Below are 257,510 nucleotides of genomic sequence, written 5' to 3' on the forward strand. Positions count from 1 at the left end.
CTCGCATCAAATTCACCAAGTTACCAAGTACTACCCTCGACGTAGAAAAACTCAGTCACCGCAGAATCAACTTGCATCTACATGCATCTCAAATCGATTCGCAGCTTCGCTTCCTGGTAGCTCGATTCCTTGCGAGAGTTAGCAACTTGTTCAAGGGTAACACCCTCGGTTCCACCCTCGACTTGACCATACCAGCCAGCGAACGTTCCGCGACGATCGCTCGATTGCACTTAGCCCTCGGAGGAAACTCGAGGCGCGCCATTATGTTTCCGATGATTCTCCGGGGGTCGCGGTGGCCCATTGGCCGGTAACGCGAAACGGTCCCCCTTAACCGGATGTCACAGGATTATGGCGCGGCGGGACGGAAGGTTTACAGGGAGCCTGGGAGCAATGCGATGTAACGCTCATTATGCGTGGCCCGTCGTTCCTAGTTAAGGCGGTGTACCTACCCCGGGTATTTAGCTTGCACTCGCGGCAGAAAATATGTTAATGGCCGCGCCGAGCTTAGAGTCGCGTCTCCAATTCCGCGCAATCCCATTTCCAGAACATTTTCCTCAACCTTCTATTACGGGGTGTAACGTTGAAGTGGATTTTTATTAACACTAAGCCACACCGTTGTCGGTGGAGAAGTTTCGTCCGATGGGGTGAGTTCCAGCATCCGAAGATGAGATTTTCTTCGCATTTTTACCTTTGAACCGAGCATTGTAATCGGCTAATTTTGAAAACAATTACCCAGCCACTTGGCGAGAGAGAGAGAGAGAGAGAGAGAGAGAGAGAGAGAGAGAGAGAGAGAGAACGAAGAGAATTTAAATATTTGCAACGGTCGGGAAGTTATAATGGAAACCATTTTACATTAACAGGTGAATTACTTTTTAAACGGTAACAATTAATTTGAGTAGTAGAAAGAGCCGGTTTTCATATTCCTTTGTGGAGCTTGCGTCTTGGTCTCTTTATCCGTCGACGTTTGTGTATTTTTTAGTTCATCTACCAACTTCTTTAGCTTCTTAGGACTCCGTGTGTACTATATCATTTCTTATTTACTATTTTCCCTGGGAATCGAACGCTTCTTGGGAACGAACGTGACGCAAATTCGAATTCTTCCCAGCGGCCTTTCCGTTCGTCAACGAACTTGCGAAAGTTACGAAGTTATTTCAAACTCGATTTCCCAATACACATCGATGTAATGCAGGAAACCATGCATCACTGTAGCTCGCGTATTATCCGCACACACGTTGCACAGAGGAAATCGACTTGCACGCCTGTCTTGCCAAATTGAAGTTGCTTCGTTGGCTGGTTACTGTCGGGACCAGGCAGCCGCGACATGCATCACGGTATTGGCCATCGATTCGTGTTTATTAGATGCAACCAAATCTCACCAGATCTGTAAAAAAACTTGTTCGTTCCTATTCCTCTTTTTTTTTTCTCCTTTTCGAGAGGGTAGTTTGAAACTTTAAGGTTCTCCGTACACACGTGTAACTCGATTCTGAAGCAAAATTCAAAGCAATTCACTGGTCGCGCGGATTAGTAAGTACACTGAACGATAAAAGGCGGGGAAATGGATGGTGTTCGAGATAAACGATTCCGTGCTGGCAACAGAGTTTGCACGAAAATTCCTGCTGGCTCCATTGAGGCTTGACTTTAAAATTACCTCGCAGCTTACCTTCGTTTCGAAGAAATTCCAGGGAGAATAAAGAGGCTGCAACTTCAAAGAGACGCTTTGCAACTAACGACAAGCCTTCTTAACTTGCTCGCTGCATTTAACAATTGTTACGCTAAACAAGAGCCGATTTTAGTTAGAGGGTAAGTACACCGTCTTCCGTCTCCAGAACATTTTTAATTCGCTAAAAGTCTGCCAAAAATCTGGCTAAGGACTAATCGAAGACTTCTTAGTTCAAAGGTGTATAATAAACGCGAGAGGTCGAAATGGAAGCTCGCGAAGTCGCGGAGGAAATCCTCGTCTCGAGATCGATTGTTGGCCGCTGGTGGCCGCGTTTATTCGAGAAATTCCAGCTATCTCGCGAAGATACTCGGCTCGGCGACCGTAAATTCGATAATAAAGTCGCGGGATGATCATCAGCCGTCCGAACACGCTCGTACTGGAGGGCAAAAGCCGCGTTACCCGCGAATCGTAATCAGCCAGTCGCGATAGTCTTCACTTCGAGTTTGGTCGAAAGTTGGCGTCGCGACGGTATTTAGAACTTGTCGGCTTTGAATCGTAATCTGTGCCTCGCCGTTCCGGCGCTGGAAAGCCTGGGGGTGCAGCCATTCGAGAATTAACGCGACATTATATCTGCCACCCAATTCCATACCATGCATGAATTACTTTAATTCAGGATTTTCTTTCGCTTGCCTCTCTGATATGCTAACTTCAAGCCATCTACCACCAATGCGACACTTTTTAATGAGGTTCTACAATTTATTCCTGTAGTAAGTTAAATAAATATTTATAGTCCTTTCTATAGCCAGTGAAGGTAGAAATTTGTTAAAATTCTTGGCACGCAGCTATGTTGAAAAAGAGTTCGGTCAAAGTAATTCGGCGAACGGACGGATGTCGGTCAAACGGACTTGGTTAGCGGAACCTGACGTTGATGCGGTGTTTTAGAGTGAAGTGCAGGCTTTATTGAATCGATCGAAATGTGGTGCCAGCTGGACGGGTAATTCGATTTCTCTTATCCATTCGTGTGCGTCAGACCGATCTAGTTGCCACTGATCCTTTTGACACACGCTTAAATGTTTAATCGTTTCGCAAAGCCGTCGCTCTCTAATGGATCCCGCGGGGCCGGTGTCTTTAAACACTTGAAAATTGAATAGCGTCTCGTAGTTGTTTGTTCGTTTGCTCTCTGCCGTTGGCGAGGGGCGCGAAAATAACGAGCAACGAGCCCTTTCGGACCGGAACTCGATAAGGATTATTGGAAAAGCGAGGGAATCTGGTCTCGGAAAGACAATTTTCGGGCAAACCGCGCGAATGCGCGCGGCAAACTGTAAATATTGAACGACGTCGTGAGTGCTTTTTCGAAAAACTGGCGTGCACCGCCAGTCCATAGCTCAGGGGAAACGCAAACATTTCTCGCAGTATCGATTTTTCGATGAAAATAAACAGCAAATGCTGGCGAGAATAATAAAAAATGTTTATCTCGACACACTCTTCGCGCATTTCATTAATAATTGATTATTATCGAAATTAAACGTTTGTTAAGCTACTCGGCCGTGTTACGGTTCGCGTGGAACGTGTCTCGACAGAAACGAGCTGGCACGCTCGTTTTCGACGAAACCGTGCATTTTTATAACCTAACGAGGTCCTTCTAAACTGATACGACCGCGCAGGAAGTGGTTTGCCAGTTAGCGTACCGCTTTTAAGCCGACGCGGAGAATAAATTCGCGCGACGAGAATGCTTTGAACCTTTGGTCCCGTTACGCGCTCCCTTTTCGATGAATATCATTAAGTTTGTACCTTTACCCTAGTTATTTCGCATCTTCTTTAGCGATGCTAAAATTACCATGATTAGAACGAAAGTCGTGCACCCTTTGAGAGGTGATATCGAGACTCGATTACGCTCTTTGTCAGATTGATTCGTTTTATTCGTGATTTATGGATAGACGTAGCTTTGAAACTTACTCCATTGCGCAGCGTTGTTTTTGTTCAAATTTACAAATATAATATACCGTGTACGCATCGCTGAAGGACGCATAGAAAGTCTGGTGGCGAAATTTTCAAAGGCCATTCGATCGACTCGCAGCCACGGAAGCTGGTTGGAAAGCAGCCGCGTTCGAAGGGAAGCAACAGTTGCAAGGGCGAAGCGTTCATGCGAATCCACGCGAGGTGGTGACTCCGCGGAATAGCATCCGCGTGTAGGTCGACCGCACTCGAGGACGAACCCATTCAACGTCATAAATTATAGACGCCCGCTTTTAAGCAAAGTACGCTGGAAATCCGTGACGTCCTATAGAGAGACGTTTATGTTCGCGCGCAGACACGCCTCTTAAATGGAACCGCGCCACCGATGAGCTAGCAAACGACGTATCTATTATGCTCGCGATGTTATTTCGTTCTGAAATTCCTAACTAGCGGTCGAGAGTAACTATAAAGCTTCGTTTCTTTTCCTTTTGCTGCAATCAAAGAAGTTGCGATACGTTTGATAATGGCTTCTGGGAATGTAGATTTCTTCTTGGGATTACCAGATATCTCTCGTCGTTCGTAAACAGAGCGCGTATCTTTTAGCGAACAGCAGAGACACAGTTGCATTTGTAGGTCTGCGCGGTATTACGTGGTGTAACGCGCGAGCAAACGAAAAATAAAACGTGCCCGAGGGAACTTTTAAACGGAAACAAGTAAAAACAGACATCGCGGCGCGGCGTAATGATCGCGTTACGCGAGACCGATCATCGAGCGGAAATAAAAGCGACGACGACGTTGGGACGCGGCCGTTCGACTGGCCGAGAAAAAATATTCCGACGCGACCACGATATGGTAAAAAGGACCGGACAAATGAGGCGGGGATAATTCGAGGCTGTTTTTAATCACTTGAGCGCGAGAGCCGGGTTATTAGAGTGCGCCGACGGTTGCTTCCCCGTGACCTATTAACACTCGGCGAACTTCTAATTGAATTTAATGCGAATCGATATGTGGAGCTGACTCGTGTTTCCAGCTGCAACTTTTCTAATCAGCGCTCGTTTAAAATTCAAACGGCGCGGAACTACAGGTTGATGCGTTTCAGATTGAAAACGAACCCATGAATAATTACGGGCATTTAAATACATTCTAGGTGGAGACTTCACGGGGATGCTTATGCAAATCTATATTTTTCTGAACGCAAGTGTTTCATGCATGCGTCACTTATTCCAGTGTATTTAAATATTCCGAGGACATCGTAGAATCGATCACCAGGCGATTGATATTTATAATAGTATTGATTATTTCTCAGATTCGATCTCTACTCTGAGTATCTGTTTTTCTCGGTAACTTGTTACGTAACCCTAAGCCAATGCTTATCAGACACCAATGAAATAAACAAGCGGATGAAAAAACAAGTAGAAAAAAGGAAGTCTCGTTATAGTCTATAGATATGTTGTGTATTGCATACTCTGTATATTTTCGTGTAATTATAACGCAACCTTACACAAATCGCCTCGAGTAGCAAGGGGTTAAGGCCACCCTCTGGTTGCCTCTGTCGATCCGCTCGTCGCAACCGCAGCTTCCATAACCGAGCCCTCGAAGATCGTACGCGATGCGTGAACACACAGGCTCGCCTCAAGTGGCAAGATCACGTTCAAGAACGGATATCGGCATGTAACGTTAGCTTCTAGCGTTCTCGTGTATGCCCTGGTACAAAGGCGAGCTCGACATCCCATGACAAACCGTTTGATTTCAGTAGAAGGTTGAGGTTCGCGCCTTTCCACCGCACTAAAGCGTTCGCTGTCGAGATATAATGTAACGATATCGTTGAGGGTGCACGTTGGTAAAATCGTTTATTAGAGAAATGAAATTTGAAATCGGTGATTCGGAAAAAATGTACAATATCTCTCAGTATTCTCTGGAAAGTCGCAAATTTCACGGGCTAAATGTATTAACGCAGAGACCTCTCTGTCTCTCTTTTCTTCCTTTTACGCAGTTGAAATTTAAATATTTCGAAATTTGACTTCGATCGGTAATCCTTTTGTTCGAATATTTTATAGAAATGTACGCGCTTAATGAAATTCGATATTCAGGTCGTTTATTAAATTTTTAAAAATCCCGAATATGAAAAACAGTTATTATTCATTGGTAATTATAAAATTTATTACGATATTATTCTACTTTTATGTTACAATACTTCATTTTGTATTTACGTATATTCATGCATTGCGGAATTTTATTTCCAAGTTTATAACGCGCTTAATATACGCTGTGACATATTTCAGTGCTGATTAAATTCAGAACAAATACAAGATAATATTTCACATTTATTTCAAAGACGAACGCAAATTCGTATATTTTCGTAATATCACGCTACGTATTTATATCGTCCTAATTTTACGCTCGGAGCCATTCAAAGCTAAATACAGTTTCCGTGATGTCTAAACAAGTTTGGAAAATCAGGATAAAGCGCAAACAAAAGTGCGAGAAAATGAAGCTCGCTGTCGCGGAATATCTTTCTGGTAGCAATCGAAACGAATCAACAATCCTCCAATTTCAGTGTCGTTTTCGAGGATCAGTTTATCGAGCAGCCCTCGAGCAAAGGTATCGTTTGCCAGAGAAAATTTGCAAACAACCCTTGTGTTCCTCTGTCAACAGGGCCGCGGACCAGGCGGATTCGCGCGGGAACAGTCGACGTTTCCCTCGTTTCTCGTGTTTCCGCGGAAGCGGCGGGGTTGGAATTAATCTCGACTGAAATTCAATTCGTCCCGGTTCGGTCAGGGGTGCGGATGCCAGGAGGGGGAGAATTATTTATCGGACCGATCCCGATCGCGCTGCTGGTAGCAACCCTTCTGTTATAAATCGCGGGACGGCACGCGAACCAGCGTTACAATTAGCGGCGTTCCCTGGCAAATGGGATCGATGGTGTAATTACGCGAGACGGCTTTGGCCACGTTCGATTTCGACCTCGCGTCCCCTGGAAATCTGAGAAAAAGCTCGTAAGTAGCTGTCACTTGACGCGGAATTGAGTTCCTTCGGAAACGACGCGTAGAAGACACGACTCTGGTAGATTTTTATGATTTTCTCCAAAGGTTGTGACGATTTACCAGCAAAGGTTACAGCGCGTTCTTCACTCTAGCTGTCTCGTATATTTTTGCATATTAAACGCGTCCCAATAAATATCCAGAGTCTCGAGATAAGAGAACCGCCAAGAAACGTTTCCCTGGATACCTCGTAAATTCAAATAGCCCTCGCAGTCGCCGCCAGTTTCGGGCCAGCCCGCCGCGGAACAATGCCGGGTAGCTTTTTTCCACGGAGCCGCTAAATAACTTGGTTAACTAGCTGCTGATAATGGAGGTCGCGGTGCCTGCGAATGGACGCCGCCCATTAACCTGCCGGTAATTCATACGGCCATGAATTATTCCACGTGTTGCGCGAAATACGCTCGCCCAGCCAGACCCGAATAGTTTCAGGCTAAATTAATCGCTCGTAATCGTCCGCATTGTTTTCAAACTACTACGAGGCGTCAGCTTCAAGAAGCTGGTCCACTCGTCGACGATCTTGATCGCTGGATCGAAACGAACGTGGGAACACGGAGCGTACGCGACTCGTTCCTCTAGAATTCCCTCCGTGGCTCTCGTCGATGGACTCGTCGCGTTACGCTCGAGCGAATTTACGCGGACGAATTCGGAGCGATATATGAATCGAGCAGCTTACAACGCTCGCTACAGCGTGGTTGCACGATTCATTTCCAGGCACGTCGAATGAAATTAATGAAACGCGCTGATAGTTCGACGCGACGCGACGACGTCCGACTGTGTCGTTACGCTCTACGTGCTTGTTCACGTGTCTCGTCTGTGATGAATCTCGATGTAGATTTGCCGACGGTAAAAGAAACCCTTAACCCTCTAATCGCTCTAATACAAGTATCGTAATCGAGGTTAATTGAGATGCTTAACGCCTTTCGTTCGACAATTTAACGAAATTAGAAGTATCTCTTGTATCGTTACCATCAGGAGTTGAAATGATGTTCCAGCGCGACATTAAACCTCGTTCGAGCCGCTTCTCGTTATCCCATCGGAAGTGCGCGCCATCAAAAATGAATATCACGCGTAAACAAGTGATTCGGGCAAGTGGTTAAATGGAACAATAAACAGGTTCTATAAGGGACGCAGACTCAGCGGCGGCGATCCAATGCAGCCGACGTAACCGCTCGTCATTGCGCTCATATCTAAAGGGACTCGAGTAGCTATCAAACGCATGCAGAAACCGCGTCCTAGCAGCCATTGGCTGGCGAATTACGATCGCAAACCGACCCTGTTTATGGTCGGACGCGCGCGGAACGAACGAATTTGCAACGAAGCAGAGCGGCGCGGGGCGCGCGCCGGCAAATTTGCAGCGGCTCTCGGTGACAGTGTACCGCGTCGTCGTTCATTGTTTCATTGACGGTCGTTAACCGTCGTTAGCGGTCGTTCGTCCGCTCGTCGACGTCGGTTTGCGGACCACCGCAGAGCCCGCGATACACGCGGCCTGGTATCGTCTCTCCGCGGGAACCGAGCGTTTAACGACCGCCGCTGTGACAAAAACCATGCTAATTCGACCGGAAAAAGTGGTCCTCTGAAGACGCGCGATACGATGGACGCGATTCCACGACATGTTAAACGAGCGATTTTTCTGTTTTTACGCAGCAATGGCTGTCGCGACACTTTTATCGAGTAAATTAGAATATTGTGTACACTGACTTTTACGATTATGCAAGAAATGGATGGTTAACGAGGAGAAGATAATTAAACACAGCTATCAACGCTGATTAATTCCTTCCGCGAGACTGGAACGCATTGGACGTCGGTTTCATAAATATTAGGTAGCATAAAAAAAAAAAAAACTGCGCGTGCTATCAGAAACTTGTTGCATATCAAGCTTAACAAGGCCTTGCTAAAGATAGCGCTTACCATTATATTATACCTATTTACATAATGGGGCTATCAGTTGAACGGCGAGCACGGCTCGGTTACTTTACCGATATCACCGCGTTACAAATATTCCGTTGTTCGAGCGATTCCCGGTTTTCCTGCTTCGCGCGACCTTCTTATTTTTCTAATTAAATTGGCCACGCGATATCGACGCGCGGCTACACGTATATACACACACGCGTGCACGTATCGGTGTTTGAAAGGTGGCTCTCCTTATCACGACCGCACCTCCGTGACAGCCACCCCCGTGCCAGAAGCTCGCCCTTTATCACCGTCCAACCCCGCCCGTTGCTAATGACTATTCAAGGGGTCGAAGTCGCCTCTCGGTTCTCTCACCACCGGTAATAACAGAACCCCAGATCCAGCGCAGCCCTCCTCGCACCGTATATACGTGTGCCAGGCTCGTTTGCAGGCGTCCCTCGTTCGAGACTTGGAATCACCGCACTGCAAATTGGCCCGCGAACGCCGTTTCTCTTGCAGAGAACGGCCCAGTCTGCTCTGTAATCCCGCGGTTCTCGATGGGCGTACCGGTATACCGCGATGACAGACGCTGGCAAAGACGGGAGGAAACCAGGGAAGACGGGGAAGATTGACAGTATCGTTGCACGCGGTTTGGTTTAAAGTTGGCGTTTAATGAAACGGTACGCAAAGGGTTCCGTTGGCAAACAGGGGTGGTTCGGTTGCTCGCGTTCGCTCGAAAGACAGCGAACCGTGAAAATAGTCGAGGCACTCGGTCGAAAGGGTTCGGACTCTCGTTGCGAACAACTGGTCCGGCTCGTAAACGCGCGCACGGGAACGATGCACCGCGTTTATTTATCGCCGTTGGGCGTGGCGCCCGCGCAGCGATGCATTTTGTGCGTAATTCTTGCGGGGAATTGCTGTGCCATCCGGTGGCCACCGGGGACGGAATTAGCGATGATTTGTTCCGAGGAGAGAGAGGAACGAGTAATCGTATGACGAGGCACGCGACGCGCTGGGATTTTCCTTTGGTTTGAATTATTTCGCTGTTCGGAGCTTCGTTTCGATATTCATTTAGGGGTTGGCTAAAAATTGCCAGTTTTATATCGTTCGATGTGGTTCAGGTCGTTTCTACGATTTTTATCCATTGTTCGATAGCCAAATTTCAGACGAGCAAACGAGAATGAGAATAATAATCGAAATCCCAGTTGGGTAAAATTTACTTAGCGCAATGGAACTAAAAGAGGAGAAGAATTATTGCAGGGTGACCTAACAATAAATTCACCCACGCTCGACGGCATGTAACGCCAGCGAACGAGCTCGTTCGGTGGTTGAGGGATTTTTCCACGGACCACGCGGCCAGCAGGAATTTCCCGGCACAAAAGATCGCCCGTCCACGTATTCGCCTACAGCGACGTCCGTCAAAGTATACGAGAGCACGCGTCGCAAAGTTGCCCGAGAATGGCTGGCGTTTCGCGGCACGAAATTGCACCTGACGCAAGAAGAAAGTCTTTGACCATCCTCGAGTCTAGCCGGAAGTTGTACGGGACGACAGCCTGGCCATCCACCGACACGTATCCGTGGCCGTATCCTGCGGGATTAATATCGGAGCGAGAGTGAAGTCGAAGGTGGAAGATCCGGTCGTAACGTACCGGTCAGCAGGTGGCGGAATACTCTACCCTACGGATCAGTCTTTCCGATCGAAAATGCGACCCGGGGAATCTCATATGCGCGGCACTTAAATTCGGTTTGTCTATCCTCGAGCACAAGGCGTCGACCGTCCAGATATCCGAAGTGAATCCCCGGGAACGATCTCTGGCGTGGCTCCAATCGTTTCCCGCGAAGGGTTGCAACCCCCGCGACTACATCCCACCGGCTCGGTTTGACCGTCGGCATTATCATTTCGAATTCCCGTCGCGTGTATCCCGGAATCCGGCGATCGTTGATCACCGCGATAAAAACCGTGTCTCTGTCTTTTTATCTCCTCGAGGAAATTGGTCAACGAATCTCGTTATGCCTCGATAAAGATCGTTGAACGGCACCGGCGGCCGGGGGAAATTGGGTTTTAATGCTTCTGGCAGCATGCTGTCGGTGGAATGGTTATTTTCTGGCTGATTGGTCGCTCGGTGGGAATACATATAGTTGTCGGTTATTTCGACGATGAAATGGGGTTTTTGTACCAGGTTAACGCGAATTGATGATGACGGTGATTCGCGAAACGGCGCGCACGGTCTGATTACGAGCGTGACGGGGCGCGATTATGAAATCTCTTTCGGATTCATTCACCGACTGGGCGGAGGTAAGCTCGTTCGACGGCTCGGTCGCTCGGGCAAGTAAAAGCTCGAGTTGCCAGTCAAAGTGCATTACCGAGCGACGGCTCAGCCGTGTTCGAACCGCGGCCAACTTTAAACTTCGCAGCGGAGGAGCAACGCTTGCTCGTTGCTAATTCGCGAGCCTTCGTAAATGCGTCTAAGTTGCGCGGAAACTGTTTCAAGTAGTAATGCTGGAACACGTTCCTCGCAATAACTGTTTCTTCGAAATTTCTTTGAACATGGATGCAAATCATCCCTCTTCGCGCTCCTCTTCGTGGAGCGCTATTTCTTCTACTGTACTCTGTGCGTTTCTAATGAATTTCTATCGCGAGACACATAGTTACTTTTAATAAAATAGCATTTTCAGCTTTTCAACCGCACAGAGGAAGTTCAAAGAGAGGAAACGATTTGATATTCGAGATAAAGAGTGTATCGTCAAGGTCGAGAATCGTGGATACCATGGCGCGCTTAAAAGCAGCGCGAAACTCGGTCGAGGCAGCCGTTTCGCTCGCGAAACGGTCGATTCGACGGAACGAGAACGAAAGTCAGAAAAGGTTGGCTACTTGGGGATCCTTTTGATTCTGTGAAAGGCTACCGACGGTACCCGTCTTCAAAGGGCTGCTCTGGGCAGTAGCACGGCCGGCGGACCGTAAAAACAGAAGGGGTGGCTGCTCGCTTTTAATTTCGCCTGGCGCAAAGCTCGTCATCTGGGTGGAGTTACACGCTCGCTGACGTCGATGCTCCACCGCGCGTGGTTCCTCGCCTCTTTGTGGTTCAGACTTCAGAACGTTAGATTCCCATCCTTTTTTTCTCGTCCGACATTTAAAACTTGAAACGAGCGTGGCGACTGGTTAATTGTTCGAGTGGGAGCCTGGGATTTCGCGGAAACTCGGATCCACTTCGACTTGAACGCTCGTCGAGTCGCGTTTATGAACGGTTCCTTGAATGCGACTGCGATTCGCTCCCATTACATGCAACGTTCATCTGTGATTATGCCTCTGTTGTCCTTTGATTAACCTACATATTAGTTAGAGTCAACTCGGAGTATCAATCTCTGTTTCCGCCTTTGTGTACGGGCTTATCTGATTTCATTAAATCAGTGATTACTGCTGGGTTGTACCCATTTGTCAGTGCCAGGATAGGAAACATGATTCGTATTTCGAATTGCCACCTGTTTTGTTTCATTAACAAACTTTGTAGCTTCGAGGTGAACGTATAACATTTCTTATCGTAATCTACATATATTTCACTCGAAATTAAAAGAAAAGAAGAAAAAATTGCGGACAAAAGATAGCAACAGATGCATCGAGATGGAAGAAATTTCAAACGCCGTAGCGAAGTTAAAAGCTCGTTCGTCGCGCAGCCTCTCCCGTCGTCACTTTAGCTTTGTCACAGAGAAAGATCCCCCTGAAAATCGTTCGCAAAAAAGTGCACTTTTACGTACCATTGGTTTGTCAAACAGCAGAGCGCTCTAAGGCTGCTCTAAATGATGAAACCAACGGCAATTCTATCCCCGACGTTCGCTCGCTCTTATATCCCGTCATTGAAAATCTATCAATCCCGCTGGAGGCAAAGTGGACCAGTGACTCGCGTATCGAACCGATCGTACATCATTCATTACTCAACGGCGCGTGTCCGATGCGGCAATTCGCGCGGCAGAAGCATGCATAATGCGACGTCCTATCGGAGGACGAGCAACGGGGGTGACTCGACGCCGCGCCCGGCCGTAATCGCGTCAAGAGCGTCGTGTTTTATGCGAGCAGACAGAAACGGGATGGCGGCCCGTGTCGGCGGCCGAATCGAGCCGTTGCGAGATAGGATTACGGCACGGTTCGTCGGCTACCGAACACCCGGATACGGAAGCTGCCAGCACCGCCCGCGTGTCAGCGTAATCTATGTTCCGCCGAACTTAATCTGGTGCCGCGCGGAAAATTGACGAGAGCCAGCCAGACGCGAGACGGAAACAAGTGTAACGCCCTGCAGGCGAAAGTGCCCGATCCGCCGCTTCCCGTCGGTCGTTACCATCGGACGTTGCCTTTATCGGAGAAATTTCGACTGCGCGCGAATTATTCATAGGTCGATCGAGTTCTGAGGAAGAGTTCTTATCGCTTATTCGTCCACAATCCCATCGACGAAGCGATGTTTCTCGAGTCAGTAGAAAGACTTCCAGTGGCGAGATTTTCGCGATCGATCCAGGCAGAGGCGTGAAACGAAACCGACCTTGAACAAAGGGCGCTCAACCCCTGCGGTCGGGGCGTTCTTACCCTCGCGGTTTAACGAGATCGTGAGGGCGAATGTGGGTCAAGCATGGGGCGGCATTAACCCCGAGCAAGCCGCAAAAAACTTGCCTTGCACCCCGGCCGAATGGCTGTCATTCCTGCGAAACGTCTCGCACCCTGCTCCTTACTTATCGATCCCGACGATCCTGACGAAATTGAATTAACCTCCTCCGACAAGGAAACATAGTACCGGGAGCGTGGGGAAAAAGGGAAGATAGGGACGCGATCCAGCAGTGAAAGAAGGATTGAAGACGATGTTCTGCGAGCGTTCGGAGAAAATGGAAAAGAAAAGAGAGGGTGAGAGGGGTAGTTAACTTGTGGAATTCGTAGATCGCCTAATACCATCGACACGGGGATCCCAATTATCCAATTTATTCGCTAACTGTGATCGAATCAATCGGCTTCCTCTTCGCGCGAGGACGGAGGAAAGAATTTAAGGGTTGTACGAGGTTTTTCGTCGAACAATGTTGCAGGAGGAATTTGTGTGAGGCATAACTGGATCTAGCGAATCGGAAGTTTTTTGAGAGAAATTAGGGCCGATAAGAGAGTCAGAGGATGGAAGCATTCGTACGATATCTTTGACTGTAGATCGGCTAATCGTAACGTGACGCTTCTGCGGTCGCGGTCAATTGGGTCAACGAGAGGAAAGAAAGTGCCCTACCTGAGTGTACTACGCGAGACCATAGAATGATGGGAACTAAACGTACGCATCGACCTACTTTTCACTCGCGATACCCGCGGAACCCATATTTCCCACAAAGACGGTTTTTCAACCGCTTCGCTTTTCGAACTTGAACCCAGGCAATCGACTAATTAACCAGTAAGCACTTCCCACAACCATTGTGTATCGATTCGCGAACGCGTATTGAATGCTTCGCATTTGCTCGATTGAGTCGTGGCTCGATGCGCGATTACCTTCCAGCGATTGGCTCGCGGACACGAAGACGTATCGTCGAGCCGAGGCACCGGATCCATTATCATCGTTCGCTAATTCGTGTTTTATGTACCGTTCGGATGTTCGCGAGCGTTTCACAGCCATTACGCCGCAGCGCGTCGCGACGCGGCTCGCGAGTAGAACGCGATCAACGCGGATCTGGCGCCGTAGTCTCGCTGTCCTGTTATCGTGGCATCTCCAGCACCAGTCTCCAGGGTATCGCAGCCTCCGTACCCAACTCCAGCGGTGCACGTGCCGCTACGAGCTGGCCTGGCTGCGCGCACACGCCACCGACTCCTTTTGACTACGTGAGAGGAATTTCTCCGCGGCATGGCTGGTTACCGATAGAATGCGCAGAATGCCGGGGTAAACTTTCCCCGCCTCGACGCGATAATAAATGAACACGTGGATGAGCTGATGCGAGGTGAGCGAGAGGGAGATATCTCGGTGTTTCGTTCGAGAGGATTCCAAAGAACGCGTTTGAAAGGCGAAAGGAAGCGAAGATCGGGACGGAGAATACCCGCCGCGCGGATATATTGATCCGAGGAAACGTATCGTAGGATGCGTCTTGCCGGCTCGCAGGAGAACCGGTCAATTAACCGGATTTCCATTGCAACGTTAATTGCGATCCAATCACGACTATCCTGTAATTACTCGGGGCTTGTCGCGGAGGAGTTGGACGTCTCGGCAATATCACGACACGAGCCTCTGTCGGACAAGTGTTGCGCGCAAACATCGCGTCATAAGTCATCGCCGCCGGTCCATCGTTTGCACGATAAATCCGCCAGTCGGCCCGTGAATTTCCGCGTCTCTACGCTTTGCGTTGAGTAAACACGCGCGGGATACGTAACAATACGAACCCGGCGATTTTTCCCCAGACTGTTTGCGAATTTGCAATTTTCCTATATCTCTGCTTCTGTAAATACACGGCTGGTTCGATCGAACGGATCGGGAGCGACTCGTCTATAGAATTGCCAGCCTCGAATTTCGCCTCTATGCATCACCCCGAGAGATAATCTGTCAGTCGCGCGCGTAACTCATCCTGGCAATCGCATTTACTTTCGTTTGGTCATCGCGTTAATCGTACGTCCTTTTTGTCTAACGTCAACTGTGTCGCGATCGCGTGCAAGTTCGCTCGTATTAATTACCACTTGGCTCCTGTGATTCGCGTTGATTCGACACTTTCACTCGCGATCATCGTCCGATTCGTTCGTAACGAACTCTCTGACTGACTTGTGTTTATTCATCCACTGGTCAATCCCCGCGAATTCGAGACACGTACGCCTCTTCCCGCGTGCGCGAAACAGATATTAACTTAATCCCGTTGAACCCGTTCCAGTTAGATCGGCGAGCGTAATTTATTTTCAGTTCGCGGAGCAGCGCGTTGTCTCGCTTACCTCGCGCCAAGTCTCCGGCAAGAATGTTTCACGTTTGATTTAACGCTCCCCGGACGTTTCGTTCCGCACGCGAACCTACACGGCCCCCGTGTAAATTCCCTTTTATCCGCGTTCGTATCTCTGATTTTGAGAGGCGAGAAACACCGCGGCGAGACTCGACGGGGGAGTTTCTCCGTTCCCACGACGCGAACGCGAATTTACGGATCTCGCTCCTCTTTGTTTCGTTTCGCTCATCCTCTGCATTTCAGATGCGTGTTTAAGGCGCGGTTCGCACGTACGAGTCGCGGACGCAACGAGAAACTCGCGCGTTCGTGGAAGTCGATAGCTTTTAAGAATTCCAGCCCGCGTCCAGTCGAATGCAGCGCGACGCAAAGCAGCGCAAACAGAACGCGACACGCTGTACACGTTCTGTTCGTCGAACGTGCGAATTACGCTCGGCGTTAGACTCGTCCGAGCACGTCCTCGAGTAACTCGCGCGAAGCAAGGGCGCGAATAACCCGAGGTCCCCACCGGGGATGAATTTCCCCGCGCGCGCACGCACTTCGAGTGGTTTCTCGAGCTCTCGTTTGGAGAGCTTCGGTCATTGATACTTCGCAGAAGGGAAACCACGATCGCGCAGTTGCCATTAAAAGCCACTAAGCTGATCACTCCGGAGATGTATTCAACCGGAAGTGCGGTTATCCAAAGATTAAAGGAATCCCAAGTCCATTAGGGAAGTTGGTTGGCTTTCCATCGAATGCCAGCGGTCGGAATTTTCGTCCTGGTGTAATCAGATGAGGTTGCGAGCCACGCTTGGAATACTCGAAAGCGCAAAGATGAGTGCGCCGCTCGTGGACGCGTGTCTCTGTCGTTTTAACGGGGGCCAGAGACCAGTTGCCAAAGCATTCACCAGCACTGACCACCGTCTATGGCGTTTCGGTTATTGCGAACCGGAGACCGTTTGCCTCCAGCCTCGAATACTCTTCAAAGAACTGAAACGTCGCTTCGTGTGTCTGTTTCTCGTCTCATCATTGCACGCTGATATCGTGTGCAGTTTAAACGAGAATCTCCCCGGTATTGACTGTTGTGTACCTGTTCGGTGTTTTTCCGCAAATTTCCGTACTGTTCCCTTTCATCGCTTTTCGGTCGGCTCCGCTGTGTCATGGAAATTTTTCCTTGCCAATTCGACGAGTAACGATGTTGCTTTAACCCGGTTCTATTTGCAGCACTGCTTTGACTTTGAACGGAATAATATTGCTTTTTAGTATAATCACTACGAAACTGGGTTTTCGTCGAATTGGAGCTGCAATTTAAATCTCCAACTTCGGGGTTCAACGATCGAGCTTTACGTTCGATAAGAAATCTCCCATGGTTTCGTTGGAGGACGAGACATTAGTTCACTTTCATTTGTTGGAAACATCGATAAGCGAAGTTGGTTCGCAATGGAAGGCATCTCTACCATTGGCTGATCGATCCCCATTGCAACGAAGTAACGGGCAGCGTGCTCGGTAATGAACGGCGGACATCGTTAACGCGAACGATCGCGTGGGTTCCTGGACGAGAGAGGTCATCGAACTCAAATTAGAGTCGTAATTTTATGTGGAAATTCGTATCGTAGATATGACTAGATACGTGTTCCGTATCGATTTCCGAAATTGAAATTCGTGCATCGATGCAAAATCATCGCACATGTATCCAGCAGCCACTCGCACGAATATTTCGATGTAAAATCAATTTCTGATCGAGGAAACGTACGCGTAAAGCACTGTGCGCCATACTCTCATTAACGTGTCCAAAGCCGACGACATCGTGGAGCTTAATTCGCAACGAAAGTAAGTAGGTAGGGTCGATCGATCGATCAGCATCAGGACGAAATAACGGGCGACGTGCGCCGTGATGAACAGCGGACATCATTAACGCGAAACGATCGCGCGGTCCCTCGATGAGAGAGTCATCGAACTCGATGAACGTCGATTATTCCGGTCGGGGTTGTAAACGGAGGTGTCTTCCATTAGGTCGAAACCGAGTGCAGCGAGTGTTACATCGCCGGGATACGGTACGGCAGCCCGGTCCAGGACGGTCGAAATAACGAGGTTAATCAGTTCACGTGGGCGGAAGGTCTCTACTCGAAATCCTTCTATTAACGTCGTCAGCTGCGAATTCTATTATCGTTCCGCGCCTCGCCTCTGACCGAACCTGTTCCGCAACTCTGCCGGCCGTTTCTATATCCACCGAATCGGCGGCAATTAGTTCACTTACCGTCGAAATATTCTCTCCCGTTTCCGGTGTCGACGGGTCGTCGAACTTGGCCGAACGGTCACGTCGCGTCGCCGCGTCGACGGAGGCGCGTGTTAATTCGGTAACGAATTTAATTGGGCACCCGTCTCGCTGGATTTCGACGCTGCCGGACGGACACCCCTTTCGTTTTCTGATTACTTAGCGCGCACTCTACACCGTTCTAATTAAGAAAATTAGAAATATTGCAAAAAGGGGCACCCTGTGTTGCGTCTACGAGGGATGAGGAAGAGAAGAAGAGGGGGAGGATTCATGTAACAAGTGTTCGTTGATTCCACTTGAAAGTATTGTTATATTTTAAAAGAAAGGAGAGCGTTTAAAAAGCAGCAGCGATAATTGATCGGTTGTCTACTTCGATGTAACATCGCTTCGAAATCAACTTCTACGTCAGGACCGTATATTGCGTCGATACGCACGCGTCGACGTGCCTCGATTCGATCGCGATTCCCGAAGGTCCTGCCAGCGGAAGATCGCGCTACAGAATGCGTTCGATCGGCCGAGGGGCCCGGATCTAACGTGCACACGCGATAACGAGGTTAATTAGCTCACGACGCCTGTCGCCGGTTCGTCCAGCTGCTGAATAATTTATCGAGCTTTGCCAGACACGCGTGTACACGTACACAAAGCCCCCTCGTCTCTCCCCCTGCACTGCTCGAGACCCGCTGGTAACATTTCGGTCCTTGGCCCGCTCCTTATATCCGTGGAAAATTGTTCCACTTAATTAATTAGCCCTCGACCACCTTACGTGTTTCCCGATAAACTCGTTAACGTTACGACGGGGGTGAGTGCGGTGGTTTGTCAGGCGAAGCACAACCACAGTCGCGTGCGCCTTCCTTGATTAGAGAGGAACTGTTGTTCGACTTTGTCGGCGATCTCGATAGATTGTTTCTAATTAATGGCGGTCCCGTGCTACCCGTTCCTCCAATTAGAATTTGGACCGAATACCTTGCGGAAGTTTCAGGGATGTACCACGCGACGCATAAACGGAGGATTCTCGCGTAACAGATTACGGAAATCTTATTGCGTACTGTGAAGCTATCTTTTTTTTTTATTCTCAAAAGGGCTAGTTCCACATTAACTCAGAGATTTTAGAAAAAAAGTGAATAAAACTCGCTTGATATCATCGATGAAAAATCAACACGAAGGTCTTCTTTAAACGTTCAATCGTTCAAAATATCCAGTCAGTGAAATCTCTCGCTAGCCGACGCTCTCTCGCTAGTTATGTTAATTATGCAAACTGCACGACGAGGGAACAACGCGGAGGCCCCGACGGTTCGCGGTATATTTGAACAGCACTCCGCTATTTACCGGAGCGCGGAAAATCTTAATTTTCTCCGTCAGAGGGAAAGGAGACGAATCGAACCCCATCGAATCCCGGATAAAACCTCGACTCGAACTCGAAGGGAGGGTCGGACGTCTTTGCGAGGAGTAAACGCTGCCGTCCGAAACTTTTAACCGATCAAGATACGTCGAGCGCAGAGGAATTCCCGTCCTCTCCGGTTCCGCTCCGCTCGATTTCAATGAGGACGAGTTCCCGGATCCTCGACTTTGGCCAGCCTGTCTTCGCGAGGCGAACTTGGATACTCGTGGACGTTCCATTTTACAAGCGACTTCAGCAACGAACTTCTTTACGCGTCAATTATTTCGCGAGCGTCACGCGAGCATCGATTTCCCGTCGCCCTTCTTGTCGACGAAACGAGAACGAGATCTCACCGCCGCCACGGTCGAGGATTAAGCTATCGTCGCGTTGAAACACGCGGCTCGCGTCACCGACCTACCTGAATTATGCCTGTCTCGTTGCGCCGGGATAAGCAGCACTTCTCATGAGCTTTATCTCCGCGAGCACCCCAAGAGCCTCTCCGCCACACCTACGACCGGCTTATTTGCGTTCTGCGTGCAAACGCGCGATCTTATGGGGGATGAGAGGTCGCTTAAACGCCAGACACTCTGTTCCGGTCTGCTTCTCTGATTTCAACTATTTTAATTACCTTGGATATGTATTAGTACGGGAACTTCACTTATGGAATACGCGTTGTCGTACACGTGATCTTGTGGAAGTTCGATAAAAGTTGCTAAAACTAAAAATTAGGAAGTCGAATGGATAAAATTCAATAATGACGCAAAAAGTTCTACAGCGATCAGAAATCCAATTCACCCTTCCACTTCCGTTGGTAAGAACAATGAAATGTGAGTCTCATCTCGAGGGGTGCGCAACGCTCAGCTTCGAAACCGGGATTTCCGACACATTCGAAGCGACAGTTTCGGGTCAGTGTGAACGAACGTTGCCAGAAAATTTTCCTATCGCACGGGAAATACGGGGTCGCATAAAGCTGTATAGACGGATACGATTCGCGCGCGCCACGTGCGGCACGGCTGTTTCTGACATAAATTAACCGCAGTCAGATGTTCGCATCGGAAGCCGAACAGTCACCAGATTCCTCCTCGCCACTCCCCACGAGTATCCGCGATGCGTAAATCGCCCTCAGCACGGTACGAATCGTCTCACCTCGTCGCTTACTGGTCCATCCTGCGCGTCCTCGGTTCCAATGGTTGGTGTCCTTCTATTTTCATACATACGCGCGCACTTCTTCCGGATCCTGGCGCCGCGCGAGTGCAGCCGCTCGTTTAAATAGCAACCAGTCCCACCGACGTTGACGTAACTCCGGCGAGTTGGCCAGGTACGTCACTGATATATGTAAATAGATGTTTTATGCAAACATCTCGGTCCAAGTGGCCCGTCTTCGGGAACTGTTATCGCGCATCGAAAACGGGCAACTCGCGAGGGGGTGAGAAACGTAAACTCGCCGCCTGGTTCCACTCTCGGCGTGGCGGAGCGGATTCTGGCTGTGCAAACAGGTCGAGACGGAGCCACGAGATACGCAACGGTATAATGCCGCGATATTTTTCCGGTTCGCCATGACGCGCGAGGGTGAAACGGGGGACCAGGCTCGAAACCGGGGGGTGCCTGGTGAAAATGAAAGAAGCTGAATCGCGCTCGCTTCCTATATGCGCACCCTCGTCCAGTCCTTCCACCGTTGGAACGGCTGAACCGTTCCCGGTTATTGTCTATTGTCTTGGTAAAATCCCGCGGGAGAGATTTTTGCGAGGGAAGCCGCGCGCGGCGGCCTGCCGAATTTCGAGTGGCTGCTCGCCGCTGTGTTTACGTGACCGCGGAGGGAGATCGTTCTAATTGGCCAACCAGACGTGCCGGAAATCTTATGTTTATCTGCTCGTTACAGTTAAACTGCATCGTTTACGGGAGGCAGTCAAATATTTCGGGACGCACGACGGAACTTTTAGTGCCGTCGACTAACGGAGATACGCGGAGCGGGGAACTCTGGCCCCCGTGTACTTGTTGTAATTAACCTGCTGAATTACCTGGCTTGTTCCGCAGGGGTGAGAGATAATGTCGGAGTAACGCGATAAAAAAATTTTATGATAAAACCTGCTGGTCGAATGTGTATTACGTAGTCCGGAGTCGTCGTGGATTTTTTTCACGAGCCACTCGAGGCAGTAAAAATTTAATTTTCCAGAGGAACAGGAAAGAATGCACTTGACCCTTTGTATCGGATAATTTTTTAACTAATTTTTCAATTATTACCGTAACTGTACTGAAAAAGAGCACCGTGTTCTATATAAGCGCAAGAAACAGAAACTAGGCGATACAATAATAGGTACAATGGTAGAACGGAACAATAGGCTATAATATAAAAACAAGAGGTCGCTAAATGGAATTAACTTGCCAACTTCGAAGTACATAGCTTCCACGAGAATGGAACGTCGAAACTTGAGATTGCGTAACTCTCTCGTACCCCGTAGGTATCGCTGCTGAATGATCCAAGTATCACAGAGCTAAAACAGACATTTACTACCCCCAGCTCTCCATTCTTGGTTGATCAAAGAAGAGCAAACGTACGATCGCATCTCGTTATCGGCCCCCGACAGTCCGATGCTCCGCGTCGGGACAATGGCTGCCGATCGAAACACGTTATCGGTTAATTGTTCGTCTGTTATACGCGGGGGATGCCGACTCGAGTCGTCCGATTGCCGTCGTTTCGCTGTAACGGGGGCAGAAATCGAGGGCCCCCGATCGAGGATAAACCGTCGACCCGGTTATATCATCGGCGACCATCAGCTCGTCGCGGTTCGAATAATAATCCGGAAATTCACTGCTCGTTCGCGCACCAACTCCGCGATTCCGCCGGTATTCTTCTCGTTATTGCGATCGGCCGTATCGTCCGCCGGATCGTTCCGCGGCGTTCCCGTGATCCGTGAAAATGGAACGATCGAGGGGTTGCGAACGGGCGGTACTCGTTTTATCCTCGAGTTTTCCGTGTCGTCCTGAAAAATCTCCGCGAACGATCCATCCCGGGATATACCCATACGGGGCTCCTTCACTTAACGATTTTCTATCGCCTGCTACAGGGAAGCTGCGAACGGTGGAAGCGAGGCAGCTGTCGGACGAGGCGAAGAGAGTCGGTGGAACAGCGTCAACGAGAACGTGAGTGTTGCATTTTTTATTCGAGAAGGTGGTTGGTTTGCTCGTGGAATTTTTCGTGAACGGGACTCTGAGTGGATACTGATCCTTATCCCTTGGAGGTTTTTCGGTATTCTTCTTGAACTCTTCGAAGGGCGGTTTCTCCTTTTTAAATAGTAAAAGAGAAAAATAATGATGGAAAGATTCTTTGATACGTAACAATTGGTAGTAATGAAGAGCAGAAGAAAAAAAAAGACGAGCATTGCATTGTAAGGAACAGTCAGCGAAAGAAAAATTATTAATTGAGCGTAATACTGGATTGGAAATATAACATTTGTTCAGAGAGAAGGATAATCTGTTTATAAACTCAGATTCGTGCTTAAGGGGATTCCATATGGGACAATATCGAAACGATTGTTACGCCGGAGGGTATGTGCCTTGTCGTCTCGAAGAGTTATTTGCTTATTAAAATTCCACGATCAAATCGCAAAGCGCCAAAGGGGTAAATAAACCCCGAGAGTTGAGAATTCTTGTTTCCTCGCGGTTAGAATAAAAAGAGGGACGAAATTAGCTTGTCACGGAATCAAAACTAGTCGAGAAAGGGGTTGCGTTTTTCCAGATATCTTCGTTAAAATTGTAACCGCGAGACTTTCCGGTAGCTACGAGTGGCTTTTTTATCGCGGCCTTCAAATCAACATTTCGGCGGAAAAGATTGCACGAAAAATAAAACATGCATGAGTGGAACAGAATCGAGAGCAGTCGAGAGAGAGAGAGAGAGAGAGAGAGAGAGAGAGAGAGAGAGAGAGAAAAGGGAAACAAATTGAGGCAGCGCAACGCGCGTCCTTTCCCGCGGACCAACTGGAAAGGGGTAGTTTTAACGCGTTCCGCAAACAGCCACGAGCGAAGTGCCGTACAGGTATACGTGCGCGTGCATACGCTTCGTGAATAAGCAACAAGAAAAAAATCTTAAACAGCCCTGCGTGGGAAATGCTGACCCATTCTACTAGCCACTCCGCTTGCCTTTCTCCCTCGTGTAAATAATGAAAGCTGGGTGCATAAAAGAGTATCATTAAAACCTACTTCCAAAAATATACATCTATACATTGATTGAAGTCGATGATAGAGTCGTGAGAGTAGTAAACGTCAGAACATTTAGTTGTTTAATCTTGGCCGTAATTTCGAGTTGCCGCTAGAATGACACGGAAACATTCCCAGGCGAGAGCAAGTTTCCTAAGCCGCTCTAAGCGATCCAATTGTGTTACTTTAATCGAACTGAAGAACTCGATTCCGAGTAGCACTTAGCTCGGGCGCGGTACGTAGCTGGAAACGCATTACCCGGAAAGGGATCCGCTCTCGACTGGCAAACACACACCCGAGGCACGGGTGGTGGTCGTTCGCAATAAACCGGGCCGTTCGGTCCTCCCAGGCCGCGACGCCGCCACGCCACGAAACTTGGGGCGTATTTCACCCAGTCTGGTCCTGGCCCGACGAAGCCAAACGCGGCTAAACAAAAGCACAAGTATAAACGGGGAATAAAAGTGTCCGGAGGGACGAGGGAAAGTTAGGAGACAGAGGGCGGGCGTAAAGAAGGGAGAATCCGGACGAGGAATCCGGACACAAAGGGACTCTGACTAAAAAGAATAGAGGCGCGCGCAAAATGGGGTGGTTTCGAGTCGTGGAAACGTGGAACGAGTGCGGAACGAGTCACAGGTGGGTTGGGAAACGAATTTTAGCGACTCTGCGATAGAACAGCGGGGATGAAGCGGAAGTATGTGTCTCTTTTGAGGTTTGCTTCATCCCTTTCGCCGTGGGGTTGGCTCGCACGTGTGCGAGAAAGAGGCGGCGGGTCAGCTTGTGGGGGAGAGCGTCACGTTCTCGCAGTGGGTGATTCGTCAAAGACGAATAATCACCGTTCCGTATTGGGGACGAAGTAGGGGAAGAATGCGAAGGAAAAGCGGCGAACAGACAGCTCGTTTGTTGTCACTGGCTATCATCGATAGCTAACGCGAATTTTACCGCGCCACGTCCCCTGAAATTGAAGCCGCTGTCAATCACCCTAAACGTTCACGCCTATACCAGGAACGACAGCTAGTATGCCTGGTTTGGATCAGATAATCGAGAGCCGTTCGAGCGTGACCTCTCGTCGTCGCGTCGACCGAAAGTTTGTGATCGACAATTTCGTTAAATCGGCCCGTCGACTGATTTCTCACCCTTTGCACTTTTACGCGCGACCGTGGCGGAACGTTTAACCCCAGAACGGTCGCGTCGAGCGCATTTCTATACTCTTTAGACAATTATTTCGTTGTTAAATCTTTTATCTGTGGGTTTGTTATACGAATTAGCAGTGTCTATTCCGAACACTTTTTAACTTGAATATAACGTATTCTAGCACTTTCCATATAAAAAAGTTACGTAGAGAATGGAGTGCGTTTGCAGTTCACACGAGCGTTTAAACCGCGTTTGTGTTCGCTACCACAAAAGGTTTGAACAAACGCTCAAAGTCTATGGTAGAACGGGAAATATGTGCCTATAGAAAGAAAGGAACCGTTTATCTACCATTACCAAGTTCCTCCGCTGTTTAATCCACTAAAAGTCAAGCTGTCCATTCGTGCAATCAATGCCGTTACATTATTAAACGGTAGAAGTTCCGACTAGAGGGAAACTTTTGAATACGGTAGTTAAACGATGAAATAAATTCCAAACGGTAGACAAGAGCAAGTTTAATAGTTCTTTGATTCATTTGACATTTTTAACCGCACGCTAACAAGGATGTTCGTTAAGGGAGCGGTCTTTATCGGTCCATTAGCGTTCGCCAGGTATACATTTTAATTAATGCTGGTATTCGCAGGTGCACGCGCCGCAGGCGTTAATTGCACGTTATCATAGCTAATTGCTTCTTAAACCTTTTCAAGCAGTTGCTTCCCAGTGGAGCCAAAAAAAAAAACAAAAATGGGAAGAACCACTTAACGCGAAAAAATCTGATTACAAATTAAGATCGATGTCTTGTCATCGCGTTTTCAGTCAATAACGTATAAGCACAAGAATCGAGCGTTTTCGAATTATAATTTAAATTTAAAAAAAGCCGCATTCACGATCGGTTCGAATCATTTCTACCGTAATAGTTTCACGATTTTTCCGCGAAACAACGATTCTCGGGTCCGGTTCAAAGGGACATTTCGTTCATCGAACATTGCGTAATCGATGGTCGCTAATGAGCGAAATTATTCGCAGCGGATATAACGCAATCGCCAGAGAGGCTCGGCTGGATTCGAACACCTGGATTAATGGCGAGTGTTTAACGGTTATTAATCGTGTCGGGTGAATGGATGTATCGTTGAACCGTCACCATCGGGGTCTCGCAAATTTCCTGCGGAAAATTCAGTCGTGCCGCCTCCTGAACAGGATTTCGTTACGTTCACGAGGATTGCCTCTGTAATTGCCACTTAGCACGATTCACGAATTAATACCGGGTTCACGTTCCGTTGCGTTAAACTTCACTCGCGATTTTCTCGATTCCTTTGGGTTCGAGTCGGTTGTTCGCGTTCATGCTCGCTTACCCGCGTTATTAGCACGCTTTATTATTCCGCGTCGAGACTCGACGTTCACTCGCGCCAGCGGTTTCGACGTTCCTCGGAGAAACTCGCCGACTTTTGACGGACAGGCCGGTGAAAATGGGAAAGAAACGGGAGAAATATTAGCATACAGTGGAGTGTAGACGCGTTGCGCGGATCAACAGGAAATTTGCATCACGCGGTTTTCGCTCGGATGTCGCAATGAACCGCGAACGAGGCGCGACGCGCTCGCTGGGACCGGGATTAAAAATGCATTGAGGGGCCATCGCGTTGGTGGCCACCTAGCTACGCGGATGAAAATAATATCAACGCGCGGATGCGCCAACTGGAATCCGCTCGAGCCAGCTCGTTAACCTGTGCCCCGAACTAAGCGCGATTTACTAGGATCGCTGTAATTACACGATAACGAGATGGAACCGAGACGGGGCCGTTTGTTGCGGGCGAGAACGAGCGCGTAATCGTACACTTTGTTCCGTTTCTGTCGGTACGTATCATACGGTGCATTCGTGATCGGCATTTACCAGTCGAATGGTCCACTTTCTTTTTTACGCTACGTCCAAGCGATCGTTGTGTCGTTGGCATTCTTCAACGAACACGCACGACTCATTCCACTTGAGCCTTTTATGAGAGTCACGGAAAGAAGTGTAGGAAATGTATTTAGTTTCTTTTTTCTTCTTATTGCAACCGCTTTTTGCACTTCGCTTATAAAATACGGGATGTTGGTAATTTTAACGAGTGCGCTGGATATGTAATACGAATCTTTTTCGCGCTGTAACCACAAGGCTGTCATAAGATATTATCGAATCCATATTTCGATACCCACTCGTGACACACGAACGTGCAACCAGACCCTCTTCTCGTGTCTTCGAACTACCACCTTCGATTTGAATCCTCCTTCGTTCGATATTCTTACGCGAGGACACGTAAACCCCGGCGCATCACTCGGAAGGATTCAGCCTCAATTTCCCCGATCGCTTACCAACGCCGCTTATCTGCCCCGCTGTTTCCCGTTATTGCGATCATTACGCGCGCATAGAATTCAATCTCTCCTTATCGGCCGCGCGGTTGCATTCGCCTCTACCGCGTTATTTCATCCCCCTAGAGGGATACCACGCTGGACCAGAATGGTCAGACGTCGAGAGAGAGAGAGAGAGAGAGAGAGAGAGAGAGAGAGAGAGAGACGTAGACAGACTGAGAGAAAGCAGACGGAAATCAGAGTGAAAGAGAAAGGATTAGTTGTAGACGAAATTGCTTTTGACCGGTGCTCTCAACGTGCGAATGTCGCGAAAAGTCCCTTCAGCAGAACGGTAACGAGATTTCACGGGGAGCAGCGTGCGGACGGACCCTTTTCATCCGACGGGCACCTATCCATCGTGTATGCACGCATCTCGAGCAGAAACCGCGCGTGCACGCGCGCTCGCATTCGAATGAACCGGTCTGCGACCCGATTGTTCAGAAACTGTCCCCAGGTTTAACTGAATTTCAGAGCCACCGGAGACGAAGGCGCGAACCCGAGCGTGCCTCGGTTAATGGCTCGCGAACCGTTGTCCATTCCTGATCCCACCCTCCACGCGCGATGGGTGTTCGGTGGACTGAACGTTCCGTGAATCTCGAACGAGCTCGCGGTCAACCCCCAGCGATTGTTTCGTCGAGTTTTACGCCTCCACCGACATAACCGCGACCGATTTAATCGACCAGCTTCGCTTTTTACGACACCAGAAGCTACGGTCGATCGCTGCACTCTGCTTAGCCGCGCGAACGGGTTGCAAGCGATGACAGTGCGCATAACCATGTGGAGCAGTGGAATAAAACATAAGTGTGATGTAACGTTATTGCATTCGAGTGCGCAACTTTGAAATTGCACGGCGTAATAATTGGCTGACGTTGAATAATTTCGATGGCTGCTCGATTATGCACGAGTAACCGTCTCGCGGATGAATTAATCTGTCTACGCGAAAATAAGTTGTCCCATTCTACGAATCCTCCGTTAATTGCTCGCGTAATTTCCATCGCTACGGCGAATCCCCCGTGTAGGGATTGCGCGATAGCTGTTCGCGAAGTTTAATCCGATTCAGACTTCCACCATCAGCCGGTGAATCAATTTTGTTAAAGAGGAGAGAAGCGCGGCGTTGCTCGTCGATTGATACATTCGAAGTTAGACACGCGAGCCGTAGAATCGATACGCCCACTTAACGGAAGTGGAGCAGTTCGTCCGATTCAACTGGTCCAGATCGAGAACGGTTGCATATTTTGCATTCGAATCTTATATCGGGGGTAAACCATCGATTCCATCGCAGTCGCTTCGTAGTTTATTCGCCGTGGAGGCTGTAATTCCAGGATGCGCTCGATTCGCTACCATTTTCTACTGTAATCTTTACAAATGCGCACCGAGCACGTAGTATCCGCGCACGTATATCGCTTGTGATTACGTTTGCGTAACAGCGTATTACGTGATACGCTGTTGGCCATGCAGTTCGCGGCAGGTGCATCCGGATCCGGGGACAAACAGAGCGTCGGTTTATAGTCACCCTTGCGCACCCGTGGGTGCGTGGACTCGCGCGTGCGCGGGTGCATAATATGATCGGTAACAAGCCGTCTAAATTGTTGGCGATACCAGGTTACTCGAGCGCGAAGGAACGTTTGTCCGATCGTATCGGGAGCTCGAACGATCGATGGAGGATCGTAAGAAGCAGTTTCGGTAGACGGCGCTAATTAAACCGGCCGGGTGACGACGAGCCAACCTAACAGCGGGCCAAGACGCGGGTACTTTGCGAGGAACACTTAATTAAATCCTATGCTCCCCATTTAAGGAGCGTCGATCCTTTTAATTGAGGAAGCTACGGCGATTCGCGGAACGTGCTGTCTGCCCGCCTCTGCTGGCGGGATCAGCTTTTTCCCTCGCTTCGTTTGTTAACGTCACTGCCGAAATTGGAATTTCTTTGCCCTTTCGCGGAGTGAAAGTGCTTTAAATTTAATTACAATATTAAATGCGCCGCGATCGGACGTTTCGTAGATCCGCACGATTTTTCTTACCTCTAGCCTGTAATTTATTCAGCTCGTTTCATTCGGTGGAGAAGTCGGAGATATTTTAAATTCGGGACGAAAGTAGCTTGCGAGGAAACTAGATAGGGAAGCACACCGGAAGACGGTGTCGCGCAAATAGTAATCACGACGGTGGATCGCGAAAACAAACGCGCGGGCGCATAAATTAAACTGAAATTAAAACGGGACGCGTGTTTGCAAAACGACCCGAGACCAGAAACGAAAAAGACTTCGTTATGAAACGCAATTACACGCAACGATAAAATTACGCAATTAGACTCGAACCGTTCGACGGTCCGCCGGTATTCAATTAACGGGCTTTAATTGCAGCGTCGTTCTCGCGAAAACAAATGCAAACCGCGGGCAAGCGGCCGATCGGACGCTTCGATCGCGTCTTGCGTCGTACAATTCTTTTTTAATAACCAATTGTTTACACACCGCGGTTAACCGTGGTTATTTCGCCAGAGTATCCGAGGAAATTTACTCTGGTTCGTTGATGCGGAAAATTTTATCTTACCAATCATCGATTCATTTGCTTCGTGCATTCCTCTCGTGCGGAAATCGTAAAGGACTTTCGAACGCAATTTTAATCGCTCGTTAGTGTCCCTAAGAAAAATATTTGAAAAGAGGGATGGAAATTATGATATGTAAAACAGAAAAGCTTGCGATTAAATTACACAGTTAATCCGGATTCATATCCGATCGGTATCGGACATCAAAGGATCCCCGCGTGTATTCGATTAAAAAAGCGGTGCTAAACTCGTGTTCACGTATATTAAAACGTAACTGAAAATAAACCACGTATAAACGGTATCAGAGAGGCATAAAAAAAAAATCAGTAGAGCGAGTAAATAAATCAGCCGTGCCCAGCGAAACCGCGTAGCTGAAATTTCAATAACCCCACCCCCATTGTGTTCGGCCACCTGTTCGGATTGAAAAATTTCCTCGCAAAAATTTCCTCGATACGCGTTCCCTCTTCCCGCGGCCTCCCACGCACGAAGAGCGTTCAATCGTAATTTCATTGGCCAATTTTCCAGCAATAGCGGTCCATTGCCGCGGAAACGAGCGCGGAGAACGCGTTCATAATCGCAAGGCAGGCGTTTACGCAATCGCGACAAGTGTTTCGGTGGCTGTGCACGCGAACTGGAGCCGTGCGCGTGTGCAACCACTCGAAAGCGTACAAACGAAAACATACGCGGGCTGAATTGATATTGTAAAACACGGTTACCGTGAATTTTGAATAAATTCCGGAACGGCCGTTAGTCTTCCGCGAGGACTCGTCACACGAAAGGGTTAATATAATCGCGGCTGTACACGCGTCGGCCGTTATCGTCGTCGCGTTCCCGTAAATTCTGATTACGGCAGATGACCGATCCTAACGAATCGACCCGATATCCTGAATTATCGCCCTTCGCGTTCGAGGCGAGCCGGTCGAGCGTGCGCGGGAGCATCGGGCGCGCGGACGTTTTCTGGCCCCGTTTTCCAGCCGCGCGGAAAATGTTCCCCGTGTAATTCATTCAGAAATGTTGCGCTCAAGGTGAAACTACCAGTTTCGTCGGGCGTGGTTTCGTACGAATAGCCGATTCGTCGCAGCAGCGATTTCGAAATTTTCATAGACGAACGTTTCAAAGGGCGAAGTTTAGCAGAGATTATTCGTAGACATTTTTCGGCGAAAACCGCGTCACGTAGTGTTGGAAACAATTATTTTACCCGGCTCGAATATTAAATGCGTTATTATTCGTAAACAGCTCTCGCGTTTCGATCGTGTATAAACTTTTACTGCGATCTCTCGGTCAAAGTAAATCGTGTGCAAATTATTTGATCGCCGATGCTGTTATAAAATATTCTGAATATCTGTTTTATGTAGATTGAAATGACGCAATGAATATTTGCAATCGGTAATTCGATGAACGCGGTGTATCGGGAGGGAAAGGAGGATTGCGAGAGCGGAATGCTTTAAATTTCTAGGAAGACGCGTTGGTTGCGCGAGATCTTTAACGAGGAGCAATTATGCGAGAGATTTCGGTTATTCGTCGTCGGATCGCGGAAATTTTACGGAATCCTGGCGATGCCTCGGCACGAACAACACGCGAATCCACCGTCGAGGCTCGCGAACGCGACGGAAAAATGAGAATCGCTGGGCTGCTCCACCTATTACGGTTGCACCGCACGTCTTCGCTTCTTACGATTAGCCTTACTCTCTTACACGATGAACTCTCTTCCCGGATGCCAGCTGGTGGAAGAACTTGAAATTCCGTAATGACGCGGAAGATAGAAATCTTGCCCTCGAAGCGTTCCTCGTTCGAAAGCAATCAGACGTCGATTTTTAAAGCAAACTCGCCGATAACCAACTTACCCACTCGAAACGCTATACATTTTTATACACGAACTTTCCTCTTCCTTTATAAGTCCGCTGCACGAAGTCTGCGGATCACTTTTTACCTAATTATTCCTCGTACCTCCAAGAAACTTGTTATCTCTGAAACAAATTTACAAAGCAGAGTTGCTATCTTTATCCGTGACCATACAAAAAGATGGTCGAGATGTGTTTTCGAAATGAAGAAAAGTTTCGACGAAACACGAACAGAATGGAATCGTAAATTTGTACAATATGCAAGACAGATAATTAATACCAAGGAAACACTCTATTAACGCAACAAACGGATTGGATTCGCGAATGGCGATCGTTGTCAGTGAACGCGGCAAAAGCGAACGAAGGTGAACGGGCTCTCGAATTAGTATCGACAATTACCTAAGCACCTGCGTCGCCGCGCGAGCCACGAACTGATCGACCTGGAAAGCGGAAAACCGTGACGAGAACGGAAACGGTCGCGAAAATCGCGACGCTTCGCGCGAGCGCACTGCTGCGATTAGCATAGGATTTTCGTGGGAAAAGTCAGTTGGGAAGCGCTGCGTACGATAGTGTCTAACGGGTGACCCGAATTCCAGGGAGAAGCCGCGACACGTAGACAGGAAACGAGGCGATGCACGCGAGGACGCTGCGTTTCGCGCATGATAATGCGTATCCGTGGCCTAAGACGGTTCGTAGACTTCGTAGACGGTTCGCTTCGGTCGAGCGGCGCGATTCGACGACATTGAAAGCAATGCGAGCTGTGTGGGTTACAGTTCGATCGGATGGTTCGATTCAATGGTAATTCGTAGATACTAGCCGGTTCGCTCTCGATTTTCTTCGAGCAATCGCATTGTTTCGCATAAGCGAATCGTGTAATCTCGCTTTTTTAGTCTGCTTGGTCGATGTTACTTCTTGGAGAGTGTGAAACTATCGATGGACTTATTCTCGAGCGACTCTCACGCATCTATTTTGTACAGAGAGTAATTATGTTCTATGATTCGCTATGCATAAATTTAAACATTCTCTGGTGAGAGCATTAATGGTGCAATTTAAGATTTCATAAATTTTAATTAATATCGTGGGAAGATAACTTTGTTACAGTTTGTACATAAATGACGTACGTCTGGTTTTATTCGTAACTCTATAAGCAGTTAAGCTTAAATATTCATATTTGTGTACGATATATATTATATGTTACAGACCATTATCGTTACTTAAAATGCATAACGTGTATAATCAATGCATACGAAGTAGCGAGAGTAATTAATTCCTAAACGGCTAAATATCTCAATTTGAAAAGCGCCTCGTCGTGCCAACTAGCGGATACTTATTTATCAAGAATCATCGAGCAAAATAATCCTTGCGTAACTTCGACCCCGAGACACAGCTCCATTGAATCCCAGCCAGAGCCAGCGACACGTATTTCTATTGAGCTTAAATCGGCTCACGCCGGAACCTTAGCTCATCTAGCGTGAAATCCATGCTTACGCAGACACAAAGCCATAGACAGGTTAAGACACTGAACGTTGTCTCCTCCATTCTGGTCGCGGTTCATTGTCGATCTCCGAACGCTCGAACTCGCGTGCCACCAGACCTCTCGTAATCCGTGTAGTGGCGCACGTGGCACCGACGGCAATTTCATTTTCCCCCCGCGAACGAAAGCATTAGCAACGAACGCCGCGAGCTCGATCGCGGATTAATCGAGCAACGGGATTTACCGTCGTGAGCGTGGATCGAAAGAGAGAGGATGAGAGAGAGAGAGAGAGAGAGAGTCGGGGCCACGATGCCCCGCGGACGTGCGTTTAGAGCCGCGTAACGGATGATCCGCATTCCAACGGTCTTACAATGAACCGACCGGGAAGTCGAGAGCTGACTGATGCGCTCGAGAATGCGTCCTACGGCGCGGAATGATTTATGCACTCGCACGCCTCGCGCTGATTACACACCTTTACTCCCCGCTGCTCCTCCTCGCGACAAGCGTTGTTCCGCGGTTCGCTCCTCCAGAACCGGAGCAGATTCGGAAATGAAATCGCCTCGTTTTAATACGTTCATACAGTGTCTCGTTCGGGTTCAATCTGGTTTTCCTTCTTTAAAGATCGTCTGTTTCGAAATTAGAAAGTCTCTCGGAAGAGAAGAAACCGGGCGCTCTAAATGCTGCAGCAGTGTCAGTGGTCTTTGAAAAATTGCTACGATTATTTCGACATACGACAAAAATTGCAAGCTGAAAGAGCTTTTAAGGTGAAATGAAAGCACGAGCGTGTAGAAAATGACCCAGGGGCTGCAAGCTGCGGCAGTTAACGCTGACGGGTGAGGGATCGGTTGGAAAAACGACGAGTCTCCGATTTTTTGCCACCTTCCAGAAAATGGAAAACGAACCTCCGTATCTTTGGTGGAAGTTATTATTACTAGCCTCCCATTTTATTATATTCTCGGGAGATTAATATTCCTTAGCGCTCGTTAACTCGAGGCTAATGGTAATACACCCTGAAAGCCATAAAAAGGTATCATTAACGCGAAATCCACCAAAAATGGACTCTCCCTCGTTTTTCCCTTCGACCCCTCGCGTCTTCTTGCGCAGGTGGCAATTATATTAAGTGCTACCTTACCGGAGAAAGAATTCCTCAGCTGTCGAGCGGCTTAACCCTTTGTTGACCAACGCGGAGCCGAAGAATTATGGTATTAAAATTAATCCTTTGGATTGCACGATGAAAATGAGAATTTCTGCGGATTCTAACACACAAATATAAACACTGCACGACAGAATCAGTATCGTGGCGATGGTAGATTTTACACCGTCGGTCATCAAGGAGTCGTCAACTCTTTACCGCTTAAGACCAGACAGATTAGAAACCTTTCCTCTCCTATCTCCGTTACGATGACCGAGGAACTTTCACCAGCGTTGCCTCATACACGCCGCAACGCGAGTACGGTTGCTTTCTTCCGAGACGCGTGTCGCGAACAATCCCAACTTCAATTAGGAAATACGTCCCGCAGGATTAACCAGTCCTCGCGCGATTAAATCTTCCTCCTGTCGCGGACCGAGGAACTTATCCGTCAAAGCATCTAGCGGCGGCATCCGCGAGGACTCGCACTCTCTCGCGCGGCAACCCCGTTACGGTCGACGCGCAACGAGAAGGAAAACTCTCCCGTCGCAGGATGCGACGCGCCTCGGCGAAGGATTCGTTTCAAAGCGCGGCGCGCAGATCCTCGCGAGCGTAACGCGGAAGACCGCGAATTCCACGACTACCGGCTCCCAAATTGCGAGCCTCGCGAAATGGTGCTTCTTATCAAAGAGAACGCGACGCTCCTGTCTCGGGATTTCAGTTAACCGCGCGGCGGCGCTAATTATCTCCTCGCGCTCCATTTTTCACCCTTCCCGGCGTTCCGTCTTATTAAATCGTATCAGAGGTAAATTGAATCCGCGCGTGCTTTCGTATTTATTCCGCTGTCTATAATTCCACTCGTCTCGCCTGTTTTATTCGCGTTTTTACTCGGATAACCGAAGCTCACGTGGGTTTACCGCGCTTCGGAGGGACATTTTCTTTTATTTCGGATTAATAAGTGGATTGTAGCGAATTAAAATGTCGTAGTAAGCTTTGTTAAATCGTGCCGTCAGGTTTATATTTTGCGCAAACATTTTTCATGGAATTTGCGTCTACGTATTCGCTCCACGTTTCCATTGGTTTTATTAATAAACTTTTACGTCCGGTGCTGTCTATTGAATTCCGAATCAGTTAGATTTCGTGCGTATTGTTTACGAATCCCATCCGAACGGAATGTGTTTGATAAAAAAAAAAAATGAATCGCCAAAGAGTTAATGAAATTCAACCGGATGATTTGATTAGCGAGCTTTCATAACTGATATTCCATGTTGGATTCCGAACACGAATTAAATAAATTGAAGTAAAAACCAGCGTCCATCAGGGAAAGTCTGAGACGTGGGATGATGAAACGGTTAAACGAAAATGGCGTGCAGACAATAGACCATGGTAACGAAAACTCCAGTCGCTACGATTACTATCTCGATCTGTAATCGTTAACGTCCAAAGAACAGCGTACGATCTAAAAACTAACGACAAATCAACAAGAAACACCGTCTTACCTCGCGAAGGCGAAACGAAACAGTACTCTTCCACGGGCACGCGTAAGACTCGTTTGACGAGCGAAATCTCATCAAGTCTCTCGAGCACGAAATTCGCCTCATCGACGGGAATGAAAGGCGATCCAGCCACGCTCGAGGAACGAACCGTAAAGCGTAATCTCCCAGATCAGCGTAAATTGCTCATTGTCCGAGTGGGAGGAGGCGACGTCGCGCGGCGGTATCTCGCGTGTTCTCCGGCTCGTGCGGACTCGACGAGCCTCCGTTGGAGAACGTCTACCAGATAGGAGACGTCGTCGAGTCGATAACAACTGGTGGTGTCTCGACTCCGCGGCCGATTTAACGTAGGCGGTATCGAGTACGTACCAGTTAACCAGGATAATGAGTTTATGGTAACCCGTGCACAGTGGCCTGATCGAGGCACCAGTCTCTACCACCGTTTTGGCCTTGCTGCGCGCCCCAACGGTTTAAACTTCCAACAGTTTAATCGATGCTCTCCTTCGACGCGTGTACGCGACATATCGATCTGCTAGCGATATTAATCCTGCTTATAATCGATAAACTGTATATCTATTTCTAGAATGTTATTTCGTTGCATTCGTAAATGTAGGATTTTCATCCCCTAATTTAAACGTCGTACGTATCAGCTACAGAATCGACAAGTGAAGTCACGGTTCCCGGTAGAGCGTTTCCCCAAGTCAGACACGGAATTGAGAGGAGCCAAATAAACCCTGAAACGAGTTTTGTTCCGCGAAACAGACAGACTACGGAAGGATTACCTCGGATCGAAAACAGCCCATTGCGAGTCGCGACAAAGCCGTCAAGTTCTACGAAAACTCGAGGACATCACGCGTGGCTCGTCTTCTTCCGTGGAGACGCGGGGATGGCTTTCGCCAATTTTCCGATACACGCGCACGGCACCGCGCTATTTAGCGCAGCGCGCCAGCGCAACGCATCGACGAGGGTCGATCACCCCTGAGCTCGAGGAGGTCCGCGGTAATGCACCCTGCTCTCGATCCGATTGACGCGCGCGCTGCCGTTAAACTACGCGCTGTAGCGATCTATTATAGACGTTAATTGGTAATTACCAGGCGCAGCCATCGAGATGCGATTGATGCCGCCTCGACGTGTCCCAAAAAACGAACGACGTCGTCGATGAAATATAAGGTCGTGCATCGTGTGCCACGTCGTGACGGTTCGTTGAAAGGAATTGCGACTCTTTCGGTTCGACTGGTTCAATTCTTCAATTATCCCGGAGATTAAACCAACGAGACGTAAGAAGGCTCGTGGGAGGGCTGGCCTCTTAAGCTGTCGCGGTGGTGGACACGCTTGCGAAGTCGAGCGCATCCGCTGTTCGGTGAATAAACCGATTAATCGTCGGCGTTGACTATAATCGTGGATCTTCTGGTACCAATGGACTTGATCGACCGCTATTCACGGTTTAGTTACCATTCGGTTGCATCTGAGTCTGTTAATTTCGAATGGCGACGGAAAGATTGATGGCGGCAGTGTGGATATAAATTGCAGCAGCGGTGGATTGAATAATAAATCGCGCGACTATTGGTTATATTATTTAGGTACTGAAAACGAAAATTGCGTTTCATTTTTTCCGAGTGACGAATAACGTTTGTCTTTTCACTTTTTTTTTAATCTTCTTTTACTCGAAAATTGTTCGATCAACACGTGCCACGTTTAATTCGGGCAATCGTGGCTCCGTCGTAACTTCGAACAACTAAATCCCCAATTCACAAATCAGCGAATGTAATGGAGAAACTATTTGATTGAAAACATCACGGTGGCTGCTCCCGAGGGATAATCTAAGCATGTGATTTCGATACTTGTTAGAGCTTCGTACATCAACGAGAGCCGTGCGCGCCGGTAGCTCGTTTCACCCTCCACCTACACCCCTTTCAGAGCCGAATCGATAGAGCTTAAATGCGATAAGCTTATCGATAAACACGATAACTTGTCTGCACGATGTACATCGTACGAATTAGCGCGCAGCAAAGGAGTAACGAAACGCGAAGACTTACTGATCGTTGAATTAATATTATCGTTTCGTTCGCTCCGACTAGCCAGCGGTTAGTTGAACCGCGTTCCTCCGCGTCTCCTCGGCTTCCCGTTATTTCGCTACACAATCACACTGTCACGCGTTAAACGCATACGCTGCTGGCAATAATTCACACCAGCTTCGCGGGCATCGTGCGGAACTTTCCATCGATTTATCTTTCAAAACGACTGCGGACGTGTCGCCTAAATACTTTCTACCGTCGCTTACGATGCACCGAGTAGGAAACATAAATTGCGGCATGAAACACTGACGACGACTCGCCAGCGGAGAGAGTCGGGAGTTAGAAAGCGAGGGGGACGGAAGAGGGTGCAATGAAACGCGAATGATTCGTCTGGAAGACTATTTAGCATAGTCTTCGATCGTAGTATCCGGTACGTTCTCAATGAACCACGAGCTACGAGCAAGCCTATCGGCAGTGCTAATTAACTGCTGCGTTTCTACTTCCTCGCGTCTAATCTTTTGGAATAGCGTTCGTGTACATAACGAATACATGTACATCTACCGCAAAATTTCGAAAATTCCTCGAGAATCAATGAAACGAGTCTCCCTTTTGTGGTCGAGTTAATTTCGGGAATAAGATCAAAAGATATCGTTCGAGTAGGATTATCGTTCCACGCTAATGCTCGCTCGATTCATTACGAATGGTAACCTCTGTTTTTGCCAACACCTTCCCTCTCTCTCTCTCTCTCTCTTTCTCACTTCTGTCCAGCCATTACGAAGATTTCTACCTCCGAATTTCACGGAGCGCCGTTTAATCCGGCTGCGCGAGCCGCGGCTAATCGAGAATGCGAAATCCAATCAGCGTTGCAAAGCGGTCGAAAATTAGTTTGGTCTGAATATCGAAGAGCCGGGTCTTTGCCGCGCCATCGAGGAGAGCCTCTGTACACTGGCTGCGAACACGGCAGGGCCGAGGCCTTTGTCCCGGAACCGCCACGCGTTCCCGAAAACGTGGCGTTTATCCCGCGGCCCAATTTGTGCGGGTCGGTTGCATCGAAATGAAGCGCGGACAGAGAGAGAGAGAGAGAGCGCAGGGCCACCCTCGCGCGCTAGAATATCCGAGGAAACTTGGCCAACTTCCGAATTAAACGAGTCTCGCGTAGAACTGTCGAGCGCTCCTGTGTATCGGCGTGTCGATCGACCTGCCTCGGTTTATCCCCGAGTTAACACTTCGGGTACCGGGTTACTCGTATCCGGGAGACACGCGAGCTTAACGCGGCTGATGATATCACTTACTCGAATAGAAACGATTTCGTTACGCGGTTATACTCGATACGCGATAATTGCATTGGCTTATAACGCGTTTAATCGTGGCTGAATTCATTTTACGAATCCCAACGACGAACGAATTCGCGATTAGTGATTCATGCATTTGGATGATAAGATACCAGGTTCGTTCGCACGAATTTCTATCGTTCATCCTCGAGACGAAGGATTCCATCGGAGTTGAGAAATAAACTCGAATCGTTTGCCGGAATGTTGTAGTAGCGTGTGGATCGTCTCGAGCATCCAGAGTACGGATTTTTATTTCAGCGAATTCTCGCAGCCGAGGAATTATTAATTTTCTCGGTTCGTAGCGCGCGTTAAAAAACAAATGAAAATGGAGAAATCGGAGTCGCGGTAACGCTGCGGTTGGCTTTTTCTCTCGTTCGAAGTGAATATTGCCTGGCGAGGTTCACGCACGCTTGCTCTCTCCGTTTACGCTCGCGTCGATTAAGTTACAGTGCATTGGTACGCATAGGACATCGCTTGTTTCGTCTATATCCCGTAATTTCGCGCAAATCCTAATTACTCGGCAGTAAGGCATTGAAATTCAGATCAGAGATACGTACCCGTGTTATCTGATACACCATTGAGTTTGATTAAAGGGCTCACGGACGTACGGAATATGTCTGAATGTGCTAGTCAATTTTCTCGAATTTCGAATCTCGTATTTGCGTTTCTATATAGTTGAAAATTAGCTCGTTTCCAATTACTTTTAACAACCAATTTGCGTCTGTTTGTCTAGCAAGAGAGAAAGAAAGAATCGAAGGCACATTGTACAGTGGTATCAACGAAAATCGAGAATTATACCGAAGCGTGGTATCGCGCGTCTTGCTCGGCTATCGAAGCCAGGACAATGAGTTCTGTTTGTCGATATTTCGAGGTAGTCGAATGCGCAGCGAACGACAAGTCGTCGAAGAGAGGCAGCCGCCGCTACCTGTGGCTGAAATTCGGGTTACGTGTACCGGCACGTTCCGTTCCATTCGTTCACCAAACGTGATTTATCACGCTCGATCCCGTGATGTACGTTTCTTCGGCCGAAAATCTTCGTTTGCTCGCGACCAACGAGGGTCATGCTTGTCGATCGCATGACACGTTCTTCGTGAGGGATCGTTCGAAACGAATAATGGAAAAAGAGGGATTTACGATAATAGGAAAAGTACTTCGAAAGGAGAGGATCGCAAAAGAGGAAAATCAAAGTCTGACAGCTCCTTACTTGACTGCGAATAAACTGATCGTGACCCTGCTAATCTCACTGATTCTGTGTACGAACACGTACCAGTGACTGCTCGATGAAAAACGATGGCAGTGTATAGAGCCTTCTTCAATTAGAAGGATGGAGTAAATGAAACCACTTTCACCCGAGCAACGTGTAACAGATAGAGCTACTTACAAGTTGGACAGCGTACAGCAGACAGTCTCCATTACTGGTTAGACAGCGCAGAGTATAGATACACCTTTCAACAGTTGGACAGCGCGCAATGGATAGAGATTCTAGCAGTCGGACAGCGCGCAGCAGATAGAGCTTCTACCAGCTGGACAACGCTCAGTAGGTACAAACGTACAGTGGATAGAACCGCGGCGCGTTTCTGTCGCGATTGTCAATAGTACCACAAACGGTTGTTCGCGTTTGCACAATGCCTCCAGCTTCTATTTATCTCGAGTTGAAAAACCAGACGATCTAGCGCTCGAGGTATATGCACTCGAACGATACGAGGTTAACTATCGAGGGAAGAAGGGCAATAGAGCCGCGGGGTGCGAAGTCTGTCGATATTTCTACTCGATCTCGTGCACGCTAAACGACAGCGTTCGACGGAGGATCCATCATAGGGCGTACTCCATGATAGCCGGATTTTATGCACTACCGCGTATCCCCGGGTTTCACCTATTTCCTGGATGCGTTGCAATCGTAGGCGCGTCGCTCCCGCTCGATGATCGATGGCGTTCGTAACGACGGAGCAACCCCACGAGCGACCAACAACCCCACGGAACCTCGTATCTTCTGTTCTACGCGGTACGAGAATGATGAGGGTTGCGGTATCGGAAGAAGTCTGGCAAATATTTTATGCGAGCCGCGGTCGCAATAGAACGTCTTCCTTAAATCGATGTTCCATATTAAAAATTGATCCTCTTGCGGGATACAGTCGCGGTCGAGTAAATTGTTAGCCCGCGTGCGTTTCTACGATTTCATCGGTGTAGATTCTAACCGAGCTCTCTCGAAAGTATCTCATCATTTATCATTACCAGACAATTTTACTTTCCGACGTTGAAAGTGGAAATACAATTAACTGTTCGGCTTCTGTTTCGCGATTCCAATTAATGAACGTACTGAATTTCATTTCGCGTTCTCTCTTTCGTTGTACGCATCCACATCGAATCTCCTCGCCCGTAATATCATCGTGCCAATTATTACTCTCCCCACGAGTAATTAGTTTACAGCAGTTATCCGGTTTTCTTTCCGCCGTCTCAGCCAAGCGAAGAAACCCCGATCGACCGCGAGCACACAGCTCTTTCCAAACGAAGAGAAACGTAATCACAGGGAGTAAAAACGCGGAACAATATCAACCTCGACGTTAGCAAACCAATTGACCGAGCTCTGTCCACCGTTTCCGTGTCACGTCGCCAGCGCGACGGTCAATTTAATCACCAAAAACTGTTGCCGTCGCGTCTATCGCCGTTCCATTCAATTGAGCAGTCGATCGAGCACCGCCGGTTTCATCAGCTCGCCCAATATGTAGGCTGGTTAACCGCAGCCGGGCGTTCGTGCCGCGGAGAGCCGAGTTACACGGGGGCCTGCGCGATTACGCTCTCATTACGCCGATTTCCATCGTCCGGAAACAAAAGGCAACGCTCGCGGCACCGCGGCAGCTTCCGAGCCTCGTAATTTTCACTTTCCGCGGAGCTGCCCGCCGCGCCCCCGCCACGCATCGCGATACGGGATGAAAGTGCAAATGAAGAGAAAGGGATACCCGCCTGAAAATTCACGGCTAGAAAACCCCGGTGGAAATTCACCCCCGACCTCGATACCGCGCTCCGCGGTCGACTGGCTTTATTCCACGGGATCAACGGGGATCCCCGATTTACCCGAGTTCCCTTCCATTTTGCCGTTTCAAAATCACGCGCGCACGCCGTTCCGTATCCTGCCTCGTGGCTACCCTCGTTAATCGCGAGCATTCTGCGATTGTTCTTTTCGAATCGAAGTAAAAATCGTTCCAGAGATCGTTCGGGTTTCTCGTTCGTGTCAAGTGGCCAGGGAGGGGAATGATTTTTATAACACCGCTGTTGAGTATTAAATAAAAACGCGATGAATATATCGTCCAATGGAGACGGGAAACCGGGTCAAGCCCTCTTCACCTTATTTCTACAGGCGGGATTTAAATACACCCTCTCTTTGTGCGATACCTCTTCGTCCTTTTTCTCTCTTTGAGATTTTAATAAATAGATTTGGAATAAATTCGTGGAACATCGATCGTAGGTTTCAGAATGGAAGTTCTAGCGAAAGTTGGTTGCGATTGTTTTCGATTCGTCGATATCGACGAGCCTTCCACGCGAAGAGTTCCCAATCGTGCCTCTGCACGTACGTACCGCTCGTACGTACCGTTAAAGTTCGCCTCCCGTGGCGCAATGCTCGCTGGCTAAATGCGCGACGGTTGCTTTTCATCGTTGTCTTCGCAATTAAATGGCATATCCGCGTTTCGAAGACGCCGGGTTCCCCATTGTCGCTCGAAACAACGAGACTTTGAACTTTGCTGGTCATTAAATTTGCCGGGGAATCAAATCTAGGTTCGTATCGGTGGTAAACCGGGTCAAGCGCGAGCATCTTTTGTTCGACGCTGCCGCGAGGGACGCGGAGCAACGCTCGCTACGCGCTTTTCAAGTTACAATACCCTGCGATCGTGGAACCAACTTTAAATATACTTACGCTCGCCGACGAGAGTGGAAATCCAGGGTCCAAGAATCTTAATCATCGCGGCTGCTTCGAGCCTCGACGGAATAATTGCTTTAACGTTGGCACCGCATTCAGAAACTGACTACTTTGTTTCTTGTTCGCGTAATGCCGCGGTTCGATTAGTTTGTTACAATCGCATCCTCGTTCGCGTGTACCTCCCTTTTAAGGTACCTGGTACTACAGAGGTACCAGCTGGTTTACGACACCCCGCGCGACGTCGTGATGCGCATAATACTTTCAATTCTTGGGAGGCCGTAAAAACACAGGGAGAACACTCTCCTCGGTGGAGACAGGGCCCTGCGAGACTGGTAACAGCGGCTCGAATGCTTCGACGTCTGGTATATACAAGGCTCACGAACAACCGCTTCTTTCCCTCGTAAACTAGCTGTTTCAGACGTACCCGCGAGAGTTCTTTCTGTCACGTTGCACCGCCGCGAACGAAACAGCCGCGTATCGCAACGCGGCCCTTCGTCTCGAGAGCACTCCGCCCCGTGCTGTCCGAGTTTCCTCCTTTAAAGTAACGCTTCCTCTTTTTTTTCTTTTCTTAGAACGACATTTACGATCGTATCTTCATATCTAAATTTGTATCATCCCTCTATATATTATATATTATAAGGAGAGAAACAAAAGGTCCCTCTGAAAAGTACCACTTGTAAAGCGAAGCAACTCTTTCTCTGGTCCCTCGAAAGGAGGGACAAAAACCCTCGAGAAAGACTCGCACAATGAGACCATCTCCGCGGGGCGTATCCGTTCTTCCAGTTATATGGCCGGCCATTAGTCAATGGACGAGCATTCGCCACATAATTTGCAACGTCGCGACCCTCCTAAATTCACTCGAGGGGCGCGCGTCGCGCAACGGAAACGGTGGCTGCCGCTTCGTCTTCGTCCTGTTGCACCGACCAACTTTCGCCCATGATAACACGGGAAGATAAATGAAACGACAACTGTCCGAGGGGGATTCGAGCGCCGTCGAAACTTTCCGCGGCACTTCGCGTTGAAAGCTACTGCTCGAGGTGGCGGCGGTCAAAGGGTAAAGGGAACCCTTCCGTCGAAACGAACGTTGGACGCCGTGCCGGTGCTTTCTCCCGTAATGGTCGACGATACAAACACATTGATTTATTTGCCGAGGAAATTGAAGTGGTTGCTTTTTTCACCCCCTTTTTTCTTCCACCCTTCCTTTCTTTTTTTTTTTTTTGGAAAATTGATGTCGCGCCATTAGCGATTTATCCGATTCGAGAGACTGTTTATCTTCGCCAGGAATGCGTTTTTCAATGGCCACGAATGGAAGCGTCGGGTTAAGCGAGGGAAATGGATTGATCCGTGAATGGACTACAGATCGAGTGGAATTTAGTCTTCGCAGAATTCGCGAAACCACGTTTTTCACTGGAGGGCACGATCCGCCCGGTGGAAAAAGGGACTTTGATATATTCGAGGCTTCATACCGCTGCCCGCGACGGGGATCCGGATGGACGGTGTTTTTCGCCGGAAATGAAAAAGTAACGGAACGTTGTAGAACACAACTCGAAGCAGCTGGTTTTTCTCGTTAAAACGAAGATTAATTCGATGAATGCCGTTGCACGTTTTGTTGGGAACCGGTGAAATTAATGGTAATCCGTGTGTCGGATGTACGTCTTTGATTAATCGAAAGAAATCAGAGTAGCGGTGCCCGGGGCAAGAAAACTTGCCTCGTGATTTATCGTTTTGTCCGAGCGAAAGGATTCGGTCCACGGTATCAGTTTCTTTCGTTTCACGCTGGAACAAAATCGCGCGTACTCGCTCCATCGCCATTGTACATTTAGCATTTTTGTTCGAAATTAAGCTTTACCTCGTTCTCAGGCTCGTAATTGGATTGATTTAAAAAGGACAAATAAAATACAGCAAACTGTGCAGCGTTCGATGATTCCAATCTTCTTATCAATTTATTGTTCGCGTTCGATGCACAATTTTGGCTCGACACGAATCCAGGGAAACCAATATTCGCTATTGTTTTACGTACACACGTGAATCCACTTAATAATCGTACGGTAATAGGATTTACGAACGAAAAGTGGGCAATTGTATCAACGTTAACGGAACACAGAATAGAGAACGTAACACTCTTAAAAGGGTATTCTCTAGAGCTCGAGCAAGCGCGGGTAGATGTAATACTAATTAGTCGTTTCAAAGCGAGGAATACCGCGTCTACGTGCATGTGGGAACAAAAGGTTCGTTCAGAATTTCACCTGTCTTAAATTAATTGCTTTGCTGAATTCGTGAAATTCACGAAATGTTTCTACCCGGGCCCACTCCACTAAATCACCGGACAACGACGAGCCCGTGCAATTACAATTAATTTAAAGTTTGCTCCGCGGCTTGAGTCGCGCCGTGCATCACGGGCCGCGCTCGTTTCGCAAATGGAACCGGCTATTCTTTGTCGCGATTTTTACGGATCGCGAAAAACACGGCATACCGAACGCGGTATTATGACGTAATGTATGTATCTTGTCGCTAAAAAATTACCGCGGACTCGAACAAATTAACGTCCTGGCATTTCTCCGCCCGCTGACAGAGCAAAACGAGACTCGTTTGCTTGGTGAAATAACGACTCGCGGTAGCAACTTCGAACATCGTCATAATTCAATTTTCAAAAACACTGTGTAACGCATAGTTCCATTCTACGAATCCTTTCGTTCATCTCTGTAAAGGTTTTTTTTTTACGCAAGTTTCTATTCAACCAGTGCACGCGTGATTAATCTCGAATGCTTAGCAACATCGGTTAAGCAATAATTAAGTTATCCATCGGCTGTTGGATACCACCGGTTTATTTATCAATCGTTTACCTCGCGTGGTATTAAACCTAATAATTTCCAAATACCAACAGGCGTGCGAGGAGCGAGCGGGAAACTTTCTCGACGTAAAGGTTAACGAAATGGCAATGAACGTTCGGAAACTTCGTAAGAGAGCTCGGCAAGTACGTTCCCAGATTCTACGAGCGATCTTCTCCGGCTCGTAAGTTCAAAAGGAACTATTTACCTATGTTTCCCTGTTCCCCAAATGTACCTTAGAATTACTTTCGGTGCTCCTTTCCTCGCGAACGGTTTAACGGATCGCGTTAACCCTAAATTCCAGAAAACGTCTTAGTAAATCCACTGACCGTTTTAATTGAAAATTTAATTGTCTACGCCGCGTGTACGGTAAACTGTTCTTAACCCTGCGATATCTTAGCACGATTTTAATGCGACACCGTGCGATAACGTAATAATGCTTTTAATACATTTCACTGACGTTTCATTAATATCTGTAGCATCAGTTCGCGAACTGAAAACCGAATAAAGGCCTCCCACGTGGCAGAGACCCGGAAGCCACAGGTCATCCTCGCGTTCGGTCATTCTGAACTACTCCACCCGCTCGAAACCAACCAGAGGCGTATGCAGGAAATTAAAAGCAGATTCGAAGTTCGATGTTCTCGTAGCGTGTCTGGCGAGCGCGTAGACACATGCCGCCACGATGCATTTGCTATTCTTCCGGCAGACAACCGGCTGTCTAGGGGATGGCACCCTTTAAAGTAGCCCAGTCGCTGGTTTCACCCGCGCTCGAAGAAGTCGCGGAAGTTTTCGTCCTGGGGATCCTGGAAATCCACGCTCGCCTCGCAGGCTCGTAAGTTTCACGTCCCTCTGTCTATGAAACCAGGCGAAAGTAGCGGTTTCCGAGATTTATTCGGCTCCCGGTTTCGGTAGGCGGAATAGATGGCGTGGAAACGGAGACTTTTCCATACGAGTGTTCATCGAGACCGATCGAGTCTCGAGCGGAGATACGAGCGAAGGGTGCTTCGACGATGGAAACGTGCGAGAACGCGGGGGGTAGAGGGTGATATTGTAAGCTCGAGGGATGTATGGTTACAATTGTCTGAATCGAATGAAAGAGATAATGATGCAGGGAAGGGGAGATAGTACGAGCGCGATGATATATGTTGCGCGGAAGATGCGAGCGTTAGCTGTCTGTTATCAGTTGGAAGTTGAGTCGTGGCTGGGAATTGTATAAGCGGAAGTCGAAAGTTTTGTCCCAATGAAGCTGAGCTCCCACATTGTGATGTTCCAAGCTTTCGGATAACTTGAGGGCCTCGAAACGCCACCGAAGAACCCTTCACGAGGATCTTGGGTTCCTCGTTCTGCGTATGGAATCTTGCTTGACACGTTCGCTGCTATTCGTGCGTCTGACGCGTTCCGAGACTTAACGACATACCTCGCGATATGCTCGTATTAACACGCGAGTATAATCACAGAGAAAAGTTGTTCGATAATTTGTATAGATAGAGAAAACAAGACAGTGCCAGTTGCTCGTAGGAAGAAAGTACGAAGCGAGATTCGACGTATGCCGCGGGAAGTTCTCTAAACTGCAGACATATTCGGGTGGGAATGGCTCGATCGTGTTGCCCGATGGAACAGCCGCGCGCGGCAAAGTGGCCGTCGGTACGCGAGCGGATCGAAAGTTTCCGCGACAGCCCAGTAGTCGTATCGGTGTAATTTCATTCAGTCGATTCAATGATTCGTAAACAATGATACGGCTTTATCGCGCGCACGCCGACGCCCGGGAACCGAATGCATTATGCATGAGAGGAACAGGGTTGCCCCGCGGTCCTATTGTTCACCGACGAAACAGGGCCGCTAAGATCGCCGGCCAACCAACTTTTGTCATCGAAAACGCGTCCTCCGTTTAACCTGCTTCTCGTTCAACCCCGTTCTCAGGCAGTAAGGGAATTCCACGCTCCAGATTTATCATTAACTCGAGCGAGTCGAGAGGGATGGAAACGTGGACGCTCGAAGAGGAGAAGTAATTTGTTTCGCAAGCATTTGATATTTACGTATGTTACGTATCTAATAGTGAATTAAACTTTTCGTGGAACATCGGTAAGTTATAGTGACCAAATTCTTTTTTTCTTTCTTTTTGGAAAAAACGTCAGGAAAGACCAATGCCAATGAGTCCCGTATTTCACCCAGGGCAGAACGTCCGAGTCAATGGAAAGTAATTCGCGTCTCGGTGACAAGGGGACGAAGAAACGGTGGGCGTAAATCAGCGGCCCGATAGAAACGGGTTAAATCTGCATCGATAGCGTCCTCCAGTGGAAACGACTCGATGGAAAAAGATACAAAAGCTCTAGTTCGTTTCAATTTTATTATCCCCGCGCCCCCTCCCTTTCTTGCTCCCCGGGCGTCATTGTTCCTTAATTTTCTAAAGCGACGGTCACCTTTTGTCCGGCCCCCCCTTTTATCGAACTTTTTATACACTTTCGAAAGACTAAGAGTCGCGTGGCATTAAACTTCCATTAATGCGATTAGATAGACCGTGGGAAAGGTCTATTCTCTCTGTAGCCGACGTCTCCCCTAATATTCCTCCCGGCTCGCCTAAGAGAAGTTCCCTGTTACCTTTCAGTTTGCCCCCGCGCGAACTTTTCGAAATTTCCTCTGAAGAACACGTAAAAAGCTTCGTTCCCTCGGCATCGCGGGAGTCGTGAAAAGTCACCAGCCGCCGCGCCCGAATTATAGGGGATTTCATTGATTCTCCACGCCCGCGCCGTTCTCGATAAAGGAAAAACACATCCGGCCTTGTTTCTCGGCTCGTTGTTCCTCTTTAGGGTTCGATTCTCGACAAATCCCGCTCGTGATTCTCAACCTCTCTCGCGCCTCTATGTACCTGTTTGGCTGATAAAAATTGCGACCATTCGAGCACCAGAAACACGACAAACTATCGCTGTCTGCACTGGCTCGCGATAATCCGAAGCACCTTTTCATTTTACACATTGTCTTCAATTCCATATCTATGCCACTGATAATGCCTATACGAGATATATGTATATAACATTAAACGCAATTTCATTCTATATAGTAAATGAAAAATTGATGAGCTACCACTCGAAACTTCCTAGCGACGATGCTCGTATGTACGTACATGTATAGAAACATAGAAGAAGACGTATATAAATCCCCAGCCAGCCGCTAGATTCGATCCGTTCGATCTCCTCCTCGATCATCTCGGCGCTTGAATAAAACGTCGGAACCCTGGGAAGCGGCGATGATCCGCGGCATTCACGCGAGGCGTTCCCGCGACTCCGAACCGCCGACAGGGGAGTTTCTCGCGGATCGCCGAGCCCTCAATCCCGCGATCCATCGGCAGCTGGCGCCGCCGTAAAAGGCCAGGATCCGCGATCCATCCTCCCGTTCCGTTCGCTTTCGTATTCCGCGTTTTTACGCGCGCCTACCCCTCCGCCCTGCGCCTAGCCGGTTATACGCGATGGGAAACGACGACGATGGAGCCGGGAGAGAGACAGCCGGCTCGAGACCAGCGAGGGGAGATGTCGAAGAAAGGGTTATTAACCGGAGGAACGTCGAGGAGACCCAGCGGCTGCTCGTCGTACGCGTGTCGCTCCTGCCAGCTAAAAATATTCCCGCGCGAATAAACGTCAGTCGAAGGGGCGGAACGTCGCGGCTCTGACGGGGATCCTCCTGTCTCGAGCAACCCCCGAAACGAGATTATTTGCCCGGGTTTTGAATATGCAACGCCTCTTCGCCTCTTCGTGTCGCGTTCCTTGGCTGACCTTTAACTCTTCGCGATGGTCGGAACGCGGTCGGACGTTTTGTTAGGTGTGTCTGGTTCGCGTTTAACGAATTACTTTTGCGCGTACGCCCTTAGTAACGAGCTCGGATTTGCGTGTTCGCATAGATTCAATCAGAAACACGCGGATACGCCCGCTGTACGCGCGCGTTTATATATTCCTGTTATCAAATTATGTTTTAATGAAGACGAATACACATCCGATATAATAACGAGGGAAACTTGAGCGCACGCATGAAATTTTAGCACGGATACTATTTTGTTCGATATTCGGCTAGCACCGCGCCGGGAAAACAATGCACGCGGTACCCACCGCTAATCCTACGGTTTTCCGGGGAATATATTAAATTAACATTCGCATCGCAACTTTGCGCGATGCATTATCCATCCGTGCGAACCGGGAAAAGTGGAACGAGCGAGGAACGCGCGGAGCTTCGAGAGGCTAACGTCAACTGACGAGCAGCAGTCTCTAACGACTGGATCAGAGGGATGGACCACAAGTAAGCAGATTTTCTGCGATACTCCCACGCTCTAATTGGACAACGTTTAACGGAATTCCCGTTAGTCGGCTGCGAAATGCAGCGTGACGGACGATCGCGCAAACATCCGCGGAAGGCAACAAGATCGATGGCGGGCGTTAATTCATAAGCGATGTTATTGTAATTAACAGCCGCGACGTCAGGCTGCGGAGGGATAGCGCTGCGTCGAACGCGCGGCTCTGTAATCAATTTTCGTAGCCGGTATCGCGAACTTCACGCGCATCCCCCGATCGAGCCGGGAGTTTGCCGTGCAAATAGCGCCTCGTTGATGAATAAGTTTGCCCCGCTAATATCGAACCATCCACCCTCCCGCCTCGCCCACTGCCGACAAGTTTTCTCACCGAACAATCTCGACGAGTTTACGACCAGGGCTAATAGCCGAAAGATTTACCGGCCGGCTAACTTCCCCTCGATTAAACGCGTTTCTTTCGAAAGACTCGCAACCCTCGCGAGGAAACGACCGCGCGTATCGATTCGCGACGGGCTGGTTACCTTGACTTCCGTTCGCCACCCACCGGGGCCTCGGTTCTTCCCAGTGACGCGAGATCGATGGAACCGATCATTGGGAACGGCCAGCACCGAGCTAAACGGATCGAGACTAATCAATTGGCCGGAAGTGGTCCTAATGTAAGCCTGGCCGTTACCTCCTGAGCAAACAAGAGACGTACCTAGCGTCCACTGCCCGAGGACCTGTCGTTTGTCCTCTATCGAGTGTGCACACCACCACGGAGGAATTGCAATGGGTTTCGGTTGGCCACTGAAACATTGATTATCGTCTTCTGAGAGTTCCGTTTTACATGTACTTGTCGTAGAATTACGAAGCGCGATCTTCTGTTTTTAAGATGAATAATTAGCGAAGAAATTAAAGGTTTCGTCTGTGATGAAGAAAATACACGGGGGTGAGCTATGTATTGTGTGTGTAGGTGTAATCGTGTTTTCGCAGACCGTTCACGACGTTCAAAGAGAATAACTCAGGCTTGTTCGGGTCGTCTGAAGGCACTCGTTCCTCCGGTTCTTTGCGTTTTTTTTTTTTTTTTTTTTCACGGGATGATTTTCGAGGCATTAAAGCCTCGACGTTCTTGGCCGCGCGTCGACGAAAGTTTTAAACGGGCCGACATGAGCCGCCTCCTCGTGAAACGCTCGCTCGCGGGCCAATTAAATTTTGCTGCCCCTCTTGGACCGAATAAAAGACGTATTCCCTCTTGCGTGTTTGCCTCCCCGACACGCTTGGATTTCCACCGAAATTTCGCGTTATACCCTCGCGGTTACTTTTAACTTCCTTTTTTTTTTGTAAGCCCACCAAACTATTATTTCAACTCTAGCTACTTTCTCCATTTCATCTGTCATTCAGAACTATCTTCTATGGTACGACGCAACGGGTCACAGTCGCAACGAAACGAATGGCAAATTGGCAAGTTTTCACAGCGCACAATTCTGCACGGTAGCTTCCTGTTTCTCCTGCTTTTTCTGCGCGTGGCGTGGAGAAAGAACAGCCACAGGACACTGGGTCAATTATACTGGCCCACGCCGCAGAGTCGCGGGAACTTTTCGGGATTGTTGCAATTAAATTGTCACGCCTCGAAGCGCCGCGGCGCAAGTTAAATTGGACGTGGGATTCTTCGCGCGAATCTCAACTCTCTATTTAAGGTTAAATCGTTGCGCAACCTGCCCGCTGGTTGTTCCTTAGTTGAAATCAACAAGTAGACGGATAAAAGTGTGGCGCAAAAATGTTTCGCAGCGATCTTTCTAAAAATCATTAACAATTCAAACGATAGCAAGTTGGCCATCACATTTTCGATAGATTTTGCTGATTGAATGCTCTCAAATACATAGAACAACATGGAAACCTTGTTCTTCTCGATTTCAGGCAATCGTGCAATTCGATCGAACTATCGAACGTCTCGCTCCGACTTCTCAGCTTGACGTGCAAAACGAACCAATCCACCCTCTGGTTTTCTCGATATTTCCTTGTAGGAACGAAGCGTTTTCGCGTTCGCGGCAGAGGCTGCAGCGAGCAAACATCGACATTGCGGTCCGCTGTTTATGGTCCATTTTTCTGGTATCGTACACTCAGAGCTGCGTAAAGTTTCCCTAGTCGACTCTCATATTAACACACCGACACTATCCGGCGAACGTTCACCGCGCGTGATACGCCAGCGCATCTTCGATCGCCTTCCTTCGTAACTTTCAATGGAACTCCAGCAAAGTGCATTAACCAGATGAAACGGAATTCACGAGGATATTACATCGTGGTATCCGCGTGTACACGCGAATCGTTGCGACATTTGTTGCGGTTGAGACCGCCTGGAATGACTAGCAGCTGGGTGGTATCGTAGAACTAGGGCAGTTACCAAGTGAGTGTTTTCCTAATTGACTATTAGACGTACCCGTAGCAGACGTCGCAGAGAGATGAATAAGTAATCATCCCTCCGTTCGATAAAGCATTATTTCTGACACGGAGCATACGAATGATATCGAATATCGTTATTCGTTTGTTATTATATAGGTGAATCACCTTCTGATTAATTATTATCGAGTTAATTACATCTTCTGGTTTCATCAGCACCGATTATTCGTGTCAATGATTAATCGTAATTACTGATTGCTGGATAATCACGCTCGTTAATCTCCGTCTCGATTTCGTGCTGACCAGTGTGTTTAATCGTTAAACAAAAAGTGTGCGTATGTGTGTATATATATTTATATTTTATCGAACAAAAATGGAGAAAGGCCTCATCGACTACTCTTCGACGTTATTTATGCTTAGCTAATATCGGTTGCGCGCAGTGGCCGTTTCGAGCGCACGCCGGACTGGAAAAATTGGTAGACCGTATACGGTCAGGTTGATTAAAAAGTTCCGTGCTCTGGTTTGGAATCTGACGGTCCGAGATTAGCGTCATTTAAAAATAACATGCTCGGGCGAACGCTACGATGCCGTGTCCCCGGAAAGGATCGATGCTGGCGGTAGATTATTTTTAACGTGCAAAAGATTCCGTTCCAGCTCGCGCACCATCGATATTCCACTTGTAATCGGAGGATGATGGGACACGCACAGAAACGGTCCGATGAAAGCCGATCGAATCGAATCTGTACAACGACGACGCGATCCCATCTTTTGAATTATATTTTAGTTAAACGCGAACACTTGTTGACGCGACGTATACCCACCAATCAGTTCCCTGGTTCGCGTCGCGCACACTTTTCGCTCGAACAATCTCGCAGGGAGTGCCTCCTGGGCGAATCCGGGACGAGCGTCGAATCGTGTCCAGAATTTATACGCGGCCCGATCGCGGTCGTACCTATAATTTTACGATTCCGTGGTTTACCGCAGATTTACCGTCAATCGAAAATTGAATACGAAATACAGGGGTTAGTCGTGGGACACGGGACAATCGAAAGAGAATAAGACAGCCATGAACGTTCCCCGCCTCTTCCAGCTTGGACGAGAGAGAGTAGCAACATCGCCGGCAATAAGTCAGCCCGATTTTTCGATGCAAATTTTTAAACGGGATAATAAATAACCCCAGCGGACTACGTGACTGGTCTACGAAACGAGCAGCCGTCCACCGACCCGAGCCATCCTTTCGACCAATCTTGTCACCCGTTCTTCGCCCTCCACCTTTTGTCCTCACGCTCCTTTTCTTCCCGCTTTTCCTCTTGCTTCACGCCGCCCTTTTTAACCAGGCGGTCGCGCATTTTCTTCGGCCACCCTCGAGCGCGCGGCTCCGTCCTTTGAATTTTAATCCCGCCTCGTGGAACGCTCAATTGTCGAACATCGCCAGACTTTTCTCGCTGCTTCCCTCCTCCGCCCCGCCGCGACCGTTTCCGCGTTGACCAAGTTGGGAATTATTCCGCGTTATCCAGCGCGAACTTTCACGCCGTCGCCAGAGTTTCCCACGTTTTCGATTATTTTCCGCGAGCCCCGGCCAAGTCGATACTGTTAGCGGCTAAAAGCTTTATCGTCCGTTCCGCGTCCCTCCCTCTGGGGGCTCCCTTGAAACAATTTTTAAGGTTTGCAGAGGAAACACCGTGTTTCGCAAGCCCCCGAGGAGGCGAAATTAAATTAACCACCCTCCTCCGCGCCACCCCCTCGAGAAAATCCTTGGTCCCGATCCAACCTATACCTTCTTACAGTTTATTCGTGCTCTCTTTTTCTTCTCGCTCGCCGCTACGGCTTCTTTTTTTCCTTCTTCTCTTCACCCTTTTATCGTCCGGTGTCCCCTCAGCTGGAACAACGAGCGGAATGTTAATCCGAAAATTGTCGATTCCGATATCGCCTTTTTGCTTATCTTTTCACTCCACGTCGGGTTCATTTCTCGCGCGGACGAGGAGATCCTGAATATTTTTCTTGGTCCACGGGCTATTGAATATGGAAGCTGTCGCGCTGAATATTCGATTGGACTTTCGCGTGACTCGCGCGATATCCTCCCTCTTGGTTCGCGCCCGTTTATGGCGACCGCGGCCTTCTCTCGCCAACGTGAAACAGCGGGACCAATTATAATTGTTCTTTGACCCTTTGCCCACCGATGCTGGTTCTCTTTGTACGTTACCGCTTTCTCGTTTCTTTTTCTCTGACCTGCGCGTGGAATTTTTCTAGATCGCTCCTTTTTCGCCCTTTTCCCTCACTCGGTTTTTTAACTACCTACCCGCAAAAGTTCACGTATGTTTAATATTGTTAGCGAGTTACATTGTCGCGCTCATTTTGGTACGTACAAGCTTTTTAATTAACCTTTCTAATTAACGCGGGATTTTTTATTACGGATTACCGTGTTCTATTATTGAATTTCCTTTAATTGCCAGTCCGTTCGTGCTCAGACTTGGTTTAAACGTCCGTTTAATCGTGTGAATCCAACGAAAAATTATGTATCGAGATACTGGGATTGAAACTCGGTGCTCCGAGGTCGGCACCAGGTGTTCTATCCACTCGCCAGACTAACTCTTGGAACAACTCCTTCGTACAGGCATTTCTTGGGTTAAACTTGCCGCTACCCCTCCGCTGGAACGTCTTATGCAAACTTTCTGCATTAAAGAACACTAATAATTATCAATTCTGAACTCCGCCCTATCCTAGCTCACAATTTTTCATTAATCTACCATTTGTTCCCCATTTTTCACGATACCGCGTTCCCGCCTTAATTTATACCTTCGCCCTTTTCCCTTTATCCCTCCTCTCCATTACTCCGTCTCGCTACTTTACGATGGTCGTGCAAGAGAAAAACGTAATTCCTCCTTTCCTCTTCTTTACCCGCGAGTTATTTCCTTTTCACGAGCCTCCGTTCACCGCCTCGAAGTTCCATCGTGCCGTAAAGTCGAGCGGACGAACGGCAAGTTATTGTACTTCAACGCTGTATACCTGTTCGCGCCTTGTCCCGTTGCTTTTTCTGTTATTCCTCGCCTAAGGAATATTCCTTATCCGGGCGCCGTTCTCACGGGCCACCGCGTTCTCGAGTTAATCCCAGCCCTTATCTTTTAATTGCGCGCATCGCGCGATGAATCTTAATTACCACCGCCCCCCCCCCCCCCCCCCCCCACGGCTAACTGTTTAATAGAGCGATTCTGGCTGGCACCAACAGTCTGGCCAACAGTTTCGCTTACTCCGTTATTAGTTTTCATTACGAGGATCGGCGACGTTTCCGATATCATACCCCGAGTGTCTCCAGTCTGCATCGGCTATCGGATGTATTTATTATGCATACAGCGACCGAGAAAGATATTTGTATAACCCCAGACTCGAGACTTTTGTCTAAACTGTCGTTTCACTAGAAGCAGCACTGTACTAAAGAATCCAGAGCTTGAATTAATTAACTTTATCATTTGTGGGATACATTTGTCTGGTACTAATCGATATCCATGGAAATGGTAACGCGAAACTATGACAATGTCGTATCTTCTAGTCGTCGCATGTTTAATTCATGTCTGGCCCAGTTCGTAGATCTGAGCTGGTAAGTAACTATGCGCGAGCTGTAAGCTAGGTTCATTCGCGCCCCAATTCGCTCGCTGAGATAATGCATCGGGATCAGAAGCGATATGTTCCCGATGAGATAGGGCGACGTAGACGCAGGAGGGTGCCGCGCGACTCGTCCCATTTAATCCTCGTCTACTCCGCGTTAGGATCAAAGTTTTTCTTGAAACGCTCCCCCGGATCGCACATGGGCCACGTAGGTGAATGGCTCCACTCAGCCGGCGATATCTCGCAACCATCTGTGCACTTCGCCTCTGCATCCCGTTCTTTCGCGGAAGCCCCGCGAGGTATCCTTTCCCCGAACTTCTGTTCTCGAAACCGCTTGGTGGCCGTTCCTCGCAGCGCGAGAAAATAGAAAATACCTTCTTTCATTCGTGGCGAGTACCCGTGGACACTTCCTCTCCAGCGCCACTCGTCGATCCATCGTCCCCTTTTTCTCCTCGCTTTTTTCCCCTTAATTCTTATATTCCCTCTCCTCGCGCCAAGTTCCTCGACCCTCGCAGCCTAATACCGCTGGCACAGAAGGGCGATAGTCCAGGAAAGGCACTTGCGACGACGATCTCACTCTCCGAGACTTCCTTTCTTTATCGTTTCTCGCGATACTCTTCCAAGGAATCAAATGAATCGGACTACGGCCACCGTCGCCCACGATGCTTCTTGTTCTCGCGATCGTGATTAGTTAATGCATTTTTCCCTCCGCTAGGCGACCGTGCCGTGCCTGAATACGCCACTTAGGACTGTTTAATTACGAGGAATTTATTCGCGAGCAGCAGTTTTTAATATCTCCGCGGCTCGCTTCGTTTTTACCGTGGAACTCCGTTTCTTTCTACCGTACCGCTATTCGTACCTCGTTCAACGATCGTCCGCGAGGATTGCTGGCTTCCGGTGATTCCCTCGCGTCCTATCGCCGCGATTCTTCTTCAATTTTTTCCCCCTTGCAATCTCCTGTACTCGCAGCGGTTTCGCGTGGTTTTTGTCGTGTTTGATGACTATCCGTACAGTGCGTATTTTAAATGCAAAATTTGGTTTAAAAAAGTCAGTCCATTCGTATGATCCGTCGTCGATAAATAAAAATTAATTTGCGTTTCACTCGAAACAACTTGTCGCTTATCTCGATCAACGCTGACTAATCGATTCCCATAGCCAAAGTACCCTAACTTGGAACTTCTCGGCTGACCCAATATTTAGCCCGTGAAACTACTTAAACTCCCACCACCAATGACCGCAGGAATTAAGTCAAGCTCGATACTAATCGCTCGCGTCATAGACTCCATCGAGAACGTGGGACCGTCGCTGTTCATCCCGCTCGTCATTCGTCACGAGCGTCCCGGTGACAACGTATCCCAAAGAAAATACCGTTGAATACGAATAAAAAGTGATGCTGGGGGCTAGCAATCACCGACTCGCCCAGCCAGATACACCCCAAAGCTCGATGGACGGACCGTTTCGGCGGTGCTTTGTGTTCTCTTAATCATCGTCCGTGTTCCTTTGACTCGTCCAGCCTCGAGGCACCTCCATCTTCCATCCACGCTCCTCCAAATCCCAGTCGTGGGACAATAGGCCGTGTCGTACGAATTTACGCGGGGAAACGTGGAACTCTTCTATCTGGGACGACGATAAGGGTCAGTGGAATGATCGGAAGAGAGTGTCACGAAGATTTCTGCAATTGCGCCTCGAACTAATTGGGCAAGCTCGAGCACGAAAGCTGTAGAGCCACGCGGCTGTACGCGGGAGTAAACCGCCACGTTTGTTTCCGTTGATCGTTATCGTTATAGTCGAGGGTTTGTTATTCGGAGGTTGTTCGGTAACACGAACTCCAAATGGACCAGAATACCATGGCTGGCCTCAGAGATTTTGCTCGCGCGCGGATACTAAGCCACTTCCCTGGCAGCGTGTGTTTTAATTACTCTGAGAAGGTAGCTGTTGCGGATCTGCGTTCTTATGAGATCGGTTCGCTCTTGGCAAGTAACAGGTTTGATCCACAAAGGTGGAATGTGGATGTTAAAGACGTAAACGTAAAGTGTAGGTGGGGTAGAGCGATGAAGATGCAGAATGGCGGAGAATTAATTCGAAAAGGAAATGAAATTCGAAAATCTCGGAAAAGTTCATGTGATTCCCCGACACGCATCGCGACACATCTTACGATAACTAAATAATAATAGTGATTAACAGTAACGCTACGAGTTAAACAATGGACGCCTCTATCTCTACCTAGATACAGTCGTTTCCAATTACAACTTCTTCCGAGCGTTCGCAACAGTCCCTGCAATTTCCCGGAAAAACTGATTGCCTCGGAGCGATGGCGACATTTTCCGGTGGAAAATTAGCAGACACTCCGCCGGGGCAATGGGCTCGTTCGCGAAGGAAACGACGCACGTAACAGCGTCCCAAAGCGAACGACGCGACCCTTGAAAACGTGTCGATCTATTACGAGACGACGAGACTTTACAACCGCCGCCCCGAACTTTGTGCAGGGGACAAGAACCACCCCGAGTGCGAGCAACGCGGCTCGCGCTTCGTACGAAATTCCCTTTGATCGCGTTTTCGACTTATCGGCTGCGAGAAACCCGCTGACAAGCTGAGAGCCGTCTCCATCGCGCGTTAACAAGGAAAACGTTTGCGTTCCTTTGAACGATCGCGATTCCCGTCTCGATACGCGATACTGTGCCCCCTTTCTGTTCTCTGTTTCTCGGAAGAAGTCGGGACTCAACGAGGGAGAAGTGGAGTTCGAGTGTTTCAGCTCTTCGTTAGAGGGTAGTTTTTTTTTATGGCACGAGAGAGAGATATCACGCGGGAAGTCAATTTGCAATAACGAGTCTACTCGAGCTTTTAATATTCGAGTGTAATAGTCAACGCATTGAATAGTAACCCTCAGCAGAGCACCAAGAAAACGAGGGTTGAATAAAAGAACGCAAATGGCGAGCGCAAGCATTAAGAATGCAGCTCATAAAGGATGAATTTAAAAAAGAATATTAAGTTCAACGTTTGTTTGCGATCCAACTTCATCTCGTTATGATACTACTTTGTACAAGCTTCACATGGGTGTACAATAATTTTAACTAAAGGTTCGCGGACGGCTCTCGTAGAAATATTCATTTCACCCGAAAATGCGAGCACCCTTCTCGAGGAAATGATTTTAGTATACATTCGAGAGACGCTCGACGAGACAACGGGGGCGATAACAAAAACGCACGATTCCGGTGAAAGAAGTCAGTGGTAGCGGGTGAAGGTTCGGTTGGGTTAGGTTGGTTAAGGTTGAGCCCTTAAAAACGCGATACCCGCCGCGGGGAGGGCCATATCGGTTCGCTGGTAACTCTGTGAAAGAAGATCGATCACCTGGAAATAATGGGCTGGCTGTTTGGCCGCATCCATTGTTTATGGCGCGCACCCCTCCGCGTCGGACTTCTTCCACCCCCGAGAGAATTCGAACGGCGAATCATCGACCGGTCGGCCCGATTCCTCGATCGCCAGCCCCTCAGCGGGAAGGTAATTTCATCCAGGGAACGTTTCGCGGAATTACTTATCGAGTTTGTCCGGAGTAATTGAAGACTTTTTTAAATCGCCCGGCAAATAACGACCGCTCTAATTGTATCGAGCTTTCCGTCGAACGAGACGTGGGAAGATGATACTCGAAGCTGAAACGAGGCGAAAGAATCTCGCGTACACTCGCTGACTGCTTCAAGAAGTCCGCGATGCGCGAATGTTCGAGGACGCGAGAGGAAAAAGCATCGCTGAGTCGGATATTGCAAGAGAATTAGCCTGATATCTTCTTATCGCGAGAGCTGGGGGCGAATTAATTGAATTACAGGCGAAAATTCGCATCGAAGGCGAATCGATTCGTTTTAAGGGCTGCCAGAGCGGATCTTTCGACCGTCTGTTTTTCTTCCGCTAAATGGATGCTGGCTGGCTGGCTGCCGCCACCCCCTTTCATCCGCCTTTAATTGCGTTTCCATCGAGAGCTCGATCATAATTCCAATCGCATTTGAATCAGAAACGAACGAACGGAGACAGTTCGTTGCAAAGGTATGAAGCGGAGGGTGCATTACACCCCCCGGGGAAATCAGTAAGACACCCAGGCATTGCGAATACTTGATAACTTTTGTTTGCTTTCTTTTTTTATTATTTTCTTTTTTTTCGAAGAACTTTTCATCCCACTCAAGGAAACGAGAACATGCATAGCTCCGCCACGCCTCTCCATCCCGAGTATTTCGCTTTTGTCTTCTCTCCCCACCGCCTCGTCTTTTCTCCTCCGCCGTCCATTCCGGTTCCAGCATTATTCTTGATATACAATGTAGAAAATGAAAAACCGAGGGATTATTCCCCGGTACCGGTAGTAATCTCCCTGTTGCGCCATTTGTCCGACCATTATTGGACCGCGACCGTAAATCCATCGGCTCGGTTAGAAGTCAATTAACCGTATGAATTTAGCACGGGCCGCGCCCGTTCCACCCCGTCGCGGGAAAGATTTATCAGCGCGACTAGATGCGACGGGATAAAGGACGAGTCGGATGGAAGAAGCTTCGCTCAAAATTACCTTTAGGGACATCGACTTCTTTCCCTAATGGGAACTGTCTGCTGGAAACGAGGGGTGGAAACCTGGACCCAATGTCTTTCAGAACGCTTCAAAGCGCCCGGTCAAACAGATCCGAAGTTCCTCGCCTCGTCCAGTTCGCTTTGGAAAAACGCGGCTGAAAGCGTACGAAACACGGCGAAACTTTCTCAATTCGCCAAGTAGCCAAGATGCCTTGCCTGCGACTGCTTCTCGGTGGTCGGGTTTTTCCGTGATTAATTAAAAGGGTGATTTAGACTTGTCGCCACTCCAGCGGAGGGGAAGAAACCCCGAAATCTCTGTCCAACGACGGAACAGAGCGACTCGTTCTCGATCGGTGGCTCTCTGCGTCGCGAAGACCCTTTCGACCGCCAACAATTTCCGTAGTGAAGAACGTCACTCTCGAGAACGTTGCCCCGCGCAATCGTCTTAGTTCTGCCACGAAGATTCGCAAATACTCCCCGGTCCGTCCAGCCTCTTTCCGGGAGTGGCTTTAACGGCCCCGCGGACGCATTGTTTCCTCGTAGCCATCGTATAAAGGTCACCGTATCACAAAGGAACGTGGAATGTCCACGGGCCCAGCGACCAGGGGTATGTCTTTCGCTCGTGGTTAAAGAGGGATCTTCAGAGGGTTGAAGCGCTCTTGAAGAATCTCTCGGAATAGCGATTAAGTAGGCGCGCACTCAGACGTCTCTCGCCCTTTATGGAAAAACTCCCACCGTTCCGCGACTCGACCATCCATCGTCCTCCTTGGCGAACCCCTTCTGCATCGCGCGAACGTGGAACCACGCCCGTTGTTCGCTCTACATTTTTGTTCACGGCTCGAACCCTGCATATGCCAGAGAGTTTTTCTTTGCGCGAACAATGGAGATTGATCGTTGTGTCTCGTGGTATTAACTCTCACGCGTATCCACGATACCATTTCGTTTATGTTTTACGTGAAAATACACGCGAAAGGGGAAAATTTCGGCTGCTAAGCATAATTGGGATAATCCGATCCGTCGATCCATCGGCGAAATTGATTAAAAGCAACACGTGTGCGGTGCACGCAGTTTCAAATTTCGGGACGTACGATCCTCCGATGACCTAGATGAAGCAAGAACAGCGAGCATCGAACGACATCACCCGTGCACGGTTGATACCATCTCGAAATTACAGGGAAATTACGCAGGCAGTGGGTATACATCGAAACTACCTTGAAACTTCATCGGAGTTGCGCAACAGACGCGTGGGAATCCGATTCACCTTTTGGGAAGTTCGCACGTTTCTTTAATAGCCATGAGAGTTTTCGTTGGCGGCTGACGCGTGCGATCTAAACTATGAAACGGCTCGTTACTTTTATTACATCCATCCAGATAACCATTACGTTTCACTCTACAGAACGCTTAAAACTCGAACGAACTTTTACTCTCGCGCGCCCCTTTTCACTTCCGCGACTTTATTTCACCCGCACGGAACGAGCTCGGCGAGACGCGTTTAAAACAAAGCGAGCTGAATTCTCCGTAGATTTCGCGTAGAAGCGACCTCGCTCGATCTTCCGTTTCCACGACAGAAGTGTCGTTTCTGCGCACATTTCTATTGAAAATACCCTGTTTTCTTTGGGACGAGAATATACGCTCGATGGGAACTTTTATTGCTTCGCTTGGAACAAGAATTGGAGCTCGCGGAACGATCCGTTTTCCGCGACGCACCACCGAGAAGCGAATTTTCAACCCTCCGCGCGCGCTCACCCCGTCGTTTCCGCGTCGAGTAACGGATTGAACGTATCCAATAAATAGCGCCATTCGAAATGTATCTAGCCGCGACGCCGAGGTTGTTGCGTCTAAATTTTCACGCGGCAGATTCCGCATGAAAGTATCCGGCGAATAATTTCCCTGGAAATGTTCGCCGTTCCCAGAATTCTGACGCGAGAATACGCTCAGTCAGGGCCCCGCCATTTTGCCCAGAAAATTCGCGCTCTAACCCGCTACTCCTTTATTCCGCGATTCAGACGTACATCGCGAAACGATTTCGCCACTCGCGTCGTTCGAAAGCTTCTTTGGAGGTCGCGGTGTTTCCTTTTTCCCCGGGTGCCGGCAGAGCGAATCCGGATGTCGCGGTTCGCCTCGCCCCGACTACTCGAAGAAGCGAACCGGAGGACAGCGTCGAAATAGTTGAACCCCTAATCCGTTGACGTCTCGGCTGCGCGTTACAGTTTCTTCGTCCGACAAAATCAGTCGGATTTAATTACACCTACCCTTCATCAGCCTGATAGAAGAACTTTTGATCATTTTAAAATTTCCTCCACTTCTACCAGCGATTTTTCATTAACCCGCAGTTTTTATCTCGCAATTTTCGTAACATCGTTCTTGCATTAATTTATACTTTCGCACGTTCTCCTCATTTTTCTCCGTCAAAGTAGTTTTTCATAGCGAATCTCCTCGCTTTAGCTCTGAACTTCCATCATCGCGCACTAAACTTTACGCTAACTCCGCATCCCGAAGAAGGAGAACAGCCAAAGAAGCTTCAAAGTGGTTGCCCTACCTCTCAAACGTCGTGCTGTTAATTCCTTGACATTTTAATCGCACCAGGCCAACGAGATTGCGGCCCCACGTCCCAGGCGATCCGACGAGAACATTTTAATCGAAGGGGTGGTTTCTAAGGGGCGGATTTCGGCGGTACGAGCTTCCTGGACGCGCCAAGGCACGTAGAGGATTCGATCGGGAGTGTCAGAGCGTGTCGTAGAGACGAAAGTGTCGACGATTGAAATCCGAAGACGTCTCGGCGTCAGATTGCGCTCGAAAGCTTTGTTACGAGGAACTCGACCGCCCTGGAACTTCGGATGACCCGTAGAATGGTCTGTTTCGCGCGTCAGCACGATCGAACCGCGAGCTTCTCTCCCATCTAGACGCTTGCCTCATGATTTTAACACTGCCCCGTGCTATGTTCCTTTTCCAAAGCATTCTTCACAAATAGATTCTATGAAATCCTCGTGGCAATCTGATCACGATGAATAAAGATTTATTTCCAAATTTAAAGGCTGTTACAAATCGTCGACCGCTTCGATTGCGACGGTAAGAAACAACCGGGAGCCTGCTATTGTTTATTCCCCGAAGGCAGATTTTATGATCGACGAGACATTTCTGTCGATGGAGACGTATTGAAAACACCTGTCTCCCGAGATTGTATCGAAAGCACGTTGCTTCAAGGGACGAGGCGCTCGCGATCATAATATTCCGTTCACCGGAATAAATAACCATTTCCATCGACGTATCTTCTCGCGTCGTTCGAATCCAGATGCACCCTCGAACGATCGCGATACGCGATCGAAACGCGGCCCACGCCTCGCAGATGGTCGAGGCTAATTAAGAGCAGACTAGAACTCGACTTTTCCATCGACGCTGGCAGGTGTACGCGACGCGTGCCTTCCCTCCTACCCGCCACTTATCACGATCGATATTAAATCTCTGCCCCTTTCCGTCTTCCGGCTCGTTTCCACTCGATCCGTCGGCGAGGAACTCCGTCGAGCGTAGCCCTCCGCCTACCGAGGATCCTTCGAGTCACTCGCCGATATCACCTTATTACGATTCGCCTCGGGAACGTTCGTTAACTCGCTTCGTAATTCCGTTTCACTTTTTCCAGTTCCGCGGCGGCGGAAAGATAAACGAGCGAAATCGGGGGAAATTAAATGATTAAACGAAGAATTATGGCTCGCTGCGAGAAAGAAAAGCAGCGCGGGTTTAATCTCGATTTTATGGGTTTCCACCCGGTACAGATAAGTCCGGGCGCGGAAGAGGATTTCGCCCGTAAATTGCTCGCCTTGAATTTTCCGTGGCGCAGTTTCGCCCGGGAGTCGCGAGCATTGTTTGCCCCTCTCGATATTGCTGTCGCCGCGAAAACAAACCGGACCGCGAGAGGACAGCCGAGCCCCTTTCGCATCGGGGGTGGCGCGCAGAGTTCAACCGTGCCGGAAGACAATATTTCCGCGGACAGACTGCACCGAGTAATGATCGCTCGAATCGAACATTGTCCCGTCGTCGAATAATATTCTTTCCTCTCCTCTCTCCGTTCTCTTTTTTTTCTTTTTTTTTTTCTTTTTTTATTAGCTGGAATCGAGGTCACGTTGGATCTTGGGTAAAGTATCGACGCTCCGGGTTCGATACGGGTACCGATAACAGCGATATCGAGGCGTTTAAGTGGTCGCGGCGCTTCCAAGAGTGCTACATAATGCAGCGAGCGTAGTGTAAATAGCTACAGAATCGCGAGATGGTTTCAACTTAGTTCTGTATTGCACTGCGGCTGATAACGCCCCCATTGTGTCCGTGCTATGAAAATTTAAATACCGCGGCGGGCGTGACAGTACTTTAATTGGCACTATAGAGAGATAATGACTTTGTTCCATCGGGTGTGTAATTGCATCGCGCCAGTAAGGAACTTTCCAATTCCAAGTGAATATTGTATATTTCGTATAATTCATTATTCTACATTCCCACGAGACTTTTATTCACTCCTGTATATCTTAAAGAAATGCATTTTCCAATCTATTTGTTCAACCTATTAGGTTAAACGTATCGCGCAGGAAGGGCTTCTAAGAATCCGAGCAACTCCGCCGTGAGATAATGAAAGGGGTAGGCAAATGAAATGGCAGGGAACGAAGCTCGATCAATAGCAACGAACACCACGATTTCCATACACTTCGCTCTCCCCTCGATCAGGGCATCGCCATCGAGCTTTCTATCTTGTTAACCCACTACCTTTTCATCGACCGGATGAAACGCGCCTAAACGTTCGATTCGAGGGTGGCCATCGTTGGGGGGCTGCGCGCAGAGCCAATAAAAGAAGAGGCGCCCTCGAAGCGTCGCGGAACGATTCCATCGAGGCTCGCGCGCGCGATCGACCGATTCGCGGTAATGGAAGCGACCGGTATTCCTAATGGGAATGCAAATGTCGCGTGCGTCCGACGGTGAACGCCGCGAAAGATGAAACGCAACGTTTCCATCCTGGCTCGATCTATTATTCGCAGGTGACCAGACTGGAACCTCTCGATCGCCCTTCTGGCGTTTCTGGCTCGATCGACCTCGACATTTGACGAGGCTATTTATACGGCCTCTGGTTAATCGCTCGCATAATGCCGTGGAAAATTGCCTCGAGGATGGCAGAGTCTTGCCAGGCGAGGCTTAACGCCGCTTGCCTTTTGCTGGTTCGTCGAATTCTCCCAGGCAATTCTTTGTGTTAATATTTTCGAAAATTCTACACGCGGTCTAAAGCGAGTGGGCACCTTGAGGCAGGGAATTTATAAAGAGACCAGCGAGAAGTTTCTTAGAAAGGAGTGTATGAAATGGTCACATCGCGGAGATAGGAAGAAGAGGCGACTAATTAGGCAAACGAACGATCGTCGGGAAACTTCGTCCAGCGCGTCCATCTGGCCGCTCGCCGGGAAACTACAGCAACTACATAGGGGTAGTTTGTCCGCAGTCGGACGCGACCGCCAAATTCGTGGGGTTTATTTATCGCGGCTCGAGTTGCGGGCTAACCGGCTAGAGTTACCTCCGCGTAACTCGTGGGGAGGCGAAACGACGCGTTCTCGCCGCAGCAGCTTCGATATTTGACCCTGATGAGGCACAGTTCTCTTTCTGCCCTTCCCATTCTTCCGAACAATATTTTCCACCCTTAGCGCGGCGTATCATTAGAAGCAAATTCAACACCCCGGCTTTTAATTAAACTCCACGACCCTCCTCTCCCAGTTGTTCCACCGTGCGACGACGCACACGAACTAGTGCGCAGATACACCAACGTTCTTTTCGATAGGCGTAAACCTGCAACCGCGAGTGAACAAACGCGAGCTCGCTGAATCTGTCGAGCAAAGTTGGCGAGACTGAGGAGCTCCTCGCGAGAGGGTGCGTAGTTTCTTGAAGCGAAAGAAAGGGTTGCTTATCAAACGTCCGTCATTGATTAGACGCAGTCGGTTCCAGGAACTTGGTGTTTCAATTCTCTCCACTCCACCTCTATTCCACGCCTCTCTCGCGCGTCCCTTCTTTCACCGTCGGTGTTCACCCCGGTGGCGTTGCTCTCATTATGCAGAAAGCATACTCTGAGGCTGGACACAACGCGGAGGAACATACCTGCTGGCGGCTTTCGGTGCTCGAGTTCGCCGACTATAGACCCGGAAATTTCAACGACCCCTTTCACGACGACCTACCCCAAGAGAAAGGCGGCCGTTGCTCGACTCGCCGCGTATTCAGACGTAGACGGACGTATACGTGCCGCGCCTCCGGCTCTGGGGCAGTCCGCGAGCCCTCGCATGCACCACCGGAAATCGTCTCCGTTCCCGTTCCGTGGATATCGACCGTCGATCCCTCGCTGTTCCCTCTCCGCTTCGTTCACGTTCGATTGAAAGTTACCGCGAATGTTTCCCCACACGGTGAATAAAAGGGCGTCGCTTTTCTTCCGCGTTCGCCTACGTAATTCTCTTGCCCTTTTTCCGTTCCTCTTTGTACGAGTTATGGAGGTACTGTTTCGAGAACAGTTTACCGTTGAACAGAGCAGACAGAAGATTGCTTAGCTTTTGGTTTATTAATTTAGCGATGGTTAGAGGGAGAGGCGAACGGACAGAGAGAGAGAGAGGGTGGAAAATTTACGGAGCACACGGCGTCCTTTCCAAAGGTGTTACTCGTTGTGTAAGTATTGCCACTTTTAAACTATTCAAATAATCCTGGGTACTCTGTTACGGCTCTCTCTCTCGCGAGGCACAATTTCCTTCCAATTTCCTTTGGTTTCGAATTAACTCGAGAAATAGAACGGAACGGATTAAGTAAAATTCACGATCGACCCGGAATCGCGTCGTTTAGATTTTCCCCCGCGCTCAACTCCTTGGAACGATTACCTTCGGATCTTCTAGTCGCGGGTCAACCCCGTGGAAAATTGCAGGAATTCCTCCGGTATTTACGCGTCTTCGTTATCGCGGATGAACGCGAATCTACTGAAGAGACCCTCTGTCATCTCGTCTCACCGAGAGCCCCGCTATTTGCAAACCCGATGACGTTATTTACGTATCTCTTAAATTCTCTCGATGTTGATTTACCCCGGTCCCTGTTCGCCATCCATTGGAGAACAATTAAGGTCATCTACGCACTTCAATTCTACCTACCCTTAAACATTTCGCCACTGTGTATGAGATGTCTCGCAGATTATTCGTCGTTAATCGAGAAAAATTGCGAATCGCGGATAAATTTTATATCTCGTAACCCAACCAAACTTCCATGGACTCGCGTAAACATTGTCGCAACGCGAGAGATCGTATCGGTAACGGCGACAGGGTTAACTTTCTCGAAAACCTTGTAAAAAATGAAGTGTCTATTACTCCGTCGCTATTCTCCGGCGTAAACTCGGTGAAGAGCTACAGGGAAGTGTAGAAAGCATCGGGTTTTTCTACTCGATTTATCGAAGTTCGCTTCTCCATGAACCCTCAAAGCTGACTCGTGGCTCTAAACTTTACGTTTCCTTCGATTCCCTCGACTTTACGTCTCCGCGCCGCAATAGGTGCGCTCATCGATCGGATTTACCACGGATAAAGACGATAAAGGTATCGCGAGCTCGAAGACGATACGATCAAAGACGTGACCAATTTCAGCCTCCGCGACAACCGTCGGCTCTGCCTGATCCGGTCCGTCCATCCACCATTTTATCACGTCGTCCTTAAGTCTCTGTTTTACGAGTTCGAGCCGATAGCAGGGAGCATCCGGCGATTTCTCAGCCGATCCTTGCCTCGATCGAGAAAGGTCCTGACGTTAAAGAAGCGATGCTAATTTATGGATTCGTGACAAGCGGTCCTTGCAGCAGGCTATGAGTTATGAATCGAATTAGAACGAAGTCCTAAGCCGCGAGATCGTAAAGCGGTTTAACAATCGCGTTGAGCTGGGGGGAGCTGAAAAGATCTTTCCACGGGTTTACGAGCTCGCGACCAAACGTGACCCATCACCCTGCCGCTCTATTCTCGTCGAATAAATCGCCGCTGCAGCATGGACCCTAAAGCGTGATTTGCATTTACCTTCGAGAGCCTCTTTCACGGAGAACGCTTCGCACTGGCTGCACGTGCGTTCTTCGAATATTGTCCACGCGTGGAGCGAAATTGCAACAGATTTGCGGAATGCTCGCGATTCAATTTTAATCCTCCTTTGCGTGGGAGTAGGTTACATTAATTCGCCAAAGATAAAGTAGCTTTGAAACTTTCTACGAGGAGCAGGAGGTCTTGGAGAACCTCTATAACTCTACACGCGACCATGTCGTTTTGCTCAGAGTGAAGGAGAGAATTCTGAGCAATTGGGATTTTGAAAATCATGCTTTCTTTTTTATCAAGGAACACGAGCTTGACCCAAATGGTAAGAAATATTTATAAATAGACTGATCGATAATCCTTGCACCGGCGGGAAAGTCGGCCAAGTTGCCGGTGTAAATTGACGCTGATTACAAATTGTAATTTCAAGCCTCTTTGTTCCCTCTTTAAATACGAGCACGAATGAAAACCTGGCCCTTTGTTCCCTCATTTTTGTCTCTCGCGCCCTGTTCCATTCGCGAGAATTAGCACTCCTTGCCCCAGAAAAATCACTTTCAGCGCCTATCTTACACTCCAATCGTTTTGCAACTTCCATAGAGTCTAATCTTCATGGAAAAAAAGATGTTCGCGTGTCTATTTTATTCCGCTCGGTACAATAGACGAGGCCTCGCGTTGACCCCGGAAAAAGTCGTTCGCAGTTTTTCCTGCGTTCCAACCTAGATTCTAAAAAGGACCGTAAACGTCGGGAAACAGTCCTTTTCCATTAGAAAAATTGCCGGAACGATCTAAATGCATCAAAAGATTGCCAGTTCCCTTTCTTCTACTCCCTCCTAATCAAGGTAACATCCCGCGGAGTGGGTTCGAGAAGAGCAGCACGCCTTTTGTTCGCCAGCTCGTCGGCGGTCGTTATTTCGGTGGTCCTTTAGTTGGGCGCGGAGTTGTTGCGCTCAGCGGGATCTCGTCGGTTTATTAGCAGCGCGGCGCAGTAAACTTTTTGATCGAGACCTCGACCCGTGACTTTTTCTAGCCCCGGGAAGTTGCCGCGAGAATTTACCGTGTAACTGAGAAATTCGATGGAACAGCTTTTCACGTTACGCTCTATAAAAGCGTTCCTTTCGCCTCGTCTCTTTTTCTCTCTCTCTCTCTCTCTCTCTCTTCTTTACCAAGGAATTATTTTATTCGAACGCATCCGTGCATGCTCGATGCTCTCTCTGTGTACGTCGTATATTTAGCATTCACTTTGCGAAGAATTGGGAAATTTTTGCAACACAAATGAAACGAGCGTAGTTGCGAAGCTTTTAGCGGAATCAGTGATGTAGGTCGTTGCACGGTCAAACGTGAGTGGATAGAAGACGATACAAGTCAGACCGTGGCTCCAACTTTCTCCCATGAAAATTTCATACCCTCCTCCGACCGAAATCCCTCCTCCACCCTCCGCTCCTTTTGTCCAACCTTCAGGAGCAGACCCTCTTTAAAATTCTACGTTACGAACCCAAACAATTTTTCTTAAACGGTTCAACCCAAGTACTCGCACGGATCTTTTCCTCGTCTAATCGCCGTGTACTTATCGCGCGTCTCTCGTCCCTGTCCAAATAGCGCGCGAACTGAAACTAGCCCGGATGATCTACAGCGTTCGCGAGAAGTTAGCCAACTTAACCGGTCCTCCGCGTCGTCGTTCCCTACACCCCGTCGAACTTTGCGGAATATTAATCACCGCGATAGCTGGGAGTCGGAAAAACTTGTGATACTCCATCTCTCCTCGAAGCACGTGCCATCATTTCCCATACGATATCGAGAAGCCGCGATCCGGTTAGAACATGTATCATCGCGTTGAGACGATGCGTCATAGAGGGATGGAAACGATAGAATCGTTCGAGGGAACGAACAGCGGTTGGATCGAAGCAATTCGTGCTGCTAGCGAGTATTTAGTCTAGATCGATAACTATAGCGAAGGAAGTACGTATGGGGTGTTGAGGCAACGGGAAATTTCTTCGATTAATATACCAATATCACGTTGATGCCTCGAGTGAAACCCGCTCGCAACCCCAGCAGCCTTACGCGAAAAGCAGGAAGTGTCGGAAGTATGAATAAATCCGTTCGACAAGACGATAGCTCTCGAAGTCAGTCGCGAGGATTTATCAGGCAGGCTCGGTCTATGGGTCTCGTCATCTTTTATTCAGAATAGATTCCGCGACACGGCCACGGGAGATCGGCGGCTGTTCTTGATCCACGTGACGCGCGTATCAGCGCGGCAGCCGCGGGACGCTGTTGAGAGGCGTGCCGCGGAGGCTTCTTGCCTCGAAATAAGATTAACCTTCTACTCCGGTTCCCGCGGGCTCCAGTTTTCCGGTAGACCTGCCCCGTTCCCAACAGAGCCGCGGTGGTGCACGTAAATTTCACGGAGCCGAAGGCTAGAGGAGGAAACGAAGGAGAAAAAGGAACGAGGCGAGCAGCCAGAGAGCGAGAGCCACTAGTGAAAGTCGATAGGTCTCCTCTCGCGAGCTGGTTCCACGTCCTTCGTCCTGCTCGAAGATCCTTCAGTCGGGACGAGTGCAGGAAACGTGGGGTGAATGGTTAAGTGCAAGACGCTCTACAATTATTCTTGCGTTATTGCTTCTTCAGTCAAACCAGAATCAACCAAGAAGTTAACTAACTAACGAGACTAATGACAAGTTCACTTAATTCGAGTAAAATACAATATTTGTTGGCGACCACCCTTCTCCGGGATCTTGTTTTTTCTCATTTAAATGCTCAGACCATGGGTAAGCAACCGTCCAGGCATATGATACGACGGAGAGAGCATCTTGTTTCGCTGCTCCACGGGAACATGCAAATTTCAACAGGAAAACGGGAACGCCTCGGTGGAAGTCAATACAGCACGGCTTACGCACACGCAGCTCCTCCCCGAGCCATCTCACCCCACTCGCCGGCCAGTCCTCGTTTCCCTTTCGTCGGAGAAACAAACGATCCAATAAAACCACGGCACCCACCAGCATTTTTCCCCGTGATTCTGGACTGATCGCCGCTATTATTCCCTCACCGTCGACGACGAACAGTTCCTTCGCGATATCCTTATTAATGGGGACCTTTACATTCCGCTCTGCGTCCGTAGCGGCTCGATTCTGTTTCTTACGAGGGTCGATGAACGGATACCGTGTTTGCCCGTGAATCTTCTTCCCCCTCGCTCTTTCCATCGGTGAGTGCTCGTCTTTTTCGTGCCTTTGACGACCCTTTGGTTTATCTCCTCTATGATAATAGGCTCGTACCGGATATTTATGGGAAGGGAAGTTATTGAGATCTCTCGATCGCAAAGAGGATATCGTCAGTACTTTGGCGATGGTTTGAAAAATCAAGCTTCTGATGATTCACCTGTGATTCACCATTTTGCAGAGGAACATTATTCTCGAAATATAATGATTCAACTTCCGTTGTTACTATCGCGAGATCATTGCCATCTGATTTTCATTTCAATCGCGAGATACTATCGCGACCAAGATGAATTGAACGCCAATCGTTTCGTTATAAAGTTAGACAAGCAATAAATATTTCCAATCTCTGCCGTTGTTCTTGAAAAGCCACGCGAACGCGAGAAAACGCTCGCGAGGGAAGAGACGCGGCATCCCCGTCACCGCGGCTGTCTTCGAATCCGTCGAAATCCGCTCCATCAGCCGCGGGGAAAATTCCATTGTTCACGGGGAACCTCCTCTCTCCTCGTTGCTCTTCACTTCCGTCCATTTGCCGCGCGTTTGCATATTCCATCCGGATTCGCCGCGAGTCGAAAAGGAAGCGCGATCGTTGTCCCGCGCGCGCGGACCTTGTTTCCCTTCCGCATTACCGACGGCACCGATCCGGAAATCGGAACCGGGCTCTCCGCTTTCAGACGCGACGAAGCTCTCGCCCGCGCGCGATCGATTCGCGATGCTACGCGTCTGCTACGAGTTTTAACTAACTAACAACTTTCACTGAGATCAATGGGCCTCGTTGTTCGTTTCGCGGAACAATCTGCTTTTCTGAAGAGCGTGCGCGATTCGATCCGCTTGGAGTATAGAAATACGCACAGGTGCTTTTAATTTTCCCGTGGATTTCGAGTCCAAGACAGACCTTGTCTCAGCGAGCAATGCTTCGTCCATTGGTCAAGTGGTTGACTGGCGAGTTAGTCTGGGATCCCCAACGACATCTCGAAACGAGGGGATTCTTGGCCCTCGACTCTGTTCTCCAACGCGAAGGAGTCTGAAGAAGGATCTGTTCGCGTCGTCTGGAAAACGCGGGATTATTGGCTATCGCGGTGATCCACCTTCGCGACAATGCCGGTAGAATCCGGCTAAATATAGATAGAGACGTCTCAGCCGCGTTTTCCATCGCGTCGAGGACAAAGTTGGTAACGAATCTGAGGGAAATACCATCTTTGCCTTTGCCTTCTTTTTACAATCACTCCTTTTCGATTTTTCTTCGCTTCGTTTGATAAAGAGCAATGGAAAGTCGGTTTCTTTCTTCTTTACTCGTCTCGAAATAACGAAGCGAACCCCCTCCCCGATTCATCACCCCTTATCGAGACAATGCGTATGCAAAGTACTAGGTCAGGGAAGATTTAAGCAAAGGTAACAGCGAGGAGACACTCGGCAAAAAGCGGTTCCCTGTGTTTCGGCTTCTTTCCTTACAGTGTGTTTCTCTGGTAATGGTTTTTGTGTTCTCCGTAATGGCGAAGATTTGTGAAAGTTGGACAGGCTGTACATCCTTTCTGAATCCTTGCTGAATATTAAGCTCGAGCATATGCGCGTATAGCTTCTTCGCGATAAATTTGTTCGTTCTCTTTTGTCTTTCCTAAAGAAAAAAAAAAGTTTAACGCAACACTGGCACCACGTTAGACAGATTCGCGATAAATCGTCGGTCGAAACACAGAACAAGAACGCTGCAGACGATGATGATCTATGGAATCGAGTGGCGGAGCCGAGCAAGGGCGGGACACGAATTCCTCTGCGGTTCTTGACGAACAAAGAATTATTGACACTCGTTTCTCCGTCGCCTGGCGATCGATGCGCGGGCCTGACGCGTGTCAGACGCGAAAGAAAGATGGTCGTTGCCTAACGATTTTTCCCTCGCGGTGGAAACGACAGGCCGCTCGAGTCAGAAATCAAAACGTCCACGCCTCCTCGATGAATAGAGGAATCGATTTATGGAGGCTATTCGACCTATTTTCGACCCGCGAAAGAGAAGCCTGGCCCTGTTCCTGGAAATCGAGAGAGGCCCAGCGGCTTTAACCGGGACTTGGAAAAACCATAAATCAATTGTTTTCCTTCTGAATAAAACTCGGGAGAGTTCCGTCGGGCGGACTCCTGGGATGGTGAAAAGAAGACGTTTGGGGATCATAAAACTTTCTTAGTTAAGGGGAAACTCGTTCCCGCGGATTCCGCTGATTCTATTTGCGCTGTTCTCGTTATTACCCTTCGCGATGCTCGACAGCGTCGTACGGACGGAACGAAAAACGACGCCACCGTCGTTTCTCCATTAATATTTCCGTCGTATTAGCGATACGAGCTCCCGGAGAAAAGTCTCGACGCGGTACGAACCTCGACAATCGCATCGAGCTTTCATCTCCAGGCGCGCACACTCGCGTAGTACATGTGCTCTCGCGTACACGGTCCAAGGAAATAATCCTGATTATATGAAAGTAGATAAACTAAGAAAAGAAAGGGAGAGAGAGAGAGAGAGAGAGAGGGATGAGAGGTTAGAAGCGTAGGAGGGAAACGGAAAAGTCGTTTGAGGATTCAACGGCTGTGCTGGCTGGCCGGCCACTTGCCAAAAGCATCCGACGAAATTAGAGATTCCGGGCTGGATTAGGAGACGACGGAAATCCGCGCTGGATCCGCTAGACTTCCACTCGTTTCCTTTCTTCCGCTACTTCTCATAGCCTAGCCGAGCGGTAGCCGAGGGATCGGGTCTGCTCGCCCGGTTTCATCCGGATTTGTCCCCTCGAAAGGAAACAACACGTTGCCCCGGACGAGATCCGAAGGGTTCTCTCCCCGTTGTCTCGGGGTTGCATCGACTCGATTCGCGTACAACGAACGGGATTACTCGCGGATTATCCGCCGCATGAAAATCTTCTATCGGTGGCTCGCGTTCTTTTCAGGCGTCAGAGCTTTTCATCGAATCGTGTTTGTCTTCTGTGGGTTTCGACTTAATCATTCTAGATCCATTCGAAGTGGAAACGCGTAGATGTGATAACGAACGTAGAATATTGTCGATTTATGTGTCTACAAAGTAATTAGACTCGTTTCGTCGATTCCTTCGTAGGAGCTTCAATCGAGACGCGTCCAATTAAGCGTTACGATGGAACTTGGTAGACCGCGGAAAGGCTAGGCGAGCTGTGTTTCCGGATGCGGTTGATCGTTTGACACTAGAGAGTCGAGTACGTCGCAATCACTTTGTAAACGTATTAGCGCAGTTTGAAGCGGGTGTAATCGCGATCGCGGCACGGTTCCCGAATATAAATGCAAATGGACAATCTTCTCGCGTCGATTCGCAATTCTGGAGAAGAACGAGGCGACCTCGTAATCGCGTTACCCTCGACGCCTCTCGCCGGCTTAGCTGTCGGAAAAACGCTCGCGTCCGTTCGCGGCAGCCGTGTCCGCGCGGTAACGCGTTAAGCGATTTCCGTCCCAATTAGGGCGTAATTGTTTTCCGATACGATCGCCTTGTAACGACCCGACGAAATACTTTCGCGAGCGCCAGGGACCTGTTTCCTCGAGACGCTGCGCGAAACATTGCGCTCCGCCGTCATCCTGTTGCAGTTGGAAAGTTTTTCACGGGACGCGACCCGTACGCGAGTAAACGAGTTTCTTCCAACGGCGTTGTGCGAATCGAATCACGACCCCTCGTAGCGTCCGTGAAACGACCGGCTTGATTACCATAGAGGAACCATTACCGGTGACGTTCGATTCACTTGGTAGCGTCGGAAAACAGGAGAACCTCGCCGAGCTGAACGCGTGGAATACTGATTTCGACCGTCGAAATCGTGATTAACTCTTTAAGCGATATCGGAACGCGTTACGCACGTCCATCGCCTAATGCATCGGATGATAAGCAAATTTTATTCATTGCAGAATAGAACAGGCGTTCGTATACTGTCTATTAAATTTGCATAAATCGTAGGATCTCGCTTCTAACTACTGACTCTCTCTAAATTCTTATTTCTGACTCGCGTATCTACCTTCAGTATCGCATCGAGAACTTATTAGTCTCGTATCGAGGAGGATTTCAGGAAGATCTTCGGGTTAAGAGAATAACGAAATTGCACGATAATCGCCAGAGAAGACCGTAATGAGCATCGCGACGGGGATGCTCTGTGCATTATCAAACGAACCGAACGACGCGCTCTAAAACCCAACGAGAGATCTCGGATGGCTCGTGGCCGAACACGCGAAACCGTGCAAACACAATGCACCGCGGATTATGAGTTTGCATAACTCGCTGATGACCAGCTGCAATTAATCCATGCTCTTTGAAGCTCTCCCCATTATACCTCCGATTGGACGCGAGGGGGATGAACGGTGCTCGTTGAAAACGAGCGCTTATCGATCGCCGATTGCCAGCCATCTATTATCACGTAGAGAATAAATACAGAGGAAGTCGGGAAGAAGAGATTTATTCATTAGCTTCGGGGAAAGTAACTCAAACTTGTTCTATTCAGCACTAAATCTTTAAGTAAATGGCAGACATCGATAATCGTAATTTATGCGCATTTTTTCATTCACTTTATATAGGATTTTCCAAGCGAGGCTTTCTGCTTCGAACAGTTACTCGATAGTTATTTAATCAGAATAACAATAATCCATAGGCGGCGCGTCCATGGAACAAACAGAATCTGTCAGCTTCATATCGTAATCCAATTAGCGCTTCCGTGCAATTAAATTCTATATAAACTCTCGACGCACTGCGCACACGCGTACACGATCGACTACACAAATAAAACTAATCATAAACATTCGGCGAACTCCAGTGTTCCTCGTATTATACGAAAGAATTGCTCGTAATAATTACGTTCCATTGATACTCGTCTGCGAAATCTGTACGCGATGCGACGAAAATAAAATATCGCTCGTTTCCACCTAATTACCGCGGGTTCCGTTCGTTAACGACGAATAGAGTAACAAGCTCGATAAAAGGTAAATTAGGGGTGGAAAAATGGCCCGTGGTACGCGCCGTTTCGGGGTTGGAATAACGTATCGGTAGCAGAACCGGTGAATGCAGGCCGCGTCCCGAGGGAAAGACGCCCAGCCACCACGAAGCTAATTAACGGGGGGGCCGTAGCCGTGTACACTTGCGCAAACATATCCTTGGAAATTCATCCGTCCCGTTCCCGTACCCGAAGGCGTGCCAGTTCTCCCGTCTCGTTCTGGCCGGGTCGTCGCGACGCGGCCCGCTGCGCGATAGTAAACTCGCCCTAATTGAATCGCGCGGCGCAAAGCCGACGTGCCTCCTAATAAGAGCTGCAAATACATTAGCATCCAATCTCGATGGGTACCCCCCGTGGGTGGCTCTGGATTATAATTCGCGGGTTCCAACGGTGGAACTCTGGTATCGATCCACGGGGTGAATCGCGAAAGGATCATCGCCCCTTTGTCCCGCTAATTTCCCGTTTGATCGGGTGACAATCCTCTCGATGGATGTTTCGTTCGATCCTCCTGCGTTCTGATTACCAACTTCATTGTATGGGTGAGCCTGTGTTATTGCGGATGTGTATGTCAGAAACGAGGAGGCAAAGAATTTCTCATCGAGATTAAAGATCGAAGAACATTCGTCCTGGAATTGGTACCATTGCTGTTTCAGATATTTTGCGAATATTTCGGATTATATTGTCGAATAAATTTATGCGAATAATGAAGTAACTAATTAGTTGGAAATAGGAGAAATATAGAATGGTGTTCTGTATTGACTAGTTGGTTTGAATTAGATATTACAGTAACTGTTACGATTACAGTAATTGGAATAATTATTGTTTGAATCCAATCACGATGGCAGAAGTTATTCATTGCGCAATGTTACAATGAATCGAATCTGTTTAGCCAATTTAACATCCCATTATGTAATTAGAAATAAAGATCGTTCCCGTCTAGATAGCCAACCGATCGATCCAAACTACTGAAACCACATTTTCAAAGAAAAAATATCGCACGTACATTTCATCGAACCTACACAGTACGCATCCCTTCCGCATCCTACGACCCTTGCTGGCACTTAACGAACATACCCGACTGCACAATTATCTCCTCGCTGGCAACCCCCTGGCAATCACCAACCAATCATTTCTCAATAAAAAGGTTCCTCCCTCTCGTACCTCGTAGCCCCATCGCGATTCAAGGAATCGCATCATCCCCGTCGTTACCCGTAACGAGATTCTTCTGGTCGCGTCCGTGGAGCCTTTCGGTTGTTACCCTTCGAGGAGTCATCGAGGGGGTGAAAAGACGACGCGAGTTCGAGCACCGCCTCCTGTCGGGCGTTATCGCTTTCCGATAACACCGGACACAGGCATCGCTCGGCATTAACAATTCAATTCCATATTTCCTAGTGGCTGGACGGTAGGATTCGCGTCTCCCCGGGGAAATACGTTGTTAATGCGAGCCTGGCCAGGGCCACGCGGACCCCGAGGCATCCGCGTTGTTCTCATTATTGGCCACCGGCTCTCCCGTGCGACTCGTAACGCGTCGGACGTGCTCCCAAATCGGGTACGTCTTTGAACGTGACGCAGCCTCGCGAGCTACCCTTAGCGCATCGCGCAGACTTCCTTCGCCCTTTACTTTTCACTTGGAAGACCACGCGCCCGCGCGTCTGTCGAGTCCCTCGTCCACGGGCACGAACTGAACTCGAACTTTCGTTAACCCTTTGGCACGCACAGATTTCTAGGGTACCTCAAGTTACTCGTGTCATTGTACATTTTCAGAAGTTTATTATTGTTTTGTCGCAAATGGCAGTACATTCGAGAGTACCTGTGATAATTATTTTTCTCGGATGAATATATATGCATGGAGATAGTCGCTCCTCTTGGGTAGGATTGTGTTACGGCTGTTAAAATCACACGGGTAATTTCCTATGCGCGATCAAACGGCCGTGAATCGTATCTGTATCAGTTCGTCGGAGAGATCCATTAATATCCGGCAACGGGAGAGCGTTTTACGATGCAAATGTTGAAACACGCTGACTCCGGGCGGTTTGTAATCCTGAGCCGCGGCAGGATAGGCGAGGATGTAAAAACACCGCCGGTGTGCATTAATATAGCTGGAAATCCACCAACGTAGCAATTTTCGACCAATAAAATCTGAGAATCGCCATTTCCCTGCCGTCCGAAACGCTGTTCCGTTTAAAACGTTCGAGTTATTAACGGAACAAACGAGTGCACCGGTACCGCTCCGCGAGGAAAGAACCCGACCTAACTATCGGCTACGTTCACGATATTCCGAGTAATTTCCTCCATTGATAAAAATGGAAATTCAACGCCAGTAATTAAATGATATGAAAAAGGGTAAATTGAATTAAATCGCGCGGGAAGGTGCCTTATTCGGTTCGTTTCCTTCTTCGACCGCTTTGAAATCAGCGTTTCATTCGATTCATTCTTCTACACCTTCGTTAGCTACAGAATGCAATCACGATTATTCGATTTCCACGATAGAAAACTCTGTTCTACCAGTAATAAACGCCATAAGTTACACGAGTCGTCAAGCAACCCTCGACAAATCTCCATAAGAGGAATACAGCCAATCATCGAAATGCACCCAACGCTTCGCCCACTGGGAACCAAACGTCACGTTCGATCGAGAAGAGTTATCATCGACGGACCGAGGCATTAACTGGTTCCGAAATCATATTTCAGACGGCAGACACTTAACCGATAAATTATCCGCGATCGATCGATCGATCGAGTGGCTACTTTGTTACGTGTTCAATGGTCCCACTTAACGCCACTGTATATCGTGTAACGAACGAGTTAACGGTCGTCTATGAATCGACTCGCGCTATTTACAGCCAGCCACGCTCCAGGGCGAAAGTAAATCGCGTCTCGTTAGTACCTAACTTCCGTCATAATTGAGCGGGCGTCTAGCCGTCTAGTTTCGGTTAGTCGCGTCGACCGGTTGCGCAAACACGCGGATGAACTATTCGGGAGACAATGACGAGGGAGACCGCAACCCCTTGCGCTCGAATCATAGCGACACCGAGCGCGATTTCCCTCGAGGACGGTGTCAGCGGAGCAAGCAGGGACGTTGTCGGGACGAAGATTCATTCGACTTTAAATGAGTAATCCAGCGAATCCCACGCTTGGTCAGTCTTATTTGCCTGCCATCGCGGATAGTGGCTACCAATCTGCTAGGCGATAACACCCCCATAGCGACGTATTATTATCGGAAGAATACCTTTAACGAAAGGACAATTTTCTGACGCTTTTTTGCCTCTTATCCAGTGGAAAGTTGCGCGGTTACGGTGAGAAGAACACAACTCCTTTCATCTTTATGCTTCGCCCGGTTAATGAATCGTCCGTGCGGTTAACGAACGGCGTTAATGAATAATCCCGGCGCCCGAATTAGAAACTAGAACTGGGTTATCGCGCGAAGTGGAGCGAAACGCGTGAGATTTTTCTTAGCAAAATCGAGCATTCTCTCCGATGTTACGCCACATCGTCTGGTGTAATTTCCCGCGAGAGCCAGAAGCATCTCGGTCAAGAAACTACAGAGACACGGATCGCGGGTAAAGAAATTCGACGCATCGACTATCGTCAACGTACCAGCCCGCGAGATCTGCCATCCCCGGGAAAGAACAATCCAATTTAATCTACGATTAATCGTGAACAGCGCAGAACAACGCCACGATGAAACATGAACGCGAGTTATGAAAGCTTCGCAGCTTTCTAGCGAACAAACTGAACGAGGAAAAAGGGGTAATTACTATCCCCAGACAAGAGACATTACACCAGAAACACTTTTTCTCATTTCTGAAGCATCCGTCGGTGCATCCCTCGACCTGCTGTTCTTCGATTAAAACGGATCGTCTCGTAGAGGCGAAGAGAAAACGCGGATGGCCATCGCTCCATGAAGCTAGCGATTTAATTACTGGTTAGTTCGGAAAAAAGGATTCGCGTGTAATCCTGAAGAGCATCCGCGTTGCACGTCGATAAGAGCAGCCACGTAGAAGCTATTCGCGGTGAGACATGCGCTCTGTAATGGCGCGAAGTGCTTGGTTTGAACCGTGGCGGGACTTGAAAAGCACGCGATAACGCCGATTACGTGCGCTCGCGTGAGCTCGAATAAAACACGAAGCGCGACGCTATTAGCCGGACGAAGTTCCGGCGTAACCCGGGCATTCTCGCGGACTTCCCTTCCGGTACGAGGTAACGAACCGGCAGATCGCACGCTGCGAGATAACTGGCGAGCATGGAACATCGGTGCACAATTTTCGCGCGTTGCTTTTGCAAGATAATCGAGGGCACGATGAATGGTACATCGACGTGTCCTGGGATTCGTCGATTGCAATTTTAGAGTTCGCTGAAAACGTCTCGAATTTGAGTACGAAGAGGAACCTCGCACAGGCTTATATCCAACAATAGCTTTTTTGAAAAATGATTATCGCAAGCTTTCGTTGCTTCGCTTAATGCACTCGAGACAAAAGATTTCTATTAGCGCGTTCGGTGCGAATAATGGCTGAGGCCGCTAAAAGGGTGCAAAGGGTGGTGCGAAAGGTATCACCCACTCGTCCGGTTAAAAGGCACGAAAATGGATCCAGGCGAGATCAGTGGAAAAGTCGCGAATCGAACGCGTTACTTAAGAGAGGAGACGTAGAGAAATCAAGGATGCGATACTCGACGGTTGAACGGTAATCGAAAAAGAGAGGAACAATGGAGCAGGGGGCGAAGGAAAATGGGACGAACCTCTTTACTCTATTCGCTGGGGAAGGACGTGAAATGCATTAAGAGCGACGCGCTCATCGAGGAAATGCTGGCTCGCGGTGGGAAATCTCCCGATGCGTCTGCATCCAGGATTCGGGCCGCTCTTAGGCGCGCAACATTAGTCGATCGGCGCTTGAAATTCCGTTTGTGGCGGCGGCGCGGGAGAGCGAACCGGCGTGCAATTATTCGAACACGAATCCGGCCGGATCCTCGAGGAAAGACAGCCCCTGGAAAATGGGGTTCGCGAATCAGGCTTGTTAGAACCGACAGCTACGAGAGTGTTAAGTTTCGAGCAGCTGAAATAAACCAGAGACTCCCGTCTGCATTGATAATCCGCTCGGTAAACTGAGCGTTCGTTGGACGTTGAAATTGCTCGTACTTTGATTTTCTTTCCGGAATTTCCCGGGAATTTACTTTCCGTATATTGGCGTTACTCTTTGATATCGCACGATGGACCTGTTTGTTCGCCAACACGAGGAAAAGTGATTAGACAATCTCGCTGGGGAAGAGTTAACTGGATCCCGTCTGATAACGTAAGACGGTGCATTTCTAATATTTGTTTGCTCGCGAGGAGCAAGTTCTCGAAGACGAGAAGACAACTGACGTAGACAGATGGAGGATAAAGTTGATTGATTACATAATTTTCGATTCGGTAATGCGCTGAAACGTTGCACGCTTCGGGGTTAATGAATATTGATGATGACACGCGGGCAATGAACAACGATGCGTCAATTGTGTCGGGATTGTAATCGTGTTTCCATCGAACGTATTCCCGCGATAATTGCGACACGTTAATCCCGCGGATTTCGTTGCAATTATACCACCACTTTGCCGGCTGGTTTTTAGCGAAACTAATTTAAACCAACGTTAAAAGTGAGAGACAGAGGGGCGGGGAGGATTCAAAGGAGAGAAGAACAGCGTTCGCGATTCGTATTCTGAGATTAAACCGGGATGAAATTATCTACCCGCCAGAAAGTTTCTACGATAAATCTGATTACGCTCGTCGTCGGTTCGGCGGGGCTTAATTACGCTCGACCAGACGAGGGAGGTAACGTAGCAAACGTTGTTTTCTGTTACAGATCACGAGGTACGGTGGACGATTCACTTTCACCGCGGAGCGAGCCCAACGGAGCTCCGCCAGATTTGTTATTCAATCTTCCCGTGCATCCGTTAAACGCGCAGGTGCTTCTCGGGAGGCTATAAAAATGGTAAAATACTTGTTCGGGAAACATAAATCCCCGTTTTACGCGTCCGACTGCGGGAACTGAAACGAGCTAGCCGCGCGCCAACTTATCCCCTCGCCCACCCCGTCCTATTCGTCTTAATCAGATTTAAAAAATGTATCGCTCGAATTAAAGTTACGTTAATTTTCTCCCCGGGCGTCGTTCCTCCCAAGTAATCACAGGAGGGCGAAGCGGAAGGGAGCAGCAGCTTCGCGGAATAAATTATTCATCCGATTCTTCTTACCAGCGATTCCGTGTTCGTACGGACATTTTCATTAAAAAGTTGCACTGACAGATGGAAATATTTTTTTGCTTTTTCATCCTGTAAAGGACAAAGCGCAGGCACCACGTATCGAGATATTGCGTGGCAATTACACGACGTTCGGTCTCGCTCAAACGAAATTTCCGCAGGGTGCGCGCACTCGTTTTCGAATAACTGGCCGCGCAACTTTTTTAATAACACGCATTGGGAATTTTGCGAAAAAAATTGCAATTTTTTCCCGCCGCGGGTGAAGTTCGCGCAAGCGAGCGCGACGCTAAAACACACGTGCAATTATTTTGCGGGGAGGCTATTCAAACGCTCGCGCGTGTTTGTCCACGCGCTTTCGAGCGACACAGGCGAACAGAGCTCGCGAAATTGTAGAAAACATTTGGGGACGCGATATGAAATCGTTCCTCCGATGAAATCACGCAGCAATGGGATACGAGTTCGTGCGATCCGCGGATCGATCGACTGGTCGCGTTAATTGTTCATCGTTCGCGATTTATTCCGCGCCAGCGACGAGTGACCAATCGATGAGAGATTCGAAGGATGACGCGCAAAAAGGGGTTAAACAGGGGCTGGACGGTAGCTGCGCCTTCGGCCTAGTTTCCGGGCTGCATTACCGGCTCGAGGTCGCAGAGAGAGAGAGAGCTCCGCCACACTCAGTGAAGAACTATCGAAGTAACGCTGAATTTCGAAAGACTAATTGAAATTCCTCGGCGATTCCTTTGGGGATAGAAACTCCCTATCCCTCTCACCCTTTCTTAACCAGCTCTATCTTTGAAGTTTCTTAGCTTTATTCCTTAGCTACTTGATGTTAGACGAGCTGGAAGGAGCTGCTCCACTTTCGCGTTATACCTGTTCGATGTAATCATCTTACAAAGTATGAAAGTAGTATTCGGAGGTTTTCAGAATCAGTCGAGTCGACGAGTAAGAACGATGTTTCAAATAGTTTATAAAATTTGTTTAGAAAAATTCATATTTTTCGAGTCGAAGCGGATTTTTTTTGAAAGATGTACAAAAGATTTGCGGTTTGAGAAACAGAGGATACAAAATCTACTTTCGTTTACTTCTACATTTGTCTCTGGTTGTTCGGGGTTCTTACGTGGCTGTAATCGAAGCGTGGAACAGCGGTAAGGATTATTCCTCGGGATCGAAACGGACGACAATGGGCGAACGATGGCTGGAAGTCTCTAATTACGAACGGAACTGGAACGGAATGAAATATTCAGTTGCCGGTCGCGCGGGCAGGTTTCTCCTTCCGTGAAATCTCGACACGAGCGTTTAGAGCGCGCGTAAGAAGATAATGAGTCGTAAGTATGACGGGACGGGGCGGTAAGAAGGCGGAAGGATAATTTAGTAATTGCGCGGGCAGCGAGCGTGTAAAAGGTTTCATCGCGCGGTTAATGCTTTAGCGAGGAATATTTCGCGGCTATCCGCGTGTCCCTTTTACCGTATTACGTCGTAAACGTGTACCGGGGCCAGACAATGTGAAAAAGCGCGTTCCGTAGCCCTGCCGCTCTCGAGCCGCGGAGGAATTGCCGCGATAAAGACGATGTAACGATCTACGTCGTAAAAGGCGCAATTATTCCCGTCTTAATCTATTTTGCCCTTTCAACGGTTACGAGACACGCGATTGCATCGATTAAAAATGGTTAAAACTATTTTATCCTTCCTCGGAGAAAGCAATCAGTGCGGCATTATCGATAATTACCAACATAAATGGATATTCGTAGCGTACCAATAATTTTCTATATTAGCAATGCAATTATCTGTTTATCTCCGTGATGCACTCCTGCTTACAGAGAGCTGGGGCAACAAAATGGAAATCACCGGTACGATTTGCGTCACGTTTCCTCTTTCGTCCGATCCGAGGCAATTCTTTCCGGGACACGCGTTTTGCCGTGCACATTTCGGTCGAAATTTAAATAGATCGCCATTACCAGCGAAACGGGGTCTCGACGCGGTTTGTATCGCAACGACATTAGTTATATGGCTGTCGTCGTTCTTTCGATATCGAGCTTTACGCTTCGACACGCTGCTACCCGCTCGATCCTACCTGCGGATAAACGGAATGGACTTCGATTTGCGAACGAAAGTTTAAAATGGCAAACTACATCGCAGCACGACAGGGGAGGGGAGGAAAGTTCGGCCCATCGTCGATTTTATCGACGAAATTTATTTATTGTTACATCCTCGTTCCCGTTTGACGCGCTGCCGCGATCGACGCGCGATGATTTTCGCCGGCATCGCGATACCGGTAATGATAACAGGTTCGACGCGTAACGATCGTTGGACAAGCAACGCGGACGTCATCGTTGCTGGCCAATTTTACTATAATACACCGTAATTCCGAATTCACCCCCTACCCTCGATCCTTTCAACCCGTTTTATTTATCGCCCGAATCGGTTTAACGAGCACCTCTCTGTTAATTTCCTTCCGGTTGATCGAACGAATGTTGGGCGATTAAATCCACGAACTTTCGAAATTTGAATACATGTAAAACAGGCGGCGTGGAAAAAATCACGCGGAACACGGGTGGGAATCTGCATTCGAATCGTAAGCATCCGTGAGAAGTTTACAACAATCCTCCGCGCTCGGTCATTGTTCGCGATTCCACCGAAAAATCCCCTGAAAAGCGTACAAAAAAATGCCAAATTTCTCGTTTGTTCCTCGATTTGGACGCCGCAATCGAATTTCCCAACACCGCGGAACGTGCTCGCGCATTTCAGGATCCGTCGTCCTCCATTCGACTCGTCCGGTTCTCCAATTATCCCTGGTAATGTCGCGGAATATTCATCGCGTCCCCATCTCTCGATGGTCCGCGTAAAAACTTTGATCGTCGGCTGGATTCATAGGCGGGCACGAGATCACGGTTCAATTTCACGGTGGAGCAAGTGACCCCGCGTCGCGAACAGTTTAACGGGTCCCTCCTGCGATCCTGAAGCCTTCGATAGCGGGGCGGCTTACGCTCGATAGTGCCGAGGAGAAATTAAACGGGTGTTACCTTAATTCCTGGCGAATTTCCCGGCATCCTTCGTCGGTCCATTAGCGCGTGTGTGCTCGAACTAAATACGAAAGTATCTCCTTACCTCTTACCATGCGGAGCGCCGCGTTGACCAACGCTGGAGCGGAGAATAAAGTAGAAAAATGCGGACCACGTTTCGAAATATTTCTCGAAGAAAGGAAGGGTCGTATGGAATATGCGCACGTTCGAGGAGATATATAAAATATGTACATATATATTAGCGGAGGTATGGCAGGACCGAGACGAAACGTTTGAAGTAGGATAAAATCCGGGCTCTACAAGTCAAAGTTACAACGGAACACTTTTGACCCAGTTTTATTTTATGACCACGCGTAGAGTCATCCTAGGGAAACAACGCGGACGGACGGGAACTTATTTCCGTAGCCATGCAAGTCATACGGAATAGCTTGAAAAGTTCAAAGTGAACGCGAGGATGCCGGAACGTGGGTGAAACGCGAACTATAATCCAGCCTCGGCTGGGACGGATCGCAGGGGTTCCCTTGTTCATTTCTATCTCGACTTTCGAGTTTTACCTTTACCTCCGATGAGAAAGTATTTCGCGGTAATTCATTAGCTGGACAGATGAAGCGTTAAAAGGAGCTCTGAGAAGAACGGATCTGATAAGAAGCTGGGTTCAGCGATGGGTACGATGTCTACGAATCGGAGTAAATCTCGTTTAAAGAAGTTTGTTAAGAAAGTAATCGAACTAGCCAGTCTCCAGACACCAGAGATCAACCATGTATTTGCAATTGCTTTGATGTTCGAGAGAGTCGAATTTTACATACTGCGAATATTATCCATACTCTGTACTGCAATTTCGCGCGAGTTCGATGCTGAAAGTATGGGCGAAGCACTTGAAGTTCGAATCAATTCGAAACTGCTGCCTCCCTTCTTCTCAAAGTACTTCTGAAAGGGCTCGAGAGCCTCTAGTCAAAGACGAATCTACTCGCAGCGCAGTCGATCTCCTTCGCAGCCACGTTTTCGCGCAATTTGATGTATTCTTCTCCCTCGTGGAAGACACGACAGACGGATACCAGCTCGTTCGTCTCCGTTTTCCGGGGATCATTTTTATGAAGCGGCGAGTCGGTGATCCGTTCGAGTACGAAGATCCTCTCGGAGGAGAGCGTCTCCCGCTCCCTCTTCGAATGCGTTTCCTCGCGACTTTTATTGGTGGAGCTGCGATGAAAGATAGATGAATTTCGAATGGCGAAGGCAGGGCGGAATACACCCTCGTCACGCTTTCCCCTGGAAGCTTAACTGCGTTACTTCGCTCGTTACCGTTCAATTTACCTTTTTTCACGGCGCGTCGAGTGGTCCGCGCCAATTTTAAATTGATATCCGTCGTCGAGTGCGTCGTGGATCTTTCGCGGTACTTAAACAAAAGCAATCTCGTCCCCGGATTGCAATTTCATCCGTTCGTGGAAAGATCGCGTTCAAGAAGGAAGAATAAATGCCGATCCATCGCTGAACGGGGCCGCCCGTTGTTCCTGGCGAGCGGAATATAGGATTATCCAATACTACGGACGGGTAGATTTCCCCGAATACGTCTTCGCGACGTCGACGGGAATCGATCGCGGCTCGTGTTTATCTTTCTTCGAGTCCTCCTATCGGAATGGATTGATCGGCTGACCCGACGACTGCAGTCGTCTCGATAGAGTTGCTAACTCCCTTAATTGATTTCGAAATCAATCGCTCGCTCCGTGGACTCGGCCAGGGGCTATCGAGCGACCGGCGTGGTACCAACCGCGATAATAATTCAACGCCAGGGACCAGTTTTCAGACGTTGTCCGAGCGACTTATCGTCCGGGAATAACGTACAGCCCGCCTCTGTTTGCCCAGCGAATTATCCGAGTTCATCCCCGCGGAATTCCGGCGAAGGGCGGGCCGGGGGCAGCGTGGTAATTGAATCGGGGGCTACCTGCTGCCGCGCCCGCTAAAGAACCGAGTAATATTCCTCCTCGCGTATCTTCCAGGGGATTTGGGAATTACGATAACTTCGTTGACTAGAAGGCTCCCAGGAATCGCGCGCCAACGGTTCGATACACTTTAATAGTCCGCCCGGGTTCACCGGCGAAAATTGCACTCGACGCGTCCCCCTGCAATCGTCCAGAATCTAATTGCACTTTCGCTGAGAGGCACTTTTCTTACCTATATTTTTATATTTCTTCGTCGAGTCAACACTGGTTGCTCAAATGACAAACGTTAGCCAAATCGTGTAATCAGAATGCTGGAAGGAATGTACGAGTGGGTAATTTAGGCTAACTCGAGAGCATAGCAGAGTTGTACATCAGCGTTGGTCGTAATAAAACTTTTCTGGTGCCAGCACCGGTGCAGGGGGTTGACAACAGAAATTGCCCAGCGGTTCAGAAAGAGGAGCACGGAATTTCCATTGACGGGATTGTTTGGCCGTTTACGAGCAGTTGCGATCAAACGGAAGAAGCAACGAACGCAACAACGACGATGAAAAAGAAAAAAAAGAGGATTGGGTGGGAGGGGAGAAGAAGAAGAATCGACCAATTGCTTGCACTTAAAACGATCGGAGCAACTTGTTTCCGACGGGCAGAAGTTGTTCGCGTGCCGTTGAAAAATATCCGAAAGTTACTCTCCCGTTGGTCCGGCTCGGAGAACCGAATACGAGGTGAATGAATATACGAGCGGTGAAAATACGTCGAAAAGTTTGGCTCGTTTCGTCGGATGACCCACGCCACCGTGACGATCGATCCATCCCCGCGGATGACCGTCCTGTAAACGGGATTAATCGGACCGGCGTGACGACTGACCCGAAAGTATTCGCGTAAAAGCTGGAATGTAGTAATTATCGAATCGCTCGCTCTGAAGCGCGGGTACTTCCCTATTGTTTAAACGAAATATTTGCTATTCCCCTCGATTTTTATATTTTCCGATTCGTGCGTCGCGTCGCATATTTCGCTCGTATTTTTTTTTATCGCCCCGATACGATTAAATTTCGAAGCGCGGGTCGTAGATCGATGTCTGCGAGATTCCATGAAATTACGCAGAAATGCTTGTTACCGTTTCGCAGCGCGGTCGAATTAATGTTGAAACGAGGAACGAGAGATGCGAGGAAAAGAATATATTACGCTTTTCACTCGCATTTTCGGTGTTCGGTTTTAATAGGAAAGTAACGACCGAGAACGTTGCTCTGCGTGTTCGTTATTATCGCCACCGCCGGCTGTGCTACCCCGGCTGGATTAAGCCGCAAAATACCAGTCCCTCGGTACTTACTGGTTCTTCCTACGCGATACCAAGCACGGTGAAAATTATCATAGTCCAACTGCAGGAGGGTGGTTAGCCCCCGACACTTCGTTATCGTTGCTAAACTAAATTAAACGGAAGATACGGGAGAGCGGGGACGAGGGAATTCCCCGGGTGCCGTAAAATGTGTCCGAAGGTGCAGACTCGTTGAAAAGATAAACCGTCCCGGGGTGGGTTTAATTGGTACAAATCGAGGCCTCTTAAATCTCGTCGCGTTAGACGCGCGCAATATCCCGGATGCATTCAGGATTCAAAAGGAAACGCGGATATTACCTCTTGGTTTCTTCTTGTTTTTTTTTCTTTTTCGACTCGCGAATAGAGTCGAAAGGGGTAGAACGAGGAGTAGGGGTGCGCGGGAGGCGAGCAGAACCGTGAAGCCAAAGTAATGGGGACCAGTCACAATGTAAAACCGATGCGACCGACCGCACCGGACCGTGTATAAAAAATTTCATTTCTCGGGCTGGTTAGGTAGGAGATTGAATGAAACCTGGACGGGAGGGGGTGGTTCCGGGCCGATGGAAAAAGTCGTTGCAGCTGCAGCCGCAAAAGGCGAGAAGGGATACGCGTTGCGACCGCGGACCGCTTGCATACTCGAGCGGTGAACATAAAGAGCGGGGGAAATAATTCTCGCGGGTCGTCGACCAGGAAAAATATTTACGGCTCGGCTGTTCCAACGGCGGGTGCTGTAAATTTTTTGGCAAAGGAGCGTTGCTTCGCTTCCAACTCTTGCGCCCCTCGACCCGTTTTATCTGTTGCCGCGCTCCTCCCCCGGGTCCGCTGTTTTAACGAATCGTCGACACGAGGTCCGCGACTCCCGCGGCCGGCACCGTGCTTAAATCGAGCGTTTTACGAACCACGAAGCCCGGCGACAGCCGCTCGAAATATGGTATCGGGGGGCGAACACGTTCTCGCGGAACGCTTTCTGAACGTTTTGGCTCCGCGCCTTGGTCGGACGTTGCCGCCGCGAGATTAGGCTGCTGAAATATGTGGCCCGTGTGAATGTTTACGAAGCTGGCCAAAGGTAGCCGGGTTTAATAAATACGGTTCGCCGCTTGATTAAGCGAAGTGGTGGGAAGGGTATCGAAACGCTACAGAAAGATATCGTAGCTTATTATTACCACTTAGTTGCACGAGTCGCTGTTGCTTGCATACTTCGTAAGAGGTTCCTTAAAAATTCTACGTTGCAGGAATAATTAACTCCGGAACTTTAATCGTACCTCTGTAAAAGTATTACGGAACAAGATTTTCCGTAACGAAGTGGAACATTAATTAAGTACTATTTATTTTAAAATTCGAGAGAACTAGATACTTGATGAGATCATGGCTGACGTATTTTCTGCATGCCAACTTACAAAATCAACCGACCGTACAAGCGACTCGATGCAAGTTAATACTCGCAATCCAACTTTCCACTACGATAACTATACAATTCATAGTCATAAATGTCTCGTGTATCATTTAACAAGAGCGCTACTAAAGGCAGTCTTTGTATGTACATACGTATCTACTCACGAAGCCTGGTCAAATTAGCTTTATACCCATCGAGGCTTTCCAATCTCCAAGTTTCGCCTGCTCAAGACTCCATTGGCCGATTACCCACGATTTATCGTACCCCAGCCATCGCCTGGCTCAAAATGCAAACGCGTCACCGTAGAGCCTCGATCTTCATGAATTTTCAGCCTCGTCCCAGCGTGCAGTCTTTCACGCAGGAGTGCATCGAGTATATCGCGTGGCTGCGAAATTCTATTTCAAGGGTCATACTTAATTCACGGTGTCCCAGAGTCGATGGAGAGCAGCGAGTGCGAGAGTGGATCGCGTCGCGCCCGACTCGCTTCCCGTCGCCCTGGTTCCACCCCCTCGCGATGGGGTGTCGTCGACGCTCGGTGAAATTTTTGCAACCGCACCAGCCAGTTACTTTCTCCACGCTCTCGTACGTCTCGACTGGTGGTCGCGGCAATTTTTATCGCTCGATGGACGAAACCGCGGTCTCGTACTCTGCTCCGAAAGTCGCGAAAGCCGCGTTGAATTATCGGCCCGCGCATGCCATCTCGCTGGGCAATCCTGCTCGTTTGAAAATCAATTGCCGTCTGAAAAAAAAAAATGGGTCGGTATCGTCGGGCAACGGTGGTCCTTCAGCTGATGATCGACTGATAGAAAATGGAAATTAAATTTTACGAGGAAACTTGCGCGCCTCGCTAATTTCATTCTGTCCGCATGGTCTGAAGAGTTCATTATTTTTCTATAAAGTATAGCAGGATTGCGTTCGATGTTCAGACGACGTCTTGGTAATCTACGTCCAATTATTTGTCGAAAGTTGGGGTCCACGAATTCTCGTTAACGAAGGTGCAGAGGAAACGGGAAAGTGTCATAACTTCGCTGTTCTGACTAATTCGGAAAATCACCAGGCACTTTTTAGAAACTTTTATTTACCCCTAACTAGTTCTCCGCGAAAATTGAGGACCTCGAGAATACGCTAGCTAACTGACCGTGAGGTTAATCGAATTCTCGACTTATTAACTGAAATGGTGTCGCAAGGGGGATGAAACGGGGCTGAGCGAGAGAGCAAAGGTGTAACCGTGCGTGAAGAGCTCTAGATAAACCGAAAGTACAATTTAAGAACATCGGTGTTTAATGTCCCCACATTGTCGGCGGTTCGTTATCTCCGTCGAAACTCTCGTTCCACGGAATAATATCGTCGGTGGAACGGCGGCTGCGGGGACGAAAGAAACGAGGGAAGCTCGAGACGGCAGCAGAGATTTTATTAAATCCCCCTCCACGATGAAATATACTGTGAATATGTAAATACAGTTTCCCTGGCCCGGACGAATGAATAACGCGTACTAGCGGCCGCTTAACTGCTTCGCTCTTGTCACGACTTCCATAAACACCTTTTTAATGCCCCTTTCTACGGCTGTAACTTCTCCTGCGTTTCGCAACGATGCTGCCATCGTTCTCATTTGTTCGCGAGGTAACGCCTCGAAGCGACCAACCCTTGAAAACTCGCCACTCTGCCCGTAATTGGAATCTGGTTCGCTTGCTCGAAGGAAAAATTAGGCAGGATCGTTTCTCCTTGTTTCGATTCAAATATTTGCAAACGGCAACGGTTACCATTACCAATAGATTATGAAACGGTTCTCCAAGTTTCAAGATCACAAACGAGGAACTCAATTTTATAAGGCTTCACGAATAGTAGGAAAGATACACGGTGCATTCCAATGTTCACCGTTCCAGGTCTCGGTTCAGCGACGAAGTATAATTACGCCACTCGATTTATCGCGATCCACGGATCGATGGTGAAATACGGTAGCCACGAGAAGCGATCAGTTTTTCACCTTTCGCTTCCAGAGATCGCGGGCATCCATCGCAGAGACGAACGGCCCCGGGTAACGATTTAACGCGTGAAAAATGCCGCGGAGGGAAATCTCGTTCCTTTCACGGATTCCACTGCTTCCCCCGTGTGTCTCGAGAATTCCTCGCGAAACTGAACGTGTTCGCGACGGATCGAGCGCGTGTACCGGATCCGTATCAGATTCGTGCCTACATAAATACGAAGGATACGCGGCTCCCCAGCTTTTATTCCCTCGCTCTCGACTACCGACGAGAACGTACTATGATGTTCCTCCTCGAGATCGTCGACACGTGACGCGAGTCCAAAACGACCCGTAAAATCCTACTTTCGTTGGGGACTCTCGTGTCACAGTTTGCTCTCGAATAGGAAACTTAACATCTCGGATGCTGAGGCGTTATACCTGACTAGAGATTTCTGCTATGTACCCTAAGCAGACGATCGGATACGCATATTAAATTACGCGGTACATCTTAGTCAATCCTTGGTAACCCACGCAAGAGATCGATGCAACGAACAGATCAACGATGCAATTGCGCGCCTAGAACGATAGCAGCGTCATGCGAATCTCCCGATAAGTGATTCCTTTCAACCCCACCAACATCCTCAGATATAGATCCGAAGTGTTTGAAGGATAACTTTCGGAAATAGCGTTCATCCATCTCCCCGCTGCATCCTCGAGCCTTCCAAGTTTCCCATTACCAAAACTCCCGCGGAGATTCGTCCCAAGTTTTATTTAACAATTTCCCACGTCACTGGTAACAGATTCCGGCCGAGAAATTGATCGACGAGAATGGGAGATTCGAAACGCGCGACGAGTTCGTCCGACATCGAGACAGGGTCGATCTTGGAGGTAACCAGGAATACGCGGATACGTGGACAGAGAACTAGCAGCCGCGTATTTGCACATGCACGCGTACGCGAGCGCGTCTTCGCGTTCTTCCATTCCGCGGCCCGTTATCGATACTCGTCGTGGAATTGTTCCGGAATTGCTCTCGCGTAACGTGCCTGTGTATCCAGAGTGGAACGCATCAAAGGGATCTCGGGCACAAAAGACGGACGGATGGGAGCAGCCGGAAAAATGCGACGGATCAGAAGAAAAAAAGGAACGATCCGAGGAACAAAGGGGAAACGCACCGTATCGCTGGCGCGAGAACTTTTAAACAGTCTCTGCTGACCTAATTAAAATTTCTACTAAAACGTTGATCCCTCTGTTAAAGTAGTTCGTTTCCTTTGTAAGCTTTCCACGGGCAGAATCCAGATTCAGCTTAAATAGCCCTCGTTAGCGTAATTAAAATTTCTGCTGAACGGTGTAACGTTCTACTAAAAAGAGCCGTTCCGCTGTTCAGGCTTCCCAGGTTAGATTCCAGATGTATCGCGGCGTCAAACAATCCCTTCTGATCCAATTAAAATTTCACCCGGAACGTATAAATAATCCTTCCCTCGCGTCGACGTTCCGCGTCCGACTCCGGGTCAGATTTTACGTCGGTGATTCTGCGTTCGTTAGATATTCGACGCTGACACGAGCGCCGGAATTAGACGGCCCGAATGCTTGCCAAGAACAGAATCGCCTCGCGATGCGTTTAATTTTAGGCGTGTTTCACAAACGTGGATACACACGCGGTTCAGTTATGCGCCCGCGATGTCGAGCGATTCCTCCAAAGAATTCGCCGCCGCGTAAAACCGATTCAATGCTCGCGCATTCGTCGTCTCGTCTTCGCCGCTGTGCGGGTCGAGCTTTCGCTCGTAATCCCTCGATTATCGAACCGATCCGGAATGAAATGTCCCCGAGCGGAGCGTTCTGTCGTTGATTAATTATCCCACTGTCCGAGAAAAAGCTACGGGATGATAGGGAATCGCCGTGAGCTGCCGCTTCGTCTCCTGGCTCGTAGCTTTTTATCGGCCGCGGACGAATGTAGGAGGAATATTAGGAACGTAAGGGACATCGGGCGAAATCCTTCTCGTCCCGTTTTTTTTTACGGTCGCCCGGGGGAAAAGGAGGAATTAGAGACCGGCTTTCCGTCACGAGCATCGTGAATCGGCTCGAGTGTAACCCTTGAAATTTTTACCGCTCTCGATCCGCGCTGCGACGCTGAATTATAAACGACCCGGTTATTGAATGAGTCCTCGATGAAATGTTGCCCGGCGAAATTTTACGATCCTACGCTGGTCTCGAGCTGCGGGAGCAAGATCGGTGCTGACGAATTGAGAAGGAAAGGATTTCCGAGAGAAATTGCTAGAAGGAAGTCGATGCATTCGTTGTCGTTTGTAGAGATGAGGTTGTTACGGTTAATTCAATGGGTACTTCGATCTTGATTAATTACCTTTCGATTGCATACTTGAGTCGATTTGTTCGAAGATCTGTGGCTACGTGAATACGAAGGCTGCGCGATTCCATCAGCTTCAGTATCTTTGCAATACGTTATGAAAATGTACTTCATACTTGAAAACATTATTTAAATCGTAAGAAAAGACATATTCTCTTGCTATTCCTGACAGTTTCAATTTAAACCGCTCGGAACATTCCGCAGAGATTGGAGTGCATTATGGAAGTTTTGAACAAGTAGGATAGCTATATCCATTTCAATCAGCGAATGAAATGTTTTTCGAAACGAAATTCAGCGTAATGTTCAGAATTCTTGGTTGCATTAGGAAACGGAGTTCGAAGAGAGAGAGTGAGAGAAAGCAGAAGATTAAAACGCTGCAGCGCGATCTCGAATAAATGAAGTACGGGCACTGGAAAAGGTAAATGATTTACAAGAGCGTCGGCTTTCATCGAAACGCGCGAGAGTGTTTTAAATTACGCGCGGTAACGCGCTACTTTGAAGAGAGCAATTCGTTTGCGAAACTCGGCCGATTCTGGTCGCCTAAACCAAACGAACGACACTCGAGGATCTCGAAATTCCCAGCCCTCCCCCGTCCCTCGTCTTTGTATCATAATTACGAAGATTTCGCTCCATTTAACGAGAGCTTTCCTCCGAGCGCGCTGTGAATCGACCAGCCATGCTCCTCGCGATACTCAATTTAGAACAGCTCGTTTAGTTCCCTTGGGCATCGTTCGACTCGAGATTATTAATCGTTTCTGATTCTTGATTAACAATCTTCTTCGCTGTTTGACACAGTCGCGTCTAATCTACAAATCGCGATAACACTTCGTCGGATATGAAAGAACAACGAAATGAAGAGAGAACAAACAATCGAGGTTATTAATCCAGAAGACAATGCACGCCACCAATATTAATTATAAATGAAATATTCGGAGCGTATTATTGCGAAAATACACAGCAGCGAGTATGAAAAGAAATTCAACGCGTTCCGGCTCTTTCGCAAAGCATAACACAATCGAATATTGTGAACCCTTCTTTTGCAAAAAAGATTCTATTCAAAGCCAAGTTCTTCCCATTTTCTTTATATTACGCACCCGCTACCGAGGGCTCGACATTGCAGGCGTTAAAGCAACGCGATTCGCGAGGCGCGATCGCAATGCGAAGCACGCTCCGCGAGTATCTAAATAGAAAACCCGTAGGCGGAGGTAAAATCATGGAAAAGCATATTTCACGGGAACGTCGATGAGATCCGGGACACAGGTTGCCTGCGTACGTAAGTAGGACGGTTTCTACGGGGTGCGAGCGTAAACGGCAAAAACAATAGACCGTCTCGAGCAGCGCGGCAGGATTTATGCCTCCGTTGAAAATTTCAACCCCCAACGCGAGATATTAACACTTGTCATGTGCACTCCGCGGCTGCGGCAAGGAAACATAGCCGACCGGTAGCTCTCGACTTTGACGAAGCTTCGCGCGATCTGTTAGGCGTATCTCCTCGTCTGACACCCCTGTCGCTCGTCAGCTACCACCGCGATCGATCCTCTCTGGATCGACCCCCAGCGATATTAGCCGCTCGAAATTACCAAGCAACCGAAACGTTTCGTTTCAATCCGTTATGCGAAATTTGCAAGTTTAATCACCCGACTCTCTCGACGCAACGATGTGCCCGTGTTCGTTCGACTCGCATATTATTTCGCGGCTATAAAATGTTTATGAAAACATGAACGTATCCACGGTTATCGCCGCGGAAAATTTTACGAACGGACACTTAGGCGGCGAGAAAACCGGCGAAATGAAAACGATAATAATCTCGTTCGGTGGATGTAATCGAGGGACAGGGCAAGGGTATCCTAATTGCTCTGGCGCCCAGCCGGGAATCGCGGGACCGCGAATCCGCGCGGTTCGTTAATTAGTTAGCCGTTCGATCGATCCCGACGCAGCCACGACCGGCCAAACACTCTGCGTTAAAACATTGTTTGCGCCGAACAATAATGCGCCGCTCTCGCGGTAAACGGTCCCGTCGAAATGATATTTCCCGTGCTTGCACAGTTGTTGATATTCATTGGTTGATTAAACCATTACGCCGACCGATTCGAATTCTCGTCACGAGGCGCGCGTTAATGGCTGGCCCCGCCGCGCGTTTCCTGTATCTTAAAAGCTTCCATTGTCCTTTTAACCGAGTGCATTTTCGCGCGAACACCAGCAGCGATCCGATCCGTGAACGGTTCTAAATTCTCGATCGCTAATCGCGACTATTTGCGAGGCGACACCAGCCCCGATAACCAGAATCGGCGATTGTTTGCCAAATTTCCGCGAGCATCCGCTCGCAACTACGGTTTTCGTTCGATAAACTCGTCACAATCGCGCAACGGATATAGCTGGGGATATATCGTTCGGTTTTTCATCGATTTTTCATCGTGAAAGATTATTCGCGCTTTTGAACGATACGAACACACGCGCGCATTATGCAAGCCCAGCTGCGAGCGCAACCTGCGCGTCGAGGATTAAACGGAAATTAAAGCGATCCACCATTGACGGGAGACTTACTGGCGCCCTGTCAATCGCTTTTATGTAAAATTCTGTCAGAAACGCGAGGTTCCGACTCGAAGCAAGATTCGTCCGTATCGTAATTTCGCGTAACTCTTCGACGCTTCTGCCTTCGAGTTAATTACCCGAGCTCAGAGTTAACGATTCCTCTATTAATAAACTCTCGCGTAGCATCGTTGCCAGTGTTCTTTCTTCGAAGTGTTCCAATTCAAAAAAAAGAAGCAGGAATCGATGGGATTTGCCTTTGAAAGTTTGCCTTTAAGTTTCAACAGCGTAACAAGCTCTCGGAAGTTTCTATTTTTAACTCGTCCCCGCGATCTCCGCGGAAGAATCTCTCGTTAAGGACGGACGATTTTTAACTTTTAGCCCCGCGCGGCCGATGGAACAAAGATGGACGACGGTGCGCCGGTGTTCGACTCGACTTTCGACGTGGATCACCCCGCGCACATCGTCATTATCGTAGTTAAGTGTAATTAGCGTTAATTGGACGGGGAGAGTGTCCTATCGAACCGGGGCGCACGGTCGCTTAACGGCCAATTAAATCTCTTCCCAAGAATCGCATCGACGATTTCCCTGTCGTTTCCCAACCGGCGGATTTCCACGACCGAATTTCCCGCGCTAATAGATTACCCGGCTATTACTCACCCCGCGTCGTCTTTCTGTCATGTCCCCAATAATCTCGCGTCAACCTTCCACTCAGCCTACATTGGCAAAGTCCTCGAAATATTCCACGCGAAATTCCCTTGTCGGCCACGGGGGGTATTAGGAAATTCGATTAATTGGAATAAATGCTTTTTAGGTGATTGGCGAGCCTGTTTGGCGAATAATTTGTTAAATATTTTATCGATAGCACGACAGCGACCTTTTTGATCATGACGTCGGAATCTTCGGAAATAGAGGTAGGAAAATTCATAAAATCTGCCTCGACACAATAGATACTCGTCTCTTTGAGACGAATGCTTCCTCTCTCGCGCATTTTCTTTCTGTGTCGTCAGAAGCAACGCAGATATTTCGGATTCTAGTCTCAGTCGGCTCGCTGCCTGTGTATCTTTCTCATCGTTCACGAATTCACGGAAAAACTTTGCCGCTGGAATTCCCCGCGTTTTAACGCGACTCACCCCCCGCCAACGGCCCCGAACGAAAGTTGAAATTATATTTCCGGCTTTCCTTTCAAAGGTGTGCACCGTGGTGACTCTTACGCGCGTCACCGTGTCTGTCAGCGTCACGACGGGAACTCGGATCGCCGAGTTTACGTCGACAGAGCTGGTATACAACTCGGTTTCCATCAAAGAGATCCTCCGCGCCGGCCTCTCTAATTAAATCTCCGCCACGACCTGCCTTGGGTGTTACTGGCAATCATCGTCGACAGGAAAGTCCTGTAAATTCGTGCGTGCATCGACTTGATAGTCCCCAGCCTCCTTCTGTCTCGACTGTTTCGCTTTTACGTCCCTCGTCCGTCCGCAATACGAGCGAACAATAAAGCTTTCGTCCCGCGACAGGATCTGCGAGCGTTGTCCGCCATTGTTGCTTTGACCAACGGCTAGAAAATTGTGTCTGGAGATGCGAACAGTTTTTTATGTATTCTCTCTGGATAACGAATAAAGTCGACGACCGTGACGTTTTAAAGAGCACGAATGCCCCTCCTCCTGGATCGACTCGCGCTATTGACATTTCAGTCGGGAAAGAAATCGAAATTGGTCGAACTCTTTATGCTGTTAACTTATCGAGATTAAACGTGTACACAAATAGTCGCCACCAGCAACGGGGATTTTCTCTTGTTCAACGTACTCTCGTTCTGTTGACTAGCAAACGGTCATCTAAATTAACGCGAATAATAAGAATGTACAATAAGTATGCTGAGAAAGCGCAATGTGGAAATTTAAAGGACGCGTCACTGGGGAGCAGCTACTTTGTTAATAAGCTCAACAGGTGCGACTGGGTTTCGAGAGCGACGAAGAATCTGGGGAGATGGTCGCTGGGAAACAAGAAATGTAAACCCTTTCGCAGACTAATCGGCAGGCAAGCATTATCCTTCGATAAGTGGAAATTCCTCCTGAAAGAAGCGGCGCGGTGACCGAAACAATCCCTTTCGGTGTTTCCATTATCGTGTGTCGTCGGGCATTCAGGGCTCCGTTCCTTCATCCAATCTACGTACGTGCAATCTCCTCGAGCGGATAGCGGATCCCGCTAAACCTGGACGCGGAAAATTGCAATTTTAGGAACTCCTTGTTTCTCCTCTCGTCCACAGTTCGACGATCGCGTCTTACCCGCGTTGCCCCGCGCGAGATGGAGCGATACGCTCTGTGTATCGTGAAACGGACGAACTTTCGATACTGGAGGTTCGATTGACTGTATATCAACGGGGACTGGTTTCACCAGTCCGCGGTTTTCCGCTCGACTCGTCGTAATAATCGTGCGGAACAACTCTCGCGACTCGTCTGCGAGATGGTCTGCTGAGCTCGGTTACCAACGAACACGCTTAGAAAACCTGTTTGCGTGCCACAGCCGTTTCAGACCGGTGTGCCCATTTATTTGCTCGTTGCCAACGCTCGAGACATCTAATGGTTAGGATTTGTTTTCGTAGTTTCGTTTTATTTCGCGTCACGTATAAACAGCACGGTTTCCTTAGTAAAAATGGAAGAAACGATGATATAATTGAATCGACCGTACGCGAAACACGGTACAGTAATTAAATGAGAAGGAAATAGCGTCTCGAACTGGATAAAGGTGTAACTAAATTAAAGGACGATAAAATCTCAGGTCGTATCACAATTATCCCGTTAGAGCGTAATGGCTCGCTCCGACAGAATATCCAAGAACGCCTCCGAGACCGTTTGTATAATATAGAGCCGTACGCTTGCCTGGAAATAAACCGAAAGTCGAGCGACGTTCGTTTACCTTCCTTGGCTCATCAATTATTGAAAGTGAACGAAAGCCGCTGCGCTTTTTTCCGCCAGGCAAAGCACGGCCGTACGAAAGACGCGGCGAGTATCGCTCGCGCTCGCTGTACGAACGTAGAAGGACGGGGTTAATTTGTTTGCAGAGGGTAATGCATGTTTAATTATAGCCGACTAGCGTACGCAAAGCGCGCTTATTATGGATTACACCTGTGACGGTACTGGCGGAGTTTACGATGGAGCCTGGAGCCGAAAGTTTGCCGTGACGCGAGACTTAACTTTTTTTTTTTTTCAATATTCCACCAATGTAAGGTAACGTTTTTATTTTTGCGAAGGTAAACTTGTCTTAATTGGCTCGTCCGTGTTTCCTTATTAATAGCGTTCAAAGTTATATAAAAAAATCGAACCTAACTCAATGAAGCAGGTGCGAAGCGCTTCGTGTACGCATGAAATACTAAATAATTAGATCGCCACAATTTGCATTTTATGAACTATCAAATCCGTCCGAGTCGCGGCGATATCTATTTTTCCCACGGCCAATTCCTTTTAACCGTTTCCTCGCGCAAGCCGCGCGCAACGTTACGAGCTTGCCCACCCCGCCGCGGTATCTGCTCGCCGCAGATTGAAATGGCTCTGTTAGCTCAATAAAACAGGCCATTTCCCGGACTTACTTATTCATTTGATAGGACGACTCGGGGGACCCGGGCCAAAAACTCGCAGCTGTCCACGGCAGCGGGGTAATAAAGCCCGGGGTTCGTTTGCAGGCCGCGACACGCGACACACAGACGCAGAGGCGAGGCGCAAAAACCGGGCCATCAGTACACAACCGGGGCGAGACCGAAACGAAGTCCGGACGTTTGCACTGGCTCATGCAAATCATCGTCTGAATTATTCATTAACGACATTCCGCCGGCCCGTCTCTTCTTAAAGGCCCACCCCTTAAAACCGGCACCCTTATTTCGACTTCCAGTTCCGCACCGACGATCGATACCGCCAACGAGAATGGTTGCACAGTGTCTCGAAACACCGCGCGGTTCCACGCGAATGCTCGAGCCGACTCGTGAATGTTAATTCCCCGAATGCCTGGGCTACGCTCGTGCTCGACTACTTGATCGGTAACAGTCGCGTTCTTCTTTGTTCCGAACAATTTCCTTTCTCGGGAATCGCTAATGCACTGGCGCTGTTCAACGCTGCTTAATATTGAAGTCGTTGGGGTGGTTTATGGGGGACGAACGACTACGAATTTGCATCCCATTGACGGCGAGCTGGTCGGAATCGATGTTAGTCGGTATCTCCGAGGTGTAAGTGAAACGTATTAGTACGAGTCGAGGGGGTGCGCTTGTACAACATTTCGCTGAGTGATTCCGTTATTATTGAGTGCAAACGATTTATCTTCCCAAGCGCATTTAACACCCTTCCACCTGCCGGAAGTTCGTGTCGTTGTCACTCGAGAGAGATTGCGAACGATTGCCTTCCATCATTAATTTTGCGCGACGCCTTAAGGTGAGCGTCGATTTTACGAGGGTAAATCCGTCCTCCGAGCAGCTCAATTTTTATCGTTCTTGGAAATCGAAATCGAGGATCATTACTTATGGACGATGGCTCCAAAGGCGGTGTCACCCGTCGCGATACGCTACGGTATTTTCAACGGCGATACATCTACACGCGTTGTTAAAAAACGATAAGCTTCGCTTATACGATATCCCGGTGTAGCGAGAGAACCGCCGGTTTTACGCTTCCTCCGCGTCCTCCTTTACGACCATCGATTACCATTCCGCTGAGAATGCCGCCTTGTCAATTGTCTTTATACTGCCTTTTTTTTATCGACCACCGCGGAATATATTCCCAGGGGGGGTGGAAAAATTACGATCGGTCGAACGACGTGCACTAAAAAAGGATTTAAATTAACGCCGCGTTGCGAAGCGGCGGGTTCCGTAAGATGAAAATTGAATCGTAATCCCGATTGTTTTCCAACAATTCCTGTTCGCTTTTTTAACAACGAATTTCATCCGTTAATTCTCCCCGTATACCTATCCGCGGTACGAGAAATATTTATCGCACCGTTCTCCCATTTACATAATTCACAACGGCGCGATTAATAAAATATATTCGAACGCGACTTATTTGCGATTGTACAATACTTTTCGAAATACTATTGGAAATGCGTTTAATATTCGAATTGTATGATAAATACTTTCGCAGCATTGCAAATTGCGGTATATGCGTAACAATTTCGATAAAAATTGAAGCCACCGATTCATTAAGACAAGTTGTAAGACAGTCAAAAATTGATCGCGGATATATAACTAGACAAAGGACCAAGCCGAGTGTTCTCAGGAAGTCGTCGAACATCCGGCGTCGGGCGTGAACCGCAGGAAGTTCGTCGCAATGATCGAAGACATTTCGTTCAAAGGCCCGGAGAGGGTGTCAGGAATTCCTTTGAGCCGCGAAATTGCTCGTTCCCCTGTCGATAGCCGAGGCGTTAAGTCTCGAACGGGCGTAGGAAAAGTCGGCTGACGCGAAGGGATGAGCGACGCGAGAATTACGGAAATAAGGAGAAAAAAAAAGAAAAACTACGGAGGTGATATTACGGCGCTTGTAGCCTGGCAAACAGGCGCTTCTTTTTGCTCGAGCTATCGCGAAGTTCTTAATTAAATTCGCCAGCAACCAACCGGCACGAGAGGAAAGGTGCAGAAAAAAAGAGAGGAGAGCGAGGGAATAAATAAAAGTCTCGAGGAAAGCCGTGAGCCCGCGAATTAAGGCTTTCGTGTAGCGGACAGCATCCGGATCCTGTGGCGAATTATTCCCGCGACAAGTGGCTCCGTTTCCGCCTGACTAAACGATGAACCAGGAATAATCGCGGGTCCGGCTACCGTCGTTTAGCGGACGTTTCGGAAATTGTACAGCACGCGAACGTTAATAACGCATCGCGAGCACCCCTCTGTGCCTGTCCGCACTCGCGGTCAGCCCGCGGGGGAACGATAAAAAACTGCCCCCGAGGGTGTGACGGGTGTGCGCGCGCGCGTGCACCTCGTGATTATAATTAATTGGTTCCGCCGTGATTTCGTAGTCCCGGGAAACATTGCTTTCGCCAAATTGCTTTTCCGTCCAGTTGGCCCCCTCCGCTACCGATGAAAAATGACCGTGCACGCGCGGTTGTGTACGCGATTGCTCCCGTGGAAATTGAATGTTATTATGCGACCCCGTGACGCGTGAATATGTGATTCGGAACAGAAGACTAGAGAAATGTGATGTCCGATTGAAGGGATGACAACGCGGTTGTAAATACCTATATTTTTTAAGCGCGTCGTCCATTGTCGATTAATTCTCGCGTCGATCGATATCTCGTAGCAGAGGCTTGCCAGTCTGAAAGCAGACGGCAAGATGGCCCAGGAAGTGCATAGAAGTACAACGGGATCAACCAGGCAGAATCCCTATTTATGGGAACTATTTCGACATACGTGCGCCGGATATCCTCTCGAGTGTCGTTGCTCCGCCATAAAACATTGAAATCCTCGATAGACGCGAAATCGATGGGCGAGCAGTTCCCCGGGACCGATAGATCGGGCTTATTTTGTCAAATAAAAGAGCAGCTTAATAACGGGACTTGGAACGATGCCCTTTGAATCCGTTTTCTCCCGACTTGACAAATTTTCTCTCCCTCGCGGATATCCTCCGGTAACGACTTTATTGCGGCTGGTGGCTGTTCTTACACGCGACTCGTGCGGCGAGGAACTTCGAAATTCTGTCTCGAGATGATCGTCGGCCATAGATCCTGTGAGCTACGCAATAAGTCGCGGAAAATGAAAAACCGTGCTCAACACGACTTCGACTAAAATCACTGGGAGACTGGAAAAGAGATTACAAGCGAGTGAAACCGGGAAGCCGCGAGCGGGGGATGAAGGGATGCGAACGCGACGAAGGACGGTATCAATCTCCGGCGATGGAAAGTTCTTTCGGAAAGGAGGGCTCGCGGGCTCGCGCGAGAACGGAAATAAACGCGGAGGACAACGAGGACAGGGCGAGACGAGAGGACGTTACGGTGAAAATTTATGTCACCCACTATCCGCAACAGCTCGCGACGCCTCCCCCTGTTTACCCGGGAAACTTTTCCATCTGCGCGTTACGAGTAAATCTCCGCGGGACAGCCGGATAAGACCGCGCGGTAAAAGGCCGCCAATGAAGGCCGCCCGCTCGGTCCGATCGCGCATCGGGAAACGTAGTAAATTCTAGGCGACGTCGCGGATTAGGCACGCGACTTATCCGATCCACCAACCGAACGGATTTATACCGGAAAGTTTTCAACCCCGTGAAAACTCAGCGCGACAGTTCGCCTCGGATGCGCTCGTCTTGTGAGAATTCCCTTCAAACCTCGCGAAACAAAATATCTAACACTTAAACGAGCAAACCCATCGGAAGTCATAATCCGCAGCGAGTACGTTATAGCGATCGAAGGGTGCGGTGGTGCCTTATAGACAGACTGGAAACCGCAAGGTAACTCTACCGATACCGCTTCGTACGATTTCACGGGATCTTCCGAGCGATTCCTAATGTAGGATGAAATTCTATTCCAATATCTTGCCCATGGCGCGGAAAAGCTTTCGCGAAGTCGAAACCGGAACGGAGCGTTTGGATATTCCTCCCTATCCATGAGAAGAAGCCTGGCAACGAATACGATCGGGCCGCGCTCCGTCTGCAATTCGAACCCCTTTCTTCCGCGAGGCGCCCCAGTGCCTTCTACCCCATTTTATTAGTCCGCCGAGTTCTCTCGTCGGCCTCGTATCGCATCACCTACCCCCTTATCTCCATACGCCCCTCTGGAGGGAAATCCGAGATCGCTCGCCGCGTCTCGGATAGGACGGATGCACTCCACTTTGGGCCACCTTTGCCCGTCGATGGATCTGATAAATCGTACACGCGGGAGAACGCGAGCAAGAGTGTCCTCGATTACGTCTCGTAAACGGAAACGAATGGTTGACGGTCGCCGTATATCGCGGTGAGAATGATATCGTCTCGGAAAAATAAATTGGACAGGTCCAAAGATATTTTTTGGGATATACATTAATATAGAAGATGACCATGCGAAGCATATTGTGCCATTGGCAACAGGTACACCAATCTGTACTGTGTAATTAATGTACCGTGTATTTCTGTGAATGTCAGCAACGTAAATGCATATTGAACGTTGCGTAGAAGTTGCGATAATTAATTTAGTGCCGATTCCATACCGATATTTTCACGAGTAACCGTAGGAAACGAATGTTATTAGATTTTATGCGCTAGCTGGTGTACGATATCGAATTTGTAGAGCGACACTTTTCATGCGAAAATCTAGAGCGATGAATATTTATTTCCAATAACAAACACTGGGCTTCTTCATCGGCCATTGATGGAACGATATTATAAAGCCAGGCACCCGGTCCAAAAGGCTGTCTGACCCAACGCGAGTTCGTTCCACTGTTTGTGCACCTGTCTGCTTCGCAGCCACGTTCTCCGGCCGGCCTTTGATATATTGCCTGCATATACGCGCTGCCTTTCCGTTTCCCGATTCGGCAGGAAATGAATCGTCCTCAATTAAACCGGCAGCCTGATGGACCTTCATAAACCCTAAATGTTTAACTAACGATTAATCGATTCCCGCCGCGCCATCCACCAGCGAATCCAGCTGGAACCCCTCGACATTCCCGATACATTTTCCGCGCTTTTCCCCGTGTTCGATCGACCGGTTCGCCGTTTCCCCTGCGCCCCAGTTGCCCCGTACGTAACCACGAGCTATGCAAGCGTCTCGCAGGGATCGCTTATGAGCAATTGGTGCATGCACGCAAATCGCTCGCGGCAGTCGTCACGCAGATCCTAAATTAGTCCTCGCAATCGATAAATGCGATATTGTACAATATATACGATTTTTACGTCGATACGGAGAATTTTATTCCAGTCGAAGCGATCGTTTCGATCATTTGGCTCTCCTTCACAGGTTCACTAATAATCGCTTCGATAAGATCTCAGATTAGTATCGATTGCCGAGCACAGACGAAGCTTCTTCGTTATTTCAGTGCACCGGCGTTCGATGAGCGTTCTCGAACGGCGGCGCACGCTCGTTCAAGATTCGATAAGGTAAACATTCGCGCGGCAATGCTTCCCGGGGTAGCTCGTAGAATTCTGCGCCCAGTGGCTTTCAGGCAAATGGCCGCGGCCTGGATTTCGCAAACTTCCGCCGATCGAGGACAACGTGCCGTGTCCCTAACGGTAGAAATTCGAAAAGGTCACGTGCGTCGAATGGTTAGCTGGGTTTCGCTGCAGTTCGATCGGACACAGGTAGAGCAACACCACTCGGTTAATGCAGACGTGCGATACGCGCAATTAGCTCGGCTATTCGGACGCGCGAGCTTCGAACGTTTTGCGAAATTGGGACGATGCTGTTCCTTTCAGACGAGTAACGTTCGAGGAACGTCAAACGCCTGATTACTCATTTCGTGAACAGCCTGAAGAAGCCATCTTCTTGCACAGAGAGCACGGATCAAATAGAATGTTGCTTTCTGCGGTGCACACGTTACAATCTCTCGTTACTGTATACGATAAAACGAGTTAACTTTCGTGCACAGTAATATATAAAGACCATACGAGCGACGCATATTCAAGCAAATATATTACAACTCGTAATTAGCGTTTGTTGCTTCGAAAAGTAGTCGTGTCAAGTGGTGGGTGCCGAAAATGGGACACGTGTATTCAACAACTACTGTGCGTTCTAAATTACGATTACATTGTGCCTCTAATTAAGTCGCACTCGACTCGGTGCAGAATTTAACACAGTCTCACCTGGAGGTTTCACGCGATTCAATGGGAACATTTTTTTAGCGTGCTCTCGTATTCGATGGGTTGAACGCGCTCTTGCAAAAGGGTTGATCGACTTCTGGTTGCCTCCGTTCCAGATAAAACTGGAGATCGATGGAACAACAAGTGATACGTCGTTGTTATAGGAGAAACGAATTCCGTCGAGCATTGTCGCGAACAGGGTCGGATGAGAAAAGCCGTGGCATCAAACATCGCGTGGAGAACAGATGCTCCCTATCCCCTCGGTGTTTCCGCCGGTCTGATGCCCGAATTCGGTGAAAACGACGTTCAAACATCGCGAACGACCGGTGGATGTTCTAATTACTCGCCGCTTTGTGCGACGTTCCCCCTTTTTTTCCTACCCTATCCCTGCCCACTAGCTGTCCCTTTTCCCTTTTTTTTTATTCCATTCGAAACAATCGGATCGACGAAGCGCACAAAGCGACGCGCCACGTCGAACCCTGATGCGACGAAAGGGAACACTAGCTGCTGCTGCTGCTGCTGCTGTTGCTGGATGGGATGATACGAGAAAGAGGGAATCGACAGTCGATATTCGCCACACGCGATATTGAAAAATTGAGCCGGCCTCAGACCTACCAACGCGCTACGCCTCTGATACTGGAACACTTCCCATATTTCCGGATATTTCGGCGCTAGTCGAGGTATCAATGATCAAACGGAAATAAGAGTACCACTGATCGACCAACGATCGATCTCTATACGATTTGTATTAAATCAATTTTTATCCTTTTAGTTCACGCAATTTTGAATTCTCGCCATTTGAGCTAAAACAGGAAGCGAGCGAGAAACCATATAACCGAATATCTTTTGTTGCTCGATTTCAGAACTCTCTTTCCGGGTCCGTATTTCATTCCCCGGTATATTTATGCATCCCATCGCGGTAGACTGCGATGCGATCGCTTGTAGGAATACTTTTTTATTCCAGCGTCGCGCGCAAATTGCCCGCTCGAACCAGCCGTATATCCGGTTTAATATTCGTAACGCAAACCTTTCGCTGACTCGCGCCGCCATTATGGTTGCGCCGCCGCGTGTACGCGCCCTCGAAAAAGTCGAACAGGAACCGGCTCCCGATTCTCGTGCCTCGAGATGCCTCGCTTGCACTCCCTTTTGGGATTCAATTACAGTGAAATGCCGTTTCACCTGGCTTCACCCGATGCGTTCACCGCGCACAGAGAGTTGCACCCGTTGTTCCGTCGAGACGAATTAAAATCTGGAGTTTATTTGGTAATCGTCGAGCCGTGCTTCCAAAGTTCGTGACTTAACCGCTCGCTATTGCTATTAAATGCAAATTCCAGATTAACATGATTCTACTCTTTCATGAATTTTCCTCTAACTCGCTATTGCTTATTAATAATATATGGGACGACGAAAGTGGACTTGAAACGATGGAAATAATTTGTTTTAAATTTAAAAAAAAATTACTGTGGAGCTTGCGATAGGATTCTTGTACAGTTTCTATAGCAAGTAATCTCTTTCGCGACATTAATTTGTAGGGTTCGTTCGGTTTCTTGGCTGTCCTGCCACGGAATCATTTTATAGACCGTAAAAAGCTCGTTAGAAAGTTAGGTAATTTATGCGTAAACTTCTCCCAATAATGAAACGGATCAATATTGATAGGGCAAATAGCGTTATTTAAGGCAGTCCTTTGTACCGTAAATGGCGATCGATCTCGTTGACGTTTAGAAGAATCGCGGTGCTCGGAAACTTTTAATAGGCAGTCGGACGAAAAATATCGCTGACTTTGCAGTCATCGTTCTCACGCAACTACCGCGGACTTTCGAGCGAGTTTCAAATTTTCCCTGCCAATTTTCCCCTCGATAATTTCGCACGGTCGCGTTCGAAGAAGCTAGGAGCGTGTGTCCGAAAATGCAAACGAGAAAACGAGGCCGCCTCGAAATTGATACAAACGTTAACCGTGCCGCTTTAAAAGAGTCATCCTTCTTTCTGCTTTTTAGATCGCGCCTTTGCCTCTCTCGGAGATATAAAACCTGCGCCTCGTGTTTTTATTCCGCCTCTGCCCTCTCTTTTTCCGCCCGCCTTCTTCTTTTTTCAACAACGGCGAAAGTCAAAGGCCGCGCGAAATGGTTCCAGAAAAAAGAAGAGGTAAGAGAAGTCACGAACGGCGCTTCTTCGGTTTTTAGATAATTTATAGTAAAAGCTTTTGGAACTATTTGAATTACAGCCTGTCCCCCTTTTCCGTAAAAGCACTTGAGAATTTCGCAATCCAAACTACGCTCGGAATGTGAGAAAGAATCCTGAATGATAGATACCGGAATAACGCTGCGAATCGACTTACCGTGGATACGAAAAAACCTGAAAAGGAATCTGCACGAAGGAACGAGACGTGTTCGTATGAATGCGATCGTATAATGCATCTATCACGCGTCGTTGTTATCACTGTCAGACGAATGAATATGCAGTTCAATTATTCCTTTTCACGATGATTGATCGCCATTCGTAGGTACCTAACTCAGACGTGGGCTACAATAAAAGTTAGGGGAAAAAGGTTGCACGGCCCATTAACTGCGTAATAAATGACAGAACTTTACTACGTTCTCGCATAGCGATTGAAATAAAAAAAAAATCGATGCAACTGCTGACGCATTCGTCAACCCTGACGCGTATATTAATCGCAGGAAACGATCGTTAGTTAGGAATTTGCATAATTTCGAATAGCTGCCCGGGACGCCATCGATTTCCCATCTTGGAGCCTTAATGCACCCCGTTAGAATGTGCTGAATACCAATTTTATGCAGGATCGCACAACGAAATGCCACCTGCGAAACGATTCTCTACACGAATCGAACGAGTGCCAGTTTCGTTCGCCAAACTGCGTGACTCTTGCAGAGTCGCGACGCGTCCCGCGAACAACAGGATGTTTAATAAAAGGCCTCGAATTCGCGATTAAAACGAAATTCCATTAACAGAATCCCGCCGTAATTTTATTTCGCCCGAATTCCCTAGTTTATTGCGCGATTTTAATATCCACTACCAGCGGCCATTTCCCGTCGTCCGATCCGATTATCGCGCGATAATGGCGTCACGCCAGTCGATTTTTACACCCCCGACTCAATCGTCCAAAAGTCCCGGGTACTCGCATAATTCCGCGCGACATCCACCCTGGCCATTCGAATCGATTTATTTCCCTCTGATGAACTTCAACGGGTTCCTGTAACACGTTCGATTGGCAAACAATCGGGCGTAATCAATTTTTCCTCTCTCGAAATCGCGTTTCCTGCGCTGTTGTTCAGCAGTCCGTTCGTCGGACGGGACAAAAAACCCGAGGGGTGGGGGTGGTGGGAAATTAATTTCGCCTTTGACGGTGAATTACGGATCCTCTCGCCGCGACCATTATCACTTCTGGAGAGAGGGTGAGGAGTAGTCGAGGCGTGGTCGATGGAAACGCGATTACCCAGAATTTCGATTCCGCGCGTCGATGGCACGAGATGCTCCGCGCGATACGTGGCACCCGAGGAGCCGACGAAAATGCTGGACGTGTGTCGTCGTCCACCACGAAAAGAATCATCGCGAGGGTAGCCAACGGCTTCTGGCAGCCGCCGCGTTAGACGTCGGATAATAGAATCGCCGTGGAAAGATACGCTCTTCGCGGAATACTCGAGGATATTAGAAACGTGCGTGGATTGCAGGTCGACAGTCCGGTGACAGGAAGCGGAAACGGCCGAGGACGTTCGATACCAGCGCGGAGAGTTTCTCCGGAGGCCCGGCGAGGACAGGCGAAAAGGAAAAAAGGAGATTTAACGGTCGAGGGAGCTCGAACGGGCAAATGGACTTGGGGGTGGCTACAGGAGGGCCGTTTCGAGTTTCGAAATTGAACGCGCGAGTCTAGTGCTTCGCTGTATAGAATTGCACCGCGACACGGGGAAATGGAGAACGACCTTCCGTGTCGAATCAGCGCGACCGTGTGGAACCAATTTTGCGTCAGGCTAAGACTGACCGGTCGAACGATGTTTTTTAGTAAATGTGACGACGGAAGATGCTCGGGTTTTTAACAGCTCGTCTCACTGGACGGACGGTCCGAGCGAGCTGTTTATCGACGAAGGGAATTTAAACGTACACGGGCGCGGATTTATTTGACCAGTGATTTCAATATTCTAGCCATTCGTCGTATATGCATTTCATATTAACGAGTTTGTATCTATATACACGAGTGCCAGTATTTGATTTCGATTTATTAATTTTTATTTTGGGCGGACGGCATTCAATTTTGAGAACGATAAAGCATTCGAGCCATTGGGGAAATGAATATATAATCTGTAACTTTCATATTTGTCACGGAAAAAGAACTTAATTTCGCTCGAATCGGTAGGAGTATCCGAATATACGTTTTTGCAGCCGGTATTGTACGTCGAGGTGAAACGTTTTCGATATAAATTACCCGAGGTGGACGTTTTCGAAAAAATTGGGACGGCAAACATCAATCTCGGTACGTGACTAAAATAAACCACTGGGTCGCGCTCGAACGCCTACAATTTTAATGCCGTCACTGAAAACTGGACCAACGATAAATTCGTATAATCCGAAAATAAACATACTTTTGTTACGTGCCGTCATACGCTGGCACATTTTTGTCGACTCTCGCGGTGCTTATTTCTTCGCGGGCGTGCATCCCCTTGTCGCAACGGCCACCGCGATAATTTTAATTGCGCCCTTTAAAGCCGCCATTAAACGCGGGAATATAATTCGCAGTTGGTGAACAACACGGTCGTTCGTCATTTTTATCGGCAACCCCCGCTCGTAACGAACGTAAGGGAATACGTAAAATAAAGGAAAAAAGATGAAGAACCACGACATATTGATCAACTGCGCCCACTAGAGACGACCGCTTCGCTCGTTTAATAAATCTGAAATCCGGTCGACGGACGAATTCGACTTTCCAACTGTACTTGCGCTGCTTCCAAGAGAAATAAAAAACGCTTTACAACAGATCTCTCCTCTACACGGTCGCGCAGTCTTGCTTCGAACATATTTCCTTTTTCAAATATATTTCTCGAATTTCAACCGTACCTCCATCCCCCTGAAACGTCCCCTCGCACATGAACTGGACAGCTACGTCGCGCGCATATACACGCGTCTACGTTTACCCGATGCCTTTGGAGTTGTCTAAAACAACGAGGTCGACGACGACTGGCGTAAAAATCGTAACAGATAGATACGTATATTTTCCATACGTGACCGGATCGTGTATCAGCCGCTTCATTTCCGTTCTGTCACCGAGGATCGTATCGAGCGTTACATTCCCGAGGTCGGTTCTGTAACGACGCGAGGAGGGTGGAGAGGAACGACGAGTTACGCGTACTCGTGAAAGCTCTGGCTCGATCTTAATAATAATAAAAATGATAATAATCGTAATCGCGGGCCGGAAGACAATAATCCGGCGAGGGAGCTTAAGGCGCGACGGAATTGTCGGCAGTAAAAGCTTAGCACTCCATCGATGCCGGTCGTTCGCCGCGGTTAAGCTCGGCGAAGTCGAGTGTAACCGGTTACTTCCGTTCGCCGCGCTCAAGAAACGGACGACGAGTCTGCCTCCGGGAAAAGAAGGCGGAATATGCACGACGCGAGTAGGGAAGGAATAGGGTGGGTACGCGATTATCCCGTTGGAATTCCAATTTGCCGGGACGCGTCGCGCGTATTTTTGCGCGGAAAAGGGAGGAAGGGGACCCAGGCTCCCGGCGGTGAGGACCTGAACACACATTGTCCGGTAGATGGGTTCGAGAAGAGAAGAAAAATGCGACGCCGGAATCACCCCTTTCAGCGCTGACGTCGTTCGACTCGCGCCGTCGTTCAAGTTCGATGGCCACTTCCATCCTGAACCGGTCACGTTGCCCGGGGATTATTTCAACTCTTTAATGACTGACGGGATCGTGGAGTTTGCGAGCTACGTGACAATGGTACCGTTATTGGATTTATTCCCGTGTCTTCTATCCGAACAACTAGCTGAATACCACACTGTACTATCTTCTTAAACACGGGTTTACTTTAATAGTGCCCTACAATTATTGAAGTCGCTTTAACTCTCTGGCATAGAAGGCTGTGGCTAAAATGCACGCCAATTCAATCTATTTCATGTTCGATTCTATCGATTGTGGCACACGATTCTCAAGAATTCCTCGTTACCATTCAATGTAATACACTCTGATAACAAGCGTAGAATTTCACGAACCCGCGCTAAACACGGCCCGCGGGGAATTCGAAAGCTCGCGGTGCAAGTAACTTGTAATTTTACGTTAATCGCGGTATTGTGTAGGCGCGTGTCGCGTTTACGTATTACCATGTGTAATTACTGTTGCTGAACGCTTCGTGCCACTGAATTATTAACTGAAACAGATTACCACGGTAGATACCGCGCGTCGCTACCGCGCTCGATTTATGTAGCAGAATAACCTAGTCGAACGTGGCGTCGACTCGCGGAAAAATGGTACCGGTTTAAACGACCGATTCCGAGTCGGACACCTCGAAAGTTACGCGAGACCGTGAGCAATATCGTCCACCACTCGACGGAGAGCTGAAAGAAGAAGCAGAAGGTTGACCAAGTTACGTGTTATCGAACGTGAAAGAGGGAACTGTCGTTGAACAATCGTTGCGCGAGGTCCGAACAAGTTAGACGCCTCTGCGAGGGATTCGCTGTACGGTTAGTCGGCATTCAATGGGAAATACTTTTTATTTCCTACCGCCGCTGGTTTCCTGGAGTCATTCTTTACGAGACGCCGTGAACTACGGTACTGTAACTAGTTGCCAGGGGGGCCGCTGTTATTCGTAAAGAAAGAAAATTCCAAGTGAATGTCGCGGGGAAATTGATAAACTGTTACGACTTTCCTTTGATACAAAAAACTGGGGGTTCCTCTCTGAATGGAATACAATTCCCCAAGAACGTTCTGCAATTCGCTCCGAGCCATCTCGAGCCACCCCCGCTTATTCCTCGATGCCGTTTAGAGAGCTGAAGTCACTGACGACGAGGTTACCGCTGCAACGCGACAGCAATCAGCGACGAAAGAAAAAATTAGGGAGACGAAGGGAATTTTTCATAGCTACATTATAGAAAAATGAGTTACAATCGAGCGATAGATAGTTAACGCGAAGACGAAAGGAGACAAGAATTTCTGTACCCTTTCTTTTATCAGCGACGATGTTAGGGAAATTGAGTGACGCTCGAAATTGTACGCTATCAAGAATTCCAAAGATACTATTAGCAACGTCTTTCCAGTTAAAAGAGAAATAGAATCGCGTGTTACAGTGATGCACGAAAGAGAGGCTGTGATCGAGTGAGCGCAGCAGCTGTAACTGATGCAAATGACTCGCTTGTGCGGGACGACAAAAAGAAACAATACCATTCACTCTGTCTCCTCCACTGTTGCGTGTGTCACTTTCCCGTCATTTGAACGATCCAGCCAGCGACCACGGATATCGCGATCAGTTCGATCCTCGCTAATAACTCTCCGTATCCTCCCTGCGTACACAACCCTCCGTGACGCAAGGGACAAAAAATAGAGATTGTTTTTTAAACCCCTGCAGCGAAAATGATAGATTCCGCCGATACGTCAGAAAAGCTTGAAACCAAAAACAAGCTCGTGATCCCATGCTCGCGCAACGATAACTTCGCCGAGTGTAAACGAGATAGGACGCGTTTTTCCCACCCCCTTCCGGCGAGGACTCCGCGCGGAAAGAGTTAAAAGCGTTCCGCGCAAACGTATCGCTTTTCTGCGGCTCGATCCGGCACTTCCTTCGCGCGAGTATCTCGATAAGTAGCAGCCCTCGAATCTCCTCTGAGATTCGCGTAATCAAGCTTCCATTCAACGCGAATGCATCCGGTACGGGAAGAGCTTTCATTTTGCCCAATGTGTCATCAGAAGAGACGTCGCTCAGTGTGCCGGATACCAAATCGAGGTGGAAAAAAGTCGCAGTCTAAATTCTAACCGAACGTAGGCTCATTCCATAGTAAAAGAATTATAAATGAAAGATACGCTCTTAGTTTTCGTTTTATGTTGTATGGGGCAAATATATATCGTTTATTTTAACTTATAAACTATAGTATAAATGAAAATGTATTCCCTTACAATTTTATTACACAGGTGAATAAGAGAAAGGGAAATAGATAAATTACATACAAAATATAACAGTACTTAAAACTAAAGTCATACCATAAGAACCTGAACTTAACTTAACTTAAACTACAACTCAACGAATTATACAATTTGCAATCCAATAGAAAGTTCCAAAGTCCTGAAAAGGACTTGGAAAATTTCTATTGAATTGCAAAAGACTTAAATCTACGCACGTAGTCCTTAGCTTGATACCGTTTTCGAGAGGCCGGTCTTTCGAAAACGTTACCAAGGGCCCAGGTCCACCCCGTGGAGGTGACTACGCAGGGACCCATCCCTAATTTCCCTAGTCCCATCCACCCTCCATTACATCTGTGTGTTCTTGGTACAGAAGGTACCAAGGACTGACTCTACTTGTAAATCTCAAATAACCGGATTCCATAATACATTCTCTTTACATAGATTTTGGAGATTGCAGTATGGACTATTGCGAACGGGATGACGAGGAATGCCACTGTCTTACCCAAAATGAACTCTCTAAAATGACTCTACTAACACTTTAGAGAAATTAAAGTGTTTCGCAAAAGGTTCAACGGAGCGATATTCTAAACTCTATTTTAATTTCGAAAAAAAGTTGATACTAAGAAAATTAAACATAAATTGAGAATTGAAACTAAGTTGAAGATAAAGTAGATAAAATTCGCGACGCGACCGGAACGAACAAGTACCAATGAACCTACGTTACATTCTCGCGAGAGCATTCTATCCCGATGGTTCGACACTAGTCACTAGGTGAACCATACCCGACACGAATCGCGAACAAGTTTATGCCACGTCTTACGTCGAAACAATTGATACCACGCTCTCCCCAATGGTGAATGCGGGTACCATCAAGAATTCAGCGAGACTTAGCAGTAGGACGCATTGCCCAACGACAAGAACGAACTTCGCAGACCGCCCCAAGTCGTCTTACAGCAGGTCCGAAGACCCCAGCGACACGGGGTAGGAGCTACTCGGAACGAACCCGCGTGAGCGCGTCCAATGTACTAAGCCTATACCCAAGTCGAGTACCCAACGGGCGTACCAATCGACAAGGGCTGCGAAATCTCAATGGGCACCGAAAACCACATCAGTTTGATTGAGCATCGACTATTTCGCTGCGTGACGATGGAAGACGAAATCTCGAACGACTAGAGAAAAAGAAGAACTGCGTGAAGCGGTTTCACGCAGCAGAAAATAAGAATGCTCAAAGTAGTATGTAACGTATTTTCATCGATACTGACTAATCGCGAACCGATTTATACAAGAACAATGTGTTCTGTATCAATAAACGTGCGGTAACGGATTGATAGAAATGGCTCTCTCACTTCGGATAAGAAAATGTATTCCTTTACAATTATGTTAGAAAGGAGAAGAAGGGAATAGGGATGTTACATACAATATATATATAATATAATATATAAAATGTAATACAGTATATAAAAATAATTCTAACTACAATCCCTTGGCGATCCATCGGCGATCCAACGGCGATCCATCGGCGCTCCATCGGCGATCCAACGGCGAAAACCTAAACTTAACTTAACTTAAACTCTAGCTTAACTAACTACACAATTTACAATCCAGTACAAAGTTTTCAACTAACTCAAGATTAGAACTACCAGCAATAAAAGTACTTTAATTTCATGCGAACAAAGTAGAATAATATTTATGAGGAAATATAAAAATACTCGAATGGGAAAGCAAAGAACAGAAAATGAAAAGTGAGAAATAAATTTAAGTTAATGCAATATTATAGAAAATTCTAAAAATTAATGTATAATGTCTATATAAGACAATCATTTTAAATGCTTTGGTGGTTCTAATATTGAATTTACATCAGTACTTAAGTCTACGTGCGTAGTCCTTAGCTTGATACCGTTTTCGAGAGCGCAATCTCTCGAAAACGTTACCAAGGGCCCAGGTCCACCCCGTGGAGGTGACTACGCAGGGACCCATCCCTATTTCCCTAGTCCCATCCACCCTCCATTACATCTATGCGTTCTCGGTACAGAAGGTACCGAGGACTGACTCTACTTGTCAATTTTAACCCGGAATCCATAATACATTTTCCAAAGATTAACATAGATTTTAGAAATTGTAGTATGGATTTTACTTTACGAAAGGGATAACAAGAAATGCCATTTTCTTACTCAAAGTGAAAGTTCTAAAGTCTCTACTAACACTTTAGAGAAATTAATGTGTTTTGCAAAGGGGAATACGATACGAGATTCTAAATTCTATTACTCTATTATAAGAAAAATTGATAAGGATCTTGATAAAAATGGAAACAAAGTTTAGTTAAATTAAAATTAAGAATCAAAACTAAGTTGAAGCAAAAATAGAGAAAATTCGCGGCGCGACCGAAACGAACAAGTACCAATGAACCTGCGTTACAATCTCGCGAGAGCATTCTAACACAATGGTTCAGCCTCTAAGTGAACCATACCCGACGCGAATCGCGAACAAATTATGCCACGTCTTACGTTGAAACAATCTGAACCACGCTCTCCCCAATGGTGAATGCGGGTACCATCGAAATCTCAGCGAGGCTTAGCATTAGGACGCATTGCCCACCGACGAGAACGAACTTCGCAGACCGCCCCAAGTCGTCTTACAGCAGGTCCGAAGACCCCAGCGACACGGGGTAGGAGCTACTCGGAACGAACCGCGATGAGCGCGTCCAATGTGCTAAGCCTATACCCAGATCGAGTACCCAACGGGCGTACCAATCGAAAAGGGCTGCGAAATAACGATGGGCACCGAAAACCACATCAGTTTGATTGAGTCCCGTCTGTTTCACTGCGTGGCGATGGAAGACGAAATCTCGAGCGAATAAAAAGAAAAAAAAAGCGATCGTGAAGCGATCGCGAGGTGATCGTGAAGCGATCTTAGGAAGTAGAAAGTCAGAATGCTCAAGGGAGTATATAACGCATTTTCATTGGTATAGACTAAACGCGAACCGATTTATGAGAGAACAATTTGTTCTATGTTAATAGATGTGCGGTAACGGAATGGGGAAGTGGCTGTTTCTCACTTCGGATAAGAGAATGGATTCCTTTACAATTTTATTGTGAAGGTAAAGAAAGGAATAGGGAAATTACATACATGTACAATATATAAAATTATTAAAAATTATTTAAGACTAAGAAAACGCATCCCTCGGCGATCCAGCGGCGATCCAACGGCGATCCAACGGCGCTCCATCGGCGATCCAGCGGCGAAAACCTAAACTTAATTTAACAAACTCTAGCTTAACTAACTACACAATTTACAATCCAATATAAAGTTTTCAACTAACTCAACATTAGAACTACCAGCAATAAAAGTATTCTGATTTCATGCCAACAAAGTAAAGTGATAGTTGTACGAAAAAGTAGAAATATTCGAAAGGGAAAGCAAAGAATAGAGAATAAAAAGTGAGAAGTCAATTTAAGTTAATGCAATGTTATAGAAAATTCTAAAAATTAATGTATAATGTCTATATAAGCAATCAATTTAAATGCTTTGGTGGTTCTAATATTGAATTTACATCAGTCTACGTGCGTAGTCCTTAGCTTGATATCGTTTTCGAGAGCGCAATCTCTCGAAAACGTTACCAAGGGCCCAGGTCCACCCCGTGGAGGTGACTACGCAGGGACCCATCCCTAATTTCCCTAGTCCCATCCACCCTCCATTGCATCTGTGTGTTCTTGGTACAGAAGGTACCAAGGACTGATTCTACTTGTAAATCTCAAAGAACCGGATTCCATAATACATTCTCTTTACATATATTTTAGAGATTGCAGTATGGACTTTATACGATTGGGATATGAGAGAAAGGATATAAGGAAATTACATACACATACAATATTATATAGAAAAATAATTAAAATCAATAATTAAAATCCCTCGGCGATCCAGCGGCGATCCCTCGGCGATCCATCGGCGATCCAACGGCGATCCAACGGCGAAAACCTAAACTTAACTTATCTTAAACTCTAACTTAACTAACTACACAATTTACAATCCAGTACAAAGTTTATAATTAACTCAACGTTAGAATTACCAGCAATGAAAATATTTTAATCTCATGCGAACAAAGTAGAATAATATTTATGCGAGAAAGTAAAAATACTCGAAAAAGAAAGCAAAGAATAGAAAATAAAAAGTGGGAAGAAAATTTAAGTTAATGCAATATTATAGAAAATTCTAAAAATTAATGTATAATGTCTATATGAGACAATCAGTTTAAATGCTTTGGTAGTTCTAGCGTCGAATTTACATCAGTACTTAAGTCTAGCACGTAGTCCTTAGCATGATATCGTTTTCGAGAGACCGGTCTCTCGGAAACGTTACCAAGGGCCCAGGCCCACCCCGTGGAGGTGACTACGCAGGGACCCAACAGTAGGTAAATCTTTCATTTGGTCACTTACCAATCAGCAGTGGAAAGTCGCTGTCATCGGTGTCCATCATCGTCCACGATCGTCCACAATCGTCCACAATCATCCACAATCATCCACAATCATCCATAATCATCCACAATTGTCCACCAGTATTCAGTATCATTGGTTCCTCCACCGCTGTCCACTGTCATCCACCAGTGTCCACAACCCTTGGTTCCTCCACTGCTGTCCACTGTCATCCATCAGTGTCCACAGCCCTTGGTTCCTCCACTGCCATCCACTGTCATCCACTTTCGACCACAATCATGCACCAGTGTCACTACCCTTGGTACGTCCACAGCTGTCCACTGTCACCCACCAGTGTCACTACCCTTGGTACGTCCACAGCTGTCCACTGTCACCCACCAGTGTCACTACTCTTGGTATGTCCACAGCTGTCCACTGTCACCCACCAGTGTCACTACCCTTGGTACGTCCACAGCTGTCCACTGTCATCCACCAGTGTCACTACCCTTGGTACGTCCACAGCTCTCCACTGTCATCCACCAGTGTCACTACCCTTGGTACGTCCACACCTGTCCACTGTCATCCACCAGTGTCCACTAGCCTTGGCTACTCCACCATCGTCCACCCCGGTCCACAGTGGTCCACCACCGTCCACAATCATCCACCAGTGTCCACTACCCTTGTGTCTTCCACAGCTGGTCACCAGCAGTGAGCACCGTCAGCTCACCTTGACCTTCTCACTTCGGCATCCAAACGGTGAAAACCCTTATGACAGTCTCGCACTGCTTTTATACACTTGTCCCTCCCACCATCGACCCTCCCCCCCTTTCTGAAGATCTTGAATTGTGTAAATCAATTTTCATACCATATCGGCTCTCAATTTATTAATTTTCATATTTTTATTGTAAATTTATGCTCTTTGCAACTTGTTGCAGTAGTATACATAATTATTTATGAAATTTTTACAAATTTTTTATAAATTCTTTTATAAATCTTTTACAAATTGCTACATTTATACTGTTATAAGGATAGATTTTCTATGGATTATCGAATATTTTATTGAAAATTATATCGTTTGACTCAGTTCTCGTAAGAATTAAGTATTAATCGAATATGAAGATGTTGAATTATGTACGAGTTATTAATTTCCTCCACCTAGATCTCCTCCTTGCCCCTTAAGGGGATAGAAAAAGCGCAAGAATCATTGGAAACACCGATGAAAACGAGAACGGCGCTCTGGTTTTTCGGGAAGCTGACAACTCAGGCGCACGGAAATGCATGTCACCGGATCAGACTTTATCCCTGTTGCATGTGTCCTCTTCGAGTACCAAGTACTCTCTCTCGCTCGTCCGACACACTCCTCTGTTCCTTTCTTTTTACTCTTTCCACTCGCGATCTCGTGTTCTTTCGCCCCTCTCGATATTGTACTTCAATCTTTAGTATATCGTCGACAGTGCAAGCTGCTCTTTTAGAAAATTGACCGTAAAGAGCGTAGTAGTTGAGCACGATGTACGAATAATAGCATGCGCGATATAACGAGGTCTTAAATTGAAGTATCGAGTAACGAAGCGGTTGATGGAGAGTCAGGGCCGCTTTTAACGTTCTACGCTACTAATTCGTGCATTGTTGGTTATTATACTGGTAAAACGAAGTACTGTGCTCGTTGTAAAACAAAATACTGGTGAAGAGAAGGCACTTGGAATCGAAAAGTTCTCGTTGAAGCGTCACGATGGAAAAACGTATATAAATTATCTGGTACTCTCCATAAAAATCGTGTCGTTTGAGTGTACTTTATGGGTGAAGCTAGAAGTAGTACCTGTGCGACGAGTACGTGGTTGAAAAGTTCAGCAATCAGCAACGAAATTGAAAACTGGAAGTCGACAAAGTTTCTTCGCTACACGTCCAGGTTGGAAACGACGCGTCGTGGGGAATTGATATAAATGACTGATCGGTCACTCAGGCTAAACGGTTTGCAATTTACTCGACTAGTTCCTCCGTTCTATGGTAATAAACCGAGACGATTAAACCCCCGCGCGGGATGCAATATCGTCAGATGAAACTGTTGCTGTCGCGATGAAAACCGCCGTTTCTCTCGATCGAATTCCCAATCCACGGAAATACGTTTACCCTGTCTATCTCGGGGGTAGTGAGCTTCGGGATTGAAATCTTCCGTTCGGTACAGATGGGGAAAAAAAGATTCCAACCGAAAGCCGCCTTTCTTCTCGTCGAATGGTGCCGTCTGGCAATGCATTTTTTCGCGTAAAAGAACTTTATCTAGAAAAATGCGAATTTCAGCAGTCAGTTTTTAAGCTCCGGAAAAAGGTAGCTACGCGAAAGTTTGATTAAAAACAAGGCCGCGTTGTGTATAGAATATGAATCCCACGAGCTGGTTTAATCACAGGCTTTTTTCAACAGATTATCGCAACGACAGAGTATCTCTCTGACAGGTGTTTACCGATCGGTGAAATTGAAAAGAAATTAATCGCTCATATCCCATCGCGTTACAAAGCGAACGCGTAACTGAATACGTTTCGATGCATATAGTTTGCAGTCAAAATTTTAATGGAACCATACATTTCCAACGGTATTTGAATAGTTATCGTGGAATACGTATCGCGTCTCGCTTTGCCCCTATCTGAAACAAAAACCCAAAAAATGGGTTATATTGCAAAAAAAAAAAAAAAAAAAAAAATAGTACATTCACAGAACATCACTAACGCTATATAAGCAACAACGTGTTCCGTTATTTATCTTGCGAACATTTCAGGACTGTCTGGCGTTTAATTTACTGCCCCGCATGGATCAAAACTGTCTGGCCTGTTTTTGAAAAAAAAAAAAATGCAAATGTCGCGAAACAGAAGGGCGAACGAGTGCGCGGGGAAAATATAAACGCGCCATAAAGTTGGACGTGGCTTCGCGCGGAAAGGGGCGATGCGACACTTTTCACCGCGCCACCCTTCTCTCTCGTCGACGCCTCGAGAATGAGTCTGCTTGCGACCGAGGGGTTGGCGCAGAAAAATTATATCTGAAATCTGTTCAAACTTTCAATTCGACCATAGTTCCTCGTAGAGTAGAGGCGAAACAAAACAGCTCTAATGCGCTGGCCGCTTCGACCATTTGTTTCAATTAGCAACCGGAGTTACGCGTGATTTGCTGGTCGTTACTAAATTACGGTTTCTCAGCAAAACCGTACGCGTTTCAGCCCCCGTTCTGCACAGGCTTGTTTTCAAAATACGATCGCAATTTCAAAGCGAATTTGACTGCTACGGTAATCCTCATTGGTCCAATAGCAACAAATGAACGTTGCGCAAAGCGCGCTTCACTGGCGAAAATTCGATCCTACCGAACGAGCGAGCGCTTCTTTTTATGTCGCAAGAAAACGAACGAGTCCTCGATAAATTCGATTCGCGAGCGAAAATTTCCCATTATCAGCGCTCGTGAAACTGTTGAATTGAATCGAATGGGCGTATGCCTCGCGATCGCGCCAGTATTCGTTTTTATTCGAACCGCTGTCGCCGGTTTATGCATGATTCAAGACGACTGCCTTTGCAATTTCCTGGCAAGGCATGCCGGCGATTATCGTTCCGCGCGTACGTTTCAATTAGCGGGTAGTTCTCGCGCGATTTGCTGCAACGCGACGCCGTTATGTTCTCGTTTCTATGCCGCAAGAGTCGTCGAAATGAACTCGTAAATTTCCACGATACCTCTATTTGTCCAAGCTTTCCTCGCGGCCTGTAGCCTACCGCTTGATCGTTCGATATTTTCGTCTGGCGAGTTAAAAAGACGCATACGAATGAGGAAATTGAACACGCTTGCCACCTGTTTCCAGTACTGTTCAAAAGTACTAAATTGATTAGTAACTTTATTACGATCCGCATCGCTCTGAAAACCGTAACTGAAAGTGAAAAAGTGAGGCTATAAATAAATATTTCCGTCATCGTTAGCAACGATTATACCATCAACTTTTCCCTCGACAGGAAAACTGATACACCTGCCCGCGTCGTGGACACCTACAATATTTCATCGTTCGCGTTCAGCTCCCGCGGCTGAGAGCAACCATCCCGCAGGAATAATCGCCGCGAGGTAGAACTATTGAATCAGAAGTGCTAATTAAACGATATCGACGCGCTACACCGAAACAGCATTTTCAGATTATCCGTTCTCCGCGACGTCCATTTGCCCGTAATCATTACAGATGCGTTCTCGCGCGATTCACTAGCGGTGGGTGGTGGCGAAGGGTTGGGGCGCGCGCGCGTTGTCCGCGCCCCTATTCCCAGGGCGCTGTTTTTCCTTCTGCACGGGTATCAAAGACGAGGCATCGGCCGGATTGGCGGAACAGGGCGGATCCGTCGCCAGACGAACGGGCCAGGGATACATATCGCAGCGGTAATATACGCGCAACGGCCTCGTTTCTACCTGAAAGCGCGCCGCTGTTTGCACGGCCGCTGCATTATACGTATGAGCGCACGCGGACTCCGCCGATTAATTGGATTGCTACTAACACGCGCCGCATCGACTAGTTCTGTTTGGGGTGAGGAAGGGAGCGAGAAAGGGAGAATCACAGAGTCGCGTCCAACCACCCTCCCGTACGTTTTCCCTATAATTCTTGCCCGGTCGTCGAATTTCAGCTTCCTCTCGCTCGAATCGCGTTCATACGTACACACGTGCATACGTATGACCCCGCGTCAGGACTCGAATTTCTGCATCCGCGTATCTCCACCCTTCTGGCCGCGTTCCGTTTCCGTTTTCATCGCAACAGCCGCCCCAACGGCGAGTCTATTAGTTCGCTCGGGCAATGATTTAATTGTCTATCTCTGTCTCGTCTTCGCTTACCGCGTTCGTTAATTTCTCATCGAACGTCGCGCAGTTATTCAGTAAATTATTGTTCGTCGAGTATTACCGAATAGCACTCAAGCAGAATTTTATTTCAATTTCCGCGACTCTCTGGCAACACTTTTCACCTCGTTCGGTGGAACCCTTATCGGGCTGTTTCGTCCGATTTTTACGCGAGCCATTTCGGCCGCCTCTGCGGAATTCCTCGCAACTCCCATTTCCCCCGAACTTCGATTACCGTATCGGGGCCGTTTCTCTTTGTTTCCGTGTTTCGATTTCTATTAGTATTACGTTTCACCACTTGTCTAACGGAGACGTCTCTACTGCTCTCGACGCGTCGTTCGCGCGTCGTGCATTTCGGGACTCGTATCTCTCCTATTCGTACCACCCTCGCAATTCCCGCGTCGATGCAGGAATCCGGAATTCCACGACGATGGTCGGGAAGGAGGCATATTAACGTGGACGACGTAATTACTGCGTGACTTTTCCGAGTACACTCCGCGAATGTACGATTCCCGTCTCTCTCCTCAGGGGTGAACGTCTTCCGCTGACGCGTCGTTCGCTCTTCCGAGGATTCGCGCAGTTCCTCCGTAGATTTATGAATAAATTAAATTGGTATTCGCAACGAAGTGGAAACGATCGCCTTGCATCGAACGTACTTCCACTTTCCGCCTGTCGTAAGCGAGATTTCCTATCGCTGCTAGGAATTTTACGTTAACGCGCAACGAAAGATTAACGGGCATAAAATCGATAGGGATGTTGTAAGAATAGCGAACTGGGCGTAATCACCTCGAAAGAGAACATTATCGTAACAGTATCGTTAATAATTCAGTGGTATTGGCTCGAGCAAGATCCGATTAAACTGTTCAGTTATTTAACGGCCGAGCAGCGCACGAAGAAAATCAGAGGATCACGATTGAAGGAGCAATTAAATTGACAATGAATTAGTCGGGAGAAGCAACTAAGACGTCTTCTAGACGTCAAGATACGTATCTGACGTTGAGTCGAACTACTGCACTGCCATTTCAAACCTTCATCCATGAAACATACCGACGCAATTAATTAGATGCGACGTTGATAAAAAAAAAATGTCTTAGTTATTCCCAGCTAAGCACTTTAATAAACCGTCCTGGTCGTAGCCTTTAATCAGTATTAATCAAAATGTCCGCGTGTTGCGTGTGGCAGTCGCGTGTGGGACGGTGTTCAAGCTGAGATACCAGCAGAGCGACGTTCACAGGTAACTCGAGTGGGCACGTGCCATCAAGCTCACCCTCATTCCTACGAGCCATTAAAAATTTAGTAACTCTTACATATATTTTTGTTACGCGTATCCTACGATTCTCAGCTCGCGGTACCCAACAAGGGAAGATGAAATCGACGAGAGGGCGTAGAGAGAAGGACGTCTGGTTAAGCGTAAAAAGGTACGTACGCGTACACGTTAACGCCTCTGAAGGTTTCGAGTGGAGAAATCGATGGGCATAACTCCCCCTGGCAACTGGAGCTGCTCCCCAGAGGAATCGATTCGTTCTCGTTAGCACCGGTTAAACGACCATCGATTGGAATATCGGCTTAAAGTTCGCCGGTGTCAAACTTCTTTCATTAAACTTCCGCGAATTCGCGACCGTCCGTCCAGTTGGCCGGGCAAAGGGAACCCGTTCTCAATGACACGAAACGAGGGAGAAGTTCGAAAATCCGTTCATAGCCGCGGCAAATTTAAATGGCGTGCCAAACGAATCGTATCATTACCGACGTTCCCTGTTTCCCTCCCGGTAAAGTTGCCAATTTAACGGGGCCAAGGAGCACCGGCTACCGATGGAATCCAATTATCAACCTTCTAATCGGATTACCCGGGGAGGAAATAACGTTACGCCGTGTACAAGTGTAACTCGCGCGGTAAAGGTTTGTCGGAGGGGGTGGAGGATGAAAGTCGACCGAACCCGTCGAAACGGAACGTGTGTTATCCCCTTTACTACCGCCGTTACGCCTTCCACCCTTTTATCCGGCACCAGCCGTACACTTTCTTTCCGTTCGAGAGCGTTGTAGCTCAAATCGAAGCTTTCACGTGGGAGGGTTCAAATTGTTGGCCACGAGCCAAACTCCTTTTAGGCGGCCCGTACGACAATCGGGAGATGTATAAACTTTGCCTCCTCGGAGACGCGTCGTCTTCTGCCATGCGCGCACCGTTTATCTTGAAAGCGCAGCCACTTCGCTTTCACTTGCTCCGAGATATTAAATGGCTCGCGTTTCATGCTCGAAAATATTGTTAAACGCCACGGCTTTCGACTATCGTCCTCGTCGACGATAGATAGCCGTGCGATCCGGGGCTAATGGAAGCCTTAAATCTCTGATCGGTATCGAGATGATTCGCTCGAGTAATTAGATTTCATACCCCGTGGTCACTTGATCTAGTTTCCTTTTCATTCCGCGGCTTATTTTATCGGGGTATCCGATCAACGATCCTGGTATCGAAGTTCTTTCATTAAACTTGAGGGGATTCGTGTCCCCGTGGATCCCCCGAGGAGAGCGACGCGTCGAGGGATCGATAGGGTTGCCACAGCCGAGACAAAGACCGTTTCGCGGCGCGCAGAACTTTCGACCGCATTGCTCTCCTCGGTCAGGCCTCGATTTCTCACGAAATCGCATGCAACCCCTGAACTTCCGCGCGGATCCTGGCCACGCGAATTTTTCCACGCGGCCGACACGCCCGTTTTTCGAGCTGGCCCGAGCTTTTCGCAGTTGCCACCGCTCCCACGGCCGTCGTACGTTCACGCCAGCGATGGTAACCGGCTGCTCACGTGAACACTTTGGCCATCCGCCGAGTTTTTCTCTGTATTTTAGCCAGCTCCTTTTTTATAGGGATGTCAGCATGAATTTGGGGGGTGAAAATATATGGAACGTTTGAAGGAAGATACGGGAAGTCTGATAATCGCGGGGTATGACCCTGCGCTTTCGCTCCCATTCCATTTGAATTCATGTTCCACGGTTTCACGGTGACCGTAATTCCAGGGAAAAAAAAGCGTGCCGAGCACGTGAACGTGAGCTGGAAATTATCGCGTGTCAGCCGGCGATCTCGCGATCGCTAGATTATCAGCGACTAAAAATTAAGGAGCGAAACGGCTAGCCATTACTCCACGGTAGTAAGTAGGTTCTACGGAGGAGCTCGGTCGTGCAGAAAATGAATTTCTTCGCTAAGAGCGTTATCCATTGATGTAAACGTAAGTACCGCCGCGTAGATAGAAGTGCGAGCCGTGTTTTAATTAACAGTGCCGCTGGCCGTTCAAGGGACAATAGAAAGCTGTCGGGCGAGCGAAAGCGTGCAATCATAAAGGCAACAGCCGATAGCGGGAGCTGTGTAACACGGAAGGGGTCGCAGTTGTGTCGTTCAGCGCCGGGGCGAAAAGCAACAATATGTCTAGGTGCCAACGGCCAAGCGCTATCGTAAACATCGATCTGCCAGCGTCCGGTGCCCCCGGTACACAGGTGACGACGGTGTTCCCAGGCAGATAGCAAAATCCCTCCCGATATCAATTTTCCAGCGACGACTCCCTGTCGCGGGCGAGCGTCGAATTTGAGAAAGGCACGGGGGTAAGAGGGACGGCGATATCGATGCCGTTTACGGGGGTGTTGCACGCCTCGTAAATGGGAAGTTGGTACAAGGGAAAGAACTCGCCGCGTTGGGAAGGGATGGAGAGAAGGGTTGAAGGGGGTTCGATCGAACCGGCGCCGCGAACGGTGGAAATTGCACTGCTCGCGATCGATTGCTGTTCTTCGTTGTTTTATTGTAGATAATCGCTGCGCCCGTGTGTGTGTTCATTAATAACCGAGCGAATTTCAGGGCTCATAAATACGAATATTACGGAACTTGGTCCGATGAAATTGATTAGCTGCTATTCACATATTAATCCGTTAATGCCCGAGCTTATGATTAATTACACGCAACAATTACGATTTATTAAGAACTGTGCCACAACGGCGTATATACGTGGATATTGTATTTGCCTATCGTGCCATATTTCAAAAGGCTCGTGGCCGCGGTATAAATCGCATTGAAAAATTACACGATCGCTCGGATTAAAATTTGATTAATAAGAATCGAATATGCGTAGTCCGCCGATGGGAACGATTTTCAAAGTCTACGGGAATAAAATCTCGTACCGCGTATTAATGAATTAGACGGGCGCGATATGATCATAGCAGCGTTGTTCCGGAAGCAGAGCGGAGATTGAAGGTAGGAAAAAACGAGGCACAGAGACGGGGATTGATAGTCGGCCTCATTTTTTGCCGCTGTTATTTCGTTCGTGTTCAGCGTAGAGAACCGCGCATGAACACGGTGCGCGCGTTGCAATAAACCGCCGGTTTCTTTCTTTCTCCCCGTGGATATTAAAAGCGGTATAAATATAAAAGTACGAGTCGAGGAACAATCTCGATTGCGTTTCCGCGACCGTCAGAAAGGCGAAAGATCCGGTCAGCGGACCGCGTTACGAAAGTAACAACACGACAAAACGAGGCCTCGGGCGATCAGCCTTCAACTTTCAATGTAGCGCCACTAATTGAACGCTATACCAGTACCGGAATCGTGTGCAACATTTTACATTCAAATTACTTGGGAGGGAAGAGTCGCAACACCTTGCGCAACTGCGGTCATTGATGAAATGCAGATACCTCGATTGAATAACGACGTCAAATAAACTCGCGTCCGCTGTAGAGAAGTTAACGTTTGAAAGATATTCACTCTCCTTTGCTTCTCTTTTATTATGATAATGAAACGTGTAGTTATACGGTACAGTTACTCGAAGACAGGATGGATTTAGTATCTGACATACACCACTATGATTCTCCTACCCCTCGAGTGGTTCTACTCCTCGAGAGTTCATCACCCGTCTCGATTCAATTCGACGGCACAATAGAAGAGGGTGGCGTGTTACAGCGAAAGGGGTTCAATCGAGAAAACAATCATGTTGGTACAAGGAAACGAAGTGATGCTTTATTTGGTGGGGTGCGAGGGAACCGGGGAATTTGAACCCGGAAAAAGGACAGCTGGATCGGTGGATGTCGCGGCGCTAGCAATATGTGGCGATTGTCCTCATCTTTCATCGCGCGGGGTAAGTGAGGTCAAAGGCGAGGCGTAGCGCGAAATGGAAAGCTCTCCTTGAAAGCTGTCGTCGGAAAATAGATACAGGTCGCTCGTATACGACCCAGTTGCGCGAACTTCCTCTTCCGTTTTCAACCCTCCGCCCCCTTTTTTTTACTCCTCGCGCGCGTTCATTCTGTCGTTTCTTCGTTTTTTACCCCTTTTTCTTCCTCCGGACGACGAATGCGTTTCGCGAATCACCGGTTGACCGTCCGCCCCGATATGAATCTCTTAAGCACTCCTTCGCGTCCATGTTTTCCATCTTCCTAAATGTTTACCCAGGTCGCCCGACGCCGTGTCGCGAGATGCGACGAGTCGACCCGGCTCGAAAGAATTTTCCCTCCCCTCGCGAGCTAACCACCTCCCCCGGACTTGTTCCAATTTCATTACTTATACGTTAGCCGGGGCTAATATCGAATAAACGCGGTGAACTAACTTCCTAACGAAATTTGCAAGCTTATCTTCCCCAAGTATCGGAAACTCTTTAAGCGTACAATACGATGTTATTAACAAGCCACCGGCCGACCTGCGCGGCCGTCGAGAAATCCGCTTTCGAAAATTCTATTTCACCGTGACCTAATTTTTTCCTCCTTTTACCTCCCCGCTTTTTATCGATTCATCCGATCATTACGACCCGCGGTCAAACAGAGCGTCGGAGGAACGCGACCCTTACCACTGTTCACCTTTTCGATATCTCGGCTAACACTCCACCAACCGTCGGCGACGGTTCGACAATCCGCGAGATTTATCGCGCTAATCCATCGATGATTCTTACATAGGAGGTTCCTCCGGCTCGTTCATAAATTACGTCAAACAAAGCCGCGGAACGGAAGAGGGGCAAGTAAATCAAAAGCGCGCGCTTAAGGAACCGTGGGACGGGTTTGGGGTCGAGACGATGGCAACGAGCCATCGAAATGAAAATTATGACGGCTCGCGCGAATTTCCGGTTGCTCGGGGATAAATATCGAGCAGATTCGTCTGGCATCCGAATCTCTGATGAAATAATTAAAATTGTTTGATTTTGAAGAAAAATACAGCTCACGGTGTAATCGTTAGATTTCATAGTGTTTTTAAGGCAGTCGTGTATTTTCCTGCAGTGGTTAAGTAATACGTTATCCAACAGGATATCACCGATGACAAATCGTTTATCGCGTTCTAAATACACGGGTCGACCAGCGGAATCCACAGGAGCCACAGTGATTTAAGAGATCGATTTAATTGTATATCTTTCTAGGGCAGTTCGATCGCGAAACAAAAGCGATAGTCGACAAAAAATCTTGCCATTTATTCTGTTTATCAACCCTCCCTGTCCATGCACTAAATATTCAATATCTTCGGCCCCAACACTCGTACATGCCAGTTTTCACACCATAATCTTACCAGTATATCAATACTTCTTTCCCTGGTGACTAAAATCGCGCTGTAAATCTCTTTACATACCATTGTTTAAATCTCTCGAGAAGCTAATATACCTATCGACCGAATGCAATATTCCGATAACGTTGAACCGTAAATTTGCGGAGACAATTCGATATTGCAATTTATGCGGTAGACTTTGCCATTTTAATGCCGCGTTAGAAGATATATTAATTCAGATCGCTGGTGACAAAGAAGAAAAAAAAAGAGAAGAAAGGAAACAAAGCGAATACACGTTTGATAGAAGTATCAAAATTCCTTTCGATCGCGTTGAAGAACTTACGACTTACTTCGATTCGTGTCCTCGTTTAACGCTACATCAACGCGAACAAGTGATCCACGCGCTAATGGAAAGTTGCACGTGAACGTCGCGGCGCACGTAACGGGTTAAGCGCCGCTCACGCCGCAGTTACCTAATCAGATTTTCCCCCTCGTTTAACAGGTGCAATGAGCTAATGGCGTAACCGGGAACACGAGGCCCTGAAACCTTGGCCTCGAGTAGCCCGTCGTGACCACCGCGCTGCTCGTGACGACTGCACCGGTGCCTCACCCACGCGTCGCCCAAAACACGTCCGTGTACGTGCAACCGAGTGGCGACATGTCGTTCCTGCTTAGCCGAGGTGGTCGAAGGGGGCCCATCATCTGCTTCGTGGGTCTTCTCCTGGTCTTCGCCCTCTACCAGCTGGGCATCATCTGCGGCTCGATGAAGTACGTGCCCACGGCGATGATGGTGGCCAAAGAGGTGAGTGTCGCGTGTCAGAGTTCGATGTTCACTTTTAAACATTTGTCATTCGCGCTAATCAACAGATGTTGAGGTTATCACCCGCTTACGATCGATCGAACGATTTTGGGTCCCACGAAAGTTTCGGTGGGTAATTGAAAAACATTGAAAGAGTTTTGCCAGTAGAATTCTAAGGGAATTCATTCGGATCAAGAACTGTAGAACTTGCAGGTAGACTATTATCGGGCAGACGATTTACGTTCGCGCGCGGCCACTTCGGAGTTAGCGATTACGAATTAGTTTTAGCCCAGTTTTCGCGAAATTGTTCTGAAAACAGCGGGTACGTGCGGCAATCGTGGCCAGAACAATCGTCGATGCCCGAACGGCTGGACAAACGAGTTCCGGCGAACTTTCCTCGCGTACGTGTTTCCACGGCGAACGAAATGGGAAAATTGCACGTTTCATCGAACAATAGGGAAGGGCGCGCGCTGGACATGGCGCGAAGAAAACTCGTGAAATTTTGCCTTGAAAACGGAGGAACCGATGGCTGGTGAGAGAGAACAGGAAATTAACGACGTCTGTACACCTCATTGCCGCGGCTGCTCGCGAGGGGGATGAAACCTGTTTATCCATGAATACCAGTTCCGCTCGCACTCGCCACAGGGGATTACGTTATCAAATAATGAGCGACCTCGTTGCGAAATGAAAATAGTTTCCCAGTTGAACAGTCTGATGAAAAATCCCGACGTCGACTCGGCTGCGCACTTCAAGGCGGAAAATCGATTCGTGATTCACGCAACGGATATTGGCTTGTTCATCAATCACGCGAAATCCCAGCGATTTTAATAATCCCACGAAATCATTTTAATACGCGATTACGTTATAAACTGGGAATTCGGAACAGCTGCGCGTGAAACTTGTTTGACCGCATTAAACCAGTTAAAACATTAATCGCCAATTAAACGGTGATTCGTATTTCTCAGATCCACGGATATACTCTCACCGTCGAGACCTCAAATGGCCTTGACTTTCTGATTACAAAATCTAGATGACTCCTCGTAATCTGTCAAAGACCTCGATTTCTACTGGCGTATCACTTAATTTCCTTACATCTCTCTTCAATTTATTCTTATTGCAATAGTTTCTCAATGTCCTACTTAATACGTGTAAACGCCGCGCGTATTCCAACCAAAGGTACCGAAGTTTCGTATCGAAGTATTCAAGCCACGAGAACTTTCCGAGTGATCCAGTAGTAATAGACCAATCTCGACAGGCTCAGGGAAACAGTCGTCGTCCAATAGTCGTTCGTGGGCAAATAGCCCGAAGGAACGAGCTATTAGCCCGATCGTTGGGGCACGAAATGAACCGTGGGTTGTCCCACGGTGTGTCCGCGAGTTCTCGGGAAAATTTCAATGGAGATCCGGAGGAATTAGGCGGGATGCAATTAAAGCAACGCCAGTCGGACTTTATCGCGCGAATTAACCGCGTCCCAGTTGTTCCTTTTCTTTGTCCCACCACCCTTGTGTGCGTGGCCACCATCGCGGCGCGACAGGGTGACGGCAATTAAATTTCCCCAACTTTTTTTTCCTCTTTTATTCATTCGGCCGGTTCGCGCGACTGAAAATTCCCTCCTAATTCAACGGGCGCGCAGGCTCGCGTATAAAGTTCTTTATATCGCCGCCCCGGGAGAACTTCGTTTCACTGTCGCTCTGGAATTCTTCCGCCCTCCGCTGAGAAACCCCTTCGACCCGTCGATGGTTCGCCCCCCGCCGTACTTTCGCCTCTGTACGCGCTCGCGTAAAAGATTGTAAGTTTTACCGCGCTGAAAGAAACGGACGATTTTTACGGCGCTATTTCCGCCCGGCAAGTTTTCTACGGTTGTTTAACCTTGTCACGCGGTAGTAAAATCGCGAAACTTTTAATCGAGTTTGGTACGCTTTCAACGCCATTATGAAAACAATTAATTACTGGAGGGAGCAGGCTGATGAGACGCGATGGAAAATCGATCGGTACGATGGGAGAAGGCCGCCGGCGTCTGTGGAGCATCTTATTGCGCTTGACGCCGATGAAAAGTGAAAGGACATCCCGAGAGGATTTTAATTTTCACCGACACTCGCAGCTTTCGAAGGGAATCGCTTGGCTAGGCGGCGCAGACCTGGACAAGCGTGAAACGTGCGTCTCTATGCATAGCTTATGAGGGAAGTCGGTACGCAGCGCTCGCGCTACGAACTCATATTGTGGCTTCCGAGAGGGCAGAGATTTCCTTGGAACTTCGTTTATGCCGCGGAAACTTTGAAATTGGATTTTTGTTCGCCGAGATTAGTCGTGACAGGGGATACGTCAGCGTCGTTCCTCCGTGTCACGGATAAAAAGCGAGGGGAACGGATCCGGGAAAGAGAGTTTCGATTTAATCCGAGGCGCCGGGTTTATCCGGCTAATTGCGCCGTCATAATTGCGAGCTCGCGCGTTTCACCCGGTCCTTACCGTGACTACAGACCGGTTAATCGATCTTGGTTATCGACGCGAAACTTTTCCGGGCCGCGACTTCTCGCACCTCTTCGAGTGATCGATGGAACAGCCGGCGAAGACACGTTTGTTCGATTTAATGGACGATTAGCGTAGCCGAGAACTCTCTCCGCGCGAGGGAAGCCCCAGCCGCGATGACACTTCTGTCGATTCCGTGCCCCTTCCGAGGGGTGGTCGATGCGAGGCGTCGACTTCGCTTGAAAATGCTGATCGTTAAAACGTTGGAAATCAGTTGAAATTGAAACAGACTGGGCAAACAAGATAATATTTTCCGTTCGTCTATCCTCGCCTCTCCTCGCAAGTTCCCTCTCCGGTTAACTTCTCTCTTCGACGAAACTCGTTCAAAAGGAAAATACTCGTCGAGAGAACTGTATTATCAAGAAAGATGAATAAAAGAATAAGGGCTGCAATTCAAGAATTTTCTTTTTGATTAACCGGCGGATAGAGAGGGCGAATGAATTTTTCACACCGACGCGTGTTCAGTGACGACGTGGCGGGGGTTTCATAAATTCAGAGACGCGTTATTATCTACAGGTGTGTACGGGATCGCGTGGTGGGATTGAAAACGCGGTGATTAATCGCGCTCGAATTATCTCGTTACCAAACGAAAAGGGTGAAAGATGAAACTTTCCTCGTCAAGGCACCGGACCTCTTGACGTGTAACGAGAGGCCGTTATTACAAGGAACAAAGAGATTACCGTCAAAGTGTGCGTCGTCATATTAAAACGCTTGTTGTCATATTAAAGGGTGACGCAAATCCTGTAGATGACACGTCAGAGGCGCGAGCTTAAAGGGAACTCAATGGCCTGCGAACGACGTCGTCTTTCGTGACGTCATTCCCCTTAACGTCTGTCATCTCTACCCCCTCGTTCAACTTCGACTAATTGTTACACAATTTATGTTGTAACAGAGAAATGGCTATAACTTATCGTTAAGATTAGTTACAAAGATCATTGCACAACGAGAAATCCAGCCTAACTAGAAACGTTACGACGCTCTTGCTGGCTGGTGCACGTCCAGCGTAAAGCGTGTCAAGCGGAGAAGAGAAGGGACTCCCGTAAAGGGACGAAATCGTGGCCATTCCCCTCGAAACTCTTCGCCAACGCGCCGGACCTCTCTCCCTTTTAGCGAGCTCTTCTACGGAGCGCGTGTCGTCGTGAGCGGGAAAAAAACCGAAGGAAGCGTTCCAGAAAGGGACGAAATACAGGGAGAACGAGAGAGAGGGGACGCGAGAAGATGCAACATGCGTGAATACGTGTACGCTCGAAGCGAGGAGCGTGGCTGTATTCGCAGGTTTCCTGGCGGGAAACGCGAGCGAACGGAAGAGAAACGAGTTTCTGTCAGGCTCACCCTCCGCGCACCATAAATCGCGTCGGTTGAGTTTCACGCGTACTTTTCCTCCGCGCGCTTCGGGGGCTAAAAACGAAAGAGAGAACGAAAGCCCGGCTGCCGGCAGGCCGAACAGCGAACCCACCACCCCTGTTACACGAGAAATGCTAATTGCGAAATGTAGTTTTCCCTTTTCTCCGCTCTCTTTTTTCTTTGCTCTCCTTCTTCGTTCGCATTTTTACTCTTTTCTCTGTTCAACACCGCCGACCAACGGCGACGATGTCTGGCGTGCGTGCGAAAAATCATAAAACGCCAGAACCAGCCCAACAACGAGCCTTTATTCGCGAAAACGAGGGTTTATTTTATGGGCTGGCCGTGGGATCGGGATAGAACCGTCCGGTTTAACCTTCTGCGATCCACCGTGGAAACGTTTGTTCCCCGTTCCTCCCGATCCCGTGCCCTCTCGTTATTCCCACCCCTTTTCGGTTTTTTACACGCTGCGGTGAAACGAAATGTGTTTAATTTCACGTGTAACACTTTTAACCGTCTATTCGTTAAAATTAATTCCGGTGGTTCGAAGAGACAAAGGATACATTTTGTCGAAAGTCTACCCTGTTACTTCCACCGAGCGGATTTCGTTTTGTAACCGAAACAAACATTTTCGATTCTTCGCAAATGTTATAAACGGATTTATTCCGCGTATGATCATGGTTAATTTCACGGTGCGATCGCGGCAGTGATACACACGAGCACGGATCGTAAAATCAATTGTCCCGCCGATTGTTCATTTGCATGTCCCTGTAATTATAATCCTGCCGCTAATTAAACTGCCGGTCGCTAAATTTTGCTTACGCGTTACACGTCCACCGTAGCGTACCGGGCGCTTTTATAATTAAAAAAAAATCGTCAGAAACTCGAACATCCCGATAAAAATGTCCGCCTCCGCCTCGGAAAATCGCGATACGCAACTCGTTCGAACTGCAAAGTCTGGCCTCCACCCCCAACGTAACCGTCTTTCCAATAAACACGCAATTAATTATTTTTACTAGAAAGTCGCACGATCGGTACAATAATTAAAGCAACGTACCTACCAATTAGTTCGTTAATTGCCAGTTTTTATTACAAGCTCGTGCCTGCGGCGTGCATAAATTCCATGGACAACGTTTCAGACGCCAGCTTATTCGCCCTTTCGGATAAAAACACGAGGGAGGTAAAAAATGGCGAACGATAAGTAACGCGAGTTAATTCTTGGTCGCGCAAAAAGTGATAATTAAAAGAAGCATCGATCGCGACAAACGTTTCGAGCATCGAAAATGCACCCGTCATAGTTACGCCTTCCATTGGCAGTCGGTTCGATTAATTTCGAAGGAACAATTATATATAATCAACCGTAATTCAATTTGAAATCAATAAGCGTTGCATTAATGAAGAATAGTGGTCAAGGTTTATTAATAATCATACGAAATACATCTACAATTCGATCAAACGATAAAGTTGTGCGATAATATAGCGTTTGGTTAATCGACTCCGCGTCAGTTTGTACGTTATCCTACTTCGCATCGATTGCGGCTAATTAAAGCATTCAAAGCCGGTGTTAATTCCACTGTGCGTCGAAAGAGGCTACTGTGAAATTAATCGTGTCTCATTAAGCTCGCGAGAGGAGTTTCACCTATGAAAACGTTTTCATAAACTGCAATATCGCATCGAGAAATTCCTACGTAACTCGCGGACGCGCATTAAGGTATATTTATGGCTTCCTCCAGTCGACTCGTCGAAACGCTATCGTTCTTCCATTTTCTCCTTGTTACGGCGATAGCGCGAGAGTCGCGAGGCATGAATATCCCTCGTTTTCGAAGAGAACGGGGTTGGAGACATCATCGTGCGTTTTTAGGCCGACAAGTAAAATAATTCGATTGTTAAGTAAATCGTCGCGGAGAAATACTCGAAAAGAAGAAGCTGAACGAGGAAAGAACGAGACCCGGGTAGAGTACCAGGCGAAACTTCGTAATTGCTCGAGAGTCGTTTAAACTTTTCCACCGCCGAATCATCGTCGCTACGGAAAGAAACGCCGCTGCTTCCTTTATACAAAATTCAAAGCGTATCGATCTCGTTGGTTCGAGGCAGCACGCGAGGAAGCATCGTTCGCGAGCAGTTCGTTAGGCGATATTGTTGCTTCAAGATGGACAGAAACTTCTTCGGCGACCGAAGTTTAATCAAGCCCATCATTTTGCGAGAACATTTTCGACAAACTGCTACTCTGTACGCTGCTACCGGAAACTTTAGAGCCTCGATCCGATACCTTAACAACCTAGATCACTGTTAATAACCTACTCCGGGGCGAGGTAGAAATTATCGCCTATTTTCATTGCTTCGTCTGTTGCACAACAATCTACCGTTTATCAACACTTTGTAAAAATATGCAATTGGGTCTTCTCGCGTGTTTTTAATGGGTTTCTAAGCCAACCCTCTCAAATGAATTCTAAGAGTAGCGAGAAATTTCAAAACCTCCTCTCGTTTTCGATTTCATTTCGTACGTCCCGAAACTTTGATCGATCAATTGGCGATGCTTGGTAGCAACTAAATAATTAATGGCACGACACACGCGTTTTGCAGAAGTACGTGATGGGCCCATTCGATCACAAGAGGTACACGTACGATCGTTATATGCCGTTGATTTTCATCGGCGGCGTTCCACGATCCGGCACCACTCTGGTGCGCGCCATGCTCGATGCACATCCCGATGTCAGGTGAGTTCCATTCGCCGGATATATTGCCAATTATCGGCAGATACGATTGACGTCGAGTGTTCTTAATCAACGCCACCATCAAAGGTTCACGCGGGAACGATTTTTCTGATTTTTGTATTTTTTGTGCGATAGGTGTGGACAGGAGACCCGAGTGATACCCAGGATCCTGCAGATGAGGATGCACTGGCTGAAGTCTGAGAGGGAGAACTTGCGCCTTTCGGAAGCGGGTATTTCGAAAGAAGTAAGTATCGAGGAATTCCATTGATAAATGGTAACGTGAAAAATGCACGATGTTAATGGGAAATTGATTTGTTCAGGTAATGGACAGCGCTATAGCAGCGTTTTGCCTGGAGATAATAGCGCGACACGCGGAGCCAGCACCGAGGTTATGCAACAAGGATCCCCTCACTCTGAAGATGGGCTCCTACATTCTCGATCTCTTTCCAAATGCCAAGTTTATCTTCATGATCCGCGACGGCCGTGCCACCGTGCATTCCATTATCTCGAGAAAGGTACGACCCGAACGAACGCTTCGATCGGCTCGGTTATCCCGCTCTGCCGGATGTATGCAAATTTATCCCACTTCGTTCGCGAATATTAAAATGCGACGTACTCGTCAAGAGGAGAAGGGTGGACGGAGGCAAACGAAAAACGAGGGGGAAAAAAAAAAGCGAAAGGGGAATTTACGTATTCCTCTGATGCAAAGGGGAAAGAACGGGCCGAAACGAAACGTGGCGGTAGCATGTAAAATTATGCAAATCCTAAAACGGCTCGCGATTCTGTAACTGAGAGAATTGACGATTTTATACGAGCTTAATCGAATACTCTTTCATCGTTTCCTCCGCGAGACGAGAAGCATGGATCGCTTTAAAATATGTATGAGAGAAATAGGGGGAGTCAGCGTTGTTATAATAACGCGTAATCTTTCAGGTAACCATAACTGGCTTCGATCTCTCCTCCTATCGGCAATCATTGATCAAGTGGAACCACGCGATATCTATAATGTACGGGCAGTGCAAGGAAATCGGCTCGGACAAGTGTCTGATGGTCCCGTACGAGCAACTGGTGCTGCATCCGCGTCAGTGGATGAAGAAGATTCTGAACTTCCTGGACGTCCCTTGGAACGAGTCCGTGATGCATCACGAGGAGTTCATTAACAAACCAGGCGGAGTACCATTGAGCAAGTAGGTTCTAATAAGAAATTAGGAAGCGAACTTCTCGTTCGCGTAAGCGAATGCGAAACGCAAGGGCGACCCGAACTGGTACTAAAATCCATCCTATTTTTGGTATGCAGGGTCGAGAGGTCGTCGGACCAGATCATAAAGCCGGTTAACCTGGAGGCACTGACCAAGTGGGTAGGCCACATTCCGGATGACGTGGTCAGAGAGATGCCTGACATCGCGCCGATGCTTTCTGTGCTCGGCTACGATCCTTATGCTAATCCGCCGGTGTACGGAGCGCCGGATAGACTGGTTAGCGAAAACACCAGACGGTATGTAACCGAATACTCGATCAGCCTTTAATTTTCTCATCCTGGAAATGCCACCAAACGAATTTCCGTCCCCATCGTCGGATATCTGTCATCGAAAATTACTTGGAAATGCTATGAATACTTATCGAATCCCCCACGACTACTGAGCATTCGCGACAATATTATATGACATAAACGTTGGAGCTCTACCGAGTCTCAATTGATCGACAAGTCACTTTTCATTTCTTTTTCATTTCAGGGTGTTAGCAAACGGCGAAGTGTGGGCGGCAAGGGCGCGCCAGTTCTCTCTAGAGAAGCTGATCGAGCTGAGCAAAGAGGAAGAGGCCACCAGCCCGCCAAACGCGTGACCTCGGATACATCTTTCCCTAGGCACTCGAATCTCGAACCTGTACAATTTCTGTAACGTCTAACGACGGTCTTGGGAGAGCCAGTTTGTAACGAATGCTATCGGGAGAGCGCCAGAGGAGCACGACTTTTTCATTCGAAGCCGCTTCTCCTTCCTCGAACGGTCCTTTCTCGGGGGAATTCGAGGACACCGAAAACCGTAAACCTGGTGAACAAGAGGGCCGCGAGAATATCCGTCTAGTTTAAGGTTGACTCTCGGTTAACTTCGATCCGCGTTCAACTTCGATCGGAGAACGCGGGACGTCGCGACCGTGAACGTGATCGTTCTCTTTGTATATTTTAACCGGTAGACGTTCAACTTCGTCTCGAACAGTATGCGTAACTGCCTGATTACATTGCATGATTCAGCTCTATTCGTTTAAACGGGTCCTACGATGCAAGATTCCACAGTTGGGTGTGCAGACACGCTGAGTCAAGCAGAGTGCAGACGCAAGAACGGAATGCCATGCGAAAGCTTCTAATCGCTTCTGTTTCACTTCTTCTTCTATTTAACGCGACCAATGAGAATCTCGTTAAGCGTGCGCTACGTCGAAACAGATTCTGTATAATTTCGTCTGATGGCCAGTGATAAGAATCTAGGCTATGGAGTTACAATGTAGAAAGTGTGCAAGGTAAACGTGCTGTATGTTGTGGAGAAACACGAAAGTCGTGAAACGATGCGTCGCAACTAAGAATCTATTGTATGTACTATATTTTTTATTACGACGAACACCGACTTATGTTACGTTTTATATGAAAAGAAAGAAGACTCGTTTCCGTACGTGGTACTTATTTCCCAACAAAGTTTCAGCATTAATTTGGTCAAGTAGTAAAGGAAACCCGGAGGTTCCTCCCCTTTTGCTTTTTCTACCCTAGTTTTTCTACGTTCGCGCAGAGTTCAATGTTGAGATAAATAAAAACATGGAACTGGTGGAAGTTTTTTCCATTGAATCGATTGTATTATATTGACAGCGTATGAGCGTGAATCTACGATGGTCTGCGAGGAAAGTTATATTTGTAATGCTGTTGAAACGCGTGGAAACAAGAATTTGCAAACGAACTGTTTACTCGACGAAACCATTCCCTCAAGTTTATGTGTTACCGTCTGTCAAAACGATGCGCAGCGAACGTTGCTGCAAAGACTACTCCAACAATAGGAGGACCGAACAATGTTCTCGATTGTTACGTTAGATTCTGTCAATCGGCACCTGATACAAATGCAACAACTTCGATGTGGCATTACGTCATTCGTGTCAACCATGTTACTGTCTATCGAATTATACAATTAAATTATTTTAATATTACGAAACCTAGCGCCGTCCCTCTCCCCTATCGGATTACAAACTATACATTTTAATCAAGGCGGGGTAAGTATGAATTTCAGTAACCAATACGTAGACAACACAGTAAATCACATAACACTTCAAAAAGCATCATCTCTTGGAGGGATGCTAAAACTGGTCCGGCATTAGTTTCACTACCCTCCGCAGAAATGGCGCTAGTAGTTCTTCAGTAGTTCACTTCGCTATCGATAATTATGTCCGACCAGTTTGAGCACTTTTTACAGAGATGGCTCCAGAGGTTTTTTAGTAGGGTCGGTAGTATCTATCTCACTCTTTCTTATAGCTTTCTTATATATTCTTCCTCTCTCTTACCTCTAAAGTGGGAAATATATATTGTAATAAAACTAGTGAAATATACAAGAAATTACAATAAAACTAATAAAAAATACAATCAATTACAATAAAACTTAAGTTTTATATAATACAAATAGTTATAATATTTCTTTTATCTATCGGTGCAATTAAATCAATTTAATTAAAACTATTCTAAATCAATTTAAATAAAAACCTATGGCAGCCATGGACTTCTAATTTACTAAATAATCTTTAATTGTATCGTATTGTACGAACATTATATCCAAGAAGATGTATTTTGCTTCGAAACAGATTTATTGCGATAATTTCGTTCTTGCGACAAGAATTCAAGTATATCAATATGTAATGTAGTGCAATTTTCACAATTAACATTGTATAGATAATAAAATATGTAGAGTGAAATATTATATATCTTATACGTGTTCTAAACGTAGATATATATTTATTGGACAGTACAATTTCTTCTGTGCAAATTATCTGGAGCAATGTATACCATAACACAATAGTACGTACATTTCTCAGAAAAATACGCACGAGAATTTTCCTGGAATTCGTATTTTCGAGACGAACCTTTCGTAGCAGATGTTCAATTAGCTGATTTGTATACAGTTGAAGCAGATAGCGAAATACCAAGGCCACAGAATGAAACGTAGAAGCGTAGTTGAAAAACTACGTTCGAGCGCCTTCGGCCTCGTTCGAATGTCTTCGCGCTCGTTCGATCGCTTCCGGAGCGTGCGGCGAGTGGCACCGCTAGTCAGTTCGCGTCGTCTTCTACTGGCGGTAAGACGTGTGTCGTTCGCTGCTGTCGATTTCTATATTCGAGATACGTTCATACGCTTGCTTATCAACTACTAGTATTCTCCGTTATAATTCTATTATACTTTTGTTCTATTACTAACTTTATTTAATCATTGCATACTCGATTAACTATTTATTGAACATTATCATTATAGATATGAATATATCTTTGAATTTTCTTCTTACTTGTCTTTTTCTTATGCGTTTCATTGTTCGTAGTTGTCCATAGACTCTGTTTGAATTTTGGAAATATGATTTATAAACTTGTTTATTATAAAATGTGAATATAACTGGTTTTACCTTTGCATATTTATCCTAATTGTTTTGTTTTGTTCTGTTACAGATTTTTAAACAGCTATATCTTTCAAGGGATGGATATGATGAGCAACGAACATTATTATTATTATTGAGAGAGGTGTGATGCAAAGACAGTAAGAAGTTGATGAGAACGTGTGGTATCAATTTATATTACCTTATTATTCATCATATGGTAACATTTTATGTATAATTGATTATGAACACATGATGAATGTAACAAGTATTGAGTTATTTGTTTAATAATCATTCTCACAAGCAAGTTTGAATATTTATAGCATATAATATAGTCCACTAATTAAGAATATTGGATATGCTTCAAATTCTGATACCAAATAATCATAATTGATTTTTCATAGATCAATCACGAATTCTTAATGTGTTCATAAATAGTTTATAATATTTGGATATATTTTATGATATATTCGAACTTTATAATCTATTTTACTTATATATACATATATTTTTGCATAGTTGAATAATATAAAAGGAAAGTAATATTTTTTTGAACAAACGCTCGATCGGGAAAAGATGAAGAATAATACGACAGTAAATTGTGTTGTTTTTATTTACCCCTTGTTCCCCCATGTACAATGTTTTTCTTCCAGAATATTTTGGTGACCGCGCGCAATGCGGTCGGTAGAGTCAGTGTTTGTTGCGATGAATAGTTTTGATATTTCTTAGAGCATAGCTGCTCTAATTTTACATACATTTTTTTTATAATATTCATACGCGAAATAGTAGACTCAGTGTTTGCTTCGTACAAATGGCAATAGTATTGTAGTCTTTTATTTAATTTTTTTTTTATTCCTAATTTTTTTTTAATATTTTCTGCCTCGGTACTAGAGTCAAATTGCTGTCTACCTAAAGGATCCAGCTGTGCTTCAAAAGCCAAAAATGTAAGTATCTTTCGTACATTATTTACAATTTCAAATGTGATAAATTTTTAATCTTTTTTAAAAAGGTTTAAAAGGCTAAATTATAATAATGTGGTTTCTGTTTAAGCTTTCCAGCTCGTTCTACCACGGATTCATCTACCACTTCTACCCTGACGACAACGTTCATGATGTCCACCAGGCAGCAGGCCCTCCAGCATCAACAGCATCTCCAATGACTTCCTCGAGACTTCAGTTTCTCTGATGACTTCGCCTGAACTACTCTACGCATCATTCACTGTGAGTTGCATGCTTTTAAGTTCCTCCGGTCACTCAATCATGTCGTAGGACGAAAGGTTCAAATCGGCACGAGTGACTGGTTGTAATTACGTAGTATTTCATTGACGAGCATAGTGACCGTGGGTATACTATTATACTCATGAGGAGTAACGTTTATTTTGTCTGTGTTATTTATTAGATCAGGATAGGTCTTCTTGCATTTCGCGTTTTTTGTAATATTAAAGTTTAAGTGATAGATAAGTGGTTTTAGTAATATTAAGAGAGAGAGTAGTACACTAGATATGAATATCTAGAAAAGTGAAATATCCTTACGAATATTAATAAGTAATATATATTACAACTGCTTTGTCATAGCAGTGTGTAGTGGTGGAGTCGGATACCCTCCGACTTCGTTTTCTGATATTTGCTATTTATCTATATTTTACTATTATTCTACTATTTACTATTAATCTATATATAAATTAGTTTTACTATTATTCCATATTTAAAATATTAAATGCTTTAATCACTTAATATTCGTGTTAATAACACATGATAGAATTTATTATCGAGTTTCTATTTGTTGTAAATTGAATATATAAAATATATGATAAATATATATGATAACTATCATATATATGAAATATATTGTAAATGTATAGTACAGCTTTTGTTATAATTAAAAGTTCGTTCGCTCGATTACCGAAACTATGTCATATTACGTGTGCAAGAAGACATTTTGCGTCGAGTAGATTTTGAGATCAAAGCATCAAGCTTGAATATTATATTCATACTTTAGAATGTTTGCTTTGATGACGAGATCACTCGAAATTAGTAGATTTCTCATAAAATTAGATATTATTCCATAGTTAAATTGAATATTGTTCGAGACAATGAGAGAGACACTTTCCAATTCCTTGTACCATTACAATGTACGGAATACAAAATAATTGATTTTAAATTTAATTTTAATTTCGAATTTAGCTTTGATTTTAAATTTAATTGTAATTTAAAGTTTAACTTTAACTTTAAATTTACTTTTAATTTAAAATTTAACTATAATTTGAAACATAACATTGAATTTAAATTGAACTATTCTTGTCAATAAATAAATGAACTTTGCGTTCATCGTCGAGTAGCGAAGTGTTACCACTATAGCGTCCCAGTATTGGCCTCTATCCCGTTGCGTAAGGCCCCCGGATTATTCCGACGGGCAGACGGGGTAGTCCGTCACCCCCACCGAGGGCATCGGTAGTGGTGGACTGCGTACTGAGATTACTGCACTGGGTTCACTGCCGGCTGATTGGGCGTATCCCAATCCCTGCCTCAAGGAGAGGTCGTGCCTGGGTGTCACCGTAGGCACCTGGTCACGTTAAACATTTCGCGGACGTGAAAATACGTCAACTGGTACTGGTGGCTGTAGTAGTAACCTCTTATGGGTTTGCTTTGATTCTTTTTGCGATCAGATCGAGGGAGGGTTCGCTTCGAAGGAAGGGATACATCTCAAAGGATGTCGATCATTTTTGGGGGTGAAGAATCTATCACTTTGCTCGCGTCGCGCCGCGCCTTTAACTCTATTCTATACATTGTGATATTATAATGAATTGTCAAGCTTCTTTCTCATTTATCGAGCAGTATTTAATAATTGATAGTTAGTTACTCCACTGAACAGAGCATTTCTTGCTTCGTGTCCGGTTAGTTTCATTGTCGTCGCTATAGCGTCCCAGTATGGGCGCCCTGCCCCGTCCGTAAGGCCCTCGGCTATTCCGAAGGGCAGACGGGGGAGCCCGCCACCCTCACCAAGGGTATTGGTAGCTGCGGATCTCGCTTAGGGATTCGTGGCGCGCTAATTGAGTGTATCTCAATTCCTGCCTCATGGGAGGTCGTGTCTGGAATGTTACTCGATGACATTCTGGTCACGTTAACCATTTTCGCGGGCGCGAAAATGCGTCAACCACGCTGGTGGCTGTAGGCGGCATTGTTCGAACTCTGTGCAGCGTAATAACTATCAATGAATAACTTTTCACAAAACGCTAATCAGTATATTTAGATCAGGATTTTCAGGTTTAACCCCTTCCGTGTTCATTGCCAGGACCCCATTCACGTGCCCAGGTGCTACTTGGATGGGGAAAAGGCGATGGGCACGATGATTGTATAATTACTAATGATGTGTTTTTTTCGCGACTGACGTGCTAGTGTATCGTGCACGACGTATCTTCCACGTTGTGTGCGTGTGGTTTAGGCCGTGGAAGTGCGTCGTTTCCATAGAAACAGTTTAATATTACGTACAAATGGTACCAGATTTGTTTTTGATCACGATAGTGGTACCAATTTCAATAATATCCTTGTCGCTAATAGAACTTCTGCGTTTTATGAAAAATACAGACTAGTTCAATGTTTCAAATTTCGCATTAAACATTAAAATGTAGATAAAAACGCTTTACTGGCGTTGTACGCAATGATCGCTAGAATTCGTCAGTCGATTACAGCAGTGGTACGTACCCTTAGAGTGTGCGAGGTTGTATGCCAAGCTCGGGTGTCGGAGGCGTCCCGGGGCGTTCTCTCTAGTGTAGGATTTTTGCGCCCGAGTGTTTGAATGAGACATTTCCGGGGGTTGAACGAATGTGTTGGTGTGAATCTTTTGCCTTTTAAATATAGGGTTAGGTAGGTAGGTAGTTTACTTCTGGTATGTTTGTTAATAATAAGTAGGTAGGGCCGGGCAGGTTGACCACAGTCTCCGATCGGGCAGGCGCGTTTCTCGCGTGGTTCAACCTGTTTCAGGGAATTAGATTTGAATGATCGACGGTATAGCTGGCGCGAACGGGAGATGCCGTTCGCCACTGGCTTTACTCGATCCATCATTCGAATCGACCCGCGGTCGCGGTCGCGATTTAACGAAACGAACGTTCCTTTCTGCTCGAGGTTTGGCACGTTTGTACGAGCAACGATACTTTATAATCGTTGCTTGTCTGCGTGCGTTGAGAACTTTCGCGATTTATATTTTTATTTCACCTTTGTACGTTATTTTTTGGTTTGCGCTCAGGAAATCTCGAGCTTAGATATAAGTTTCAGGATTTTTTGTTACTGGGCTTCAAGCCTGAAGAAAGAAGAGGCTATATGCCGAAGAGGCCCAGAGAAGAGGGCAACTACTAATGACTATGCATTTGGAGATAATTCTCGAAATGCAAAGTCATTGTTTGTTACTACTTTGTCACTATGCTCGTATTTTTGTAATAGTATATTCTAGCCAGCGGAATGCTGGCTCCCCAAATGATGGGCAAATCGCGGTTTCAATTGTAACGTTGCGTATAATTAATTACGGTTCCTGTTAGTGTTGCGAATGAGTTGAAATCGCGGTTTTATTAGAGTTGCGATTAACACCAAGTCGCGATTTTTCTTAGAGTTGCGTATTAATTAATATATCGGGTTTTGAATTAGAGTTGCGTAGAAATGATAATCGCGTTGCTCTTTTAGTGTTGCGAACCATGAGATCGCGATTGTTTGCTGAATATATAATTATTATTTGCTAATATTTGATTCGCGAATATTGTTAAATTGTATTAGCTATTTTAATATGTACTAATAATTTTTAATTAGTTTTGTAGTGTTGCGATTTACATATATCGCGTGTAATTGCATCTTCTTATTCTCTGTAGAAGGAATAGTTTTTCATTGTTTAGTTTCTGATTCCATTTTGTGTTGCGAAAATGAATGATCGCGGTTCTCACGATAGTGTTGCGATTAATAGAAGTCCAAATCTCCCACTGATAAGGTGGAAACATCACCCTGTGCATATCAGGGTGATACTGCATCTATAAATTATTCCACTTGCGCTGTGGAAATGTAAGTAGAGCATAGAGTCACCACAGTAGCCAAAAGGCTACATTGCACCGTGGTGACATTGCACCTATGCAGATCACCGTTTTAAAATCATCCTATTAGTGTTGCGTAGCTAAATTATGGGTGTATAAATTAGTGTTACGAATTAAGAAAGGCACCCTAAGCTGGCTGCTCGCGTATTGCTCTTTTATGACACACCTCGCGATTAGATTTCAGATTTTCTTTTTTGAGATTTACTGAATTAGTGTTGCGAATTGTGAAGAGCACCACAGTATGGTTGCTATCGATTGATTTTGAGGTATTCTTTGTTTCACGTATCTAATAATAAACTGATGATACGTAAAGAGAGAATACTTTATTCGCGATATTTAATAATAATAATAATGAGAGACGATGGATTACAGTCATTTTTCAATTCTCCACTTCATACCTCTGCTGATTGAGCGTTTGTCATAAAATATTACAGAATAATATAGTTATTTTCTACGGATAGATACAACCAAAGATGGTTTTTACAACCTTTCATTTAACATTGATTTTGTGATTGATATTTAAACATTCAATTGTGTGTTTTGTGTATCACAATACATAAGCATTAAAAATCGCAAATTATATTAGAATACATTATAATCAAATACATTGGTTTTATTAAAAGTTACATACATCATATTTTTCATGCAATTTCCATAAAATGATGTTTCTGTATATCTAATTTATGTATATTGTTTGTTTGTCAAATTTTTGCAAACTATTACTAATCCATTGTATAAGTTTTTGTTGCAGCTTATAGTTTTACAGAGACGTCCATTTGATTAAAGTAATACATCAGGATGAAAATGATGCTATGAAGACGGAGGTACGATCACACATATATAATACAGGTAAAAAGGGGTGAACAACCAAAAAAGGATATACGAAGAAGAGGTATAAATATTATAAAATCATATTTATATTATTTATATATAAATGTTCTATATATTTTCAATTGGGCTTATGTTTTTCTATGTGCATGTGTGTGTATGTGTGTTTCTGTCTTTGGATATATTTTTTGTGAAATTTGTTAACTCGTATGTTACTATTTTATCTGTTGTACATTTCTATTTCAGATATCGCAGCGTTTCCTGCCTCGATTATTATTTTATTATTACATTTATATGTGTATCTCTTCTTGGATATATTTTCTGTGTAATCTATTAATCTGTGTTATGGTTTCACATGTTGTACATTTCTGTTCTAGATATTGCAGTATCTCCAGTTTTATTTTAGATGTTCCAGTGTCTCCAGTTTTATTTTAGGTGTTCCAGTGTTTCCAGTTTTATTTTAGGTGTTCCAGTGTTTCCAGTACTGTTTTAAGTGTTTCATTGTTTCCAATGTTGTTTTAAATATTCCAGTGTTTTCACTTCTGTCGCCTTTTGTCGTCACTTATATGTTGTCTCTCATCTTGTAAATTCGGTCGACTTTATTCATCTGTGCAAAATCTTTCTTCAGTTGTTTGCTTTTGCAAACACTTCGAATTCAGGAATACAAAGTACTTCATGTACTGTGTTCTCTTCGATCTTTGCATACGTAGGGTGAAACATTTTCAGATCTATTGATAGGTAGGGATCACTTCTTTCAAGTTAATATATATACCTGCTTAGGTTGATTGGTTTGAAATTGATACAGTTATTGGCTAGGCAGGGTATTTGTGTTTCCTTTCACTTGTAACAATTCTTTCTCGCGCAAATTCTTTATGAAACTCCTTCCATTGTACGTTTGCATAGAGATCAAACATCGAACTTGTTGCAAATGTACATTGAAAGGAGGTTTTATTTGACAATATCTTGTATAAAAGGAGGGTGGATGGGACGCGGTTAGGGTGGGTCTCCATTTGCAGCAACCTCCACGTGGTGAGACCCGGGTTCTAATTATTTAATATACATATAATTATTAATTGCATCATATAGTGATACCATACAATAAAAAAATTATTGAGTAAATAATTAGAAGCCAATGGCTGCCATAGGGTAGTTTTATTAGTTTTTTTCTAATTTATTGTATATTTCAGTAGTTCTATTATAATTTCTTGTATGTCTCATTAGTTTAGTGCAATTTTTTGTATATTTCCCGCTTTAGAGGTAAGAGAGAGAAAGATATATAAGAAAGCTATAAGATAGAGTGAGACAGATGCTACGGACACCACTTGGGAACCCATGGCGCCATCTCTGTAAAAAGTGCTCAAACTGGTCGCTCAGCATTATCGACAGCGAAGTGAACTACTAAAAAAACTGGCGCCATCTCTGAGAAAAGTACTGAAATTAATACCCGACTAGTTTCAGCGTTCCTTCAAGAGATGACGCTAGTAGTCCTAGAGTAGGGTCACCAGCATCTGCCTCACCCTTTCCTATAGTACTGGTGCTCTTTGAAGTGTTATGTGATTTACTGTGTTATCTAAGTATAAATGTAAAAGCTTCATTGTAAAGAGCTAATCTTTGTCATGAAATTTGATTTCATTTTAAAACTTCATTCTTATTCTCTCTTTCTTTCTCCCTCTCTTTCTCTCTCTCTGGTTCTCTCATTAAAGGGATAGGGCTACGAGTTGTTTCGATACAGCACTGCCTTATTCATAGCGTCCTAACTCCTTGGAGCTCATTCCAGTTGATCGAGCCATAGAGGTATGATCGCATTCATTTCCGTGCGTTGTGTTTAATTCGATAAAACCTTGACTCGAGTTACCGATGAGCATAATTTCTCCAGTAAAACGGTATTTTTTTATGAAGAGAGAGACACTTCTTCACTGTATGAGAATAAAACAGGAGGATTGTTCGTTCGTTCGTTTACGTTTGTCTGTGACGCATCTGTAGTCACACACCACGGGCCTCGCGTGTGATCTACCGGTGAAATACGTGGTGGAATTTTTAAGCGGATTACAGGTACATTAAATCGCAAAATTTGCAACGCAAATCCTGTCGTATCCGCATCGTACTCGCCTGTTCGAGTTCGCAATAGTAATACTGGATACTCATTGAGGGTTTCGCAATTTCTGTTCAGTTCAAGGTAGACGTCGTAACTTTTTCTCACGATGACCCGGGATGAGGAGTGCGTGATAATGGAAATCCGGTTTCAACGATAACGGCTGACTTATACCGTAATTAGATAGATGGGATTGCTTTCGAGATTAGTCAAGCTTGGTATTCTTCCCGACGAGGACCACGATGTGGCCGCGACTGAGAAGACGCGCGTGGTCCGTTGTGCTTACGATTGTTTTATTAATGGGGATATACTTCGTCTGGTCATGGAAGAGACGGGACAACGAAAATCCTCGCAACGATTACGTCTCACTACGGTAAGTGATGGCGAAAGTGAAAAGCTACAGTTGAATCTCTTAAGAATACTATGAAAGAGTTGCAAGGCACGCTTGTTTCTTTCATTTTTCTTTTTCTTTGTGAGGAGAGTAATTGGAGCAGCATTCCAGGATCACTCGTTACTCCAGTCATTAACTTGTTCTTTATTCCCAGGCTTTTGGATAATCAAAGAGATTACATAGATCATAAAGGAGTGCACGTAGTAGTTGGCCATTATATCGGTGACTCCGTAGATCCTATGAAAACTCCGAACATTACGAAAGGTAAATTGCGAGACAATTGGTCGCCTTTGTTGTACGCATATAGTTTTATGGTGTACGTATCGTTTTTAGAGCTTATCAATAAGAATATGTTCGATCCACGACCGTTCGAGGGGAGAAATGGGAATCCGGTTGTTGTGCCGTCGAAAGATTTCTACAAAATGCAACAGCTCTTCCAAATCAATCGCTTCAACTTGATGGCCAGCGATAGAATACCGTTAAATCGATCGCTACCGGATGTTCGAAGGAAAGGGTAAGGTTTTTACTTTCTAGTTCTCGTATCGGTAACATATTTTACAGCTGGTAATTTTGTACCGGCTGCAGGTGTATAACACGATACGCGACGTTGGGTAAATTACCGAGAACGTCGGTAATTATTGTTTTCCATAATGAAGCTTGGAGTACATTGCTCAGAACCGTGTACAGCGTAATCAATAGATCGCCGAGGCATTTGTTGGAAGAAATAATTCTCGTTGACGATGATAGCGACAGGGGTAAAGGAACAATATTTTCGTAAGGAAATATTATGCGAAGGAATAATATTTATTTTGTTTGTTAGATTTCTTAAAAGACGCGCTAGATGAACACGCGAGAAATTTAAAAGTTCCCACTAAAGTTCTTCGATCCGGGAAGCGCATAGGTCTGGTGAATGCGAGACTTCTCGGTGCTAATGAAGCGAAAGGTGAAGTTCTCACATTTCTCGACGCACACTGCGAATGCACGGTTGGTAGGTAAGCTGCTTTTTATTACTCTCATGGTAAAAAACTGCTTAGAAAAATATATGAAATATTATTATAATGTTCATATCAATATGCGTCAGGTTGGTTGGAACCGTTACTCGAAGCAGTTTCCAAGAATCGAACTAGGGTAGTGTCACCCGTTATTGATATAATAAATGACGATACTTTTAGTTATACTCGGTGAGATACGATTATTTTCATTTTTAATAATAACTCGCGATGTTAGAAGAAACTGACATAAATGTAACGCTGCAGATCATTCGAGTTGCACTGGGGAGCGTTTAACTGGGACCTCCACTTTCGCTGGCTAACGTTAAACGGTCGATTATTGAGAGAAAGACGGGAGAACATCATCGAACCGTTTAAAACACCGACCATGGCCGGTGGTCTATTTTCTATGAATCGAGAGTATTTCTTCGAGCTGGGTAGTTACGACGATCAGATGAAAATCTGGGGTGGCGAGAATTTGGAATTGTCGTTCCGAGTGTGGCAGTGTGGCGGTAGCGTTGAGATCGCTCCGTGTTCTCACGTAGGGCATCTTTTCCGAAAATCGTCACCGTACACGTTCCCAGGTGGTGTCGGAGAGATTCTATACGGAAATATCGTTAGAGTAGCTCTAGTATGGATGGACGAATGGGCAAACTTTTATTTTAAGTTTAACACAGGTAATTGAACTCGGATTAGGAAGTTGATTTCATAACTGAATTGAATCTGTTGCTATATTCGTACCTTGTTTCCTTTTAGAGGCATCTAGATTAAGAGACAAGCAACCAGTTCGCTCCAGGCTGGAATTACGTAAAAAATTGCAGTGTAAGGACTTTGGTTGGTATTTGGACAACGTATGGCCGGAACATTTTTTTCCGAAAGATGATCGCTTTTTCGGACGGGTAAATTGTATATCCATTAAATAACGACTTCAATCATCAAGTTAGTAATTAATGTAGATGATTAAACATTCACCTATTAGATTATGCATATTTCATCGAACCGATGCATTATGCGACCAACCTCGAAAGGGACGTATTCGCAACCCTCGGGATACGCGATCCTTCATTCGTGCTTACCACGGCCGATACTTAGTCAAATGTTCGTGATGACAAAAGATGGAATCATAATGACCGACGAGAGCGTGTGCTTGGATGCACCTGAGCACGATACGCAACACAAGACACCAAAGGTTAAGATATTGGCGTGCAATGGTCAGAGTAGACAGAAATGGCAATACGACGAACACGTGTGTTTTACATTCTTATTTACCGTCCGTTTATAGGCTTGCAAGAAACAGCGTCATGCGTTGATGGTCTTTTTTTGTAGGCGAAAACACTGCTACACTTATCTACCGGAATGTGCCTAGAATCAAACGACGACGAAGGTCCTGTGATAGCGAGTTGTACAAAAAACATCGAACAGAAATGGTTATTGGAATCAGTACCTTGGAAATAAAATTGCTATTGCTTTACATTATTTTTACATTATCCAAACGGAACGATTATATATAAAATATTTCACACTTATATTTTTGGAAATTTTTTCCTTTACACGTTCGGCTCATGTAAAAGTTCTTACTTTCACATATATGTATACGCGTCTGTATCAAACAAAACACTGTAAATAAACTTGTATAAAAGTTATCATCGTTGCGATCCATTGGTAGTTCTGGCTGCGCATGAACGCGTGTGCATTACGCGCATATTTTCAGAACTGATACAGGAATTCCTTAACTAGGTAATACGCTGTCGTCAATTCCGGAGAAGATGCTGCGCATAGTCGATGATTCATCGAGTCTCTAAGGCTGTACGTGACGAATCATCTTTATTGCCACCGTCCCCAAGGTTGCACTGTCGTCGACTAGATTACGCCAATTTTTACCGTAGTTTGCATTTATGGTATCCTACACAGTCTTGAATCAACCCTATATCCAATATATCCCTATACACACGATCCAGAAACTAGAAAAGGTCATCCTCCAAAAAATCTGGCTAACTTACAAGGATCTCGCTCATCCTTTTTTCTGTTACCTCGGCTAGTTATTACCGAGAAGTGTTTTTATTTAAAGCTCATGCAAAGACGGCGTATAGAATGTATCGTCTAAGAGCATAGCTTGAATGCCACTTCGATTAAAACAATCGGAATTCGTGCCTGCAGCCTGGCTGGCGTAGTTTGCCGATATCTGGGTCAAAGTCATGTCCTCGACGAGGCCAAGAAGCCATTTAGCTCGATACGGACTAGCCTCCCTGTTCGTTTGGTATACGATCACCTTTAGGCCAAGTTTGGCTGAGATGAGTGAGTCTTTATTTATGGATCGGTATCGTTCCACGAGCTGAGAGAAATCGTATCCACGCGAATAAATTACCTAACGAATGTAGCAAGTTTGTAAAATGGTCCGTTATCATTTTTACGCGTCGAAATTTTGCGATCTGCTTTTTCTTTCAGTCGATGCAAAGATTTTTTTATACCCGTTTTAAAACGAAGAAATTCTAATGGTTGCCTATAATTGTAAGCTGTTATTGGTTAAGGTTATTTAAAAAATTGCTTCAACCAGTGCTGGTTAATCACTTTTTGAAAGTATTTGCCTCCGAGCCAGTCCGAACAATTATGTCGAAACGCACATTTCTCGAAGAAGAACTCGACCACCGTGTCCGTCGTAACTACGGCATCGATCAGCGCGTCAACGTGCAAGGAAATAGCATTAGCCGTACGTGTAAAAGCCAAAAACTTTTATAGCTCTCGTAAATATTCTCGGCTGACGTTTAGTCGTGAAAAAGGAAAAAACGCTCATCCCGATGAAAAAACCACCAACGAAAGAAGAAAATGTTTCTGTGACGTTAATGGACGGTTAATGAAATTAGAGATCAGCCTGGTGTATGCCCTCCCAGGTGATTTATGATTAGAGGATAGAAAAAAGTGGAGAGCCGGTGAAGAAGTCGGGGAACGAATTCTCGCTCCTAGAAGAGTCACGGTTTGGCCGTTTGTCCACGCGGTCACGTCTTCGTCGCGTCCACCGTGTGTTCCGGTTCTCATACACCTATGACCCTGGACGACCTGCCGTTTCTCACGTTAATCGCGAGTCCATTTCCCCGGGTCGAGAACGTTCATTTTCTGGAAACCACCAGCTCGAATCGAACTTTTTCCATCGCGTATACGTCCACGAAGAGAACTGTTCCACTGGCTGAGACGTTCCTGGAACCTAGGCGATCTTCTTGTGAGTAGCGCTCGCGTAATCAGCCGAAAAGACGAAGGCTCGCGGGTTTCGTAGGGACGCAAAAATGGGGAGTTTAATGAAAGGTTCGAAGCAACGCGCGAGCGGCAGGAACTCGGCGAGAGAGCGGAGAAAGTAAACGCGAGTACGACGAGAGTTTCTTTGAAATGAATTTCCACGTGTACGTTCGTTTCTCTCTCTCTGTGTACATCCATGTATGTGTATATATATATTTTTTCAAAATCGAATATTACATATGAACATATATACAGTCACCACTATATTCTACAGGATGCGCGACTACGGGGCTAAGACAGTATATACCATTAAAGGAGAAGAAACAAAAAAGAAAGAGAAGAAGGAAGTAACAAATAGTAAGATCGACGGAAAGAGCGAACAATTTGGGTCCTCGCGACGAGATCGCATGGACGTTGTAGAAAGATACAAGGAAAGTGGTAAATAATCTCTGAAACGAATAGAGCCACCCGAAGGGTTGCGTGCGAACGGCTGATCTCGAGGCGACGACGATCCCCATCGATTCGTTCGACACTCGGCCCCCCCTCGAGTTTGACTATGTAAAGAGAGAAAAAGAGAAGAGGAAGAGAAAATTAAAAAAAAAAAAAAACAGAACTGAGCGTGGACACCTGCGTAGTACACTTAAGAGCTAGCGGTTCTAAAAGGTAACGAGCGCTTGATAGCTTGGTCGGCTGACGGCGCCGCGTTCGTGGTTTAAACGGTAAATACGTATAACTCGGTAACCTCGGTGAAATCACAATCGTCGTACGATTTACACACACACGCACGCACATGCATTATAATATATTATATTTATATTCATTTTTTATATAGATCTCTATGTTTATATATATATATACTATGTATAAAAAAATTAGAACGGTATTCCTTTAGTACGATCCGCTTGGTACACCTCGCGCGCGGCTGACTAGGGTGGGACGCGCGCGAACGTCACCCCCGTATCGATTTAAAGTCGACAGCGCGTCGGTCCCGCCGCAATCCGTGGACCTTCCTCCTTCGAATTCGTTCGCCGTCGACGGACGAGCAGATTTCGACGAAATTCCCGCACGAAATCGCGCGGCAGCGGTTCGCGTGTCGACGAGCTTGACAGCTTTTACTTGAGCGGCGGTCGCGGGGAACTAGTCGACGCGCGAGAAACCGATACCGTTGCTCGACGACTTCGATTAACTAAATTGAGCCTCGTTTCGAATTCTAACAGCTATAGGTACAAGTACGTACATATGTATTATAGTATATCATAATCGGCTAATGTGATTCGTGTCGCCTGAACGCGTATGTACAATGATCGGGGAACAGAAGGGGGTAGTCGTCTGGGAAGGTAACAACCCTGCGCTCTGAAAGGGGTTTCCGGAGCGGACGAGGACGCCTCTTCTCCTTCGACAGCAGGCTGTCGCAACGCGAATTTCGGGCAGTCCCTGTCCAGTGAAATCGCGCGTGTAAACTGGAACGAGATGAGATCGGAAAACGCAACGGCACCGCGGACGTGAGAACGCGCCGCGATTTCGCGGATAGACACGTCCTCGAGAAAAATTTCGCGGCTTCTTTCTTGATTTTTTTTTCTTTCTTTCTCTCGTCGCGGAGACTGGTCGACGGATCGCCTAGCGTGGAAACTGGCGGTGATCCCGGCGAGATACCGGAGGCTCGGTTCTAGGTAATTTTTCTCGAAAGTGGACGCTTAGGTTGTCGCGGTTGCGTTACGCGGTATTGACGTCGAAGTATTTGAAGCGAAAAAAGGCCGAGAAATACGAGGGGAAAAACGAAGTTGTAGAATTTCAGAACGAGCGTGTGTCGATTTCCATCGAGCACGCGTCTGCAGCGACGTGTTGCTCGATGAAGATCGCGAATTAATATTTCTAGTATCGTCTGGTCGAGAATAATAGTAACATTGAATTGGCATACTTTGAGACGCGGGTGATCAAGGATCAATTTGAACGAGGAGGAAAAAGGAAAGAGAACAAAAGAGAAAAAAAAGAAATACAAACTCGATCGCGTTTCGGCGCGATAGGCGGAAAGAAACCGATTTCTCATCGTCGAGGTTCCGATCGATCGGGTCTCCTTCTCTTTCTCTCCTCTTTAGTCCGGCGTTCTTTCTCTGGATCGTTCCATCTCCAGGGTATATGCACAGCCTCGGTTAGCGTTTCATGGTTGTCGAGGCTCTCTCGCTCGGCGTGGCTCCTTTATTGCGTTTCACTTTCGCGATGAGCTTGCTGCCCGTCCGATCCGGGGCGTGGCAAAAGTGTAACGCAAGAGAGGTCCGAGGCCATCCGTCGGCCCGTGATCGTATGCGTGAGGCAAGAAAAACAGGGCCTGGCCATCCTCTCTCGAGGCTTCGCGGGGCAGCCTCACCGTGCCGAGAGAGATATCGACACCGTAGAAGCTTAGTCACACCTCGTGACGCGTTACATCGATCTCCTTACGAAATCGGCTCTCGGTCTTAAAATGGATTTTGTGAATGCGCCGTAGCGAACCACCGCGCAAGGATCCACCGATTCTCGTATGCGCATGCTGATGTCCCGATCGAATAAAGATCGCTTCCCCTTCGCTCCATTTTCCGGAACCGAGGAGACCATCCACGGTATCCTTTTTCCTTCCATTGCTGGACTTGGCCCGTCGACGAGATTGTCAACTTGTAAATAAATAGGAGATAGGTTGCAATCGTATTATAGCGAAAAGGTTCCGTTGCTCGTTATACTTGGATCCATCGGAAATGGTCGCGTCTCGCGTCGGTTGTTTATCAAAAGTGCAGCCGTTCGTTCGCGGTCTCGTTTCTACGCCCAAAGCCTCCAACAATTTAGAAGATCGCCACGGCATTCCAAACTAGAAAGCGCGAATCGTTTCTCACGCGTCACTTGGTCCCCGTCGTGGACCATCGCTCCTCGGGTCCGCGCGCCTCTTGGGAAAGATGACGGCCGTCCTCTTCTCCTCTCGACGCGCTTTCGGACTAACCGCTCCTCGATCGCGTTCACCAAGGTCAAGAGGATCTCCTGACCGCGTGGCTGGTTGCCACTGCACCGTGCGCCTCCTGCACCTGCGCTACTTGCAGTGAATGTCGGGTGTACATGGTAGAAAGTGCCGATAAATTGCCACCCAGTGCCTCACCGGCCGCCGATTCGATCGCTTCGCCCAGCGCTCCTGCCCTCCCCTCTCGCCTTTCCACCCGCTCACTTTTCCTTTCGAACTTTAATTTTTGCCGATTCGTTGCCGTTTCGAAACCTCGCGATCCCTCAAAATTCCATTCTTATCTCGCTTAAATACACCTCGACAGTCTGCTCGTAGTATTTGGAAATTTTTCGATCCCTCGAATCCGTACTATTTTCGTCTCTCGACCGAGTTTCCTTTCCCATCGGATCACCGGCTGTTGCTCAATGAGTCCCGGTGAACACGAAACCTGGACGAATTTCATTCATCCGCCGCGAGACGATCATAAAAATAAAAAGAACGCTCGACTTTCCACACCCGGATATTTCTGACGGATGATCAAGCGGTTCGATTCGTCCACGCAATCGTTCGGTGGCAATTTTCGAACCGCTCGAACGGTTCCCGCCCGCTCGATCTAGATCGGGCATAATTAATCGAACCGAGCCCGCTCCTTTCCAAGGTCGATGCGCCTACCGCGCTCCTCCGCGTCGATTAGAAAGTGATCAAACGAATTGGTGGACGCGCGATCACCAGCGGAAGGCGATTAGACCGTTTCGCCCCGAGTACCAGTCTTCAACGATCGTCCGCAGGAAACGAGGGGAACAGGATGGCGCCTTCACCGGCCGCCACTCGGCTCTTTCTGTTAATCGTCCGCAACAGGAAGCCGCTTTTCCGCGTCGATCTGTCCGTTTCCCACGTATCATTTATCCTCGATAATGTCGGAGTCTATCCACGGAGAAACGTTTGGATTTTCCATTCAGCTTTTGTATCTCCGATCCGTTGGATTCTTCGAAATTAAGGGAACAATAGATGCGCCACGCGGGAATTACCCGCGAACAAGTTAAATGTGAAAATAATTGGTATCTTTTAATGGGTAGCTCGTTCGTGAAAATGGTTCCAGGCCCCGAAGGCGCGTTGCGGACTTCCTCGATGAAAAACTTAACGACTCGCGGCGTGTTTCCTGTTCCTTTCGGTCGAGGACGATTTCCCGATCGATTTCTACTTTATTGTCTCCAGCTCGGTTGCAGGTGGACGGCGATCGGTTACCGCGGATTGGGAACGAGGCGGTGGAGCGATTGAAATTCACTTTCTAGGCCGTAAAATCGCGAAACGTTGGTTTTTCAACGGCCGTTCCCCGTCGAGACGAATCCGACCCACCGTCGCGGGCTGTCTTTTCTTCCATTCCCCCGCGCGAAATTATATATTATTATTTGTTTAGATTTGTTTTGCTTCGAGCACGATCGGACGAGGAACGGTGAACTCGAGCCGACAGCCAGCGCGCGTTTACTATCGGGAACGTTCAATAAATCAATAGGGGACTGAATAATAATTACACTTTACGGTACCACGCACGCGGAATTTTGTCTTTAAATTGACTATAATCTGTCGCCTGTCGATTGATTTACGAACAATAATTACACGCGTTCTATTAATTCGATCTCTTACGCTGCTGGCACCTAAGGCTACTAAGGTATTGGTACTTATAGTCGAGCTAGTCCAGTTTGTAAAGGGTATGCGCAACATTTTGGAGAACATTTTTAAGGCACGTATCGTTAAGGCACCTAGGAGTTGAACACGATAGATTATAAAATGTTAAGATTACGCTACGGAAATGTCCATTGTACGAAAATAACTCACTGACGTTAACATCTAGAACTCTGTCCTATGAAAAGAACGGACCCACTCTATTCACGAGGGAAAGTTCGTGGCCCTCCGCGGAGGGAACGGTACCACGTGAGAATCGTATCGACTCAGGGATACCTCGACCTGTGGCGTTAATCGTACCCGACGACGACGACTCGTCGGACGCACGATCGGGTTCCTCCGCTCAAGTGTTGTTTCCAGGCGACAATGGCGGGGAATTAACCTCTCGTTGCTCTTCTTGAACGCTCTCGGGTCTGCTGGCGGTGCTGCTCGACCTCGAACTGAGATTGTCCCTGTCGCTGAAGTAAGAAGAATCGCCTCTCTTCTCCTCCAACTGCAACTGTTGCTTGTCGTTCCGGAAATCGTCTCCTCCATGGCCGAGTAGCCCTGGGAAATACGGTATCCCTTGTCTCTGCGAGGTGATCTTGCCCATGAAGCTGCGAATCTCCTCGAAGTAAGATTCGTCCGCCCTCGGTAGCTGCCCGTGGTACCTCGATCTGACCTCGTCGAGTATCGTCGGACCGTCCGCGTCGTGTTTCTTCAGATGTCTGTCAAGGTTCGTCTGCTGTCCGAAGCATCGCTCGCACAGCGGACACTTGAACGGTTTCTCCTTGTTGTGGATGTTTCTCACGTGACGCTGTAGGTTGCTGGATATGCTGAAGCTCCTCTCGCAGTACTTGCACTTGTACGGCTGCTCGCCCGTGTGCGTCCTCAGGTGCCGCGTCAGGTTCGCCGATCTGGGGAACACCTTGCCGCAGAACTTGCACGAGTATCGGTCCTTCGGTTTCAGGCCTGCTTGAACGCTCAGGGAGAAGGGCGATAGGTTGGGGGCTGGTTGTTGCTGTTGCTGCTGACTCGAGTGACTCTGTTGTTGTTGTTGTTGGGGATGTTGGGGGTGTTGGGGACCGCTCGAGGGGCTGGGTACTCTCGCGGTGGACTGCGACGAAGGGGAGGACGTGGAAGAGGTGGTGGAGGAGAATCTGTTTGGTGGTAGCGGTACCATCGTTGGCAGGGCTCGAACTTGGATCTTGGGCAGGTCAGGTACCGAGGGAGTGTGATGGTGCGATCGGTACATGGCTTCGAGGACCAACGGATGCACCGCGTGGTGCTGGGGGAACAGTACCGTGTGATAGGGCAGACTTCCGCCGATGCTGTTCTGATTCAGAACCTCTATCTCGTTCTGATTCTCGTCCGTGAGCCTCTCCTTCTTGTGGTCGACGCGCAGGTCGAGCGGCTCGCAGTCGAGGTCCTCCTGGTGGTGAGTTTGGGGCGGCCTTGCAGCTGGGCTCATGTGGGGTTGTTGCTGATGTTGCTGTTGATTCGTAGGACTCGAGAGACCTCGGCCATGGCCGTGGCTCAGGTCGTACGGCAACTCCTCGACGTCCGGTACGCGAACGATCAACGGGTAAATGCTGGCTTGCTTGGGGCTGATGTGGCCCGGCATTTTTCTTGGACTCGAGTCTTTCTCCCGCATGGCTGGAGGGTACTTCGGGTCGTGCAGCAACGTTGGGGGCAGGGTGATGTTACCGAGATATCCGCTCATCACACCGCTTCTGTCACCCTCGGCCTTGCTCCTGCTCGTCGCTTGGGATGATCTGCAACGTTGAATACAATGAACATTTCAATTACACCTTTCTCATTTCTGTCTGAACGGTTTTCGCATCGGTTCGTTCAGCATGGTTCGCGTTGGACCGTGAATCAGCAGCTGGAGGGAAGCGAAAGAAATTTTGTTCCGTACACGCGATAAATTATGTGGACTATGACAAGTTACTATTCAGCTACGTGTCAAATGTACGATACCAATAATCATTGTAGATAAAAAATCAATAAAGATGTCTGCATAATTTTTAATCACATGTAATACTTCTGAAGACTTAAATCCTGTTTAAAAAAAACAAGTAATGATATAACGAATTCGTTGATAGGCGCACGCTATTTACCTCAATCAACGAGCCGTTCGATATTCAATTTTAGGTTTCGATCTTACAACATCATTTTTACGGACGATTCGTTTGCATAATTTTCACGGATACCCGCGCGTGTAAAAACTGGTCCGTTAAAGAGCACCGAACGAATCCGGCAAAAAAAAAATCGTTCCGTTTCTTAAATCACAATTTTTCAATCTCAACATCGTTTAAAACGAGTCGCAACGCAGCAAATAATCCAATGCCCGTTCGACAGAGATTACAACAAAGTATACGATGTTACGCGTTGGCCGTAACGAAGACAAGCCGTCGCATTAATGCTTCCTTATCTGGCATTGAAATCACCGCGGGCCAGCATTACTTATGCGCGCGTTAAAGTCTCCCGGCGGCGCGCGCGCGCGCGCTCGCTCGCTCGCGCCCGACCGCGGATCCCCGAGCGTCGTCTCGATTTCGTTTCGCCCCACCTCGTTGCTCTCTTTAACGGAAAGTGAATTTCCTGATAAACGAAGACTCCTGCTAATTCGAGAAATCGAGAATTCCTTTCACAGCCGGTGTCGTTTCCACGCGACTCGATCCAGTTACCGAAGAAGCTAATCCTCAGCTGGCTGTCCAGTTCCAACGAAAGAGAAATCCATTCGCGACGGGATCCGCGACGGGAGGGGAAGGGAGAGGAGGTGGTCGCGACGAGCTGGTAGGGGAATCGAGGGGGGCAAAGGAGGAGTCCGCGACAGTGCAAGAACCCCGTTCGAGCGTAAAAGGAGCAGAAGCAAAAAGCTCGCGACCGACAATAGTGAAAAGCGTTAATTACGAGCCCGGGGAATGCGACGACGGGCCGAGAGGTGTCCGGTTGGAATCGAAAGTGTACGGAGCGCTTCGGAAACACCGATCCGTTCTGCCGGGACGACGCTCGATGATCCAGAACGGCCGAACGGTTTCGTTCGCGAGTCGTTAACCCGTCGTTGCCTGTAAAAACCGGGATAGATTCCTCCGCGGGGAAAACGGTACTTGGAAGCTTCTTTAATAACACCGTGCTCGTTATTACAGGAATCTCGCCGTTATTGACGGGCACTACCGAGAAAGCTGTCGTACGGTTCGTTTTTTTCCTTCTGTTTTTTTCTCTCATCTCCTCCTCTCCACCGGAGTAAATCGAACGGCGGGGAGCGATAGACAAAGCCAGTGCGTCGTCCGTCTAGATGTCGTCGATCGAGTTCGATTTACATATCGCACTTTCCCCTGTTCCCCGGCTCGAGGCTCGCACGGAGAAACTCGCGCGGCGCTAATCAGATTTTTCACGGGGGGGAACCAACGCCCGGCGCAACGCGTCCGACGCGAGATAACGCGATCTTAAAGGCGCGTTTTACGAGCGAATCCCTCGTCCGTCGTTTATCCGTACGTTCGGCGGACCGTTGTCGGTTTAACGAGCCAGGTCGGGTTTAATCGACCGCGAGGCGCAGAGAGAGAGAACGCGCAGAGGTGCACCCAGCTCGCGCAAGATTTCCGGTAACTTAATCGCGAGCGCGGCGGTCTTCTCGGAATTTCGTTTCCCTCTCGAGCCACGGACCGAGGCACGACGGTTTATCTCCCGAAAGGTGGAGTTTCTCCGGACCGGGTTCGTGAGTAATGTCCACGGGAAACGGTAGCCAGGCGAAACGGGAGGAAGGCGGGGCGGGCCAGCGCGATCCTTTAAAGACTGACATCTGTTACGTGAATCAAGCTCGGCTTGACAGACGGCCGAGATCGGGCGAGATCCACACGCCGCTCGCGGCAAACGGGCACGATCCAGTTTTCGGTTTCTAGAAAGTCGGGATGAGCCGGGCGTGGTTTGTTTCTCTTTCCCCGCTTCGTCTCTTTCTCTTTCACCCTCTGCCTCTCGCTCGCTGCCGTCCTTGCCGGTATGATTTCTCTCCCGACATTCACCTACGTGTACCATAAGTGCGCCGCCAGCAGGGCCGCGTACGCCCGCGGTGCACGCGCGCGGGATACTGCGTCGCCAGCTGACCGACAGCGATCTTTCGCCGATCTTTTTTCCAACTACCGCCGGTATTCCCGTTTGATAAACAAGACTGTATTTCATTTTTCACCCGAGCGACTTGAATTTTACGATGTCGCGATATCCGTTCGCCAGTCAACAACTTCTAGCGATATCGTTTCGTTCCGTAACGGAGCATATCCGCCAAGTATTGACGTTGTTCGCATAAGAATCGCTTCCTGTATCGTACATACAAGTACAAGACTCAACTGGTCGCTGAACGCAAGACCGTCTCGATTCAATTAATTCCAGGTGTACCTGTTCGCGGGTGTATCTGGAAATCTTGTGGCGCAAACTGCGTCCCTGTTGCATGGTAAACACCGTCGTGTAACGCGTATAACCGTTCGCCACTTGTTACCCGAAGGGGCCACGTCCCTGGCCGGGTTGTCAGGCGCAGGGAAGATTTCAATCGGTCGTTTCTTTTTGCGTGACGCAACTCTTCTGCTTTTTTTGATCGGCGAGGAAGAAAGGGAAAAAAAACGAGAGGACGGTAAAGAAGAGAGGAGAAAAAAGAATGTAACCCGGAGGAGTATCCGCGTGGAATATTCAAATTCAACTTAACGAGCTATTTTACGGTTCGCCTTTGGTCGAAAAACAATTTTTTCCTGCTTTACGTCACCCAGTAATCTTCCCTGCGCAATTAACGGTCGTCGATGCCAGTTTCAGCTTCCAACGGGAGCTTCCAGCGAGAGGTTTCGCGCTCTTGAAAGTTCACCGCGATCTTCGATCGATCCTCCGCGATCGAAACGAAGGTTTCGTTCGTTTTAAGGCGATCCGCTCGAGTTCCACCGTTTCTCGTTACGATCGTCGCGAGAAAGCGTCCGTTCTGGCGACGGATTTCGGACGATCTTGATCCGCGAGCTGTCTCGTCCGAACGGCGTTCGAGCCGACGAGAAACGGCCAAGCGAAAAGGAAGATGAGAAAGAAAGGGGAGCCTTCGTCGATCCCGTGTCCTTCCTCGTTGCACGGTCCTCCGTATGAGGCACGATCGTTCCTGCCGATAAGGGGGCCAAGAGGTGCCGGCATTTAATTACGTCGCGCGCCGCCTCGAGCACCGCCACGACGGAGATAAAGCGCGCGCGACTCGCCGCTAAATTCATACGGACGCGGAAATATTGGTGGGCCAGCGTGCAATTTTCGGTCGTGCCGCGTTGTCATCGGCGTAATTGCATCGCTGGACGATGTCCCGCCGCCACGGTATTGTAATTACCCCGTTGACGCGCGCGCGAGAGGAACCTGCGACGCGTCCTCGTCCACGACCGATCGAAAGTGACGATAAACGTCGCCGCGAAATCGCGCTGAATTCCTCGCCCAGACCCCTCGTTAACGTCCCCCGGGGCACTCACTGGACTAATTATACCCGATCGCGCGAAAATGGCCACTATGCGCGCGAAAAATTGTGACGTTAATAGCGCCCAGAGCGGAAGCTCCTCGGACTACTCGTTCTCGAAAGCTGCGAACAGTATCCGCGAGCTGTTTCGAAGCTTTATGTAATCGCTGCTCGATTCTTAATTGCGCGGTTACGCGAACAGTTTAAGAACAGTTACGCGAACAGAGGATTTCTAGGAAATTCGTTTCTCATTTAGTTCACGAACGATTAGCGTCGTTGGACTGGTAGGAAGGGTGATCGGTCGGTCGGTTCGTAGCCCTCCGCTCGAATTGGGCCGGATCGGAGGCTGAGGAACGACGTAAATGATCGCGAAATGGGGAAGAGTCGGTGAAAGGTGGCAGAACGATACATTCGGTGTGTACCTGCACCGCTTAAACGTTCCGAATGTTACTTTCATTCGGTCTGACAGGCGACACCGTTCATTATTCATCGAGCTTCGCGTACCGCGGTGCTTGCACCGGCTACCATGGCAGAATTAATTTGTCGACAACATTTCGTCGCCGTGGCCGCATCGTACACACATGCGAGTACGTGGCGGGCGTGAATCGTCGATAATCCCGCGATTATTATTTATGATTTCACCTCGGCGACATAAAAGCTCGGGGCCGTTTCCTGCATCGGCGCCCACGCTGTGCGTGGTAGCTGCACGGCAGCCTTGCGGCCTGTTCCCGTCGCGATCGTAATTTCGCCCGAAGAAGTGAAACAGTGGCAAAGGAGGGCGACGAAAGGGAAAAGTGAGCGATGGTGTGTTACGTTTCGGTCGCAAGAACGAACGAACGCACGACGAAATGTCTCCGTGGACGTCGAGTTTCTTCTCTCCGGTGGAATGCTCGTTACGCGGCCACCAGTTCATCTGGAGACCATAAATTGATGGATGAAAGGTGGTTAGGCTAAATAATCCCAACTAATTTACGAGTAAATTGGTCCGCGTCGTGAAAGTGGTGCTCGCAATGGAGCACGGTTGGACGAGGATTCCTCTAGTTACCGGCACAAGCGGATCGTTTGTTATTTTAATTGGATGCAATTGAAACGCAAATATTGCCTGTGAAATATGGAGAGAGAGAGAGAGAGAGAGAGAGAGAGAGAACTTGCGATAAACGTATACTAATTGGATAGATTTTTTTACGAAGGCCTTGTCCGGTTAGATCGTGATGAATGTGTCGAAAAAAGCTCGGTACTCTTGCGAACCGCTCGACTTTAAACGATTCCAAGGAATTCCCTGCAGACCTCCGCTGGACGATCGTTTCTTGTTATTTCAAACACTTTCAAATCTAAATTTCAACGCCTTGAATTCGCGTTAAACGCGACACGATAGAAAGTACGAATCGATACCAATTTGTCCAGCGGTTACGGAGCGAGTTAGCAGCGATTCGTTCGAGTGAAACCAAACCGCGACACGAGACACCAGTAGGTGTTGTCTTAACTAGAACAACTCGGACAATGAAGCGCACAGACTCGAACGAATCGTCGAGCTGTTCGATAGGGAGGATGAAGAGCTTACAGCTGCTCGAGCTCCGCGAACAACGGGAAACATGGCGCAGCCGATCGATCGGCGGTTATTCCGCGCGCGGCGATTCGCAGAATTTCAAACAAGCCGTACGAGTATGTTTCATATGATATTCCCCAGGTTTCTCCGCGGTCTTTCGATGATTTAGGTAAACGACGATTAGCGTGCGGACGTTTCCTTATGAAGTTCGAGCGGCGGACGAGCTGCTGGAATTTTGTCTTGCGCGCTCTCGACGATCCGCTCGCGAATTCCGTGTTACCCGCGAGGACTTGCGGTCAAGAGGAACGACTGACTCTGGCCAAAGAATCTATGCGGGATTGAAGTAGTGGGAAATACTGGAGAATGTCAGAAGGAAAATTGCCTCCGAACGAGTACAATATTATTCGAGTAACCTACGTTATAGTAATAATTAGTCGGTAAACGAGGTACAATGCATCACAGTCGCTTTCTCGCGGAGATTGCCTCGTTCCGAGGCGGCACGCTAATCGGTAGGAGTTAGCCAAATATTTCCAACCTCGCCGGAAGAAGATTATGCCATTTATAGACGTTAGATCGAGGGTTCGACAATGCTGGGCTGAGAATTCTTCTCACGGGTCGCGCAACGCAACGCGTTTAGACCGCATCTGGTAACAGTAACGGCCATTTGTCTGCAAATTACGCGATAACAGGGGGAACCACGCGAAGAAGAGGCACGCGAGGGAAGCAACGGGAAAAAGAAAGTGACTCGTGGCCGTGGAAAAGGACTTGCCTTCGACCCGCTCGCTAATGGCGATCGTTAGGGTTCATCCGGCTAAAATTCGATGAAACGATCCAGCGTGACTCGTGGAGTTTGAAAAATTCCATCCTATTTATCACCTATAAATACCTCAGTCAATTTACATCTAATAAATTGTCTTTCAACGCGTGTCTAATACCGTGTCTACGCGAGATTTTCAATCTACCGATCCGTAATGTCACCGCGCGCGCCACACCTGAGTCCCGGCGTGAGTCGCGATTTCGCAAGGATCCCGCGCAGAGCCAGGCGACGCTGAAGCGGTAACAGAGGTGTCGAAAGAAGCAACTCCCTTCCCGATCTGCTATCGGAAAATTGTTCGAAGCGTTGCGTTTCCAGGGAAGCCGGCTGACGAAGAGAAAGGCGCGGCAAACGGAGGAAGGGTTCGCCGAAACAAAGACATCAAACGGTTTCGCTCGGCCGTTAGACATGCCCGATCGAGGATCGGCCACCGTAATTTTCTTCTCGGTCCTCGAAGCCACTCGAAAATGCCCGCTGGCGGACGTCCGAGTTTACGAAATCGTCTCGCAACACGATCCTCCACGGTGCTGGGTTAAATCGATCCGCCATCAGGGCTCTTCGAGCGCTCGTACGTCGTCCGCTGGTAATCAAGAGTAAATTAGCAACACCGATTTCGAGTGTACGGAATGTTGGATACTTTCTGTCTCTCTCTTGCTCTCTGCTCGCGCGTGTTGTCAGTAATGCGAAGGCGGTTAAACCCGGTTCTCGTTCTAGAGGAACGCAGCAGCGTCCATCATTTGGTTTTTGCGAATCGATCGAAAGTGCACTGGACGCGTGCACTAGTTCTTTTTTTTTGCGAACGATCGCCGCGACTCGACGGAGGAAAGTAATCGATCGCGTTTCCTTGCAGCGGTTTCGCTATCGGTTGTTCCACGGGGAATCGTAAAGGGATCAGCGACGCGCTTTCGTCGCGATAGGTCGTTGACACTGGCAATGGAAACCGATGGCGCGATAGGGACAGAAAAAGGGAAAAGAAGTGGAGCGAGAAAGAGTCTCGGATTCCAATGCGTACGATGGAATTCGTAGATACGCAGGGGAGGCTGAAGAAACGTATCGGTTATATAATTGGTGAATTTCGAGCGATTCCGCGAGCGGCTCGTGACCGAGATACGAAAATTACGTATGGGAGCAACTCCACCTTTTCAGTCTCGAGGCTAATAGCCGATTGTGATTCAAAAGGAGTGAAATCCGCGGCAGATGAGAAAACGAGCACCGCGACAGTATAGAAAATAGACGAGGGTAACGCCCGTGACGCGACGCCGCGACGAGATCGATGACCGGCTGTAATTCAATTCGACGCGTTAGAAAGCGTCTTTTAATTAATGCGTCGCGGACGATATTAGCCCCCGGTTGGGAACTGCACGGTAAAGTGTCCGTTCTCGTGATTAATCGTAATCGTTTGAACGGGGCCAGTCCAACGGGGGACGTGACTCGTAATTAGAACGGCGCACGATTCACTGTTGCGTAATCGATGATTCCTCGATCGACCTAATTCCGATCCATGTCGACGCGTTCGACGTTTCGCGAAGCATAATCTGCCATGCAATTCGTACCCCCCGTTGGTTCTAATCGGACAGGTTCAATCGGTCCATTCGCTTCTGTTGCTCGCCGCGCAGTTTCTTCTCCACGTGTCGCGTATCTTGCCATCTCCGAGACTTCCTTCCGTCACATGGAAGTCGTCGTAACGAATTCGTTCCCCTCGCACGGCGCGGTCGAAAGAAATGTGGCAGGGATAGCGGAGCGACTTGTCCGCGTGGAGAAAGGTAGACGCACGGAGAGAGGCCAGGGATGGTTGACTAACAAACGATGATTTCGTCCCGTGCCGCGTGAATATTTCATGAGGATACGTAGCCGATGCCGTGTTCGACGGAACGGAGAGGTCGAGAGGGATGGACGGGTCCACGAAGGCAACGACGACGAGTCGGAGGTGATGACGCGGAGGTGGCGCGCGAAAGGGCGTCGCGACGAACGAACGAGGACGGAGAACCGGGCCAGCGGCTGGCCAACAACCAGGACAGAGGAAAATTCATGAAAATCTATTCCTGATTTCGTGCCCCGATCGTATATATTTGTGCGCGGTATTGGCCAGGGGCCCCGCTTCAATGAATATCGGGGATCACCAACTTTCCACGAAGTGACACGGACCTTGTATCGTTCCATCGTTCCTCGTAGCTGCTTTCTGTCGCAACGCGCAATTTCAAACATCTCTCTCTCTCTCCCTGTCACTACGCGTTTCCGTTGAGAACGAGAAAATCGGAACGTTCCGCGAAGCTTTCGAGCTTCTCGGTTTCTGGCTATTGGCGATGTCGGAAACCGTGGGTCACGTATTAGCGAATTGTTTCACGCTTTAATGGCGACTGGCAGTTCTGGGAAGGTTTAGGAAGCCTTAATGGACACGCGATGGGACTCCAAATTACCTGGTTATGGGTTATTCGATCCAAACCGCGACCTTCCAAGGCCACTTTCGGTAGCCAATCGTTTCTGGCGTAACCGTGAATTAAGGATTCTCGCGAGAGTTCGTAGGATTCGAAGAAAGCCTTCCTCGAGCAATTCGACCTGACGTTTCTCTGAAACGGTCCACGGGCGAATCTATATTCGTACGGAAACCAGAAGCTCTGGTTCCACCACGAGAACAAACATCGTTGAGACATGCGCTGGTAACCTTCGATACGGTGACACCAGCAACAAATTGATGCACGTGCGTTCGCTGCACGGCGCTTCGTCAGTGAGCACCTGCGAATCTATCCGAAGAAGTATCACCCGATCGATATCGAACGTAGATGGAGATGGTGACTTGCCGCGGGTCAGAAAGAGTTAGGAACTTCCCTGTGCACGACGGGAGAGTATCTAAGCCAAGGTTTAATTAAACAGTCGGTAAAAGGAAGAGGCTGGCTATCATTTCTGATCGTTGTTCCATGTTGCTCTAGCTTCATCATTAAGCTATCGTGATATAACAAAGTTGCACGGGTTACTCGTTGCTCTTTCCCACCAGGCGGTTTCCTCCGACGAAACGACGCTCAGGCATCGAACTACTCGTTACTCGTAAGTGTACGATGAACTTGATCCCATCGGTAGCGACAGTAAACGAAAAAGAATAAAAGAAACGTACAGAGTCGATCCATAGTCCGTCGTAGAGTCAAGGTACGCTGGACCAGTCTCCTGGTCCGCGTTCCGCCAGTCATCCTTACTCTCCCAACATGGTTACCCGTGCATGATTAATCGAACGGACCAAGTTAGGCGCACGCCATCGGCGTAACAACGGCGGTGAACAACGAGGAAGAAACAAAGAGCGTGACTATGGTCTACCGAAAGCGCGAACGGGTGAATTCCCTCGCGCATTAAATTACCCGCGTGTCGAAACGGTTATCATATAACATTATCTTGGTCCGGTCCGGTTGAACGTTCACCAGGAATGCCCGAGAGCGCGATCGATATGCCCCGGCTCGGTCCAACCGAACGGAGGAATCGTAATTCACCGCGTAGACTCGTTAAGCTCGTGGCAGAGAGTCGCTCTCTCGTAGCCACGGCCAATAATAAAATTAATATAAAGCCAGCGTAACGAAGCCTCGATTATATCGTACGGAGCCACGTAACTAATTACGTATTATCGTTAGTGGGAGTGGCGGCTGGTTTTACGGTTGATTTCAGACGCGTTTTTCGCCGGGGAATCGCGGGAGCGCACTTTCACGCGACGACACGCCGTGTCGCCCAGCTCGATCCCCGTTTAATTCTCGTATTATTCGACGTCGCGATGCGATTACCTCGATTATCGTCTTCGCGTTCACGTGCGCAGACGGTTGGCCTCAAAGACACCGCGTCCCAGCGGCCGCCTCGTTCGCGAAACGTCCAAGGACAACCTCGCCGCGCTCGATCGAATTCGATTCGCTCGGTTCCAAGTTCGATCGTCCCGGTCTCTTTTCAGCCGAGCCGCCGATTTCGGAAGCTCTCGCTGCGCTGGCCGCGCGAGCACCGCCGCTGCAATTTCGTTGCATCGGACGCGCCGCGCCGCGTCGCGCCGTTTTCGCTTCTTGCGCCGACTGTAAATCAGGAGAGCGAGCAAAAAATTACATGTTCATGCTAATGCCCGACGATTGCACCGCGCTCGTAAAAATGTCACGCTCGTACCGCGAGAGTCCCGGTCGAACGATCTTTCGGCGAATCGCGCCGCACACGTGACACGTCTGTTTCGCTTTAAACCAGTTTATAAATCGTCGGTTTCTTTTCTCACCTATCTCGCGGCTCGATCTCCGAGATTAACGCGCGCCGTTTCGCGCGCGAAGACCACGGAACAATCTCAATCGAGGGGTTTCAAAACGAACTCGGCGCGGCCACGTTCGATTCGACCGAGGGTTCGCCTCGCGAGCCGCCGAGTTTTTTTTTTTTTCTTTTCTTTCCACCAGCGGCCGGAAAGTGGGCGCGCGACGCTCGTCTACGATAGGTGGGATCATCGCGACGGCAATGAGCTTAACAATGGCATTGCGGTACTGCTCGAATTTAATTCGAAAGCAGCGAGGCCTATTGTACCGCGCGCGTACGTATAAATAGAGGCGGTCGGTGCGCGTGCCCACGCAGCAGCTTTATGCCACCGAACACATCCCTGCATCTCTCTCTCTCTCTCTCTCTCTCTCTCTCTTTCTCTTTCTCCGTCTATTTCCATCTCTCTCTACCGAGTCGAATTTACATTTACAACCGCGCGACCGTCATCTAGAAAAAGAACATATAAATTCTCGTTAAATGCGATTCTCCAGGAGTTCGTTCTGTCGCCTTGGTTTCATCCTGACACTCGCGTCGCGGGACTCCATAGTGAATGGTACCAACGTAAATGGGCTGGGTGCTACGTTGGTCTCGGTGCTTTTAAACACGTTGGACTGCTGTCTTTAGTTTTGCTTGGCGGAAACAAGTATTATAACCGAGCATAGTTTTGGTACGCGTTTGCAATGGAACGAGACTACACCGATTTCGAATTTTACTTTGAAGAATATTAGAAAGGGGAAGCAACGTTCAAAGACGTAGCAGAGACTTTCGACGTGACGAACGATGACGTAACACGATGACAAGTATGCAAAGGGAGCCGAAAGACGCCGTTCGGGTACGGCATTGTCGTTCAGGAACCGTTTTATTGCCGTTTGCGCCAGTCCAGAGGCGAGGATCTCGCCAGGCGAGGACATTGTTCGAACCTCTGGGAGTCTCTCATGATTGTCGTGCTTTCCATTCTCGTAATAGTGGCCGTATTCAAATAACGTCGGTACACGTTTACGCATCGCGATCGTTGGGCAATCGACGAAAAAAAAAAAGAAGAAAAAAAGAGGAAGCGACCCGTAGCCGTTCGCGCAACTACGCTCCACTTGACACCGACGTGCCACGCTCGATCTCCTTGAATTATTTCTCGTTCTATCGCGCGACTCTTTCCCGGCGAATTTCATCGTCGACAGGACCGCTCGTTTTCAGCCAGGTTTTGCAAGCGACGCGCGATTTACAGAGCGGTTCCCCCCTGTCCAAGAACGAGGAACGCTTTTAAGATAATTCGAACGCGTCAGTTGACAACGGATACATTCCAAACGCGGATGAAATTCTAAATCCTCGACGAGCGATCGTCACACTTGCCTGCTCAGCAATAAATCGGCCGGCCCGTTTCGCGTCTCTCCCCGATATCGACGTTATCAATCGCCGAAGCAGCGCATTAATTGTAGGTACGGGCACCGTCTATGTAAATTACAGCGGTGAAACGCGGGGAAAAAGAAATCGAGCGGCCGCCGGTGAATTATTACGCAGATAGGGAAGACGCGGTCGCGAGGGATCGTTAATGGCGTGTCGCGGATCGATCGGCGGTAACCGGCAGGCCGTTTCGAAAAGGAAGAAAATAATGGAACGGTACGGGATAGGAGGAACGAAAGGAGGCAGAGCGATCCTATTGGTTTCGCGCGACCGTTAACGGTCTTGTCGGTCTATTTCGATCGGCGTGGCCCCTGCAACAAAAATCGTGGCGCCTAGCCGTTGGCTTCCCTGTTATCAATTAACTGTTAACGTAGCTGCACCCTCGGAAACCCGTAAGCGCTGCGTGCGCTATCGAACCAGCCTGTTCCTCTATGAATAATGTATCTCGGTTCGGGGAATTCGTGGCATTTAATCATTGGATCGTTAAGAGCGGACGGACGACCGACTTGCGGGGATTTATGCGGCACCCACGAATATCCCTGCACCGCCATCAGAATCGTCCTCCTTCGATTCCGAATAATGCTTCCTCGACGCACGCTTACCTTGCCACTTTGCCGATCCTCTGTGGATCCTCGTTAAAAGACAACGAACGCGACGTCGAGGGTATATTCTCTTACAGATTTTTCGATCGAACAAGTAGCGCGTGTATCGATGTTCCAGTTTCTGTTACCGTTTCCTACGATCACGACGAACGATAGAAGAAAAAGCGGATGATCGATAATAGGAAATAGATCCAGGGTACAATAAACCGTCGAATAAATGAATAGCCTGCAGTGTTAATGATCCGGAAGGGTCATTGTAAATGTTTATTACCGTGCCAGCAGCTGTTGGCTTCGATACACGGCCGGTTAATGGCGCCATATTTACAAAGAGAACGCGTCGAGTTTGAATCGGTAAGCAGCAGACGTAATAAAGGAACAGGCAAACAAGATAATTATTTGGGAAATTGTGCAACCGGGGCAATATTTCAATCGGTACTTGTTACAGCGCATTATGATAACGATTACGCAACCACCGGTCGCGCGAGTTGAAAATTTCTTGTTTATTAACTCAGAAACTATTACCGGCACCCGTGGGGAGACTTTATTAGCGTATCCGACGCGTTACCACCGATTACGCGGTAATCTACATTCGCGTTTATTAAGTAATGAGTAAATAGCAGGTAGCGAGGCGAACCGATAATTCGCGTCGAACCTGGTCTCTTATCGGGGAATCCGCGAAAAGATTGGCGCGCGGTCGAGCGTCATGGCCGAATCACCTTGCGCGCGGCTACGATCTCGAATGGGCGCAGCCCCTCGGCAGTCCGGAGGCGCGTAAATTTATGAACGAGGAAACGCCGTGGATCGCGGCGGGTACACAGCTCTCGCGGTGTGTCTCGTCCGCTGAGCGGCAGAACGAACCGTTCGGTGATATAAGGACGAGCGTGGGCGACGCTTACTTTTCAAGCGGAATCGCAAGCGCGAAACTGGTTCCGAGCGAATTAGACGACGACCAGGCCCCGCGATCAGGGGACTCGCGTCGCGCGTTCGTGCGTTACGGAAAACGATCTATGGACCTATTCGTTATTCGCTTTTTTTTTTTTGCGGCAGGCCTGCCACCGCCCGATGGGAAACGACCGATTTCTTCGCGAGTCTCGACCAGTCGCCTATAAATTCCCAGTCCCGTGAGATTCGATTTCCCTGGTCGTCGACCGGTGAATCGTACCACCGGGACAGGATTCAGAGAACGGTCTGAATCGAATTTCGTTGGTCCACAGGGAGGATCGATCGTTCAAGGAAAGGGAGAGTCATTGGCTTCGCGCGACGATCGGGACGCAGGAGTACGAACAGAGATATCATCGACCATCGTGGCGGTCGATAGGACGGTAGCCGGACGAGGTAGCCGGGTAAAACGTCTCAATCAATTTCAGGACTGGCGCGTTTTCTTCTAGCGGACTGTGGTCGATTCACACGCGCGGCGGGCCGCTCTTCGTACGCGATCCCGGGCGGCTTCATAAATATTCAGAGGCGCCGGTCGATGTAACGCGCGGGCCCTCGCCGCGGCAAGGGTACCGGGAACGGGCAAAGAAAGACAAATCGATTTACCTTATGCGTCATTCCACGACCTTGAAGCCGGGGGTAGCTGGCTGCACTTCCGGTGAACGGTTTCTCACTTTCCCACCTGATCCGTTGCGTATCTCTTCTCGTTCCTTTTTCCCCGGCAAACTCGTTCGCCGTACGCTTTTCCCTCCTTTTTTCAACCGTTCGACGAGTTCACCACGATTCCACGGGAGAGAAAGAGAAGAGAGTCAGTCAGTTAAGGGAGGAAGAGAAGAAGAGGTAGAATAGAAGCGAAGAGGAAAAGTAGGAAGGCACTCCGGTTTCAACAACTGCACACTATCCTCGCACACTCGAGCACTCTTCTTCTTGTACGTTCATCGATCCTCCGGTTGGATTATAGCTCTCTGCGAGTATATCCAGATCGAAACGTCCGGTCGAACATCCTGACGGTGATCGGGGGGGGTTTCGCGACAGGATTCTCGGTTCCCAGGTAGCCGTGCCTCGTGGCTGCGGCGACCACGTGTTCGAGCGACAGATCGCGACGCACGTCCCTCGCTTTCGGTGTATAGGTGTCACGCGGCAAGTGTTCTCCGGATGATCCGGATCACCGAACCAGGTATAACGATTATCCGCGCGAGCTACGTCCTCTTCTCCTGTCGTTGACTAGTAAGAGTAGATCCTCCTAGATCGGCCGCCAGCTCCACCTCCTCCTCCTCCTCCACCGTGGTCACTTTTTGGCGGAACAACACCGATGCACCTATCGCAGTACGCAGTGTCGATCGATCGATCGGTCGACGTAGCACGCGCGACCTGTGCGTATCCTATCCGGTCGCCGGTGGTCTCGGGGGTGTCGTGCCGCGCGGTGGCGTCCGATCGATCGCGTGGATCGCGTGTCGTGCCGACAGGACAGCCGAGTCCTGACTGCTTGTCCCTCTGTTAAGAGCACGGGCGGAACGGAACGGAAGGAGTCAACCACGTTGCTCAGCACCGTCCGGCAATCGTTTGGTGCTCCTTGTCCAGGTCCTCTCTCGAGGCGTGTGATATCCCCCCCGACGAGTCGCCTCGTGGACGAAGCGGAATATCAGCGAGCGCTCTCGCGGAGATTCGTGGGACGCTACTCGCTGCGAGCGATGGCGCGGCGGGGGCCGCGGGGTTAAGCTCTGGCGTGGCGTGGCGCGGCGCGGCGAGGCGAGGCGCGGCAGGAGACGCGGCCGACGAGAGGAGGCTGTGTGTACGGTGGTGAGTAAGCCGAGCGTATCGGTGAGTTTTAAGCTGCGTCGCGCGAACGAACGAACGAGCGACCGACCGACCGAGCGGACAGAGACGACGAAACGGAGCAGGAGAGAAAAAGGTGATCGTTGAGAAGAGAAAGAGGGAGAGAGAGAGAGAGAGAGAGGAAAGTAGACCACCTGGTTCGAGGGAGAGAGAGTGAGAGCGGTAGACCGCGATGGACTGGGCGGGGAGACTGAACCCGTAGGTTGGCGGGTAGGTTGGTAAGTAGGTAGGTAGGTAGGTAGGTGAACCACGAGGAACACACGGCGGACGCTCGTCTGTGTCGTTGGGTAGTCTGGGTGGATCGTCGGCGCGGTACGGGTACAGGAAGGTGTGCGCGCGTAAGGATAGCGAGGAGCTCTCCCCTGCGTGTTAACCGTGAGAGACGTCGGGAAGGTAAGTGCTCTCCTCTCTTTCAGCCACGGAGTAGCAGCAGCACCACGCCGGCACGCGACCTGCCCTCTCCCACCCCGTCTTTCGTCTCACGATCCCTCTCTACCCCTCTCCTTCCTCCCGCGCCCGTTCTTTCTTCGCCTCTTCTTCCTTTTCCTAGAGCCGCGGCGGCCGCCTCTCCTTCTAACGCTGCCCGCGATCGTTTCCTCTGCCTGGTTCCTCCTCGACGTTCTCCTTCCCACTCCGAAGCTCCGGTACCGCCAACGAATTAACCGCGAGCGCGACGGAGACGCTTTTCCCGGTTACGATCTGGTGTTGGTGCACCACTCCTACCCGATGGACACCGACACATCGGAATCCTCCCACTAGACCCGCTAGACGGAGAAAGAGAGAACGAAATCGGTAGAAGCCGGGTGTAATGCTCGCGCTATCTCCTCTCTGTCGTTAATAGCGATGTAACCTCTCGGCCGACTAATTCACCTTTGCAACTGTACCGACACCCCATCGTACGACGTTCGTTCCTTCGTTTTCTTTCGCTCGAACGATTTCCCGGACAGGCTGGTACCGGTATCGATCGATAATTGCATACGCGAACACTTGGCTTCTTTCTAATTCGCTCGAAGAATTCCTGCGAACTCCATGCGCGCTCCGCGATTTCCTCAATGAATTCGATCCCCCGAGCGCGCAACGGTGGAAACGCGCGCGATATTCACCGCGCTTTCGATTCGCGTTCGCCGCAGTCGTGGACCCACTATTCATGGACCACAGCTGTCGCACGTGCGGCTTTTGTTTCGATTTTATCGAGCGCATACGCCGGGTAGATCGTTCCAATAGCGGCGTCAACGTGTTTCCACTTCCCTCGTTGCCTTCCTACGACACATCGATCTTTCCACGAGTGGGAGAAACGACTCCCACCGTGTTTCGTCGGTCGTTTGTCGTCTCGAGCTACTCTCGTTTCGTCCCTCGCTTCTGGGCCACTAATTCGCCTCTGCAACTGTATCGCGGCCCCACCAACGGGCCCTTGACTGCCGCCGGTTCTCCAGCGATGACGATCCGGTTGTCCTAGGACCGGGCCAGCTCGTTACGGTTCCTTTCTGGCCCACCCCACTACCATCGCGTCTCCTACCCGTCTCCAGAGCGCGCAAGGGAACCAGTCTGGCGCGATCGTAATTCTCGCCGATCGATTGTCATCGAAACTTTTTCCTTTCGCGAAGGCGAGGCAACTTTCAGTCTCTGTAGATCGCGTCGACTCTACGATGCTTTTATTTCGCGTTTCATTTATACCACGCGATCCGTTATTCCACGTTTCCATTGTAAGTTGATTGAATCGGTCGATACTATTCGCGAGTTCGCCGGGTCGCCGTTCAACGACGAAACTGCCACGAGTCGAGTCTTCCTCCACTCGATCGGCAGACCGGCAAGCCGCAGTCCTCGGTCTATCGAAACGCGAGACGCTCTTTTAATTAGCGAAGCCGCAAGGTGGATCGGCCGATGAACGTGTTGCATCGCGCGAATTACTTATCCTTGCGCGGCCATATTTGGCGGAAACTTTATCCAAGTTCTGGCTTTCTGGGTCAATCTCTGGTTAGCTTCTTAGCTTTAGGTTGCTCGAGACGCCCGAGAAACTAAGCACGACGAGTAAATCGAGGAGGCAGTATAGGTATATATACACGCCTCGAGACCTTAGATCATCGGATCCTCGTGGATCTGCTCGCTCCGCCTTGTTGCGCAACGATCACCGCCGACGGTGATCTCGGGCACAGCAGTCCTGACACAGTTACCTGGTCAGAGCGTTACGGCCAGATTAAAGAAATGAAAAAAGAACCAGAGAAACGTGAGCCACTCTCGAAGACCCTTCTCCCCTGCCTCGCCGTTTCATTACTTTTTTGCGACCTTTCGTTCGTCGAACGCGGAGACAGTCCTCGTGTAATCTCTCCCCCTTTCCGAATCGTTTCTCCAATAACTTCCAAACTCTCTCTCTCTCTCTCCCTCTTTCCCTCTTACGATACCTCTAACTACCATATAATTTTTACAAACAATTCGATATTATCTTTTGTTACATCGAAATCGATATGCGGAACCATTATTATCGAAATAAACAATGTATTGGAGCAAACTGGTGAGCTTTTTTTTTTTATTTATCCTTTCACCCCTTCGGCTCGCGATGATTACGCATCGATCGCAAGGTACCAGTTACGGATAATAGCCTCGTGGCGGTAATTTTCTCGATTTTTACGCAGGCAGACAACGAAGGGCGCGGAATTGACGTGTTGGTGTCAATCAAAGATCGGCGATCGTGATATTTCAGGCTAGCTAAGGTGGGTCGGAATTCGCGACCACGTCGCGACGGATTCTTCCCTTTCGCATTCTATTCTGTACGATGACACTTCCCGCGGGGTTGACGCGACACGAGACGTACGCGTGCACGCCGGTGAGAACCCATCATTAGACGCCTACGCGCGCGAATATCGCCGGGGACGGCGCGAATCACTCGCGACAAGCCGATGTCGCGACGAGGGGCCCACACGACGGCCGGAACCGAGGGGTCAGAGACATCGATGATGCTGTCGAACACCGGAAGCTACCTCGCGGATGCTACAGCGGATAGGAAATTGTCCTCGAAGCTTTGTACCACGTCCATCGCATCTATGTATCGTTTCGTATAATTGTTGGAAGACGAAGGATCTAGCTCTAGTCCATACTCACTACTTCACGCTACAGTGCAATATGAAATAGCAAGTGCGATCGAATCAGTTTGTCTATGGAAATATGAAAAACCAGATAATCTTTCTAGGAAATCCATTTATAATAGATCATCTTGCGAAATAAGGAAAAAGTCGGTAAGATGATGCACAGAACGCAATCGAGAAAACGAAGAACCGGACTCGAGTCGGTTTCGTTCTCAAATACAAAAAACGTATTACGCGATTACATTACGAGCTATGCATAGACAATGATTCCCATTTTCTCTGTCTCTCTCTCTCTCTCTTTCCTACGTTAGAAGAATTACAAGAGATCGAACTAAAAATAGCTCAGTTTTTACGTGTACATCCGTACCACGGTCCGAGTACAGATTGCAAAATGAAATTGAAATTCACGAAACCCACGTTAAGTGACTTTCTCCCACCGGATGAATCTTACGGGCACACTCGGCGGACGCCAAATAGGGTAAGAACACCCCGGAGCGACATTACAAATTCTAATGGAGCAGAGAGGTAATTGGGTCAGCGAGGTGCCGAACGGTGCAAGGTATTTCCCGCGCGGGAAGCTTGGAACCACCGTGGGGGCCCATGAAATCCACGACTATTTGCCAATCGCGATATCGTAACGCCTGCACCGGTTCCATCATCGACGTGTCCGTCGTCCCGTTTATAGCCGATCGTCGAATCCCTGCCGCAGCGCTGTTGCGATTTTCGCGAACTGTTTTCGCGCGAGAACGGTCGCTCTAAATCTTCCTTTAACGGCGATTTCGCTGATCCTGCGCGTCGTTGCGAAAACACCTTGCTACGAGACTGGCGCAGCGAAAAGGAAACCGTGGCGCTGCGCGAAAATATCCGAGGCCAAAGGAGCCGTGCACTCGCGAGGCGTGAACGATCGAACGATCGTAGGAGATCGAGGTGAGCGCGATTTTGGCGGTGGGTGAGACTAGTCCTCACGGTGTACAGGCATAACGAGCCACCAAGAACGCCGATTTTTCACGCCACCTTTTTCGCTGGTAGCGGGCGATTTTTGTTCGATTCTCGTTTTCGATCGACTTCCTTGGTGGAACGCGTCCAAGAGGCGCGAGCATAATTCGCGGGGCGACGCGATGCACCGTCGACGGGAAGGGATGGAAACGACGACCGTTCCTATTCGATTGGTCACCGCGACGGGACATTTTCAGTGGGAGGAGCTGGTCGCATCTACCGCAGCGGCGCGAGGCACACGGACGGGAATAATGTATGCCTACGTAGCTGTCAACGAGATGCACATCTACCAACCGCGTCGTTACACCTCGACGCGGTGATGAACGCGCGTGCTCCGCGCAACGCCACGCACGCGCTGCGTCTCGACGCGCCAGCCGCTCGAAAACAGACCCGATAGCGATCTCGAGTCGCCCCGGTGAAAAATGAATCGCGAGTCGTTACATATGTATGCCCGCGAATATTTACCAGCGTTTTTTCCACCTGTCATTATCGTTTGCAAATTCTATTCATAAACACGAATTAATTCATGCGCGTGGTTTAAGAAAATGCGGCTCCTAGAAGAAAAAAGACGGAATATGTCTTTCCTGTGACAAGTTTTTTCATCTCGATCAATTATCGCGTTAAGCTCGTTGTCTTTGGTTCGCGTAGGGATCGCGGAATTGTTTCAAGTTTACGGAACGTCTATGAAAAACCACGGGAGAGCTGATGTAATCCGACGCGAACGCGATTTTCTCTAATAATAATGATGATGATGATAATAATGGAATTGCTACTCCGTTCGATTGGATAACGGTGTTAGAATATGTCCGGAGGTTCGCGGGGATGGAGAAGGAAAAAAAAAAAGGTTGATTACGTGCGCGAGGCGTTACGTGGACGCAACCGTGCGCTTTCGTGCACACGCGGGCATGCATACGCGTGCATGCTTGTACCAGCACTTTTGGTGGCGGAATGATAGATCAAACGGCTCGATACGGATCTCGAGCCGAGAAAGGGTCCGGAACCCGGTGTTGCACCGCCTCGCGAAACCTTTCTCCCGCTCTCCTGAACGATATTTCAATGTAACGCTTGATACCTTATCAATTACCCGCGCCTTTCCAGCGTTACGTCACGCGAATTCGCCGGATTTTTCCGAACGATCCGCACCGTTGCTGTTCGCGATAAATCTCATCGATGTTCATCGACCGTCTTTCCTTTCCCTCCTCCGCGGGTCTCGCGCGTTTATTGACGAACGGCTCGCTGGCAGCAGGCATGCGTCCAATCTTTCTGTCTCTGATTCATCGAGCGTTTACGGTTTAACGAAACCTGCGATTCGTTCCGCCTTGCATCGAGAGTTTACACCGAGATTATCGAACGGGCCGAGAAGCGAAAGGGGGAAATTATTGGAATTTACGAGCGCCTCGAACGCGTTTAAACGCTTCGTTACCGAATACATTGCGCCTTTAATTCGGTAAACAGCCGCGGTCTCGAGATTCCGAGCGGTGATTCATCGGGGAACAGTTGCAGCGTGGAAATCGGCAGCTGCGCAACGGGGAACGGGCAGGCGAACCCAGGGGGTTTCGAGGTTCGCGGTTCCGAGGTTCCACGCTCGGGACCTGCCCGACGTCCGCGGAGGACGACGTGCCGCGAGTTCCCCTCGTCGCGCACATTCGCGGTGTAGATTTACATATAAAACGGTATTGTTTTTCCTACGGAATAGGGCGCGTCTCCGGTTTCGCATTTTACACTGCCGTCCAGGTACGTCGCGAGGCCGCAACGGTACCTGATATACGCCCGATATAACGCGCGATCTATCGGTTTCGCAATGTCGCGCGAGTCGATAGCCGCACGAAAGTATGCCGTGGCGAACCTTTGCCCGCCGACGAGCCGAACAGCTTCTTTGTCCGCTCGGTGAACCTGCACGCCAGCGGTCTGCGCGTATTCGCGACCCTGCGATCGCACTTTCGATTTTTATTTCCCAACTATCGAACCTCTCGTCACCTGTTTCGCGCGAGCAGAAGTTGCAACCACGACCAGGGGACGAAAGAGAAGGTATCGGCAGCGCGAACGTTTGCTTTCGGTTGGCGAAAAAAACCTCATCCGTAGTGTGAGTCGCAAGTCTCGCGATCCAGCTGATCGCTCGAGACGAGACGGAGACGCGGTGGGACGTTTCGAGTTTTTTCCTCCGCCAATGGTAAATCTGAGCTCCGTGGTCCAACGATGGAACGATTAGTCGCGAAACGTGACGTGCCACTAGGGATACTCTGGTATTCGATGGTCTGTCCGTAGGGTCCTTGAAAACTCGCGGGATGTCGCAATCGAAAGCCAACCGGATGCCCCCCGTGCGAGTACCCACCCACCCACCTCACGCACGCCTAATCTGCCGATCGCGTTCGGTAATAATCTCTCTTTTACTCTCGGTCTCGATCATAACTGGGCCACCGACTGCTCACGGGCCTTTCTCTCTGCCCAAGAATTTTAATTAGTTCGCCGCGGACACGTAAACTGTCGGCTAGCGATCGTTCGCTTCGAGTGTCTTATCCTTGGATGAGCGCGGTTCTCGTTACGAGCTCCTCCCTTATCTTCGTCGAGGTTTCGATGAGCACGAGTAGACCATGTAGCTTCCTATCCGTTCGCGGACGAATTTACCGTTCAATATCGACCACCGTTAACTGGCGTTCACGAGGAGCTTGAACAATTTGCCGGGTACAAATCGAGGGAAAGAGGGAGAGGGTGAACGCCGTGAAATCCGTCCTTTTCGCAGTTACGTAAACGCGTCGACGGGAACTTCCTGGACGAGCGAATTATCTTCGCTCGGTTCGAACGGCAGAAGAAGAGAAGGACAAAAATCAGTTTGGTACTGTCTCTCGATTGAGTAACCGGCAGAAAAACCGGCATCGCTTCCGAGGGATCGCGGGAGAGTCATCTTTTTCCTCGTTTCTCGAACCAGGGGAATTGTCCACGTGCGACCACCACCTCGTCTAATCGCGTCCGCGTCTCGTGCTCGCCCGATTACGCCTCTCCTTTCGCCCGCGCTTTTTCGTATCCACCTAGGAGGCTAACCGGGCCGATCGAACGGTTTCTCTCTTCGATCTGCTTCCTTCTTCCTCCCGGCTCGACCGGTGTGTCCAGATGTGCCGTCGCGATTACGAATCGGCTGTAATTATTGCGATATCGGACCGCTCGCGGCCGATGTCGTCACGTCTGGTCACGCCGTTGTCAAACTATCGTTTCGGATGATTTACCGCTCGATCGGAGCGCGAATTGTTTCTAAATGTTGCCGCGATCCTCGTCCGGTGCCCGTCGATCGGGAGCGTAGCGGAACGCGGTGGATCTCGGAGTACCGTAAAACGGGCCGTTTCGAGTCGCGGGGCATCGGCTGTTTCATTAATAACGTACCCAGAGGGGCATCGCGAGGAGGCAAGACGTATTTATTACGGGTGGAATGTTAATAAACAGCTCGAGAGGCACAGTGGCTGGATTTTTACTCCGTTCGGTCGACAATTATTCCCCTGGCACGCCAGGTATCTTCAGCTCGATTAAGAGCCAGCCGTGTGGCGAGCGAGCGCGACCTAGCGCTACGAGGAATGCTAATCTCCAAGTAATTTGGGACGACCGATTACGCAAAGTATACGAACACCGACTTCTATGTAATTACCGAGTCCCACGTCGCCGCGGTCTTATTTCGTACCGCTGCGAACAGGTATACGCAGTAACCGCTCGTGGGCACGCGTTTATTGTCTCGGACGGATGCGCGTCGCCGAGAAAATCGACCACGCGTGCTCCTATCCTGACACCACCGACGTCCGAGCCGCCGTCGTGTAACGTCTAATAATTGGACAGAGCGCTGTCGCGCGATACCATCGGGTCCCGGCTCTCGCGTCATTCCCTGTCCCAGCGTTCACATTTCCTCTTCACCGTCCTCGCGCTCTTTTCCAATCGCCGCTGGAATTTCCTTTTCGGCGTCCTTGCTCCACTTTTTACTCCCAGTAATCCCATTTTTGGCCTCCTCGTACGTGGATCGCGCGCGCCGGCTCTCTTAACCACGAAATCCCGTGCTCGTCGATCGTCGCGGTGTTCCCAGTAGTAGAGATCAATGGATGACATCGATTTCCGTTGGACGACGGTGCGAGAAATGGATTCGCGACTCGTTCCTTTTACGAAGGTGATACCCAGCGGTAATTCGCGGTGTTTTGTTCGTCGGTGATTATACGGTTACACGCGCGATCGAGCACATCGACACGGGCCGTGTATGGGGGCCTCCGGTTAGATTCGGCCGCGAGTGTATTGGCAGGATCGCGCGCTCGCGCGCGGCACACGAGCACCGCCGAGCGAGCATTACACGCGGCGTGTCCCGGGTTGCTTCATTCCATTCGCGATATTCCACATTCTTCCCACACGTGTAAGAACACATCGGGTAGGTACACGGTGTCTGAGATGCCTGTTGCTGATACGAACTCGCCGCTTGCCGCCACTACCGTGCCGCGCGCCATTTATGGGCCAAGGGAACATCCGAACCGTTTACGGGACAGGAGAATCCTCCGGTTTTTCTGCTGTGGGAAGCGTCCTCTCTTCTACGGCCGTAGCGAGTTGGCCACGATCGTCCTACGGACCCGACGACATCTAATTACATCGACTGGGAGGCCGAGCGGGGGCATAGGTTAACGCGAGAACAAACAGCTGGTTCGTTAATGAAGAGACACCGTTCCCGGTGGACTTAGAGGCGTTCCGCGTCTTCGACGCCTCCCACCCCTCGTTCGAGGAGAGTCCCAGGAAGAACGGTTAACCGCGGGCAGGTCGAGGAAACGAAGGCGGCAGGGCGCAGCATCGTCTGCGATGTTTCTCAATGGGCGCTAAATGTCTGACACGGAGAGTAGTGCTCCCCTCGCCTTGTGGGAGGCGGAGGAGACGCGTGAGATACGGTTCAGCGTTCTCATAGCTTCTCGTGAATCGAAACGTGGGCGCGAGAAAAGGGTTTATCGCCGCATCAACGTACCACCGATCCTCGAGCTGTCGCGTAATTAATTCCACGGGGTGGGGGGATTCGCGCGCTTCTCTCGCGATCGATGCGTTATCGCGCGGATCTTCCCAACGATTTTGTCCTCGCCTTCGATACGCGGCTCGACAGATCGTTCCTTGTTGAACAGCGTGGAACGGTGGTCGTCGTCGAAACGGACGAAATTTCACGCGGGACAAGCGGGAAAGCTGGGGAACGCAGGTGTGCCAGTGCGAAAGCGGTGACCCATTATCCCAGCTGCGAGGGCAGTCGCTACCAGGGATCGTCCCAGTCGGCTCGCTCAGGAATGCCTCGATACGCCTTAACAGGATAAACAGATGTACTCGTAAATAAGTTCCCCCGCGTGGTTATGCTCTTTCGCGGTTGCCTTCGATACTTCCACGCCGAGCCCCCTCTTAATTACCTACCCGGCCTCTGGAATGTGTTTCTCTTCGCGGACGAGGAAACGGTCTGCTCGAGCTGTTGTGCTTCTCGTTCGAACGCTGCGTGAACTTTTTCAACCTTTGAGTCCATGGTCCCGTATACAACGATGGCGATCCACAGGAGAGAGAGTGTCTGGTAGCCGCGAATCGTCAACCCTTCGCGCTCGCGTTCGAGGTTCACGTTCGAGGGCTTGGTATTTCCGGCGCGCAGTCACGGTGAGAAAAAGGGAAGATCCTCTCGATCGGGTACGAGGGAGAAAAAAAGGCGGCCGTGCGGTTCGAGCCGTTCCACTTTTACTTTGCTCTTGAGGATCCCATCGTCCGCGAACTGCACCACATTTCCACGGATGCCTGGCAGCGTACTCGGCTCCGCGCTAATCACGCGTGCGTGTGTGTGGAGGTACGAGGCCCCGCGCGGCACCAGCCGCGGTGTACGTGTGCCGAGCGCGCAACAGGAGCGGAGCGCCGCTTCATCAGGGTGGGGTTTTGCCGCCAGTGGAAGTTTAACTCTTCGGTTTTACTTTCTAACATCTCCCCCCTGGCCACCTCGGCCCCGCGCCCTGCGCCGCGGGCCGGCCTCCTTCCTGAATGGTCTCCTCGCGCGACGACGTGTCCTGGTACACCTACTCCTTCGAGGACGAAGTCGAACGCGCCGATTTTCTGCTTTCGTTAAGTTCGACGCGGTGCCGTTCTTCTAGCTAGGCTGCCGCGGGGAAAAGTGAAGGGGAACCCGCTTTTTTCCCTTTTCGTCGTCTCGATCCAGCGAGATCCTTTGTGCCGGCTTTTTTTCGCGATCCCGTTTCTGCGCGCAACTTTTCGTTTCCTCGGCTCTTCGATCGGCTCGATTCGCTCGGTTTCCTTGAACGCTATTACGTTTACGTCGGTATCTTCGAAGCTGATCTTTTCCTCGATGCAAAAAAAAAGAAGAAAAAAGAAGCGGGACACGGACAAGGGAACGCGGAACGTAACCGGATCCAAAAATTCTAGTGCATCGGATGTTTCGACACACGCGTGCGCGTAATTTTTCTGCGGCTACGAGATCGCGTCTGAACGTCCAGGTACGTGCATGCGCGCTCGCGCGCGCGTTTCGAAGCGTGTGTGCGAGTAGACCACGCCAGGGTGGGGTCCTCTCGCATCCGACTTGGCGTTTTCAGTTTCACTTTCTAAGTCGTCGCCCCCCTCCCGCCCCTGCGCCGTTAAACCCCCACCGGAGACCACCTTGCGGCACCGATCTAGGCCCTGGAGTAGTCAGCCACCCCACGCCCTACTATTTGCTCGGCGTCGCTCGCAGATGCAAGGATCGAGATCCACGGTTGCTCTCTCGATCGGCTCCTTCGATTCCTCCTCCGTTGTTGCGCCTCAAATTGAAATACGGTGCTCGTCGATGCTCCCAGACGATTCTGTATCGTCCACTGTGCGCTTTGTAGGTCCGAATCTATTCGCGAAACGTTGAAAGCGAGTCGGAGCGCTCTTTCGATACGAGGAAAATTGAGTAATTTTTCAGAGGAAAGGATTAGGGGATAGACTATTTTTGTATCCAGTCCGCGCGGAGATCTGGTTCATTTCCATTGATCGAAACGGCAGGGAACTTTCTCTATTTCGTCAGAGCGCAAAAGAAGAAATTGCGGTCGTTATTCAACTCCGTCAGTTAATATGCGGATATTAACGTGTCAATTACACGATGAAATTATCAGCGGAGGATGCACCTGGACGCGTATATAAACGGAGAAGCGACGTGTCCCCCTCCGAGTCGTGGCACATTCGCGATGGTTGTTGCGCCAAAGCCGCGGCGTGATTTCACGAAATAGGTGGGTGCGATGTGAAATCGTTAACCAGAAGCTCCCGGGCCGCTCTCGAAGGGGTCCGAATTATTACGCCCGACGCCCGGAGAGCGGCTGTTTTCACGGAGAGATTTATTTCGGAATTCGTCGTCGAGTTTAATTGGATCGCAGCACGTCGCCTGGCAGCAAGGGCGTCGTGCGGTCGCAGCTCTCCGTCCACTCGGAGCCGCTGCCTGTTCGTTTCGCTCTCTCTCTCTCCGTCGTTCCTGACGGCGACGAGCAGAGCCGACCATCGGAACTGGATTTCAGACTTGGGGATTTATTCGCCGCGGCTCCCGTACGCGGCGATTTTCGGCGTCGAATTAACAAGTGCACGAGAAAGTCGTCGCGTGCCGCAAAAAGAGTGATGCTCGATCGCGAATAAATAACGTCAGCTGCGATCCTGCGTCGAGCAATCGATTTTCTTTGTGCACGACAGTCAGCGTTTTTTCTAAAATGTCGCGTTACCAGACTCGAACCATTGCGCGACTTACTCGAACGAATCGAATTTCTACTTAACGCTTAAGTCTATTTTAAAAGGCTGCTTCATTCCTTTCGTATGAAACCATAGTTTTTGGAGTGTCCTGTATTTTACGTAACTCTGGCAGTGGTTTTGCAAAACGATTCGCGAAAACGGATCGAGGCTGCGCGAAAAAACGGAGGAAAGGAGGTAGAAGCCGCGGTAGAATTTCGAGAAACTATTATCGAAGGGCTGCGAGAGTACAAGGGCGCGCCTCTAAAAAACGGGGCGGAAGATCGCAGGCGGACGTTGGGGATGGGGCGTTCTCACGGTTTCGGCTGGAAGATCTCTATCCTCCCGCGGTGAACGAGCGCTCATTTGGTCGGCAATCTTCCTCACGAGCAGGCGAATCGATCCGGAAACCGGCGCCACCGAACGTGCCGCTGAATCCTGGCGATGGCTACGATGCGTGACAAATCAGTCGATTAGCGTGCACGGAAAGATTCCGTTGTCCTTCCACGTGGAGGCCGCCGCGGCGAATTTCCAACTCCTCTCCGTCGCGTTTCCTACGATTCCACGAAACCCTCGATCGCTGGCAGAGAGGTGGTAGCGTTTTTCTGTTGTTTCGTGTTCTTTTTTTTTTCTACGTCGCTTCTCGTCCGACGTCCATTACGGCTTTCGAGGGAAATGATTAGCTCGAGCGTAACGGCAGAACTAGGAAGCGGATGATTGCGGAACATTTTGTTGCTCATCTCGCGAATTCTGGAACGAGGCGGTGGTTAATTTCCGAGTTGTTCGAGCGTCTGTAGCTCGCCCAAAGGGATAAAAACTGTATTCCTCGATAATCGCATCCATAATCATGGATACAGTTCATTAAAATTATCTACGAGTCGGATTAATCCGAGTCCATTTTCGTTACCTCTGAGTAGAGCAGAAAAACGTCGGCGATTAGGTACACTTTTTTTTCACGAAAACTGATTTGCTTCGTGAAAAATGAAAGCTTCCTTTCTTTTCATCCTCGCGAAGGACTCGAATCGGCTGTCGATGCAATTCGATCCGAGCCTATCCTTCCGCGCGATCCAACTGCGCACACCATCTTATGAAACAAAGAAAGAGCAGTGCGATGATGTAAGTAACTCACTTTTCAAAAAAACCGGACTCGGTTTAGTCCGGCTCTCGCGTACGGAATCGCTATTAACAGCCGGTCGGACGGTAAGGCGAAGCCGCGCTAACGAAACACAATAGCACAATGATAAGGAAGTGAGCGATGCAGTCGTAAAGCGTTAATTACCAGCGTGCTAATCCAACCAGTCAATTTACCACGGTTTTTTCGCCACGAAACGAATCACCGTGTCGCGGAGTCATCGTCAAAGGATCTTCGAGCGTGGTCCAGTTCGCTGGGGGACGTCCCAGAGAATCAAGGAGTCGTCGCAGGGGACAAAAAAGGAGCTCCTCGTTGCTCCTGGGAATTAATTATCGTTCGACTCCTGTAATTGCCCTTAATCGTTACCCACGCGGCGATTCGTCGAGTACCGTCTCGACCCTGAGACGATCCCCAGGCTGTCACCTGCGCGCGGCGAAGACACGGAAGTAGCACGCGTCGAGCGACTCCGAGGCAGCCCGTTAAGGTCGATCCAGGCGTATAAGGTGAATCGACCTTCGACACGATTCGGTGGCGCGTCGCTCGGAATCGGCACGGCTGAGCCTCGCTCGTGACGCACAATGCCGCGTGGTCGAGGACCGAGTCACCACCGCGTGTACCCGCGCGCGGTACCCGACACCTGGCCCCGCGGATGATGCATAGCGCCGTACCGGGCAGGCATTTCCTACGTTCGCGTTTAGCGTATCATTTACATCCCCGTGTGCACGCGCGCGTACGTATCTCCGCTCATTATCTGCCTACGTGCGGCGCGACGCCTTGCTCCGTCGCCCGTCTGGCCACTTGCCGCAAACGCGCTCGCCTTCCATCTTGGCCCGTGCTCCGTCTCCTATGTAAATGCAACCTTTCAGCCTTGAACGCGTTCTTCCTCCTCGCGAGCGTAGCCTATTGTCCTCCGCCGTCCCTCCTGGTTGCCGTCGCGGCTCTGGAGAACGCTGGATGCTAGCCACGCTCGAGATTCGCTGGTTCGTAACCCCTTCGAGCGACGGTAGCGCGTGGAAGGGCGCGAAGCGATCTTGATGTTCAGAGATGGTAGCGTCGCTTGCCGACGACGGCATAGACCGCCACGGCTTGGACCATTAATCAGGTTGAACGCGTGAAAAGCGGCTCGATCGCTGGCCGATTAACACGGTTAACCCCGGTGCAATTAGACGGAATGCCAGCTGAAAGCTGGCGGAGAAGTCGACGCGATTAGAAAATCGAGAGGAGGATCGGCTGCGTGGCTCTAGCGGCCGATTAATTGTACGGATAGCCGCGGATTTAAGATAATCGATAGGGGGACCGGAACACCCGCGACGCGCTTTCGAGCGCCCGGGGGCGAACGCGGACACGAGAACGAGGACGCGTCGATCGGAATTGTTCGCATGTCTAGAAGCGGCGATCGATTGGAATGTTACATCGAGGAAGAATCCTGTGCAGTCATCCGATAAAGGAAAAAACGACGGATCGTGTAGTCTTGGTCTATAAAATTGATCGATGGAGCAAGCTTTTTGCTACAATTTGTACACCTAGTTAGTTTGCTATTATTTCTACAATATTCAGAGTCTCCATATTTGTAATATCTCTGCGATCTTGAAGTTAATTGCTGTTTACTAATGTCTCGTACTTAATTCTAGAATAAATCGATTCTTATCCGAGTACGGAGTTGAATCGACGCTACAGCGAGCATGATGAACATCTCGAAAAGCTTCCATTAACGGACGAGTATCGCTCGTCCACTGAAACCTGACTAATTGCTGGCAAGAATTTTTCCACTTTCCGAACTGGCAAGTTTACGTATCGGAGTCGCGCTTTCTAGGTCGAAGTCGAGCTCCGTAGAGACGAGCTCTCGGAGAATTCGTGGAACGCGCGATTCCAGAGATTGTTTCGCGAGTTGGCCCGATCGCACGTGGCTTTCACCTATTTCTCATAAAATCCGAAACTCGCGGCGCGTTCCCTTCGTCTCGTTTCGTTGACAGGACGAGGATATCGTTGAACAGCCGCATACTTTCACAGCGACGGTTTGGCGTGGCCGTTCTTAATGAGAACAATCCGCGATGATGGATAGATCGATTAGTCGTTCCTCGCTGGAAATTCAGCTGATGCTCCATCCATCGCACTCTCCGCTATCGTAGCGCGATCCCTCTCGATTCTGATCGCGGAACGTGGAAATCGTTCGAGCCTACTGTGCGTTTCCGGATGCATTATCGCGGTCGAACGTTGCGTCGATTAATCCCGCGTTCCACGGCTTTCACCTGCTTCCATGTGACGCGAAACACGTGCCGCGAGAGTCCAGCGATTCATAATCGAGAGGCGAGCCCGAAATCGAGCCACGATCGTTCAACGATCGATCGACTTTCTATTTTATACGGCTACCAGTTTCGACACGGACTCGACGCGACATAAGGAAAAGAGCGTGTGTAATTTACAACAAATGCTCGCAGGATATTTAAGAAGCGAGACTTCCTCCAGATCGATGGCGGATCGGTATCGCGGGTCAACGAAAGGCGGTGGCTGCGCCGTTAAAATGTTTCTAGAGCACGCGATTCCGATTGCGATCGTTGGTCAACGCGCCACCGTGACTTTAGGGACTCCCTCTTCTCCCTGCCGTCGTGCCGATCTGTTCGCGTGAACAGCCACGTAACCTCTTTGCCGCGACCGTCGTTATTGCCGATCGAAATGATACGTATCCATTAAATCCCGTTCGCCGCTATAGATAATTTCTTCATCTCTCCGTCATTTTCCGTCTCAACCTTCCGTTTTCTTTTTCTTCGACGCTGCAGATCGACATCCGCGATCGCGGCGGCTGTTTCCATTTGAAATTTCGTTCGACCGGTTAATCAATGACTCTGCGAAGTGGGATTTTTGTTCGAGCCCGATCCCTGCGAAAGCTACGACCGATCGCGACGAGGAAACGATCGCGGGACGCTGCCGCGCATAGATGGAGGATATCGTGTGAGAACGAACCGTCCTCGTTGGAGGAAAACCGGCGAACCTGTTAACGGCCGATAACGGGACGGCTGATTGAAACGCTAAGACGAACCGCGGATCGGCCAATTAGTTTATCAAATACCGCGAATAGCGGAGCAAAGTTTATCGGCCGGCGATCTGCTTCGCAGTCAGTAACTCGTTTAGTTGCCATAAACTGCGGCCTCGACGATAAGGCGGGACGAGTTGCTCTTCATAATTCTCGCCGGCTATCGAATATCGCGGGCATTTTCGCGCAGCGTTACAGAATGGCTCGCATACTTCGATCCTCGCTCGCTTACTCGAATTCGTTTTGGTCGTTGGACATTTAATTGCCGTCAAGTATGTCATGCCAGAGTGCTCGAATACGTCCAGGGGGTGAAACGTGATCCAGAAGACGAAATCCGTAAAATTACGATACGTCCATAGTCGCATTGACGTACCATTCGTAATATAAATTGTCGTTCGATTTTTACGAGCGCGGACGTGCACGCGGAGAGCTACACGATCGAGCGAGGTTCCATTTCAAGGATATTCATAGACAACTATCAACTGGTACGCGTTTACATCGACGTTCTCCGATTAAAACGGCAATCCCATCGATATCCTCGGTGAGAGATGTTCGAGATTACCGCGAGGCTGTCCGAGAAGTTTCTTTGCGTACGCACGGGATCCGTTAGGAACACGCCGTTCGATAACGAAGTTCTTATCGCCAGGACTGTTGGCAGGATATCGCGGAGGCGATCGAATAGAAGCAATCGAAAAACAAATTATCGCCACGTTAACCTTCCCGCTCGCGATCCAATTAGGTAATAACACCCGTTTCTGCTCAGCTTTGAATGAAACGCAAAATCGCTGGCCCGTGAATCAGTCTGTAATTATCAATCGAATCTGAATCACGAATCTGAATCGCGGGGTACGCGTCGACAGTGATAAACTGCGATAATTCACCGGCGAGGTTACCAGCAGCTCGTTTGCCCGGCGCGCTGCTTCACTTTCATTCATGAAATTCCCGATAAAAGAGGGAACCGAGCCGCGAACTGTGCTCGTGTCGGCGCGTACGCGGCGGGCACGCACCGCTCCCGTGGTGGAAGAGGCTCTCGCGAGGAACGGTAGCCGCGAGACGGTTCCTTTTACGAGACGGTGGCGCGAACCGATGGCGCAAATCGGCTAACCCTACCATTCGTCTTATCGACACGAGCGCACACGGAAACGTGGCGCAACGAAATAACGAGTTCTAATTGCGAAAGCAGATCTGCAGGTCGGGCGGCGCGGAGAAAAAAGCCGAAGGTGCACCCGGCACCTGATTCATTTGAGTAGATAACGATCTATGACGCAGATACGAGTCCCCTTTAAAAATCGTTCTTCCACGCCTCGATCCTTCGCCCTGCTCCACGTGCCGGCGCTGCGTTTCTTGCGCTCGTTACGCTGCGTCGGGCTTGATTGATTTTTTTCTCCTTCCGGGTGGATGAAAGCGAGCACGCTGCCCCAAGTCTACTCTACTCTACCGCGGGGGAAACGCGACGATCGCCGGATAACGATTAATAACACCTTGCGCCGTAAATTTGCCGCGTTTACGTCACACAATGCGATCGCACGATGTTATGCAAATTTCGAGCTGGTGACCTTTGACGAGCGTAGGAGTACGCGTAACTTAATATACCCGTGTACGCGGGAGTGTTGAGCTTGGTACCAGCGGGTCGAGCTTTTAATTCGCCGAGCAATTGTCACGCCGATCGAGGAATAATCGTTGCCGATGAGAAGGCTGACCGAGGTATCGGGTAAACAGCGACCAATTGGATTACTAGCAGCGTGTACGGTATCTATCGAACTTTGATTTGATTAACGAGGCCCGCGCGCACGATCGCGCGGCGTATTACGTGGATATAAACACGCGTTCGTCGAACGGGGATATTTCTTTGTAGATATTAACGTTCGATTCGCGGATAATAAACGAGCCGGTGTATTCGTTCCGCCATTGAATTATCGGCCGAATAAATTATCACCGAAAGTAGTCGTTCGCGGGCCTGAAACCGGTTTTTCGTTTTGTTTTCGTTCAGAATCGGCCGCGACCCCGCCGCCCGCGTCTCAAGGCTCGGTTTTCGTCGATCCTCGAGGGGGATATTCGCGAACGGGGCCAATGCGAGCCGTCGATGATATCCAGGGATTGCGTGGCGCCACCCTTCGCTACTTTCAGCCAGCTTTAATCTCCGAATGAATGCTCGAAATTACAATTTGTCAGTCTCGTAAAACTCTCGGTGCGTTCCGATCGAAATGGACCCGCGGCTCGGAATGAATATGCAACAGTGTTCGCGAAACTCATTCAGACTGAAATTGGAATATAACATCCATTCGATATTGAATTTTATTAACGTTATTGAACGGCTGATACCCAATAAGATGCGATAATATACGCGGGAATAAAAAGAAATGGAAAATAAAATTATTGTCGTATGGTATCGTCGCCATTTAAGGCTCATCGAGGAGCCTTATTTTTGATCAAATTTTTAATAAAATCGAGAAACCATGCAGGTAGATATCGCCTAATATGGGAGAAGATTTGTAACGTTACAACCGACCCAGTATCCTAGTTAAAATCTAGCGAATAATTAGCACAGAAAATGAGAGGATCTCCTGGTACACTGTCGATCGTCTTCTTTTCACGATTTAAGAGATTTGCAATCGATGCAGCGAGCGCAAGCATCTCTTTCACGCGGCACTGCAATTACCCTCGAATCGACGATCATCCGCTAATTCCGCCGGTAGACAGAGGTCGTTTGCAACGTGATGACTTCGCGCACGCTTGGACCGCGAGGGGTTCACCGGGGCCGACCGATTGCACGGAAAACGGGTAATCGTATTGACCGTTCGCGAACGAAAGTTTCGTCCTTTACCCAAAACGGACCGTCCCTCCCTGCAATTTTTGCCGTTAATCGGTACCGCGGGCAATCCTGCTGGACGTGACCCACCGACCGCGTAATTCCACCGTTTACGACTGCTTAATTCGAGAAGAGGGCCGTGCTCCTCGGGGATAGTTCGGTTTAATCGGATTCGGTTGCGCGATCTCGCGTGCAATCGCTTCGTGGCGACCTGAACTTTTATTAACTGGAATACATCGTACATTGGGGTGGTTATGGACGTGATATCCGGTGCGTACTCTTGGAAAGTAAAAAATTCAAGAGGAACCGTGCCAATTCGACGAAAGGTTAAGAGCAACGAAAGATCGGAGAAAGAAGCCAGGCTGTCCTAGAAACGAACGGTCGATGATTCGTAAAAGGAGAAGAATCGAACGCGGAGACTTCCCTGTTTTAGCGTCCGCTACGCGACGTTGTTGCAATATCGGCAAAAAACTATGGTATCTCTGCACGGATCCGGTTCGGACGCTGTGCGAAGTTCGTAACGGAAAGGACGACGAGGAAGGCGTTTCTCAACTTTTACTCGCGACGAGGCCGAGGGCTGGATGGAAACGAAATCGCCGCGGCGACGACCGCGTCCCGTTATCTTGGGCATCGCGCGAAATGGACGCGCGTGCTCCTCTCCTCGCCGACCCGTTACCAGAATCCCAAGTAGGAATCCTTTGGCAATCCGCGATGCGGTCGCTCGCAGGGAAATTCGCTAACGAAATAACGAGTCGCGGTTACGCAACCGCCGCGCCGTTCCCGTAGGAAGGGACGAAAAAACGGATGAAAGATAGCTCGCGGGGTACCTCGTTCGGAATCGAGCAAAAAGCCTCCCGATCCGGAGAAACTGGTAGATACTCGCGTTTACATCGATCGACAAATTAATCTCATTAAGTTGACTCGTTGTCATCCGTTCGAGACGATAAAAAATAGACGTCCAGCACCGTAATCTTTTTACAACCGTTCATTTTTCATCTCGAACGTAATATTCCCGCTGAACGCCTTCCGAGCGTCGATCGAGCCACGACGCTCCATCTGGAATCGCTTTGCATTCCTCGCCCGAGGTTATCCAAGGGGAGCGAATGCTAATTCGATCTCTGCTAGGAGAGATTTGGTATTTAGATTCGATTTTCCTAATTAATCTAAATTCCTTCCCTGTCTACTTTATTCGTTTCGTTAAATTTCAGTTGCGTTTAATCGAAACCGCTCCGGTGCTAATTTAACTTTCACCGTCCGGTACCGTAACGCAGTCCGGTAACCGGGCGTTTATTATCGTTAGATCGTAATCGTACTTAATGCAGGCAACGCGAACAAAGTGGATCGCAGACGAGTCGTTAACAGCGTTACTTACATCGGAACGAGGCGCAGAAAACTCGTTCGATGGAGGAGGAACTTTGAACGGACAACCGCGAACGATCTTCGAACGACCAGCGAGTCGCGTTCGAGGAGGATGCAAAACGCTTCGCGGATCGAATCTACGGTAGCGCGAGAGACGCGTGACGTTACAAAACGACGGTCGACGTCGTACGCTCGATGTCGCGGGGCGAGCAGTTCCGTTTGCGAAACGAGCCGGCCGCGCAACTTGGCCGAACGAGCGCGGAGACAGCAGAGGGAGGAAAAAGAGGGAATGGGAAAGAAAAACGGGAGCCGAGAAGGAAAGCTGATTCATGCAGGTGCAAGTACCGCGGTGAGCACCACCTTGAAAAGTCGTCCGTGAAGCAGGGAAAGGCGCGGGCGCGGATCGATTGATAATTTCCTAACAGCTCGTTTCCATTGGGCCCCGTTGCGCGCTAATTTTACCATTTACTCGTGCGCGCGTCGTGCACGAAAAATCGGGCTTTTACGCAATTTGTCGCTGCTCAGCAATTTTTTCCGGTGGGTGAAAAGCCACGCGTCCCAAGAGGCGATCAGTGGTCCCCTATCGAGCGTTTCTCAAGTTTCCCCGCGCATCGACGAGCGCAGAAAAGACTCGACGATCGGTGGATCATAAAAGAATCGACGCTGAATTGTTTTACGTAAGAGACGCGAACGAGTGCCTCGAGATCGGAGGAACGAGATGCTCGCAAAAAGAGAAAAAAATTGCTGATCTTCGCTTCGTACGAGCGATACGCTCGGAATGTTTGCGTTAATTATCGATCATATTTGACGCGAACGATTAAAACTCCCGCATTGAGCGATTCCGGTGGATTAAAAATACGTTTGATTTATGCCCGCTGACATCCATAAACTTTGCTCGCGCGTGCAAAAAAACGTGCAACGACGGACGGATGCCTCGCGTGACTGTCGCTGCCGGTGAGCTGGGGATAAGGAGTATCATCGCGGAACCGTATCGAATATTCCCGTTTAATTATGCGAGTACGATCCACGCGGCTACGCAGCGGCGTATAATTGCATCTGGGGCCGAGCGGCGAGAAACTGGTTGCTGGTTCGTCTAAGGATTCAATGAGTCGCTTCGAGGAGGATAGGAAGCCGGGAATCGAGCAATCTCCGCCACTTTATCGATTATCGTTAAGAGCCGTCTTAACCAATCCTACAAATTATCGTAATTAAACGTAATTATCGCGTCGAGGCGATTAGCGATTCGAACGCGTTACCACCGCGATTTACGGCGGCGACCCTTGCTCTTTAACTGTTCCCTCTTCCTTCGCATCGCGGGGAACGCATCTCGAAAAACCGCGGTCGAGACCACGCCAGCCGCGTCGGCGTTTCCGCGTGAACGCGAGCGAACGAGCGAGCGAGCGAGCGAGCGAACCACCTCGAGCGGCACCGGAATTGCGAAAGCGGCTGGGACGCACATCTATTAATACCGGCTTATCTATGCTGGTGTGGGTGTTATCAGGGCAGGGCGTGTCGCCAAGAAAGCAGCCAGCAAACCGGCAGCAGCCAACGTGACTGTCTACCGGCTAGGATCCGCTTCTCTCTCCTTCTCCGCCTCGACGTCCCCGAGCGTTCCGTCTTTCTCGCGCCTCTCGAGCTTTGAAAGGCTCTCCCAACTGTTCTGCTTCCACGGCGAACCGCGATCTCGGTTCTTTCGATAACGCGGATCGTTCAGTGGGAAGCAATCGCGTCCACTGTGTCGTTGCCTTCCTACCGGGGAACTCGAAGCTTTTCATTCTCGAACCGCGATTCCTACGTAGGCCCTTGTTCACTGTCTCCAGACTCCTCGACTCGGTTTCTCGTCCTCGAAGACGATCGAACGATGCCTTCTTAAAGTAACCCGTCTCGCGACGATGTTCTCCACGAGATGTCTCGAAACTGGTACCGAAAAACCGCAATGGGTCACGGCCCCTCCGCGTGTTACGCTACGTAAACAATCGCGGTAGCACGGGGTTTATAGTAAAAGCTTTCAGCTTCGATTGAAGCCGCTTAACCGCGAAACGACCCGCGCAAATATTACTGAATAAATGCTCGAACGGCCAGTCGAAAAATATGATCGAACGGTCTCGATGCAAATCGCGGTCGAAACGTAAACCGGTTGAACGCGACACCGTAGACGAACCGTAAATTCCATCAGCGGTTTTATCGAGGGATTACGCGGACGATTTTCACACGGTTCGAGGCGGGGCGGCGACCGGGATGAGCGCGCGGGTACCCGCGGGAAATTTCACGACGAAACGGTACACGTACGACGACGGATAACCGGATAACCGAGGGTTATGTAACACCGTGAATATAATTATGCAGATCGCCGTGCCTGGCGTGTCCCTCTTAACATTTACCTTTAGCCCGGCCTGGATCGCGACGCTTAAGGACAGGTCACGCATGCGAATACAGCCGGTTCCTAGACGACGGCCATGCCCCGTGACGTCGTCGATTACTTCCACGGTTATGCGGTGTTTGACAGTCTCGAACGTTGCGTTGCATTCGCACGATCGGTTCATATACGATTTCGAGTCTTTTATATACTACTGTATGTGGAAGGAAAGTACAAAAGTTCAGCGAACCGCGAATAGGGGTTGTCTAAGATTTATTAAGTCTGAGAATTATAGAGGCCTTTTTTACGCGGGAGCCATTCATCATCGGCTAATTGGCAAAGAATAGACTGGCGGAGGATTGAAAAAATGAATGTCAGGGGATCGAAGATCACGGGGGCCGAAGAAACCACCGCGAGCATTCGAATGTGTAATATGCCCCCGTCTGGCAAGGAGCGGGACAAAAAACGGCGAGAGTTCTTCGGCGCACGGTTGCGCCACACCGATTAACCGTGCGTTAGTTGCATCCATTTGCCGGCCGCGTCAAAACGAGGAAGCGGCCGATCGGTCGAAGAAACTGTGTTCGTTAAAATTCCGTCCGTCGTGAGCGGGGATTCGCCGATCGCCATTTTCACCTAATCCAGGCCTAACTCGGTCCGGTGGTCCGTGACGCGGTTACATTCTAGCCGCGTCTATGCGCGCGAACGCGCAAAACCGGCGAGGAAATCGCCTGCCGGCGAACGAAGAAACGCCGTTCGTTAAAATTCCGTCTATCGATTCCGTATGGGATCCCGCTCGCGATCGTCGACTGGCCGAAAGGACGCGCTCGCCCTGATCGCGTTACCTACGCGGCCATTGTGCGTAAGCACAATGAGCGAGCAACGCTCACCAGGAGCCAATTAAGCTGTACGGAGGGTCTCTCTAGCTGGTCCGCAAACGGGCCAACCGCATTCGCGAATTCAACGAGAGAACGGTTATTAATGAGGCATCGTCGCCCTCGTGTCTTATTAAGAACCGATGGCTCCGCTCATCGCGGGCCAGCTTCGCTGCGAGACCAACTCCGGTGGACGACTTTGTTGGCTCCGTTGATGTCTTCATCGCGATCGTTTGCGCAATAGCTCGGTTTAATGAGAGGGATTCGATGCCGGCCGCCGATGGTCGACGATGAATATCTGATTGATCATCCGAACGGAATGAGTCACAGGCTCCTCCGTCCCGACGTATCGCGTTCTGAACGATGGGCACGGAGGAATCGGCTCGTTCGACCGCGTCCCGGGCAATTTAAGCGAGCGTTGCGTGTTCCAGGCGTTCGCAAAAACTAGCTCGTGCTCGCATGCACCGTTCGGGGTGCATCGATCACGGATAGTCTTTAAATCTTTATCCACCTCCGGGCGGCAGTCTTCTCTTCCTCGTTTCGTTGCGTCCTAGATTCCGGCTTCCACGCCGAAAGGGACGTTTCGCGATCGTAATTTTCGCGCCGCGAATCGTACCTTCCTTTCGCGTTCTTATTAGCTGAGTTAGAGCCCGCCAGCTTAACCAACGATCTCTCCCTCTTCCTCTCTTCCTCTCTCCCGCTCGTCTCGATTTTCATTTGAAACGAGCAAAAGCGCGGCCACCGTGGTAGAGGCGCGTTGGCCCGAAAATCTGTCGTTTCGCAATGTTTCGGTCGCCCAGGTACAAAGGAACGATGCAAGCGACGTCTGCAGCGCCGGGGATGTTGCCGATACGGTGACGACTCGTGATTGCCCCAAGAAGGGAAAGGTGTGGCGCGGTGCAGTCATGTTGCTGATTTATAAGGCTAAATTCCTTTACTGCTCCGCGGCGTGCAATAGTTCTATAGTAGGTCGCCGGCGCAGGCAATATAACCGCCTACACCTAGTCCTGACGCGCGATTCGGTTCTAACGTTCAACTAAATTTATCGCTACTTTGCCTTCTTCCGCCCCCTCGGTCCTCCGGCTGCGTAATCCTTGCCCCGCCGCGACGTGACCCACGTTAACGAACCAGAAACCGCTTCTTTGACCGTCCTGGCGAAAGCCACGCTCTGCTCCTTTTCCGACCGAGTCCCATTAGTCTCGCGAACCAGACGTTTCGTTTCCCTTTTTTTCCCGCGACCATCACACGAGTTCAACGTCGCTCGTCTCGCGCGCGGATCGTCGTCGCGTGGCCGCAAGGACGGCTCGCGACGACCGATAACCATTGAAATTAATTACTCCTCGATCGAGTACTCCGCTGTTCCGCGTCGGGAATTAAAGTCGAGCGTAAATAACGATAATTGCACCGCGCGGCCTAGCATTACCTTCCTACACCGGTGTCTCTCGTATTGTTAGATCCGGCATTGAGCAAGCCGAGACAACTCGTCTGTTTGCGCGTTATCGCGCCCATGTATACACCCCTCTTAATTAAACGGACGATCCAGTCGAGTCGATCGATCCTAGCGCAGCGCGAACATCGCGCACTTCCGTTGCAAGTCTCGCCCCGATTTGTTGCTCAATCCTCGCGTCGAATCTCCTCGCTTCGCGAGGGATACCGAGGATACGATGATTCATAAATTTCTTCACGAAAATCAGTTCATTTCGAAATCTCGCGTATTGTGTCACTCGCGAAGCTATAAAAGATCTCGGGAACAAGATCTCTTTCTCCTTTTTCGTTTCGTTCTCTCGTTATGATTACAGGGTAGGACGAGGTTTTACTCTCGGCTCTCGCGATGCTCGCAGACACAATCGAGTCACATCGGTGATCTTCGAGGAGCAGAGCGTCCTACGTGCTCATTAAACTACACGAATATTTCGGAACAATGGGGAGCTCGCGGTACGAACCTTGGTGGCCTTGGCGCCTCGCCGATCGACGTTTAGCAAAATAATGAATAGGTAGCAACGATCTCGCGGAGCTATCGGCCCGTTCCTAGTGAATAAACCACGTTCGTGCACTCTTTCTCTTTCTCTCTCTCTCTCTCTCTCTCTCTATCTCCCTCTACCTCTCTCTCTCTTCGTCTCTCCCATTCTGTTCGATCTCTCGGTCCACGGCGAGAGATCTCCGCAAGTAACTGGGGCGGAGTTCTGTTGCATCACCGTGCCACAATACCCATTGCCTCCCCCTCTCTCCTTTTCCCGCCGTCACGTTTCCTCTTTCTCGTTTCCATTCCCGTGCCCGCGACTTCGATGACAGAAACGCCCTGTATCTGCGTCGTATCGTCCGATGACGAGGCGCGTTGCGGGATCCTGTTGCCTCTGTCGAGCCGAGCACAATCGCGGCCTGTCCTTTCGGTCCTTACTTTTGTCGTCACCCAGGCCACGTGTCCCACGAACTCTTTCAACGTATTTCCGTCCGCCGTTTTATAATATAAAGGCCCTTCGTACCGGCTAACGAGACGCGCGACTTTCACCCTCGCTCGCCAATGGTAGCCGTGGTAGCCGTACTACCGCGACCGGGTTAATAAATGATAACAATTAATAACCAGCGCGCAGGCGAAAACGGACACACCTTCGCGATGCAGGATTAACCTCCGCGCGGGGCCGACTCGCTCGCACCCGATCTTCGTTTCGCTAACCTGACCCTAACCGAGTTCGGCTGAACTTTCTTCAATTATCAGGAGAGATTATTCGTTGCGCAACCGCGCCATTATTGCCGATGCGTTTCCCTTCTTTTTACGCAGTGGTTACGTGCGCCGTCGATGCCCAGTTCGAGGGGCGGCCTTAATGGTACCCGCGATGGACGCTTGCGTCACGAGTCGTCCGGACGGACGGACGAATTCGACGGGCGCTGAGCCCTGCGGGTCGCGTGACGAGCGGGCTGGTCGAGGTCCATTAAAGAAGCGCGACCTAATTACCGATGCGTAGCACACGAAAAGGAGAAGAGGAAGGAGCCAGGCGATTACACGACGCGGAGAGCTCGTTCACCACCTACACGCTCTCCGGCCGTCCTCTTCAGCCTGTGACGACACCTTCCTCTCCTACGCTCTCGCCGCGGTACCACGCCTTTCTAAGCCCAGGGGCATCCGACTGGATTAGATTCTGGACCGCTTCGAGGCTGCCGGTTCGCCTCGCCACGGCGAATAATTTCCTTAGTCCATTGCGGATCGCGTGGACACTCGTCCCCTTGGTCGACTGGCCCAACGATGTTTGCGACTCGACGCTGGCGAAAGTGATTTCGTTCGCAGGGAATCGGCGCGCCGGACTGGATTTTTGTCGAAAGTAAAACAACGATAACGCGCGGCTCGCAAGGGCGAGTTACTCGAGGTTGGATTTATATGGACGGATACAGGAGAGGCTGCGTTCGCAGCCTGTTGCGACTAATCATTTTCTTGTATCTTTGAAGTAATTGGATTGGAGAAATCTGTCGGTGGAAAATGGCTCGAAAGATCGTGGCAGGGTTAAGGATAAACGCGAGCTTGGAATAAGGAGGAGCAGGAGTAATAGGATAAGGAGAGCGAATGCGAGAACGAGAGGGAGATGGAAATCATTTAGAACGAAAGCACATGCGGGTATGATCGATCAGATCGGTTGCGGGTGTAGCGATTAAGCTGGATCTGGCAGTCGAAGTCGCTAGACAGCCGATTAGTTACGTTAAAAACGAGCTCGGTTTCCACTTAAGACGTGCCATTACTTAAAACCGCAAGTTCCGTTAATAAGCGGGAAGGTGTGGAATTTGAGAGTCGAAGTTCGGAAAAATCGGAACGTTGCGAATTCCAAGCATAGCGGAACGCGAGAGGTTACCGATTCCGTAATTACCAGGCAATTCGTTAACGATTGCGCAAAACGCGATTGTTTCGAGGGCAGACCAAGGTCTGAAAGACACCCTCGCGATCGATGGCGATGGATTTCCCGGTTTTTGTCGATCTATCGTCGGTCGTGCCGTGGCTCGCCACTCCGATCACGGTAATAGGTCTGTTGGCTCGCGATGCGGGACCCGGTTGAAGCCGCAGTCGCAGTTGCAGCACGCGGATCGATTTTCTACGTGGAAACTGCACGATCGAATCGGTACCGACCTCCGCGACCCCCGTCGCATGACTCGGATCTCCCGCTCGCACCAGCCCGCTCTTCTCGCTTGATAATAGGCGCACGATTTATCTGCTCCATCAAACGGAACGTCTCTGAACGCCAAATAAAATTAATAGCACCGGCCTCAATGACAATTGCGCAATCCTCGACGCAGAAGATTGTCCGTCCCAGACGAATCGAAGTTCAAAATCTGCTGCCGCTAATAACTTTTTTGCGCCGCCATCGGCGGTATTATAATAAATTAGCAATTTATAGTAGAACGTCTGGAGTCTGGCGACGATTAATCGTGCGGCGTTGATTGCACAAAGCTCGCGATTGTTCGTAGCCGACATCAAACCCAATTACTACCGAAGTAATTAGAGAGCCCTCCTGCGAATATCCAATCGACTGTCAATGGAGGCATAATCGAGCTACCTAGCGTTCGTAGTTCTTCTCGATTTGCACCGTCTCGGCATTGTGCAACCCATCGAGATTGCCAGGCAATTAGCTAAACGTAATTTCGACGGTTCTTTTGTTTCCCTCGTCATCGCGATCGCAAGGAGGACACGATCGATATTTCATCGGCGATTAATCCCGTCCGTTCTAACCTACTCACCAGGGTTCGTCCGCCTGGCGTACAATCCGACGCCATCGAGCTCCCACCGATCGGTACGCGTAAAAGTACGGGCCCTGCATCGTAATCGAGAACGGTATAACGTAACCCGTGTGTTTCGCAAAAATGTTGATCTAACGTGCCGTGGGATTGGCGCAATCTAAGCGCGAACCGTGCGGATTCATCGCGGCCAGGTCGGAACGAGGCCACTCGAAAATTCATCCCGCGATCGTCGCCTCGAATCCTGGTTTCTGCCGCGGAGACGTCATCGCGGAGGACGCCAAGGTCGCTGAAACCTGCTCCGATTTCCGTGAACCATCGCGACGGCCTTCTAGACGCGGGCCGCTCGTCAGAAATGGCAGCCGTCGGGTTAATTTCGTTTCTCTTTCGTTCGTCCGGTCGCAGGCCACTGTTCAGGCTCGTTCCATCCTCGTCTCGTCCTTCTGTGGAAACTATCGCGGCGTCGAGGATAGCAGCGCGCGGGGTCTATCATTATGCGGCTATTTGCGGCCGCCGCGTGTACAAGGAAGGCACCGGGGACAATCTCGCGTTCCCCGTTGTGTATCGGTGGCCGTCGATCGAACCGGTTCTTTTCCCTTTTTTTCTCTCTCTTTCTCTCTCTCTCCCTCTCTCTCTCTTTTCTTCTCTCTCTCTCTCTTTCTCTCTCAGTTTTCTGCTTCCGCGCCGGCGACGATTCTCGATTCTGTCGACAAGAAAAGACGAGCGTCTCAGCCGCGCTCCTCGTTCCGTTTCGCCTCGTGCCACCGCGATCGCTCTGACGCACGAGCCGCAAAAAGGTCCCCGATAGATCCTCTCGTTCGTGACTCATCGTCGTCGATCGAACCGGAGACGAAAGGCAGAGGCGTGTGGACGAATTTCTGATCGCCGATCGATTTATCCTCCCCGCAGTCGACGGCTGCCAGCGATCGATTTTACGGTTCGGCTCTTTGGCAGTCGTACGTGGGCGGCGACCGATCGGTAATTTTACTTTTATCATTCGTTACTTAACGCGTGAGAAATCTTTGGATACGACGACAGTTATATTAGTTGCGCGCGTTAACGCATAAGTGGGTAGGTAAATATAAGTAGCAACAATTTATGAGTCAGAAATGGAAATTACGGTGACTGCTAGTGGATGGTGTAAACAGATGTGAATAATCAGGATAGAGATGAAATTTGTTCAACGATCAATTTTTTTACGATATCTCGACAATTGGGACCATCGCGATCTTGCCTTGGTATTAATAAAAATCAATATTCCTAATACAAGGCCTGCAGCCAACGGAGATCCCGTTTTCACTCTGATTTCGTTTCGACGTCATCGGCAATTTATAGCCTTTCGATCAACGGGACGATCGTCGTCTCTGAAAGGCCAAACTGTTTACCGAATGCGAGATTCAGCTTCGAATGCCGGCATGACTGGCTCGAGGAATTTTTACACGATTATCACGCGGTCTGAGCGAGCGTGCCCGCGCGCAGGACATGCAAATGCGCGACGATGACACGATCGTCGCGGGGCTTTCTACTCCTCGGAGCGATGAAGAGTGACTGATCCGGACGCGTATCGTTTTTTGCGACGAGTCGGTTTACACGCCCGTGATGCCATAATCGGCCGTTGTCGGTGTCCGCTGGGATCGGTAACGTCGAGCCATCGGTGCCGCGGGCGACGAAAAGTCGGACGAGACGTCGAGGCGGCCTGAAAAAGTAGCTATTTGCATGATTGATTATTCAGTCGACGGAGGAAAGGAAATTGGCGAGGTTCGCGCAACGCGAGCCCTTCAGCGGATGGATCAGCTGTGCATAATCGGCCAACGCTTGGCCCATTTCGTCGACGAGCGTCGTACTCGAAACATCGAAAGTGCCACCTGCGCTCGCGAGTTCTGCAACGCGTCCACAATGCAAACGCGTCCAGAATCGTATCAGCATAATCGGCATTCTAATGCCGCCGATCGAGGTGATGGTACATCGACGTTGATCTACATTCTAGAGATCAACGATCCGCAGAGAGAATCACTTAAGATTCCGTGGACAAAGTTCCGTTACTTCCGCGTAGAGGCGAGGAGGAGCCAATCGGGCAGATGGTCCCGTATCGATCCACGGATCGGTATTCGTCTGGATCGCGTCTGCTCGATCTTCCGCCTCGAAACCGCTCGATCCACCGCGGAGCGATTTGTGGCGGGTTTAAACAGTCCTGTTATCTTCATTCAGAACGGGCAATCGGAGAGTGGAATCGTCTTGTACCACGGTCGATTATGAGCACTTGAAAGCTAACGAGCGCTTAATGCGACTGATAACCGGAAGGGGCCTTTGGTTTCGAGCGCTCGTCCCGCTTCTTCTTCCCACCAGCTGCTCCGCGAAGCGACGCGATAATTTATCCTGCGCCTGTGTACGCGCGCCTGTCGAAAATCGCGAACAACTCCATCGGATCCTTACGTAAGGGAGCCACGTGAAACTCTGTCTGGGACGGAGAAAAGATGTGCCGAACAGGTTTATTTCTACGTGTATTATGTATATATATACATATATATTTTATTATTGTTTCTTTTTTCTTCAGGCGGCTCGAAATAAATCAATGATGAACGTGTTCTGCATCGGACACGGCGATTACCAGGATCATTATTGCTACCAGGTCTGACGCACGAACGACCTCGTTGACGGTCACAGACGAATGAATTCGCGAAGGAATCGAAGATGGATGGCTGGCATTAGCTTCTCCTTAAGCGGAAGCGTAACGGCATCCTCCGCGACGCAGTCGTAATTCTTCGTTCGATGGATAACGAGGGACGACCGCGCTCCTATTAAATCCGCGATAATTCGAGGATCGGTAAACTGGTTAAATTTAATGCATTCTACGGAGCGAGCTGGGTAGGCGAGGAGAATAGTTTTGCGAATAACGCAACGGTTCGAAAGCAGAGTCGTCGACAAAGACCAACGTTGTCCCACAGAGTCGGTATCCGTGAACACGCGGAACAGTTGATCGAGAAAAAGCGGTGGATCGGGGAATATCGAAGCGCGATGTATCGCGGCTGAGAAATGTCATCGGGCAGCGCGGAACGGAGGATTCGGTGGCAGCTTCGTTTGGAAATGAAGCATCGCCGCCGATACGTACCGGGAGGGACGATGTCGAGATCGTTATCTGGCCTCTTCTGTCGGAGCCAGGCGTGTCCTTAGGATGGCCTTTCTTATCGCGATAACTCTCGAGGACATCGTCTCTCTTTTTCTTTCCACGTTGAGCAACGAAGCTGCGGGGCTCCACCCACTCTTATCCGTGATCGGCCGCAGCTACCTCCGGTCTAGACGCCTCCGGCGATCAAGGAGACCCTGATCGTTTCGAGGATCGATCGATCGATCGTCCCGTTTCGTCCCGTCCCGATCGGATCGGCGACGATCGATCTTCGCGGCACGTGCGAGACCACGCACCAGGCAGAAGCTCAGCGTCGCCTCGCGCTGTCCTCTTGAACCATGCGGATGTTTTCGCGTTCACGGCGAAACGAAAAAGTCGCTGATAAATTCATGAATGCATCGTTTCCGACATCAAAGAAAGAAGCGCGAGCGTCGCGTGGAAATCGTAGCGATCGATCGAGTCTAACCGCGATGAACGCGTCGCGAGAGAAACAGCGATCGAATTCACGGATCCTTAGGCGGATCATTAGCTGGGCTATTGCTTGAACCTACAGCGTTGATAAATGACCGGTTCTATTGTCGCGGCTGGACAGAGAAAAATGGACGTGCTCGATTTCGATCGCGCGTTAACGAACTCGGTCCAGATTCGGACGGTCGCACGGCCGAGGATAAACGGAGAAGCGCGTCTCTCGATTTTTGCGGGTTCTCGAGAGCACGGTAACGGTTCGAACCGGGACGGACGACTGCATTATAGGATCGGGAACGGAATACACCTTGGGAACGTGTCCTCTTCGCCTTTCCGTGCGATCGGGCTACGTGAACATCGGGCGTCTTCTGCTCCCGCATTGCGAAATCGCCGCGGAGCATCTGCTGGGAAACCGAGTTTGCTCGCTTTTACGTCGAGCACCGCCCCCCCTCGCCGCCCCCGCGGTTTTTCGCCGCCGCGCGAATGAAACTCTCGCGGATCGGCTAAAGGGTATACACAATTACGTCACCGAGCGTCGCCTGATACGCCCGTCACGAGCGGATTACATAACGGAAATCGTAATCATAACGAAAGCTCTCGCGCGGCTCTAATCGAATGGCTGTAGGGAAATTCCTCGAATGCATCTCGCGTCCGTGCCTTTTAGCGGTTAAATCGTTGTCTTCCTCGTTGGAATTTCTTTCACCCGGTCTGGGAGAGGGACCGTTTGAATGGCGCTTTATCGCTAGCTGCGCACGAACCGCGGTAGTAGTAGATTCTCATGAAAGTTTAAGATCTCTATACGGCTGCCCGTTCGATTAGGATGGCTTCAAGCAGAACTTTCAACAGGATCGTGATCCGAGCACGCCGTACCATAACCTTCCGAATCTACTTGCATGCCTAACCTCGATCGCCCGGGAGGGAGATCGCTTGAATGGAACATTGTACCAAAGGTGAACGCGATTTGTCGAGGCGAGAGTGTGCGCGGGTACGCGCGCGCCTCTGTGAACACCGCTTCTCAATGATCCCTCGTGAAAGCGTGTACGATCTTTACCGATTTTTCACCGTAACCCTTTCAATCGCCGCTCGATTCGCTCTCTAACTCTCCAATCGAGATCGCACGCCACTGCGATCCGAATTTACCAGAAGAGAACCAGAAAGAGATCGCCCAGCCAGCTTCCTCGACCTTCCATCCTCGTTTCGATTTACAAAAGTGCGCCATTTACAACCACGGCCGGTCTCGAGCGAGCCGGTCGGCCAAACAAGTCGCGGCGCAGCATCGACGGAATAAAGAAGCACCGCGTCTCGATCGGATTCGAGGTTAATTCGTCTTCTGCGATCGGCGCGGCTGGTTGCCGCGAGGAGGTCGTAAAAAGAGGGCTGCGGAAAATCGGAGCCGAAAATAAAAGTCGAACAGAGGCGCGCGCGTCCACCAGGGGTCTTGTAACGAGAGAGCACCGGATTCTGCGAGCGCCGGAGAACGGCGCTCGAGGAGGACGGAGCAAGCGAGGGAAGGAGACGGGGCGCCGAGAAAGAGAGAGGAGCGGTCTCGCGGCCGAGTTCGCGGATGGCCTGTTGCACGTGTGCCAGCACGTGTACGTGAGTAGGTGAGCTGGTCTCTGTGCGGGTACGCGCGCGTGCTGAGGGGCCAGTCGCCCTTGCCGAGGAGCCCGAGGCACGGGCGTGGGCCTTTCACTCCTGCCATCCGCATCGTTCCTTTAACTATTGAGCCTACGGTGCCCGAGAGTGTGCGAGTGCGCGTCCGTGTGCGCCACGCTGTACGACCGGATGACTACAATCACTCCCGTGGACCTCGCTCGCTTCGCCCAGCCTCCCTGCGACCCTCTATCACAGTGGCACTCAAATTTTCCGACCGATACCCTTTTTCTCATCCATCGTTCCGTATTTTCCCGCGTCTCTTCTGAGGATAGCTGTTATTGTTGTAACGGAAACGCGACAACTGATTACGGTGTCTCGACGTGTTTAGAGACATTCCGATCCCGTCATAAATCGCAATTACCAGAGACAAGTTAGCGTGCACATCGATCTTTCGAACGCTTTCGTTCGTCGTCGTCAACGATCGATCGCTGGTCGAACAGCTGGCCGGCACCGTCGAACTCTCCGGTACCAACACGCGACCTCTGGCAAGTTGCGCGCGATATCTCGGCTGTTTTATCGAAACGAGCGCGTGGACGCTTGTAAATCGCAATTACTCGGGAAGCGACCGGGTTTACTCGGCGGGCAATTAGCGAGGATGGAAAAAATAGGCGGCGGAACCCGGGGAATCTAGCCGTTCGAACGGTGGGTTATTGGCGGTATCGTTATCGGCGCCCGCGAAGGGGAACCAGGCGAGAGATCGGCGGTGGCCGTTGAATACCTCGCGCGGAGCGGATATCGCCGCTGCTGCCCCCGCTGTTCCCGATCGTTTATCGTCGCCCGGGAACGTGGCGATTTACGCGTAACGAAGCCCCGGTTTGCGTGCCACTGATATACACTCGGCGGCCAATCGTTGGAGGGAACGCCGCGGCCGGCGATCGTTACATGCGCCATTATGTTGCGGCACACGGTGCACCGGTGGTATCGGTAACGGCTGCAGATATTGCTTATTAACTTTGTTTGTTAGAAGGGGGTAAAGAGCGTGCGGCGTGGCGCGGTTCTAACGGTCGTTGTGGCTTGCGCTCCTCGCAGCCGGGACGCAGAGGGTATACCGGTTGCACGAACGGCACCGCGTCGTGCGCGCTGTCCGCGGATAATCGGCTAAAACCGATCGCCGCAACCGGTTACAGTTAAATGCGTTCCTACCGGGGCCCCATTGTCAACCGGTGGTACGGGGGCCACTTTGAAGACAATGCGCAGGAATGTCGCGAGGATCGACGCTGTTAGATCTGCCATCGGGATCGGCGAAACGGCCCCGGGACCGTTAACCAACAGGACCAACCGGGCGATTTCGATTTAATTGAAAGAAGAGGAGCGTGTATCTGGTGGACGTTTTCGAGAACGAGCAGCCGTGGTAGCCGATACGATCGCCGATTCTCGCGAGCCTCCAGCGAGTCGGGTAGCACCGTGGGCTGGGCCTAAAGAAATACCAATCAACGCGGTCGTTACGAAACGCTTACGACGTCGAACGGGAACGAGAGGATCCGATATTTGGGTCGCGTCGCCGTCGCGGCCGGACTTCGTCGGATTTCGGAAGAGACTGACGAGTTAATAAGCGATCGTGCCCGAGATCGTCTCAAGGACCCAGTCGGCGGTGATTTTTCCTACAGTCGGAAGGCCGCGTCGACTGGGCGCGGGTAACAGTGGGAAGAGGCCGCGGCGAATCTCTTCAAGGCGACGACGACGCTACGCAGCCGTGCTCCGAAAACAGGATCGCGCGATCCAAGAAGTTTCGACTCGACTCGACTTTCGCGAGCGAACAATTAACGCTGGACCGTCGGTGCGAGCGAGGCGAGCTAGCCAGCGAGGGTGCCGCTGTAATAGCAACCGCGGCGCACGCTACTCCCCGAGCAATCAAACAATTATTTTAATAATGCATTATTACATTGTTGCCTATCACTGTAATCCCGACGCGAGCGGTAATTTCACCGCCCGCGGTGTAACAATGTTGTCTCGATACGCGTGTGTGCAGAGCACCCCAGAAATCAGAGATAAGCATCCTTAATCTAGCATTAAATCGACGCTCCTATTGCAAAATCGGAATCGAACGCGCGCGGTGCAGGGTATATCGATTCGCACGCCGTGGTAGCAAAAGTTCAAGGTGCTCGATCCGAATTATCTAACAAACAGACGCTCGTTCGAGGAGACGTCGTCGCGCATCCTTGGGGTATTTGAGGAAATCGATTATTCTCGATCTCTCGTGGAACGCGCTCGGGAGGCGGCGAGGGGAGCAGGGTTCTCCTGTTGGCGGCCGAACGAGCCGGGTCTTTTGGCAAAAAATCGTCTGTCGAACGCGTTATAAGGACGCCCAGGGAAACCGGGGACGAACGGCGCGCCGCGGCCGCGGCGTCGATAATGATTGATGTTTTGCTCCCGTACGTCATCGCGTCCGTTTAGGAAGTGCATCGCGGGACGGGTGCATCGCCTTGACGGTGTCTCCCTTTTCGTATCGGCCGGTCGGCCAGGTCCGGTTCGCGTCCTTCCCACGATTCCATTCCGCGGTGGCAGAAAAATCCGGCGACTGGTCCTTGCCGGTCGCTTCGTGCCCGTTTCATTACACGGGGTGTAAAATGAACGATGTTGCAGATTAATATCTATAAAATTATACGATCGAGCGGTTCGACGGTCCGCCGCGGTGTATAATGGCAGCGGACTTTTTGGTCTCTCTCTCTCTCTTTCTCTCTCTCTCTCTTAGTAATGTCGTCGTGAGTTATCCGTTACCGGGAGGATTACCTTCGAAAATTTAAGTGGGTTCCAAGGTTTATGAAAGCGTCAAATAATATCGACGAATTAATAAAACTGCGAAACGCAACAACTTTAACATTGTACGCGGTATTAAGTACAGTATACGGTATACAGAGATCTCGATCGATGTAATTAATTAATAAGACGTCGAGATAATGTTCGGTTTAAAGTAAAAGTCCTGTCGAGTCCATTTATTGGCCTCTCCATACGGGCGACTCGCCATGGCGCGAGATCAAGTAATAACACGATCTTCCGGCTACGCGTACGGTATCCGCAGAATGCGAGGACTCCTCGAACCCCGATGCGAAACGGTTTAGAAAATTTCCAAGTCCCGTCTATTCCGCTGGATGCAGCGGCGAGCTGCTATCTCTCAGGATGCCTGCGATGCTCTCCAACATTTCTCCATTGTGTCCTTTATATGTAAATCCGAAGAACGTGTCTCTCCTCGATAAAAAGCCGCTGGGTGATTGCGAAAGCCTGCGTACTGAATATCTCGAGTGGGGCGTATCGCGCGAAACAGTCGAGGAGGCTGTAAAAAAAAAAAAAAACGCGGTTCTGCATTATCCCCGTCATCGTTGATTACCGTGAAACGCGACGTGTAACAGGTGAACGCAGTCCGGTGTACGTCAGTCAAAAGTCGAAACCCATTAATTGCCGTGGACACATGCGCGCAGCTTTCGGTTCTTCTTCGCACGAGGCTCCTCGGACGGAGAGGTCGTTCGAGATCCGAAAGCGTCGCGGGTGGAGAAATGAACGAAACCGCGTCGACGTACGACTCTCGGAAACAACAATTATGTTGTCCTTGTCGGGAGCGGGCATAAATTAGTGGCGAGAAATATAATGCGACGTGCGTTACCGGTGAATGGAAAGTTGGGAATAATAACGTGATTTCGAATTACGTGTTAATATATTACCCCGGGCTTTTAATGTCTCCTTCGCGCGCATAAATTCCGTCCGTTACTTTCCAGCGGTGCGCAGATACGAAGGCGAGATAAAGAGAATCATTTTTTACGCTTCCGTTGTTCTTCTAAGAACAGCAACGTTGCGATCGAACGCGTTCCGCAATCACAGCCGTCCGATATCTCTCGGTGGCGACCACCGCTGCTTCCTGGAACCAGCTTGCAGGACCTTGGAAAGCCGCACGCCCCCGAACGAAAGCTCCGTTGGTTCCCCAGCGGCGAAGACAAATAATTCGCCGTAGCCGTCCCTCGGTTTCCGCGTCCACGGCCGTCGAAGCAGCTCGCAGACGCTCCGAACCTCCGCCGCGATCCTCCATTACCGTTGGATTCCGCCATCGACGCCCACGCCAGCTCGCAGCGGACGCCGGAGAACGTCGCGCGCGCCGCGCGCCGCATCGCGCCCCTGAAATTTATAGGGAAAACGCGGCGAGATAGATCTCGCATTCATCACCGCGATGATTTACGCGAGTCGGCCACCACGAGATGTATACGCCACCGCGGGGCACGTGGGTGTCCCGGGACCGTTGGCCCGCGACGCGAAACCAACCCCCGCTGGGTAACGCCGCGTTTTTGCATGCAAATCCCGCCGTTTACGAGGCATCCTACCGCACTTGGGGAAAAAATACGAGGCTCCAGTGTTGGATTACGCGGGCCCGTCTTCCTCTCGTTCAACCGTTCCTCCCGTGGTATTTTGTTCTGCGCGAGCTACGCTGTCTTTCGCCCGCGATTCCGAGGCTAGATTTCACGGGGCTGCTGCTTCCATTCCGCTGATTTAAGACCGTTTTTATCGTTCGCCCAGGAGTCGTGTTACTGGCGATTCGGGTAATTCATTTCGACGGAGATGCGTTTTATTGCCCCGTGCAAATTGGATGGATACAAAGTAGATTGACTTCGATGGTCGAGGGATAATTGATGCCGCGCGTTGCGTAACGAGGCAGGGTTAATCGATGTCTTCTCGGTCGCGATGGACAGAAACGAGTGAATTAGCGAAACGCGAGCACGAAAATCGATGCCTAGTCGATAGGCGGCTAACAGTGAGGCAATATCGTTGCGTTCTCGAGCGCAACGATAATCGTGATAAATGACTGTCGCGGTCTGCTCGAACGCTCCATTAATCCGCCATTATTATCCCATCTAGAAGAACGAGCGTTAAAGAAATCTCTTTATTAATAAAACCACCGGCCGAACAATTCGTTTGGGAACGAAAAATCGCATCGCGGAGGGGGTCGCGGTAATGGCTTATGGAAATCACCAGCAAGATTCGGTCGCGGTAGATTAATATAAACGAGCTTGCAATTAAAGATAATTAACCGTATAATTCATTCGGCCGGTTTTTCTGAACGAAAGTCGCTAATTAACGAAAGGCGCATCTGTTTCTCCGCTCGAACGGGCAGCGTCGATGCTTTCTGGCTCCCTCGTATGTGGGTTAATTTCGGCTCGGATAAAGAGATTAATCTCGCAATTAAACGTTACGCTCGACATTCTCTGTTCCGACTTGATTACATCGATACATTATTCTCTGCTTTTACAAACTTTCTTTCCACGTATTTTCGACCACTGAAAAGATACACGAAAAGACTCTTTCTAGCCTCGACGCTCGAGACCGCTGCGAGACGGTCGCTCGTTTCGAACCGTAAAACCAAAGCCCCTCATCGTTGATTCAGCGGCACTGATTTCTCAGTTCCAGAACCGGGGCCCACGATCATCGTTGTTTCGTAGTTCGAAATTATGCAGACACGAGTAGCGGAGCGGAGAGAGCCACTTCTTCGGCAGGCAGAGGCGTCGGATAAACGCGTGGCGTTTACTTTATTGCGGGCGCGTCTCGCGCGGATGCATTTACCGAGGAGCAGCGGCGGCAACGAACGAACCTCTTTATCACCAGCTACCCGGCGCGCCACTTTATTACTCCTTTTAACGGTGGCATTGTCCAGGAGGGACGAGAACAACGAGCGTGCCGGAGCTCACCGCCGCGAGAAAGCGAGAGACGCTTAGTGAATAATTTTATCAGATAACCGGTTGATTTGCAACCGTCTAAGCCCGAACGAGTCCATCGCGAATAATCGTATCCTGGGTGTGGGATCCGTTTTTTACCCGCGGATTTTTCTTCTTCTCGTTCTACCGTTACTATTGATTCCCTTCTACGCGGTAGTTATCGGGATCGAACGTCGCCGTTACCAATCCCGTTTATTAATAAAATTGACTTCCTCCCCGCGACTGGTGGATTTAATATACAGGCTGGTGGTACCGACAACACACCCACGTGATCTCGCTGCTACGACGCACGCAAGGTTACCCGTGGACGTGGCGCGCATAAATTAATTCCCGAACCATCGCGGTGACCCCGGCTCGGTCGCGGTTCACCGACACGGAACGCGAACGGGACGCAATAGATCTCCGCGCCGAGGTATTCGCATACCCGCGATTCGTTTTCCGCGCTTTTACTTGAAAAACCTTGTTCTGGGCTTGGCGATCTTATCTGGCAGCGTTGCGTTTCTGCCGATCATTCACCGTCGATACGACCGGTGCCGCGATCGGTTTTACTATCAACCGAGCACCGCCGCCTCGAGAATGCGATTCTTTCCTTTTCCTCTGTATTCAACGACCAACAGCCGTGCAACGGCCGCGTTAATTCCTCCTCGTCCGGCGCAATCGTCCCGCGAGATTTATTCCTCGCCTTCGGAAACCTGCGAACTTTCTTCTCCGCGGCGACTATTTTTTACTCCCGCGAGACAAACTATCCGATATCTGCTCGAGATACCGTACGATTTCTAGTGATCGCGGCTAAAAACGATTCGCAATCGAGCGATAGGCGGAGAGATGATCGACCCAATGGGAGCTGGTTGGACGGAGGCCAACTCAGGGTACCTGGTTCAACCTGGAACAGTCGCAAAGGGGAGGAACACGGGCGAGTGCGAACCGCGAAAGGTGTCACGTGGCGCTTGGATCCCCTCGTGCGTCGCGATCGATCGATCGATCGATCGACCCGAGCGGATAATACGCATAAAGATCCGCCGAGTAAAAAATCGTTGGACAGAGAATTCCGCGCAGCCGACTACACCCTCTCGCGCGCGCGCACGCGTCGAGGAAAAGGATTCTTTCCGCTCGTTCGCCTAGGCGCGCAGCCCGTGCGCCGTGCCAGGGGACTGCGCGCCACGGCCGTTTAAAACGACGCGGATAAATCCAGACGCGATGTGGCAACCGATAAAAGATCGTCTGGAAAATCGTGCGTCGTGTACCGCCGAGCAGAATGCATGATCGCGCACGTGTTGCGCCGCGATTGGGCTTTCGGTTTCGAATGCGCCGCATGCATTTGCATCCGTAACTCTCCGCTGCTTTCTTCACTTTTTCCGGGTCTGGCTTCATCGCGCGTCTGTCGTTGCGAAATCGGTTTTGGCGCTCGAAAGACAGTCCCGCGGGACTGTCTGTACTTCCGAATGACACACGCTGACGACGATGATACGATACGGCGATACGCAACAAGTGGCCACGCAGCTTCACCCCTCGCTGTCCGACCAATCTTCCACGGGCGATCGCTGTACTCGCGCGGAAGAGTAATTGGTGGCCCGTTCACGATCCCGTCTAAATTGTTTTCGAAGCGAGAACCAGCGCGCCATGCGCGCCGTGGACAGGCGCCGATATCCCGCACCGGTATCTATCGGTTTCTAGACAGGGTATACCGGCGCTCTCCCGTGCATACATTCTGCAACGGCGAGTTGCACGCTGCATCGGTTGCGTTTCACGTTGCCCGGAGCAAGGAGCAAAAGCGTTGCATTGTACGCCGTGCTGGGTGCAAGGCGTGGCGCTCTTTCTCTCTCTCTCTCTCTATCTCTATCCTTCTCTCTCTCTCTCTCTCTCTAGCTCTCTCTTTCCCCGAGCCTCAGCCGAGGAAGCACCGATACGACAGCCGTGATATCGTCGAGCGAGAGGGAAAGAGGCTCGATCCCCTTCTCGTCGCCTCGTTTAAAAGCGCTATCGTAACCACCGGTGCGCCCGCTCGAGCGTTTAGCAAGGACGAACCACCTCTAGGCTTCTCTCCCTTTTACCAACGGTGACAACGTCGCCAGTGGATCCTGAATAGCCGTCCTTTTATCGGGCATCCGCGTCCACGGGGCCTTGAGCGCGCGACCAGCCGCTATTAATAATCGCCGGTTCGACAGCCGGAATTCGCTCGATCCCGATCGGGGCACCTGTCGTTAATTAATTAGTCACCGGAGTCATCGTTCGCGAAATACACCGTGGAACATCGATCCGGGGGAAAACGCGAAGTAGCCGTAGCCGCCGCGCTCGTAGCAACAGATCGAGGATGCAGGAACTCGGAACGCGTCCAAAGATGGCTACCATTGCGCGGCAGCTACCGCGTACGTACACACGTATCGGCACACGTTCGACGTTCGTGACCGCGCGGCGGGTGCTTAAAAATGAGCCTCGCGACAAGGATCGCGGCCCGCTGCTAGCCAAGTTAATTCGTACCGGCTCGGTAATGTTCGTCATTACCGGTCGTGCAACCGATGCATTTTGTGTCGCGTGGACGCTAGGCGTGGCACTTTGCATCAGGGAAACCACCGATAGTCCAGCGGTGATACGGCCACGCGAGCTCCTTTCGAACCCGCTATCGCGACCAAGCTGCACGGCGCGCCGTTGTCCCGCGCTACTGGCGTGTCCTTTCCGATGCATTCGTACACCGTTTATCCGTTTATCGGCTCGATTTATAGATCGCGAGCAGAGATGTCGCGCGCACTGCCTCGGTGGGGAGGCGACGGACCGTTCGACGTCGTTAAACGGGGCGCCGTTTCTAAACGCGTGAAACGGAGAAAGCGAACGAGAGAGAGAGAGAGAGAGAGAGGGCGATGAAGAATGAACGGGTTAGGAGAAAGTGAAAAAAAGTAATAGAGCGGACGGGTCGAGTGTTTCCTCGCAACACCACCGAGCGTCCACTAAATTAACAATGACACACGGAGTACGTGTCTCGCCGCGATCTGACTTTCTTTCCGCTGGATCTCCGCTTATCTCTCTACGTATACGCTCGAACGGGGAACATTTTCTTTTTTCTCTTTTCTCACCGCCAGACTACAAGCCATGCCTCTTCTCCTCGCGTTAGGAAAATCGAGGCGGAACACGATGGACGGATAGAGGCGTTTCTCCACTCTATGATACCGTGGCTGAATCTCGAGCAGGGGACGCGGATCGAAAAAATGGCGGATGAGGCGATAACGCGGCACGGCGGAACCGGCGTCCTCGCTCGCCTCTACTGGTTCGTCCATCTTCGCTATCTCTAACTGTAGTTGTAAAATAAGCCACACGCTATCGTTGACCCGCCACGCAAGTCTCCGCGTGTCTCCACTCTGACTGGCTCGTCCCGGAAACCGGGCAACGAGCGCCGGTTCGACGACATCCTGGACGATCCGTCCGAGGACTCTTTCTCTCTCTCTCTCTTTCTCTCACTCGCTTCTTCTTCCTCGTCGTCTCCCTCGTATTCCACTCGACCTCACGGTCGAACCACGACGAAAGACCGCGCTCCGTGTCCTTTGATGTATTCCCCGGCGAGTGATAGAGCCGGGAGGCGCGTCTTCCTCGCCGCGCGGCGTGGCTCGATCGCCCGTCTCGATTCTCACGTCGAGACCTTCGAACCCGAACGCGGTCTTCCTGCTGTTCGTCTAAAATCATGCACACGTGAGCCAAGGATCGCTTTGTTCGGTTCCCATGACGGGCCGGTCGGCTTTCGAGCGCCGCCTTCCCCTGGCGTCGAGTCCTCGATACTCCTCGATAAGTCGTTTCGCGGTTTTTAATAGCGTCGGAAAATAGAAAGCGGCTGGATCCGCTAATGAAATCCCCGATAACTACTCTACGTCGCTCGAGCCGGCTAGTTTTCTCGACTATTTTCAGAACGAACAACATCGGCCACCAAAGGCGCAGGAAGAGGACCGCGCTCCGGATTGGAAAGAACCGATCGTCCCAGGTTACGGTTCGGTTTCTCCTACAGCGGAACCTGGTGCACGCCATTATATATCTCGTTACTAAATCGCTCCACTTGTTAAACCTGTACACTCCTGACAATCCCGTCGCACCTATAACCATCCATTACGGGATAGCGATACCCTCGTGCGGGATATCCATCCATTACAGGTGCTTCGAAGAAATTAGCGTTTCGATTACGTATGCCGTTCGATCCGCGCTGGTATCGCCGGACGGATCTCTTTCCACGGCCATCGATATTCAACCGCTGATAATCGCGGTCCAGTTCTCTTCCCTCCCTTTGCCTTAACACTGTGCGATCGTCGAACGCGAAATTCGAATCGACGCGGCGCGAACAGTTCCCGCGCGTTGCGCAAAACCTCGTATCCGGTCGTGTCGATAATCGCGTTACGATTAACAGCACGCTATCGCAATAACGCGTTCCCTCGCGCGTTCACTCGGCTCCGATCGAACGCGTTCCCCGGCAGCTTTTCGTCGCGCCGTTTACCCACGCGTCGAGGCTGATCATCGTCGCGGCGGTGATTCACGCGGCGGGCTTCTTTATTTCTGCTAACGGATCGATAAAGCTTGTCGCGGCCGTCTTCTCGCAGCCGGTTCAGTTCTCACGCGTGCCGCGTATGCCAGCTCGCTGGCCAGGATTCTATCTGAAAACTGTATCTAACCCCGTGGCGCGGCTCGTACTCGCCCGACGACTCGTTCTTCCGCTGACACCGGACCGCATACTCTGCTCGTTTTGGTCGACTCATTATGGATTCCGAATTTACGCAGGTCAGGTTCTCACGTTGATTGCTAGCCGTTCATTTATCGATGATTCTATCCGCTCGACCTGAATCGAGACGGTCATTCGACGTTCAGAAGCGAACAATTGTCTCTTCTCTAAAACAGGGCTACACACGTAGCCTGGAAAAGTTGTACGAGAGTTTCCTTTTCCGCAACTGGACGTTACTATTTGAACGAACGAGATTAAACGAGCGAGTACGCGAGTCGCTAGGAACGAGAGGTGTGAAAGGAGACATTGACACGCCGCGTCGATCACGTACTCCTCCCGAGGAGCAAGAAACCGAGTGGAACAATCAGCGCCAGGATATTACGCGCCGTTCGAGAGCGATTTCTCGTTCTGCGAAGATTTTTTGACCGCTCGAACTGTACGCTCTCGAGCCTCCGCGTCGAATACCCCGCTGGTCCTCGCCCCGAGTAACGCGCTCTTGTAATCGGTCCTGTCGTAATTCTGCTTGTAGTTTCGCGAGCACAATGCATCCGGCCGTTCGATCCTTATGTAATACGGATTCGAGTCGACGCCTCGCTCGGAGCGGTCGCTCTTAGAGCTGTCGCTGTCGGGGAAACGAGCCGCGAGAGGAGGGGAAAAAAAAGGGAAAATTGTAATAAAGGAAAGAAAGAAAAGGGTGAAATCCGACGTCCGCCGGTGTCCGCCTTTTGCTCGACCAGTCTCTCTAGCCGCGCTCGCTCCTTCTCTTCCTCCGCCTGCCTCGTGGGAATGCAATCTCGCCGCGATATTAATATATCCGGTGGATTTTTAAGGACACGTCGAAACGGAGGAAACGCTAACCTTAAACCAGCACTACCGGCTGGCGAACGGGTCTTTCGCGTTGTTATGGCACTCGTACGATCGCGTCCCTCCTCGTCTAACCGATGTCGATCGCGTTGTAGCGGGTGTACACGCGTCGCGCGACTGAAGAATAAATCTGAAAAATGGAACAGCGAAGAGTCGAAGTGGGTCATCGCTCGTGCGAACCCTTTTCTCGTCCACGCCACGCGGACAGGCTCGCTCTTTAATTTGAGCGACTGTCTCCATTTGTCGCTGAGACCGGCGAGTCGCTGAGAGTGAAAGGGAAAACGGGCCAGCCGTATCGACGGTTCCGATTCCGTCGATACGTTTCAACGGGAGTGGATAATGGTTAGATGGAAATTGTTTAAAGCAGAGGCTACCAGAGAGCGAGGGTTGGCCAGAAGAAGGCAGCGAGTCCGTTGGTTAGCAAAGTCGAGGCTGGCAAGCCCACGACTTGACACCGGTGACCCGTGCCGTTTCGCGATACATGAAGAGGTCACCGCGGTACCTCGAGATCGCTACTTGAACGAGCGTACCGGCCCGTTAAGTAGGCGGCACGAACGATCCTGACGGATTAATCGCGGTAAGTGTGAAGCGGCGCTGGGCTGCACTTCGAACCCTGATTCGCAACAGCCTCCGTCTCGCGTGCGTCTGTACGCGGCAATACTTCGTCCCATGGAATTTCTCGCTTATCGAAATGGACGGATTTCGATCCAGTTTCAACGGTTGATCCGAGCTGCAATTCCTCCGTATCGATTGCACAAATTAGACGATCGAGCATCGATTAGATACGGCTAAGAAGCGGAGCGTTCGTATCCATCGACGCGTTATCTAAATGCTATTTCGAATTGCACCGCGTCCGTAAACGATCTCATCGTGCATGTTGCACAGATAAGAGATATCGATTTGTCGAAACTCGAGGGATATCGCGGTGGGTAACGCGGAGAGTTTCCCAGCTGGATTTCCCGTTGCTTCGCGCGTCCAGTTAATCGTAGTAACCGGTGCAACTTGGGAAACAAAGTGGAAAAACACGATCGCATGGGAATCGGGTTGGACCGGTGGAATGCTACGAAGCGGCGGCGGACCCGTATTTGGGCAACAATATCGGCAGGCTGCTGCGAGGAGGGTCGTTCGCCTCGATCGAGAGATCATCTCCGGCCTTTAATCTCGACGATTTGCAGTCGAGGCTCGCCAGTCGGTAATCTTCATAATACGGAAACTCCCGCCTTTAATAGAAGGTAAACGCGCTCGTCAGTTTCGATCTGATGCGCCGCGATTAACGCCGCGATCATCCTTCGCCGTGATAGCTTGCGCTTTTTTTTTCGCATTCCACGGATCTGCCATGCGTTCCTCGCCCGTTTCTAAACGCTCGCAATATCCGACCAGACGTGGGTTACGCGTCCGCTAATCTATCGGGGTATCGAGCTGCCCGAATCGAAAGTTCAACGCGCATGTATCACCGTGTTTTACGCGCGGATCGCATTTAAACGGGCCGGTGGATATTTTTGCGCGCGGCGCGAGTCAGTTTTCCGTTGGAGAGAAAAGTAACGCGGAGTTACGATAACGTGTATATAAAACCGGCGTCGATTAAAATCAACATTCATGCGAGAACGAACGAGAGCGCAGGGAATCCGGTGAAATTCGGTGAACCGAGACCGAAACCACCGGCTGATTTGTGGGGCGTTACGCGCGTTCTCGCTGCCGCCTTCACCTGGAAGAGTGGACATCCTTGAAGACCTCTCGCTCCCTTTCTTTTTCTCTTTTTCCCGGCGACGTGTCAATTATCCCGCGCCGACGGACTCTCGTGGCTCGAGCTAATTTGCGATCGAATTCATTCCCCGCGAACTATCGCGAACATTGCGGACGATCGGGGAACGGGAACAAACGGCACGGAGCGTTGCAGCGTCGGCTGTCCTGCGATTATTAGTGGTAACTATGATTTTTGTTCGGTCGCTCGTTTATTTATCCACCCGTTTGTTTCGCGAGCGTGGTCTACCGGCGATATTTCAAGAGTCTGCGTATCTATTTCTGTATCCATTCATTTATCTGCCCACTGTATCTCTATTGGCAAGACTACCGTTTCTGTTTAAGGAAAATCTGGATAGGTACGTAGGTCTGAAAAGTAATGGAGCTCGAGTTTGCCACGCGGGCGCGCGTGTTATAATCCCTAAGAACACTGATTTAACAACTAAACGAGAAGCTTCTATAACGAGTATGATGGAAATATCGATGTTAACGAAATTTAGTGTGGCACGCTTGCACAAGAGTGTTTCTAAATTTCTTAGCAGCGTTCATCGATGCAGAGAGGGAGACAGAGAGAGAAAGCAGGGAAGAAAAATATTTAACGTTACGTTTCACCGTCGATTCCCGGCTGGTCATTGTTGACCCACACTCCCCGTGATTTTTTAACGAGCATTTTCACCGGTCGTTCCTTTGCTTTTCGTTTTAATCCGGTCCCGCGAGGCGCTCCCGAGACGTCAAGTCACGAAGGCCGGAACGGCGAGCCTCGAGTGACGTCGTTGACCTCGTTAGCCCTCTTTTCGAGTTCCTCGCCGCGCTGTTTTTCTGCCGTCTTTGTGCAATCGTAACGAGATCAACCGCCTGTAATGCATAAATTATTATCCGCACGCGAAGACGAGCTTACCGTTCCGTTTCGACTCGAGACCAGTCGACGGAGTTCACCGAGTTTCTAGGAAATTTTACCGGTGAACGTGTTTCTCGTGTGCTCGAAACGCTCGTCGCGATATTATTCTCCACCTAACCGTGTTGATTCGTATTACGCGCGCAGTTCTCTACCTGTCTCGCAAAATGTGAATTTTTAATCGACCATCGACCGCGCGACAATGATTAATTCCGCGTTTCCCGCCGTTCCTCTGCCTTTTTGTTCCCGTCCAATTTCACTGCCAAGGAAAGCTGCGCGTCCATCTCTTATTTTCCAAGGTCGAAGCGGTCTAATGTCGTAATTCCTGATAGAAAGTTCGCGGCGCGGTTTCATTAACCCAGATGTATCTCAAATTTCTCATACGTGCCCGCATTGTCGAGTTACTTTCCGCTGGTTCCGAAACGGGTTTCCAGGGGATCGCATCATTCCGAGGATCGTCCCACGTTCGACTGTTTAACAAATTATAGAGGAGACCTCGGCGATTAACGTTTCCAGATCGGAAGCTTGGAAGAGGGTCCGAATTTCGATCGAGAGCTCAATTAGCCGGTGCCAAGGGGCCCGGAGACATCGATGCCCGAACAAGCGGGCAGCTCGTAAATCATTCCTCCGATCTGGCTACTTTTCTTCTCGATCCCCGGCTGTTTAATTGGTCGGAAACCGTTTCACCGTCGACAGACGTATCGAATATTGATTTCGCGATAACGATTTTTGGTAAACGGTATTCGTTGTGCCACATTATATAATACTTAACGACGTCTTACGCGTAATACGTTGCGAAGCGACGTGATACACTGTGCGAATGAAATGATGAGACTATCGAAAAATAAATAGATGACGATCAGCAGAGAACGAGAGAGGGAGGAAGCGTTCTTTTCACCGCGTTCGATCGACACGCTCAGCCGATCGCCGCGCAGATCCTTTTTCTAGGCGAACGCTGGTCCTGCAGCTAGGACTGGACGACTGTTCCTTTCGAGAAAACCTGCAACGCCCTCGTACGTGCGCTTATGCCAAGGAGAGAACCGCGATAAGCGTCGACAACCCGGCACGATGCAATTACCGATACACGGCCGGTTGCGCGGACAACACACACAACACGGTGCGCGCGGCGTTTTTTCCCCAACCGGCTCGATCATAATCGATCGGCTTATCGATCCTCCCTCCGCCTGCCCGTTTCTTTTGTCGGCGGCGCGCTTGAGAAATCCATCGGCGCACGCAACGCGAACCGGTGGAAAAATCGACGCCCGGCGCCGCGTCGGGTGGGGTCTCGCCTTTGTTCCGGATTCCATCGCTTGGTAATCGCTCCTTCTTTACTCGTTTCCATTCGATCATGTTCGATCGCCATGTATAGATCGCGTACCGTTTCATCGATTGTGAAACGCGAACGATTTCAGGGGATCCTGATGCCTACGATCCCTGGTGTAACGATGCCAAACCTTGACGATATGATTGTTTCGTTTCGCAATTTCAAGCAGTGGAAGACAGATAAATCGAATCGAGTGAAAACTGTTCCACGTTTAGGCAGATTATCTGCGTTGAGGATTGTATTAGCATAGCAGGAACTCTATCCAATTCCTCGATAGGATCGCTCGTCGACGGTGTCGCGTGCAAAGGTCGCGGCACCGCGATCTTTCGCAACCGCCAACGACCGTTTTTACCCGCCGCGTGGCACGTATCGTGACGCGGAATTTACTCTCGTTCGCCTGATATCGAGCCTGTGGGAATCGTTCGGTTTTCGTAACTGTCCGATCGCCGGTCGAACGATAAAACGTCGCTGGCGCGTTAATGAAATCACTCCGGTTTCGCGTTTCCGTCGAGCCGGTCGGAATAAATTAGAGCCGCCGTTTGATTCCGATCTATTGGCCACGCGAATCGTTGCGCAATCGTTGAAAAACTGCGCGCAACAAGCCGGGGCTCCTCGAAGCTGTTCGAGCCGATGGACGTCGACGCCTAGAGGAATTTACCTGTCGGTTATCCGCGCGAAATTGAGTCGTCCGATCGACCGTACCGTGGACCCGGAAGCGAGACGGTTTTGCTCGTGTTTGCGAACGTTATGAATATTAATAGCGTTCGTTCAGAGGTGATTAAAGAGTTGCGCTTCCGGACATTCCTACGCGAGTCTTCAAACTTCCCTAAAGCAATAATAACGAACGTGTTTCTCTTCTCCAACGATATATCTCGCTCCCGTCAAGTTTAATAACAGTTTTGAATAAAAACGCCGAGGGAAACGAGTGTGAAAGTGGAGCTTAATCAACCCCCCAATCAATTAAAAGTAAGAGACACAAGCGAACCGGAGGACCGTAGCTCGTGCGATATATCAACCGCGTTATCGCTTCGTTTATCCGGTTTTTTACTCAGCGATGCGAGTCTCCGGGGGTGGAGAGCTGAAGATACACTCGAGACCGTCGCGTCTCGCCCTGGAACAATTAAGGTGCGAGGGATCTTCTTGGAAAAAACGGGAACCGCCGGTGCTCCTTGTGCGCAGCTTCGTTCACCAGCGTCCTCGGTCGAGAATTAATCAGCTCGACAACCTTACGAACACTCGTGTAGAATCGCGTACACGCTGGCGAGAGAAGAAAAGGAAATTGGCGAACGGGAGTATGGAAAAATGGCGCGAGGAGGGTACGCGCGTTCAGGGCCTTCCGAGTCGATAAAGTAAATGGGCCTGTCGCGGGGCGAGCGTCGCCGCGCTCGAGGATGTCTCGAAGGTATGCCGCGGCGTAATGCGATTTTCTACTCCCTCGTCGATCGTACCAGACCGCGGGCATCGCTCATTCGTTGCCGTTCGACGACGATCCACGGTGTTGTTCGCAAGGCTATGGAATTTGGATTACCTTGCCTCCGGCGTAGCCAGGCCTTGCCGGCCGTTCTGTCCTCCCCGCGCGGACTTTCGAACCCACCTTCGATCGCTTTGACCTCTCCGGACGCATTTCTTAAATTATTCGAATTCCCGCCAACTTCGCTCGATCCGATTGTACGTAAATCGTAGCGGCACGTGACTAATTGTCGAGCTGCACGACAGCACGCGGGGAATTTGTCGAGGGATGTCGTCGGCGGTGACGAGGAGTATCAGTCGGTTCTCAGGTTCTCTTGCTCCTGAAACCCTCGAAGCTCGAGCGTATCGATTGGCTAACTTAATTATTATATCACCATAGACTGAGATACCTTCTTGCAGAGATTGAATGACATAACAGGGATGCATTCTTAGTAACTCTGAAAAATTGCATACGATACTTCTTACTTCGTGCAGAACAATTCGAAAGACTTTAATCGTCGACGGTTTTTGCTGCAAGAAATCGAGCGCCCCAATGGTAGAACCGCCGTCGTAATTGTTCGAAATTTCGGTGCAACCGAAGCAGCGAGATAAAACGGCCAGTTCTTTCCGCCCGTTTATTTGCGTACGTGGATGGTTGCGGGCAGAAAGGTTCGCGTAAATATCGAGGAACGGACAGGGTTGCATCGACCGGTCGATGCAAGAAAGGAGACGGTCGTACGGCGGCTCTGCTCGGTATTGTTGGGAAGATATACAGCCTCGCGATGGGATCTGTTTTCGCGCGCAAGGACGACTCGTTAGCAAGAAAAACGGCGCCGGCTGCATTCCCCGGATTTACACCCGAAATTCGTACTAACGAAGCTACGGTTTTTCGGTTGTGTCGCAACGCGACACCGCGCCCCGCCGATTTACCTTCCCAGGACCAGGCAAATCGGCCGATTGTTTTTCGGTGGCGAAATTGCACCGCCACTCTGGAATTCGCCTGGTTCACTTTTCGCTCGGCTCTTTCAAGTCCTCCGCCTGCGTGGACGTCTCTTTCGTAACGTCGGTATCCCTGTCGAGTGCGTTACGGGTACGGAATCCTTTCTTTCGCTGGCTCGATCGTATTTGGCGAAATAGCACGAAGCAGGAACTTCCATTAATTAATTGGAATTATCACGCGCAGCGCGAGCTTCGCGCACGCGTGTACCTGCACGCGAATGTCTTCGAATTTAACTTTTTAAGCGTACAAACGAGACCTCGTTGCTTACCTTAATATTTATCTTTGAATAAACGCGCGAGATGACGCAACGGAATATAATGAATCAAGAGAAGCCAGTGCGAGTTACACTGCACTTAATTCCGGAGCGAATCGAGCCGGCTCGCAAAAACTAACCGAAGAAAAAGAAGAAACTTCGGGGCTCGTGACACGCGTAAAATTCGGGTCGAGTGCGTGCAACTATATGTATAAACAAGAATCTGCGAGTCAGCCAGGGAACAATGAAACCGCTGGAAGCCCCATCGATTAGTCGGGATATCTGTAAACAGGCTCGAAAAGGCACGCGTTGGCTGTTAACACGGCTGATTCGAGCACAGCACCGTGAGATCGATCCGTCGATCATGTTCGATCGGTCCAGCACCCAAGGTCGATCGTGATCCGCACCCGTGAAATACTATCCCATTGTGCTAATTCTTTTCATCCTCCGCGATCGTTCGCCACCCTCAACGATCCTCCACCACGAACGCCTCTCCGTCCTGACACTCGAGAGCATCGACACGCGCTCCAACCGCGTCGTCGTCGTCGTCGTCGTGTCGTCGCAATCGTGGGCGCGTACTGGCGAAAGAAAGTACGATTTCGAAACGCCACCCTCCTCTTCCGAATCGTTCTCACGTAGTCGCCGGTTAATTAGCGATTCGCGGATAATGAACCAAAGTGTAACCTCCCGAACAACAAGTGCCTGCGTACCAAGATTAATTTTCCAATACCGTAAGACTCTCAGCTGTGACCGGGAATAATGCTAGGCTCGAGCGTCGCGGTGTAGGCTCAGCTTGGCCAAGTGTAACCTGAACTTACCATAACCGAGGCCTACGGTGTTTCTCTGTTTGCTATAACTTAGCTTCTCGTTACCTCGTGCTAAGGCTCGACGCGAGCATCGCTATAAACTCGGCTATAATCGACGCTATTTATATCGATTATCGACACTAGTCGGACAGACTCGTTTCGATGTCGAACAGTCCGTTAATTAAAGGTGGTAGAGTAAAAAGGAGACGGGAAAGAGGGGGGAACACCGGTACCAGCGGACCCGGTCTTCTTCAGCGGACGGAGTTATCGGTCGAGTGACTAAACGAGGGTCATCCATAACGCGAGCAGACTCGCGGGACATCGGCTGGCGCTTTCCATTTCCTGTTTGCAAATTAGCGGCTGGCCGGGTTCACGAAAGCGGCTCGCGTATGCACGCGAGTTGTCAACCGGCGCGCGATGCAGATACGCGCGCGTACACAGAGACGGGCGCGCACGGCCGGTGCAGGGGTGTGCGATACGTGCGCGCCACGCCGCGCGCGGCGGTTTGACATCCGCTATACATTCACTATTGCACAAGCAATAGATACCTCCTTGCACCGGTATCGCTGTCTCGTGCAGAGCGAATTCTTCGCTTCTACGGACTCTGCACACGCCTTGGTACACACCCTCGCGAGTAGGTGAACACCGACTCCGACTCTCTCGCCGCGTCCTTTGCTGGTGCACGCGGTCCCGAGAGACGGTGGACGAGCGAAACGACCGGGTAGAGCGAGACGCTATCGCTTTTTCCCTTTTTTTTTTCTCTCTCTCTCTCTCTCTCTCTCTTTTCCTTTTTTTTCTTCCCTATCCCCCCTCCCGTCTGTTGTACCATCGAGCCGAACGGAGAGAAGTTCAGCGACGTGTGCTGCAGCCGGCACGAAGGTGCCGGGATTTATGCAACGCGGGATTTATTCCTACCACGAAATTGCACTTCGAACTTTCGGTATCGGAAATTGCACGTGAGCCCCGCACGCACGCCGGGACGACTACGTTCGAGTACGCGTCGGTGTTAACTTTCCTCACGTCGGGGTGGAACTCGAATACGGAAATGGAATAATCATCTCTGATGATACTGGAATACTCGGATTCCATTCAGCTATTCTATAAATCGCTCGACGTAGTCTCGATATATCACGACTCTCGTTTTAGACTATTTCTAAACTTTTTTTCTATTCATCGCGTATTCTACAGTGGCTGACTGCGTTAAGTTGCAAATTTGGAGCAGTCACGCTCTCAATTCCCATGATACGTTTCATAGCTGGCCCTGAAATATTCCAAGACTCAATAACGAGGATAAACACATTCTCTTCTCTTCGCTTCGAATAATTTCTTAAGCGACAAAGCTATTAAGGACGACCGGTCGAGATGCGCTCGATATTCCCAAGTGAAACGGTACCAACGCATCCGTCAAGCACCAATCGAACTCGTAGCGTCAAAAGCGATTGCGAAACAGTAACCGCTATCTGGTTCGCGAGACGTGTCGTTAATTACAGATCTCGTTACACCGTTCAATTAGGCGCCTCTAATTATCGCGATATCTGGAAGGCGGTTAACGTTGATGAACACCGTTGCGGGACGCACGGTGAAACGTAATCTCCCGGTGGATGAAGAAACAGGATCTCCCCGTTGCATTCGTCGAAATTCATTGAACGAACGGAACGAAAGGTCATAGCGCACCAGCTCGAGGAGGCGAGAACGTTATCACGCCAGGCGGTGGAAAAAGAGGGACACGCCCAGACGGTAAATTTTACGAGCCCCGTGCATCGAGGCGGTGATTTTCACGCGTACGTCCGAGGCGGTGGTGAAACCTTGGCCAGCGAGACGAAAGCTCTCGTTGGTTTTCGCCAAGCGATTGTCGCGCGGATCCGTCGCGCGATTAATTACAAGCGGACGAGGTCGCTCGTTCTTCTCGCGTGGCCCGCTGCCATTTTCGTTGGTTTACGACACTTTCTTCTCGCGAACGCGAGATCGTTCCCGACGAACTGGCTCGCGACTATCTCCAACCGTATCGTTCGCGTTGCAGTTCGCCGCGACGCTCCTCGAATCCGCTTCCGGAACTTCCCGTCCGTCCGCGTGACGCGTCGAGAGTGCCGCGGACGTTGCGCGCATTCAAATCACCTGCGTGGAAAGCCTGGTCACATTCGCAGTGGCTACCGGCAGCTCGTTAAGTTTCTGCGTTCGTAACGAGGCTGCGCGAACCTTCGCAGGACGTTGACGACTTCTTTACTCGACGATTAAATCACGCGTTACTTGCTTTTCTTTTTCTGACGCGAAACGTGCGCGGCGAGAGTATATGCAGTTTTCGAAAATGATATTCATCTTTCCGTCAGAGCCACGAACAGTGCGAATTCAGTTTTTATCGACGTGTAAAAAGTTTTCACCAGGGAGATCGATCGATAATAGTTTCGATTCAATATTCGAACCCTTATGATTTATCGTTTATGGGCTCGCCGCGAAGAATACGATCCAACAGCGGTTACACGATACCCGTGGCATTCCGCGCATACCTCGCGTATCTATGCCATCGATTTTCGACTTATGCAACGTAACTCGCAAAAGTTTTCGAATAAATTTCAAAGGCCTGCAGAAGGTGCGCGGGCCGGTTTCGACGGCTTCTCGCCGCGGCACCGATGATAAATCGTAAACGGGGACGATCAATGGAAAGCTACCGCGTTAACCTTTTCTAACGCTTCAATCGGATCTCCTTCTATCGACGATTCCATTCAACATCTTGGCTCTGTCGGTGGCCTGTTTTATTACCGGCTGGTATCCGCCGATGACACCATAAATCGGCGCGTTCCCGTGGCCTGGCAGCTACGCGACGACGGGCTTTAACGCGCGACTCACCCGTGTACGCCTGGCCAATTTACATAAACCATAACGAATGTGCGCGCGGTGGTAGGTACCGTACTATGTAACGCGATACACACTGTACATTGTAAGGAAATCAGATCTTACACACGAGGAAGGAAAGGATAACAGGGCCGATGTGCAACATCGTCACACCCATATATCGATCGAAGCCCGTGATCCAAGAATTTCCCCGGATCTGCCCGTAGACCGATACGAAATCTATGCCGGTATCGTCTTATCTCCTCGCGACTTCGACTCGAAACCGAACCCCACTGGCGGAATTTATATTCCCATTCTCGCTGAAACCGTTGTTCTGTTCAGACACGGAGTCGACGGTGCCACGAAGCTTCTCTCGACTTCCGGTGTATCTCCAAGTCTTGTAATACCGATCGCGACTGTCGTAATTGATATACCGGACGATGTAATTTGTTTCCCGTGTTTTTCTTTTATTTCTACTGTCGAATAATGGCTGTTTTGTAATCAGTTTATGAAAATTCAATTATAATTGGATCGACGGGAGCACATACCTCTACGGCTTCAAGTACCGGTTTTTTTCGCCCTCGCTGCTTGTTACATGATTATCTCGAGAACTAGATCTTCGTTACGATCGTGATCGTTCCATATGCGGAGCCTCGTTCGTGATCTTCGCTTCTGGGTTATTGCCCAATTACCCGTTTACGCGGCCGCCTTAACGGCCCGATACCAATCATTTTTCTACTCATCTCACCCCGTCCAGTAGCGCATCCCGCCTCGAAATTCCACGTAGACCATCTGACCATGGATCGTCTCTCTCTCTCTCTCTTCCTTTCTTTTCGCTTCCTCTCCGTTCACCCTTCGCGTCTCTATTATTTCGCTTTCTATTACTTTCACTGGACCGATCGGAACAGGAGCGCTCGTTAAAATCGTATCAGCGCACCTTGCGCCGCTTTTTGACACCGCCCTGACGGGTCGGCGTTACGACATTTTCACACCTGTCCGCTGATTATTAATGACTTTTAAACGAAATCACCGCAAGAAATCGCCACGTAATTACTCTGGTCGTAAGATCAACCCGAGTCGCTCGGTCTAATCTCCGGCGAACTTTGCCGGGGAAAAAACCGTTTTACACAAAACCTGAAACTTTCTATTCCTCTCCGCGTCGGGCTCGAGCAGATTTTACCGTCGAGCTTCCCGCGTAGCTGGAAAATTGTATGGAAAAATCTAGTGGAACGTATCGAGTCGAGGCCGTCGAACGCTTCCGATGGACAAGATCGGTTCGATAGACGATGGAAGAGGCGTGTCGGTGGGTGTAATGGCGGGGCGATCTCTCGAGGCCCGATTTACAGGAGAGCCGTCGATGCAAGGGAGTGTAACGGCTTCAAGGACGAGCGTATGTACACGACTCTCCCAGGAAACTGCTAACCGACATCCGCGAGGACATAACCGCGTGCATCTGGCTCTCTCGCCGCGGTTGCATCGGCAAAAACCAGTTGGCTGGCCGCGCGGCCGAGTAGCGATGGCCATTCAATACGATTTCTCGCAGCCGTTCGAACCGATCGGTCCATAGATAGACGTTGAAATGTCGCGAAACCGCGTCGCGTCTATCGTCGGCTGAATATCGAAGCTCGACGGATTTTCGGAGTTCGTTGCTCGATGACCGTCCTTTCCTTAACATCTCCGCTTGGTACCTTCGACAAGATGAAGACCAGATTGTACCAAACACAGACAGGTCCACGACAATTGCAATAAAATGCCCCAATCGCGAATGAATCTGCGATTCATCGCGAGGTAAAAGTGCCTCGAGTCGTCTCGCTCCCATCCCTGGAAAGCAAGCCGGATGGCCGATTAAAAGGGAGAGGAGCGGTCGAAGGGGACGCAGAAGGATGAAGAGGGATGAGACATATAAGCCAGCCGCCGTTCCTGACCTAAAAAGCCTCTTCGTTTTTCTCGAGCCGATGCGCGCGAGGCACGCTCGCGAGGACTCGTTCCGCGAATTGCGCGGAATTACGTGAGTCGAATATGCCCGCGATCGTCGTTGCACGCAACGACGCGCGTCGTCGTTCCTTCTCCACGTTTTATTTTATAACGCTACACAGCGAGGATTGCGTAACGCCGTCATTGTTGCGCGTCCCCATCCCTGCGGCTCGCGCTGGTATCGGGACTCGCGTCCTCTCGCCTGCCGCGATCGTTGAACGATCACGCGAGATCACCGGCTGGCAGCCGTCGAGCGTCGATATTCCAGCCACGTCCGCTGAATCGTTTCCAGGGAAAACGGCCAGACGAGGGAAGCCAGCGGTGCAGAGAGACAAGTTTTCGCGACGTTCTCCCCTTCTGTCTCCGCGCGCGGCGCGAAACGAAAGGCGAGTTCCGAATGGTATCGTTACGCTCGCCATTAACAGGCGTCGTTCAGGGAAGAAGCCATAAAATTCGTTCCAGTTCTCTTTTTCCTCGTCCAGGAGAGAGAGGCCGTGTCCATCGCGTCGGTTCAATTAGCGGGGTTTGTTGCCGGACGATTTCATTATCGGAGACCGGGGCAAGAAGATTCGATGGGAGAAAGTGAGGCTGCCGGTCTCCAGGAATTCTCGAATCTGTAATAGATCGGTTAAAGGATGGAATTAGCGACTGGTCTTATTTTTCGTTCTTTTTACGGCGACGTTTTTCCAATCGCCAGTGTTCCTCTCGATAGATATCCTTGTTCTGTCTTTTACCGTAGAAATCCCTTTATCGACGTTCTTACATCACACTTTTTACTCTTCGATTCCTTTTCTGTTGCAAGTCTCACTCGCGTCTCGTAGTTTCGGCACGTCTGTTTGAAACTGTTCGTTTGAGAAAATTGCCGTTCTCGACTGCATGGGAAACATGCAAGTATCGTCGCGAGTATCGAGGGCGGGCGAGAGTAACAAGTGATTGTTAAGCAGATTCGCGATCAGTCAGCGCGATTAACGCGCAATAAAACCCACCAGCCGAAGCGATTTCGCGTCCGCGAGCGATCGACCGCTCGATCGTCGAGCGTGCCGCGATGGTCGGTGGAAAGAAAAAAGAAAAAAGAAAAGTTACCGGTCCACGCGAGGCGAGATCTCGAAACGACCGCGACTGCCACGGGATCTGCGAGACGTTTTCACTCTCCGCAAGGACTTTATCAGTTGCACCATCAACCCTGAGCGATGCCGTGGGTTTTTGCGGTTTTAGAAATCGGCCTTAAGGCCGATCGAGCGACCGGCAATTTCGAGCGGAAGGATTTCCTCCTCGGCTCGCTGGGTACATTTCAATCGTCCATGCGCACCCAGCTAAATAATTGCCACCGTTCGATTAATAAGCACCCGAGGCCATTACCGAATGTTCCCAGTTTTTCACTCCCAATCCGATCCGCTAATAAGATAAATAACAAATTAGCGTCACGGCTCGAGGAGCCGATCCTCGGGTTCGAAATTAATGTCGAACATTGCACGAAATTGATACTCTATGTCCGTGTGTTCGACGGCTGGCGATTTAAATCATCGTCAGGGAGGGGGGGTCGATAAGTGGCACGCATTTTAATTACACCTCCCGAAATCGGCCGTCACGATCGCCGCGATCGAAAACGCGTTCGTCCGGCGGACACCTCCATTATCCTTCCCCGTTGCCTGGACGCTGTCAAAACATCTTTCAAGGTGTCACAGCTTTTTAATGCTCCGTTAACGATAGCGTAAATTATCGCCGGGGAAACTAATGACAAACGGAAGGCCCGCGTCCCAGCCGAGCCTGGCCAATTATTTCTGAGCGTCGTCGAGAAACTTCTGACCAAACTCGGCTGCGGTCCGCTCGTGAATCAGCCGGGCAATTGTTTCGCCGTCGATCAGCCACCGTGGTCGATCGCGCGATACCGATCTCCGAGCGGAAGCTGGTCGAGAAGATCGCCAGACAGAAATCATCGGTCGCAGGGGCTCCCGTGTTCTCCACCGCGTCGGACGACTCAATAATCGCGGGGGAACGAGACTTAAAACGCTGCGTTACGCGGAACGAATAGGAAACGCGGGACGACTGGCTCTATTGAGATATACGCCACGCTGCACGCTCGACTCTCTAATTACAAATATTCAAATTGAAATATAATCTGTCTAACGAGATGTTCAATTGCAACTGCTCCTTGTTACATCATCAATGGATTCCAAGCCCGCCAGCCTGTATACAGAGTAGCCTGGGCAGAACGGGCGAGGAACGGAGGGAATTTTTTCGCGCTCGATAGTCGCGGTGCACAATTAATCGTGGCTCGAGGGCTCCACAAATCACCACGGTCGGGCCTCGGACACTTTTTCGAAGACGTCTAATTCAACCGAGCCGTGGTGTTACGTGGCCGCGCGAACGGTCCATTACGCGTCGAACGGTGTTCCGCGGCGGTCTGGTTGCAGAAAAATTTCGTTACGCAAATGATACGATAACAATGGCCGAGCGTCTCGCGGTGATCAACGAACTAGGAAACGAAGGCTACTTTTTGCTGGCACTCGGGTTTCTTTTTCAGCCCCCTCCGATTTTCAAGCGGTTCTTGCGCGAGCAGAACTGCAACGATCCCGAGCCGAGAGAAAGAGAGTGTCCTTCGTATCACGGTCGTTGCTGGCCGAGATCCTCGAGCTTGAAAAGTTCTTTCGTCCCGTGGTCGCAGCGCGAGGCGACTCGCGCCGGGACCCTTCGCGTATCGACGCGGCACCGCTTAACGATCCGCGGCCGTGTACCTCAATCGTAACTACTTGTCGTCCGACGAGAAACATCTTATCGGGCTGTCGACGCTTCCTGAGCGGACCTCCAATAATTACTCGGAATAATTGACGAGCCGGGTTAATTAATAAGTCTGGTACACACGCGAGCGTACCAGGGTCGATAGGCCGACAGCGATAAATAAAGCCGTTCCTATTCTTGCCTGGCTGGCTGCTTACCTACCTGTCCCGCGTCGATTATCCTTGCGCGTTACTTGCGAAATTAATCGTATCGATAGCGGCTTTACCGTGGAAACCGTAGGACTTATACGCGCACGGACACGAGAGATGTCTAATACCCGCGCGGTATCGTTCTAATGCTCTTACGTTGTCGACGATTTATCTTCAGCATCGTGTCAATTCCGCGTACCGTAGACGCGTCGAGATGCCCGAACGGGAGTATCGCGGCTATAATGGGATATCGGAACGAGAAATTGGAAAGAGTACGCCGATTTACGGGACCGTGCGCCGTGGTAGAAAAATCGCGGAGAGTTATTAGGCTCGAATTTCATGCGCGTCGGCAGGTATTAATGGGCCCGGAGAACACGTTATCACTCGGGAGTTAATTACGCCGGTACGCGCGGCAAAACGTAGACACAGGCTGTTATCACGGGCCGGCTGGATAAGCGGCTCGTGTACCGCGCGGGAAGAAAACGAAGAGGTGGAAAACGGCCGGGGAACAACGAAAGTCGGCCGATACCGTTCCAGGGACATCGGACTCCTACGCGCGGCCCCGGTACCGTGCAGCCGTGGAACAGGAAGAGGCGGAGGGCTCGGGCGAAGAGGAGACGGTCGGAATCGATGTAAGAACGGACCGGGAATATATATCGACGCCAATAAAGGATCGATAACGATATAAATCGAGATATACGGATGGGTACACGGGCGGTACTTGTACGCGGAGGATCCGACACGAGCGGCCGCTTATTATGAGGCTGAAGAGCGGTCCGTTGCCCCGGCAGGGTCGTAGCATGGGTGGTCCGTTCGTATGCTAATCCCGCGGCCTTGCGCGCGTCATTGCCCGGGAAATGGCGAATCCGGCGGAAATTTCGCGGCGATTAAATCGTGAAACGCTCCGATCGGTTCGACGCTCTCGCGGCGGGAGCGCTGGTACGACGTCCTTGCGTAAATTCTCTGCCAACGCCGCCCGATGAATCGTAATTTGGCTAATTTGTTCGCTTAACAGCCACGAAGGACGTGTAATGTTTTAATTAATTTTCGACGGCCTGGCGCAGCGTGCGTTCCCTCTGAATTATGTCCAATAATTATAGCGTTCGTCCCGGTTGTCTCCATACTCGGTAGGCCCGGTGAAATTGAACGCGACCGTACACCGCGGAGGCTAATTATTGGCCTCGTCATTCTTCGACCGCGTTTCAACTCGACCGCTCCGTTTCACTCCGCGTGGAAGTTTCGGCTGCTTATTTGTTTATCGTGCAGCGAGGCGGCGACGCGCGGTTCGAGCCAGCCCGAGCCTAGGCATCGGCTCTCTCGCATCGGTGTTTCCTGAACGCGTTTGCCTCGGCCGTTACGTAAGCAACAGGCGTTTAAATGCAAATACCACCGCGATGGGAGACGCGGTTTGCCAGCGAGAGAAGCGGCCGCTTTGCTCCAGAACCGATCGAAAAGAATGTCGCCCCGTACCGCGGCGGAGCCGCTTTCGAAAGGCGTTCGCCGCTGGTCCGCGCGCGGAAAAATCGGACGCGGACGAACGCGCGCGTTCGTCCCTACTTCGAACCTTCGTCGCTCTCGTCGTCGTCGTCGTCGTCCTCGTCGAGAAAGTCGATCCGCGTGTGGCTCCCCCTAAGTCTCCATAGAAAACTGTGGAAACGGCGATTATTCGCGTCCGGTATTAAAAGCGTGGCGAATAATATCGCGTGGCACTAGTGTCGATCCTGTATCGCGTCTGAAACGCGCTCCGTACGACTCGAAGCGCAATACGTCGCGACTCCGGCAGGCATTTAGTTATCCTCTGCAATTCAAGCAGCCGGTTGCGCGCAGCTACTCGTTAACCACTGCCTCCTCGAGAATCGAGCGTAAATAACAAGCTCGTAAAAAGCAAGAGGACGTGGAACGCAGATTCTTCGGCCGCGAACAGGCGTTACGAAACACTCGAATGCCGATTAGAACGTCGCAAGTGGAGCACAAAGGATGTCTCGCGATCACTCGAGGCGACCTTAAACGATCCCGCCGCGGGATCATCCTTAATTATCTACCGATCGTACCGGGAACGGTGCTCGCCGTGCGTCCTCCAAGCGTCTTCGCCGAGCATTTAATTGAGTCGTGGATTTTCCCGAGTCACCGTCAGGGTTGAACGTGGGCCGAACAAAAGGACGACGCGGTGGAACGCGGAAGGATGTCGAAACGTCGCTCGGTCGTAGGTGGCCCTCCCCCCCCCCTTTTCTGTAGCCGCTGGCACGATCGCGCGGAACAAATGTACGTTCATTTTCGCGAATATTATCGCGGAAATTATGTAAACGTTCCACCGAATTGAGATGCTCGATAAAGGAGATGTATGAAGTCGTTGCCGCGGGTAACCGGCGAGCGGCTCGCGAATACTTCTGCGGACAGGCAATTTTCTGATACGAGATCGATTACGAAACAATCAGAGGCGTGTCGCTGATAGTCCAGAATTTCGACACATTTCGTATTTGCGTCAAACCGGCGGTCGGCTCGCGAACCGGTTCGCGCGTTATGATATGCGCGCGCGCGCGATATCCAGTCGATCCGGTGGCTCGATAAATCCACCGATACGCTCGTAATTACATCCACGACGTATCGTCGCCGTTCGTCCGGCTGCCGCGCGTTCAAACTCTCTTTCACTCGAGCTGGCTGCCCGCGTCTCGTTTTGCTCGAATTTCCACGCGCAGCGAACGATTTCGTTTCCGGCTGGTACAAATTGACGGTAGGCAGGAATCGGTGAAACGGAGCCGCGCTTCCGATCAGAAATCGCCACGGACCGTCGGCTGCCCGTTCTCGAAACCTGTCCGCGCCAATTGAACGCGACTCGGTCGAGAGCGAGGGCGACAAGCCTTCTTCATCCACTCGTTCTCGCTCCGTGTCTGTCCTGTCTCTGATCTACGGTCAACTCCACTCCTCGCCTCGACGTGCCTTAAAAGCTGCTACACCGTATTGGAGCCGCTACAGCAGACAACGGCAATAATCCTCGTCGCGTTCGATTTGCTCGTGCACGTAAGACCAGCTGATGGTTCGAATCTAATTAGTATAGATTAGATACAGCTGGGGTACAGCTATTCAATCGGTGGCCGTCCTTCGAGTCCGTTTCGAATCCGCGGAGCTTCCATATGCGCGCGAGAGCCGACTAACGGGTTCGCAAAGCTCCACCGTGCCAGCTGGATCACCGGTTCCGTCGCGAATCCACCGTCTACGCAGAGCTCGCGTTCCGAGGGCGGCGCGCAGTGACTCAGAAACGAAGGAACCCGGCACCGAGTTGTCCCGGACCGAACGATAATCTCGAGGTGGAAAAAATGGCCAGCCCACCGTCCGGCACTAGGTGCAGCGGCGACTCGAGGAGTTCGTGTAGGCTGCAGGCCGGCCGTCTCGATCGGTCCGGTATCGGATGCTACGGACACCGCTCGTAATGTCCAGCCCTGGTAATAGAGAAGCGAGACCGACTGGATGGGATCCTCTCGTTCCGCCAGCTTCAAAATCGTCGCGTGGGCGGGAAGACGATAGGATCTCGGAGGGAAGATCGACTTACGGCTTCCGTCTTGCTCGACGGCGACGCCATGTGTCGGACGACCGGCCGCTGTGAGGTTTTTTCGAGGCTCGTCCCGCGATCCTTCGCGGAAAATTGCCTGGGACCGCCCACGTAAAAGGCAACGGAACGACGCGGAAGCGTGAAAGCGAGCGGAAAGGGAAATAATCGCGGCAGGTTCCGCGCCGGGATCGACAACCTGCCCGTATAGATTTCCACGGACGATTTCCATGTTCCCAGGCGTCTCGTTGCGAAACGATCCGCGAAAAGGAGTTCTCGAAAACGGACAATGAAAATTTCGCAACGCAGGGGCGTGTTTCACGGCGAACGGCCGCGGTCCCCGGGGGCGAAATCGGACGGTGATACGCCGTTGCGGCAGCCGCTCGCCTTTTGAATCGGTTTTAATTTACAACGACGGACACACCGAGCCCAGGCAGCAGCCGCGAGAGAGCAACTCGTGCTCCGTGTCACTATCACTTCTGACGGAGGCGACGAAACTCGCCCGGCAGTGCCCGCTGCGTCCGATGCCGCGGCGCACGTGCCCGCCATTCCATGCGTCACACCGTTACGTTTATAGCCGGCTAACTACTCGGTGCGCGCCGCGAACCGACCCTTTCATCGCGGAATTATTTTCCCTCGAAGACGTCGCCGTCGAGTTATAAGATCGCGACGCGTGATTTACGCCCGACACCGCCGACGATTTCTCCCGATTACACTAATTCTACGACCGTATTCGACCGAGCCCGGCTACAGTCGGATAGAGTTAGATCCGCGAGTGTTCTAGGTCGAGTTAAGCCGGACGGTATAGGGACATGTTAATCGTAAGCGACGCCAGGACTAAGTTATAGGTAGATAACGTCGGCTCGGACACTTCCTGGTTATACTAATCCTAGTTCATGCCAGGCCTCTACTCTCGCGAGTCCTAACTATCTTTAGATCGTACGAGCTCTTGGTAATCGTGGATTATACCGAGTCCGTATTAGCCTGCGATATTAGATCGCGTTTATTATATCGAATTTAGATTAATACGAAATTTTAACGGCTCGAGACGTTGGCAGATTGTTTCTGTGAGCGACTCGAGCGTACCGACGCGTCGCGTCTACTGGCGCGACCCTCTCCATCAGGAGTCCTCCGCGTTGTCGAACCGAGGACGCATGGAAACGCGAAGCAACGCGATCGAAAGTTTCCCTTCAGCGCTATCGAAGCAAGAAAAATATTCACCCTCCGACATTACCGAGTTTACACACCACGCCTCCGATTAGCACGGTTTGTGCGTTCCTTCGTTCGCTGCATTCCGGTATTTGTAAAGGATTCTAAGAATGAGCGTCGGTATGCGGCGTTCTCGCCGTCAGAATCCAGGTGGTGGAAGACTGAAGTAGAGGAAACGAAGGGTGAAACGAGCGGCGAAATTATCGTACAAATTGATCGTCGAGTAAGATGGTCCGCTTCCGCTATTAATCGTCTTCGTCTCGCGCGACCGTAGTCCTGCGCGACTCGAATCCTTGCGAGGTATCCAATCGATGAACGCAGTCGATTTTAACGTGAATCGTAATCACCGGAAGCGCTGGTAGTTGCCACAGAGATCTTTGGTTCGCTTCGAGCGTTATTCTCCGCTTTCCGGTACTTATCTTCGTCAGTTTGCGCAAGCGAGAGTTCCACTTCGGACCTGGATTATTGCCGCGGCACGTCGGACCGCGTTCAGATTTCGTAATTACGCCGGAGAATAATCTATAACATTAAACGGCTGCCAAGTGCGTGGCTTCGGCTTGGTTACACCGAAAAAATAGCCTAACACCGAACCGTGAGAGATAACACGGTTAACTCGATCGATCTTCCGACCGTTTCTTTCTCTCCTTTTTTTTTTATTCCACTCGCCGGCGGTTTCAGTCGGATATTACTTTTATTAATTACAGGTTGCCACAATGATCTTAATGATTCGGATACCTCTATGATCGCAGCCATTAACCCTACCGGGATGGTCGTATTTTAATGGGTTCGATCAATCCGAGGCGAAGAAGCCATTAGTTGGCGAGGCGATAATTAATGGGAACGGGTCGAAATCCACCCTGCCACTTAGTTACGCATCGCACGCGTTCCACTCGGTTTATGAATGGATCGTTAAACCGCCGGTGTGTACACGCCGCTACGTCTTAATCCATTCTTAATCTTCCGCGCCGGCGAAGAGTTTCAATGGGGAAACCCGCGTAATTGACACGCGTCGAGACAAACCGTTGAGCAACCGTCTGTTAATGAACGGTGATATACAAGTTCAGGTATGCGTTACAAAAGCTCGCGCACACGCACGTCACCGTCGATGGAAGGTTACACGGTCCCTCTTCGTGGAAAGCCGTGACGTTACTTTCTACGCTCGAGCTTCGAGCATCGTCTCCGCGCATCGTCTCGTTCCATCGATCCGGATCGATGGAAACTAGACCGTTGCGCGATTCGTCCCAGCGGCGTTACGAATCGAAACAAGCTAAACTGTTGCCGATCGAGAGTCGCCGTTTTACTCAACCGCATCTCTCCGTGAGATTCCATCGAACGATTCGTACGTTTCCTCCGTTTTACCGAGCTGCAACGTGAAAAAGTCGATCCCAATTTATCTATCGATCCTCGCGGCTGCTTAGCGACGAAAAACGAGTTACTGAAACAGCAGGCGAGAGGAGCTTTCGATCCCGTCGAGGAAGTGACGATCGCCTGCTGCTAATTAACCGGAGCGTGCCTATTTCTGTGTTCGAAAACAGAGATGAAATAGAGGGGAATGAAAGTTGGACGCGCGCGGACAGAGGGCAGAGGCCGGGCTCGTCGAAGCCGCGTTGAAACCAGTTCGCGTGTCGTATCCTTACGGTATCGCGTTCCGTGGCGTTTATCAAAATCGCGGAATTGCATTACGATATGACAGGTTGAACACGCGCGCGGCCGTTATCAACTCGAATTCACCTGTTCCACCCGGGGCTCGCTTTCTCGCGAGGCCGCGCTCGTTACGTTCGTATCTCTCGCGCTCGGCTGGTTAAGTGCACAGGCTCGTTTCCTTTTGTACGAATTTTTATCCGCTCGAGGTTTGTCGCGCGCCAGGGCCGACGTTTACGACACTGGTGTACCGCTATCGAGCGGCGAGGATGGGAAAATTTTACGACGCCACGCGATGATGAGAGCGTTGGCTCCGGTTCGACTCGTGGCGAGTTCGATGAAACGAACACTCTGAGTGCGACGTAATGGCTATCGCCGGCGGGAGTTTCGGATGTGTGTCGGCGGGAGATCGTGCGCGTTTAGCGATTAGAGGGGAAATTTTCGCGGTTACCTGGGAGCAACGGGGCGTCCACGTGCGTGCACGTGTGCACGAGTTTCAACGCGACGCTGAAAAGCCGCGTTCCACACGCGGACAGCACGCGTAAACGGGCGCGTAGTTACTTTCACTGCTATCCCGGCTGCTCCCCCTCGACTTGCTGCCCCTTGTTCTTCTTTTCGCCCGCAGCTTCTTGCCACGGCTGCCATTAACGTCGCCGTTTGTTCACCCCTCGGTAAAACTTAATTTTAATTGGACGCGCGGCAAGAAACGGCTGGCGAACGCGTGGTAGGAAGAACGCTCGGGGAACGGTTACGTCAACTAAATCGAGGGAACAGCCTCGATAATTTCTCTTCTCTCCGCGAAAGAAATTCGTAATGTATCTTTAACGCTTCATTAACTGGCGATCGAAAAATCGGCGAAATTACCGCGGGGCCGCGGTCAGCGCCGTTTGCGTTTCTTGTTAGCATTTTAATCTCAATTAGCGCCCCGCTGTTTCTGCCGTGCGTTTCGCCGTCCGCGGAAGCGCAGGGCATCGACTCGCCGTTTAGCTTTCATCCGCGCGCGACTTTTCGTTCTCTTTTACGTTTTCGCGATCCGAACGGTGAAATCCGCGCGGTTAATTGATTAGCGGAACGCGGTGCGCGCCTCTACGAGCTACCGCGAGAGCCGACCCGCCGCGCGCCGATTAATCCCGCTCGATCAAATATTCATCAGCCGATACTCGAGCGCGGATCGACGGGCTCGTTACTTTCTACGATCGCCAGTTTCAGCTGGTGGTCGGTCGTTCGGATCACTGCCGGCGTTGACACCTGTTTCGCAGCTCGACGGAGAAGCACGCGATCGTCGCGGCGCAGTCGAGGCGTTCGGCTGGTGTGAACGCCGCCGATCTAACGCCGATTCCTTTCTCTCTTTCTAGAGTATCGCGACCGTTCTGGCGTGGTCGACGCGACCACATCCCGAAGTGATCTAGTTTTGGTCTTCCACCGCCTGTCCGCTCGCCTTCGCGCCGTTCGTGAAGATCGAAAGTGCCGATGAACGCACGGACCGGCAGCTCCTTTTCCATACGATGCTTGGCACACCACTCCTACTCTGTTTGTTAAACTTTATCAATCTATACGTACCCTGTTTCTTCTTGTTCCTCTTCTATTTTCGAGGACAATTTCATTGTTACCGAATCGCGTCTACTTTTGCATAGATACGCGAACGATTTGCTCGACAGATTGCGTGAATTTCGAAAACGATCACTGCCTCGTATATCGATTTCCGTAACGTCGTGGTAAATTCTGGACTAAACGCGCGATCCGCCGTGCACCTTTTTCGTCTCGTCGTCAGCGCTTTCTATATATAGGAAACGAGAACAAGGTTTTCATCCTCGACGTATCCTGAAAGCGATCGAGAGGCTGCAGAGTCGGCATCGGCGACGCCAACACTGTCCACGTTCCCCGCGTGGATCGGAGAGCTCGAGAGATGCTTCCTGTTGTCTTCTGGCGCGCGTTGAATTGATTAGGTTAACGGTAAAGTTTGCGCGACTCGGATGGCCGGTCGCTAAAAATGGTCGAGTCGACGAGGAGAGACGGTCAACCTCGCTGGCGAGCGGCTTCGCTAACGAGTTACGAGCGGCGATGGAAAATCCTGGTTCGCAGAATTTCCGGTACCAAGTTGGATCGTAACGTACGTTCAGGATGGCTGGCGATATTCCAGAGGACCGAAATGTCGGAACGGAGAACGCACGGCCGGTCTATTTAATTGTCCATCGACAGCGCGCGGCTCTAACGGCGAGTGGACACGAAGATCGACTATCGGGGATCGACGGCTGCTAGAGATGGGAGTAAACCTGGTTCGAGCCCTGGAAAATTGTGTACAGCTTCCCTTTGCGCGATAGGACCACGTGGTAAGGCTAGTCTACTTCGTCTCTCTCGTTAAATCCAGCTAAAACACTTTATATCGGATATTTAAGTTGTAAACCAATCGGCTATGCTTCTATGTTACTTGCTGGCATATTAAATAAAATTACTGATAAACTATGACAGTATAAAGTCTGCACTGGTTTAATAGAAAGAGACGCGAGGTACAAAGGGAATGATTGAAATTATTCTAGTAGATTTCGACCGGTTCGGTCCCATCTCTATCGTCGAGCGCGTGCACAGCCAGGTATACGGTACACGGTGTACGGTATACGTTATACGTTACATTGATTGTGGGCGGGGTGGTCCAGAGAAAGCCTCGACAAGGCTCGCGCGGACCGCTCCGCTCGCTCGCTCGCTCGGCTTTTGCACGCTCGCCACGGGGAACGCGGAGACGGGTCCGCGTTCGTGCCACCGCGAGGCGTGTGCCGTTTTTTATTTCCAGCCCTGCGCGCCGCTTACTCCGCGTTTTAGACCCCGGCCGGGGAAAGAGAGAAGTTACTATCCCGCCAAACACGAAGATAACGTCGCAACGGTGCCCACTTAAATGTCATTACGCGCCACCGCCCCTCGCGTCGCCCCTTTCGCGGCCTCCTGGAACCCTGCCGTCGCCTTTTTCCTTCTTTTTTTCGCTCCGTTCGAGCCACTCGGGGGAAAAACGAGTACCGGATCGATCTCGAAGACGTCGATTCGACCGCCGTTATCGCTCCCCTGGCCCCTTTTACGTAACAGCCTCTCTTTGGTGCTGGCTAACGATCCTGCTAATGCCACGCTGGTTGCGCCTCCAACCAGATTCTGGTATCCCGTCGAGAAAATTCAGCGGTGTTCCGCGTGCACGATGGACGGGTCGAGTCTGAACCCCTTTGAGTAGACGTTGGATTTGACAGAGTAATTCGAAATACGAGATATTAAGATTGTTCGAGATAGTTCGAGGGGGATCGGCTAACTGCTCGACGTTTCGCTGGTTGTGTTACTTTATCAAAGACACGTGGTAATGTTGCGTTGATGCATTATCAGTCTGGCGAACGTTATAATTCTCGATCATGGGAGAACACGCTTCACGATCGAGAGGAATAAATGGTACCAGCTGAGAGAAGCGAAGCGTTGCCTTTCCGATGAGTTACACGCGGAGGATTCGTTTGTAGTATGAAACGAACGCTTCCTAAGTAACGATTCGATCAGGCTGAAATGTGTCGTAGATCGGTTGGAGGAGGAAGGCGGTCAGTAGTCGCTTAGAAAAGTGGAGATCGTCCAGTCGATCTAGTTTCTTCCTCGGCTAACGTTCGCGCGATGAAAGCGAAGAGACTCTCTCGTTTGACCGTGGAAGGATCGACTGATACTGGATACGTCGCCGGCCTCGAAAGTAATATCGAAAGTGAAGCTGCCGACGAGTAACAAAAAGTCCCCGCGATACTCTCCGGTTCTGATCATCTATTTTCATCGACGCGGGATTAGAACGCGCTTAGGCGTGGAAAGGGAGAGAGAGAGAGAAAGAGAGAGAGAGAGAGGAAGAGGGTGCGTCCCGCGAAATCGATCGCGATTCCAACGCGTCGATGAAATCGAGAGTCCGCTTTTTACGCGATACGCTGTTTCCTCTCTTTTGCGAACGACTGATACGCGATCGAGTTTATCGCCAAAGTGCTTTTTAACGCGATAGAAACTCGAAGAGAAATTCGCGAGTAGAGATGCGGGTAACTTTAAAAGAGGGAGGCGCTGGAAGAGCTCCACTCGTCTGGAATTATGGTCCTCGAAGTGAACGTTTAAGAGATATCGTGTGAACAAGGACTGCTCGTTCCAGTCATTAGACGACTAAAATGTGCCCGTCACGATATCGCTTTTCCACTCGAATTAGGGCACGTGCGATTCGCATTAAACAGGATTCCTTCCTCCTGAACACTCTAATTCAGCTTGAAACAGAGAGCCGCTCGCGGAGATTACACGCGAGTCCGTTCTCCCCTCGAAGAGCCGTTCGAACGCACTCGGAAGTAGTTTGCGGGTCGTTCCGCGAACCGTCTAACCGAGGGTACCAACGCGCAATTTCCCGCGAACGTGCTCGTCTCTGCTCTCGTTTCGACGATGGAAAGTGAAAAGCGGCGTTCGCGAAAATCCCTTCGAGCGATAAATCACTTCCCTCGAACTGCTATCCGACGATTCCTGAAACGCCTCGAATTAACCTTTCTAATAATAACTGTAGGAAGCGGAGGTGGTGGTTGACGGGCACGATCGACGTCCGTGCGTTCTCCGCGGGGCCCGTTCGAAATATAAATCCCGCGGTCAGCCAGGTGTGGACGAGCCTTAAGATAGTGGTATTAGCGATCGCGGTGCGCTCGCGGTGCGCTCGCGTGGCGGGCGGCAGTCGCGACCCACATCCCGGACTCCGGAGATAAAGTGCTCCGAGAGTCCGCTCCCCGTGCAGCGGTTCTCATCGCGACCCCGCCTATCGATCGACCCTCTTATCATCGCGCTATCATCGATCTTAATGAACAGCGCACCTCTTCTTCCCGCCACGACGCGAAACCGCCGCCACTCGTGTCAGCTGCTATTAAAAAAAAAACTCAAACTACAATCCATAATTACTAAGAATCGCAACTCGATACCAATCCCATCTGCTTGTCGTGGTTTATATACGTTGTTACAGTCATGTGGTATTACTTTGGACGTCTGTCAGAAATATGAAGAAGGGAAAATTGTAGTGGATCGAACGTTGAGAGAAAGAAAGAACCAACGGTACCAACGGAGCGACGCTGTGCGGCGAGGTCCATTTCCCACATTTTTGAAGACGTCGAGCGAGCAGACCGCCTATACGTCCGCTCGCATTCTCTTGGCGCGCTCGCGATGAAGAGAGGCAAGGAGGCGGAGAAGGTGGAGGTGGAGAAGGTGGTGGAATCTCTGGGTCGTGTGCGTGCTGCACCGAGAGAGGCAGCGGAGAACGCTCCTGGAAGTCGGTGGTAGTCGGGTTCGGCTGGCTGTACGCCGCTATCGATGCATCTACGCCTCGGATTACGCCTCGGTTTCTCAACGTTCACCTCCTCTTCCTTCTCCGCTGCGATCGTCGATCTCTCTCCCTTGCACTCACCCTTCCAATCGGCACCACCGCACCGGCTGGCTCTTTCACCACTGCACCGGGACCACCTCCACCGTCCAGCACCGCTTCGTCGTTCCGTCGAGTGTCTCCGCGAGCGTACCGCCGTTTCCCTTTTCGATGGAACGTTGCGTTATCGATACTCTCCCCGCTGGCTGACCGCGCGCGAGGAACGTGCCCGTCGCGAGCGGACAGCTTCCGGAAGCCTCGTTCGTGTACAGACGATTCAGCCACCGACTCGGTGATTTATCTAGCGAAATTCTCCTAAGCCGCAGCCCCGTTCGCCGGCCGTTCGGAATAGATTCGCGTAATCGAGCGAAAGCTTGTAATTAATGAACCTGCTGCTCTTAATTTTATATCGCGCGCCGGCCTTTCCTTCTCGTCCGCGAGTAGAATCGCGAGAGCGCGGGCTTTATTTGGTTACCTTCTCTTCTTTTTCCTTCATCGCGAGCGAACCGCGCTCGAAATGGCAAGTAATCGTCTATTAAATTTGTTCGCGGAGAAAGAGAGAACCGAGCGGCGATTTCGAAGCATCCCACGGTCCATCAGAGCAAGCCTGGCGAACGCGCGCGCGTTCCATTACTTTCTCCTTTTTTTTATTTCCGTCACATCGCCTCCGTTCGCCGCTTCTCCTCCCGTTTCCTAACCCGTTCGATCCGCCAGCCGAACCCGCCGCCGCTTTTTGTCGCGTTCCCCGTCTATTCTACTCTCTTTTTCGGTACGTCGTTTCGATTATCAGGAAGAGCGCGAGCCCCGCGTCCTGGCCCGCCGCTGGAGAACTTCCGGGCCTGGCGGAAGCGACCATCGCCGCTGCGGTTTTGCGTACGCCGCGCATGTTCACTCTCGATGGTTTCCTGTCGGCGTAGCGATCGAGTTTTCGATCTTTTTTGTTTTTTTGTTTTTTTTAATGGATCCCTCTCTCGACGTCGAATCGATCCGCTTCCGGTTTACCACCGCTGCACACGGAAGCGTTGCGTAACTTTTCCAACGACCATCGCGTCGAACATCTCGAGGATAGCAACGAACGCGTTCAGAGCAGCCACTGCCCGCTCGGGTCGATGACATTCTGAATTATTCTACTGTGTTTCGAGTATATAGACTGTTTCATAACACCGCGATTGTTTCGAGCGTTCGATTTGGATTTGAAGAAAGTGAAATCCGAGTGATCCACTTTCGATCCACTGTTTTTACTACCCCTTTGTATCGCTTTTAATCGCGGAGTACGGTGCAGGTTGAATTTATTAATGTAGAATTCTGTTTTCTGTATGCTTGAGGTGTTCTATTATTTGGAGGAATCATTTTGTTAAAAATTTCTGATGTGCAAGTATAACGGGAACAGCAACTTTGTCGCGTAGTTACAAATTAACTACCTCTTCTGTCGGACATCTAGCTTCTCAAGTTCATTCACAGATTGTGAAACACGAACGCTATTTATAGCTCTACGAGCGTTCCATCAAAGATAGAAATGGACCACGAATGGTAATTGATGCTGACCAGGTCAATCTCTCGCGCGTCCAACAGTCGAACGATATAGGTCGCTTTCTACCTTTCAGAAACCTTTCGGTACCTCCCGGACGTGGCGCGAATCAAATCGTACCGTGGAAGACGTTCCCAGAAGCATCAAAAGCGTACGCGTCTCGCATTCCTCGGCCATAGATAATTACATCTACATTTCTCCAGTGATTTTTACCAAGAAAAAGAAGCCTCGCCACGACACAGCCGCGTTTTTCCTTCAGCCGACCAGCGATCTCTCGACGGACCGATGGAACCGTAAAAGCGATCGCGCGGAAATCACGAGAACGAATCGTCGAGAGAGAAAAAAGAAACGACCACGTTACCAGTAAAATCCGTCGAAACGAGGGAGAACGGTTAAGAAAATACAAAAAGATGGAAGCGGTGAACGTAATCTCTCGCGACCAGGTGGAAGCGTGCCAGCAGCCGCTCTCGCAGCAGGTTCTCCGATCTCTCTGGCTACCTCAATTAGCAACATTAATTGGATTTTACCTATTCTACATGTTCCTGGCGAAGCCAGGCTCCGTGTCCTATAAATCAACGCGCGCCAACTTTGTACAGAGCGGCGCAACTTCGCACCAGGATCGTTTAAGCCTCGCGTTCGATTCAACGTGCTCCGTTCGTTCATCTTCCGCGCGGAAATCCACGCGATTCCACCGCAACGGATAGAATTCCAGACGGTTCGTTCCCTCGACTCGTTCAACCCTTGCCCGGCTGTGTCGTAAGAATCGATTCCAGGAAGGGAACCGCTTCCGACGGTTCCGCGGACGATGGTCCAGAATTTCCAACCGCAATTTCCTCTTTCCCTCGGAATCGAGCGGCGATAGTCTGAATTACTCCGCACACGTTACGGGCGTCATTACGCCCGTTTTATTATCTCGCTAACTTTACGATCGTTCTGACCTTTTCCTTTATTGCAACGCCAATTTGGTCCCGTCCGCCTCGCCGCCGCCGCCGCCGTTGTAGGTAACGCCGCGCGCGTCTCTCGATCGTTCTCTCGAGGCTCGCGCGGATCAGGCTGAAAAATTCGGCCGGCTACACGACGGCGATCCTGTCCCGCGATAAATACGCCCGTAACGCCCGATTCGAAACGATTATCGCGGGTAACGTCACCGCGTAAGAAAGATCGAGAGGCCTCTCTCGCTGTCCGGCTCGATTTCAATCGGGCGACACGTCTGCCCGACAAATTATTTACGAAACGGTCCCATTCCTAATTGATCGTTACTTCTCCCGGCGAGCGTTGATTGCACGCATTACCATATACACGGCGTCGGGAATATTTCTGCGCGAGTCCTTCGGAGGATGCTCTATAAATAACAAGCAGCGAGAAGAGGCCGAGGCTGCCGGCGATATTTTCGTCGTGACGTGTCCGACACGGCTTACCAACGATCCGCTGGTAATGATGTAATTTAAGAGCGGCGAGAATCGAGAATGAACGATCCACGGTCTTGTCGCCGACCACCGTGGGAGGGGGAGGAAAAACGCGCCGAGAACCAGACGAGATTTCGCAAGCTGCGGTTCGTGGAATATGAAAAAGCTAGCCGCGGAAGCTCACGAAGTCGCTGGACTCGTGCCACGGATCGGGGACTTCCTCGATCACCTTATGATCCCTCGATCTCCTGCCCGCTCGCGGTAGTTGCGAGAAGCGCCCTTAAGCGCGATCCACAATCTCTCGTTTCGTTACTTGCACGCGTTACATTTGTTAGAAATGTTGCGAGAAAAAGCGACAAGAGTTTTGGTAACTCGTAAACGAAACTTCTTCAGCAAGATTTTACGTTCCCGTCTGTTGAAGAAAGAGGATCTCCTTTGCGAGTCGTTCGCTCGTAGAGGATCGTTGTGAACGGAGCCTAAGAGCAAGGGAAGCGATTCGATCGGTAAGCTGGATCGGTGATCCAGTTGAGGCTTCAGCTGGCCGCGCACTCCCATATTAGTCGCGCGACCGGTCTAGGCGTACACACTTTAAGCGACATTCTTACGAAGCCAGCGAGAGAGCGTGGCACTCGCGCCGCGGAAGATAAACAGAACCGTACGCCGTGGACTCTTTCGATTCGCGGCTGTCGTAAATCGATCGATCGATCTCTCAGCTTTTCCCTAGCGTAGAAGATACCTCGAGATGGTCGAAAACCGCTGCGTAACCCAGAACGAGACGCAACGAATCGCGAACAAACGAGGCGATACGATTCGAAGTGGTCGAAATGGTCGGAACTTCGAACAGCTTCGCCAGCTGTGGTACCCTGTTATTACGCTGGGTCAGAGGAGACCCGAGATGCGTTACGATTCGGTGAACGAATTATTATTAATCGCGCAACGTCGTTTATTCTCGTGACAGCTCGAGAGTCACTTTCTCTGGGACGATAATTGGGGTAAGCGCGAGATCGCCGCTCGATAGCCTTGCCACCTCCGGTAATTATGCGAAACGAACGCGCGAAACGTTTCGCGTGTCCCCGTGGATTGCTTCCTAAACGCGAAACAGCCGCGAGGTATCGCGAATCGCGAACAGAACGCTTCGATGGGGTATCGCGCGGTCAGCCGTTGCGTTTGTTCGAGCGACAGAAACGAGAAACGAGTAAACACCGCGGAGTATTGCACGTTCGCATTCCTATTCGCGGTGTTATCTCTTCCTACCGCGTTTATTATACCCGGTGGTTCAGCCGCGAACGTAGGCACCGGCGGTCCGAACGGTAATAACGGTACCTCATCCACTGGCGTCCGCGCGGCGTGACTCGGCCGATCGTTTCGAGCGCATCGATGGCGCGAGCCTCGGTGACGAAATCCATGAAACCGCGTCCCATAAAAAACGAATCAATTCGAACGTCCCCGTGGCTGTTACGTATTTTATTCGCCTCGTATCCCATCGCGTGAGACGGCCTCGCGAGCGGAAAGAGTCGTTCATTTTTCAAGAACGTAATCCTCCCCGTCAATCGGCCCAGGCGGTTGCCAAATTTAAAAGGTTCGTTGAGAAACGCCGTCCGCGAGGATTGATCGAGGCTCGATACACAGTTGATTGAATATGAATCAACGTCGAGGATCGAGAGGCTCCTCCTACCTCTCTGTCGTTACACGTCTCCTCGTTTCCACCTCGTCGACGACGGTAATTATCGAGCCGCGTCCCGTAATCGACGCTCGACCGGAATCCGCCCTGAACAGGGTCGATTAATTGAGTTTCACGCCCGCCCATCGTACCACCGTCCCGTCCGCATCGACGCTCGGTGAAATTAAGAGAAGACGTATTGCGTGTTACGAAACGGTGATCGGTTCATCGTTCACGACGCATCCTCTTCGTCCGTTTACGCGGCGAGATCGCGACCCCTTTCCGAATTGCACGGAGCCCGTTGCGCCTCTCGATTGGTCGTTTGTTTATTCGCAAGATATGACGGCATCTCCCGCGGTTCGAATGAAAAGGGTCGCGGCCAGGTTTCACCTTAATCGTCGATCCTTTTACGCGGTTCGTCCGCTTCGAAACGAAATCCATCATTGTCCGTCCTCGTCGCTTTATTTCATTTCCCGCCACTCCGACGCACCGCGAACCTCGTTGCGAAACAAGATTAAAAACGATCGCTCGATCATTCGCAAACTATGTACTGAAGAGCGACGCGCGGCGGGTAAACAAATACGCAAGACGCGTCGAAAGAAACCTGGCCGGTTCCAGCCGAGCGCGATCCTCGAGGCTCGCGAAAATTCGGCTGCGATCGAGCGCGCAGGAACGCTCGCGACCGCAGACCGTTCGATTGCGCAAATCGGTGGAACCGCGGAGCGATAAACGGTCCCGGGAACGGAGGTCGTTACGAGAAAACGGCCAACAGATAATGCGAACCGACGTGCCAGCAGGGGAACACGATTGTTTTGACCGGCCGCGAAGCGTCATGACCTGCTGCAAACACGCCTGGTTCTCGTTCGTCTCGCAACGCGCAATCGAACGTTCCCGTTGAATTATCTGAAACAGGTTTCGGGGCTCGTACAAACGACCCGGGCCTCCTCTGTCATGTTCGATCACAGTCAACCCCTGGTAACACGCCGATTCGTTTCGCGTTGCATTCGAACCGTGTCGAATGAACCTCGCTAACCAGGATTAGTCCTTGTGGAAACTACGTTACTCTAAAACGATTAACGCGCAACATTAAATTTGCATCTGAGAACAGTGCCGACGACCAAGTGCCTCGACGAGATTCCACTGCAGAGAAACGAGATCGAAAGGCAGCGCCTGTACGGAAAAGATCGCCGCCTCATTAGCATAGCGAGAGCCCTGAGACGGTGACAGAAAATCGTCGGAGGAAGCTGGACGAGCGACTCGGCGAGGAATGTTGAGGAAGGACAGGGACCAGGCGCAGCTGCGGCCGCCGGACCCGGAAAGAGAGCCTCCCATGTTGAACCATAGAAATTTATGGAGGTTCGATGAAGCCGTGGGCCGCGTCCGCGACGACGATATCCGAGCTGCCAGTTCACAAATCAGCCGCCCATTGTCGCCGGGCCTCGGTCTTCCTCGCGCAGCGAGCGTTACTTTGTCACCCGGTGCCATTCTACCACCTTCGTCCTTTGGTTCTTTATCTGCGCCGTTACTTCGTCCTTTCCGCTTCCACCTCCACCGTTCGATTCGTCCCGCCCGGTGCAACACCTTCCCGTGTGCATCCACCGGCTCCGTTCCGACTCGTTTCACTCCTGATTCCACGCGTTCGACCTCCAGTTACCATTATCAATTACGATTACGCGAATCGACGCATTCAGGGTTGAAAATTACGCTCGAAACGCACGATAGCAGGAGAGAATTGTTTGGAAAGATGTTGTTGAAGGTAATAACATGGACGATATCGTGGAGGATTTTTCGCGGTGAAATCTTCTAGGCACCAGCGAAACATCGAAAACAACGAGAAACGGTACCGCGGGCGCAGCAGGTATCTCGCGCAACAGGAAGCCTGTGGACGGGGATCGTAAAACGTCGGGTATCGGACTGGTAATAAGGCGAAATCGCGGAGGTGCGGTGGCGAGCCGAAAAATAGGAGATCTATGTAGCGTGGCGACGGGTCCAGCGTCGGCGATCTAATTGCAGGCGGTCGACGTGGTGCAACGTCTCGTTGCAACGTGTCCCCCTTTTTTTTTCTCCCTTCTTTCTTTCTTCCCCCCTCGTCGCCCCGACCACCCGGTGCACTTTAGCGCCGAAGAGAGCCGCTATCCGCGTTCACGGTTGAACGGCCGCGGGTGAAAAGTACGCCTGTATAACGTGTAATTATTCGAGCAAAATGCCAATTGGTTAATCGTGCATCCGATATATCCACTCGCCGGTGACGAGCCGATGGAAAAATCGAGCAGGCTGCTCGCCACCGTTTCTCACCCGTCCACGCAATCGGCGAGCGCGACGTAACGCTACGCGGTGAGCTTTGGAATCGGCGATCGAACGCGCGCGCCTTCCGCGGGGCTAATTACGGGGCCGCGATGATGAATCGCGAGCACCAACAATGCTAACGCGTTACGTTACGGGTGTACGGAAGGTGGGAGATCGCGTGATGAACGCCGTTCTTAATTACCGCGATTCAGATACCTAATCGCGTTGCATAATCCGCCGGCGATGAATGAAATTCGCCTCTTCGGGGTACAACGCGGCAAATATCTATCCAGAATCGAACCAGCTTTCTTTTTACTCGACGAAGTTGCGGGTCTGATTAATGAGACCGTATCTGGGAACCACGCGAACCATTATAATTCAAGTCCATTTTCGCTGAAAAATATCATTGTTTCGCGATTAAATATCGGACGTGGATGTTCGCCTGGTTCGCAGACACAGGCGAGGAGGAAAAAATATCGTTCATCCTCGGTGGTGCATCGCCGTGAAACTGGGACGCGCGGAATAATAATGACCCTGTCTGGCGTGGACGTTCCTTTTCTCCTTTGTGGCGGTGTTCGCGGTGTTTCGGTTCGCTCGCCCGCCTATCCCGGGTTTCGTTCCTTTACGTAAGTCCGAGCCCTGCTAATTAAGCATTCCAACGACGTGGAAGAACGTTCCTCGGTCGAAAGTTCCGGTATCTGGATACACATACGGACGACAGCCAATTACAGTTGCATCTCTCTCCCTTTCCTTTTCCTCGACGAAGCGAGGGATTGTAACTTTTACGCGAATTCAGCTGGTCAAGATGAGAGTGCCGGATATCTCCTTGATTAATACCGATCGCTCGCGATTTATTCACCGTTATTTGTCACTGCTCGCACTCTCCGCAGTCCGTTGCGTCAAAATTAAAAACATCGCGTCGCCTCCGGGAGGTCTTCCGTGAACATTTAAAATTCCATTCTCGACTGGCTGCACGAGCGAAACCGGCACGGTTTCGCGATTCGGCTGCACCTGACCCAGCGGAATCAGAAACGAGGAAGAGATATTAGCAGCGGGTCTTTAGCGAGCGGAAGTACCAGCTAGCCATTAGCCATTCAGTCGGTCTCAATCGGCCGTAATTCATCCTGTTAATCGACCAGAGTCCTCTACTAGCCGCGCTACATATCGCTTCCCTTTCGATACGAGCCAATAATGGAAAGGAATCGCCTTTCCAAAGACGAACGATCTTACAAAGCTCGAGGAGCTTTCGCAACCGAATTCCGTTACGAAACAGCCGTGGGTCCAATCGCGCGTGTCATCCTCGAACTCGTCTCTTCCTCGAGCAGTGCTCCTATTATTCGAGATCCCACTCGAGCGTAGCTCGAACGGAACAAAGCAAAGCTTTGCACTCGCGTTGCATCGGCGAACCTCGCGATCCCTGGCGCGGAATCGACGCGGCGTCGGTTAGCGGGCTGCACTCTCGGGGCCCGTGTGCGTGGAACGTTCGGCGATCGACAGGGCCCCTCTCTTTCTCGCGCCGCGTGTTCTCCTCGATCCTCGTCTGGCACCGTGCTCACGGTGAAAGTGAGCGCATTCCATGGCCACCGCCGACCACGCCCGACCAACACACTCTCGCCCCGGTTAGCTCGTTCGCTCGCCCCGCGAGAGATCTGCGAGAACGTGGCCGCGAACGCGCGCGATTCCGCGGGAGAGCGTGCACACGGCATCGTCGCCGCGGCGCTGGATCGTCGGTAGGAAATTCTCCGCCGGCTCCACGCTCGGTCGGGGCCCGGGACGGGTTTCCTATTCGCGCCAAGACCACCTAGGCGGTACGAGTTTAGGGGCCCTCATCGAGGCTTACTCGTTCCACCGATATATGATTTTTTTCCACCGTCTTTTTCTTTTCTTATCGTCGACGATTGCCAGCCCTCCTCTCTCGTTCTATCTTCGTCTGTGTCGAACCTCGCGTTCCTCGTCGCGCGACTACTCGTTCTACGGTGTCGATGCGCGTTTCAGCGCTACCGTTGTTCGAAGAATCGATTCTAATGGTTTCCAGCCGTTCTTGTCCCCGCTTAGGGCGTCGTCTTGCTCGGCTCTTACGTATTCCTCTGGAATTTCACGATTTTATTAGGTGCGAAAGCGGTTCCCGTCTCTGGTAAGGTGAAATGTGACGCGGACGACCAACGGGTTGTGTAACAAGTGCGCGCGGACGTTGCAACGCGAGTAAAACCGAATACCTTTCGTCCTTTTCTTTTTTTCTTTTCTTTTCAATCGAAGAGGAAAAAGACGTATAAAATAATTCATCCGCTCTCCTCTCGTTGGATACATTTATCATCCAACATCGTTCGCATCTGCAT

General features: G+C 49.5%; 3 protein-coding genes across 5 annotated transcripts; 2 read left to right on the plus strand and 1 right to left on the minus strand.

Moving 5' to 3' along the window:
* The first annotated feature begins 22,165 nt into the window (after window positions 1–22,165).
* Window positions 22,166–141,289, plus strand: Tpst (tyrosylprotein sulfotransferase). 2 transcript variants are annotated; one of them, XM_076899968.1, is made up of 8 exons: window positions 22,166–22,241; window positions 131,224–131,523; window positions 137,971–138,104; window positions 138,237–138,345; window positions 138,422–138,616; window positions 139,035–139,288; window positions 139,399–139,596; window positions 139,835–141,289. In XM_076899968.1, exons 2-8 carry the CDS (start codon window positions 131,380–131,382, stop codon window positions 139,941–139,943), a joined length of 1,143 nt encoding a protein of 380 aa, XP_076756083.1. In that variant the 5' UTR covers window positions 22,166–22,241; window positions 131,224–131,379; the 3' UTR covers window positions 139,944–141,289. The 2 variants fall into 2 exon arrangements, with proteins under 2 accessions (XP_076756083.1, XP_076756082.1); XM_076899967.1 differs by lacking the exon at window positions 22,166–22,241 and adding an exon at window positions 82,241–82,369.
* Window positions 84,045–175,661, minus strand: LOC143426477 (uncharacterized). Of its 2 annotated transcripts, XM_076899966.1 has the most exons (3): window positions 175,550–175,661; window positions 160,256–161,701; window positions 84,045–84,055 (listed from the first exon to the last, which is right to left on the minus strand). In XM_076899966.1, the coding sequence occupies exon 2, from the start codon at window positions 161,647–161,649 to the stop codon at window positions 160,291–160,293; it is 1,359 nt and encodes a 452-aa protein (XP_076756081.1). In that variant the 5' UTR covers window positions 161,650–161,701; window positions 175,550–175,661; the 3' UTR covers window positions 84,045–84,055; window positions 160,256–160,290. The 2 variants fall into 2 exon arrangements, with proteins under 2 accessions (XP_076756081.1, XP_076756080.1); XM_076899965.1 differs by lacking the exon at window positions 84,045–84,055 and having other exon boundaries at window positions 160,205–161,701.
* LOC143426086 (polypeptide N-acetylgalactosaminyltransferase 1) lies at window positions 150,639–153,583 on the plus strand. Its single transcript, XM_076899220.1, has 11 exons — window positions 150,639–150,657; window positions 150,776–151,070; window positions 151,243–151,352; window positions 151,422–151,602; window positions 151,674–151,843; window positions 151,909–152,076; window positions 152,170–152,269; window positions 152,345–152,754; window positions 152,834–152,976; window positions 153,057–153,323; window positions 153,404–153,583. Exons 2-11 carry the CDS (start codon window positions 150,940–150,942, stop codon window positions 153,530–153,532), a joined length of 1,809 nt encoding a protein of 602 aa, XP_076755335.1. The 5' UTR covers window positions 150,639–150,657; window positions 150,776–150,939; the 3' UTR covers window positions 153,533–153,583.
* Window positions 175,662–257,510: the final 81,849 nt, after the last annotated feature.

The sequence above is a fragment of the Xylocopa sonorina genome, chromosome 8 (genome assembly GCF_050948175.1).
Source record: "Xylocopa sonorina isolate GNS202 chromosome 8, iyXylSono1_principal, whole genome shotgun sequence".
Taxonomy (NCBI): Eukaryota; Metazoa; Arthropoda; class Insecta; order Hymenoptera; family Apidae; genus Xylocopa; species Xylocopa sonorina.

Coding starts and splice junctions, on each gene's coding strand:
- Tpst (XM_076899968.1), top strand. CDS start 131,380: ATGTCGTTCCTGCTTAGCCGAGGTGGTCGAAGGGGGCCCATCATCTGC. Junction 138,346..138,421: donor AAGCGGGTATTTCGAAAGAA/GTAAGTATCGAG, acceptor TGATTTGTTCAG/GTAATGGACAGCGCTATAGC. Junction 139,289..139,398: donor GGCGGAGTACCATTGAGCAA/GTAGGTTCTAAT, acceptor TTTGGTATGCAG/GGTCGAGAGGTCGTCGGACC.
- LOC143426086 (XM_076899220.1), top strand. CDS start 150,940: ATGTGGCCGCGACTGAGAAGACGCGCGTGGTCCGTTGTGCTTACGATT. Junction 151,353..151,421: donor AACTCCGAACATTACGAAAG/GTAAATTGCGAG, acceptor TATCGTTTTTAG/AGCTTATCAATAAGAATATG. Junction 153,324..153,403: donor AATGGCAATACGACGAACAC/GTGTGTTTTACA, acceptor CTTTTTTTGTAG/GCGAAAACACTGCTACACTT.
- LOC143426477 (XM_076899966.1), bottom strand. CDS start 161,649: ATGAGCGGATATCTCGGTAACATCACCCTGCCCCCAACGTTGCTGCAC.